Source organism: Filicampus tigris, chromosome 7 (assembly GCF_054856515.1).
Source record: "Filicampus tigris isolate MCC_2025a chromosome 7, RoL_Ftig_1.0, whole genome shotgun sequence".
Classification (NCBI taxonomy): domain Eukaryota; kingdom Metazoa; phylum Chordata; class Actinopteri; order Syngnathiformes; family Syngnathidae; genus Filicampus; species Filicampus tigris.
Window position 1 is genome coordinate 9660978 of NC_141223.1, and position 288358 is coordinate 9949335.

The 288358-nt window shown below is 40.5% G+C and overlaps 8 protein-coding genes and 2 long non-coding RNA genes across 21 annotated transcripts in view; 6 read left to right on the plus strand and 4 right to left on the minus strand.

Moving 5' to 3' along the window:
• The first annotated feature begins 464 nt into the window (after nt 1–464).
• Nucleotides 465–22515, plus strand: LOC147144721 (large neutral amino acids transporter small subunit 4-like). Of its 2 annotated transcripts, XM_086036198.1 has the most exons (15): nt 465–662; nt 2763–2988; nt 7139–7358; nt 7711–7766; nt 7868–7944; nt 15075–15167; nt 15358–15491; nt 16194–16405; nt 17506–17649; nt 17890–17907; nt 18125–18251; nt 18415–18547; nt 19162–19235; nt 19469–19592; nt 19687–22515. In XM_086036198.1, the coding sequence occupies exons 2-15, from the start codon at nt 2829–2831 to the stop codon at nt 19846–19848; spliced, it is 1734 nt and encodes a 577-aa protein (XP_085892324.1). In that variant the 5' UTR covers nt 465–662; nt 2763–2828; the 3' UTR covers nt 19849–22515. The 2 variants fall into 2 exon arrangements, with proteins under 2 accessions (XP_085892324.1, XP_085892325.1); XM_086036199.1 differs by lacking the exon at nt 17890–17907.
• LOC147144722 (uncharacterized) lies at nt 5717–9474 on the minus strand. 2 transcript variants are annotated; one of them, XR_015087514.1, is made up of 4 exons: nt 9378–9474; nt 7106–7229; nt 6893–7027; nt 5717–6789 (listed from the first exon to the last, which is right to left on the minus strand). It is a non-coding gene; the product is annotated as an uncharacterized LOC147144722 (long non-coding RNA). The 2 variants fall into 2 exon arrangements; XR_015087515.1 differs by having other exon boundaries at nt 7106–9160; nt 9378–9436.
• A 2166-nt stretch (nt 22516–24681) lies between the features above and the next one.
• On the plus strand, nt 24682–34526 carry LOC147144723 (phosphatidylinositol transfer protein alpha isoform-like). Its single transcript, XM_086035293.1, has 12 exons — nt 24682–24937; nt 26712–26742; nt 28857–29002; nt 29338–29429; nt 29585–29592; nt 29798–29872; nt 30861–30938; nt 32494–32571; nt 32664–32774; nt 32895–33017; nt 33574–33622; nt 33712–34526. The coding sequence occupies exons 1-11, from the start codon at nt 24921–24923 to the stop codon at nt 33616–33618; spliced, it is 804 nt and encodes a 267-aa protein (XP_085891419.1). The 5' UTR covers nt 24682–24920; the 3' UTR covers nt 33619–33622; nt 33712–34526.
• Nucleotides 34527–36308: 1782 nt separating this feature from the next.
• inpp5ka (inositol polyphosphate-5-phosphatase Ka) lies at nt 36309–48356 on the plus strand. Of its 2 annotated transcripts, XM_086035290.1 has the most exons (14): nt 36309–36467; nt 36784–36880; nt 38298–38402; nt 38804–38912; nt 39006–39122; nt 39551–39726; nt 41044–41155; nt 41287–41396; nt 41521–41547; nt 43856–44087; nt 45551–45688; nt 45770–45853; nt 45955–46059; nt 46971–48356. In XM_086035290.1, exons 2-14 carry the CDS (start codon nt 36819–36821, stop codon nt 47064–47066), a joined length of 1473 nt encoding a protein of 490 aa, XP_085891416.1. In that variant the 5' UTR covers nt 36309–36467; nt 36784–36818; the 3' UTR covers nt 47067–48356. The 2 variants fall into 2 exon arrangements, with proteins under 2 accessions (XP_085891416.1, XP_085891417.1); XM_086035291.1 differs by lacking the exon at nt 41521–41547 and having other exon boundaries at nt 36310–36467.
• Nucleotides 48357–48452: 96 nt separating this feature from the next.
• On the plus strand, nt 48453–56943 carry tekt1 (tektin 1). The gene is made up of 8 exons (XM_086035292.1): nt 48453–48521; nt 50285–50451; nt 50531–50696; nt 52923–53045; nt 53121–53267; nt 54416–54641; nt 55652–55848; nt 55972–56943. Exons 2-8 carry the CDS (start codon nt 50286–50288, stop codon nt 56129–56131), a joined length of 1185 nt encoding a protein of 394 aa, XP_085891418.1. The 5' UTR covers nt 48453–48521; nt 50285; the 3' UTR covers nt 56132–56943.
• On the minus strand, nt 49503–54217 carry LOC147144726 (uncharacterized). Its single transcript, XR_015087426.1, has 3 exons — nt 54023–54217; nt 52393–52510; nt 49503–50423 (listed from the first exon to the last, which is right to left on the minus strand). It is a non-coding gene; the product is annotated as an uncharacterized LOC147144726 (long non-coding RNA).
• Nucleotides 56944–67681: 10738 nt separating the features above from the next.
• ecel1 (endothelin converting enzyme-like 1) lies at nt 67682–133466 on the minus strand. 8 transcript variants are annotated; one of them, XR_015087570.1, is made up of 20 exons: nt 129869–129930; nt 128278–128449; nt 117808–119000; nt 105640–105708; nt 105138–105248; nt 104958–105050; nt 101193–101317; nt 88388–88610; nt 85592–85690; nt 85044–85118; nt 83765–83868; nt 82965–83023; nt 77283–77334; nt 74961–75028; nt 74682–74806; nt 73140–73205; nt 71815–71878; nt 69337–69432; nt 69114–69190; nt 68933–68997 (listed from the first exon to the last, which is right to left on the minus strand). XR_015087570.1 is itself a non-coding variant. In XM_086036626.1 (19 exons), the coding sequence occupies exons 3-19, from the start codon at nt 118663–118665 to the stop codon at nt 68898–68900; spliced, it is 2400 nt and encodes a 799-aa protein (XP_085892752.1). In that variant the 5' UTR covers nt 118666–118997; nt 128278–128449; nt 129869–129930; the 3' UTR covers nt 67682–68897. The 8 variants fall into 8 exon arrangements, 7 of the variants coding, with proteins under 7 accessions (XP_085892752.1, XP_085892750.1, XP_085892751.1 ...); XM_086036626.1 differs by lacking the exon at nt 71815–71878 and having other exon boundaries at nt 67682–68997; nt 117808–118997; XM_086036624.1 differs by lacking the exon at nt 71815–71878 and having other exon boundaries at nt 67682–68997.
• Nucleotides 133467–216396: 82930 nt separating this feature from the next.
• LOC147144728 (solute carrier family 12 member 9) lies at nt 216397–265354 on the minus strand. Its single transcript, XM_086035631.1, has 13 exons — nt 264841–265354; nt 259711–259845; nt 259248–259385; nt 258643–258960; nt 258131–258238; nt 257109–257220; nt 239265–239422; nt 236988–237070; nt 232329–232453; nt 224440–224632; nt 221606–221780; nt 220609–220755; nt 216397–218514 (listed from the first exon to the last, which is right to left on the minus strand). Exons 1-13 carry the CDS (start codon nt 265058–265060, stop codon nt 217583–217585), a joined length of 2844 nt encoding a protein of 947 aa, XP_085891757.1. The 5' UTR covers nt 265061–265354; the 3' UTR covers nt 216397–217582.
• A 297-nt stretch (nt 265355–265651) lies between these two features.
• LOC147144729 (ret finger protein-like 4A) lies at nt 265652–274710 on the plus strand. Of its 2 annotated transcripts, XM_086036033.1 has the most exons (7): nt 265652–265707; nt 267260–267395; nt 267589–267943; nt 268041–268083; nt 270333–270416; nt 270524–270769; nt 272595–274710. In XM_086036033.1, the coding sequence occupies exons 2-7, from the start codon at nt 267319–267321 to the stop codon at nt 273050–273052; spliced, it is 1263 nt and encodes a 420-aa protein (XP_085892159.1). In that variant the 5' UTR covers nt 265652–265707; nt 267260–267318; the 3' UTR covers nt 273053–274710. The 2 variants fall into 2 exon arrangements, with proteins under 2 accessions (XP_085892159.1, XP_085892161.1); XM_086036035.1 differs by lacking the exons at nt 265652–265707; nt 267260–267395 and having other exon boundaries at nt 267563–267943.
• Nucleotides 274711–281628: 6918 nt separating this feature from the next.
• chrd (chordin) overlaps nt 281629–288358 on the plus strand; it is a 19585-nt gene continuing 12855 nt past the window's right edge. Inside the window, exons 1-6 of the mRNA XM_086035687.1 lie at nt 281629–281909; nt 282893–282996; nt 283096–283222; nt 287351–287503; nt 287670–287787; nt 287875–287962. Coding sequence (XP_085891813.1) covers nt 281768–281909; nt 282893–282996; nt 283096–283222; nt 287351–287503; nt 287670–287787; nt 287875–287962 — 732 coding nt within the window. The 5' untranslated portion in view covers nt 281629–281767. The remainder of the gene's footprint in view (nt 281910–282892; nt 282997–283095; nt 283223–287350; nt 287504–287669; nt 287788–287874; nt 287963–288358) is intronic.

The window sequence follows — 288358 nt, forward strand, 5'->3', positions numbered from 1 at the left end:
GCACTTGAGTGCAATTTTGTGTCACTATTTCACGTTTCCATGGCCTCAACTGGCAAATTATCACTTTCCCTGATTTTTGCCATTTATAGGAAGGTTTAAAAAATATTATTTTGATTTACTTTATAAGCTATTGGCAACGTGACTCCCAAATACAAATATTGTCATTTAGAGCATTCATTTGCAGAAGATGAAAAATGATTTTAAAAAAAAACAGAAAAGTGGAATGTTTCTTGTCTCTTAGTACCCCGGCCCCAACTGTATAATAATTACGTTATGAGGTACAGTTTGTATGCACTATATGAATAGTGGTATAAAAACGATTCTCTTATCAGCGATCAAGTGGTGTTTACTCAAACGTCTTATTCTAGCAACACTACAGCTGAGAAACAAAGCACGTGGAGTCCTGGCGTTCTCTGATTGGCTGCGGTTTGCTTCACCCTCAACCAATGGGGTGGCGACGTTGTTTGTGCATCGCCGCTGCAGCCGCATATATAATGTCGCCAATGACAAGGGAATGGAGAAACTCGCTAAAAGAACTACCACGCACGTCCTATGCGACAACTTTGACCCCGACCATCTTGTCGACGGACGTCTGGACGGGAAGAAGCGGATTGGATTGAGCACTGCGGCGTGTCTTTGTCCCTGAAGCCGCGCACACTCAGGTGGGCCGCCTCAGCCGAGGATGCTCTGACTCACACTCACCGCATCTGACTAGAGAAGAGGCTGAAACAGAGTTTGGCTGTTTTCTCCACCATTCTACTCAATTATTATATACAAATATGACCGATAATCTAAATGACACCGAGCCTCGTATTGTGTTTTCTATGTGGCGACTGGCGAAGAATAAGGACACTAACATTTCCATTAATTATCGTTGAGATATGTTTAGTCTTGTTCTCTCTTTATATCGTCATTATTTTCTGACAGTCGCATATGTTTTATGCTACAGCGTCGAGTAAGTGCAATTTATTTACGTTTTTTTCCCGTTCGGCAACGTTTGCTACTTTTCCTTTACAGTTGTTGTTTCGAACAGCTGAGCGCTCTTAAGTGATGTACTCGAGATCAAGTTACCCAATATTTACATCGTACAATTCCGGATAAAACACGTGTTGAAATAAAAGCACAATTGCGTAATAGAAAAATTATAGGAACATATAGTGACATGACTGGCGCCATTTATTACTCTTTTGTGGGTGTGCTTTTTTTAAAACAAAAGAACAAAAACGGCATTGGATTGGGTGTAATTAAATGGAGAAACTGTATTTTATTTTGTAAGCGGAAGTGCGGTGTGCTTGTTCTACGAACACCCAGACGCTTTTTGAGCTGAGCGCTATAGTGATTTTGTGTGTGTGCTGTGTGGGGGTGGGGGGGACGATAGGCAGTCCAGTTCAGACCAGTTTTGCCGTTACGACTTTGTCTCTATTGTCGTTGTCGTGATGATGGTGATTTTGATGATTTTGATGATGATGTTGTTGATGTTGATGTGCTTACTTGCTCCGAAACAACACGAACACCAACACATCTTACAAATATATTGTACATGCGTGGCTCTATAGTGATGAGTGACTGACAGAAGTTACGTGTATCCAAAACAACAACAAAAGGGAATTTAGAAATGGGCAATTTATTGTGCATCTGCAAATGTGTGAGTGAAAAACTGTATTTTCTGGTAGATTTGTAAATACAAGCATACAATTTCAGCCAGGCAACGGAACCGTATGTGATTTGCTTAAAAAAATGTAGCTTTTGTTTTTGTTGTCGTGTTGATCTTGTTGAGACGCACACAATGTCCTCGTTTAAGTGTTTGTCCCGTGCATGCCATACAAATAAGGACATGATATCCATTTCAAGCCCCCGAACAACAATCTCGCGCCGTGCTGGTTCGAACCGGATGGAGCTGGTGTTGCATTTAAGTACTGTCGTTTTTTCGAAAGCCAAGTACAGGTATTGTATCTCTAAATTCGAAAGTCTCTTTGTGGAAACAGAAACACTACCGGTTTTATAAAGGTTTCGGGTTTTAGCTTTTTATTAAATATAAATCAGTTGTCGTGGCGAGGAGTCGGTCATCAAAAGACAACTGTTTGTTATCAGTATCACTTATCAGATTGTTGTAAATTTGAAAATCCCGACAGTCTTTTTAAACCCTATTAAATTGGGTGATTTCAGCAATTTCTTTACATCGACGATACTTGTTTTTTTTTGTGTGTGTGTAAGTAATACTTCAGGGAAATGTTACGCTGAGAAACATTTGTACTCAGTCCTCGTGGAATGCAGCATCCTCACGTGCAGCGATTACGTTTCATATGTCATTAGCAGCCAATAGCCGAAGAGCTATTTTGACCACGCTCCAATGAGATGTCTCAAGGGCGGGTCGTCTTTCAGTGCGTTGACGGGGTTTACACGCCCACCGCACTCAGCTGTTTTGTTGAGTCTCCCTGGTCTGTACATCAGCTTGAGGAAGGAACAAAGGCACCAGGATGAGTCACTGACTCACTGCCATTTTCACAAAGCGCATTTAGTCCCACAGCCTCTTAGAACAGACTGGATCTAAGTTTTTTTAGAGGTGACAACTTTCCAAGTACCATTACTAGCCTTGCACCATCACTATTTTAATATTCAATTAACAATTTTTACAATATTGTGTTGAGGTTAGCTGTTTCATTTCTTTGTTTGAAATAAAAAGTTCATTAAATCAACAACATTCATCTTATTTTATTTTCATTGACCCCCCACCCCCCTTTTTTCCCCTTCTAATCATGCAGGCGACTATAGCCTCCTTCTTTCTCCTCTCCTGTGAGACAAGTGAAGCATCCCCCCTATCGTTTGAGATGGCTCCTACCTTGGCCACGGCCTTCGGCCGCCGTTGGTGGATGGCGGTGACGGCGGTCATCGAGAACCTGCTTTTCTCTGCTGTGCTTCTGGGCTGGGGATCCCTGCTCATCATGCTCAAGTCAGAGGGATTCTATTCCTACCTGTGCAAAGCACCAGGTGATCTTAATTCTGTATTACTGAAAGTATCAAGTATCAACGTTGTTTAACATCATGAACAAAAAGTGGAAGTCACACATCCAAAAGTCATACAATTTGGAGTTTAACCTCTTTTTGTTACTTTTTTAGATATGCCCTAAAAGTAAAAAAAAAAGAAAAAAACCATTCCAATCATTAACATGTGTGACATAATAATAAATCAAATAAATATTTCTTCCAAGTAAATTGTAACTAGTTAAACAGGTTGTAGCACAGGTGCTAATAGCGTGAAAGTGACCAGAGGTATTTTTTAAACTTGTGTGGTGGAAAATATATAATATTGGCTGCATGGTTAGGTAATAAAGGTTTTATGACGGCAACAGTTTGAGCCTGGCACAAATGAATATGGGGGAAAACTGTAACTGAATTGAAATTTGAACAACTAAGAAGTCAAAACAGCATCATAGAATGGAGTGCGTTTGACTTGGAGTTTTACTACCAGTAGTCCAGCTGTTGTTGTTACTGTCAGATGTATTTGAGGTCCTCTGCAAAGTCATTCCTAACTTTCTAAAGCAACACTAGCACCCCGAACATGACTATTTGAATATCATTTGTGACCTTTGTCATGTGAAGGAGTGAAACAAAAGCTAATCTTAAATGCTTGTAGGCCTTTTCACCACAGTGTTTTTACTAGATGTGATCGTCTCTTTGTCTCCATTTGGTTTCCGCTCTGCTGAATAGGATGTGTGACCACACCTTGAGTGTCTTTAGAGACTCACTGAGTGGTGTTTTTGCTGAGCGGGCGTGTTGAAATCTCAGGATTAAAAGCGCGGATAACAACACGGTGGTCGTTTCCAGGAAGCGTGCTAGTTCAAATGAAAAAGTTGAGGACTCTTTGGGCAAAACAACTTTGATGACAAAGCTCCAAATTTCAAAAGCTTAGCATGCGCTCCGACAATAAAACTGCAGTCGCCTCAGATTAGCCTTTTTGGCAGATTCTTTCCTTGGCACACCACGGTCACGTGTGTGGGGGAGACCTCCTGAATATAAAAATATGTTTTTGCTGTTCATTGTACCATTCAGATATGTAGGTCAGATAAAGTCAACAACAGGCTGCAGGAGTGATTCATCGTCTGCAGACATTTGCTCGCTTTGCTTGGCAGTTAATAACTGAAGTTGCATTGAATGAGGCCATTCATTCAAGCAGCCATATTGGGGAAGTGATAAAAGCTACGGCGGAGTGCTCATTTGTGCATATGGTCTGGAACGAGAGACAGCACATTCTCATGACTGTATAAAAAAAAAAAAATCATGCCATTAGGTTTGATGTATTATATGAATGATTACCTTTGTTTCAGGTGATCAACCTCTATGGATTATTTGTTTTTATAGGACTGTTGTTACGTTGACCTTCCCCGCGGCCTTTAATCAGCTGTTTTGCATTTGACAAAATAATCAGGTCAGGAAGAAGCACCACTGTTTATCTCTATTTGCACTATGGTCACTGTTCTAGTTTAGATAAAGCTCTATCTTGTTGTCCTCCTTCGAATTTGGCTAAAAGCTAACACCTTATACAAATTCCCCCAAACCCAAGAGAGAGACACGGGGAAGTGAGAGTCATTTGTGTATCACATTGCCATCGAAACTGTTCATGGTTTGCAAGGTCTGACCACCACTTAATTCCGTCACATTTGCACAACAATGTTCGGACACTCAGATGCTAATCACATGGAGTCAAGCCACTATTTGAAAATGGTCAACTGTCTTTTTATTTACACAGCCACTACAGGAGTGTGTTTATTTCACCTCCATTTTTTTTTTTTTATTCCATGACATTCAGGTTGATGTAATCCTTAAATTGTCGTGGAGCCCTCAAAACTGAACACCCCAAAAGTTGTTCACATTTTAACTTGTATGCCGGATAAGAATGTAAAATTATTATTCAAGACAAAGCCTGTATCGCTGATAGGTCTTGGAATTAAAAGTTTCACGGAACGGATTGTGTTTGACTTTGGAGGTTACACTGTAGGATTCGCGTTTATTGGTCTGAGTGGCAAAACTGTCAACCGGAATTTCCTTTTTATGGCGTAGAAACTTCCTTCAAGGATGTCAGCTTAACACTGACCTCCCCGCACTCCAGCAAGTGTGTGCTTGTGATGGGGTGGGGTGGTCTCAGGGCTATGGACTCACTGCAGTCACTTGAGTATGCAGCTGCCACGGAGGGCGAATGGTGCTGCGTGTTGTTGATTTGACGGCTGGCACGTCACAATAACGCAGGAGAGGCCACACTGCACACATCTTTACCTTCACCATGTCCGTATCCTACATCAAAGGCGTGCTCATCAGACAGATTCTTTATCTTATAGCTTTTGGTGACTCAGCATTTATTTTCTTTACTTTTGGGCTGATGTTTTTCCTGAGCACTGAAGCGAGGTCATCAGGAAGTCTAACTTGAAGGGAACTGCTGATATTTTGAATGAATAATGATTTCATTGTTGTAGATTCCATGTCACCCTAATTCAGAAGATACAGTTAAAATTAAGAGAATAAAGGAAAATGTACTTATGTAGTGCAAAATACCTCTTCAAGACTAATCAACAATGTGGGCTAGTGTCATAAAAATGAGGGTGTAAAACCACATGAAGTACAAGCCACATTCATCAGACTATTCCAAGAGGATTCCAGTTGGATAAAAACAAAACAAAAACATAAATGCAAATTACAAGAAATTTCATCAAAGGGGGTCAGATAAAATATCATAAAATACAAATATCCCACTGGCACTACAAGTGAAATTCTCTTCTAAAACAATTATTGTTGCCACATTTTTTTGATATCGTTGCCCCAATAGCATTCTTGGCTTTGTCATATTTGAACTTTTTTGTAAAACAAGAAGATAAAAATGTAAGCAAGCAAATATCTGTTTTTTAATTGATTTGGAACAATGTTATAGTTGACAAAAACTAACAAAATAACGGAAACTGAATTTTTTTTTTTTGTTAATTACATAAAATGAAAACAAGAGTGCTTTTATACAATCGATAAGTAACTGAAACTACGTTTATAAAACTCACTGAAACAATCTATAGCAAAAATGTAGTCTTTTTCAAATAATTCCATATATGATCTTCAGGGATACGGGAGGTTAAACAGTTTGGGAATTGTAGTTATATACATAAGTAATCCTAAAACGAACAAACCTGCTCTAAAAACTAAATAAAACTACTGAATTTTAAAATCAAAAATCCAAATGATATTAAATCGAATTTTTTAAAATGAAATATCCCAAACTATTACAACCCTGATTTGGTAACAGTAAGTTAAAAATGACATTTCTATTATCCTAATGATATAGCTCTCCTAAAACATGACCATAGATAAGAATAAAGTTGTGTGCAAAATCCTTTGAATAATTTAACTGGCACAGGTTGAGAGCAGCATCTGAATTGCTTAAGCAGAGAATTTCGTCTGTCATAAAAAAAAGTGCGCACATGAGGGAAAGCACTATCTAAAATGGCTGAAAATAAGTGCAGTTCGTTTTTTTAAAGAAAATTGTACATTTTTTCAGCTTTAGTTCCTTTTTCTTCTCTGAATCGCCTCTAGAAACTGCATAGACTGCGGCTGCGGTTGCCCTCAGCGTCAAGATGAAGATGAAGAAAAAAACCCCACTGATGACTAAGTCGTTTATTCCCTGGTCCCTCACGGCGAAAAAAAGAGCAAACTGCTGAGTCCTTCTATTTTGTTTTCCTGACAGTTTGAGCCCAAGCAGATCGAGGTGAACGAGTTGTTTTCCTACGTCAGCCCTTGCCGGTTGGAGCGAGTCTGTTGATGCAGTCCAGTAGGGCAGATGAACAAAAATAGAGTGCACGTGTTGAGTGTGGATTCCGCTACTGGGAAGCGGGCGGGCGGACGGGCAGAGGTTTACCGTTCTGGGAGCTTGTTGACTCTGGACGTGTTGTTATCCCGACTGTCTGTTTACGTGACCGTTGGATCACTTGGCATTTTTGATCTGTAGCTCAGCTTTCAAGAGAGGGAGGGAGAATGCCTCCAGAGACACGTTCTAATAATAATGATAAAATAAGATCATGTATTACGTACGATACGTACGTACGATAAAAGTATTCATGGGCGTATTCACGTATTGATTTCTTGTTGTTTTCTCTCCATCTAGACAACAGCAGCTCCAACTTCAGTCTCTCCAACACATCTGACGCTGAGGCGTCCGACGCCGAGGAGTACCTGGAAATGAACGGCTGGCAAATCTGCAAGGACCAGGATGAGATGCTGAACTTGGCTTTCACTGTGGGCTCCTTCCTGCTGTCTGCCATCACCTTGCCCATGGGCATTATCATGGACAAATATGGGCCGCGGAAGCTGCGACTTCTGGGCAGGTGAGCCCAGACGTCACCTTGAACATCGAGTGTGTCTATTTGAAATGTTCAAACGCCAGGGCTGTGCAATTAATCGAAATTCGATTACAATGACGATTAATACACTCCACGGTTACAACATTTACATAATCGTAAAAAGCAATTATTAATATTCATTTATATATTCCAACACACTATGTTTGTTTACACAAGGACATCCTACTTGAATTTATACATTTGCGGCTTTTTAATTTGATACATGTTTTTTGGTCCATACGGAACTTATTTTTTTGTCTTTATGTTTGTTTACGTTGAAACATTTTCTTGTTTTGTACCATGCAATAAATGATCGTGTCATGATTGTTTTTTCCAGTGCCTGCTTTGCCTTCTCCTGCCTCCTCATCGCCTATGGAGCCAGCGATCCCAACAGTACGGACAACGGCTTTGGCCAACCCTCATACATCATATGTTCACATTTGCTACGGTGACAACGCATGTGTCCGGTGCACTAATATGCTTTTGTCCTGCAGGTCTGTCCATCTTGATCTTCTTTGCCCTGGCCATGAATGGATTCGGAGGCATGTGCATGACTTTCACCTCTCTGACGGTAAGAGCACTGCTATGATTTCTTATTTATAGACTGTCATGAAGATGCCAAGAAAATTGGCCAGGTCATGAAGTCAAAGCAAAATGCCCCCCCCAAGAAAAGACACCATGCCGAATTTTATCTCTACCAAGGACCTTGTGTTTTCATCAGCATGGCAACATTTGTGCGACAAAACAAGATTTTGTATGGTGGCCTACTATTTCCTTTCCTTCAAAGAAGCGGAATGTACTGTCATTTCTTGAGAATGACACACACCCGAATATAATACGCACCCTGAAAATATCCCTTCAATGTCTAAATTTTCACTCCCCTGATTTACTGGTTGTTGCCTAATTTGTAGGAATGGGAGGAAAAAATAATACGATTATTACTTATCTGAGTTCTACTAAATAGAACTTTTTTCAATTTATCTTTATAAAAACAAAAAACAACTGCAATTTCCAGGTTGTAGGAAAAGAAAACTTGGCAGATAAATATGAAATATCCTACTACCGGTAAATAGAACTCGGATAAGTTGGCCACCAAAACAGGTCAACACAGAATCTCTGCCTTGAAAATGCGCAGCTGTATCCTTGGCCAATTTCCACGCAGACATTTGCAGACTCCATCCAACAGTGACGGGTATTCAAATGTTTTGCTGTCCATTCTCCCCCTCTACTGGTGCAAATTTGATGCTGCAGTCAAGCTTAGTGGACAGGGAATCAGTTTCCTGCGTTTTGCTCAGCGAAACCACCGTCGTGAGCTTCGGCTCAGCCGCAAGGTTGGTCTGTCGACCATCGCACGTTAGAATGCGGTGTCGGTGGTATTGATGCTCAAAAACGGGCGTATGATCCAAATAATGATTTGTATCTGATTACCGGTAGTCATAACTCGCTGTGGGTATATTAAAAACTCACGGATGAGTGTTCCTGCTGTCTAATAATGCAAAACAGCAAATGTCTGTGTGTTGTGTGGGTTCCACGCAAAGTGATAAATGGGCAACGTCTACGGCTTGGCTCGGAGTGTTAGTGCGGATATGGAAGCAAATGGAGGGAAAGGGAGTGGATCAGAAAGGCCGGAGCGGTCAGGGCGAACCCATCAGCGCGATAAAAGTGCTGCATCACAAGAGCGGCCACGTGAGAGCCAGAGTAGAGAGAAGCACGTCATCTATTATTCACTGCTGCTCGGCGGCTCTGTCTGGTGGCCAAAAAAAGACCTCTGCTCGTGACTATTTCATCTGCAAAAAAAAAAAGAGCAGATGATGTCGTGTACATCGTAGCAGTGCGCGTTGGTTGCGCCGCAAGTCTGTGTGCGCCGCAGTTGTTATTGTGAGCATGTACGATGTGGCGTGAGAAAAGGCTCTCATCCAGTTCAGTTACACAAACCACATCTTATCCGTCATATTTGACGGAGCGCATCCAGCATGCGGGCATTCTTGCATCGGTGTTACTTACAGGCCAAACAATAATATTCCACTTTGTCGCTGAGGAGGTAAACAGGAAGCGGCAACAAGGGAAGTGAATGTGTGGTTTTGCGCTTGTACGCGTCTCCCCACCCACTCTTTGCCGTCTCGCGTTCAGGTTACTATGCAAGTTGCCCGATAAACCCCACCCCCAACGCCCTCGTTTTGTGCCGCTCTTATGTCTGAGGTTGTTTTTGTTCATCTCCAGTTACAGCTGTTCAGTTTGCGACGGTTTGGGAGGATATAAGCATGTATGTGTGTTTCAAGAGGATAACCCCAAAATGTTCTCAACAAGAATATGTTCTATGCAGGCCCACTAGTCTAAACACGGCATTCTGTTTTAGGAATATGAGTTAAGCAGAAAAATCTGCGTTTTTTTAACCATCTCGGGGCAGCCATTTTGTCACTTGCTGTCAACTAAAAAATGACGTCACAGTTGCTCAGGGCAGGTAACGACCAATCATGGCTCAGCTTCGGATAACAGGTGAGCCGTGATTGGTTGTTACCTGAGCCCTTAGCTACTGCTATTTTTTAGTTGACAGCAAGTGACAAAATGGCCGCCTCCTGAGATGGCTAAAAATAGGTGGATTTTGCTTCTTAATTAATATACCGTGTTTTGACTCGTGGAGGCTCACAGGACATGTTATTGTAAAGAAAATGTTGGGATTGACTTCTCCCAACACCAACACCCCAAGCTTTCAGCAGTGTGAGTTTCTGCTCTCTGTCGGTTGTGTTTTTGTTGCTTCCTGTGTGGCACGTCCAGGTTATTTGTTGTGTCCAGGAAAGACGAGAAGGGAAACGCAGAGGGTGTCAAACAGCTCTGATCTTGCATATCAGTTCTTCTTAGTTATTCGTTGTAAGGCCATCGAACCTTCACGGTTATGGAGTTGGCAAAAATACAGCATGTACCCTTATCTCCCCTTTCACTCCTCACTCAGTCACCTTTATGACAGACAGCATGTCTGTATTTTCGTTTGTTGTTTCTCCTCTTTATCTGAGCTTTCTCCACTTACTGTTCTCTGTGTCCTGGCTGAGGAAAACAGCGGCTTCTTGTCTGCCTCTTAACACACCCGAGAGATTCTTGAGCATGTATAGTATCTGTCCGCGCTATATGAAACTCCCCCTTGTTCTCTCTCTGGGCACGTGTTGGAACCCCTCTTGCATCCTGGGTTTGGCATCCCAGCTCTGAGGCATTTCCCTGCCTGTATGTAATTATTCAAATCCTAGTTTCCCTAACGCACGTGCCATCCCCTAGATGCGGCTGGTAGGGGGGATTGCGCACAGAGAACAGATTGTGGTTTGTTTGCAAACCGCCGCTGATGAAAGGAAACGTGGAAAGGATGAAGAGAGAGTCTGCTGCAAGGGCGAGTGGCAATTTGAGATGGGAGCTGGCAAGACAGGGCGGCGGTCGCTGAGATCAGCCTCGTGTAGATGAGACTTGGTGGATGAGTGCGACATTGGCATGCATACAACCGCGCCGCATTGGCCGCCGGTCTGTGCAACCCGGCAAAGCCGGGGGGGGGGGGGGGGCCGCAAAGTGGCCCTTCGTTGCACTCCGGGTCACCCCTTGTAAGGAAAAAGAAAGTCACATGCTTCGGGACCGGCTTCAATCATCGTTCAAATGTTAGACGCCCTCATTGGAGCGAAACGTGATGTCGGGGTGGTAGCCAGTCTGCGGCGCGTCAGCTGTTGTTTGCTGATCTTCCAGTTCAGCTGGCTGCACTTTATGATGGATGGAACGGAGACGTACGCTGCGCGCCGGGTCAGGACCGGTCCGAGCTGGTTCTCAATGGCGCATTGGCAAGCGGCAGAATTTCCACTTGCTGCAGCAAACCCTCTTCCTTCTTTCGTTTCCCTCTTCGCTCCTCTGCAAAGGCCTCGCTCCTCCGTTTCCTGTTTCAGCCCGCCCGCTGCATTTAGAGGCACTGCTTCTTTGGTCATTTCCAAGTCGACTTGATGAGGCGCACGTCAAACACGCGTCAGCACTCACTTTTGTCCAGAGTTGCAAAATCATGTGCTGATGTCTTCATACATTGAAAGCCGTGTCCAAATCTGACACAGATTGGACAGAAGTTCCAATACCAGAGTGGAGTTCAGAGTGTATCAGAGCGTAGTGATTACATTCTCCCTCCTTTTTTTTTTTTCATGCTAATGCTTATATTCATGCTTGCTCTGGACAGACTGCACATGTATGATGTTGACAGAAAAAATACCATCGGTGTTGGGATTGAGATATTTCTAAATACCTGTGTGGTGGGGTGAGCACTTTATGACGGCCAATGTCCATCTGCACCTGACGCTAACCAAACGCAGCCATCGAACCGTGGTCCTATCCGCATGTGACTTTTTGGGAACCGATATCGACCTTACATGGCTGTCCAAACACTGAGTCCATCAATGTGTACACTTCCATTCTCTGCTTGGATACACTGACCGCAGAGCTAACAAAAGAGGGAAGGTGTAACAGCAGTCGGAGGTGGCTTGGCAGGGCCTCTTATCTGCTTATCTTGTCTTCATTTGCGCACGAGATGCACATTCTGGTATGAGATTCATGAGTGTAATCAAGTGAAATGTGAACACAAGGCAGGAGGGATGGCTGAGCTGCTGACCAGGTGTTGATCTGCTTGCATTGTGTGTTGCCATTCCTCACTAAATGCCTTTTTTTTATGGGGGGTGGGGGGGTAACTGTTGCGCAATCAAGTAGAAGCAGTGGAAAAAAAAAACACTGCAGTGCCAGACAAATTGTCACAGTTTTGCTTGGTTATTTTTTTGTTTCCTGTCTTTCTTCATTTTGCTTTTCAAACTGCCCCTAATTGCGCTTTTACAAAGTCAATATTTTCAACCAGGATCTTTTTTTGACATTTTTGATCTGAAGTATGAGTTTTTATTATTGTGTGATACCCTTTCTTTTTTTTTTTTTTATGGCAACTTAGGAGAATGCTCCTTGATTTTCTTTGCACCTTTTATAATGACAATAGACATTCTTATTCTTATTTTAGCTAAACCAAAAAAAAAAAAGACTTCTTATATGTTATTACGTATTATATATCCTCCCGCTGCATGACAGCTCAACTTTTTCATTTATTTTGTGATCAGCACATGCAGTCGTTTTGCGATGTGCTTTTTGGAAACGGTGGTCTCAGCACCTGACTCTGACGCACAACCACTAACCACCCCCCCAAAAAATCCTCTTGGCGCCACTTTGTTTCTTTTATGGCCTATAAATGAGATGAGCTGGCAAACGTGCTCCGTCACACATCACAAGGGGTGGAAGCCGATCTGAACATGCTGTAACACAAACACTTGTTTCCCCCTTTTTTTTCCACTCAAGCATGGCTCCACCCATGTGATTTGGTTGTTTTCGACCACTTCGTCCCTCTAAGAAATGACTGGCAGTGGCAATAGGACTTCTTTAAATAAAATGACCTACAGTTGCTTTCTATCTGTACTGATAACTGGATTGTAGCCTAAATGTTGAATAGTTTTGTAACTTTGGTACTTTTTCTCCATCTTTAGTTTTCTTTTTGCCGTATGTATAGTTGTATATTTATGTGGCAAATGTGTGAGGGGCTTCTTCTGTTTTCTTGTTTATTCTAATGAAAATACTAAACGACATGCTGACTGCCGATATCCAAACAATTATCCTGTAGGGAATTGGAATATTTGTTCCAGTATCAAAATATGACCGTCATAAAACAATTCATACACTTGATTTAAAATTAACATTTTACCATGCTCAACTGTTATACACAATGAAAAAAGACATCTTGGTGATGTGCAGGGAGTACTTTAAAAGTCGACCACTGTAAAAAAATAAAAAATAATAAAAAAAAAAGAAACATGCATATAGTTAAAACTGAAAACTAGTCCTATGCAATGAGTATCACAAAAAAAACACTACCTAAAAAGAAAATACACACTTAGCTCAATTCGTTGGTGCCTGATGCCCACTCAAATGAGGTATTCTGAGCTCTTACACAATGTAGCTACTGTCGTCTCCTTTGTCACAATGCATGTCATTTAAAGGCAGGTTTGTCCTGAAAATTTGGCAACCTCAGGGGCCTTTAATTTCAGGGAAAACATTTTTTTTGTAGTATGGCCCCTATAACATCACAAAAACAACAACCGCAACGATGACCTAGACCAACAAACAAAATAATGTGATCATTTTCACCCACTTTTCTGACCAGTGAGGGTCCTAGTTGCGCAATCCAAATACAGACCACGCAGCAGACTAGTTAAAAAATGGCAAAAAAGTCAATGATGAGGAACCAAGAGCACCTCAGTGGTTATATCACAACTCTTTTACTTGCATGTGTTGGCATTGATTAATCCTGCTGACCACCTCAAGTATGCTGAGCTGGACATAATGCAAAGCAACTTGTTTGTGTGTCCTCGCCACCAAGTGGGCCAAAGGTTGTGTATCTTATCCCAGCGGCAGTGGGCTGTCCGCTAATCAATCATAACTGCATTCCACCACAGAGGAACAGCTTTATATGGACATGAATATTTTGGAAGAAATGTGTATTGTTTAAGTAATCTATGGGGTGATCTGATCCGACTGTGATGAAAATAAATGATAGCTGATGATGAAAGAATTTGTTCGAATATGTTTTGACACCAGTGTTGCCATATAAGATTCCTCAGGGTCCCTCAACGAAGGCCGTGCTTGTACTTGCCTGTCCCGCAGCCTTCGATGCTACGGCAGGAATGCGCTCCGACCTTTTGACGCATTTTGTTATTGTCATTGTCCATTTTAAAAGTGGAAGTCAACCCAAACATATTTTTTTCAAGAACTAGTTGAAACAAGGCATTCTGATAAATATTTCATTTCTGGAATAAAAGTTAATCCACCCGTTTTTAGCCATCTCCGGGGGCGGCCATTTTGTCACTTCTGTCGACCGAAAATGACATCACAGTTACTCAGGGCTCAGGTAACGACCAATCACAGTTCACCTGTTTTCTGAAGCTTAGCCATGATTGGTTGTGATGTCATTTTCAGTCAACAGAAGTGACAAAATGGCCGCCCCCTGAGATGGCTAAAAATGGGTGGATTTTGCTGCTTAACTCATATTCCGCAAACGCAATATTAATCAGGAGGCCGTGTTTCAACTAGTGGGCCTGCTGGGAACATATTCTTTAAAAAAAAAAAAAAAAAAATGTTTTGGTCGACTTCCGCATTATGGGGGCTGTTTACAGTAAAGCATATTTAAAAAAAAACAAAACAGTGTGTCCAAAGGGCCGTGATGCAAGGCCAAAGAGTGTCTCTGTTGTGATTCAAAACACGGCAAGATTATTCGACAATGCCGTGCATACTTAATAGGGATGTGCCCTCCACTGATCGTTGACGTTAAGCAGAAGGATGCGTTTCCCAGTGTGTTGGGTTTTCAGGGGAAATAACCCAGGTTACAATAGGTCAATTTCAAGTCAGCAAGTTCAATTTCAAAGGCCTCCTCATGCAATAACCAGAGAGTTGAAATGCTGCTCAAATGGAAGTGCTTTGTTTTGAACCACACTTTGGTCCGAGCAGATTTCATCCCATTATGCATTGTTTTCATTTGATCATTTGCCAACTATTCATTGCCTCTACTAATACGCCGAGCTCTGTAAAATTACAAACATCCTACGTACTTCTCTCCCCTGCTTTAAATGCTTATGATATTTTCTGCTGTTCTTGCTTATTTGTCAGCTTCCCAACATGTTCGGAGACCTCAGGTCGACTTTCATCGCCCTGATGATCGGATCGTACGCCTCCTCCGCTGTTACTTTCCCAGGCATTAAGGTAACCCAACTCCGAAACAATCCCTGGCACTCATGACAAGAGCTGTAGTCAAAATTCTGCCTTTTCAAGAGAAATAATCCAACTAATACGTCAGGAGATTTTTCTTATATCGAATCTCATTAGATTGTGCGCAATTTTTTCCATGTGATCATTTTCACTCATGCTCCATTGTCCGTCTCGCTGCTTTTAGGTGATCTATGACCTGGGTGCTACCTTCATCTCCATCTTGATGGTTTGGGCCGGTTGCGCCTGTTTGGTCTTCCTTAACTGCTTCGTCAATTGGCCTCTGGAACCCTTCCCTGGCCCAGAGGACATGGATTTCACGTAAGAAACATGACACACACGCAAAGGCAGCTGTCCTCTAAAACAGTGTTTTTCAAACCGAGATATTGTCGGGTGTGCCGTGGGAAATGATCTAATTTGTGTGCCTGTGCGGTCTAGCGCCTGGCAGCGCAATCATGTCTTTACTACATTGTAGTACTCTTCCATACCAGCAGGTAGCAGCGGCAGCAGCAGGTAGCTAATTGTCTTCGTTTAGAGACAAGCGAATTAGTGACGCATGTTTATTCAAACAGGCCCATGTTTCACACTAAGTATCAAGATGAAAAATATTTTTTTCTTTGTGTTTATTTAATTCCTATCCAACACGTTATAATATAAAGTCATTCTTCAATGTTAAAAAATGCTTATATGAACAATGTAAGACTTATATTGTTAAAATAAGCTTTTTTCCACAATTTCAGCTGGCGGTGTGCCGCAGGATTCTTTCAATGAAATAAATGTGCCTTGACTCAAAAAAGTTTGAAAAACACTGCTCTAAAAGACATGCCATGCTACGGGAAAGCAGCTATTATTCTCCTTTTACAGTAATGAGTAAAAATATATTCAATCTCGTTCCGACTTTGCCACTGCCAATACGACGTTTATTTTGATCTATTTTTTACTCCTTTTCCCTTTCCTGTGAGCTCGCTGATACAATTCGATTCTAGTCATTGGTCATCATCTTTGACATGCTCCCACCCACAGAGTGAAGATCAAGTTCAGCTGGCTGGGATTTGACCACAAGATCACAGGGAAGCAGTTTTACCGGCAGGTGACCACCGTGGGGCGCCGTCTGAGCGTCAGCAACTCGACGACGCAGCAACATGCGCCGTCCAAGGACCTCGCTTCGCAGGACGCCAGCAAGATGTGCCTGTCCGCTGTCGACCTGCAGTTGACCAGCAAGCCCCAAAAAGAAGGTAAGTCTAGAATTGTGTAATTGGTTACTTGTTCAAATACTGCGGGGCAGTGAAGTGGCGGTGAGCACACACTGATTTACAATTCCAATGTCAGGCTTCGAACCTTGTCTCCGTTGTGTGGGTTTCTTCCTCCCTCATTCTGGAAACATTCAAATGAATTGAAGACTTTAAATTACCCTCCGGTTTTGAGAGTGGATGTTTGTTTGTCTATCTGTGCCCTCTGATTGGCTGGTGATTAGCCCAGGTTGTAACACACACATCTCGCATTTAGCACCATTGCTATACGCAACGGCTCCAAACACACTGTATGACTTTTATTGTATTTATGAAATACAGGATGCAAATACAAGTGCTCCTTCAAAGTAGCCTGTCAGAAGAACTGTGTGATTGATGAATATAACTTCTAGATCCGCTACGCAAGTTAATTTCACAATCAAAGTGTGACGTGTTTTCCAAATGGATGTCTATGAATTTCATGGAAACTCCACAATCCGCAAATTAGGGCCACTCCTCGACTTCCCAGAATTCCGCCCGCAAGTTTCCAGTTTACACATGATGGGTGTGCCCGACGTCTGTACGAAAGTATTACCGCACCTTGACGGTGCAGCGATCCAATTAGTTGCGTTGCGTGCCCAAAATCATGAAACATAGTTTCACCTTTGATTATATACCTCCAGGCATAACTGCCGTCTGTGCAAATTAATTAGACACACGCACATCTCAGCGATTGTCGGCTAAAAGGTTACGTGTTTAGACGTAAAGACAATTGGATTATGAAAAAAAAAGGCAAATATGGACAATTATGACACCAATCAATTTATCAAAAAAATGTGTTCGGCATGTTTATGATTTTTTGGGGGTAATCTAAGATTGTATTCCCCATCGTTGTGGTTGTAGTTTGCAGTGATGTATAATCCCTTGCTCTCATATAACTACTCATGCTTACTATTTTTCTCATTTTACGCGGTGAGATGTGACTCGTTGATTTCATATGTTTATTATTTTGGAAGCGCTGCGTGAACTTGAATCCGTCTCGAACCAGATATTAAAGTCGACGGCAGAGATGTGATCTCGCTCTCCTCTTGTCATTTCCCGTGCAGCCCAGACATTTACGAGGAGTGTGTTGAGCCCCATCTTCCTCCTGAGCCTCATCACCATGTGTGTCACCCAACTGCGCCTCATCTTCTACATGGGCGCTATGAACACGATTCTGGAGTCGCTGACGGAGGGAGACCTCAACACGGGTGTGTGTGCACTCATGCTTTGGCGCCGCTTTGGTGGTGGTACTCCTTTGTATGTCTACCCGCTCATTTCTTGCACTGGATGTTTGCTTTTAACCTCTTGCCAACATCTATGCTGACACTGTAGCGCCTAACAATCTCTCTCACTCAGCTAATCTGTTGCTTGTGGTTAACACCCCGCCTTGTTTCCTCTTCTGTCCGTCTCTTGCTTTCCTCTTGTCCTGTCACGCCTTCCTGTTGCAGTGGAAAGGATGCAAGTGGGTAAGAGACTTCAGCAAATAGTAACAAAAATCTGTGCTTTTCAGTTCACTTCCTCTACTCTTGTGAAATCACCTATGACTTAAAAAAAAAAAAAAATGGGGTCATAACCTAAAAAGCCGCTGTGACGTCAACCCAATCTGCTCTTTAAAAAGCAACATTATGTTAACAACACAAAACATATTCATAATTTCATTGTCACTGTTGTCTGTCTCTTTAGTAAGCACATACACATCCATCTTCGGCGTACTCCAGCTGTTGTGTCTGGCGACCTCCCCTGTGATTGGCTACGTCATGGACTGGAGACTGAAAGACTGTGAGGATGAAAATGACAAGTATACCGTCAGGTGAGATATCATTCAGAAAACATATCCAGCTGACACCTTCTCAAGCCAGAGTAAACAAAATCATTCGTACTAAATTTGATGAATCATCTGGCTGGGAATGACACAAGAAAGTGAAGGGGGGGAAAAAAAAAAAAATCTAACTTGCTGAATTCCTGACCATCAGGGAGCCCGGCCAGCCTCGTCGGCCTGACAAAAAGATTCAGAAGATAGTCAACTCCACCCGAGCCTTCATCTTCACCAACTTACTCCTGGTGTGCTTTGGAGTCACTTGCATCATGCCCAGCCTCCCACTTCAGGTACACACACCAAAAAACGATGGTAAAAAGAATTGGTTTTCTTAATCCTAATAGATAGGGAGAGGTTCGTCGTGAGCTTGTTGCTCTGCGCACACTTTAAGGACGAAATGTTGGGACACGCTCAATCAGTCCCTTCCTTCTCCATCTAATCAAGGCAGTCGGCGAAGTTTGGAGAATGTACTTTTTTTGGGACCCGGTGCGGCTATGCCCCATTACGCCAAATTCGCTTCATAAAGGCACACTAGTAACTCAAAAGGCAGCCCTGACCTCAACCCCATCAAACACCTTTGGCGAACCGTTTTGTTTTGTGTGAGCCACTCAGTCATCCAAACTAGCTCATCTTTCAAAAGGGGGCACCAAGGACTCGAAATGGTCTTCCCTTTTTAACATTGGCCAGATGTTACAATCCTTCGGTGGCCTTCATGCAGTGTTGAAACTGGAAGATGGAGAGAATATTTCCTGGTAATTTAGCGACATCTAGTGGATCAAATACATATTGACCCACATTGTTTAGATTAGATGGCATCCGATTCTCGAAGATGGGAGCATGTTTCTACATTCAAGACATTGCAACCTGTTTGTTGATCGAAAATGTGTTTTATTTTTCTTTCCAGATTTTGTCCTTCATCCTGCATACAATTGTCAGGGGCTTCATCCACTCTGCGGTTGGAGGCCTCTACGCTGCTGTGTAAGTGTGTGATGAGTTCAGTGTTGCAACACACATCATATTCTAGAAGAACCCGCACCTCCACATTTTAAATTATGGCGCCTTAGTCCCTTTAGTTTGAGTCTGCTTTATTCACATAATAAATTCACTTTTCATCATGTTCTTCTCTTCAAACTCCTTGTTGAGGCTATTACACAGTTTTTTGTTTTTTGGTGCATCAAAGACTTCACTATTATGTTGTTCTTTCCCCGCAGGTATCCTTCCTCTCAGTTTGGCAGCCTGACAGGCATGCAGTCTCTGATCAGCGCTCTGTTCGCCCTGCTCCAGCAGCCTCTCTTCATGGCCATGGTGGGACCCCTGGAGGGAGACCCCTTATGGGTAAGCAAGCCCATGGACAAATCAGACAGTCGACGATGATCAATAGAGAGTGGCTGGTTCATTTTTCATCTCAACTTCACGCGTCCGTCTCCAGGTGAACGTGGGCCTCTTGGCGCTGAGCATGCTGGGATTTTGCCTGCCCGTCTACCTGCTGTGTCACAGCCGACACCTCCAGCGTCTCAGGGACGAGCACGACGACGACCCGAAGATCTTCGTCAAGATGGAGAACAGCAACAAGATCGAGGCCTTTGTCTAGGCCCAGGGCGAGCGCTGACTTCCACAAACTTGAGACGAAGGACGCAGAGGACAAAAAAAAAAAAGAAAAGAGACTAGTCGGGAGTCACGGAGGTCACTGGCCTCTTGTAGGAACTCCGTTCCCGTTGCTGTTGTGCCTCACTGGGTTTGAACATGCACACGTTCACAAACACAGTCGTGACTGGCGAACCGTGTTTCCTGCACAACTGCACGCAGTTTCACTATCACTGACATCGTACACTGTGAGAAAGTGGATACACACAAACACATTTTGAGGTCCCTGGTGGTACAAATGCATCGCTGAAGTGAGCAGTAAACAGACACAAGGCAAGACCGGCTGCGATGAGACTTCTTGACATTTTGATTCAAATCATACTTTGCATTGTTTTTGCTCAGCCTGTTCTTCCGTTAAATGAGATTGGAAGTCGAACAGCGCGCCTCAATGGAAAGTCCCAGTGCGCAGATTTAACGGAAGATTATTATTATTATTATACACAAGTATAGAACCATGAAGACTTCTGCTTCGGTACTGGTTTGCTCGCACATAGCATAAAAGATGGGAGTCCATTTTCACATATGATAGTCATGTCACGTGATGTCATGGCTCAAGTATTCTTTTCTTGCACTTCACCGTGAGGGCATTACAAAAAAAAATCCACAGACAGCAGAACAGGTAGCAAATCAGTCGTGCAGCGGATGAAAATGTTTTCGCTAACTGTTAGCGACTCGGACTGCTGGCTCCGATGTGTTCAAACTTCCCTGTCTGCAGACTTTGTATCACCACATTATATCCAACTTTCAACATTTGCTGTTTTTCTTTGCAGGATATTGTTAAATCATTGTTGGTTTGTATACGGCACGTTACAGAAACGTGGCGCGTTCAAGAAAATCAAATATGGGAAAAGATGCTGCAAGGTTGGCGTGGTGTGGAGGTGGGGCACCACGTCATTTGTTTGTGTGGCTTAGCTGTAGCAATAAGTGCCTCTGTGAGATGCCAGGCAAGCGCACTCTCAGCCAACATACACACGTTTACATTTTTACGGTACTCGAATGCATATTTGACTTGCTTTTCTTCCTATTTGCATTGATATCAATCCTCAATGTAAACTGGGTGTAAAAGCGGGAACAAAGGGAATCCGTTACAATCACGTCTGAATATGAGCAATAGACTCCAAATGGATGTTTTCTGATGACTTTCCAAAGATGTGTCCTGTCTGGCATGAACTCACAGAGGCACTTCATAAGAGTGCCTCTCTGTACGTGCAAATAATGGAAGAAATGGAACTACACAGGATGTGTCTCACCGCTCTGCCTTCCATCTTTTACGTCCGTCCGTCCGTCCGTCCGACCGCCCACAAATGTCTTCTAATGCCTGAGCTGAGAGACGAGCCTCTGCCCCCATTAGATGCTTCCCATGAACGACTCTTGAGAGACGAATGGCACACGATGCACTTTAGACCCCTAGAATGGACCTCGGTTATGTATTTCTGAATAGTTTTGCTCCTGTATGTGGCAAGAACAATGCTCGGCTGCTGGCTGGTGGTGCATGTCGCCAAAGAATGTAAAATGAAAATATGGGAACAGAAAAACAGATTTCTTCCTTTTTTTTTTTTTTTAAACACCTGTAGAAAAATAGAATTCATAACATGATCATTACATTGGGCACAATAGGAGTCTTGTCTCTCAGCTCAAGAATGGCCGTCCAGGCAGGATGCAGGACTTTCCAAATTCATAATTGCATGCACACGTACTTAAACTTCAGTGGCTATATTTACGTGACCATATTTATGAATTTTCTGCTGGCTTTTTACACAGCATGCACGGGTGCTATATTTATGCAAATGTGACTACTGATGTAATTTTGTAATCTCACGGGTGCAGAAACTTAGTAAGAGAAATAGGAGAATTCATTTTCACGTTAATATAGCCATTGTTTTTCAAAGGACAATTTTTCTTCAGGCTCACGTGTCTGCTCTGGATCCAAGAGAATCTTATTCTCAGCGTTGATCCACAAACACGCGTTGTCCTATGTAAACATTGTGTGCACAAAAATGTCCTACGATCAGTGTGTTGTCAAAGTTAACCGTCACATCCCTGTTCACGCACGGCACAATATTAGAATGGTTACGGTTACACGCTTATGTTTTCAAAGAGAACTGAAACAGTCAGTGTTGAGTCGGGTGCTAAAATATTACTATTGGCTCCCAATCGAGATTTGTGGAAAACGAATCGTCGTTTTCCCTCACTGGTGTAACTTAACACCCCGTCGCTTCTTGAGTCCATCACCTCTCTGGTCTGATGCGATTCATCGCCGTATACTAGACGAACGACTTTCCGAACTGACTGATGGATTGATGTATTGATGAACTTGTTTGTCTGCTGATTGTCAATCAAGGTGCCATATATAGTCGCTGTAGGTGCTTCGTGTCATGTTTGTGATGATCGATATCTGAGCTATTGATTTTTTTTTTTTTTTTACTCCCCTGACATGAATATTTTTATGAATGATTTTCATTTCATTGGAAGTTCTTTAGTTGTTTTTAGGTTTTTCATTTTTTTTTACATTGTATATTTTATGTTATTCTTGTATCACAATATACATTTTCCTTTTAAATCATGTTGTAACTTGATGAAAAAAATTATTGAAAACAATAAAGCGTGATTTGTATAGAGTGTGTCATTTAAATCCAAGTACTTCATTAAAATCCAAGTACTTTAGGAGAACAGTGGGAGGCAAAATTTCACTGAAATGTTCACCATGGTGAACCTGATTAGCAACGACTTGCACCACGGCGAAGTTATTTCAAGAACCTCGATGGTTGTGACTTATCTCCTAATCAACATGTTTGACCTGACTGTACCATTCCTGTACCAATTGCATCATAGCTATAGCCATAAAACCACAACCAATCACTGCGTAAATACAGTATCTCATGTACAGTAGCCTCACTGTTGGTAGCTTACAATCGTTTGTGAAACCGAAAGTGAAAATGACATGCACGGTTTCATGAGCAAAAATCCTCTTAACCAAGTCAAATAAGCATTTTAATTGGCTATTATTTTGCAAAACTACATTTTAGATTGTTACGCTAAATAGTCATTTTTACTTCAAGTTTACAGTTGATTGCATAGTCCACACACAGTAAAATGATGACAAGACTGAAACATGGCATTTTTCGGACCCACCCCCAAACCGATCACGGTGAACGATGTTACGTGCTGCATAACATTCTCCACGGCCTCTCCACATCCTTTCACGTCCGTCACACGTACTCAGAGGGAATCTACTCTCATCTGTGAAAAGCACAGACCGCCAGTGGCATAGTTTCCAATGCTGGTGGTCGACTGGCGACCTCGACGGTGCCGGGCAGTGAGCACAGGGCCCACAAGAGGACATCGGGCCCCCAGGCCACCCTCATGAAATCTGTTTATGATTGTTTGGTTAGAGACATTTACACCACTGGCCAGCCGGAGATCTTTTCAGATCAGATAGCAGTCCTGCTGACGGGTTAAGGACCTTCTACGGCCCTGTCCAGCTCCCCTAGAGTAACTGCCTGTCTCTTGGACTCTCCTCCATGCTCTTGAGACTGTGCTGGGAGAAACAGAAAACCTTCAGGCAATAGCACTCATTGATGTGCCATCGTGGAGGAGTTGGACTGTCTGTGCAACTTCTGTCAGGTCCACGTAGCGCCTCATGCTACCAGTGACATTGACCCTATATGCAAAACTGGTGGAAAAACTGTCAGAAAAGATGAGGAGGTAAAAATGACAGTGGCCTCCACCTGTAAAACGATTCCTGTTTTGGAGGTCATCTCGTTGTTGCCCCTCTAGCACACCTGTTGTTGATTTCATTAACACCAAAGCAGCTGCAAGTAATTAACAACCCCGCTTTTACTTAACTTACCAGATCAATATCCCAGAGGTTAAAAAACGCAATGCTCTACTCAGATTCAAAGGTATTCCTTTAAGTTTTTGAGCAGTGTATTTGGGAGTCCTATTATTTCCTAATTGAAACAATGCATAACATATGTACATATGTAGCAATTTATTGAAACAAGACTATGCTTGTTATACATGCATCAAAAATAAAGACAGAGTTGAGGTTAGTATGTTGGCTTGTGGCAAAATTAATTGCCCACCCCTAATTTGACACGATACTGAAAAAAAAGTACTTGATTTTCTGTTGCCCATGGTTAAATTATGTTCAACTAACACAAATCATTTGTTTATTCTTTTGGAAAACATGGGAAAATTACATTGGTTTACCACATTTTAATCATCAGCTAATTAAGTAAACCCAAAGGATCTTAAGGATCAGTGCGGTGGCTGTTCATTTCCATTATCAGGGATGTCAAACTATATTTTTGTTGCAGGCCACATTGTAGTTAGGGTTTCCTTCAGAGGGCCGTTATGACTGGGAAACCATACAAATGGTAATTATATATTCACAACAAATAGATGGATAACTAGTTTTGAAATCAGTTCAACTATTCTGAAAAATGGGTTTGGTAAGAAAAAAAATGCTTGCAATACCTCATCATTATTATGTTTTTATTATTTTTTACACATGACAATTTGAATTTTCGATACAGATTTGAGCATGAATCATAGAAGTTGTCGACGAAGATCATAGAAGTTGGTTTCACGGGCCACACAAAATGGTGTATTTGTGTGTGTTTGAGGGGGTGCAGATTTGGCCCCATGGCCTTGTGTTTGACACCAGTGTATTAAGGATGTATGTTTGGCTTGACTTGTCATCAAATTCTAGCGTATGATCGTTTTCAGATTTAATAATGCTTCGGTACAACAACCCTTTTAAAAAGCAAAGCGTGCGTGTGTGTCAGTGAGAGAAGGTGTGCGTCCACTTCCGGTGACACGTGAGCACAGCAAGGTGACGGAGTTACCTGAAACTAGGCGGGAGTCACTGCCTGTCCCTCCCTTCTCCCCTGTTTTTCTCAATCCTGGAAGAAAGACAGCGGCGTCAGGGGAGGTGGACGCTGTGAATTGACGACTTTGAACGTTTTTGAAGAAGCTGCTTGGGGCTTTTCATCCTCTCGCTGGGACAAAGGCAACATGTTGATCCGCGAATTGTGAGTAACTTGCTGTTGTTTCAAATTGGCGAGATTGTCATTGTGTCTGGCAGTGAACATTCACGTTGTCAAGTGAAATATGTCACGTTAGCGAACGAGATGCAGACTTTCCTGCTTCTGCTGTCGTTTCATTCAGTGTATTAAGCGAGTCCAGTTTTTTTGTATTCAGAGTATAGGCTATTTTAAAGTGACCGATTGTTTTTTAAATAAGTTTGGAAATGAGTTAGCGCTACACTTCAACGAGTTCCCCGACCTCGTGACACCGGGACGTGATTAAACAGGAAGAGTAGTTTAATGTTGAACTCGCTACATTGAATGGAATTTCGGGATGATGGAGTCGTTTTGTAGCCCACTTTACTGATGTAATGTAGAACGTACATTTTCATACAGTATGATAACAGCCAAGTCATACAATAAAAACATTATTGTTGCACTTCATATAATATCCAATAGTTAGCTATCACCTGACCGCAGTACAAAGTGCATGTGAGCAGACAATTTCAATTATACTTAGGAACGCAAGCCCTCATCTAAAATAGATTTGCTATCAAAGGTATTGTGCATTTATTTGGCGATATTTAACTTTCGGCGTGTTGAAACAACTCATCATGGATTCTTACATATACAGGTACAATAACAGGTGGCAATGAATTAAATGTGTTGTGTCTGTCAAGGAGCATTGGAATGCTCTAAATGGGACTCAAACACAGACATACAGAGTACTGCACATGCTTTACACACTAAGCCTTTGTCTTTTGTCTTGATTTGTTTGTTCATTCGCTCTTCCTCCTCTTTAGGTTTCTGTGAAACCTTCATATAGTATAACTGGTAGTGTGAGTCAGCAGAAGGCAGTATTGAATCATACAAAAGCAGACATCTGATTTAACCCACAGTTTTCTTTAGTCAAAAGAAGAATGAGCCAAGCTATTTTTAACACTGACTACATTTTCAGTTTGTTTGTATGTTTTCCCAGTGATGGGCTGTGCATTTAGTACCTTGGCCATCATTTGGGACTTAACTGTCTTTTTCCACCTCCTGATAGCACCGCTACCACGTCACAATTTAGAAACCATCAATACTATCCAAAAATAAAGTATAACAGCACGTAACTGTGCCACATATGTCATATGGAGCAGTTCAGAATCATTACCAAGGAGCATGACAAAAACGTGAAAAAAAAAAAAGCACAGTGGAACTGTTTCAGTGCCGGGGGCTCACCAGATGCTGCTGGCACCGCGACATAGTCCAGTGCTTTTTTTAACAGCAAAAATCAGCGGTTAATTGACACCCACTGAAATGCATTGGGGGGAAAACATTCCCCAAAATGACAACAAGCCTACAATAAGTGTTTTGCTTGAAAAAATGGGATTGGCTAAAAAAAAAAAAAAAAAAAAAAAAAAAAAAAGAAGAAAAAATAGGTTCAATGAAGGTCACTGCTTTTGATTGTGTTTAGGCCAGCAGAGAAGGCAACAACAGTGCATCTCTGGCCTGTACACAGCAAGTCATCAAATGTCCCAGCTCATTCTTTCTGGTCTCGGCAGTTTCTGCTATGTTATTATAGGTCAGATTCTAGCATGCTCTAAGTTCAATTGCGCCATTTGTAAGTTAGCTTTAGGGAAACAATTCTGGAAAGAGCGTTTCCACTTTCCTTCATCTGTTAAATTACTCAAAAACAGCAGGCAAAAAAAGAAAAATATCCATCGTTGATGATTGACCGAGGAAGTTGAACTAATGTCTAATGTACTAATGTCTGATGTTTCTGTCTCTCTCCTAGCCGAATCGTCCTGCCCATTTCAGTGGAAGAGGTAAAGACTTGCCTACATACTTATTTCGTCAAGGACTATCAAATTTGATGTTGTCGCAATCAATTGTGATGATTGCAAATCAGTCCATCCAATGTTGATGGATCTATTTCTTTTCTATGGACTAAAGACATTTAGGCTGAAGTGGTGAAACATTTCAGGATATAAAAATGTCCCATTGTTTTTGGTAAATGAGTCATAAGGTGTACACAGGGACATGGGGTGTTGTCACATTTGGTGTTGAGAGGAATCAAGTATCATTTGAGCACAGGTTGGGACTGCATGCCAACACCATTTTTACATGCAGCCATACCTTTAAAAATGTTTGCAAAATGTGTTGTGATGAAGCACTTGCAGGTATTTGATCTTTCTACCCTTTAATCCCAAATCCTGCCTCGAACAATAGCCTCTTTATTTTGCCCTTTCTCAACACACAGTAATAGCTGTTGCTTCGGCCTGACAGAAATAACTGATTTCTGTGTGACTTCTTTAGTTTATTATACAGTAACGGAAAACCTAATTGAGACAAAACTAATTAAAGAGGAAATATGAAAAAAATTATATATGTTTGGGTTGACTTCCGCCTTAAAGTAACCTGTTGACTTTATCTACAACTGTATTCCTGATATTCGGATTTGAGCGACTCTCACGGACATGCTTGATTGCGAATGTATATACTAAATGTAGTCATCGGGATGCAAACTAGCAATGCAAAAAAAAGAAAAAAATGCTGTTCTTCCCATTTAAACACAAACGCTTTGCCCTGAGTTTTCCAAAAGCTCAGTTTTTAAGGACGAAAACCTACTTTGCACATGTATGAACAGCCAAAAAAGCACAAAACCAGCATTAAAAAAAAAAAAGAAAAATTAAAGAGTGTGTTTTTGGATGTGGTCTTCGATAGAAAAGTAAGGTACGTTAGTTTCATAGGTGTCCATCTGCCACAGACTATTTCTGCACAGAATATGGACCACAGTCAAAATGTTTCTAACAGTACTTGAGATGTCAACATGAGCCAAATTAAGAAAAAAAATCTATTTTGATCAAGATATGACAATTATTTAATTGCCATTTGAAAGGTATTTAAGATTTAATTTGAACCAATCTCATTATTGGAGGATGGTTGTTTCATTGAACAACAACTCAAACAGTTGCCATGTGCCTGGTATGATACATTGTGATATAAAATAACAGAAATGACAATTGTACTTATCCGTCTGTAATATTTCAGTGAATGGAAACGTTTATGGATTGTTTCTTTTTTTTTTTAATGAATAACCCAAGGAGGTGATGAAATCCTTGAAATTCACCGATTCCCTGTTACACACATTTTGACAGCATTGTTTCATAGGTCCAATACAGTTTCAAATAACCACGGAGGAAAGAGTTAGCATATTGTCTCAACATTTCAGACCAACCCTAACAAGTTCAACCTGTTTGATGATTGCAGTTGAATGTAAACTGGTAGCCCTGAAATCTCACAAAGGCTTGGATCACATCCTTTAGGAAGAAAAGGAAACATTCTGGTTATACGTGGCAAGTGGCATTCCAAAGTTCCAACTCAACCTTACATGGACAACTCCTCTTCAGTCAAGAGAAATATGTTTTTCCAGAATAATAATGAAACAGCAAGTAACCTTTCCCAAATAGCTAAATGTGCCATTTTTTCGGTGTACAGTACCAGTAGAGCAGACCAGAATGTAGAGCAGCCAGATTTTTACATGAGCTTGTCTGTGCCTCATTTTTCAGCTTTGTGTAGGTCTCACCAAGCTGTCATTCCCTCATGGGAGTCTTTTTTTTTTTTTTTTTTTTTTTCCTGTGTTGCTCACAGAAAAGGAAGAGTTGAGGATGCAGGGGGAGAAAATGCATTTAAACAGAATATGTTGAGTTTTGAGAATACACACAAAATTAAAATATGCCAGGGGTTGTACAACTTGAACGAAGCGATGTCAACCCCCGCCCTTTTTTTCCTGAAAAATAGATTTTGACTATACAAGGATTCCGACAGCGACAATATACAAGTTGTACCTGCGAATAAGTGTCATGAACAGCCAAACTATCATAAAGTGTGACTTTACAATTCAGAAAATGACTGTAAATGAAATTCTTTTCTCTTGTAGTATCAAGTTGGCCAGCTGTATACGGTAGCAGAAGCCAGCAAGGATGAGACCGGTGGAGGAGAAGGTGTTGAAGTGGTGGTCAATGAGCCCTATGAGGAAAATGGGGAGAAGGGACAGTTTACCCACAAGATCTACCACCTCAAGAGGTTACTTTGCACCTGAACATTTATTGGGCCACCTGGAGCTTAGCTCCCTTGCGTTTGTGCCATTCACTACATCAACTCCCACATCCTGATATGTGGAAGCATGGAAGACTGACTGATATTGTTTTGGACTTTGGTCTACTCTAAAAAGCAGAAGCATATTACATTGGTAAACAACTGACCAAAAGGTTGCCAGTTGAGAGAACTGAATCATCAGTGGGAGCTGACTTCAGTGGCCAGTTAGAATTAATCCATCTAGACAATGAATTCAAGTTTTTGTATTTTTGCATGAAAATGTGAAAGCCTGTTTTTTTTTCTTTTTTTTTTTCTCTCTACAGTAAAGTGCCACGCATTGTACGTGTGCTTGCTCCAAAGGGATCTCTTGAGGTTCACGAAAAGGCCTGGAATGCATATCCCTATTGCAGAACCAGTAAGTGCCACTGTATACCACAAAAATAACTGCGGTATAGAGTGTCTGTTAATATCTGAATTAGACATTTATGAATGGGATTATACGCTGTATGTATTTAACTAAAACTCTCCATTCTCCACTACATCCATCACTCCCGGACAACCCTGATAAAGTTCTCACTGTAAGTAATAGTTTCCTTTGTGTTTATCATCTGGGTGAAACACTTGTTGATATAACATTGCTCACAGTTCTGACAAAATGAAATGCTGTCGTAATGCAGCCAGACAATTGATAAGCGCACATGCAGATGCTCGGGTTTAACTGTGCAAATTCCCAGAGTGCATTGGAATGTGACAGATGCTTTGGTATATGCCCAATGTTTCCAGAATCCATTCATGAAGAACAATTTCGAAATTAAGGTTGAGACTTGGCACAAGCCGGACATGGGAGAACTGGAGAATGTAAGTTGTGTAATGCGCTTGTGGTATCATCTACACACTTTTTCTAAAGTTGCCTTCACGTTCTGGTTGTAATTGCAGTGTGTTGTGTTTGTCTTGTTTATCGATCCATCTAATCTAGCTAAGATATCGCTACACAACCACTTATTCTTTCACCTGAATGTTTTATAAGGGTGTCTGCATAAATTTGAATAGCGCAGAAAACTTGAACTGACTTTAGTAGGTCAATTTAAAACTGAATTTCATACATTTTAGTCGCTACACAATTTCTTTATATTACAATATGCATCTGTAACAATAACACTTTTTCATACATTATTTCCACGTAAATGTAATGCAAAAATGTCAATCAACCAGCAGATGAGCAAAAAATATACAGTTGGATTTCACTAAACTAGGATAACGTGTAAACTTGATTCAATTTTAAAAAGTGAAGCTTTCTATATTCACTACACCTAGTGAAACATTTGAAGACTTCATTTTTGATTGACAGTTTACAGTTAAAAAAAAAACAAAACCATAGCTACATTAAACCATCTCACGAAAACAGATTTACATAAACAATCATGATGATTTTTCATAAAGAAATTTGGTAGGATTTGGCCTTCTGACAATTTTTGAATCTGCATATAATACAGAAAGTATTGGAACTGAAGATGATTTTACCATATCCTTAGCCTAATAGCAGACAGTAATTGCCCAAGTCACTTTCAAAATGTTTTTGGGAGAAATGAGGAAAGAAAAACACAACAAATGGAACAAATAAGAGTTCAGTTGCCTTGAGTCAACGTTTGCAGAGTACAAATTACTTAGAATTTACACAGATGAAGAGGGGAAAAAAGCAAGCGCATCTGCATTTTTAAATTGATATTATGACAGGGCAGTTATGCTATCAGGCTAATGATGGTATTGTAATTTATTTAAATGCACATGTATTTTTGCCAAGTAAAACAAGTACCACAATTATTTGATTTGAAATGTCCTTCTGTAGGTACATGGCATTGAGAACTGGGCTGAAGCTGACGTTGTACACATTGACATTGCTGAAAGAAATGCTGTCTGTGACAAGGTAAGAAATAGAAACAACTTGGAGCTACACACTTTTCATCTCAGTCCACTTAGAGGAGATCATTTGCTTATTTGGTCGCTTGCCATATACTGTACAGCAGTGTTTTTCAAACTTTTTTGAGTCAAGGCACATTTATTCCATTGAAAAAATCCCGCGGCACACCGCCAGCTGAAATTGTGAAAAAAACAAAAAGCTTGTTTTAACAATATGTGTTATATTATTTATATAAGCATTTTTTAACATTGGAGAATGTTATATTATAACGTCTTGAATAGGAGTTAATTAAACACAAAGAAAAAAGTATTTTATAATGTTTCATACTGATACTTGCTCAGTGTGAAACACGGGCCTGTTTGGATAAACATGCGTCACTACAGTGGTACCTCTACTTCTCTATAGTACTACCTCTACTATAAATCCTATTCTGGCGTCCCTTCACTGGCTCCCTGTACATTTTAAAATTCTTATTCTGTTGTCGGTCCCTCTGTTTGGAATGACCTCCCACTAAAAGTTAGGCAACCCCCCCCCCCCTTTCACTGCCCATCATTAGAACTCATTTTAAGCACATTGAGTTGCCTTGTGTATGAAATGTGCAATATACCGTATTTTCCGGATTATAAACCTCTACTTTTTCCTAGGTTTTGAGCCATGCGTCTTATATAAAGGTGCGGCTATTTTGTGGATTTTTCTTCCAACGCTAGGGGCGCGCTAACCGGAATTACAATACAATACAACACAATTCCCATTAACAGGATGCGACTGCAGGTGGAGGAGTTCAACAGGCGAGAGAGCTATGTACTAGGTTATGAATTAGGTTGTATGCGGAAGTATGAAGATGAGTACTGTTTGCATGAAGAGACGTTTGTAAGTAGAGTTACCACTGTAATTTGCTTGTCTCTAAACAAAGACAATTAGCTACCTAATGCTACTGCTGCCACCTGCTGGTATGGAGGAGTACTACAATGTTGTAAAGACATGATTACGCTGCCAGGCGCTGGACCGCACAAATGAGATAATTTCCCACGGCACACAGAGTTTGAAAAATACCCTAAGGTGACATGGGAGTAAAAAAAACAACTTTGCGTTCCCTAGCAAAAACTTTGCGTTCCCTCGCAAAAATTGCGAGATAACGCAAAGTTTTTTGCGAGGAAGCGCATTTTTTTCAAAATGCGTGTTTATGTACTTACGGGTCATTTTCCGGGTAAACAAAAGCAACAAAGGGAGCGTTTTCAGCCGTGAGTGGGTTTAATGGAATTGCTTTGAAATTTGCTTGTAATACAAAGACCTAAAATCAGTTTTTGATACTAAGCATGGTTTCTCCGTCTCTAACGTACTGTTGTCTCTCAAACAGCCGCGCATCAGAGGCTAGGCTAGGCTAGCTGCTAAACTGACCCGGAAGTACATAAACACGCATTTTTAAAAAATGCGTTCCCTCGCAAAATGCGTTTCCTCGCAAAAAAAATTTTTCCTTCCATGTCACCTTAGGGGCTCCGTAGAAAAACACTGCTGTATAGTATACCTTGTGATTAAAAATGCACATTAATTCTCTGTTAAGGATTACAAAGCAGATCAGGATCCGGCCAAATTTAAGTCTGAAAAAACTGGAAGAGGGCCCCTGGGACCTGAATGGAAGGTATACACGTTCAGATGAAAGAATTATAGCGTTTTAGTGTGACAGTCATACAGTTTTTTTTTTTTTGTTTTTTTTTGCCTGTGTGAATGCAGAAAGAACTTATCGACAACCCCAGCTGTCCACATATGTGTGCCTATAAACTAGTCTCAGTACATTTTAAGTGGATGGGCCTGCAGTCAAAGGTGGAGAGCATAATTCAAAAGGTTTGGAAGTCAAATTACCATCTAGTGGGCTGATACATGAACTGCAACACAGGTGCGTGTGTGCATCCGCGCACGTTTTCAATGTCCTGTTGTATACCCCTAATGTTCTCTTTTGTGCAGACGGAGAGGCGTATTTTCACCCACTTCCACAGACAGCTATTCTGCTTGATTGATAAATGGATTGATCTTTCCATGGATGACATCCGAAAAATGGAGGAAGACACCAAAAAAGAGTTGGACGAGGTGACTGAACAGGGTCACACTTGTTTGATGACAAAATTCAGTGGAGCCTCAGGTTACAAACGGACGTATTTACGAACAATTAGGCTTACGCACATAATTTTGGTAGAACTATCTGTGTTTACGCACTATTTTCGCTACATGGACTCTCTTGGCATGGCTGAGCTGTTGTGCTCCGTCTCACGCTGCATACTGATCACTGGCTCTGTGCCACAACGCATTGCTGTTAGCTGAAAACTAGTTGCATCCCTCCGTGGCAATAAGGCGGAAAGCTGTTGCACATTTAGGCTGAAGGTCTATATATATATATATATATATATATATACATATATACATATATACATATATATATATATACATACATACATACATACATACATACATACATACATACATACATACACACACACATAATATACAGTGGGCGGATAACCACAGTAGTCGAGGGTTTGACATCCTTGGTGGGGAAGGGGCCAAGTCAAGACAAATTTGTTGTTACACTGCACTGCAATGACGCATGCCTGCATTAACCCTCTTTCTAACCTGTGTCATTCCACAGATGAGGCAAAATGGTGAAGTTAAAGGCATGGGCATTGATGAATGAGGGGGTAAGCAATTTTCTTTGTCTAGTTGATAAATAACGACTACATTTTATCTTAAAAAAATAAACAACTAAATAAATCAATTTGCTTTTCAGTTGGTGCTCTTCATGCTGACTCTACCCTTGACACACTGGACCACGCCCTCCCCCTCCAGATCCAAGAATGCCGCAGTTCCTTAATTAATATAAACTTAGAATTACACATACAAAAACAATAGAGTCAGTGGACAAGTTTGCGAGGTGCTTTAACCTTGTATATTTACTGGCATGAGGCTACATTTTCCAGTTATCCTGTGTCAGTGATTTGTCATGTCTCGACTGCACTCGATTGATGCATTACCGTTTTATTGTTGGTTTGTCGACAAAAAAATCAAGTTGCCGGACTTTTGATTCACTTTATCTTTTAATACAATGAAACACATTGCTTTTGAGACTTGTTTTGGCAGTTACTATTGTTTGGGGTTTACAGGTTATCCTCTTTGTATCTCTGTAAGGATTTCACCATGAAATCATTTGATTAAGCACAAGAAAACAGTTTCTGGGTTCCAGTAAAACTCCCTGATATTAAGTACTGTATTTCCGTCTTAAAAGGCTCATTCAGAGAAGGAGAAACTCAGAAGTAATGGCTAGTTGAGCTAACTACTGTTTTGTACATAGGAACATTTGTTTTCATATTTTTTGTTGCCGGTGCTAATATTATCGTCATTTAAGGATTGACAGCTTTGCAAATATTTGGTAACCTGATCTCTGTTGGTTGAAATGAAATGGTATTGGTTTTAATGTAATCCATTGGGGTGTCTACCAGTGTACATTAAATGTACACTTTTTTCCTTTCCTTTCATCTTGTTCTTTTGATTCACATGCAGAACCAATTTCCTGAAATTACCAATACATAAACATAATATATTGTGTGTTTATAGTCATTTATGTATTAGGTTTACATGAAGGGTCCAGTCAGTTAGGAAACCTTTGAATCTATTTATGTACATTTCAAGGGACACATATCGGATATGGCTGTGTTTATGTTCATAGAACACATGAAACAGCCCACATGCGCAATTGCCCAAATTGCAAGGAAATAACTCCACCAACATCAACACCAGACAATGAAACTTGGAAGTCAACACAAATGCATACATAAATACTCATGCAAATATAAACCCTTAGGCCTTCTTAAATTTTACTACGCTTAAGCAGCTAGTTTGTGGACATTTTTGGCCACGTACAGACACTCTGTCATTTTATTTCGTTTTTAAAAAATAGTTTACAGCAGCTTTTACTACAGGAGTTTTTTTTTCTTTTTGCTAATGTCAGTTCTTGTGTAAATATCCATTTTTTTAACCCTTCAAATTCCACTTTGATTACAGAATGTGCATGGTGTAAAAACAACTTCAAAATGTTGAACTTCGCAGTAGGCCTAACACTTTTTTTACCCCCTTAAACTGTCTCACTAGTATGTATTGTAGTATAGTCCATTGTACAGCAGATGAAGCTAATGCATACATTCATCATTTTATGAACATCTTATCCTGACTATAGGTTAGCGGGCGTGCTGGAGCCTATCCCAGTTGTCTTGGGGCAGTCACACTTACGGACAATTAACGTCAAGTGTTCACCCTAACTAACTAGTACTACCATGCATGTCTCTGGAATGTGGGAGGAAACTCACACATGCACGGTTACGTGGAGAACATACAACTGCACGCAGGAAAGCAGGAGGCCGGAATGCAACCCGCGACCTCCGAATTGTGAGGTCCATGCACAGGTCCGGCACCTTACCGTCCCAGAGGAATCTTGCGCTTCTTTAATTAAAATGTAATACTCCTCCTTGTCCACCAGGGGGTGCGTCCATCCATCATGTCTAGTGTGTCTAGAATCGAAATTGCACAATTGATTTGCTCTATTGAATTGCTGTAAGCCACTAAACGCCTCTTTTGGAACATGAGAATATTCAAGAAATTTCCCAAAAAAATGGTAAATGATCGAATCTGTTAGTATGTGTTGCGTTAATATTGTTAGTATTACATTTAGAATATTATAATGCAGAAACGGGGCGGCACGGTGACCGACTGGTTAGCACGTCTGCCTCACAGTTCGGAGGTCGTGCGTTCGATCCTGGCCTTCCTGTGTGGAGTTTGCATGTTCTCCCCGTGCCTGTGTGGGTTTTCTCCGGGTTCTCAGGTTTCCTCCCACATTCCAAACACATGCATGGTAAATTGACGTTTGTCTGTGTGTGCCCTGCGATTGGCTGGCAACCAATTCGGGGTGTCCCCGCCTACTGCCCGAAAGAAAGGAGAAAATCTTAGTAGATTTATATGCAAGGGGATCTTATTTACTGACTATTAGAGTCACGAAACCAAACATTTGGTAAAGGAAGGAAATAAAAAAAGTCACCTTTGATGAAATGGGAGTGGTCTAAAGTCAAAATTCGAGAAATTGACATTAGCACAGGTAAAAGGAATGAAAGAGAAAAGAAATGAAACTAGCACAACAGCCTAAAATTACAAAATCGATTACATAATCTATTTGGAAAAAGCGAAAGTGGCTATTATACGCTTATGAGCCTTTTGGCTAGAGGAAGGTGAAACTATACCCTGTCAGTCTGGAAAAACAAAGACACATAAAGGCATTTGTTCATTAATAATATTAGCTTTGATAATCAAAACCAAGTCAATGACGAAATAAGAACCTTATTCTATTAATTTGTATAGCGCCAGATTACGCCTTTATTTTGAAGGCAAGGAAGCTTTTCACGGCTTCCGCAGGATGGGTCAAGTCGACGTCAGTAGCAAGTACTGTAGATGCGTACTCGATGGCTCACTACGAAAACAAGCGCTTCGTGACCGAAACAGGTATCAGAAAACATTCATTTGTGCACGTTTCCATGCCACTATCGAATGTTTGAATGATCTGAATTATTTTCCCAAGCTTGCTCACACTGCTTTTAATCGTGAACTGAAATACGATTTGACGGTTTGATCCATGTAGCTTGCTCTGTTTTTCTTTTCATGCTCCACTCTGCAGGTTCCTAACGTTCTGTTTACATGGCTAGCGATAGTTCATTCGTCAGTTGTCTTCGTTGTCCGTGAACGTTATATAGCCTATAATATAATTCTGCACTGTACTGTACCTATTAAAATTATGGGGTGCTGCTTGTGTGTTTTACAGTTGTACTGCTGAGCTTCAAAACGTAACTTTCAGATATGTCATCGATGGAGCGGAATGGGGATCTGCAGAGGGGGGACTACGAGGGAGACAATTTTAGGTAAAAAAAAGAAAAGAAGTAATCTTTTGCTTCATGCCAGAAATAATATTTCTCCACTGGTGGAATAATAAGTTAACTGCAAGAGAGTACTCGTTCATGGACTGGGATTTAGAATAACACATTTAAAGTGTTTCTAACGTTTCGGCCCTACTTTGGTTCATAAGAGGGGCAAACACGTTATTTATGCATCACATCTTGTTAATATGTAGTCTTTTTTTTGTGCTGGGACAGTTGATTGTTTTGTTGCTTATTTGAATACAAGTAAGTACAGCCGCACGTTTGGATTTACAGAGGTTTCTGACTCATTCCAAATTGGATGTACTGTATTATAATAATAAACATCACACAATTTCACACAAAAATCGACACATCTAATTCAAGATTATGTTGCCCAACTGTATAGTGCCTAATACGGATTTGAAGAAATTGCAGTCATGCTGTCATATCTGAGAAAAGGTCAGCTCTGTGCTCAACAGCTTACAGAGGGACTTGAACTTTAAATGTTAATTCAGTTTACAAACAGTTATAATTCTGTAAGATTCATAAATGAGATTAAACAGCATGGGCAAACAATGGAGCGCTATAGACATCGGAACCCGTTCCCTCATTACTGAGTCTCCTTTTGTTGCTTATTTGACTCAACAGTAGGCATTAAAATGTCAGAATGTTGTTGATAAATGCAAAATACAATGCTTGCTTTCATGACTTGTTCCTTTGGCACTCTTCCAAGACAGCTGACATTGCTCACATCAACACCAAAATAACCACCCAGTTACTGAGTAATCAAGTACTGTTACAATCTCATGGATGCCGCACTGTCATTTGGATGGAAAATCTGCACAGTAGCATCAAGTGTGCACGATTACTCCAAAAATTCCAGTTGTGGGAAAGTGGTCACAACCGTGCATAATGCCTTACTTACTCTTTGATGCAGCAGCAACCGATGAATGTCCTACTGAAGCTGGAGGACTTACATATCAAATCATGTTTGCATGGAGACATTATAATTGCAATTTATAAATGCATTTTTTTTTTGTACATTCTCATCTAAAAAATAATTTAATGTTCTGTTAATACAGTGCATTCAAAAAAAATTAAAACCACTTTAAAAATAGCTTTGGTGGGCTGGAACAGATGAGTGGCATTTCAATTGATTTCAATGGGGGACATGGATTATCATTGACGTATGCATACACACATTGCCTTGCAACCTTATTAAATCTATTAGTCAAAGCACCTCAGTATTTGTAAAAGTAGGACTGGTCTGCATTTACTGTTGAGGATGTGGTTGCAGCAGTGTGCAAAAGTCTTCATTTTATGTCTTTGTTCTCTGAATGCATTTCTTTCAGAATTGACATGCTTCCTTTTAAGCAAGCAGAATTTAATTTCTCCCCCCGCCCCTCAATATTGTCCCCAGGATACACATAGTGACATGGAATGTAGCCACAGCCGATCCCCCAGATGACTTGAGCTCACTTCTCCATTTAGATTCTCCAGAGGATGTAGACCTCTACGTCATTGGGTAAGAGAGTGTAGGGAATTGAAAGAGATTGTGTCAGTTCACTTTAACTTGTGTTGACAAACCTTTGTATCATCTTCACAACTGTACTTCACCGTATCATAATTACAGCACTACGGGTTACTATATTTCATGTGATGACTTTACGCATCATTTGCACTGCTGTCATCGTTTGGTACTACTACACTAATGCTATTTATCCTTACATTGCATAACAACTCCGTATTCATGATTTATGTTGTAAATGCTCTCTTTGTTATAGTTGCTTGTTGGTATACTACTAGTGTGGCTCGAACCACCGGAGACAAATTCCTTGTGTGTTCTTTGCGACTTGGCCACTCACGATGATTTTGATTCTGAGTGAGAGGATGGGCAAAATGATTCAAAATAAATATCGATGTAAGCCTGCAGGAGGTGTACTCTGGGCCGCTGAGATTCATGTCGGATGTTGTGTTCGATGACCCTTGGAGCTTTGTGCTCATGTCCGCCTTAGCACCGAGGCAATATGTGAAGGTACACAGAACACTGTATTAATTTTAGTTTCTATGCAACTCCATGCAACACCATCTGCCTTATATATGACATGTATGTTTATGTGCATTTCAGGTGTCCTCTATCAGAATGCAAGGTCTGTTGCTGCTGCTCTTCTCCAAACTGGAGCACCTGCCATTCATTCGAGACATCCAGGCCACATACACACGAACTGGCATCTTGGGCTATTGGGTAAAATGTTGTTACTAGCACTGTATGCGAAAATGCCAAAAGAAATTTGCCCTAATTGTGAAGCGATACTGTTAAATCCGATGCGTTTAAATTGACCAGTATTTAACCAATGCACTACAAAAATAACTTACATCATATCAGAGTTGGTCCGTCATACTCTGGATCATAAACCAAATTATGCTTCAGCCCCCTGCTGCATACTGTAGATGTCTAATGTTATAACCAAAATAAATATTACAGGTCGCTCAGTCATCTACTTCCCATATTTTCCACTATACATTTAGGTTGTACTATATATATTTTTTTGCTGGCCAAGCACACACACACACACACACACACACCATTTCTGACAACTATGAACTCATTGATTGCTTGCCTGCTTTAAGTTGTCAATTTGTGAGGAAATTCTCATTTTCTGTGCGTCTCAGGGTAACAAAGGCGGCGTGTCCATTCGTCTGTCTCTCTACGGTCACATGCTCTGTTTCCTCAATTGTCACCTGGCTGCGCATATGAAACATGCCACTGAGCGGGTGGTCGAATTTGAGTACATTACGGACACACAGACTTTCAACTGCGAAAAAGCTGAGAGAATTCTTGATCACAGGTGAGTGCATACAGTGGACAAAGGCCAACACCATCAGACTCAAAATGCTCTGCTAATTTCATTTTTTCCCCCCAAAATCTTCCTATAAAAATTTTACGGACAGTGTTTTCAAGAGGAAGTTAAAAAAAAAAAATTGTCCAACGCGCCCCCACTAGTCTTAACACGGTATCCTGATCGATATTGCGTTTGTGGAATATGAATTAAGCAGAAAACTTGTGTTATCCATCTCAGGGTGTGGCCATTTTTCCACTTGCTGTTGACTGAAAATGACATCACGGTTGCTCAGGGCTGAGATAACGACCGTCACTTGTTTGCTGGGTTTGGTCATGTGACGTTTACAAGCTGAGCCCTTAGGCACTTGACTGTGATATCATTTTCAGTTGACAGCAAGTGGCAAAATGGCAACCGCAGGTTTATATAATCAACAGATTTACAGTAGTTCTTCAATTCACATTGTGCATAGCAGCGGACCTTTCTCTTGTCTAGAAACTTTTTCCATGGGGCAATGTCAAACACAAATATACATTTCAGTTAAAACTTAGGATTTCATGTTGTATTGATTACAAAAGGCATACTGTTAGTCTGTGCAGCTTCATTTGAATAGCGAGCATTTTTACTAGTTACATATTACAGTAGGTTCATGGCTGTGCGTTTATGAGCTTAGACCAGCTGATAATTAATAAGACAAATATTCTTTATATTATCAGAAGCTTTGGAAGTGTTCAAACTAAAATGAAGACACATGGATAGGAAACAAATATTTCCTTCATTTGACTTCAGCAAAACCCTACAAAATATCACCACTTAGAGTACTACGCTGCCCGGTCAAAACTTATAAGAAGAAGTAATTCAGCGACAAACAATTACATTTATGAAGAAGTAATTCAGCTATAAACAATTGCTTTTCTGAGAAAGTAATTGGTAACTTTAACTAATTACTTTTTTTAAAAGTAATTTGCCCAACATGGGATATAGGGGGCGCAAACACAGAAATGAGCAGATGAGACACATCATGCTTTCAAGTTCAACATTCTTAATAAGAAGTGAACAGCTGTACACTAAAAAGTAACATATTATATACTCACCATTAACTTTGATAATGTGTGGAATATTTGACGTCCACATTCGAGTTGTTGTGTGACTTTGTAATGCATATTTTTCCAGATAACTTGAATTCCCAATCGTGTGGCTCTATATCTTTCGGAAGTCCCAGTCTATGCTATGCCATGCTAGCGTTTCTGCACGTTTGTAGTCTGTGGTGCAAGCGTTCTACTCGATTGTATTCTCTTTTCTCTCGCTGTCGTCTGTGTCTTCAAGGCTAGTCTTCTGGTTTGGAGATCTCAACTTCCGAATTCAAGACCATGGATTGCACTTTGTTCGAACATGCATCAGCAATCAAAACTACAGCTTGCTGTGGAGCAAAGACCAGGTTGGACAAGTCTGCCTATTCATATGTCACTTGCGGATTTAGGCCCAACTAACACGGATACTATTGGTCAAGCTTTATTCATGTCTTTAGTATGGAAGGTCACGGAATGTTTTGTACGATGATGCTTTCAGCTGATCACGATGAAGCAAAAAGAGAAGTTGCTGCAAGAGTTTGAGGAAGGGCCCCTCGACTTTCAGCCCACGTACAAGTTTGACGTAAACACGGATACATATGACAGCAGGTAGCAGACGCATCGGTTGTAATGAGTCATTGTCTCGCTTCGAAAACCACCGCATATTTCCTGTGTTTGTGCTCCTCCAATATTAATGTGTGTATGCGATCTGCTCCTCTTGTCACCTTCACAGGCTCTACAGGACATGGTTTGCCTTTAAGTAAGCCTTTAATTTATGTCCACACAGGAAAGCGTAGGTCACAACTGTTACTCTGGTGTGGATGTAAATGCCATTTAACAGCTTGATTGGTAAAAACAAAAAAATTAGAGTATATACAATAACACATTTATTCTCACCTCTAACTAACATACATTTGAAAAATCGAACTAATCCTCTCACTTTGCATAACTTTTCTATCTACAGAAAGCTGCATAAAGTAAAAAATCTGGTTGTTTTCATGAAATATGCCCTTTGGAGTTTGCGGTTTTATGTGCAAATCCCACATGTTGACATCTCCAATGATCATTTTTGCCTATATTCAATATGGTTATGGAGATAGCAAATGCGAAAGTAAGTACAGCACTGTATATGAATCCATTACTAAAGATCCAAGTGAGAGAAATAAGCACCCTGTATTTGCAAACCTCACATTGATGACAAAGGGTGAATGTTTAACCTAAAAACTCCATAGGGTTACTGTTAAATCGTCAAAGTGCTACTCATCAATATTGACCTCTTTTTAAAATGGACGTGGAAGCTTGGTGCTAAATCTGGGGGTACAGCCACAGCTGCGACATCACAGCTAACATGAATAGCGCATTACTTTGTTGGAACTGCAACGTGTGTTTGCTTGTACTGTACTTGGCTATGACACAAAGAGTTTTTATTGCTGAGTGTGCATGGTCCAGTGAACCTGTTTATTGTTTTCAGACCCGCAAACAATAGGTGATAGTCTGTTTTGTTCCAAGACCACATCTATCACTCCCACAAGCTTTAAACACACTTAAACTTATCAAAGAGGAAGTAAACCCAAACATTTTTTCCTAGAATATGTTCTATGCAGGCCCACTAGTTGAAACAAGGTATTCTGATTAATATTGTATTTGTGGAATATGAGTTAAGCAGCAAATTCCACCCGTTTTTAGCCATCTCAGAGGGCGGCCATTTTGTCACTTCTGTCGACTGAAAATGACATCACAGTTGCTCAGGGCAAAATGTTTGGGTTGACTTCCCTTTTAACAACAAAACAAAAACTAAACGTATGCAAACGCACTTTTACCTTTTTTCCTTACAACTTCAATAGGACACTTTTGTGTCTTTATCAAATCAGTTGTGTTCTTAGATGCTGATCTGTAAAATCCCTGAGTGTGACCCGTAAAACATCAATTGTGGAACACAGGGCTGTTGCCAGCGCGCTGCTCAAGAGCTTGTTAATGTCTGATAATGAGCTTCTCTAGCTAAGTGTGTACCATTACGGTGAGCGGTAGAGACGTTTGATGCCTGTAAATGCTGTAACTTGCCAGTGTAATATGTACCGGTAAATGACCATATCTTTAGGTGTGAACTTTTCAGCCCTGTCTGGACCGAGATCGTTTTAATAACGCTGTCATTTGTACAGATAATAACCTTGCACTTTGACTAGATTGTTCTCAAAGCACTCTCGGTGCTTTGAGGGAACAATTCAATAATGGTTTTTGCAATGAAATTCTTCTTTATCTGCTATAAATAATGTATCAACCATCTACAGTTTGCCAGGGATGTTTCTTGACAGGCAGAACAATTTAATTTTCTTCTAATGACAGAAGGCAAAATGAATCAGTTTATGCATCTGTTGCCATTCGTGCAACAGAACAATCGCTTTGTGTTCAATTAAACAGGGCCAGATTTCACACCAAGTGCATTTGTGAGTAGTAGAGACAAGATTATCATTCTTCCCGTCCATTTTATTTGGTGTTGTGCTCCGAGATATGCCTCAGCTCAATAAAGTTTGGCAACGTGTATTAAGTCTCTTAAACAATGCTGTCATTTTGTGGCCAAAAATATAATTTCTATCCAAATGGTTCTTTAACATTCCTATGAAAGTATCTGGATGGCCAATTGCACCTGTATATATTATGTGTAGGATGGCTGATGTGATCTATTGACAAAATGACTCAAATGCTTTCTGTAACTAAAGCAAGGTCCCGATTGTGACACGTTATTTAGCCATTTTTAGTTGAAAGCAATCTGGTGTTTGGCAGTGCTCAAGTTGAACCAAACTGAGACCGGTTCCCCCTCAATCCTGTAAAGAACTGTATATTTGAACAAAACCTACTAAAGCACTAACCCCGCCCCCTTTGCGTCTGATGTGTGAATGAGCTACAGAACTTTTCTTCCATGGCAGCATTAACGTTATAGTGTTATTACGTATGTAAGGCAACAATAAGAGTGCTTTGCGCGCACATTGAAAGTGGAAAGGTCCAATACAAATGCAGACTAGATTAATAAACAGGTGTCATATTCTGTGTCTCCAATAACCACCAATCAGCAGTAAGAAGCGCAAACCCGCCTGGACGGACAGAATTCTCTGGCGCCTCAGATCCAGAGCCCTGCACACCGACAAGCAAGACAACCACGGTGACGGACCAGATGCAAAAGATGTCAAACCGCTAGAAGAAGCTGAAGAGTACCCTTTGGAGATCAGACAGGACTTGTACACCTGCAACATGGAGTACAGCATCAGTGACCACAAACCTGTCACCGGTATCTTCACACTAAAGGTGACTTAAATGCTGTCAATTCGTGTAACTTTTACTGTGCGTGATGGGACATGACATTATACTGTGGTTTTATTAGATGTTAGATTGTACTCTCAAAGTCACAAAATTTGGTGGAACATCTAATGAGATTCAATGCAGGAGTTGTATCAGCCTTTACAAACATGTTTGAGTGCCATTGTACATAGCCTTCCGCTGCACACTACTGCCATGTTCCGTATGTTAAACGAAGAGGAATTATTGCTGTTGTCACTCTGATACTATAGCAGGGTATATTAACTACATAGATGTAGCCACATTTATTATTAACATATCATTATGAATCGATCATAGGTTGGGAAAGACCCTTTCTTGTCCCATTTGCTTTAAGTTACGAGTACACAGTACCAGCCAAAAGTTTGGACATGCTTTCTCATGCTGTTGAATGTGATGGAATGGCAATAGTTTTGACAGGAACTGGAAATATAACAAGGGTATGGAGTTCCTCAGGGTTCATTTCTGGGGCATCTGCTGTTTTCATTGTATCAGCTGCCTTTGGGTTCCATCTTAAGGAAACATGGTATTTCCTTCCACTGCTATGCGGATGTCCCACTGCGCAAAAAAAAACACTTTTTCATCGAGGCCACTTTTGTCCTGTCAGGAGGAAAACAAGACCTCGATGGCACTGAATTTCAATGAAAAGAAAACAATTTATGGTGTTTGGTCCCAGTGGCCCATGCGCTTCCCATCCTGCTGACCTGGGCCCCCTGGCACCTTATCTAAAGCCAAAAGTCTGGAACTTGGGTGTTAAACTGGACAGTGATTTTAAATTGGAACAGCAAATTGATGCTGTCGTTAAATCGAACTTTATTTATCTTAGGCAGCTGGCTAAGGTAAAGCCTCTCCTTTCTCAACAGCACTTTGAAATAGTAATTCATGATTTGTCACATCTCTGGCTGGATTACTGTAATACATTTTATTTTGGAGTCAGCCAATCCTCCAACAAGCGTCTCCAGTTGGTCCAAAATGCTGCTGCTCGCCTCTTGACTGGTTCTCGTCAGAGGGAGCACATAAATCCTATTCTGGCGTCCCTTCACTGGCTCCCTGTACATTTAATGTTCTTATTCTGTTGTCGTCCCTCTCTTTGGAATGACCTCCCACTAAAAGTTAGGCAAACCCCCTTTCACTGCCCATCATTAGAACTCAATTAAGCACATTGAGTTGCCTTGTGTACGAAATGTGCATTATACCGTATTTTCCAGGTTATAAACCTCTACTTTTTCCTAGGTTTTGAGCCATGCGGCTTATATAAAGGTGCGGCTATTCTGTGGATTTTTCTTCCACCGCTAATGGCGCGCTAACCGAAATTACAATACAATAATAACTAATACATATGGAAGCATCCCATAATGCTGTCATTCGTTGTTGATGTTAATATGTCTTAAAACATGCCATTTAGTTATCACCTGTTCACTATGTTCCTTTAGCTGAAGAAGATGTACACGTCCCCATTGGTGCACCTGCAGGCTGAAGGTGAATGGAGCGCGGACATCGACGCCATGCTGCTTTACAGCCCGCTGCAGCCATTCCCTTCCAGTACATGGGACTGGATTGGATTGTATAAGGTCAGCTTTACAAACAAATGTCCTCCCTTCACTTTAACTACAAATTCACAGTTAAGTCTTGACTTTGGCCATGCAATTCAGGTTGGATTTACTAGCGTGTCAGACTACATCACATACGCATGGGTCAAAGATGACGAAGTGTCCGTCGATGAAGATGCAATTAAGGTAGTAAGTAGTCAACTGAGTAAACTGGGCATTTGGAGACAAATATTGTATATACATAAGGTCATTCTTGTTTTTGTTTTTTTTCAACACCTGTTTTTTAGGTGTATGTGAGTAAAGAGGACATTCCAGTGCGAGGAGGAGACTGTATGCTGGGTTACTACTGTAATACTCTGCAGTGCATTATTGGCATCAGTGAACCATTCAAGGTGAGTGTTGTGTGACCTGTATGCTTATTATGTCACTCTTTATTGCATTTCTAGCTTTTTAGAGAACATCCTCTCCTGCCTTGGATACATAGGCCACACGATACTCTAAATCAGTGTTTTCCAATTTTTGGGGAGGCTAGGCACATATCTTGCATAAGAAAATGTCATGGCTCACCACCGCCAAAATTGTTACTAAAATACTGTATGTTCCGGTATACTGAAATAAGGATGATCTTGTCTTAAAAAATAATTCTTCGATAAGAAAAATGTCTTTTCTTTCAGTACATGCTAAATATCACAATAATATTGATGTTGTTGTAGTCAACATACATATGTCATATTGCATGTTTTTCCAATATCGTGCAGCCCTAGTACCTGTGGCTAAATAACAAAGCCTGGAGAGTCTCCCGGCTCATCTCATTTATCGAATTGCAGCTTACTAGGTCCTCGCTCCTCTATTTACATGCTAGCACCTCCTACCAAAAATTCCACAGAGGAGGGAGTAGATTGTCAAATGAGCGATACAGAAAAGAGGTACAGATGTTTTGGGGTAATGAGACGATCACTACTTGATGTCATTTCATGGAGACATCTACTAAAGACGACGTCACGCCGTTTACACGTGTCACAAACGTGTCAGAAGTTTTTACTATCACCACAAATGTCGCCGTTATGCTTTATGTTTCAGGTAGGAATAAATCATAGTTTTGGACAATTGCTCTCGGTTCAATTTCCTCAAAGCATTTTTTCTCAATAAGAACGCCAGGGGTCGCAGTTTTTCTTCTGCACGTATGCGTGGCAGGCCCATTTGCTGACTTTGATTTGTTTGCCATTATGCGGTTCAGTCACGTCTGGTTGCATCACTCGATGTGCGGCGGGCCTCACATATAACAAGTGCCTCTCTCTTGCAGGTCCACGAGTCCAAGGTGGCCATCGAGGAGGGTTTACTGCATGAGAAGATCAACAGTCTGAATCAAATTGTAGCAACCGAAAACATTCATAACTGAGAGATCTCATTTTGGTCTGGTTAACCAGAACCAAACAAAGCTTTGAATACATTTTGTGTAGAATAAGCTGTTTCAAAGCTTCTTTCTCACACTGTTACATTGCTCCACTGCTCCAGCTGTGGTGCTACTTCCAGCAGCAGCAATGATTGGGAAACTGTGACTTTGTGTATTGTGTGTATGTACTGTGTATGAGATGGCATCATTAATTATTGATGATGCCATGCCTTGATGGAACTGTGTTTGGGTCATTAAGGGTGCAAACGAATACATCAGATGATAAAGTTAAACACTGTTTTAAGATATACTGCTACGGGCTGTACATTGAGTGACTTGTGTTGAGAGTAAAAGTGAAGCACTTGTGCTTGCTTCCACAGTGGAAACAGGTTGGTACTTTAGCTAGTCCACGACTATACAGTACTAGTGTTTTCGGTGTAAAGCTGATAGAATGCTGGCGTTTGTGATAAGGCCACAGATTCATGTGTAATGACTACACATTCACCTGTATATTATGTTTTTATATCAGGCTCCTTGTATTCACATAGTGTTAACATAATAGGAATTGATTGTTTACTATATTGTATATAAAATGCTCTGACAATGCTGGAATGTGCAAAATGGATCAGTACAACTTCACTGTTTTTATCTCATTTGAATTGCTTAAAGGTGTTAATGTTGAACCACCTTGCTTTGAATGAGCTGCTGCTGGAAGAGTTAATTTAGTCGTTTAATTAACTTCACATGTTCCTGATAGACTTGAAAACAGACTTATTTTATAGCATTTGCAAAAAAGCAGATCTTAAACTGCTTTTTCAAATAGCGCAGCAAGGCAATTTCACCATTCTGTTAAAACATTTAATATCAGTTTAATTCAAATACTGATTTATAGAGAATATCAATATAATTGCACAGCGTTTTTTTGTTTTGTTTTGTTTTGTTTTTTTGCTTAAGAATCACAGTTTGTTCAAAAAGGCAAAATTTGTTTCAGAAAGTGCCTTTTAAAGTGTGATCTTGTGTCACTCAAATAAATCGCACTATTTTATCAAAATAGTGTTTTTTCCCCCCATGGTCTTCTACAGTAAATGAGACATTTTACATCGTTTTATAAATTTCACCCAAAACATTGTTTTTTTTTCTGCACAATACAGTTATTCATAGCTTGCTGTAACCCAGACAGCCAAACTTGTGATTTATAGTATTTCTAACAATGAAGTAATGTAATGTGCTGTAACAGAAAGACCAAACATTTCTAGCTTTGAAAATGCAATATTAAAAATAATTCTAATACGTCAACTTGTTTTGTGTTACGTCTTGTTGGCTGACAAGTGTTTTTGTTATTAATGGACAAGTGAGTCGAATTACAAATGTTAGGAATCCGCCTTAGACGTTTGTTAGCTGTTGCCATAGTAACCTCGTGTTCATTTCGGTGGCTTCTGCAAGAGGCATAGCGGTGACAAGGTATGGCAAATGACAAAACCATGTTCCGTTTTATTCAATATCACTTTTTAAACTTGCACCTCGTCTTAAAAATCGACCAAACAAATTGCAAAGCTTGTTTTTCAACCGATAACAAATAATGTAGTTCAAGTAACCACGAATATCAGATGAAATTAGCCCAGTCTGAGAAGGTTTCAAATAAGTCATTATTCATAGTCCAATAATGTTAAAAGAAACACTCTGGTGTATTTACAAACACGGTATTTAAAAAGTACGTCTTTCCCGTCTCAGCTCTTTCCAAGATGTCAAGACAAACACGCCCACTTCTCGTCTGCACACAGCTAAAACGAACCTTTTTTTTTTCCACACCAGTGTAATTATTTTGTGCATGACGTGTCACTCTGAAATTCAGTACAGTGCTTCTAAAATGGACAGCATGAGCTACTGTGCAAAATACAGAGCATGTCTCGATTAAGACCGTTCATGGGACTGTACAAGTGCACGTTGTGTACTGTATTGTACTTTTAAAAAGTTTGGAGTAGACAATGTATCCTTTTCCGTTGAGGGCTGTGTCTTAATTGTTGAACAGGATGATCATGTATAACGTCATGTACATATGTCACTTGCAGTGAGTTATTTTCAAATGTAGAACATTCCTATGGGTTAACCTTTTTTTTTTCCTTGTAGGGGTGGGGGTGGGGGTCAGGATTTTTCCTATTTTCCACAGTAACAGCCTTCTTATGAAACTGCATACTGAAAGGTGTACATTTTTTTCATATGGAATTTAATGCCATCTAATTTTTGCAAAACGACTGTGTGAAATGTGCAGAGTTACAGGAAATAAACCATTTGCTCACTTCACACAGGCGAGTTTCCTAATCCCATGAAAGTAGCGGCTGCCAAGCCACTTCTAAAAAAAGAGAACGTTGGATGCTTCCTTCTGAGCAAATTATGGATGCAACCATCTCAAACCAGTCCCTTCTTAATCTTGATTGTTGAACAGGGCCCATTAGGCCATATACCTGTAGGCAGATACTTAGGGTGCCAGGTGAGCACCAAAACGGCTATAAGGGGGGAACAAAAAGCACCTGAATATTAATTAGGGCTCCCCAGTGTACCGAAAAAAATATATATATATACATATATATATCGTTATCGCGATATTGTCCCATGCAATACGCATATCACAAAGCGTGCAATATGTTTTCATAGAATTATGTGCTTTTATCTGAATTTGACCAGTCAGATTCAACCTTAAATGGATATTGATCTTTTAAAGCATTTTTAAAATATTTTTTTCCAAAATCTTGTTCTTTCATTGTATGTTATTTTTTGTACTCTATATTTTATTTCATTAGATTTGCTTTTAAATGTCTTTAACTCTTGTTTGTAAATGCTATAAAATACTTTGAAATATGTGACGCACATTGTGTAAATTTGCTATATAAAAAAAGCTGCCTTCGCTTGCTGAGTTGATCATTATCCTGTGCGCTGATTTGTCATACACTATTATGTTATTTTTCCTCTTTCTATCATTTCCACTTGTAAAATAGTGTGTTGCTTATGAAACCCATGCAGTGCATCCATGTTTCAGAAAATTACACGTTATTCATTAAATGAACACATTTTGAACTCTGACAAAGAAAACAGCAGAGTTGAAGGTCTCTTTTAAACGAATTAAAAAGCTGAACTTAAATGATCCATCGAGCATATAAAATGGCAGAATTTAAAAATACTGTTCAAATGATAAATATTTGAAAAATAACTTCCTTCCTTTGTTGAAGGATGTCTACGCGGGGAAAGAATACCCATCTGATCGGTGGATCAACTCTGGAGAGCATTGATGTCATACGGAACCACTCCAAGCTCTTCCGAGGAGAATGCACGAGACTGATCGAGGATTGCGGCAAATCTTGCAAGCGCCTGGAGGATGATGACAGCGAGAGACTGGGTAAGCAGTGCGGCACAACGTTATGAACATGACAAGGCTGCGGAGATTCGTTTACGAGGCGCTGCTTGGTGCTGCGCAGAACATCGCGTCCGAGACATTCAGTTTGTGAAGAAGGAGTTGGATCTGAAGTTGGAGGAGAGTATTTTGGAGTCAGATCAACTTGTCGCGCTGCAAAACAGAGTGATGAAAGCCATCGAGGCCTGCAAGGAGCCTCTCAGGGTCACTCTTCTCTGTATCGATGAGAGGTGAGTCAACTGAAACCAGCCCCATTTGAAGAGGTCCAGTTCAGAAAAATGAACTGTAGACTATTATTATTTATTATACAAAGCCCAATTGCGAAGAAGTTGGGATGTTGTGTCAAATGCTAGTATGAGCAGAATACAATGATTTGTACACAATGATGCCACTTTTCAAAGTACTGCTTGAGGGATCAAAGGTCAAGGGCAGTCAGTGTTAGTTTTCGGCCTTTTCTCCAGATTCTCTGAATCTTTGGGTGATATTATGGCAGGTGATAAAATGTCAAAATTCCTTGCAATTGTCCTTTTAAAAACATTCTTAAACTGTTGGACTAATTGCGCACACAGCTGCTCAGAAAGTAGTGAATCTCGCCCCACGCTTGCTTGTAACCGAGCCTTTTGGGGATTCTTCTTTTATACCCAATCATGACACTCCTCTGTTTCCAATTAACCTGTTCACCTGTGAAATGTTCCTCAACCTTCCCAGTCTTTTCACGCCACTGTTCCAGCTTTTGTGAAACGTGTTGCAGGCACCAAATTCAAAATGAATTAGAATTTACAAATAACAATCAGTTTGAGCAGTAAATATCTCGTCTTTGTTATGGGTTCAAATGAATACAGGTTGAAAGTGATTTGAAAATTATTGTGTACTTTTTAAAAACATTTTTGTTTCATTTTACACAATGTTGCAACTTCATTGGAATTGGTGTTTGTATATCCATGCACTAAAATGTTCAACCAAACCATGTAATGTTGTCTCTTGAAAGTCTGCTATGTTAATGCTAACATGTAATGCAAAATAGAAGCGCTAATGGAATCCAGCATAGATATTGCAGTTATTACAAACGTTTTAAACAACTGCTACTTTAACACACATAGAGCTGCAGCAACACATACAAAGCCAGCGTACCACAATACTCAAAAACATTTATTCCCTCAACTCTCTGTGAACAACTACTATTCCTGGAGCCTAAGGGGAATCTTCTCTGCCATTGTTTTGCTCATAATTACACTTCCACATCTTCCAGTAGACCACAGTGCTGCCCAGCAAGGTTATTATAGTAAACGCAAACCAAAGAAGCAACTAAAACTAAAATTGAAAATTAATTTTCGGTAAGGAATTAAAGGAGAGGGCTTTTCAAAAAAACAAAAGCTGACTGAAACTATATTTTACGTTTATAAAACGAACTCAATTATAGCAAAAATGTCATTCCTTTTCATCTCTGTCAATTTATTTCATACATGGGTTTATTTCAAATGTATATCAGTATTACTGTTCAGCAGCACAGAAGAATGAAGGTCGAACAGTCGTTTACGAATTGTAGTATACGTTGCTTAATACTTAAACACCATTTGAAGAACGCCGGCATTTTGCCTTGGGACAAACTTTGCGCAGGTTTTCTGCGTGTTCAATTCATCATGAATCATTGTGTGCACTGTTCCCACACTGACTTCAAACTGTACTCTAATTGTCTCTATTGACACTCCACTCAACAGTCCTTATCCATAAAAGTCAGAATTTTACCAACTAGCTCCGGTGTTCTGACTTCCCTCCCCCTCCCACACCTCTCATCGTGTCTCAAAGCTCTCTGCCACCCCAAAAGGTTTCATTCCAATTGGAACATGGATGGTCTGCACATCCAAATTAATCCATAAGCAGTCTGACGCAGTTCATAAATCGGCATAACGTTCTTTCCGAGCTTACGGCAAATCTTTATAGCGTATCACGCTTCCAAAGTGTCCTCCCATCTCGACTGCATTCCGCGAGAAATCAGCTGTAGGGTTCTCGTAATGTCCACGTACAGCAGCCTGTCTCTTTCAACCTGGAATAACAAAAATTGGTACGTTAGACATATAGTAATCACATATCAACATTTCAAACGTGTGGGATGATTATTACTGGCCCTACGAAAAAAAAGTCTCAAAACTTCTTATTGAAGGAGAGCGATTAAAAAAACAACAACACAGCTTTGACTCATGATTTTGATTGAAAAACAAAATCAAAAATTAACCGTTCAGCCCTATGTGAGATTACCCGTTTTATTACATTTTCATAGTAGCCTCAATTTAAGGGATGAATGCACAGTACTTTTACTTAGCCACATTTCTAGACGTAATAATACTGATATTGTCATAACCGCTGTTGCAGAATGATACATGTACATGTCAAGAGTGAAGGATATAAAGTATAGCATTAGTAAGTAGTAACACCTCTTTTTGAACTGCGGAGTGCAGAAATAAACCCCCTGAGAAGGTGCATGATGAAGTGTGCACGGAGCTGCTCAAGGAGGCTGACCTCACCAAGGGAGTTACGGCCCTCATGCAGCGTGTCGTCAAACAGATTGCTGAGCAAATACGGTAAGGGAGCACTTTGACCATAATATGTTCAGTCAGTTCATTTTCATCTATGAAATGATCCCATCCTTTTTCCAGATTGAACCAAGCGGACAAATTCCAACTTGAACAGGATCTCAAGGAGAAATATGTGGCGCAGAATTTAGATACCTCCTGTGCCTCGATGACCCCACATTCCCTCATCAACACACAGCAAACTTTAAATGGCAAGACAGTTTCCTCCAGGTGACCAGCCATGTTCTTCTTGATTAAATATTCAAAAAGGATCTGTCAGCATTACTTTATTAACTGTATTGGGGGGGCGGTAGTGTTCTTTTTATTGTTTATTAATACTTCAATTGAAATCTAATGTAAAACTAAACACACAACAAAACAATTTACACACATTGTATTGTGCATAACAGGGTGGAAAGGTGAGTGATTGGTTAGCACGTCTGCCTCACAGAGCAGAGGTTGTGGGTTCGATTCCGGCCCCGGCCTTCCTGTGTGGGGTTTGCATCTTCTCGCAGCGCCTGTGTGGGTTTTGTCCGGGTACTCCGGTGTCCTCCCACATTCCAAAAACATACACTCTAAATTGTCCCTAGGTGTGATTGTGAGCGCAAATGTTTGTTTGTCTCTGTGTGTCCTGCGATTGGCTGGCAACCAGTCCAGGCTGTGCCCCGCCCACTGCCCAATGACAGCTGTGATGGGCTCCAGCACACCTGCGACCCTCGTGAGGATAAGCGGTTTGGATAATGGGTGGATGGTATTGTACGTAACACTGTCGTTTTATGGATAATGGGTGGATGGTATTGTACGTAACACTGTCGTTTTATCTTCTTTCACAAAAAAGTGCTAGCTTATGGCTAACACGGAATATCGTATTGATGGACTAATAGAAAATTAGCATGAGTGAAATAACTATCAAGTAACGAATATCAAAACACAAACGCTGTCGGAAGATATGCAGAAAGGTAATATAACAATACTAACAGGCATACCGTATATTCGTCCGACACTCCGACTCAGTGAAAAACGAGTTAAATTAATGAAGTTAATTTTCAGCTTTCTTCTTCTACTGTTTTTATCTTAATGTATGTGTGTAACTCCATGCATGCACCACCACACTGCCCCTAGGAGGCCAGTGTGCACATAGCGCTTTGGACTTAGCCTAAGTTAACAGCAACAAGCAGTGTTTCACTTCTCAGACGGCCGGCCACTCAATACGCTACACTGGCGGTGTTTGATAGCGTCATGTTTCACAGCATGATTGCGAGAATTTTGAAACCGAAATACTGTGCTATTTATAATACCATTACATCCTGAATGCATATGTATACATACCCGTACCGTAGCCTTGACAACATTGAACACCAAACGTCATTTTCTTTCAGTGCATCTGTGACACCTGTACAGTGGGGGAACCACTCTGATTTCAACATCGCTAAAGCAGAGCAGCAGAAGAGAAACTCTGTGTCCCTGAGGGCTCTGGTGGAGTCTCTACTTGCACAGACTGCCGTTGATATGCAAAAGCAGTTCCAGGCGACATCAGCGGCCTTTCAGTTCAACATCAAGCAGCTCAAGACTGTCAAAATCCAGATGGAGGACCAACTCACCAAGGCAGGGCTGCATTTTGTTTATTTTCACAGAAGTGATGACCATTGCATTTTATATTCCGAACCATCTACCAATGGAGCTATTTAGTTGATAGAAGACGTGTCACAATAGTGTAGTGATTTCCATATCTGCCTTTCTCTATAACCGTTTTATACAACCGCCCCATGATTGACTGATGATGGTGCACCCCACGCGTCACCCCGAACGGCTTACTTGCGACCCTGAACACTCTCATTTCACAAAATTACGGATGGATTTGAAAGAGGAATATAGATTAGTTGATTACATATGGACATGGATCATAGGATTTGGATCTAGTAGTAAGGTGGCTGTTTAACGTTCACTCTTTGGTGTAGGGCAAAAAGGCAGAACAATCACAGCATTCGTATAAAGACAGACAACTAAACATGGCTCAGCTTCAGAAAACAGGCGATGTGTGATTGGTCGTTACCTGAGCGCCCTGAGCAACTGTGATGCCATTTTCAGTGGACAGGAGTGACAAAATGGACGCCCCGTGGGATAGCTGGGTGGATTTCTCATATTCCACAAACACAATATCAATCCGAATGCCTTGTTTCCACTAGTGGGCCTGCATAGAACATATTCTGGAAAAAAAAAAAAAAAACATGTTTGCGTTGACATCCGTTTTAACAAGAGGCAAGAAGCCCAGTTCTGCATACATATCGAGAATATAATAGAAACTGACCACTATACACAATACATACAGTAGTCAGCAAACATGGTGTGTTTAGACACTCCCCCAGCCATCACCGTTGAAACAAAACAAAACAAAACAAAACAAAACAAAACAAAACAAAATAAACAAAACAAAAATGTCAATGGCAATGAATGGAGCCTAAAGGAACAAGAAGAAGATTTATATGGAATAGGAGGAAAGCAAAATGTTTCGACAAATGTTTTGTATTACATGATAAAGAACACCAAATTCCAAAGTACTGAGTTGGTTTGGTGTTTGTGCACATTGTTTTGACGGGCATGCTGTTCCGTGCTAGGTTTTGTCAGAGTATGCCAGCCAGCAGAGAAACCGAGACGATCTCCTGGTGGCAGTCACAGAGAATGAGCATTTCCTGACTTTGGCTCAGGCGAGGCTGGATTTGCGTCAGCAGAGGCCCCCAAAAGAGAAATGCCATGATCCAGCACAATCACAGCTCCTCGCAGAGGTCGGCAAGGTGACCTGTCAAATCAACAAGTAGGTCCAGGCAGGACGCACTCATCGTATGCAGCCACTTGAACAGTCTTTGTGTGGCTGTAGATGCTCCGGTCTTCCCGATCTCCTGATTTCTTGTTCGTTCCTAATTTCCTCCACTGTCAGGTTGCATGAAACAGTGGAGCAGTCAGAAGAGCAGCAGAGGGCGTTGGTCCGCTGCCAGCTGGAGCTCCAACACAACATTGAGGTCAAGGCCAGACTCCTCTACGTTGACGAGGTCATCTGCGGCCAACTCAGGAAGCCGATTGTCATACACAACTTCTGACACGCTTTGTGAATGACTGTGGTTTTAAAATGTAGTTCTTCAAAACAGTTTCACAAAGAGTCAATGTATCTATATACAATCCTCTCCAAAAGTATTGCAACGGCAAGGTCAATTTCTTTGCTTTTTTTTGTGCAGCGAAGACATTTGGGATTCAGATGAAAAGATGAATGAGTCAAAGTTTTAGAATTCTAGCTTTTATTTCATGGCGTTTGCAGCTAGATGTGTTAAACAACTCAGGACAGAGCATCTTTGAAGCCATCTACTTTTCAAGTGGGCCGAAATTATTCAATTAACTCAAAGTGAATAATAGGGATGTAATGATTACTTGAAAAATCGTTTAATTGATCGATTAATCAATTTGATTAATTGCAAATCGAGGTGATTAAATTCATCTACAAAATGGTGTCTTGAAACGTTTTCTCGTTTCAGACGCATAGCACATTTTGAGTGTGTAGATCAAATTATGCTTTTGCGCCAAACAATTGCGTATTGCGTTTGTGGATGGCTGCAGAACCACACTAGTGCACAGAGACAAGCACGGTAGCGATTTTTTTAAAGAATCGAATCGAAAATCTGGAACTGAAAATCGGATCGGGGGTTGAGTGGATCCTTACATCCCTAGTGAATACCATGTATTATTTGGTGTTATAACCAGGGGTACACGTAAAAAATTGGTGTGGTTCTTAGATGAGCACCAGAGGTTGTTGTTTGGTGCTCATTTTTTTTCCTGACCCTCTGACCTCATGGATGAACGTAAAGATTTACAGCACAGCTGAGCAAAGTAGGGCCCGCGGAAGACATCCGTGTGTGTGTGTGTGTGTGTGTGTGTATGTGTATATATATATATATATATATATATATATATATATATATATATATATATATATATATATATATATATATATATATATATATATATATATATATATATATATATATATATATATATATATATATATATATATATATATATATATATATATATATATATATATATATATATATATATATATATATATATATATATATATATATATATATATATATATCCGCTATATAGGTCCGCTGATAGTGTAGTGGTACACACGCCTGAGTTGTGTGCGGGCAGCGTGGGATCAATTCCCGCTCAGTGACAGTGTCTATGTGTGCCCTGCGACTGGCTGGCGACCAGTTCGGGGTGTAGTGCCTTCGCCCGTTGACGGCTGGGATAGGCTCCAGCAACTCACCGCGACCCTATATAGGATAAGCGGTTTGGAAGATGAATATATATATATATATATATATATATATATATATGAATAGCACCAACACCAACTGTGGTCCTCATGTTAGCAACAATCTCATGTTAGCAGCAATCTTATGTCCTGCACAGTGGAGGGAAGAGAAGAATTTGCCTTTGTAACGATTTGGTAGTCATAAGTACAGCTAACACAGTTTTAAAAATAGAGAAAAAATATGGACGATGATGTACACGTTTTTGTGTGAATGTTTATCAAATAGTGATTTCATGTTAATATGTGGAGATAAGTCTATCAGTTGACATTGGCACTTGCGCACCGTTTATGGGCACCCCTGATAGTAACCCTTACTTTGCAATAACTGCGTCAAGCCTGCGACCCATTGACTTCACCAGTTGCATTCTTCATTTGAAATGAATCGGATCATAAACAGTGCCTTCTTTTCTCCATACTTTGGCCTTTCCGTCACTTTGGTAGTGGTTCACCTTGGTCTCATCAGCCCATAAAACTTTGTTCCAAAACTTTTGTGGCTCATCTCTGTACTTCTACGGAGAGCCCAATCTGGTCTTCGGATTGTTTTTGATAATGAGTGATTTGCATCTTGTGATATGTATGGCCTGTATATTTCTCATCTCAAAGTCTTCTTCACACAGTCGATTACGATACCTTCACCCCTGCCCCGTGGAGGTTGGCAGTGATGTCACTGACTGTTGTCTTTGGGTGTTTCTTCACAGCTCTAACAATAGCCTTCATTTAATAATGAATGCATGTGTGTCTGTATGCATCCACAACCAATCCGTCTGTCCGCCTATGACGTACGCCCATTTTGTAGACGATAAACTATAGATGGGAACCTTCAAAAAATAAACAGATTGAGTATAGTCAGTAGTTATAGTTTGAATAGGCACCAATCAGGGTCGAACCCAGGTGACACCCCATTTTAACAACCTATTAGTGTGACATCTTAGACTACACAGGCGATTTTAGTACTCGTGGTGTTCATGCAACACTGACATTCTCTTTTTAACACTGTCCCTGAACTTTTCACATTGTCTGATTTGCAGTCTAGGAAGTGTTTGTAGTCTGTACACAAGTTGAGCATATACGCAAAATCACCATTGGATTCACAACACGTAAGTATTGGCCCATTTTGTTCGCACAAGTGAGCGTATATTGATGAATCAGAATTCATTGTAAATTGCAGTCCCTGTGGCGCCCTAATTTGCATAACCCACAGCCATTTGCGGCCAAAAAAGGGCATCCGTTTTGACAAAGCTCAGCCAATGCACAGTGATGCAAACATAGTCAGAGCCCCCCTGGCCTGCTGTATTTTTCTCATTTTTGACAAAATGGCCCCTTTTTCCAGCTTTATATGTCTTTCGGACAGCTTAAATTAGCCTACCGATATTTAGCACCAACGACTTTGAATTTGAATGTTTATTATGTAAAGAGTGTGAATTTGAGGAAAATGATCATATTTACTGGCCTAAGTAAAATATTTATAATTCTTCTTGAGAAATATTATCTAACAACATTTAAGAGTTTACCTTCTCAGTTATTTTTATACTCATATTTTTGATGAAAAGTCTCAGTTGTGTCACACTTCACTTTATATTTTATACGTTGTATGATAGAAATAGAAAATAGAAAATATATAAACCATAATTTATCAAAACGTTATGATTATTTCAAAATTCCCACTTTGGACAAGTAAATCTGGGCCAAGTCACGGCATAAAAAGTGACATAAAATGTTTAATCCTTAAAAGATTCTTACAAACTTGGAGTCAATTTACTCGTGGTACAAATTTCCAGAGCTGGGCATTTTACTAAAAATTCCTGGTCCGTTTATCGCTTTTCGCCTGCAGCCGTCCGCCTATCCGCCTCTTTGTCCGGCCGGACCAAATAGTAATCGCCTATTGGCCGGTCTGACTATCATTTTAAATGAGCTTCTGTTATTTAACAACTTTGGTTTTCCACCCACCCCCCACTTTAAAATAGAGTCTAAATAGGGTACATTAGAGACAGGAAAATTATTACAAAAGGCAGTCAGTGTAATAATGAAGTCTGTTCAGACAAACAAAATATAGTAACCCCTATTTTTCGTGGAAAGCATTTATTGGCACTTTAAGGCAGTTTTTGTTTGTTTGATAATTTGGGGGTTAAAAATGTATGCAGATTTTCACTTTTCATGGACCAACTCACTCCCTAGCACGGCTCCCCCTGCTTTTCGCCTGCGCTCCACCACAAAAACCTCTACCCGTGAAATTATTGGAAATAATCAGACAAATAAGATTTACTGGATGATGTAAATCCACACTTAATGTGAGGGCAGTGACTCCACAAGCAGCTAAAAAAAAGCCAATTTTGCATAGTATGTCCACTTTGAATCTGCATCATTGTGTCATTATTCAAGCATTATTGGCACGGCGCTAAGCTAATGGTTGTTTTCCCCACAGATTTTGAATGGAATTCAATACCAATTACCTGGAAAATTATGCAATAGTTTGAGGATTATGCATCAATCAAGAAATGTAGATTTCAACACATTTTGTCGAAAGGGCCATTACTTTAAGCCTGTCATGGTTTAATGTTATGAATGGCTCTGTTGTGGTGAAGAGGCCTCTTCCTCGACTTCTTTGTTCTCTGGGCATCTTACCTTTACTTTTCTGTCTTGTTGCATCTTTCAGCATTATGTTAGAAAGGCGGTAGTAGTAAATTGGCAGGTCACTCAAACCTATAAAAAAAATGCTGGAAATATTTGTTGAGGTGATTTTAAAATGAATTTTGCAGTGCAATTTCAAACACCAATGAAAAACATAATGAAAAACGTCCACTTGTCAAGAAGGTGTGAATATGTTACAGGTTTCCAAAGGCTTTGTTGAAAAAGTAAAAGTAGTACACATCAGAAATTGTGAACAATGCATTCAAACTGGACAGACAGATAATTGTTTAAAGGAAGAAATTGCAGTGAAAGATGATTGTCAAAGTTCTCTCAGCGCCACATTGAAAAACAACATACATAACAGAGCTCCAAGTGTTTAATGCAGCACAAAGAAACACTCCAAAAACCCTGACCAAAGTATTTGATATTTTTATACTAACATGCTATCCTCACTGTTTCATGACTAGAAATGCGACGTGGTTGAAGATCGCATAGCATCTTACCAGAAATGTGTTAAATATTTAATCTGGAAAATAAATGGTACTTTTTCTAAATGTATCAATTACTTCAACCCAAGCAAATATCTTCAGACTATACATGTATCAAAGTGGGACACCACACATACCACACAATTGTTATATTTCTATTGCAAATATATGTTTGAGAAAATAATGCTGCCTGGACCATACAAATACAATAAAATTTGTCCAAACTAGTAATGTACAATATTATAAATGTGTATTGCTGTACAGTACGTCTATTTGTTTGTCCCGGGAGTGGTAGTTTATGCAAACAAAATGAGGTCTGAGAAGAATGATGAAATAACAAATGAAATAAAATAAAATCGAAAGGAAATAACAATATTGTGGAGCCACACAAAATCGCTATAATCTTTGTCTCTTATCAACAGTATAGGCTGTACTGAGCTCGCGAAGCGTTTTATGTTGCTTCATCTCAGGTGATGTAGCTGTTATACAACTCTTTCTGTAGCAAAATGATTTAAATGTTGAACGTGATGAAAGTATCAAGAGTTTGAAAAATAAAAGTGAGTGATCAGAAAAATGAATCTCGAGTCCCACAGACATACACTCAGGTTGTTGTTCGCACCAACAGAGGCCGCTGTTGTCCAACAAAAGCGATATACTGTGATTCCAGCAACGAAACCATAAATAGCTTCTTTTTTTTCCCGTAAACCTGTGAGGTATAAACGGATGCCAATGTGAGCGGAATTCGGAATATATATTAATCATTTTGTTCCTGTGACATTGCCACGTTATAAAGTAGGAGTTTGTGTTTGTGAGGTTCATACCTTGTTGCCCTTTCCTTTTGTTGACGAAAGTCACTTGCAGAGGGATCAGATGATCGAGTAGTACATTTCAACAACTCTAACTACTTCAACAACAACAGAGCTGTGAGGTAGTTCCACACTCAATTGCAAGGTTATTGGCAATATTGTCGGAAATTTCAGTATGAGCCTAAAAATGCTCTATAACCTTTATAGGTGTTCAATGTTTCAGTGCGTTTTGTTCGGCAAAAAAAGACAACAGGTTGAATCAAGTCAACCAAGACATTTCCTGCTTCAATTAGAATTGTTTTAAGGGGTCCTCTTCATAATACTGTTCACATTTTGACATGACCAGACCAGAACAACAACACACACACACACGAAAATGGATCAACAATAACTCAACATTGCAAGGCTTCAAACATGATGTCAGAGGGAAGTGGCTGCTAAACTGAAGAGTGGTTGCAGCAGAAATACAGAGAGACTGGAAGAGTCACGGAAAGTCATAGAAAAAGACATCTATGAAAATGTACTGATCGATTCATGGATCAACCACCAACTGTGCATTTTGTCCTTCAGCTCCTTGTTAGAAATTTGTGCAAAAGTACTGAAACGCTGACCAGTTACACTTCCATCCATCCGTTCAAAAGTTTAGAGAAGGTCAAAATAACCTGTAAACTAAGGTTATATTGCATTTTAGATTCATCTCAAACTTTCTCCAGAAAGGTGAATGTCCCTAACTTTTGTGAGCAGTGTATGTCAAAGAGGAAAACAAAGTGCACCAGACAGTTCGTGGCTTGGCAGCCCATTACTCTGTGTTGAGTGCGTGTGTGTGTGTGTGCGCGTGTGCGTGTGTGTTACGAATGGGTGACTATTTATTTGTCGTCTTCACAACACACGCGGATGATGCCTTGAGCAACGATTGTCGGCAGGGAGTTGGAAATCATGCTGGTCGATGTCCATATACATCCACCGTCTATTATGCTGGATGATCGTCTCGAAGACATGCCCCTGCAATTTTTTGTCAATGGCGAGTGTGGGGGTGCCAACGCTAAATTTGTCTGGTCTATACACATGGGTCTAGTTTATTCTTGCCCAGCCAAAGACGTTTTGATTCCCCTTAAAAGTTATTTGTTGAGAGAAGGATTGCTTTGGTTGTTCCCCCCCTAAGGTGAATGCCTGTGGCCAAGCCCCCTCGACCCCCTCCTTTGCATGCCACTGCTTCACATGCTGCTATTATATTATATAGTTCAAAGTTTTGATGGAAGAGCTGTCCAGCAGGATCCAATATACCGAGGACCTGTCTACACGTAGCCGGGCGTTTTGAAAACGGTTGTTAAAAAACTCCGGCTACGTGGACAAGGCCTGAGGCCACGTAAAAAAGATGAAAACATTTGAAAGTGAACAGTGATCTGAACAAAATGCATCTTTTATTGAATTGTCTACACAGGTACAGTACAGAACGGTTCACTTCAAATGAACTGTTGGTTCTTGTGAGAAACAACATTTTATTTTTGTATTTTGAGATTGTGTTGTAGTGTCATGGTTGATTGTGTTGTAGTGTCATGGTTGATAGTGTCTGAGCAACCTAGGCAGATAGGTTTGTGTTTACATTCGGTGAACACACAGTATAATCTGCTTCCTATTTCACCTGAACGACCCCATTTTCTTGACCTCATTTAATCCTGGCAACACGGCAGTACCTTCTCTCACTTCTTCTCTGGCGGGGAAATAGAGGTCTTTTGATTGGAGTTTCTCTGAAGTGATGTCTGCCATCTAGTGGTGAACACTGTTTATTAAATGTAAAACTGCCCAGTTACAGTAAATATTTTTAATTGTGTTGGAACAAGCCACAGGTGCCCGCCAGTTGCCCTTCTCTACTCTAAATTGTCCGTAGGTATGAATGTGAGTGGAAGGGTTTGTTCCCTATATGTGCCCTGTGATTGGCTGGCAATCATTTCAGGGTGTACCCCACCTCTCGCCCAAAGTCAGATGGGATTGGACTCCTGCGACCCTAGTGAGGATAAGTGGCACAGAGAACGCATGGTTGGATGAATGACTGCACCCACAGTAAAGTTAAGAAATCAATCAATAACCAATCAAGTAGAAGTTTACTCTTCTGCCTCAGATTAGTGTGAGTTTTGACTTTGTGATTAAATGTTCAAGACATTTCAGATTTATTAAACAGAAGATCTCTTCAAACAATTTAAAGAGAGATTTTGCAAGATTTGAGAAGTTGGACAAGCCGAGCTGCAGCAGCGGCCAAGTGGTAATTAAATATTGACACAAAATAATAGCTTTTGATCACATCTGTTAAAACACTGAAGGGATGTTCCCATATCAACCTACCTTCCATATTCTGATGTAGAAAAAGGACAAAAAGCTCCACGTTTAAACAAGAGAGTCACAATGCTGCCACTTTAGCTAGCATTATTTTTGGTCTCTTTATTTCAGGGAAAAAAAGGTTAACAGCTGCAGTTGGATTACATAGACCAGGGGTGCCCATTACGTCGATCGCGATCGACTGGTCGATCGCAAAGGCATTGTGGGTAGGTAGGTCGCCATCCATCCTCACTACTGTATTGATACGTTCATGCTACGTTCACACCAACTGCATTGGGAGTGTTTCTGGCGGCGCGTTTGAATTGGAGTCAATGTAGTTCGCGAGGGCGGGCGCGGTTGCGTGCTGGGCGGCGCAAATGATGCGTTTGGGGCGGTGGGACGCGGATTGAAGCACCGGAAATCCGCCCATCCGCTCCATTTCGGCTCGTATAAAACAAGTCAACTTTTTTGCCATTTCGCAGAATCAGTATCGGGCATACTAAGTCACACACAGCCAGCAATATTGTTAGCATTAGCACAGTGTGCAAAAAAAGTTGACTTGTTTTATATGCGCCGAATGGAGCGAATGGGCGGATTGTTGTTGCTGCAAATCTGCTTGAGGCTGGCTATCAGCAGCTACTGTCCGGACTATGCGTCACTGGCTGATTCCATTCAGTGCAAGTCATCAGAGTAAGGTAATTACAAAACATTTTTGTTGTTTTGTGTTATATAGCTCGATGCAGTCATGCAAGGCACACCAGCATACACGGTACATATAAAAATAATTCTCAATATATTTGTAAATAATGTGCTTTGCATTTTTAGTAGGTGGTAGATCATTTTGACTCGGGCATGTCATAAGTAGCTCTCAGGCTGAAAAAGTGTGGCTACCCCTGACACAGACTATATCAACAAGTGACATGCAGCTGCTGTCGATTGCAAGGTTCTCTGCTAATTCTCAACAGAATTGGTGATAGAAACATTTATTGCTGTGTTGCTATGAATAAAAGTGCTGCAATAGTCCAACGTTTCACAAAGTCCTCTTTTCCCGATAACACCAAGGTCAACCTTGGTCTGCTAGCAGCTAGGCCGTGTCGCAAGCAGCAGACAGGTCAGAGGTCAAAACGGAACTTTGTCAAATATGGTTGATGTGACGTTGCCGATAAAACATTATAAATTAATCAGAGGTATCCCGCCACCAAAAATAAGATACATTTCTAAATTTAAGATACATTTCTAAATTTACAGGAAATACTTTGGGAGCAGGACTTTGGGTGCATATACCTTCAGGACTGTCAACACAATGCCTTTTGGGGCAAAGCTGTTTGCACAATTGAAATGCTTCAAGTTAAAATCACCTCCTCCTGGAGAAGCATTTACAGTCACTGGGCTAACATGACAGTGCATGTGCATTACCTGAGGGAAGATATTTGTATAAACATTCACAATATGACAATTTACCAGGATGTCACACATTTTTCCGGATGTCAAAAGCTGAAGCGTTCGCCAAAGGTATCACCATTTATCCACGGCAAACCGATTGAGAAACCGGATAAATGGTTTGAGTGAAAACGGGTGGATTCTCGTGTTGCGGCGTGGCCGGTTACAAAGACAACTCCTGGTTTCACTCTCCGAAGAAGCAGTTTGAACACCTTCATCAAAAGCATTTATATCAGGAAAATGTGGAAAAATATTTAGGCAGAGCCATCACCAGCATATGTCTGTTTGTTCGTATGAGATGACGAAATAAAGTATCTGATTCTCCCGTCTTTAATTTTTTGATCTTAATACAAAGAATGAAAACAAAAAAGAGTGCATTCAGCCAGGAATCTCTCCCTTGTCAAATGACTAAAACATCACATGGTTCTCTTTTTTCCCCATTACGTTTTTCTTATGTTACGATTAAGAAAATAAAATGTCAGAAAACAATCCATCAAATGTATCACCCTTCACAGTTCAAGCTACGTCCTAAGTTTCTGAGAAAAGCTGCAGTCTAATATTAAAACTCCAACTCTGTTAACACAGCAAAGTTTTAGCAATGAATTTAGATTATTTTTCACATTTGTATTTGACAGCTCAGGGGTTTATTGTGCCCTGTAAGAACGCGTTGACCTTGTCTTTGTTCACTCTTCAGTCACCCGCCAACAACCAGCGTGAAATTCTATGAAACAGATGAGGCGTTTGGTGGTTGATCAGCATGATGTCATCTGGTGGGACTTTTGCCCTGAGGGGCTTCTTTACTCAAAATGAGTTGGTGTCTTGGCACAACACATGTGCGAAGAAGAGCGCTTATTTCATCCCATCCGCAGCCGTTGTATTTTGCTTGGTCCTCTCAGCTGGACTTGGCACTTTCCTGCAGTGAATGGCATGAATCCAAGTGGGTCTTTCTGCAACTTTAACTGTGATGTGGGTGGTCAGCAACATCTGGAACAGGCCTTGCTACCTGGGATAGCGCTAATTCTTCCTTATGAGGTCCTTGATGACCACAGTCAGCTGATTGGAACCAGTGATGGAAGCCCTCTGCTGACTTCAGGAGGGTGTCTTTGTGATTCTGGTAAGATTACAAGACCGGTTAGCTCATTTAATTTTTTACATTAGTGCCCAGGGCAGAGCCTTTGTTCATGGTAATTTTGTTTCCTCAGAGCATTTCGCTAATTTTTGTTCAAGTGTGCCATTTTCTCTTTCCACTGCATCCTCCACTAGCTGGGAGATAGGGCACAGTGAGTTCTCAAATTAATGTCCAAATAATTGCTAAGCTGACATTAACAAAATGTGACCCATTGTCACTGAACAACCTAGCTTTAATACCCCAATGTGGGATAATTTCAGAAAGCAGAGCTTTGGTGATAACGCTAGCAGTTTGTTTAGGTATTTAAAATGGCTCAATCTACTGTGTTTGGACCATGTGTCTCCCAAGACTAGACAGTGTTTCTTTCTTTCTAATGGGTCAAGTTCAATAAGATCTATCATCACATTCACACATTAGCAGCATATGTCGAAAACCCAGCATACTGTGTCAACTTTGCACAGCGGGGAAACGTTTAGACACACCGATTATTATATGAACGGGAATGCGAGTGGAAGTTGGTCGAGGTTTGTAGATGGAAACGCAAACGGAAGCCCGTTGAAAATGCTAGTCAGACCGGCGTATAGCCGATTACTATTTGTTCCGGCCGGACAAAAAGGTGGATAAGCAGTTGCAGGCGGAAGGTGATAAACAGACCGAGAAATTTTTGTAAAATGCCAAGCTCTGTTAAAACTGTACCATGTGAGCAACAATCCAAGTAATGATTTTTTTTTTCAGACATTGCTGCTTATTATGTACATGTTAAAACAGCGTGGCTTTGTCGGAAAAGAGTGTGAGCAGTTAGACCTGTCTCCCACCGAAAATGTGGTGCATTATGAAGCGCAACATATGACAAGTGACACACCGGGCTGTTGAGCAACGTTAAATTGAGAAGAATTGGAAAGATTTCCATCTATAAAACTTCAAAAATATTACAGATAGTGTCCTCAGTTCCAAAAGGAAAGGTGATGTAATAAAGTGGTAAATCTGCCCCATTTACATCTTTTTTACAACGTGCTGCATGCATCAAAATGAGTGAATATATGCCCCCCCCCGCGAAAAAAATTCAGTCTGAACATTAATTACATTAATTAATGAAATTCATTCTTTTCAGTTTTGATTTAGATTTGACACAACATCCCACCTTCATTGGAATTGAGGTTTGTACAAATTCTAATTGAAGCGGCACATTTGTTGGTCGGTCAGTCAGTTTAATATCTGTCTAATAAAAATCTAACACTTATTTTTTCCTCTTTACCTTTTTGAAAACTACTCAAACATTGAAGAGTTGCACATGTGTATTCAAAGGTTTAGAGAATGTCAAATTAAGTGAACCTGCACCTGATAGCGAAGTCCACCATCAGCTCTCCAGTTGTTGAGATTGAACTGGGCCATTGCTAGAGAAGCAAGCCTGGGAGCACACATACCCTGATAACACACTGATAATAACCCAAAGCCACACACACACACACGGCACAAGGATTTGTCTGAATTTATTCAAACATCGAACAGCAACCATAGAGAAGAAGCAATAGCAATCACGTGAACTAGCGGCTGTACAGTCAGTTACCAATGATCCGTGTACAGCATTGAGCTTTGTGATGTTTGGTGTCAAAGGGAAGGGAACACGCTCTTTTCGTCAAAACCAAGTTCACAACAATAACACTGGCTCACGTTTGGTATACAAAAGCATTTTTCTTTAAAACAACAGTACAAATGCATGAGTCATCTCCACCAGAAAGTTGTTTTAGTGTACTGAGTGCATATGCACTAGTGTTCTATTTTGTTGTGATTTGACCGTGAATATACAGTATAAAGTGATCGAACACACTGCTCCTCTCACGTTTACTAGGTCTCATATGATTACATGAGCTTGCCTGGTAAGTCCGAGTTAAAAGTCCAGCGGGGAACTTCTTTGTTTTTGTTTACAAATACCAGCTCCTTAATTTGGTGAAAAGGTGAGTGTTGTACCAGTACTGAGTTTTGGCGCTACATTTCCTGAGAAAAAACGTCAATAATGAATTCACATTTTACAAAAAAAAACACTTGACGCCGCTTGAAAAGGTACAAATACTCAAACAAGAGAACAATGCGGGCAAACCATACAACGGTCATGACATTGAGCTTTGCGCTGTAAACCACAAGAGCAAGAGTCAACATGAATACAGTACGGAACTGAGAGAGGGGCGACATTTTGCGATGCAAAACAATGCTGTCATTGCAGATGAGAAAAAAAACAACTACTCCAGTCTGCACTGAAATCATCTTTCCACATCATGAGATATGCTGAGAATACTCTAGTTGATGCATCAGGGGATAAATTACTGGGAAGTGTGTTGCTCAGGTAAATACCAAATCAGCTGAAATACATTTTGGCCCTCGTATATTTGCTGTAATACAAAAATAGATGATTTTGAAAAACAAAAAAAAAATCTAAAATATAAAAATATATATATAGTCAATGATATGTGCATGTAGCTTGGTTAGTAGACAATGCTTTCTTCAGCTGATGACTGTAATGAGCATCACTAATTCAATATGTTTGCACTGATGAATGTGAAAAGATGAACTTTTATCCTCAAGTACGATGTATGCGGTCTGACTGCTTGTGATGAATTAGTGGTGAAAAGGCGTGTGTGTGTGAGAACATATGTTTTGGCCGCTTTCAAATTCAGTCCATTTCCAGTGAGGTCACCATACAGAACATTTGTCGACAGGGTTCATGGGAGTACCCTTCGGACAATGGAAAATGCGGGAAAACTCATTGAACTGGGAAACGCTGCCAATCACTCTGAAAGGTGAGAAATATAGACTATTTTAATACATTGGTATAAGATATGCGCACATATGCGACATATTCAGGATTCTCCAAGGATCTGATGAACCCAAGTGGCGCGTTCAATTTACCTGTAGTGTTCTGGTGCATGTTTATCCGTTAACAACTGCAAGTAGATCGACTGAGATCTTCTTTTCATACACCAGTTCTGAAATAAAGAAGAAGAATTAAATACGATATGTATTTTTTTTTTTTTATTGCAACTGCAAGTGCACAAATTGATCCCTAAATTTCCGACAAATGAAGCATCTATGGCAACAAAATTATACAGATATGAACAGGAGGCCTTAGTACCTGTGCGAAGGCAATGAAGAACAGTTGCTCATGTGTATATTTGAGCCCTGGTAGGGGCCTCTCTGGGCCATGTTCTCTCACCCATTTTTGATATGCCTGGACAGAGTGAATGTGATAGAGGTTATGTATAAAAAGAAGACCGATGTTTGAATTCACAGGCAGTACAGTGTACCAGTGGTTAGAACTCGGTTCCAAATTTCGGCTCTGGTGCTCCCGTGCGGCGTTCCTCCCACGTTACAAAAACATACATGAGTCAAATGAAGACTCGTCCATAGGTGTTAAATGTTGAGTGTCAGTCGTCGTTTGTCTATGCTGCCCTGCGATTGGCTGGCACCCAGTCCAGGGAATACCCACCCCACTTAGGCTTCAGCTCACCTATGACACTAATGAGGACAAGCGGGATAAAAAAATGGATCAATGGATTCAATTACCATAGCGTTATGCATTTTCAGTCGATCATGACAGTAACTTGTTTTTGGGATATCCATTGAACGCGTCTGTTTCTCCAAATGGGCATTCCGAATTCATCCTTGAGGTGAACCACACAAGCAAATCGAGCTTTTTGTGTTTCCAAATGGCACCTCTTCAACAGATAGATGGCTATTCTGTGACAGGTAAAAAAAAAGAAAAAAGAAAAGCCTACTTAAATCTGATCACTATATACAGTATATTATGAAATAAAGAGATGAAAAAAAAACACTTATAGTAATTTTCTCTGTATACACCGAATCAGCAATAAAAAAAAATCATTTGAAAAACATTGGGCCAATCACAGCTCACCTGTTTTCTGAAGCTGAGCCATGATTGGTTATTACCTGAGCCCTGCGCAACTGTGATGTCATTTTCAGTTGACAGCAACGGAAAAAATGGCCGCCCCCTGACATGGACAACAACGGACGGATTTGACTACTTAAGTCATATTCCACTCACGCAATATTACGGTAATCAGAAGGCCTTGTTTCGACTCCATTGAACATATTCTTGTAAAGAAAATTTTGCGTTGACTTCATCTTGAAAAAGGGGCGACCACCACCATGGTCTGCCAACCCAGAGGATCTCATCCACCCTTGGGGCTCTGCCGCAGAGGAGCGTTTTATTCGCCTCGGTGAACTCAACCCCAGAGAGAGGAGAGCCAACCTCAGTTCCCAGACTCTGCTTCCTCATAGGAAGGTGCATCAGTGGAATTGCGGGGGTCTTTGAAGTATTCTTCTCGCCGACTCATAACCTCCCAAGTCGAAGTCAGAAGCTCCATGGACACTTTATACAGTTGTTGATGGTGAACTCCTTCCCCATCTTGAGACACCTGATTCTTTCCTCAAGGTCATCTGGAAGTCGTCTTCCATGGTCTCAATGAACTCGCACACCCCAGTTTTTCCCTCAAAGACCACCAAAGCAGCATTTTGCTTGGCCTGCCGGGACCCGTCAGCTGCCTCTGGACCGCCATAGGCCAAAAAGGCCTGACGATACCCTATCTTCAGCTGCATCACTTTCCAGGAGACCCAAAAAACGGCGTGTTTATTGAGCCATTAAAATTGTATCATGCAAGACAGCAAGCCATTTTCAACACCATATTGGTCAATAATTTGTAAAAATAACACACCCTAGTGGAGAATGACAAATAGAATCTATTTGTGATGAAACATGAAACTTAAACGTGGGGAGTTTCAGCCCAATGCCAGCGATGTGTAACTTGCACGAGACATTTTTGAAATACTTTGCTCTAAAGGAGACACCCTGTATTATCATTTCTCGACTTAGGGAACTTTACTCATTTTCGGGGCAGATCCGTCTCATGCAGCAAAGTAAGCCCTCACCGCGCCCAACATACTGCTGACGCAATGGCGAGTCCGGCTTTTGTTAGTATATTGTACTGTATATAAATAATTGGCTGGTGGCGTACGGCCATTTCGTTTGCCGTTTGGCTGCTTGTTTCTACTAGCGACAGCAAAGCCCAGAAATCTTAAGAGAGAGAATGAAAATATTTTCACTAATCCAACAGTTCACCCTGTACATATGATGCATGCACACATAGCGAAACATAAACAGCCACCTGCACTTTGTCACAGAGCAATCAAGTAAGTGCTGCTTAATATAAGCTAATGGTTTTATTAAACTAATTTGTGCATCAAACAACACTCAATGACCTTGCACAAAGGCACCACTGTCTCATTACAGTGTAACTGTGGTGGTCGGAAGGAAAAATAGGGTTTATCAAGAAAAATTGCAAATAAAACATGTTTTGGTTCCACTGGTTGTATTAAAGCATGCTTACAATAGCTCGCGGGACCTTTCTGTCTTAGATGACATATCAGCTAATGCGCGCGGACATATTTACTTCTTCTTGGCTCCTGGGAGCGGAGCCGTGGCAGAGTCGTTGAAAGGCGAGTCTGAATCCCTACTGGCTGCCGCGGGAAGTACCTGCTTGCCCAGGATTCTGGTCTATCAAAAAGACAATTGACAAGTGTAGCGGCAACTTACTGTCTCTTTTGTCGCTACGTCGGCAGGGCACGAACATTCTGACTCGTGTCTTCCATTTATGAGCCTTTCGGTCCAGCCACGACAACACCAAAAGAACAACGCCGTTGTAGTTGAACAAAAAAAAGTTTTCGTTTTAATTCCACTTGAGTCGTCCGAATACACGTGCACGAATACACGTACACGAATTCACGTACACGAATTCACGGTCAAAAAAGTTGTCGCTCCATGCCCTACTTGCATTCCAAATTATCCTTACGTCAACACCACACTTTACGGCAGCTATCTTTTCTCAACGACGGACAAAAAGTAGGACAACCAATGGAGCCCAAGTACTTAAATATTCGTATTAATTTTACTTTAAGTAAAATAACGATAAAATAAAACATCAAATATCAGCCAAACGATTTGTAACTGGTCAATTCAAATTATTCAAATGGAAAACAAATAGTTGAATATTTAACCAACCAAAATTTTCTTATGGCTCTAACAAGTAATCAGTTAGAAAGCTGATGGTAGTGCTCCAACCACCACTTCAATGTCGGTCTTTAGCTCTTGAACTTCATCCAGCATTGCAGTCATTGGCTAAGGAACTTGGTGTGGAGTGACTTTTAGCCACTTTTGGCAGAAGGGGCGGGGGGGGGACAAATTGTTCAGGAGTAAACCAACTTTTATTGTACTCAACTGCTGCTTCTCTACAGTGGCCAAAGAACTAAATAAACAAACTGTCAAACTGTAGTTGAGATATAAAACACAGTGACAGTAAAGCATACATAGCCAGGTAATTAAAAGTTCAAAGGCTAGAATGATCACGACATATGAGTAAAACACGGTTCTTGTGAGCTTATTCGACACACAAAATGGAAAGAAAAATAGACGCTTTTGGACCATTTGTTAAATGTTATTTTGAAAAAATCCAAATCCTCCAATTTCAGCCTCTCAAATGGGAATACTTTCTATATTTTTTTTAGCTAGACCTGAATAAACTGTCTTTGTGTTTGAAATGAAACAAAACGTTCATGGACATCCACTTAGACTGATTAACATTTGACACGCTTTGAATCATGCACGATGTCAGTCGATTACTTGAAGAGCGCCAGGGCCTAATTTCAAACCTTACAATTCTTTGAAGCCCACCAAAAACTCAAGGTTTTGGCTCGGATCAGGACCAGGTTTACAAACCACAAATTTCTTCATTTATTTAGCATTTTATATTACTTTGATATAAATGTAGCATAAAATGCATATCCTCGATTATATTCAGCATTTTATATTACTTTGATATCAGATTCAGCAGTACGAGATTTATCTTGAGTAACAGCACTCACATAGTATGACAGCTTGAGTCCTCCCATGTCTGCTATGTTCTCTCCCAGTGTCAAGCGACCGTTAACCTAGATACAGAAAACATGTTGCATTCTAAAATCTCAACACAAAATGCTAAATGGGCTGCCATAAAATGTTTTGCTCTCAATGATGCCTGGTGCCCACAATGGTAATGGAAGGGAAATAAACTGCTCATTCACATGCTGAATACTTCACAAATGCACAAAATTCAACTCTAAATCGATATGAAGTAGAATGCACTTGTATAAAAATGGAATGGAAGAATTTCCGTCGATTGCCTGGAGCACCTTTTTTCACTGCGCCGTGCCTATCAGGTTTGCCACGGTTGGCCCCACCTGCCATCGTTTATAGTGGTCAACTTTCCGACAAAAGGCCGACTGCTTTAGTTACAGGGGGAAACTCTTCCTATGTCACTAGTTTGAAGCCACATTAAATCTCATAATCAAATCTTCATGCTAAATTCATGACAACTCAGTAAGTGAGCAGCAATGATGACTCTGCTCAACCAATGAGTGGCCAGTGGTAATTTGGAAACCATAATGAGGTGAGTAACTGGGAAAAGCATCTTGCGTCTTTGACGCAAACGAGGCAGGATGGAGGGCACTGCATGGCCGCAACAAGCAGAGGCACTGATCGATTGATTCTGTCCACTTCTTGGTGGTCTAAAAGAACACACCAAACTTTGGAGGCTCTACCGTATTTGCATTTTGATCCACTTACATTGACATCACAAGAGAAGAAATTCAGCGGCATCACGCTTAGGCATATAAGTAACCAATTGTTTGTTATCATCTTTGATGTTAATTGACGCCGTTACTTTTCTCTTATAGACCAATTATCGGTATTCGTTTTTTTCCCCCTTGGAAAATAAAGTAGAGACAGAAACAACAAAAAGCACTTAGCTTGAAGACAGATGAAATTGAAAAAAAAAAACAAAAAAAAACAAAACCAAAAATAAACACACAGTCATAGGACATAGAGAGAGCGGGGTTCTGGCTAAGATGCAACCTCACGGAACCAGGATGGTCTTTATCTGCTAATCAGCATTTTATAGACATTTATAGACAAAAATACAAAACACTCAATTTTTCAAGCTTCCAGGCGTTTTATAAAAAACTAAAACATCCATCCATGGGCGTATACTTGGTCGTTTTCCTCAACCATGCGTGCACTTTTAAGGTGACGTTTGCAATTGCCCTCTCCACTAAAGCAAACAAACAATTTTAGTTGCATTGTTAAAACTGTTTTAACCTGACAGTAGTGGTATGACAATTAAGATCCGTCATCGCTTCTTGATGATGTATCACTGCAATCGCGCTCAGACCCACCTCTAACCACCTGTGTTTTGGACATCAAAATGTTCAATTTAGATCAGATTTTTCCCTAACGTTGAGCGTTTAGTTATCAATAGACTTCAATTATATGTCAAGGACAAACTGTGGCAGAATTGTGTGTAGAATTGTCTTGAGCAAGTGAATATCCATTTGAAGACCACAGACAAGGATAGGTCAAGCTTAACTCACCCTCTGATTGTAAACTGTGAAATTATCGTAGAGTTTAACAATACATTCAGCCTTCTTCTGGAACTTTCTGTAGCTGTCCTCAGTCCACCACTGTTGGAGGTTGCCGTGGCGATCATACTGCCCCCCTACGTATGGGGGATCATTGTTGAAAAGCCATGAAAGAATGTAGCACACGATTGAAACAGTAAATAGATATTTCTGTATACTTAAAAGCTCAAGTTATTTTCCCCCATCACAACTAGCTTGTTGAATATCGCATGTGAAGAAAAGTATTCTTACCCCAGTCATCATAACCGTGAGTCAGTTCATGGCCAATGATTGCTCCTATTCCCCCAAAGTTCAAAGACCTAGCAGGAGTAATGGAAATTTGTTACACAACTCATATACTCACATACAACTTAGACAATAGTATTAATTTTCCTATTTTTACGCTAGCAGAGGTACTGGAACTGATAGAATTAAAAGAGATTAAAGTGAATAAGACACAGTAGGCCTCATGTTTTTAGTTGCAATTCATTTCGGTTACTAGTTAAAATTCTATGATATATTTCAAGTTATTATTCCACATGTTCTGTTATAACTTAGTAGGTTCCACCCAGTAGAAAATCATTGATTTAATCGTATTTTTGGGGGGCGGGGGCTGCTGCAGTAATGACAAACCTTCATGTGCCTGCCTGCCATTTAATGGGACTGCGCAGTGAGCCCACTCATGCAGGTACGCACACCAATGGACTGGACAAACACATATTTTTCCGTGCAATATATTGCTCAAGACTTTGTTATCTGTTTAACAAATTACATCCGAGAATGTCAGCTGAGAACCTGGAATGTCATTCTACTGGGGGGAAAAAAAAAAATCAACACACCACACCTCACCGTTAATATACACATGCACCTCTGCCCAAGCGCTGACCCTCACTGGTAGCGGGCTGTCTTTGCAGCTCATGCAAAGACGGGAGTCCAATTCGAGGGCAGACTCGGGGCTATTCACATGGCTACGTCTGAAAATGACTTTCTGACAGCTAGTCGATACGCTGCCTCGCAATGAGCCGGACTCCCTCACTAAAACTAACTGGCTGATTGAAGCTTCAATTACTGGATGCGATAGTGAAGTGTGTGCGTGGGTGTGCGTGTGCGCGTTTGGGAATTTTGAACTCCTGAAAGGGGGACGGGTCCATTCGCAGCCATTAATTAATATTTATCAGCATGCGTGGCAGCAGGTAGTGGAATTAACGGCGATCTCTACTAATGAAGACATAAAAGTGTATGTTAATGTTTAGCACACAAACTGTTTGCTCTAATGATCTCATTTTGTGAGTGTGTGATTTCTAGAAATAAAGAGGGTGCAGTAATTTGGACTCTGCAAAATAGTTGCACTTGCATCAAAATCATTTTGAGCAGCATTTGGCTTACAAAGCGGTCAAATACGGAATTATAAATGCTCTATCGTTTTCAACATATTTATTTGCATCACTTTTGAAAACCGTGCACCAAAACCAGCTCCCTGACTTGAATCCATGCCAGAATGGTTTGCAAATTAAAATGTAGCCTAATGAGGACGAGTATCCGGCACTGTATGACAGGCAATTAATTGTTCTAATTTTAGAATTTAATGTCATTTTAGCTGCAGTTTCTGCTCTCTTGCTTTACTTTGTAATGCCTTATTGCTCATTCAAGTTCCAAATGGGTTTTTGTTCTGTACTAGAATTATTAGAATGAAACACAACGGAAGCTTAGAGACAAGCAACGGTAGATAACAGATACATAAGATATAATTAGAAAAAGAGGTCAAGTTTCAGTATTTTAAAGTGACACCAAGTTTATTACTATGCTGTACTATACGTTTGAACAGATAGATTGCATTATTTATTCCTCTCACATGCCAATTGATCTTGTTGCATCAAGTACACCTGCACCAATCCCCCAAATAGCAAAGATATTGCCCTTTAAATGATATTAAAGGTCAATTTTGATTGACACCACCAAAACAAAAATGAGAGATTATTGTGTTATCATCGTGTTGTTGGAGGTTCTGTAGGCGATAACCGATTGACAGGAAGCGTGAATTTTTTTTCGGACTAAGCATAGTCAGAAGCCCGTTTTTTCCCGTCTATGTAATCATCTATTTTCCCAACATTTTGATATTAATGCCATTTAATATCTCTCATATCTCTACGGGGGTCAATTGGATAGTAAATAATGCGTGTTCTGATTTAAATGTAAAGGTGGAAATAAAGTTCCTTTGGTCTGATTCATACTGCACTTCTCAATTATGGCGATTCATCTGAAAGTCCAAGATGAGCAACAATAGAGATAAATAGATGAGACACTGACAAAGTGGGGTTCTGTCAAGTTCTGTCCAATTACTTGAATTACTGAAATTCAGGGAGGCAACCTAGTAATGAAACCTGTTCCATTTGTGAGACCTTGTTCGCTAATTGAACCCTGTGGCTCGTTAAATTGATTAAATCTGGGGATCTGGGCCTTTTGTGAAGGAGAGGTTCGGCAGAATAATGGAGACTTTATGACCTTTGTTTTTGAGGCACTGCCGATGGTATCGTACCTGTGGGATGTAAGCCACACAGGAGGACAAAGACTTACTGTGGGAATTCAGGGTTGTACAAAGTGGGTTGGAGGATGCCAGCTGGGAAAACTGAAAAACAATAAAGACACAACATGATTAAAGTACTCTCTAAACAAGCTCTCCAGTATATGAGATGTAGAAAGTGAGGACGCCACTATTAAATCACTATTAAAATCCTTTGCAAAAACGAGGTGGCTGTAAAAATTTGGGGGTGAAGTACACAAGATCAAAGAAAAAGATTGGGATGTTGGCACTGCCACTTTGTGGTAAAAGCAAATTACTTAGTGCAAACTAGGGCAGTGCATAAATCGGTGGCGACTCGAATTGCGATGCGAATTGGCTGTTCAAAACAAATGCCGAATCATAATTTTCAGATTGGAGTGCGACTGAATCATAGCATGTTGGTGTCACAGGAATGTTTGGATGGCAACGGTGTGACATGGACTCTTCGGGACCCCACACCTGGAAGTGTTTGCACATATGGAAATGTTTAGCCGGCTAATGAGCATTATATCAAACTGCTAAGCAATCAGTCAATAAAGCCCATTTAGGCAGCGTACCAACACTTTTGTCATTATTTCGCTGTTGGCCTCTCACGCCTTGCTAGCATGAAGGGAGTTTGCAAACTTGGATGCTGGACCGGAGAGACGGTTACCGTAGCTTAGCGCTAGCTAGCTGGTACAACACAACAAGATGGATTTAAACTTTACCAAAAGCGTAAAAATATCCTGGTTTCTTCTGTTGTCCAGTGTACTGCAAGGAATCCTGGAGGTTAAAGTATGTTAGTTTAAGTTATTTAAAAGGAAAATCTTTCCGTAGGTTGACGTGTATGTAAGAGGTTTGATAAAGTGTTTTGGACAACAGATTGTATGGTGGAGATAAAGCGCGATATACTCTAGAGCAGGGGTGTCAAACTCAATTTTTGTCGCGGGGCACATCATAGTGATGGAGTCCCTCGGAGGGCCGTTATGACTGAATCCATATAAACGTATGAATATCACACATACACAACAAATTGATGGATAACTAGTTTTGAAATCAGAAGCCAGTAAATAGTTTGTTCCACTATTTTCCAATTTATTTTAAAGGAAGGCTTGCTTACAAACGCTTGAAATATCTCATATGTTATGTTAACAGTGAACATAATTTCAAAGAAACATGTCAATTCAACACACATGATTGGCCTTCGTGGGCCACATAAAATGATGCCGCGGGCCGGATCTGCCCCCCCGGGCCTTGAGTTTGACGCCTGTGCCCTAGAGGCACTCCATTTTCTATTATGATCAAATTGGACTTTGGACTACTATGATGCCTTTTTCCTGCAAAAGTACGATTAATAAGCCATTCGAAAGGATTCAGGATTCAGGATTTTGGCCTATGAGTCCAGGCTCTAGTGCAAACCAAACATGGCCGGGGTACTTCTGAATGTACTGTACTTCCAAACATTGCACTAAGCAGAATCTTACTGGAAATGTAACTGGATTGCTGGTTGAACAAAATAAGGTCAGTCAAGATGGTCACTATTCTCTCATTCCGACAAGGAAGAGTGAGTCATCCAGAATTGAGTAATGTGATAGGTGTGCACTAATTTCCATAAAATAAACACAGCATGAATTACGTGGGTTGTGAGGTTTCTATCTATTGTACAATATGAGGGGGCCGTTAGGGACATAATTCAAGATTAGCTCTCACAAACACACTATTGAAATGCTCTTATAGCTATTGAAATATTTTTTTTGCATGTAAACACTTGTAAAATGCGCACATACACAACAATAAAATGCTTTCATATGAACAATTGAATTTCTTGCTCTTATACACACAACTGATATGCTCTCACGCTAGTACTGAAACACTCTCACCAATGCTCTGGCACGCACTACTGAAACGCTTGATGATTTTAATTGTTTGAATCGCTGTGAAAGTGTGTGTTTGTGTATGTATGGGAGGTAAGTTAGAAGGGGGATTTGCCTGATTTGCTCGGCCCCTTTTATGGTGCTTCCGACCCGTTGCGCAGGTCACGCTGCCCCCTCTTTCATTCACACACTCACCAAGTCAAACACTTAGAACTTTATTGATTCCTAAATAAATGTTATCTTAACACATTTTAGGCTGAGTTACATAACATTTTGTCCCCTGAAGACGCAGGGACCATTGATACCCTTCTGTATTTTACATATTAACCCTTGTATGGTGTTTGTTTTGTTTTTTTGTTACCCAGGCCGTGTTGATGGGTCTGGTGGACCTGCCAGAGTTTTGGGTTTCCAAAACAACACAATCAAATCATTTTCTGTTAAAGTACTCAACAGATGTTTTCTACATTCCAATTGTAAGTCAAAATGAACAGCAAACATAGGTCATATTTGCCCTTTACCTTTGTTAAATCGCATTTACGAATTAATGTGCTACTCCTTCTATAAAACTAAAATGTAAAAAAAAAAATGAAAATCCCATAGCACTGTGTTATCACCATGAGGAGAAAGTTTCCGATATGCCTTGGGTCATTTTTCTTTTGATAAAAACTGGATGCGGGTCCCACAGACTCGGAAACCGTAGAAGGGTTAGTCATGGATGGGGGGGGCGAGGTCTGGCTAGCTCTGCGCATTGTGGTCGGGGTGGTCTCTTGAATCTGGGATTCTCAGTTTTGCTATTCATTGTGTTTTGACTGGCAAACTGCGATATGAAACCACTTATTTTGAGCCTTGCTTTGCTTGTACACTCAGCTGTTTACTGATAACACAAATTATTGGTGGCAGCGCCACACTCAAGAATGCTTGAATTGAATTGGAATAGATGCTGGGGCATGTAGCGTTGAGTACTGTACTTCTTTAATTATTGCTCAACATGGCTGATACAGTGGCAAATGAAAACACCAAATTTTCCATTCATCTATTTTCTGTGCTGATTGTCAACACTGGGGTAGAGGTTGAGCTAGACCAGCGGTGGCCAAGTCCGATCCTCAAGAGCCGCAATCCAGCCTGTTTTAGGTTCATCCCTACGGCAACACGCTTGATTGAAATCATCTGGCTCATTATAAGGCTTTTGCAAATCTTGCTGATGAGCTGATTATTTGAAACAGGTGTGTTGCCGTAGGGATAAACCTAAAACAGGCTGGATTGTGGCTTTTGAGGACCGGACTTGGCCACCACTCAGCTAGACTCTATCCCAGCTGACTTTTGGGTAAGAGGCCACCCACGACTAGTCCCCAGCCTAGCGCACCCTAGCATGACAGAAACTAGAGTTGGGCCGATGCACCGATCCGCGACGGACCGATGCACCTATCCGCTTATGACGGACGCCCATTTTGTAGGTGATAAATGATAGACGGGAAACCTTAAAAAATGGTTATAAGGCCATTTTTTCCCCGTCCATGTAATGGTCTATTTTCGCACAGTAGGACCACATTTCGAAGGTCAAACCCTAGGACTGGGAGGCACATGTGCTAATAACCACATGCTCTCATCACCAGGTTATGGAACTTGCAAATATGTCTATTGTGAATAATAGTAGACAAGCAACAGAAGTGTCGGTAATTGCTACTAATTAAGAGAGAAGGAAATGAAATTGGCTGAAGTGGCTGCTTCCAAACTGAGAGAAATGTGTGTAGGACAAGGTTCTTCTGCCCCCGACAACCACATCAGCTTACGAGAAAACCATTGATTTCTTTTCAGTGAAGGACTTTAAACCAGTAGGAAGGCAGGCAGGCAATAAAGAAGGTTCAGCCTCCTAGTGAGCGACAAGACTAAGGAAGGGGTGACGGAGCGAGGCTATTTGTTAATTGAAAAGGTTTTACTGCTTGTTGGTCTTTAAAGTGAGGTACACACAAGCCAGCAATTTGAGCATTTCCCCCTCTTTTGATCAAAGTCAGCAAAGGCCCATTTCTTGGATATGTGTAAAAGACTATCCTGACCTCCTGTCCTATGGTATGGGGTGTGTTAAAGTGGAAGTCAAGACAAAAATGTTCTTAACAATATGTTCTATACAGAACCACTAGTCCAAACACGGTATTCTGATTAATATTGCCTTTCTGGAAAATGAATTAAACTGCAAAAGCCACACATTTTTACACACCTCAGGGGGTGGCCATTTTGCCTCTTTCTGTCAACTTAAAATGACATCACAGTACCAACGGGCTCAGGTAACGACCAATCACGGCTCAGCTTGCGAATCTCACATGACCTACCTAGGAAGAAAAAGACCAGCAGCAGACTTATCTAATGCACTGAGATGATCAGATAAACTAAGTCAACTTCTTCTGTTTCTACTTCTTTGAATTTTCTGGAAGTCTGGTTGCCCAGTGGCACCTTGCTGCTCCTCACTGGTCAGTTTTGACAAACAACATTTTGTGTGTGTGCTGTGCTGTGCTTGTCATCTCGGGTATACCACACTAGCAGTAAGTACACACGCCGGCTTTGTCCTCATCATGAATGGGGTCGCTCTCATTTTAAAAATGGTTGGTAAAGATGGTAAAAATTGGAGTGTACCCTGCTTTAGGAGGTGAAAGCCAAGCTTTAACATTGTGAGACAAGTAGGAATATGATACAACGGCACTTCATACGGTGAAAAAAAATCCTTTGCATTGTTTACTCAACTATATTTCTTAGGGTGGGAGTTTCTACCACACACATGGCAGATGTGGTTGGTTGCAGTGGGGTCTCTTTGTTTGTTTTCTTTTCACTTGGATCTCATTTCGTTTTTGTGTATGATCTTGTCCCTGCCCTCTTTCAGCTGTCTGTGGGACAGGCAGCGCTAGCTGCTGTGGTTGGCCGCGATGTCCTCACAATTTTCTGTTTCTATGTCCACGGTCTTTTCATGTAGTGCTTGCAGACGTCATTGTACCGTAGCTAAAGGCGGGCTCAAGGTCTTTTGCCAGAGGCGAGTTCGTCATAGAGGATGTCCTTGGGGACATGGCATACGGCATGTAAGGAGGAGTTTGTTTTTTTTTAAAGAGTTTTCATTGTCTGCGTGTAGGGTAAGGTTACATGGTACCTGTGGCAAGCGAAGCCTGACCTGACCTCAATATACAGCATACACATGGCAAAAATACGGTAACCACTGTTAATATTACGATCTGCCTATAATTTTAAACAGGCTTCTGTCAGCGAGATGGCAAACTTCAATAGCAATTCACATTTCCGGCATCAAGCCGGAAAATCCTATGTCACAATTTGGTCAATTTTAATTTTTTTCCACAAATCTATATTATTGGTCAGTGCACACATGTGGGTGTTATTTTTGCCAATTATTGACCAATCCAAAAGTGTTGAAAATGGCTTGCTCTCTCTGCCATTTTTGGGATCTCCTGAAAAGCGAGGAGGATTTTGGAGGTACGAGGATTCTGCACAATCTCAGCGTCACACACTCACATTTGCACCTAAGAACAATTTAGAATCTTCAACGAACCTCATATGAATGTTTTCTGAATTTTTGAGAATTAGGGCAGACGCCGAAAAAAAAAAAAAAAAAGGAAACCCATGCAAGCATCTACATGCAAGCTTTGGACGGAGCCCGGCTTTGAACGGCTTTGTCACGCGCATGTGCTAACCACACCCAGCCGCCATCCATGGGTAAAAAAATCCTACAGACATAATCCAAAATCTTGTAGAAAGTCTTGCCTGAAGAGTGGAAACAGTCCACAAATTTCAGGCCCTACAAATGTAATGACTATTTCTGTCCATAGTTTTTGCACAATCACTCACCCATTTGGTTCTTGTTAGGAAGGTAGTAAGCATTTAGGGCCTGTGGGGGGAGAATCCACCTGTGGAGATATCAAACAAACAACCCCCAAACACACAGGCAAGCAGAGAGAGACACACATACACAAAAGTACTGAATAGAATCCAGAACGAATGTTCTCTCTCTCATCTCTGTAAAACCCCCTTGTGAGAGGCATTCAGTGCCTGTGATCCCACAGTCACAGCTCTCTGCACTTGAAAACAAGGACAGTTCCTCTATGCTAATCCACTTGAAGCCAGACCAATCGATTGCCACCAAATTCCCCAAATGACTAACTCTGGAAGTGAGCGATGCCCTTGTTCCAGGAGGGAAAGACTGATGGCTCTGCGTGGGCCGTGTAACGTTGAAGAGGACCGAAAGACAAGAAGCAGGAGCATTTATTTATTCCTCACTGACAAGACGGAGAGAGCGAGCGATGAAAGATGCACTTTTTGGTGATAAAGGGGGAGTGCGCGATTCAACTCTTTAGGGTATTGAGCGTGGGCTAATGGAGCAGTTGTTCCGGGCATCTTGGAATAATAATGTGTGTCAGTGCAGAGAATCACTCAATCCAGGAGTATCAGGCGGCTGTATTTTACAAAAATGAGCTCCATGTTTCACACAACGTCCCTACTGTCTGGCTGCTGTAGATAAGTAACTAAATGGATATTCTCCAGCTGTGTGTGTCGACTTTAAATCTGTTTGTTTGTCACAATGGCACAACCGCAAATGTGTCAAACTAAAAAGGACATCATAGAGACAATTGCTAAGAGGGGAAACTCACACTGTCTTGTCTACTTCTTCGTGAATCTTCTTGACCGACAGCTTTATGTTGAATTTGATGGTATTGAGAATGTTCTTGAAGTAGGTTCTCTCGTCCACATCAAACTGCCAAACCATAAGATATGATGACAGCAATTGGTTAGTATACAGTACCTAGCAGTTAGTTCTGATAGTAAAACAACAATCCTTAATATACAGTATGTAACATTTGAAACACAAAATATATTTTCAAGGGAGCACGGTGTTAAGTGGTTAGCACGTATGCTGCCAGTTCTAAGGTTCAGGTTTTGAATCATGGCTGGCCTGTGGAGTTTGCATGGTTTCCCCATGCCTGCGCGCCTCACCCGCTCTGAATTTAAAGCTGGATGAGATGAGACGCTTTGATTTGCAGCAAATCAAGTCAGCTGTGTTCACTTCCACAACAGCGCAAGCACCCATTTCTAACAGCGCCCGTGTACGAAAATACCAAAAGAAAGAAAACTCCACCCATGTGAACAGTTGGACTGTACTTTGCGCTAGACTTGCGCTGGGCACTTAAATGGAGCCCCATAACTCAGAAAGTAATGGTGTGGAGCATGGGACAATGAATTACCAAACATATTTTATGGATCTGGCAACAGTCAAGATTTGTGTTATCTATTTACTTATTTAAAAATTACAAGATAATTTTGAACAATCGATCAACCTGCAATCTAATTAGCCAATCTCTTTTTGGTAAAAATCTCATCAACAACAGTTAGATACTGTGCATATTTTTGCACACAAACACATCCGATGTTAACTTCTCAATATAATTTCTTTTTCTAAAGCTTCCGTGCCTCAGTCTGACCTTGCCTCTATTTGCTTTTTTTTTCTTGTTGGCTCTCACTGGGCCACATGTGCTCCTGTTATCTGGACTGCTTCAAATTTGTGTTAGCAGATTACCTCAATCTCACATTTTCGGGTATTTTCTTTTAGTATCTCCGATTATGCAACCTCTATTAAAGGAAATGTTTTCTGTAGAATTTATGGCGCGATGAGCTGTTCTCCTTTTGCCTTGGGTAGCTAACCAATAACCTATTCTGATAATCACCCAGTGTTGTGTGATCTTCATATGTCACATACTGAATGTTCTCCCTGCTTGAATCATCATACCTAATTTGAAGAGTTAAATCCCCCCCACCCTCCCGCACGATGTATGCTCTTTCTATTTAAATGATCCCCCAGGATGGTAATGCCTGCTGGGAAAATCATTTTGGAAGTAGAAAGCAATGCTGAGAAAGTGAGAGCTCATGACTCACCCCATATTCACGATCTATGAGCTCAGGTTTGACCAGGAAGTCTGGGTATCCCGTCATGACCATCATGTACTTCAGCTGAGCAAGTTTGCAGTTGGAGAGGATTGTGAGGGACAAAGCAAAAGTGGAAAGTGAGAAGGAAAAACAAGACATTTTCACACATTTGCTTCCAACTTTTATTCGATTGATAGTTGCGTCTGGTGTCGCGCACACACATCTGTTCGAGCGCACACAACTAATCAAGCAAACCAAGTGAAATGGGATTACAGGGAAGCTCTTTATATTCGGCAAGGCCCTATAAAAGGATTATAACTTCACATTGTAAATGTATTAGAAGGGATATCTTGCCGTGCAGACCCTAAATCAGCACCACAGAGAGATCCGTATTCTCAAAGTCAAGTCCTTGATGCATTCTATCGCTTTGTTTCATCTACCCTAGCAATCAGCCAAACCCGCAGAAGGAAGAGAAGTAGAAAACAAAACACATCCAAATTCAACGCCGGCCCTCACAGGCACTTGCGTGCGTGAGACGGAGAAGTAAAGTTTGAAACCTTTGCTCGGGCTGCCTCCTTGGTGGTTTCATCCATCCAGTCGAGCTCCTGCAGCCGCAAGTCAAGGGAATGCTTTATATCCTCCACCAACTCCTGCACCTGGAGGGGGAATCACATTACATTTCAGGTTCCCTTAAAACGATTTCCTCACTCAGCTTCGTTCCTGTAAAGCAATAGGCTTAGCACAGGAACATAATGCCTTCAGCAGATGTTGGAACAGTTGTGTTTCTTTGACATGAAACTACCGTTGACCGACTTTATTCATTTTTGGATGTACTGTATAAAAGCATGCAGTCGGCATGATCAACCAGAACTAGGATGTCACTTAGAACACAGACCTCCAGTGAAACAAAAGGGGGACCAAAATTGTGGCTTTCTATTTGTGATTATATCTGATGGCATTGTGGTGAGGTTCTGTAATCAGCAGCTTGCGCTTTCACAAGAATAAGTGGTAATTATTGTGATCCCACACACAAATGCAAAAGGCAAGGATCTGTCCTTGACACACCCAGTGCAACACAAACGTCAACAACACAAATCATAACATAACGGGAAACAAAATATTCCCATCTACATTTTCATTCAGATTTCTGCCAACATTTTATGGGCTTTTGCCCCCCTTCCACAAAAAACAAACAAACAAACAAAAAAAAACACTCAATCAAAACAATGTCTTGTCTTTCCACTTGCCTGCTTGTCAGAGGTAATTGTATTGCTAATAATTATTACTCTTGGCGTGAGAAATGTTTGCTGTTTCATCACCTCATGTATCCCTCCATGTTGGGTAATCGGGAAAACACTCGTCTTGAAAGCTGACTCTTGTTTATCAACGGGAGCTCCCGAGCCGTTGTAATTTCTCTTTCGGCTGTGATGAGTGTCATCTGTTAAGGCTCCGCATCACAACTGGCAGCTTAACTGAACTATGTGGGTATTAGACCTTAAAATAAGACAGCTCTCAGTCTCTCATGTGAAGTGCTGCATTTTAGACACTTTATTAGCCTGTTGTAATCTTTAAATCGGAAGTCAACCCAAGCATATTTTTTTTAAGAATATGTGCTATGCAGGCCCGCTAGTTGAAACACAGCATTCTGATTAAAATTGTGTTTGTGGAATATGAGTTAAGCAACAAAATACACCCGTTTTTAGTCATCTCTGGGGGCGGCCATTTTATCACACATCACACACCTTCAGGGCTCAGGTAACGACCAATCATAGCTCAGCTTCAGAAAACAGGTGATCCGTGTTTGGTCGTTATCTGAGCTCTGAGCAACTGTGATGTCATTTCCAGTCGACAGAAGTGACAAAATGGCCGCCCCCTCAGATGGCTAAAAAAAGGGTTATTTTTTGCTGCTTAACTCATATTTCATATTAATCATATTGCTTTGCTTTGATTAATGGGCCTGCAAAGAACATGTTCTTGAAAAAATATGTTTGGGTTGACTTCCGCTTTAATAAAGCATAAGGGGTTACATTTGAATTAATCTGCAATATTGAAATATGGTAGTAGAAGTATGAAAAGCACTAATTAATATCTTGTTACAAGGAAGCATAATTCAAAAGTCCCTAAAAATATTACAAATGCGGCCACGTTTGTGTTTATCCATGTCAAAAACAAGATAGAAATGTAAAAGTGTATTCGATAAAATATTTACACATGAAAAGAAAATACAGAAAAGGGTGATAAATAAACACAATGTACACAATAAAGGGCACAGAACCATATCTGTTGACTAACTTTAAATAGACTTTACTTTAAGGCAGTCGAACCCTGATTTTCAGAGGAAATCAACAAAGTATTGACAATTAAATGGGGAAAGTGCAATTGACTGGCAAACAGTTCAGGGTGTAGCCCGCCGACTGCCCATAGATAGCTGGGATAGGCTCCAGCACACCCACGACCCTTATGACGAGAAGCGGTTTGGATAATGAATGGATGTGGCTAAAGTAGGTCTAAAGTAGATCAAATAGGTCACCATTTCAGCATTTTAAATTGCTCTGAGAGTAAAAAATGAGTACTACCTGTAGACTGAATTCCCAACTCTTTTAATTAGTATCTACCGTGTGAGATAAAACAATGTTGGGTGCGGTTAAGAGATTCGATTTTCAAAACATGTGCACCATTTTTCCCCCAAGTTTTCAAACATAACATTTCAACATAAATGTCGAGTTGACGTGTGAAATACGAGACTGTTGTCGCAGAGGTTAAAACGAAAACAATGGGAATTATACCCCCACGTCCTAGGGCGGCCAAAAGGCTGAGATAAGAATAGCAATGTGGAAGGAACAAGGTGGGAGAAAGACGGACCATAGGTGATAGAAGGCCAGAGGTGTGGGATTAGTGAGAACTGGCTGAGAGAGCATTATGATGGCCATGGATAGAATTATCAGATTGGAGAGCTCAGCAAAGCATCAGAATCTTCTGCTTGTTTCACAATCCCAAGATGAAATGTAAGAAAGAAATGCATCAAATATAAAATTGGATTAAAAAAAGTTCCACCCACCCGGCCCCCCGCCCCCAAACAACCTTAGATTGATGATGTTAACAAATGTGTTTTCAGTAATAAACTTCAATAACACATTTGAGGCCAAGGTCAGTTTTCAGATTTCCTCTTATTGCCTCGGAAGGCTGGACACTTTCACGCTGTCTAAATTCCTCTCGAAGCCAAAAGCACTCATTACGAGCAATCATTAGAAACTAGCTCACATTTTGTGCATTGTTAATGTAACAAGCGACACACAGCGAAAGGTCTATGCCTTCACTGTTTTGTTCATTCACTCCCCATCTTGCATTCTTACCTTCGCCTTGCTCTGTGAGGAGAAGTGCTGCTGGACAAAGAGTGCTCCCAGGGCCATGCCAAAGTGTTTGTTGGCCTGCGTGAGGCACAGTCTGCCCAGCTCCAGCTGCTGCTCGGTGCCATCAATCTCGCGGGAAAACTCATGGATGGTGCTTCGGAAGGCGGTCGACAGATGTTCACTTAGCGCTGCCACAATGCGCCACAACATGTAGTTATGGAGAACCCTAAGGTGGAAGGTACAGGAAGGCCACAAAGGAGACTGTTATTGGATAAAGCATACAAATCATTGAAAAAGTATCTCTGTGGCAACGGTTGCGAGAGCTGTTAAAATTCCATCAATGCCTCTGGAAGGCGCTTGCTCTTATTTATCTTCTTTAAAGCAATACTAAATTCCAGTGCGTGCGAGAGTAATATTTCTCTTTTTACATACATTTATATCAGTGTTTTTTGAGTATGTGTCCCACCTCGCCCGGAGATAGCCACAGTAATTCAGGGGAGACATGGTAGATTGAGAAATATGAAGAGGAAAAAAAAATGGAATTTAATTTGCTAAGATAACTTCAGCAGTGTAAAAGGCAAAATGAATTATAACAGTATGTATGTATGTATGTAGTTCCTAGGGCAGGAGAGAAGACAGTCTGGGAAAGAAGAAATTCACAGAATAAGCTCCATAAAATTGGTTTGTCAAAAAAGGATTTAATATTACACAATGCGAAATTGAAAAACAGCTCTATATGCTCGGCAATGACTAATTATTTTGATGTCAGACTCTAAAAGAGGGGTGGATGGTCCTATTGATACCATACTGACTTAAAATGAAGCTTAATTCGTGTGTCTGAACTTTGATCCAGATTTCTTCTAACTTTGCTGGGCCCTCCTTTGGCCAATGTGCCACTCCGCTAGAAAGTTTTCGAAATCGGATTTGTACATTTTCATAATCCTGCTACATGTATCTGTCATACCTTTTCCTGTTTTACTTCAAAATTGCAGGTGTGTCCAACTCCGGTCCTTGGGGGCCGCCCTCCTGCATGTCTTAGGAGGTTTCCTCCTGCAACAACACCTGATTCAAACGATCGGGATCAGGGCCCTGCAAAACTGGCTGATGAGCTGATCATTTGAAACAGGTGTGTTGCAGCAGGGAGAGAAGGAAAACAGGCAGGACAGCGGCCCTCGAGGACTGAAGTTCGACACCTGTGGCTTAACCTGTGGCTTAGAGAAAGATGATAAATAAACAAAGCTAATTGTACCCCGTGCACAGTACTTTATAGTGTCGTAACACTTCAGACCGGTCTTGGTCTCAAGACCACATTTTCTTGTCTCTGACTCAACTCAAATTTGTAGTTTTGTCTCAGTCTCTGACCGGCCGGACTCGAGATTTTCCAACGAAACTGGTCCAGACTAGAACTGATCTGCTATTCTTCAACTTCATTAATGCAAAAATAAGGAGAAGCACTCGGTAAGACAACAACAAATAACTTGTGATTCCTGTACACAAGCAGAAATGAAAGATACCAGACGCAAGTTACAAAACTGAGCAAGGAGAGCCAAACATGTCCGCTTACTCAACAGTAGCCTAATTATATATGGCTTCCTCAACCACAAAAACTTCATACGTATGTGAAACATCATGCAAACGAAAACACTCTGCGGTGTGCAAATTCTGCGGTCTTCAATTCACTGACAGAGTGAGGACAACATCCAACTTAAGCCAGCATCTCGCAGGTAAGCAAACATAACTCGATCTTCATTTTGATTTGGTCTTGACCCCCAAAAGTCTTTGTCTTGCCTTGGTCTCAGTATTAGGAACAACTTGGATGCAATGCCCTCCCCCACAAATTACAAACTACAACCCCGATAAGAAACAGAATTTTAAACAAATACCTCTCTGACAGTGTCGATGATACTTGAGGATCTCTTTTCTTTATTTTAACGTTATTCATCCAGGTAATTCAATTGAGAACAGATTTTCACTTCCAATGCCGAGGGAAACAATTCATGCTCATGCATTGTCTTTTATATATCTAATGTTGTGATTACTGAGTCTACCTAGGCCATGTCAAGGAAAACTGATTGATTACCTACACCCTGACAACAATGCCATGGAGGCCGTCAACTCCGGACCAAACTTTTTGCTCTCAAAATATCCCAAGAGTGTAAGTAGTGAGAAATGAGAGATCAAGACAATGAATGAAGACAAATGAAGAGTGATCTGGTTCAGTCTAGTCCAGTGCGGCAAGAAAAGGCAGGGAAAGAGAAATGGAATCATTCATTTATGCATTCAGGTTGCGTCTTCACCCTCAGATGACAGAATGCTGGTGTGCTCTTGTGCCCTACTCTGCTGGGTGCACTCTTTCAATGTGCTGTGGGGGACAGACACCCCACTCCCATTGTGAGGATCCATCTGAGGCTCAAGGCATGATGTTATTGTTTCCTCAACGATTTTATTTTCCCTGTGTACGGCAGATATGGAATCAGAAGAGGTTGGCAACAGTACCCTGAAGGTCTTGCCAATAAAGCACTTATGTTGTGAATTTAATTGATGGCAAAAAGTAAAGAAAGACGGCCTTTATAGATTATCTGTTGCAAAGCAAATTCAACATACTCGGAATTTATAAGACATCTACATTGCTCAGATGCAATTTATATCTAATTTTGTACATTCACACATTATTTACATTGTTGAAATAAAGTACGGTACTTAGACCCACTGGAATATGGGCATCATTCACCAATGTTTTAATTGTTTGGAGAGGTAGCGTGTGCTCCATTCCCATTCATTTCCAAATCCAGCCAGGCACTCCGTTTTGGTGCACTCTGAATACCCAAATAACAAACTTAAGCCACGCCCTGAGTTCCCAAACGGTCGGAGTGACCCGGTGCGCGCTTTGAGTTATTGATATAGTCATTGGTTGAAAACAGTTGAACCCATAAAAGGGCCACAAGAGAACTCGGAGCGGCGATCAAGCGAGCGACGATGACACAGGACGACACGTTTATCTTGGACTGCTGGTCAAATGACCAAATAAGGTATGAATTAACTTATTATTTCAAGATGACGTTATTTCAGTGGGAGTTGGGGGGGGTTGCGGACGGCGGCCGACATGCGCCTAAACGTAATAGACGACGGCGGGAGGAGGGTTTGTACGGCGGATATCACACTACAAAAGTTCATCAGCGACGGGGGTTTGACCGGCCCGGAAATAGACTGGCTGTTTGGAAAAATCGACACATTTTCACCAAATCCCCGATGGCCAGCGCAACATCACGTTGTTGTTTACACCACAAACTAGTTGAGACTGAATTAACTCCAATTGCCGCAAGAAATGAATGAACAATAATTACTCTTCCACATGATGAATTCTTAGCAAACATTTAATCTATTTTAATGCTCATACCTATGAGATGCACAGTGGTAAACGTTGTGCAGAACACCCCCTAACACACTGTTTATTCAAACAGTATTAACGCCTCTGTAGCCTACTATACTCTGCCTTTGCATGTACAAAGTACTTGCATGAAACATCTTTTCACACTGCTTTGCCTTTTTTTTACAGTCACCTCAAAGGTCAAGGCCTCCTGCCTGATGACATGTATAATGTGTCAGCAAGTACATTTGTAGTAATGGAGTAACAGCAGAATGTACAGATCAACCAGTGGGTCTTAATTAGTGAAGGAGTGAGAGCTCATTAGCTGAATGGATTTTAATGAGGCCAGTTAGGGAGATGAAAAGACACTGTCCTCCCATTAACAAAGGTAATGACCCTGAAGGGTAATGGGTAGGATTGAGAGCTTCCTATATTCCAGGCCTACAATAGCACTGCATTTCAGGCTATAAGTACAAATACATTTGCATATTGGGATAAGATCAACAGTGAAAGTGGAAAACCAGTCAACTTCGCCCTGCAACTGCAAAGGAAAAAAAAATGCAAGAATCAAAGTACCTATATGTTTTGGGACAGGCTTTTTTTTACCCATAGTAACCTTTATGTATCACAATTGCATCTTTTCAGTTCAGATGAGCTTTAAACATTCATTTGTGAGCGCCAGTGCTAAAATGAGGGCTGAAACGCCATGAAATCCGGTAGTTGGTGAACCGTAAATTACATTCTAACTCGACTGTGTGTATGAATGAATGAATGATTTATTGAGAAAAAAAAACAATAATTACAATAACAATGAAAATAAAATACGAAAAAAATAAAAAACAACAACAACAATCAAAAATGAGTCTTGACTTATTAAATCCCACCCTTTCTCCATTTTTTTCCTTAATTTCTATCTCTGTTCTTCATCTATGATAAAAATGATACTAAAGATAATAATAATAGTTATAATAATAATGAATCAGTACATAGAGCTGATATAAATTGATAAATACTTATCAGGTACTGTATATACATCATTATAAATCCACATAGGCAAGGTCCAAAACCCATCAGTCAACAATAACAAAACACACAAACCAAACTATAGTAAACATAGTTCTCTATGTACAAATCAGGAATACTCTTAAACACCTAGTGACTCTCTCCCACTCCCGTTACCTCTGTATTCCATGAATATATAACATTTCTATTTCATTTTAAATTGATTTATGTTTGTACATAGTTTTAATCCCTCACCTGTACATTTTGGAAGCAGGACAACACATAGAAAGCAGGAGAACACAGAATCCAGCTGCGAGGGCCGATGTGCCAACGTACACATTAGTGGACGAATACAGAATGAACATAATTTAGACGATACAGTGTAGTCTCCCGCCACAAGCTTGGACCGCCGTTAAATAGCAAACCATTAAAAATGACACACACCGGCGTGCCAGCCGCACACTCTCACACCCTTGAGAGTGACGATGAACAGAAGGAGCAGACGGAGCAGGAGCAGTGGCGAGGGGAGGAATGGGTGTGAGAGATTCTGGTGTTGTCATTATGCTTTCTCCTCCATTGGAGGTTTGCTCATCTGGCTAATGGGATCGGCTGCAGTCATTGCAGTGGCTGGAAAAGGCATAGAGTGGGCTGTAGAGAGGGAAAGGAGGACAAAAAAAATTGGCGGAGGAGGACAAGATGGATGTGTAATTGCTTTTGGGTAGACTACGGTAGACTACTAGGCTTGCATATGACCGAATGCCATGAATGTGAGAAAAGAAACACCGGGTGAGTCATGTGGCCTGCTCAGTCACACCTATGGTGTTAGGGCCTATTCCTGGCCAGGGAATTTTACCTGTAGCCTTTTGGTCACAGGGTGACTTCTTAAGCAATTGGCTTTAGCTTCAGGAATAAAGGAAAAGGCTAGATGGGTCTTTAAGAACTCTTCATGAATTTTTACTGACCTTTCTGGAAAAAAAAATAGTGAACAAGGCCCCACTCTTTTTCCTTTCTTCTTCTTTTTTTTTTTTTTAAATCATGTGAGTGTTGGATAAGATCCAAGTCCAGATTTGAAAGGCAATACCATGTGTCACAGGTTCCAATTGTAAGCTGTGTTCTATGCAAATGTTCTTCTTGGGAGCATGTGAAGTCAGTTTTGGTAGTCCCTCAAAAGTTCCATCGAGACATGGTTGGACGTGTTTAGTATTGAAGAACTAGAGAGCCCAAATTTCCACCACATTAAACACCAATATAGCAAAATTCTATCCAACATCTGTGATCTCTGACATACAAGTGCTTGTATGCGGAAGTGCGTTGTTTGGCGCGAAACCCACCACAAATACACAAGCAGAGGTAAACAAGCTCAGAGACGCAGCACAAAAGCACACTTTTGGAGTGAGGAGGAATCCGGCTACTTCATTCATGTGGTGAGTGACATTTGTGAGTGACAGTTGAAAGCAACAAGCGGAAATGACGTCCATTTGAGTCATTACTATCGTAATGTGTGTCCGTCATTGGCGGATAAGCGAACCGGTTCGTCACATAGGCAGAATGACCAACTCTGGTAGTACGTATAAACAAAATTATGTTCAAGACAAGCAGGACACTTCTTTGGAGTTCATTTCGAATACATTTCGAAAACTGTTGACACAGCAGAAAATGGAATGCAAAACAAACATGCATGTGTCAACACAGTAGTTCAAGCCTGAGAGAGTAATTGGTTGAGTTTCGGGGTCTAAATTCAGCTGAAACTAAAAATCCATTATTGCAGTGATGCTATGCTGGACATTAGGCTAGTGGACCAGAGTGTTATGGTTCTGGCAGTTCATCCAGAACATGTTTGGAATTACTTTTTCCAATAATTGCCACATAAAACAGGCAAACTCATTTGCTGCCAAATCAAATGAGCGGTTTAATTTCCTACCTTTCTATGCAAAGGCCCTACATGTTTAGTGCATTTGGTGAAGGGCTACTCCTGCTGGCTGGTAGTAACAGCTTGACAGAGTTGTCAGAGACGATACGACACATTAGGGGGCACCATGACCAACCTTTCTAGATGAATCCCCTCTAACAGCTGACACATTTTATTTTTCTGCTTGTGCAAGTGAAGCGACATTGTAGCATTAACCCCTCCAACCTTTGATGGACACCCCTTCCCAAACCATTCCCTTCACCCAGTTTAAAAATAAGAAAGAAAAAAAAAGGTGTGTAGGGGATCTAATTTACTTGGGTCACTAAATGAGTAAGTATCCTGCACTTGTGGATTATTGGTACATGGTGGCTTGCATCAAGACGGGTATCTGGCAAAAAATGGTGCCAAAAAAATAATGCAAGTGCCTCACTGTGGCGACTCCCGATGGAATAAGCCAGAAGTCGCAGCAGCAACGACAATTCCGTTTTGTGTCGTCTTACTCATGTGAAGGCTAGAAATAAGCGGGTTCAGCAACGCAGTCTGGAAGTTCAAATTCACATGTTGCACCTCATATAAACACAATGAAGAGCAATATCGCAAACACCCGTCTCTGTGACAAGCACCATGCCGTGTGCAGTAAACATGGACCTTGGTCTCTGGCAAAGACGCCCCCTTACGTTTATCTTAACCCCTGCGCACACGAGCCACTATCGGCACTCGACACCATCCGCACTCAGTATTTCGGCATCCACGAGGGCTGGGCGATGTATATCATCATCAATATTGTCGCCAAACGTTGCTTTCACGATGTGCAATTTTACTTTGTCGAGTCGTCATATTGCCTCAAAAAGAAAAGATGAACAAGTCCATTGATGGCTGCAATAATGGAGGAAGTGATGAAATCCTCATTCGGCGAATCAGCGGGCAGAAGTCAGTCACGTGACTTTGCGACAGCAGCCGAAGAAAAGCAACCCTCTAAGGCTGAACTATCGTGTTGACACACGCCTGTTTGTTTTGTGGTTTTACCTTGTAGCATTTTATTTTCTGCTATGTCAAGAGTTTTCGAAATGTATTCCAAATGAACTCCAAAGAGGTCTCCTGCTTGTCTTGAAGATAATTTTGTTCATGCATACTATCGGAGCTGGGCATTCTACCTACGTGACGGACCGATCTGCCTATGATGGACGCCCACTTTGTAGGCAATAAAATATAGATGGGAAACTTAAAAAAATAGTCAAACTAAGCATATTTGGAAGCCCATTTTTTCCCGTCTATGTAATTGTAGAGGTGGGCGATATATATCGTTATCGATACCATCGTCAATCTTGCTTTCACGATGTGTGATTTTACATTATCGAGTATTAATACTGCGTGGAAAAGCGAGTCAGCCGACGGCAGCAAAGTATGCGGAAATGCTGAAAAATCAGTGCGCATTGACGGCAGAGGAGGAGGAAGTGCTAATCATTCGCCAAATCAGCGGGCAGGACCCGGTCACGTGACTCTGTCCGCACCGCAGCCGAGCTGTTTCCTCCATATTTCCTGGAGGAGTGTCGAGCGGATATTCATAGCGAGACGCGAGTCCATGTCGTCCATAGTCTGTAAGTGGTTTGGAGTCGACAAGCCCGACGTCGGTGGGAATAACATTGTTAGATGTGCCAAAACGGTCACCGTGAAGAGCAATTCTGTTGCACCACGAGCCATACGGATTACGAGGAAAACTTGGCGACCGCGCAAGCACGCTAGACAAAAGCTTAAACACGCACACACACTTCAGTCGCCGAGTTGAACCAACAAATATAAACGCATGCACGCACACACACACACACTCAGTACTTTAGCGAGCAAGTCAAACGTGACATCCTGGATGATCGGTTAACTTTCAGTTTACACGTTTGTAGTCCGCATCATTCATAACTAGCCTGTATTCCCGAGGCATTTGCACAAACTACGACGGTTTATTAGTGTGACGCCAAGCATCCCACCAAACATGAATAAAGTCACAAGTTTCCATATCACAGCGATGAATGAGTGGGAAAATGCACTTTTCAGTAAATTGCAGTTTTGTTATTCAACTTTTTTCGGAATACGTTGGCCAATGTATGAGAATGGGTGTTGTCATGACGACGTTCTTTTTTTCTCGCTGGGTGACACTTCGTCACAGGTCACATTTCAAATACATTTTTTCTCATTCTGATTGCTGTAGTTAACACCTTTTTCCCATTCTGATTGCTCTAGTAGTTGGCAGTGGTACACCAAAACTTACTACAGCTCAAAATGTCATATCATTATGGAATAACAGCAGAGACATTTAAATGACATATATATTCCCCAAAATCAATGTAAGTCGATACATAATTTTTAGTTTTTTATTGTTAAATATTGTCGTAGAATATCATTATGTTTTGCAGAAGCTGTATTTAGCAATTGAAAAGAGATGTTGTCTATCCACAATTGGTCTGTGAATCAAGTGCAGATTTAAAATATTTTTTGTAGAATATCATCAAATTATCGTTCGAGTTTTTTGAAAAAATATCGAGATATTTTTTCTTTTTGCCCATAGCGCCCACCCCTATGTCTATTTTTGCGGTGACTGTTCTTTGGATATCATGGAGAGGAGTTGCAGCTGTGTCATAGAGAGTCTGCTACAGCATCTATAAATTTAAGATTCTGCCAGCCACATTACAAAGTCCATGGATTCGTGATTAAGAATCAACCAGATCTGAAACCCTTTACTGTCGTGCTGGGCGATATGGAAAAAATCTTCTATCGCGCTATAGGCCATTTTATATCATGATAACATATCAATAAATCAATCAATCAATCAATCAATCAATCACATTTATTCATATCGCACTTTTCATACATAAAAAAGCAACTCAAAGTGCTTTTCAATAAAAATGTCCAAAACACAACATAAAAGGAAGACCCACTTGCGCCCTTCCTCCCAACAAACCCAAAGACATATACCTGCCAGTACATCAGCACTCGCACATACACAAACACACACACAACCTGATAAAGTGTGTTAGAAAAGACATGACAAGGCACAGAGAAACCATATGAGGAAAGGGTACCCAAGGGGGGCTCATTCACGCTGAGGGGAATGACGGCCCACGGCCACAGGGAGTGCCACCATCACAGAGACCCCTGGCCCAGATTAGCCGGGGAGACCCCACACCTAGTGTGGAGGGCCCCGGTCACCTGGACCTATGGAGCCCCTGCGCTGACGCCCCCCCGCGGGAAGGGCAGCCACTCCCACCCAACGCGGAGGCCCCCCATGAGGAAACAGGTCCAGTTAGTGTATAAAAACACACTATGACGTCTTACCTTTTCTCACTTTATTTTGAAGTGACATTAAAATCAAATGTGGAGGAGTGTCCCATCTCAGCGACACAATTCAATAGCAAGTCCACGTCCCTAGCCTGGAAATGATTCGGGGTTGACCAGACTGATGTCGGTCAGAATACCGTTCGATGTGCCAAAACGGTCGCCGTGAAGAGCAACACACCGACAGATAAATCTGTTCCACCACGCACCGTATGGATTACGAAGAAAACTGCGACTCCGCAAGCATGCTGAGGAAAAGCGAAGTAAACACATAACCTCAGAAAACCCCCGCCGAGTTGAGCAAACAAATACACTGTACCACTGTCAAAGCAAGTACCCGGTAAACGTTGACGAAACATAACTACCGACGCCTGTTACCGTCTGTGGACCCTCCACAAATGTATTCTAGAGTGTGTGGCACAAATCAATATATATCCAATAAAACCTTTTATTTTCGTTCTGACTGCTGTAGCAAACACATTTTCTCATTCTGAGTTGGCAGTGGTAGACCAGTACTTACTGCAGCTCAAAATGGGACGATATCTGTCATTAGGAAATAATAGTTAAATTAAAGTCACATAAGTCTTCACAAAAATCAATAAAAACACCATATATAGTTGAGACATAATTTAAAGTTCGTCATTGTTAAATTTTACAATACAATATTGTTGTACAATGTTTTGTCGATGTGCGACACAATTTGAAATATGAACAAGAGCTGTTGTTCACAAATGCTGTCTATTCATAATTGTTCTGTGAAGCAAATGGAGATTGACAATACTTTTTTGTACAATATCGTCAAATTATCGTTAGAGTTTTTTGATAAAATATCGAGATTTTTTTTTTTTTTTTTTTTTTAGGTCATATCGCCCACCCCTAGCATGGTGTGGGGAATTTTTTGAGCGCGGATGGACCTGTGCCATCAGTGCTGAGTATCAAACATGTTTGATGATTTCGGCACTCAGGAGCCATCGACGTTAGGTGTGCAGGGGCACAGGAGCCAACCACACATGGCTGTTATCCACGGAGCGTGTGCTCTTCATACACCAAATAGGGCAGCAACATGTTAGTACATTTCGGAGGCTCTCTTGGAGGATAAATTAGTTGATCTTTGGCAAGATTACTCCTGTCTGTAAACTGTCAGGTCCCTGGAATATAAAGACAAGCACTAACAGGACAGGGTGATGCAATATCTCTTCGCCTTCGTGAATGGTCACCTGATCCCAAACACGTAATCAAAGCAACTTTAAGCAGCTAGCCCAACGGTGCCTAGTGTGTGGAGAACAGCGCCATCGGCTCTCGGGAGCAAAAAGAGCCCTGATGCTGACTGGGAATGTCGCCGCACAATTGGAGTATATTACTGGAACGTACAAATGATCAATGTGTGGTGCAATTCACGAGTTCCTGCAGCTCTTGCCGCCTTTGTCTTTCATGCCCGAGCCGCTAATGATCACACTTAGAATGGCTCAGTCCAGGGCCATAAGATTTGAAGATCATTTGGATGCCCAAGGCAAAGGGAGCCAGAGTCAAATTGCTTTGAAAATCAGTTTCTGTTGGTTGGCAGCTCTGCAATTGGTTGTTTGTTACTAAGTGAAATGCCTTATTTTTTATTTGTATTCCTGATAGCCTCTTTACCATGAAAAAAAAAATACTTACCGGTAATCCGAATACTCGATTATTCAACAGAATATTCAGTAGGATACTCGATTACTAAAATATTTCTTAGCTGCAGCCCTACATTCAACTCGCCGGTTACATTGTTTACAAAAATTCTTGCTTCAGGTCCCTGGGATGAAATGGAAAAAAAATGTTCCTCAAAATTCAAAAATTTAATAAAAAAAAAAAAATCATCATATGATATCATTGATTAGCAAAATTGTTCCTCAAAGAAAAACGGTTATTTCAAGCCTTTCATGTGGATACTTTGAAACTGGACTATCCTAGTTTTATACCTATAATCCGTGATCAAACATCTAGAATAGTCTTAGTTTACTTTTATCCTGACTGATTTTCTTCAGTTCAAATCTTGGCTTCGGTGGCGTGAGCTTGTTGTCCCTGTGCTTGCATGCGGGTTTTCCGGATAGTCCCGATTCTTCCCACATCCCAAAAACATGCATCATAGGTGAAGTGACGACTCTGAAATGCTGATTCCTATGATGCCGTTTGTCTTTACGTGCCCTTGATTGTCTAGCAACCGGGCCAGGGCGTACTTTGCCTCTCGCACCGTCACCTGCCGCAGGCTCAAGCTCACCAGAGACAACGAGGACATGCGGCAAAAGAGGTTCACGTTGCAGCAAGCTTTCTTGTTAAAAAGTGTCAAACTTCTTGCTATGATCATAATAGAACAAGACTGAAAGCCGACCTACCTATTATGTGAATGCAAAACACTTTAAAATCCGATATTTAATACCCGCCATTGGTGACAGACGAAAAGTATGTGGGACTGAATAGGAACAAAATAATGTGTCCGGATGCCATAGAATGGATCGGTGTTAGCAGTTAGAAAAGTGTTCCATTAGAGGTAAACTTATTCAGGTACACTGTTATTTTTTCCCCTGAAGTCTTAATAGAGCTGGAGTCTACTGTGGATGGCTGACGTATGTATTTATGTATGTGGGAGTATGACACTTATGACATCCACCCATTTTCCCACATTAATGACAAAGTACCATAATACAGCCGCCAGTCATCCAGTCAGTCGGCCATGCGTGCAGCTTGTGTGTTGTTGCGTCGAGCACACAGACTATTGGCGAGCTGTCAGTGACTCCAACACACATCTTGATGTGGTACAGCCCTGCAGCCTGTCACGAGCAAGAAGGGGAAAGAACAATGCCTGTGTGTGTGTGTGTGTGTGTGCGCCCAAGTAGGAGAACAGTGTGGGTAGATCAATAATAATCAGCTGCTGTAGAACTGGAAGGTAATTCAACAGGAACTGATGAGCACCAACATACTCAAATGTGCATGCAGAGAAAAAACAGAAAAAAAAAAAAAAAAACCAAGTTGTATGACAGCTCCAACTAAAAGACCATGCAATGCGATACACTCCTACTGCCGAAAACAATTTTTAAAGAAAGCGCTCATGAAGGACCAACCTAAAAATGCATATATCAAATGCGATCGATTTTGGAAAATATTAGTGGCCTTCTCTCCCTTGCCCCTAAATCCAAGCGTCCGCAACCTCCCCAACTCTCTTTCCTACTCACCTTTTCGACGTGGTCTTGATGATGTCGGACACTTTTTGTATGTAATCTGTGGCAAGCACCACAATCTCCTTGTCTTCAGAGAAGTTGTCATGGAAGATTTTATCCAGCAGGCGTTTCCAGTGAAGCTGTGGTCAGACAATCGGTCATCAATTGGCATTGCAAGTATACAATGTTATTTCCACTTAAATCCATGACGCTGATAAAATTATTCGGCTGATTTTGATGATCCCAAACTATGAGCCATTTTTTACCTGGTGCTTCAAGGTTAATATCTGAAATGAGTAAATTGTGAACGTTACCAGAGGTGGGCATTCCGTCACTATGACGAATGACAGAAAACTTTGAAAAACGGACGGACTAAGTGCCGACGGACCTTCTCAGTCCAACTCCTGTTTCACTGATGACCGACGGCAGCATGAGCCGCGTGTCTCGTGTCTGTTTGTTTGCGGGAGTGAATATACAACGGGGTTGCCACGAGCCGAGTGCAATGACTATACAGGACGTCCTCAATTTACGAACGAGTTCCATTCCTACACTGGCGGCGTAACCCGAATTTCCGTCTAGCTTAAGATGCTGTACTTAGCAGGCGGCACGTTGATTGACTGGTTAGCACGTCCGCCTCACAGTTCAGAGGTCGTGGGTTCCGATCCCGGCTCCGGTCTCCCTGTGTGGAGTTTGCATGTTCTTCCCGTGCCTGCGTGGGTTTTCTCCGGGTACTCCGGTGTCCTCCCACATTCCAAAAACATGCATGGTAAGTTGATTGGACACTCTAAATTGCCCCTAGGTGTGATTGTGGGTGCGGATGTTTGTCTCTGTGTGCCCTGCGATTGGCTGGCAACCAATTCAGGGTGTCCTCCGCCTACTGCCCGAAGACAGCTGGGATCGGCTCCAGCACGCCCCGCGACCCTTGTGGGGATACGCGGTATCGATAATGGATGGATGGATGGATGGAGTTTAAAAAAAATCACCATTATGCAAACCTGAAACATTTTTCAACAAACATGCTTAAAGACGTTACAACAAAGTTAAAGTACATTTTTCCTTCGATTTTGATGCCAATATTTTCCTTCTCACTGAAAACGAATATCGGCTCCAAATATCGGTTATCTGCCTTTTTGACAACTAATAATCGGTATCAGTATCGGCCCTGGAAAAAGCATATCGGTCTATCTCTAATAGATAATTGTTGGATTTCGCAAAGACAGGAGTGTGGTTAAAATAACAATGACGGAGTGACGGACCGACGAAGACGGTTTTGGTTCGGAGTGAAATAATGATGGACTGATGATGATGGACAGGTGGCCCGGTCCGGCAACATTTACTGATGCACCCATTTCTGTTATTTGCAACAGTACAATACTTTGTTAAAATTAGGTTATACATCTCCATGAGCGAATTTCCTTTCTCAAATTTAGTTTTTCTTTCTGCTTATCACACCATTGATGCTTTCACCGTGTTGTGTGTCTTGTTTTCCTCTTAATCAAAAACAGCGGCAATTCTGGGGAGTGAATATGAATATCAATGGGGCTCAGTCCGCAATCAGAAGATTGAACACACCAAACGATGCAATTAGTGCATTAGAAAAGAAAGAAACAATGTTTTAAAAATGAAATACCTTGGGCAAAATGATTTCAAAAGCACACATTTCTGAGAAATGCAGAGTGGATTATGTTTGAAAATGTATTCAAACCATTTCATCTCTCCAAATCTCTTTTTTTTTTTTTTTTCAACCAACAATGTCGTATTCTAAACCAGGGGTTGGCAACCTTTTACACTCAAATGAGCCGCGGGTTTATGACCCCTGTTCTAAACCAACCCAATAAGTCAATGTTGTATTATATTGTCGAAGAATACAGCACTTAAGAATGCATAACGCCAGGCTTCGTTATAATACATCTTTTCTAGGGCTGAACCATTAACTTAATGAAAAGCGAGGCCAAGAGTCATAAGTCAATATTTAGTCAATATTTCATATTGTTGTACAATGCTGATTCTGCTGACTCTCTTTTTGAGATTTCTTCCCATGGCTGCATTTAGAAATTTGGGGGTGATAAAATGAAATGTAGCAGTGTTTGTGCATCCTTAAAAAGGTTTTACTATAGCAGTAAGTAATAAGTAAGTGAGCGAATCACTGATTGGCCATCAATTTACAGTAATATTAATTAGTTAGAAATAAAACATATTACGGTTACAGTAAGTAGTAAAATACAGTAAGTGCACTGTAGTTGTAACTTATCCATCCATCCGTTCATCCAGCCATCCATATATCCATCCTCTACACTGCTTACCCTATTGAGGGTCTCTGGGGCCTATCACAGCTGACTTCGGACAAAGGCGGACTACGCCATGAACTGGTCCCCAGTCAGTCTCAGGGCACAAATAAAGATTGACAACCATTTAGACTCACATTGACACCATCACTGAATTGGAACCGAACCCACGCTGCCTGCGCCGAAGTCAGTTCAACGTACCACTCCATCAGTGGCACTAGCATAATTTAGTATATTAAATAATGAATTCTAAAAAAAGTTCCTTAAGAAGTTAGCAAAATGTGACCGTTTTCCCATTAATAATAGTAGATAGGGTTGTAAATCTATAGATACCTCACGATTCGATCCGATTCCAATTCAGGGGCCCACGATTCGATTTAATTCCGATTCAAAGGCCTATAATTCGATTTGATTGCGATTCCGATGCATCACTACATTGGCTTACATTTTATCGTCCATGTAAAACACTGGTACCTTTTTTTCAAAACAAAAAAAACTCAAGGAAGAGCAAAGATTTCTATTTCACACTTTGACTTCGCTCCCCACGTATGAGGTTTTGCTTGTTCCGCCATCTTGTCACGCATTAGCTTAGCCTAGCACAGATGTCTGACATACAAAAACACGTAATCGCTTGTGCATGCTCTGTTTTTTTAGTTAAACTTTAAATATCGGTTATTAATACCGATAAATCGATTCAGAATCTTTTTAATACGCCGAACGATGCATCGAAAACACGATTATCGTTCCCACCCCTAATAGATAGATATTTTTGTACAAGATCCAATTAAATTAATGAGAATGTGTTCCCTTGTTTGACAAATGTCTGAGTCTGGTCTAAGAGTGGCCTCAGGGTGCAAGGAGTTGAAAGCAAAGACCAACCCAAAAAAAAGGAAGAGAGGTTCAGCGCAGCTGCCTTCCACAAATTCATTTTGAGGAATCAGTGAGTAAAGCCTCTTAATTACGCATCATGTAAACAAAATTTGCATCCTAAATTCATCAGCATCCTCCAGATCCAATTGACAGTAAATTGGTTTGCGGCAGCACAGAGTGCTTCTTATGCTTCTGTTTCAGTTTAATTTTCAATCTGCATCTTTGGAACCATTTTAAGGTTTGCATATTCGCTCTCAGAGTATATTATTTTTTTTATATACTGTATATATTTAATCTCTTTTTTGGCCGAGGATTTGAAATCAGGCATTTTATCTTTCGTTTCCCCCCCCCCCCATGTGTCTCTCTCTTCTAACCACAGAACATCTTGAGGATCGCTGTCAGTATGCGCACTGCTTCAGGGTAGTGCCTCTTCCTTCTCCTCGCTCGAAATCCAATTTACCTTTCCTCCTCCTCCTGCCATCATGTCTAACATCCTCCAATGTCCGCTTATATTCCTTCCTTCTTCTTGCATTCAAGCCTCAATCTTAAGTCCTGCAGGGCGGACACTTTTTGTGATTCACTTGGGCTCTGTGTGTGTGTGTGCATCTGTGTGTACAGTACTCACACCAGGAGCAGTTCGCTGTAGCTGCCTGAGTGTAATGCGGTTATACATCGTGCTGACGTCCTTTCTATGGTCATCATATTCCGACATGGTGATCTGGAGAGAGAACGATTTTTACTGAACACCGCACGCACACACGCATATGCTTACACATAAATTGGCGCACACACACAATCAGCTCACATTGGCAAGACGGGTCTCCAACTGTATAATCTCCTTGGACTTTTGTGTAGCGTTGTGAGCTCCCAGCATGCTTAGTAAGCGCTCCATCAGGGCCTTGTATGCCGCCAAGATCTGAAAGGCACAATGACTTCAGGACCAATCGAGGGGAGGAGCATCATCAATAACAGCTGGTGGACGGCCTGACGTGTGGCGCGGCGCAAAGGATAACAACAGCACAGTGGGACACAGAAGAAAACAGGTGGATTAATGCAGATGCGCGAGGCAAGCAAACGGAACAGATGGGCAAGACACGGAAAAGTGAGGGAAGAAAGCAAGAAAAGACAAACAGGTGAACTCATTGACAGTGAAGGGTGCAGGAAGGCTTCATATCGGAAAGGGGGTTCAGAGTAGGATGTAGTCCACGAGGAAGTGAGAGCAGAAGGGGGAGGGAAAGTGCAGGGAGAAACAGGCAGTGTAGAGTTAATGACGGATGGTCCCAATAAACAAAAGCAGGGATTTCTACCTTGACACTGTCCTCATCCTGACCCAAGTAAAGGCTTCTCTCGGGCAGCGTGAGTCCCTCCTGATCAATCTACACAGACACAAAATTCAATGTCATGTCACAAAAGTGCCAATATTTACAAGGTAATTAACTATCTCTTAAATTATCATCGCAATTAGTGAATAGTCCGGGCCTCAGGATGCAGTATATATTAGGGGTGTAACGGTACACGTGGGTGAATTAATACGTTTCGGTATGGCATTCGGTTCGGTCCACTCGCGTTCGGTTCGGTCCACTTATTAGCGCGAGCTTACGCACTGTTGCATGGGAGAGACGAGAGTGGCGGCACAAAAGAGAGAGCCAGAAAAGAGCCAGAGCTCGAAGGTCCCCGTGTACACTGCGGTCTCCTGTTTGGGAACATTCTGGCTTTCCTGTTAAAATCGCAGGTGGGGGAAGGTACGTGGAGGAGTCCCAAAGTTGTGTGCCGACATTGCTACATGAGATTGGCGGCTATGTTGCAGGTAGCACGTCTTGCACGGCATCATCCGACTGTGAATGTTTCTTAGACGAGGGAGCAAAAACGTCAAACTTAAATAGAGAGATTTATCATATTGGAGCGTCTTACATGAACACGCCGTCAGACGTAATTTAATTAGCAGGCTTTTATTCATCCAAGTACAACTGCTCGCGCTCTTCTTTCTCCGCTGCTCCACTCGCTTGCCGTACGATGCATTCATGAACCTCGGAAACATCACTACTCAGCAACACACAAATCGGACCACGCCACAGATAACTCAATTCGTTACAATACGCTGTTCAACATTCAAAGATTTCAATGCCTAAAAACTGTATACAAGTTCAACTTTTTAAAGTTACTGTACATTTTTTATTATAAAAATAGTTTTAATATAGTTAGCAATAATTGTAACTGTTATCGTATATATTTTTTTGGTCAGCACAAAAAGTGTATATAGGCCGATGTACTGTAATGACAACTTGTCTTTAACATGAATACTTTGATGTGTCATAATCATAGGCTGTTGCTGCTGAGTATTTAAAGTGTCTTAATCATTTACAAAATTGAGAGATCTTTTTTGTTAGTGTTTTTTGAATTCTGTTGTAGTTCCTGAGAATATCAGCAGAATGGTTCGCTTTTATTTATTTTTTAAAAAAAAGTGTACCATTTACTTGTCATCTTTTCAAAACAAACATTTAAAAAAAAAAAGTCTGTTCCGAAGTTTCCCAAAAAACTGAACCCAACCGAAATATGATTTAGCGTACCGTTACACCCCTGGTATATATATATATATGTATATAAGGCGGCACGGTGGTCGACTGGTTAGCACATCCGCCTCACAGTTCAGAGGTCGTGGGTTCGATCCCAGCTCCGGTCTCCCTGCGTGGAGTTTGCATGTTCTCCCCGTGGGTCTGCGTGGGTTTCCTCCGGGTACTCCGGTTTCCTCCCACATTCCAAAAACATGCATGGTAAGTTGATTGGACACTCGAAATTGCCCCTAAGTGTGATTGTGAGTGCGGATGTTTGTCTCTGTGTGCCCTGCGATTGGCTGGCCACCAATTCAAAACCGGAGTACCCGGAGAAAACCCACGCAGGCACGGGGAGAACATGCAAACTCCACACAGGGAGACCGGAGCCGGGATCATCCATCCATCCATCCATCCATCCATTATCCAAACTGCTTACTGCACGCGTGTGTGTGCATGCGTGCGTGAGTGTGGTGTGAGTCTGCTCTGCTAATTCAGGAACAGGACAACATATGATTTATGGAATCATGAATAAAACACGGGGAATATCCTCTGGACTTTGACCATCAATTGCTGACCTCAAACTTGAGCGCATTTGGGTCCTGCAGCAGGGCAACCATCCAAAACATACCAGTAAGTCAATACATGAATGGCTTAAAAAAATACAAGATTTTTGAGTGACCTAGTCAAAGTCCAGACTTGAACGCGATTGAAATGCTGTGGCATTACTTTAAAAAGGCCTTTCATGCTCAAAATCCCTCCAGTGTTGATGAATTAAATCGATTTTGCAAGGAAGAGTGAGCCAAAATATCTCCATAGATACAGAAAGACTCATTGCGAGTAATGGAAAATGTGTGATTTTGGTTGGTGCTGCTGAGGGTGGCCCAACCAATTATTAGGTTTATGGGGCAATATGTTTTTCCACTAGGGGCCATGTAGGATAGATTGTTTCCCCTCTCTTAACCATAAAAACCTTCATTTAAGAACTGCACGTATGTATAACAGGGTTACCTTTGTCTGACATTTACATTCGTTTTATACTGCATTATGTTAAAGTTGAACAAAAGGGATAGTCGAGCTGATCATGTCATGGGTGCTGAAGCCAAGTTATCAGCAAAGTGAGATTGAATTGTAAAAAATAATTTCAATGAAATACAGTGGAAAAAGTGCATGACCTTTGCTTTCTCTCTGGCATTTTTCTTGTGTAACATTTATTTCAAAAGGGACAGACCAGCCTCAACAAGGAGAGAAAAAGGAATGAGAGAAAAGAATACACACAGGACATAGAGGACATACATAACTAGGGTTTGAGTTTCATTTTAGGGTTTCAAACTAGGGTTAGGGTTTCAAAATAGGGTTTCAAACTAAGGTTAGGGTTTCAAACTAGGGTTTTAAACTAGGGTTAGGGTTTCAAACTAGGGTTTCAAACTAGGGTTAGGGTTTCAAAGTAGGGTTAGGGTTTCAAATTAGGGTTTCAAACTAGGGTTAGGGTTTCCTACTAGGGTTTAAAACTAGGGTTAGGGTTTCAAATTAGGGTTTCAAAATAGGGTTTTAAACAAGGGTTAGGGTTTCAAACTAGGGTTAGAGTTTCAAACTAGGGTTTCAAACTAGGGTTAGGGTTTCAAATTAGGGTTTCAAACTAGGGTTTCAAACTAGGGTTAGGGTTTCAAACTAGGGTTAGGGTTTCAAACTAGGGTTAGGGTTTCAAATTAGGGTTTCAAACTAGGGTTAGGGTTCCCAGCTAGGGTTTCAAACTAGGGTAAGGGTTTCCAGCTAGGGTTTCAAACTAGGGTTAGGGTTTCAAATTAGGGTTTCAAATTAGGGTTAGGGTTTCCAGCTAGGGTTAGGGTTTCAAATTAGGGTTTCAAACTAGGGTTAGGGTTTCCGGCTAGGGTTTCAAACTAGGGTTAAGGTTTCAAATTAGGGTTTCAAACTAGGGTTAGGGTTTCCAGCTAGGGTTTCAAACTAGGGTTAGGGTTTCAAATTAGGGTTTCAAACTAGGGTTAGGGTTTCCAGCTAGGGTTTCAAACTAGGGTTAGGGTTTCCAGCTAGGGTTTCAAACTAGGGTTTCAAACTAGGGTTAGGGTTTCCAGCTAGGGTTTCAAACAAGGATTAGGGTTTCCATCTAGGGTTTTAAACTAGGGTTAGGATTTCCAGCTAGGGTTTCAAACTAGGGTTAGGGTTTCCAGCTAGGGTTTCAAACAAGGATTAGGGTTTCCATCTAGGGTTTTAAACTAGGGTTAGGGTTTCCAGCTAGGGTTTCAAACTAGGGTTAGGGTTTCCAGCTAGGGTTTTAAACTAGGGTTAGGGTTTCCAGCTAGGGTTTCAAACAAGGATTAGGGTTTCCATCTAGGGTTTTAAACTAGGGTTAGGGTTTCCAGCTAGGGTTTCAAACTAGGGTTAGGGTTTCCAGCTAGGGTTTTAAACTAGGGTTAGGGTTTCCAGCTAGGGTTTTAAACTAGGGTTAGGGTTTCAAATTAGGGTTTCAAACTAGGGTTAGGGTTTCCAGCTAGGGTTTTAAACTAGGGTTAGGGTTTTAAACAAGGGTTAGGGTTTCAAACTAGAGTTTCAAACTAGGGTAAGGGTTTCAAACTAGGGTTTCAAACTAGGGTTAGGGTTTCAAATTAGGGTTTCAAACTAGGGTTACAAACTAGGGTTAGGGTTTCAAACTAGGGTTAGGGTTTCAAATTAGGGTTTCAAACTAGGGTTAGGGTTTCCAGCCAGGGTTTCAAACTAGGGTTAGGGTTTCCAGCTAGGGTTTCAAACTAGGGTTAGGGTTTCCAGCTAGGGTTTTAAACTAGGGTTAGGGTTTCCAGCTAGGGTTTAAAACTAGGGTTAGGGTTTGAAATTAGGGTTTCAAACTAGGGTTAGGGTTTCCAGCTAGGGTTTCAAACTAGGGTTAGGGTTTCATATTAGGGTTTCAAACTAGGGTTAGGGTTTCCAGCTAGGGTTTTAAACTAGGGTTAGGGTTTCCAGCTAGGGTTTCAAACTAGGGTTAGGGTTTCCGGCTAGGGTTTCAAACTAGGGTTAGGGTTTCCAGCTAGGGTTTCAAACTAGGGTTAGGGTTTCAAATTAGGGTTTCAAACTAGGGTTAGGGTTTCCGGCTAGGATTTCAAACTAGGGTTAGGGTTTCAAATTAGGGTTTCAAACAAGGGTTAGGGTTTCCAGCTAGGGTTTTAAACTAGGGTTAGGGTTTCCAGCTAGGGTTTCAAACTAGGGTTAGGGTTTCCAGCTAGGGTTTTAAACTAGGGTTAGGGTTTCCAGCTAGGGTTTCAAACTAGGGTTAGGGTTTCAAATTAAGGTTTCAAACTAGGGTTAGGGTTTCAAACTAGAGTTAGGGTTTCAAATTAGGGTTTCAAACTAGGGTTAGGGTTTCCAGCCAGGGTTTCAAACTAGGGTTAGGGTTTCCAGCTAGGGTTTCAAACTAGGGTTAGGGTTTCCAGCTAGGGTTTTAAACTAGGGTTAGGGTTTCCAGCTAGGGTTTCAAACTAGGGTTAGGGTTTCAAATTAAGGTTTCAAACTAGGGTTAGGGTTTCCAGCTAGGGTTTCAAACTAGAGTTAGGGTTTCAAATTAGGGTTTCAAACTAGGGTTAGGGTTTCAAATTAGGGTTTCAAACTAGGGTTAGGATTTCCGGCTAGGGTTTCAAACTAGGGTTAGGGTTTCCAGCTAGGGTTTTAAACTAGGGTTAGGGTTTCCAGCTAGGGTTTCAAACTAGGGTTAGGGTTTCCAGGTAGGGTTTTAAACTAGGGTTAGGGTTTCAAATTAGGGTTTCAAACTAGGGTTAGGGTTTCCAGGTAGGGTTTCAAACTAGGGTTAAGAGTTTCAAATTAGGGTTTCAAACTAGGGTTAGGGTTTCCAGGTAGGGTTTCAAACTAGGGTTAAGAGTTTCAAATTAGGGTTTCAAACTAGGGTTAGGGTTTCCAGCTAGGGTTTTAAACTAGGGTTAGGGTTTCCAGCTAGGGTTTTAAACTAGGGTTAGGGTTTCCAGCTAGGGTTTCAAACTAGGGTTAGGGTTTCCAGCTAGGGTTTTAAACTAGGGTTAGGGTTTCCAGCTAGGGTTTCAAACTAGGGTTAGGGTTTCCAGCTGGGGTTTTAAACTAGGGTTAGGGTTTCCAGCTAGGGTTTCAAACTAGGGTTAGAGTTTCAAATTAGGGTTTCAAACTAGGGTTAGGGTTTCCAGCTAGGGTTTTAAACTAGGGTTAGGGTTTCCAGCTAGGGTTTCAAACTAGGATTAGGGTTTCCAGCTAGGGTTTTAAACTAGGGTTAGGGTTTCCAGCTAGGGTTTCAAACTGTGGTTAGGGTTTCAAATTAGGGTTTCAAAGTAGGGTTAGGGTTTCCGGCTAGGGTTTCAAACTAGAGTTAGGGTTTAAAATTAGGGTTTCAAACTAGGGTTAGGGTTTCCAGCTAGGGTTTTAAACTAGGGTTAGGGTTTCAAATTAGGGTTTCAAATTAGGGTTAGGGTTTCCAGCTAGGGTTAGGGTTTCATATTAGGGTTTCAACCTAGGGTTAGGGTTTCCAGCTAGGGTTTCAAACTAGGGTTAAGGTTTCAAATTAGGGTTTCAAACTAGGGTTAGGGTTTCCAGCTAGGGTTTTAAACTAGGGTTAGGGTTTCCAGCTAGGGTTTCAAACTAGGATTAGGGTTTCCATCTAGGGTTTTAAACTAGGGTTAGGGTTTCCAGCTAGGGTTTTAAACTAGGGTTAAGGTTTCAAATTAGGGTTTCAAACTAGGGTTAGGGTTCCAAATGAGGGTTTCAAACTAGGGTTATGGTTTCATATTAGAGTTTCAAACTAGGGTTAGGATTTCCAGCTAGGGGTTTTAAACTAGGGTTAGGGTTTCCAGCTAGGGTTTCAAACTAGAGTTAGAGTTTCAAATTAGGGTTTCAAACTAGGGTTAGGGTTTCCAGCTAGGGTTTTAAACTGAGGTTAGGGTTTCCAGCTACGGTTTCAAACTAGGGTTAGGGTTTCCAGCTAGGGTTTTAAACTAGGGTTAGGGTTTCCAGCTAGGGTTTCAAACTAGGGTTAGGGTTTCAAATTAGGGTTTCAAACTAGGGTTAGGGTTTCAAACTAGGGTTATGATTTCAAATTAGAGTTTCAAACTAGGGTTAGGGTTTCCAGCTAGGGTTTCGAACTAGGGTTAGGGTTTCAAGCTAGGCTTTAAAACTAGGGTTAGGGTTTCAAATTAGGGTTTCAAACTAGGGCTAGGGTTTCCGGCTAGGGTTTCAAACTAGGGTTAGGGTTTCCATCTAGGGTTTTAAACTAGGGTTAGGGTTTCCAGCTAGGGTTTCAAACTAGGATTAGGGTTTCCAGCTAGGGTTTTAAACTAGGGTTAGGGTTTCCAGCTAGGGTTTTAAACTAGGGTTAGGGTTATAAACTAGGGTTAGGGTTCCAAATTAGGGTTTCAAACTAGGGTTAGGGTTTCAAATTAGAGTTTCAAACTAGGGTTAGGGTTTCCAGCTAGGGTTTTAAACTAGGGTTAGGGTTTCCAGCTAGGGTTTCAAACTAAAGTTAGGGTTTCAAATTAGGGTTTCAAACTAGGGTTAGGGTTTCCAGCTAGGGTTTTAAACTGAGGTTAGGGTTTCCAGCTACGGTTTCAAACTAGGGTTAGGGTTTCCAGCTACGGTTTCAAACTAGGGTTAGGGTTTCCAGCTAGGGTTTTAAACTAGGGTTAGGGTTTCCAGCTAGGGTTTCAAACTAGGGTTAGGGTTTCACATTAAGGTTTCAAACTAGGGTTAGGGTTTCCGGCTAGGGTTTCAAACTAGGGTTAGGGTTTCCAGCTAGGGTTTTAAACTAGGGTTAGGGTTTCCAGCTAGGGTTTCAAACTAGGGTTAGGGTTTCAAACTAGGGTTATGATTTCAAATTAGAGTTTCAAACTAGGGTTAGGGTTTCCAGCTAGGGTTTCAAACTAGGGTTAGGGTTTCAAATTAGGGTTTCAAACTAGGGTTAGGGTTTCCAGCTAGGGTTTCAAACTAGGGTTAGGGTTTCCAGCTAGGGTTTCAAACTAGGGTTAGGGTTTCCAGCTAGGGTTTCAAACTAGGGTTAGGGTTTCACATTAAGGTTTCAACCTAGGGTTAGGGTTTCAAATTAGGGTTTCAAACTAGGGTTAGGGTTTCACATTAAGGTTTCAAACTAGGGTTAGGGTTTCCGGCTAGGGTTTCAAACTAGGGTTAGGGTTTCCAGCTAGGGTTTCAAACTAGGGTTAGGGTTTCCAGGTAGGGTTTTAAATTAGGGTTAGGGTTTCAAATTAGAGTTTCAAACTAGGGTTAGGGTTTCCAGCTAGGGTTTCGAACTAGGGTTAGGGTTTCCAGCTAGGGTTTCAAACTAGGGTTAGGGTTTCAAATTAGGGTTTCAAACTAGGGTTAGGGTTTCCGGCTAGGGTTTCAAACTAGGGTTAGGGTTTCAAATTAGGGTTTCAAACTAGGGTTAGGGTTTCCAGCTAGGGTTTTAAACTAGGGTTAGGGTTTCCAGCTAGGGTTTCAAACTAGGGTTAGGGTTTCCAGCTAGGGTTTTAAACTAGGGTTAGGGTTTCCAGCTAGGGTTTCAAACTAGGGTTAGGGTTTCAAATTAGGGTTTCAAACTAGGGTTAGGGTTTCAAACTAGGGTTATGATTTCAAATTAGAGTTTCAAACTAGGGTTAGGGTTTCCAGCTAGGGTTTTAAACTAGGGTTAGGGTTTCCAGCTAGGTTTTCAAACTAGGGTTAGGGTTTCCAGCTAGGGTTTTAAACTAGGGTTAGGGTTTCCAGCTAGGGTTTCAAACTAGGGTTAGGGTTTCAAATTAGGGTTTCAAACTAGGGTTAGGGTTTCCGGCTAGGGTTTCAAACTAGGGTTAGGGTTTCAAATTAGGGTTTCAAACTAGGGTTAGGGTTTCCAGCTAGGGTTTTAAACTAGGGTTAGGGTTTCCAGCTAGGGTTTCAAACTAGGATTAGGGTTTCCAGCTAGGGTTTTAAACTAGGGTTAGGGTTTCCAGCTAGGGTTTCAAACTAGGGTTAGGGTTTCCAGGTAGGGTTTTAAACTAGGGTTAGGGTTTCATATTAGGGTTTCAAACTAGGGTTAGGGTTTCCAGCTAGGGTTTCAAACTAGGGTTAGGGTTACCGGCTAGGGTTTCAAACTAGGGTTAGGGTTTCCAGCTAGGGATTTAAACTAGGGTTAGGGTTTCCAGCTAGGGTTTCAAACTAGGGTTAGGGTTTCAAATTAGGGTTTCAAACTAGGGTTAGGGTTTCCAGCTAGGGTTTTAAACTAGGGTTAGGGTTTCCAGCTAGGGTTTCAAACTAGGGTTAGGGTTTCAAATTAGGGTTTCAAACTAGGGTTAGGGTTTCCAGCTAGGGTTTTAAACTAGGGTTAGGGTTTCCAGCTAGGGTTTCAAACTAGGGTTAGGGTTTCCAGCTAGGGTTTTAAACTAGGGTTAGGGTTTCCAGCTAGGGTTTCAAACTAGGGTTAGGGTTTTAAATTAGGGTTTCAAACTAGGGTTAGGGTTTCCGGCTAGGGTTTCAAACTAGGGTTAGGGTTTCAAATTAGGGTTTCAAACTAGGGTTAGGGTTTCAAACTAGGGTTAGGGTTTCCAGCTAGGGTTTCAAACTAGGGTTAGGGTTTCAAATTAGGGTTTCAAACTAGGGTTAGGGTTTCATATTAGGGTTTCAAACTAGGGTTAGGGTTTCAAATTAAGGTTTCAAACTAGGGTTTGGGTTTCCAGCTAGGGTTTCAAACTAGGGTTAGGGTTTCCAGCTAGGGTTTCAAACTAGGTTTAGGGTTTCCAGCTAGGGTTTCAAACTAGGGTTAGGGTTTCAAATTAAGGTTTCAAACTAGGGTTAAGGTTTCAAATTAGTGTTTCAAACTAGGGTTAGGGTTTCCAGCTAGGGTTTCAAACTAGGGTTAGGGTTTCAAATTAGGGTTTCAAACTAGGGTTAGGGTTTCAAATTAGGGTTTCAAACTAGGTTTAGGGTTTCCAGCTAGGGTTTCAAACTAGAGTTAGGTTTTCAAATTAGGGTTTCAAACTAGGGTTAGGGTTTCCAGATAGGGTTTCAAACTAGGGTTAGGGTTTCCAGTTAGGATTTCAAACTAGGGTTAGGGTTTCCAGCTAGGGTTTCAAACTAGGGTTAGGGTTTCAAATTACGGTTTCAAACTAGGGTTTGGGTTTCCAGCTAGGGTTTCAAACTAGGGTTAGGGTTTCCAGCTAGGGTTTCAAACTAGGGTTAGGGTTTCAAATTAGGGTTTCAAACTAGGGTTAGTGTTTCAAATTGAGGTTTCAAACTAGGGATAGGGTTTCCAGCTAGGGTTTCAAACTAGGGTTAGGGTTTCAAATGAGGGTTTCACACTAGGGTTAGGGTTTCCAGCTAGGGTTTCAAACTAGGTTTAGGGTTTCCAGCTAGGGTTTCAAACCAGGGTTAGGGTTTCAAATTTGGGTTTTTAAGCTAGGGTTAGGGTTTCAAACTAGGGTTAGGGTTTCAAACTAGGGTTAGGGTTTCAAACTAGGGTTAGGGTTTCCAGCTAGGGTTTCAAACTAGGGTTAGGGTTTCAAATTAAGGTTTCAAACTAGGGTTAGGGTTTCAAATTTGGGTTTTAAGATAGAGTAAGGGTTTCAAACTAGGGTTAGGGTTTCAAACTAGGGTTAGGGTTTCAAACTAGGGTTAGGGTTTCCAGCTAGGGTTTTAAAACTAGGGTTAGGGTTTCCAGCTAGGGTTTCAAACTAGGTTTAGGGTTTCCAGCTAGGGTTTCAAACTAGGGTTAGGGTTTCAAATTAGGGTTTCAAACTAGGGTTAGGGTTTCCAGCTAGGGTTTCAAACTAGGGTTAGGGTTTCCAGCTAGGGTTTCAAACTAGGGTTAGGGTTTCAAATTAAGGTTTCAAACTAGGGTTAGGGTTTCTAGCTAGGGTTTCAAACTAGGGTTAGGGTTTCAAATTAGGGTTTCAAACTAGGGTTAGGGTTTCCAGCTCGGGTTTCAAACTAGGGTTAGGGTTTCCAGCTAGGGTTTCAAACTAGGGTTAGGGTTTTAAATTAAGGTTTCAAACTAGGGTTAGGGTTTCAAATTTGGGTTTTAAGCTAGGGTTAGGATTTCCAACTAGGGTTTTAAACTAGGGTTAGGGTTTCAAATAAGGGTTTCAAACTAGGGTTAGGGTTTCCAGCTAGGGTTTCAAACTAGGGTTAGGGTTTCCAGCTAGGGTTTCAAACTAAGTTTAGGGTTTCCAGCTAGGGTTTCAAACTAGTGTTAGGGTTTCCAGCTAGGGTTTCAAACTAGGGTTAGGGTTTCAAATTAGGGTTTCAAACTAGGGTTAGGGTTTCCAGCTAGAGTTTCAAACTAGGGTTAGGGTTTCAAATTAGGGTTTCAAACTAGGGTTAGGGTTTCAAATTAGGGTTTCAAACTAGGGTTAGGGTTTCCAGCTAGGGTTTCAAACTAGGGTTAGGGTTTCAAATTAGGGTTTCAAACTAGGGTTAGGGTTTCCAGCTAGGGTTTCAAACTAGGGTTAGGGTTTCAAATTAGGGTTTCAAACTAGGGTCAGGGTTTCAAACTAGGGTTAGGGTTTCAAACTAGGGTTAGGGTTTCCAGCTAGGGTTTCAAACTAGGGTTAGGGTTTCAAATTAGGGTTTCAAACTAGGGTTAGGGGTTCAAATTAGGGTTTCAAACTAGGGTTAGGGTTTCCAGCTAGGGTTTCAAACTAGGGTTAGGGTTTCAAATTAGGGTTTCAAACTAGGGTTAGGGTTTCCAGCTAGGGTTTCAAACTAGGGTTAGGGTTTCCAGCTAGGGTTTCAAACTAGGGTTAGGGTTTCACATTAAGGTTTCAAACTAGGGTTAGGGTTTCCAGCTAGGGTTTCAAACTAGGGTTAGGGTTTCAAATTAGGGTTTCAAACTAGGTTTAGGGTTTCCAGCTAGGGTTTCAAACTAGGGTTAGGGTTTCAAATTAAGGTTTCAAACTAGGGTTAGGGTTTCAAATTAGGGTTTCAAACTAGGGTTAGGGTTTCCAGCTAGGGTTTCAAACTAGGGTTAGGGTTTCAAATTAGGGTTTCAAACTAGGGTTAGGGTTTCCAGCTAGGGTTTCAAACTAGGGTTAGGGCTTCCAGCTAGGGTTTCAAACTAGGGTTAGGGTTTCAAACTAGGGTTTCAAACTAGGGTTAGGGTTTCAAATTAGGGTTTCAAACTAGGGTTTCAAACTAGGGTTAGGGTTTCAAAGTCGGGTTTCAAACTAGGGTTTCAAACTAGGGTTAGGGTTTCAAACAAGGGTTTCAAACTAGGGTTAGGGTTTCCAGCTAGGGTTTTAAACTAGGGTTAGGGTGTCATTATTTCTTATCGAAATAATAGTGGAATGGAATGATGTTGCATTTTACTTTGTGAGGTGCATCTGCACAACTCCTCACTTTGGCTGTCTCACTCTTAACAGTGGTTAACTTATTTGTACACTAAAAAGTTAAGCAGAGTTTGCCCGGCATTCTGCAACGGATTGTGCTCAACCTTAGAGCTTCCACTCCATAGCTAAAATGAATAACACAATTTCAAGGTGTCACTATATTTCAAATTTATATACAGTAAATATTTCAAAAATTATGAAAATCTAATTGTCTCTGTCAGAAGTTTCTGTTTGAAACTTGCAGTACAGTATCATAATGAGGGCCTTCTAAAGACTAAGATTGATCAGTTCCTGAAATTTGACATTCAAATGAAATGTGTTCTCCTCCTTTTCCCTCTCTTCTTTAACGAGGAAAAAAGTATTTGAACCAGTCACAGTATTTGATCCTGGATATGTGCTATGTGTTAAGACTTGGAATATTGCTTTGTGATCAAGTTCAACTCCATTGTTTAAACATACGCTAATTAATAGTCAGTTCTGTGACAGCAAGCTGTGTTGTCACAGAGGATTAACCTTCTAGCATAATGACACACACACACACACACATGCACACAGATACACGCGCGGCTTAGAAAGGGACACCGTTTCTCACCCTGATTGCATTTCGAGAAGAGTTTTTGTCGTCCACGTTGACGGTGAGAGAGAAGAACACAGCGGTGCTGTACACACCCTGCGTCCTATAAAGCAGTTCATTGAAATCTGGTCTTTGTGGGGCACCTTCTTTCTCCCAGCCAGCAGCACCGGGAGGAGCCCCAACCTGATCCCACCCTCCGCAGCTGTCGATCACCTCCATCATGGGGTCAGAGCCCAGCTTGTCGATTTCCTGGATGTTGACACAAGATCTGTAAAACTCCTTGACCTTGCGCTCTGCAGAGTCGGGCTCACGCCTCTGAATTGGCTCCAGAAGGATGCGCTGCAGTTTTTCCTCATTGTGCTCCCCGATGGCCGTAATGATTCCGTAGCTGAGCTTGTCCTCTGGTATGGCGTGACGCCTCAACCAGCCTCCACACGCGAAGGAGTAAAAGTCCTGGCAGGGCTGGATGGTGGGGTCAATATTGGCCTGCACAAAACGCGCTGCTCGCAACAGTACGCGTCTCCGCTGGCAGTCTTGCCTGCACTGCGGATCTTGCTGGGCTTCCAGCGAAATGTATTTTAGCGCTAGCATGCTTCCCAAAATGACACACATCCCCGCTGCGAAGACCAAAGCCGAAAGGAGGCAAATCTCCCTCCGGCTCCATCGGGGGAGCCCGCCACTGCTGCTCGTGCTGCTCGCATCTTTGTTGCGGCCAGTTGACCAGGTGCCTCCCCGCCCACGCGCCATGTGACGGTCCAGACTGCCACCCAAGTGAAGGGTCATACCATTACTGAGGATGTCACTGCTGTAGCGGCCGCCATATTTCACTTCTTGGAATTCATCATAGTGCGCGGTTAGCGAGTACGTCTTCTCCATGACGATGGGGCGTTATGAATTAGATGTCAATAGCAGACGTCTGTGGGGGTGGGGTGGTGGGGGGTGGATTTAAAGGGGATTTATTTTTGTGTTCAGATTAAGACCATGACTCCGACTGAGATAAATAGAGGGAGGCCACACAGGGCAAAACACGGATGATGCGGCCTTCTTAGGCTACGTTGCCTTTGTTCCTTTCAAATCACAAGCCGGCAGAATGAGGACTTCCATTCTGCATGAGGAATCTCTCGGGTCTCGCTCTCTATCTCTCTCATCCTCTTTCTCGTGGCACCCTTTCCATTTGTTCTCCTCCTCACCAACCAGTTCCAGGGCACCTGCTGATGAAAATAAGAATGATTTAGGAGGGGGCTTGAAGGCATGAGAGAAATATTGAACAACCGGGAATTAAAACTTTTGGCACAATTTTCTCACATATTCTGCCCAATCCTATTGTGTGGCAGCAAAACCTGTTGGGTTAATAGTGGCCTCTGAGGGAATTCATGACGCCTCACAACTTTGGATGGAAAAATGGGAGCTACGAGCTGAGAAGTTGGGTATCAACCTGTAGGTTGGGTTTGGCACAGTCATTGTGTGCTTGAAAGTAAAATCATTTCAGAGAGAGTAAACAAAAGCATAAACCTTTCTCACCAGAGAAAATCAGTTGCTGACTGACTATTATCCCTGTGCGCTAAATGAAGGAAAGGTTGCATTCAGATTCAAGTTGAATCCAAAGGAACAGTAATAGTACGCTATCAGGAGAAACATTTAAATCTTGGTCGGATTCAATGTTGAATCAGGTTTTCATAGCCACAGTTGCCGTCATAAAAACATGATGTAGTCTATTTCAAAAAGAAAAAGCTCCAAATTAATGCTCAGCAAAGTAGAATGGATGCATTTGCGAAAGATAACAGACCCACATGGAAAAGGTACATGCAAATAGTCCAGGGCTGTCGGCTCCAACTAATCCACTGTCCGTGCTGCCTGTAAGCGATATCACACACCACAATGAGAGTGCCTGACAGATAAGTTGCGCTGTACCGGTGTGAAAGTGTACATTTGTATGTGTTGGACGGGGTTATTGGTCAGCCAGAGTTATCCTGCTCAGCGCTATGAAGACCATCATTTACACCAGTGAAAAGCTTGATGCGGTTGCAAGCGCACACAAATACAAGACAAAAATCATCATGTTTTCAATTTTTTGTAGCATCTACTAAAGGACCTTACTGTCATTAGTGCCCTCAAGTTTCTGTTGCTAAGGGATTCGCGTCCTCAAATCGCGTTATTTGATGATACAAAGTGCCGTGCAATTCAACGCTTATCGGGCAGCCAAATGGGCAGAACATTGGGGTAAGAACTGGGGAAATTCAACAATAACATGTCTCAGTGAGATGTCACTGCCCATCCAAATTTTCATCTATCAAACCTCCGCTTTTGTACACATGCTCAGTAAGAAATTTGCTATATCTGTAAGGCTACGGACGGCACAGACCATGACATCAGTTTCATGTACTTAATGGGTGGGCACACATTCCCTCTACCAATACTTATTATAATGCACAGGTTATTGGATTACATGATTCAGATACAGGCCTCCTCTCTTTGCAACTACTCTCCTCTGATTTTGAAATGCATGGACACTCCCTTGTGCCACAGCTCCTTAAAAACACCACAATAAATTATGGCAAGACACACGCACCTACATACACCCAAGTACACACGCGCGCACGTGCACAAACACGCACACATCAGAATACCAGTGTATGGATAATGGATTGGATCTTGTGGGTTCCATCACAGAATGCTATGTGTGATGAATGGCTATTTACTGAACATGACAGCCTCTGATATCTGACGGTAACTTACGCCGAAGCAGACGCGCACACATGCGGCCATTGCACGGGCACTGGACACATACGTGGAAAGCACACATCTCATGACACTTTGCCAGCTTTTCCGAGATACCTTTTATTGTTTAAGCAAGCCGTCAACCCCATCATCTTTGTATTGTACACCTTTGAAAGTATTCTCTCAACAAAAGTGGGAAATCGTCACTTGGAGAGGGAATTTTTTTTTTCATTGGCCCTCATTCACCAATACTTGTTGCAAAGTCTTAAAAAGGGCATACAGTATAGAGGAAAATTGACCTTGTAATTGTTTGTATTCAAATAGTTGGGTCTCTGGAGTGCGTACCCACCGATCACTTGTGAAATTAAATAAGACAGTGTTTGTCTGCCTGTTTTTGAAGATGTGTCTTTGAGCGAGATTTTTTGAATATTGACAAATTGTGGCCTCTGGAATTTACATAATGACTGCCAGCAACTCTGAGTTTCTACACCCATGAAGTTGCAAGCAAGGCTGCCCGAGTTCGGGGCCGGACTGTAAAGAAAGAACTATCGTGTCGAAAACAAAAGATAAGCAGAGCTGCATCATTAGCACGGATTAGCATCAGATGTCGGCGTTACCAGCATTGACTTCTAATAACTGTTCTGCTAAATTGTCTTTATGGGGACGGGGAGTATTCCTGTTTGGCGATGTCATGTGTGACACAGCTATTCTAATCGACAAGTTTAATTGGATGGCTTGGTGATAAGGAACCTTCTCGAGTGAAAATACAATGACATCTGAATGGGCCCCCACTTTAAAAGGGGCGGGGTAGTGTGACTGGTATTAAGAACATTTCTGCCGAAAATTTACATTCATGAACAACTGTTCAGCAGCAGGATTATTTGCACCTGTGTTACTAAACCCATTTTTTTCTGAATGCTTCAACTTGAACAGTGATTCTTGTAGCACAATTTCTAAAGGTATTAATGCCTATCGCAAAACTACTCGCTGAGTTTGCAAAACTAAAAGAACAAACACTGCTTTTTACTGAGTTTGCAATTCTGTAACACACAACTCAATGTTTTGCACCCAATTCCCAAATGATCAACACACTCCTTGCAAAATGATACACATTTATGGCTATTATTTACACTATTCTGCCTGCATGATCAACTGTTTTAGCTAATCAGTTCACTTTGCAATCTTGCTGAGCGATATAAACGAGCCACAGTTAAGCTGTCTTCTGGACGACAATGGAGGGAGCAGGAAGAGCGGGAAGAATGAGAATGAGAGGAGGCTAAGGAAGAAGCCGGGGAGGTGAAGAGGCAAGAGGGCGAGGAGGAGGATGAGGAGGACATGAAGGTGAAAGAGGAAGGCGAGTAATAAATAGAATTACTGATGACATCAGAGCCACAATGGTGGACCACGTAATCAACCGAACGACCCAGAGGGACAACACGAAGTAGGCTGAGATTTATATTCGCTCCCTCCAAGTGAAATTACTGGGGTTTTTGGTGTATGTTGTCTTGACATGAAAAAACACAGATTTGCGTTTGTTCCGATGTGTACGGTAAATACAGTAAACACCTTGAATAAAAATACTTGAAATTTGGATCCATGTGTGTTTACAGGACAATGCAAAAGTATGAACTCACCCTGACATCCCCTACCTTGTGCAGAAAAGGCAAAAGCCAGATGTGTTTTTCATTCTTTCCATCAGTGCGTAGTTGGCGCATTGTGTGATGCAAAAACACAATTTTTAGGAAGCGTCTTGAAGAGTTAAGCAAGACTTATTTGCTTTTGCAAGAGAACTATTGTGTTTTGACATTTTGATGAAAGGTTTTCTTATGTTTCAGTTTTGCAAAAAAAAAAAAAAAAAATTCTTAAGCCATCAGAAAAAGCTGTAATTCCAAGCACCTGCCAGATGGTCCCAATTAGATGCCCCCGCACGCCCCTGCCCCCATTCTTCATAGAAGGACATTAGACTAGAGAAGATGTTAAGAGATGAGAGCTCACGCAAAGACAGCCTTGTCTTCTGCCCTTCGTGAACGAATGTGGCACACTTACATGCTGTATGTTCATCTTCCACGTACGTGTAAAGTTGGTCCTTCAAATATTTGTGTTTTACTGTCCAAAATTTCAACAGGCAGACAAAGTAAAACATGTTTTTACCAGGGGATTGTTACTGTATGGTCAGTAACATCAGTTAGCAGGCACTTACACTGTCACATGCAATCACACCTGGCCAAATTAATCGAAACACGCCGAACGTCACTCTGATAACCCATTGCCCTGTTGCAACATTTCCTTATGAAACACTTTATGATTGCAATTTTCCTGACAATGAATTATTTGGAGTGTTTCTGTATATTTTGTTTGTGTGATACAGGCTTTCAATATACAACAGATCCATGTAGAGGTGGACGATATATATCGTTATCGATATCATCGTCAATCTTGCCTACATGATGTGTAATTTTACATTATCGAATATTAATACTGCCTCGAAGCGAGTCACCCGACGGCCGCAAAGTTGGAGGAAATGCTGAAAAATCAGTGCGCATTGACGGCAGAGGAGGAGGAAGTGATAATCACTCGCCGAATCAGCGGGCAGGACCCGGTCACGTGACTCCGTCCGCACTAACAGCGGAGCTGTTTCCTCCTCATTTCATGGAGGAGTGTCTAGCGGGGATTTATATCGAGGCGCGAGTCCACGTTGTCCGTAGTCTGGAAATGGTTTGGGATTTACACGACTGACGTCGGTGGAAATAACATTGTTAGATGTGCCAAAACGGTCACCGTGAAGAGAAATTCTGTTGCACCACGAGCCATACGGATTCCGAGGAAAACCTGGCGACCGCGCGAGCATGCTAACCAACAGTTTAAACACACACACCCAGTTACAGTCGCTGAGTTGAACCAACAAATATATCAAACGCACGCATGCACTCACGCACACACACACTCAGTACTTAAGCGAACAAGTCAAACGTGACATCCTGGATGATCGGTTAACATTCAGTTTACACGCTTTTAGTCAGCATCATTCATAACTAGCCTGTATTCCCGAGACATGTTGCACAAACTACGACGGTTTATTAGTGTGACGCCAGCATACATCCAAACATGAATAAAGTCTACATACCACAGCGATGAATGAGTGGGAAATCGTACTTTTCTGTAAATTGCACATTTGTTATTCAACTTTATTCTGAATACGTTGGCCAATGTATGAGAAATGGGTGTTGTCATGACGACATCTTTTTTCTCTCTCGCTGGGTGACACTTCGTTACACGTCACATATCAAATACATTTTTTTCTCATTCTGATTGCTGTAGTTAACACCTCTTTCTCATTCTGATTCCTCTAGTAGTTGGCAGTGGTACACCAGAACTTACCGCAGCTCAAAATGTCATATCATTATGGAATAACAGCAGAGATATTTAAATGACATAAATATTGCCAAAAATCAATGTAAGTCTATACATATATATTTTTTTATTGTTAAATATTGTCGTAGAATATCATGTTTTGCAGTAGCTGTATTTCGCAATTTAAAAGAGATATTGTTCACAAACGCTGTCTATCCACAATTGGTCTGTGAAGCAAGTGCGTATTTAAAATATTTTTTGTAGAATATCGTCAAATTATCGTTATCGAGGTTTTTGAAAAAATCTCGAGATATTTTATTTTTGCCCATATCGCCCACCCCTACATCCGTGCCAAGGCCATGAAAGTGTACCTGAAGCTGGCACAGAGCGCTTCTACAATTCAAACCAACCAGACATCAGGGGCTCTATTTTGTAGTGTTTTGTAGCACAGTTGTATTTTTGGTCATGTGGAAATACGAGTGTATCTTGACTTTTGTGCAGGTGCAAGGCTTGCTGTGCTTGGCTGCCAATTTGACTGATCTGTCTGTGCCGAGTGGGGCATTCCGGTGTAGCAAGGGTGTGTACTTTCACATGGACTCGGCGCAGCTGAAAATCTGGTGGCAGGACGTCTCTCTAAACTCACACGTGCCGGTACCATGTCTAAGTCTGGCGCAGTAGTTAGACCACTGGTCTAATGCAATTTTGATGAATTTGATCGTCGCACTTGTAGACAGGTTGTGAGCTGCGAAAACATGTGCATGGATGTCATTGTATTTCATTCATGTTTGTGAACTGCAGGCATCAAACCCTCCGAATTACTGTAAGAAATTAAGCCATTAAATATGTTATTATTATTATTTTGATTATAATTCTTGTTATTATCCATCCATTATCTATACCACTTATCCTCACAAGGGTCAGGGGAGTGCTGAAGACTATCCCAGCTGTCTTCGGGCAGTAGGCGGGGGACACCCTGAATTGGTTGCCAGCCAATCGCAGGGCACACAGAGACAAACAAACATCCGCACTCACAATCACACCTAGGGGTAATTTAGAGTGTCCAATCAACTTACCACGCATGTTTTTGGAATGTGGGAGGAAACTGGAGTACCCAGAGAAAACCCCCACAGGCACGGGGGACATTATTATTATTTTTATCATTATGAATTTTATTATTATTATTATTACTATTCTTATTCTTATTGTTGTTGAATTACACACAGTGATGGGGGCACACAAACAATCAGGGGTAAAACATGAGCTCCTCGGACATAATTAAGTCTCCAGCAGTGACAACAGGCTCATTCTGCATTTAATGAGGGTACCTGCGCTCGATGTTTATTGCCACACTAGCCAAAAGTAATGACTATGCTCCAGTAATGCACATATCGCTGCCTTCTTTTTCACACGGAGGCGTCACTGTGTGAGACTGGCTCATTCAAAGGGAATAAGAGAAGCCAATTCGACAGGCGGCAAATTGTGGCAGTTATGTTCATTCCCACAGTGGCGCAACCACCCTATTTCAAATACCCTGGCGTGTATCTGTCTGTGAAATTACCAATCGGTAATCCAGTTATCATCCATACCCACGTTCTGGTAACATCAAATTTACACTAATCACAAAAATAGAGCCCTATATTTCAATGAGCGCAAGCACAGTACCAATTGTATTGTGCAAGAGCACTTTAAATGAAGTCAACCCAAACATTTTTTTCAAGGGTATGTTCCATGCAAGCCCACTAGTTGCAACATGTTGGACAGTTGGACATTTTGATTAATATTGCGTATACGGAATATAGCAAAATCCAACCTTTTTTTTTAACCATTTCAGGGGGCACCCATTTTGTCACTTCTGTCGACTAAAAATGACATCACAGTTGCTCAGGGCTCAGGTAATTACCAATCACAGCTCACCTATTTTCTGAAGCTGAGCCATAATTGGTCGTTGAGCCTGCATAGAACATATTCTTGAAAAAAAAATGTTTGAGTTGACATACGAGACATTACCCACTCTCACTTCATTCAGTAAACACCTCAAAATCTGGCTTCTTGAGAATCAAGCCTGTAACCACATTGCTTCCTAGTGTACTTGATTACTATAGAGAGGGAAATCATCTTTTGATCTGTTTGTAATTTATGTGTCAGAAAATGTCTTTGGAAATGTTTGTTGTGCTGTAATTTGGTGTTTAGTATTTTTTTGACATTATATACAAACAAACAAATATGTAGGTGAATACAGTATCTTACTACTTGAGACATCAGATGGCTCTAGCACCTAGCACTTTAATTAACATTCAAGCACTTTGCACTAAAGCCCTTTTACACAGGGGTCACCAACTCCGGTCCTCGAGGGCACCTGTCTTTTCCACCTTTTCCATCTCTCCCTGCTGTAACACACCTGATTCAAATGATCAGTTCATCATCTAAGCTCTTGAGAAGCCTGATAACGATCCTGATCATTTTAACAGGTGTGTTACAGCAAGGAGAGATGGAAAACCTGCAGAACTGGTGCCCTCGAGGAGCGGAATTGGTGACCCCTGCTTTAACATGTATGAAACCTAGCACTGAAGCACTTTACAAATCATGCTCATACTCGGTCTTATTCAATGTATTTATGGCTGTGCATTATTGTATTCTTTTTCTTCTCTGAAATTGTACTGTATTTTAAACTTGTATGAGGTAACATCAACCTGCCGCAGGGACAACAGATGCAAATTAGCCATTGGCTATAATCTGGCATATTTACGGAAAACTGTTTAATTAATATGCAAAAATACAATTATACAAATAATTCCACTTGAAGAACTCTCTCTTAAAGGGACCATACAGGAAAACTTGTAAAAAGTGTGGCCATATCTAAAGCTGATATTTTAATTGCTTGTGTACAAATGTTTGCTTTTGAAGTGGCTGCCCACCCATCAAATATGAAATTGTGCAACCGAGTACATTTTTTGTAAGGTGCCTGTTTCCGAAAATGGTTCTGCGAGCAAGGCCTTCAGATTTTTCTCCGACTGTGACATCACCAGGTATTTATGTTCGCCGATAAATCCATTGCGTGCGTCATACACACAGATCCAGATTTTGTATAAATGTTAAGTGTACTTCTTTGACTGAGATATGTTTCAATATGTCCGTAAAGTATGAGGCATCGCCTAATATGCATGATAATACATAACACATAGCCGTCTAGCCTCAATTTCAGCCTCTCTCCAATACCACTGCCATCACCAATGAGTCACACAGTATGTCTACTTGATGTTTGGCATTGAGTTTTTTATATTGATTTTCAAAACATTTTCTGTAAAAGTAACTGCTGGCGCCCTGCGCCTGGCTGGCGACCAGTTCGGGGTGTAGTCCGAAGTCAGCTGGGATAGGTTCCAGCACCTCCCCGCAATCACGGACAAAATATAACATTTGGTTTCTCTTTGAATGCAGTTCAGGTCTTGACTAGACTCAATTTTATATTTATCTTTTTTTTTCTTTTTTAGTTTGTAAATTGCCTATAGATTAAATTATTATGCCGAGATCAAAATTGTTTCAATACTTGCTGTAGGACCGCTGGGACTCAACTCTTATCAGCAGCTGCCAGACTAGAGAAGAATAGTTAGTCTTATGGCTACAGGTTTGAAAATCAGCCTTGGATTTAGGATTTTTAGTATCAGGAGATTCATTCAGGCACAATAACAACAACAACTACAACAACAACCTTATAAAGTGATCTTTACAATTGGCTCACATGTGGACGTAGCCTACAGTCAATTTACAATTTATGGTATATTGATACCTCACATATGTTTTTATTTACTTTTTATGTGAAATGTATTCCTTGCTTCAGCTACCTATCACCCAGGAGCCTAACGCGCTGAAACACTCACAGGGAGCTTCTATTATTCATTTAGATTATTAATATAGTAATACACAATAACTGTGAGAATGCTTAAATTGTTATCACCATATAATATGATACTTTGAATTGGGGAATACATATTCATCTTAGCTCTAAATAGAACGTGAACTTTCTTATACTTTCAGAACTTTTGTTTGTGACGCAAGCGCAGCGGCAAATGCATTTGGCTCTGCGTAAACACTGCTGTGGGCGATGCTCACTTTGATTAGACGACAAAGACGCTACGGACTAACAATAGCATTACAGATAAATACGTGACTAAAAACAACATTCGAGTGTCTACTTGTCCACTCAAACATACAATAACGCGCGTCCTACAGACCTGTCAAACGGCTTAAAGGACCGTTTGTGCGGAAAGTGACGAACATTCTAGGTTCGCTCTTTCTCCAAGTTACAATTTCTAATTGCACTACATTATCGAAAGTGAAATTACAAAGACCATCTGTAAGCAGTATTGTACCCGAAGCTATTATGCGTGAGGTCTACCACGAGCAAGAGTGGCGGGAGCTCACCTGTGGAGAGTAAATCAAAACAGCTGGCGGGAAGGAAGGTAAAAGTCTGAGTGACTGAGACTGTCACTGAGATCCGCACTAGAAGAAGTCAAGTCCGATTTCTTCCGGAGATTGGCACACACACCGGGATGTGCAGCTCTAACTGCAGCCGCTGCAGACCACAACCTCCCAACTAGTATGTGGGTGAGGGAGGAAGGGAAAGGGGGGGGGGACAAGAGAGAGAGAGAGAGAGACAGACAGAGAGAGGGACAGAGATAGATAGAGAGAGAGAGAGAGAGAGAGAGAGAGAGAGAGAGAGAGAGAGAGTGAGAGAGAGAGTCCGTAATGCAAACGTTGATTATTCAAGTTTCCATATGTTGAGGTTTTAATAACTGGTCGGTTCTTTTTTTTGTGCATTTCACATGAATTTTTACAGTTTTAAGTCAACACGACTAGTGCGTATTGTTTTCATTGACATGGTCCAGTGCAGTTGTGCTAGTGTATTTTTATTTCGTTATTTTTTTGCGCTAGTGGAAGTTGGTCGAAGTTGGTAGACGAAAACGCTAACGGAAGCCCGTAATGATAGGCGGCCGCCCATAGGCGATTACTATTTGGTCCAGTCGGACAAAAACGTGGATAGACGGATGGCCCCGAGTACACCGGCTGCAGACGGAAGGTGATAAACGGCCTGTGAAATTTTTGTCAAATGCCAAGCTCTGGTTGTTAGCCCTAAAAGGAAGGAAGGAAGCTACCAGAGAAAACTCCACACAGGAAGGCCAGAACTGAGAGTTGAACCCTGAATCTCAGAACTGCAAAGCAGATGTGCTAACCACTGTATCACTGTGCTGAAAAAAAACACTTTTTGTTTTGTTTTGCTGGAGCCTAAACTGGACCTAACCACCACACACAACAAGCCATACAAGTCGTAAACCAGTCAAACCAAAATGTTTTACTGCAAATCAGCTTATTGACTAACTGACTATTTCATTACTACTATTGAGAGGGAAAGGCAAATCCATCATTTTTACTTCCTAATATGTTAGTCTTTAAGGTAGGTGTAGGTGGTAATGTCATGACAACCTTGAGGATATGACTTTTGACGTTTCGAGGTTACGAATGGCGTACAATGAACTAGTTTTTGCAGCAGCGTAAGAATACATGGTCACGAGGCAAAAGAAGACACTCCTAGTTGCTTCTGTATTTACTGGTTTTCATTCATTCATTTCATGATCATTTTATAACAAGTGTGTTTATCACAAATATTTACGGTAATTATGATGTTACTATTGCATTAGCGTAGGTTAGTGATAGACGTTCTGACTGATATACAATTTCATTTTAATGCACTTATGCTCATTTAGGAGGGCGGAATCTACCATTACAATAGTGCCGTAATTCAACTTCTGGCACCTGTATGCTCGGCGTTAAAACGGGCATAACTTCATTTTCATGCCAGCGCAAGTCTAGCGTGTATATGGGGCTGTCTAAGCGTGCCGGCGCGCGAAGCAGCCTTGCCCTAGACGCACCTACAAATTTGGTGATAGAAAGTAGTCTGTGCTCGGCAACCAGGCGGACCCTAACCCTTTACATTGAGGTAAGGTACGATACATACCCATCGTGCCTCCCACCACAGTCGTCAGGTAACCGTTTTGGTGATGCATGCAGCCGGGTGACACTCGGCGGCATGGGTTGCCAAATAAAGTGTTTATCCCCCTACATATTTACCATGTGCTTAGCCTGGTTCTCGCTTGGAAATCGAACAAAATCTGGCACTCCTTAACAAAAATGAACTGTCGTTCAAAAAACGTTCAGATGCCAGAATGAACGCGTTTCCTTGCCGTTCACCTGGCAGAAATGCACTACCTTCAGTTCATGTGCGCCCAAAATATGAACGAGTTCACGTTCTTTTGTTCATTGAACACATTCAGGAACAACACCGTACCTCATACGAACCCTATGGAAGAAAATCATCATTACGTCACCAAGCTTGGCATCATACAGGTATCGGGGAAAGACCAAACATTTTACCAGTTCATTAAGCAAAATGGTCACTCCCCACTCACCCTTTGACACACAAATTGCTTTCTAATCAATTTCTACAGATTATCATTCATGAGACGGATGACCACATTTTTACAGAGACAACACATCTTAAAGAGCAAATTTTTTCCCGGAACAGCAATGTGGTGCCAATTATTTATGTTGGATAATTTTTCATGTTCTCCTGCGTTTTGCTGGGTTTCTCCCACATAACAAAAACAAGCGTCTTGGGTTAATTAAAGACACTCAATTGTGCATAAGTATGAACGTGAGTGTGAATGGTTGTTTCTAAATGTGCCCTGTGATTGGCTGACTCCCAGTCTAGGATGTACCCAGCCTCTTGCCCAATAACAGCTGGGATCCGCTCCAGCTAACATGTGACCCTAATGATGATAAGTGGTATAGAAAATGGTTAGAATGTTGGACATTACATTGGACAAGGTATCCAGCTGTTTGACTTCATCCATCAATAGTGAGCGACGTGTCAAGCTGAGCATGCAGTAGAAAAGGGACATGCAGTACAGTATTTTGCATTCTTGTTACGCCTTGGCAGACGTTTATTGACTTGGAAATTTTCGTTTTATTTTAAAAGAAAACCAACAGATATCTTTTGGATGATGCCTGTTTTTAATTGATAATGCATTCACAAATCTTGCACTTTATTAATGTCTGTAAAATCACCAGTGCAATGTACTGTTTGCATTAGTGATATATGCAAATGGATTTTCAATTGCATAGCACTTTTCCACCTGCATTGCACTCAAAGTGCTTCTCGCTGACTCATCATTCACCTACTGATGGCGCAGTATCAGGAGCAACTGGGGGTTCAGTATCTTTCTCAAGGATTCAGGACACTTCGACATGGTCACAAAGGCGAGGGATCGAACTCACAACCTCTGGGTTGGGAGACCATCACTCTATCACTGAGACATTCCACCCATGTATGTTGGTTTGGAACATGGATGCTGCTGACCGCTTGCCAAGTCATCATTATGAATGAGACCTCGATCAAAACTACGTAGTCTTTTAACTGGTTGAATTAGGGCTGTTCGATTTTGCCTAACAGGATTATTTTCTCTCAAACCCGATTTTACGATTATGATTTCTTTGTAAACTAAAAAATAATGAAAAATGAAGTATTTTGAATGCCTTTTACTTTATGCCGTGTTTCAACTACTGGGCCTGCTGGGAACATATTCTTGAAAAAAATAGGTTTGGGTTGACTCCCGCTTTAAACTTAATTTTTCTTTCTTTGAACTCAAAATGCCATTCAATTTAACTCAATACACACAGAACAATCCATTGGGATTAACAGCATTTTACTTACACAATAGATTTCAGATCTGTTCTTAAATTAAACCAATAATGAAAGAAGAAAGTGCATATACCGTTGGAAACGAAATCATCAACATGAGAGAAGGTAGAGAGTCAAGTCTGTTAACCAAACAGTCTGTCAGCAAGTCATTTTGCCAATCAGCTAGCCTTTCACATTTCTCCCTGGTCTTACTTAAACATAAATCAATGATTAGTGCAAAACCGTCACTCAATAATACAATGCACTGTCACGCTTAAGTACTGATGCATAGTCTGGTTGGACCAGAGGTCCGTTGTAGAGGAGAAAAAAAGGGACACCTTTCAGACGTTGAGTAAACCCTCACTTGCCTGAGCAAATAACAAAATCGGCGGTAGCCATGGATGTTGTTGTTGTTGTTGTTATCGGACTGCACGCTCGTGGGAGGAAGCGGAAATGCAGAGGAAACTGCGGTGGCTTATATACACCAAAAATTAAAAAAATCAAACGTGCCAATTTGAACGTTTTTAACATCGTTTTGTCCAGAAAATTCGGTTTCTGTTCAAAATCGCTTAATCGAGCAGCCCTATGTTGAATAAAGGTTGCATGAAAATTACAATTTTTAAACTATGCCGTGCTTCCAGCAATATTTGCTATACACCCACATAATGTTTTAACTCTTCTTCAAATAGCCGACAAACATACCAACCACCTGGACTATACATAACAGAACCTCTTGCAATTCATGGGGTAAATATTTGAGTTGGTTTACCCCAAAACCAAATAGTCATTGGATGCCAAAAAAGCAAGCCATCCCAAAAACCAGTGTTGCCTCGCAACGCACATGATGGCATCCTGTTCCCAAGTGGTCACTACTTATAAAGGTAGTTGTTCAAGGCATACTCGGCATTGGCTCCATAGTATGGCGGCAGGACATATCCAAAATATGCTATTACCTGTACGACACCAAGCAACTGTTTTAAATTGTGAAAAACGCATGTCTCATTTAAAGGGGAAGACAAGGCAAACATTTTCTTTACAATATGTTCTATGCACCCCACTAGAGTCTAAACTTGTATTCTTGCGAACGTACATGACCAAACACGGAGAACAGGGGAGCCATCACGTTCGCAACCTTAGCCACTGTGACGTCATTTTCAGTCGACAGCAAGTAGCAGTTCAAGGCAAAATGGCAGCCCCCTGAGAGGAGTAGAAATTGGTGGATTTTTGCTTAATTCATATTTGAGAAGCGCACAATTAATCAGAACACAGTGTTTAGACTAGTGGGGGTGTATATTACCCTGTCTTATTGTAAAGAAAATGTTTGATTTCCCTTGCCAGGTCATCATTACGAATGAGACCTCGATCGAAACTACGTAGTCTTTTAACTGGTGGAATTAGGGCCGTTCGATTTTGCCTAACAAGAAAATCCAGATTATTTTCTCTCAAACCCGATTTTACGATTACGATTTCTTTGTAAATGAAAAAATAATGAAAAATGAAGTATTTTGAATGTCTTTTATTTAAACTTAATTTTTCTTTCTTTGAACTCAAAATGCCAGCCAATTTAACTTAATAAACACAGAACAATCCATTGGGATTAACAGCATTTTACTTACACAATAGATTTCAGATCTGTTCTTAATTAAACCAATAATGAAAGAAGAAAGTGCATATACCATCCGAAACGAAATCATCAACATGAGAGAACCTTTTAAAGGTTGACCTCAAATGTGTAACTGAATGAGATTTGTCAATGTTGGTAGTTTTTACGCAGCTTGGCTCAATTTTTGGTCACTGCCCCATCCCATTCACTCAGGCTGCATTCACTCACCAACAGGACCGTCTCTTGACCTTGGTCCGCTGAGAAATACTTGAGCCCACCCGTCACTCAAAACCAGCCTTATAGAACATGGAGGGATTGAGAAGAACATAAAAATGATCAAGGTGGCGCCAAGTGATCACACGCATGCAGTAGACGTATACGCGCATGCACACGCGCCATTCTATTTACTACCTGGATGTAGACAAAAATGTATTTGCAGGGGTTGGTTCATTGCGTCCTCTGACAATTCCCCTTTAGCTCTGGGGCATTTTGTCCCACTTTCCCCAGAAGTCATCTTACTAACAGGTAACAGTGAGAGCAACGAGGCACACTGGCCTATAATCTGGCTCAGTGAAGCATTTCATTTGGGTTCAGCTGTCAGCCGGCACAGAAGCAGAACACTTGGCACAATTATATCCCAAAACACTTGCGGCCTACAGGCTCAGAATTATAACGAGGGCCCCAGGAGACCAGAGGGGAGGGAAAGAACCCGTCGAGCCAGGGACACTGATGATGAGCAGATGAGTTGGGATCAATGTTGGAGTCCAACTTAGCGGACGCGAGGGAGTGTGACGAGGAGTGCTTGGGGCCCGCAGCACTTTCATTCAAACAGATTTGCATTAGGGTGTTATTTGCACACCTGCTGCCAAGAGGACGGACAAGAAAACCCTGTCACCATCTCTGGCTGCTATGCACGCACATTACACAAACAAGAGTACGAGTGGGGAAACAAACACATCTGAGCAATCCTCTCCAAACACACGGACTAATTTTATTGCTCCCTAAACATGTCCTTTTGTAATCAAGGTTAATCAAGAATTGATCAAGGCCTTTACAGCTGGAGCAACAAGGCGTTTGTTTTGCTCCAGAGGTCCCCCTCCAGCTTGCAAAAGGAACTGACATAAGAAGAAGCCAAGCCAATAGAGTGGGACCAGGTGGAACTCACCTGAGATCATGCAATTGGCAGTTTGAATTAGGCCTAAAACTTGGCATGGATACCTTTGATGTTTGAACCGGTTCTGTTACGATTCTCGGTGCCTGAGAATCGCTACTGTTACTCAACGTGAGCAATTTTCTGTGCTTTTTTTTCTGGGTTTTGTTGTAATAAATGTGATTTTTTTAAATAATAAAATTCCCTCTAACCCCCCCCCCCAAAAAAAAATCACTTCAATTATTTTTCACTATATAAAACTTGACCAACAACAAAACAACATCAATAATTTAAAGCAAATGAGCCAAAGGAGGGAATAAAAATAAAGATACGGTATAACATATTACAATGAAATAAAGAGGAAATAATGCAAGGTCAGTGATGATGTAGTGGTACACACACCTGAGTTGTGTACGGGCAGCACGGGATCGGTTCCCGCTCAGTGACGGTGTCTGTGTGTGTGGGCCCTGCGACTGGCTGGCGACCAGTTCGGGGTGTAGTCCGCCCATTTGTCAGCTGGGATAGGCTCCAGCGCGACCCTGTACGGGATAAGCGGTTTGGAAGATGACATGACATGAAATAATGCAAACAATAAATTTACATTACAAACTACAAAGTGTGAAGCATAGTTCTTGTGCATGCACATGGCATTATTGGGAAAAATGCCGAACGGAAATCATGCAATGCAGAAATAATAAAAATCATAAACATTATGAATAAACAATGTTTACTTAAATTTTGACCCTAATGTTATAATGAAGGACAAATGCTTAATTAAAAAAAAAAAAGTTTTGTACTTGCCCATGAGCAAGTCAATACCCCGTGGCTTTATGTTTTTAGCATTTAGCCTACAAGTACGTTCTAATGTATTTGCTCATCAAAAATCTTTACTCCACATTGGTAGCCGCACGCTTCTGTAAAAAATTCCGAATATAAGTAGCAAGACGTCTCAATATAATACATTTGCACATTGTAGGACATTGCCAGTCAACAATATATTTGTACTTTTTGTTTCACTAGATCTCATCGCATTGTGCAGGTGTAGCGAATGCTGTAGCCGCTGAGTGTGTGTCAGCATGACCACTGATATAGACCAGCTTCTACATGGGTGGGTGAGAATGGGACGAACTTGCCTGCAGCTGGCGTACGGCAGTAGGCGGACACATGATGGATGGAGAGAGCTTGTCTAGGGGAGGTGGACAACATGAATTTTTTTCTTTTGTTTTGCTCACCACATGAGCCTGACCCCAGCCCATGCATCCACCTCTTCCCTCTCCCACTCAGAAAGACTAATGGGTAGATCCGTCCGTATTCTTCCACCATTACCTCACGTCAAGGCAACGTTAATGATCCATGCACATTTTTCTTCTGTTCTTTTAAGAAGTCAACTTTGTATTATTGGAAAACAAGTATTCACAATAACTATTTTGTCAATGGATGAGTAGGTGGTTAGGATTACTGTGAATGTATTTGAGTCATCTGAGTGTTCTCTTTGTTATTGGAAGAAATATGTACTCATCTTAAATTATATGAATTAACACTGGGATTACACGTTTCCGGTTTGAATATCTGAACTTGTATTTTTCCTTCCCTGCATTTTTTCCTTGATTCCAAAATTGTGCAATCAAACCCAAGCCGAATTTCCATTTACTTGCTCTCTCCGGTTTAGTGCACATCCTTGTTCGTCTGCATGCTCGCTTAACCAATAGCATTTACAATGTGTCAAAATATCAGAACATAATAGTAATACACCATATTGTCTCATTTATTTAAATAAGTACTATGACAGTTGGGGGAAAAAAAGATGCTGTAAAATGTAATTTCATTCAGGTGCTTGAGTTTCAGCACCCTGGTATAGAGAATGCTGGATCAATTTCATAGTGTCATTGTTTAGTTTACTAGCCATTTGTTATTCAAAGTCATTCCCAATATGTGCACAGTGCAAGCACAATTCTCAGTGGTTGGAGCGGTTGAAAAGTACTGAGGTCAGGTTCTTAGTGTCTCCACGTTTATCGCAAAAGATGTCCTGCAGCTTTTCTAATTCTCATTCATCCCTAAGGTGTTTGATGGGGTTGATAGTATGCAATTGTGGAAAGTCGACATCTTCCAGTCAACCATGCATGGGCATTACATTGAGAACTGAGGCATTGTCATGATGCAACAAAAAACTGCCTTCCGTGAACTGTTAGCACAAAGTGGGAACAGAACTATAAATTCTTCAAAAGTTTAATTCTTCTAAAGTTCTAAAATTCTTCTTCTAAAGTTTGCACATCTTACTGGACATTGTTTACATACAGATCATCTTAAGACTAGAGAACGCAACCTAAAGCCCGGTTCACAGGGCAGGATTACCGGCCCGATTTCAGGTCCAAATCTCCCGACAATCGTAGGTCGGGGCCGACACTTGTAATGGCTCCAAAGATAATCTTAGCGGATAATCCTGCCGTGGCTGAATGTTTGATATGACCCTCTATGAGCCCTGTATCATATGTTAAGAAACCTAACAACTAACCAAGGAGCAGTGTCATTTGGGTACATCCACACTTTCATTCCATTTTCTCTAGTACAGATAAATTACATTGGCCAGCCCCTGTGTACATAAACATGAAATGCTAATGCAACAGTCTTATACCGAGGTAATGTAATTAGATACTGACCATGAGCTCTGAGAGGACTCTGCTTTGAGGGGAATTTTTAAGAGCCGTAAGCAGACATTTGAACAAAGGTGCCTTGGTCTGGCCACATTTTCGATAATTGAAACGTTGCGACTATCAGTATTTGTGTGATGAGTAGTGGGGGCTTCATTGGGTTAGATGTATTATTTTGTCCTGAAATTAGTCGTATTATGAACTCATGTCAAATGTACTTTGTGGTTTTAGCTGAATTGAAAATGAATGGAGTGCCATCTAAATATACTGTACGTACTTCCATGTTTTATATTAAACCAGATGTCAGATGTTTCTGTGATTGATAGCAATTGTAAATGAATCATAGTCAAGACGGACAAGAACTTTGCTCACAATAATTTACGAGCCATCTTCAGACTTCTCCCTAGATGAATTGTTGTTACAATTATTATTTTTTTTACTTTAATGGACTACTAGGGCTGTTGGTTTCCAACATGTTGTAATTCCGGAGTTATCCAGAATCAGGAATGACTCAAAAACACGAAACCCAGATAGATTTTGCAAAAATAGTTTATGACTACATAAACTCATGAAACTGACAAAGATCAAACAGGAGCGCTGGTAAAGGAAAACCAGGAAAACGAGACAAAAGACGCTTGCAAAAGGCAAGGATCAAAATAAGGAAAATTGCGTGTCATTGAAACGAAGGTTGCTTGTTGTAAAAATACAAGAAAATTCCAAATCCGTAAAAGTTTAACCGAGAATAGAATCAACAAAAAATAAATACTATTATTATATTAATACTAAAAATGTGGCAAAACAAGGAGAGCAAAGTACACACCGTGAACAAGAGGAACGTCTAGAAAATTCAAGACTTGGCGACTCTAGTCAGGGCAAGAATAGGAATAATCCGATGAGGCACAAACGGCTTGACAGTCCCTTTAAACTAGGCTGATTACAACGAGAGGCAGGTGCGCAGCTGGAGGGAACCACCCACCAGTCCAGCTGAAAAAACAACAACACAGAACAGGGCCATGACACATTTGATCAACAAAGGGGTCTCACAATTAAGTATGTGGACTTGGACTAAATCATTACAGCAATTATGACAAGTGGATCAGTGTGTCTGCTCTTCAAAAAAATAATTTCATCTATTTGGGAACCTAACCCAGATGACTCGCTTTGGTTCGAGGTGGACGACAGCATGAATTGGTCACCAGCCAATCACAGAGTTCTTATGAATAGCAAATTGTTTCAGAGTTTATTTGGCGCTTACTGCGTGAAAGTCAGCAATATGCTGGTAAAAATTGAGTTGGGGCAGTGAAACATGACATGAATAACTGTAAACATATTTTCTGTCCTTGGAATTCTTGAACTGATAAGGAATTGTCAACCACTGCAAAAATTTCCTCCAACACACTAGCATGTCCGCCATGAGCCACAGCTGCAATGTTCAATAATTGCTTAATTAACTGTTGCTGTCTAAAAGTCTCCTCTGAAGACGTTTGTATGTTGTTTATGTGAGCGCAAGTAAACACATTTTAAAAGATACACATTGCTGTGCATTCTTGCGTTGCACACTTGCACGCATGCAATTAAACTTTCACAATAACAAATGAGTGAGTTTAAGTACAACAAAATGCTGCAAAAGAACATCTCAGTGGAATTTCACTTTCTGTTATGCTCACAGACCAAGGAGTTTTTCCATAAAACTAATTATAACGTCCCTTCATTTACACCCTCCACGGTCCCACTTCGCCATCTTTTTTTTTTTTTTTTACTTCTTTAGTCTCAAGTGTCAGAAACCCCATTACAGTATTTACATCTGTGGACCCTCAAAGCACTCTTGTTCAAAGAGCCGTGGAGGGGAGGACGCATGGAGGCGAAGAGATATGGTCGGAAGAAAAGAGATGGATGGAGGGAGCTGAGCAGCCACACAGAGAGACGTTGACGAGATGAAGGGGTGAGGGAGAGGATGGAGAAGCGAGAACAAACATAGCACACAACTGAGGAAATATGCAATGAACAATAACAGACTGCACAGCTCTAAGGTGCACTTGTACTGTTTTGGCGTCATTAAATCAGCAGCCCTCTAATTTGAATTGCTACTATAATTATCATAATCAATTTTCTGAGTGATTGGCACCCTCCACTCTTTCACAATGGATACATTTGATTTATGGCTTTATTCATCACAATAAACCATAAACATTTTTTTTCTTGTTGTGTTGGCTCTCATAGACTTTGCATGCTGGGGCCAAATTATTTGGGGGGTATTTTAGTTAATTATGTAAGACCTTTGTGTTTTGCTGTTCATACAGTAAAAACGCCAAAAGCCAGTGGCTTTGGCTTTACGGAAGAAAAGCTTTGGAGGGTTAGAAAGAAGGACTAAACCTTTTAAGAGTGCCATTTTATTGTGTTGCCAAACTGCTATATTTATGAGCAAGAATACTCAGAAGCAGCATGTTGAGTTGCACGCTTGCTTCTCTGTTCAACAGATCATAGTCGACTCATTTTACAACCATTTAAAAAGGCTGGAAATTCATTTATAATAAATTCAGAACGACAATGATTCAGACTTGTTTTCAGTCCTTTTGCATAGCAACTAATAATGAGTTCCAGAGCTTCAATAATTAACCATTTAAATTACAGCTGTACACCCTGGAACCACACTGGGCACATTTCTTTTGTTGTCAGAGGAAATTATAATTACATATTTACGTATCATTTTTTTTTTTTAGACAAAAATAATAGATGATACTGGACATCCATTTTTGTTCAGTTGTTGCTTTTGTCCCCGGATTCCCAAGACGAATACAGCGATTCATTCTTTGGCGATGTGGTGTTGGTGCTGCTAACAATTCAGACACTTTTGAGCAAATACAGCATCTGTGCCTGAATAGATCGTTTGTTTGCAATTGGATGTAAAAAAATAAAAACAAGAAAGCACGCTATTTAATAAAATATCTTGGGAATTGAAAATATGCACACCAGGTTAGCAGCTGAGTTCCAAGAGCATTCGAAAGCAGGGAAGGAAAAGGACAGGCGTCAAGACCCGGTGATCAAAGCCTCGGAATTACAAGAGTTATGGACGCTGAAAGGTGGCCAAGGGGAAGACGAGGGAGAGATGGAGATTCAGCACCAGGAGTGCTTAGTGTTGTCCTCCTACATTGAAATTCTGAGCTCATAGTTTGCTAAAACCACTCTCCTCTTTTTATTTCCAAAGGTGATGTCATCTATATGGATCCTTTGGTTAGATGCCACCATCGCTTACGCCTCTGCCACTGTCACCATTTTCGTGCACACACACACACACACACACACGCTCAAGCACTTAGCCTCACAGCGACCTACATCTTAATGCACATTTGCTGCAAAGGACACAAATATATCTGTATCATTAGATGGGTGGAGCCAGCAGGGACCAGGCGAGAGTGGAGTGCATGATGGAGTATCACAGAGACATGGCGTGCAGACAGTAAGTGAGTTGGAAAGCCAGCCATACTATGAGAGCTTTATGGCCGGTTTAGACTGGCTAACCGGGCCACATAAGGCCACTGTGGAGGGGCGTGGCCCGTTTTAATATGTGAGAGTGGTTCTAGTGGTGGCTGTCGGCATGAAGGAGGGTGGAGCTGACCGTAAATCATTTCAAATCATTAGGAATTCATGGATGGGAGGAGAGGAGTTGAGGTGGGTGTATGTGTGTTTTAATAAAAGAAAGGTGGCCAAAGGCAAGTGCATGAATATTTCATTTTGATTACATTAAACATCACCACATAAGCTGCCAGAGAGCAAACACTGAAAATGTTTTCCTTTTTAATTTTTTTTTTTTTTTTTAAACATCAAAATTGAGCATTAGGCGCTATCAGATCTGCGTATTGAAAGGGGATGATCTGTCGCTGTACAGTTGTTGGGAAGGAATTGCTCTTTTAGACCACCAGACTTGAAGCAATGGATTCATGGTTTACTTCATAAATCACTTCAGGCAACTGCTAATCATGATCCCTTAACGTTCCTTTTTTTTCCAACAATTAGGCACAACAATACTTTATTTAGCATTCTAACAAATCAGTTTAATACATTAATTTTGTTCTCAAGGTAGAAAGGTTTTGACAGCTTTCAGGGACAATGATGGAAAGGGGACGTAGAAAATGTATATTTTCCCCTGTTTGTGCTGAGGCCGACATCAAGTTGACAATTGGAAATAATTTTGCGATGGAAAGAAATAGTTTTCCTCAAAGGAAAATTAACAATGAATCTAGACTTAAATAATCAACGCAAAAATGACTGAAAATAGTTAGCTGTGTGTGATGAAAATCAGCACCTGCAAATCTGAGACCGCAGTCCTCGGAGAGGCAGGCAGATCAGTGCCGCATCTGCAGTGATGCAGAATCTGTGTTGGTCCATCGTGGTGACGAAGGACCGGAGCTGAAAGGCGAAGCTCTCGATTTATGTTCCTACCCTTTACCTATGCTCGGAAGTTGTGGGTCATCACCGAAAGAGCAAAACCCTAGACGCGACCGAAATAAGTTTCCTCCGCAGAGTGTCCGGGCTCGAAGGTCGAAATAGGATGACAAGCTCGGTCATCTTGGAGGGACTCAGAGTAAAGTGAGAAGAGCCAGATGAGGTGGCTAGGGCATCTGGTTAGATTGTCCCCTGGACACCTCTCCGGTGAGGTGTTCCGGCCACATCCCACAGGGAGGAGGCCCCGGGGACACACTGAAGAAATGTCTCCCGGATGGCTGAGGAACGCCGTGGGATCACCCCGGAAGAGCCGGATGAAGTGACTGCGGAGAGAGAAGTCTGGGCTTCCCTTCTAAAGCTACGCCCACTGCGACCTGACCCCAGATAAGTGTTAGAAGATTGATGGAGGGATGAAATTGTATATTTAACTTTCTTCTTGATAATTCCCTTGACATTTCAATTAGTTGCAATGTTCAAATAATAGATTAAAAGGGAGTAGCGGAGCAGAAAGGCAGCTGAAGGATTTTTCCTCATCCTTAGAGCAGGTTCAACGCCCATGGCGCTTCTGGCCAAGCAACTGCTAATGAAGTAGCTCGAAAGGATTCCACGCTTACTCTTTCCTAATTCTGTGCAATTTTGCTCTGCTCAGTGTCAACCGATTTTTTTTCTTGTGATGTCGTTGAGCTAAGCTATTTTCTTTGCCTCTGCTGCCACCCACTACTGTCTAGCCAGCCTCTGAAGCTCTGATAAACTGTTACAATTCACCTAATAATACACTGTAATATTACAGTTTTCGTACATTTCTCAGATCAGAATTGAAAGTAGCAAAACAGTATGTACATTCTCCCAAAAATTCATACCAACAGCAAAACATCATGGTTGCCCTGCAAAAGCCATTTTCGTTCTCTAAATGCTTAGTGCATCCCTCAAAAGTAAATATACGTATCATTAAACATGTGTACTGATAATACAGTCAAGTTTCTCAGTCATGTTGTCAATATAACATTGCACTATGGGGGCATGTTCTGGTGTAAACTGCCAGTAACGTTTTGATGACAATTATCCCAAATTGAAAGTTACACCTTTGTGTTCGTGGAAGATTGATTGCAAGAGACTGGGTAAGATTCACGTTTCACTTTTACTGTCGCTGTAATTTGTTGACAGCCATCTCATTGTGATACAGAAATGAAAAGACAGCACTGCATAGAACAAAACAAAAAATTGAAATGTGAACATGTGACAACTTCCTTATAGGGGAAAGAGCCCCTATTATGACAACTTGTTCAACCATTTTGCACGCAAAGACCTATACCATGAACTAATGCCAAAATGTTGACCGGTTTGAGACTATTTAACTCATTAAACTCATTATAAATACAATTTGATCAACAAGCAGCTGATGTTGTAGGAAACAACAGAAAATTGCACATAATTTGCATGGATGTTGCAAAGCATCTGAAACTTGTTGATAGGAATGAGAAACTCCTTTTTTTGATGTGCACAAGTGACACAATGATGTGGACGCTGAAAAAGTAGGTTTGAGAAATTCAATTCTGATCTGAGAAAGGTATCAGAGCAACAGAGAAAAACTGTCAATTAATGTAATTGACAAAAAGGAGTGGCAGTGGGAAGTGAACTGAAATGGTTCTGTTCTTTTTTAATGAGCAAAGTTGCTGCCACATTAAAAGGCACTGTTGGGAAAGAATCTGTTCAGTTACATGTACATTTACAGTTGAAAATCATTCTGTAATTGCAGTAAATATCTAATTTTTCAACATAGATAGGTGCGGCCTATATAAAGGGGCGACTTATATTCCGTAAAATACAGACCCAGAGCATAACAGACAGGACTCGGGTTAAGAGCCTTCATGGATGAAGAGGAAGGTTGGCAGGTGGATGGCTGTTTGGTGAGTCTAGGGATGAGTGGGGTCGGCTGATTGGTGGGTTGTTGTTTGATGAGTCTTGGGATGGGCATGGTTGAACGACGAGGACGGTTAATGGGTGAGTGTTTTGTCCTTGATGTCCATGTGTTGATGTCCTGCTCCTTGCCGAAGCCAAAGTCCACGGCTGGTACCTTGGTGTTGAGGAGACCTTCCACATGAACCAAAGAGATTCCTCATTAACTTGTTGACGCTGTTTGTTGGCCATGGTCTCCTCTCATTTGGCTTCGTTCCTAGCAAATTCCAGTATGAAATGCTGGAAGATTTACTGCAGTTTCTTTCCTTTTTAGTTGTTCGTTAGCATCCGCGGATCCACTGTTTTGAGACATACGTAATGTGGTTTCATTGCCCAATTGTCCATTTTCCTCCAGAAAGAGTTGGAGGTGGTGCATTTTTGCCCCCAGCACTCCCATCTTCTGAAGGAGTTTGTGGTATTCATCAGTGGAGACATGAGGCAACTTGCTACTAGCCGTGTTACAAATAGCTAGCTGTCTTGTGCTAATTAGCAGGCTGTGCTCATGTTATCATGAGGTAGTAACTCATTTTTTAACAAAAAATGTTTAAAAAAATAGCCCCTTCCGACTGTCTAGAATATGAAAAAAAAAATCTTACCCTCTACACACTACGTGAGCAGTGAGGCAACCTGTCTACTTAGTCACATCCATTCATTTTCTATACCATATTGACTATCCAGTTCAAATTCAGGGTGAGAGGCAGACTACACCTTAGGACTGATCCCCATAGTCACGAGGCTGTTAGGGAGAGGGCATTGAGTGAGTGGGAATAAATCCCATACCATTTATGAAACTCATCTGTGTGAACCCCTACTCGACAAACGACTGCTTGAAGGAAGCAAATTGATTGATGCTGCTTTCAGTAAGTGGCAGTCATATTGAAAGTTCTGATGTCACCAAAAGCTCAACTGGATTATGTGTCCAGCCCTACATTTTGTGTGTGTGCGCGTGGGGGTGTGTGGGGGTATGTGCGTGTGTGCGTGTGTGTGTGTGTGTGTGTGTGTGTGTGTGTGTGTGACAGAGCAAGTATGGGAGACCAAGTGAGAAAGCAGAAAAAGCAACATGGTCTAGTTGACGATTGGCTATCAATTGATGAAGGAGTCATCTGAAAGTCATCGTCTTTCTCTCGCTGTCCATATCTCTCTCTCCCGCTTTCTTTTTTTCTCTCTTGTTCTCCCGCGTTCTAACACACTCGCACACGACTGACAACATAAGGCAATAAGCAGCATTGCCAATGACGGTGCATTTCAGGCTCGTAATTTTTAACTCTTCCTAATTGAAAGTGTTAGCAGCGCTAGCAAGAGGAGGATGAAAAGGACACGGATGATTTGCTGGATGAGTTGTGAAGTGATTGACAGACGGATGGTCAGTAATTCCTGAACTGTGTTTGGTTAGATGGAGTTTTGTGGCAAATGTCACAACCTCGGGCCTTATTGAAAAGAGCAGCAGTGTGTTGTGTTTGAGCACCAGGATGCCTAACATGTCCAGAGTGTTCCCAGTGAGCATCTAATGGCCAGCATATGTAACAAAAGAACCCACACTCCGTACTTAAGTAGAAGAGCAGATACTTTGTTCAAAGGGGAGATCAACACCACTTCCCCACCCCATTATTTGCAACATGTTCTATGCACCTTCACTAGTCTAAACATGGCATTCTCATGTTTTAATTACTATTTAGTATTTACTTTTAGATGTGTAAAACAACAGAACACCTTTTGTTTGGAGTCACCCACTTTACAAGTGAACAAAAGTAATGATCATCCGACTTGCTTAAACATTAGATAGTGTTTGTTTTTGGCTTGGCTTTGGGGGGTTTAGTTTTAAATTGTAATATCACCATTCACCATTAGATGGCAGATATAGCTTAGTTGCGCTTGCACAGGGTCTTACACTGGCCTATACTATGTGAGTAGGCCTAATGCAGTAGTTTTTTTCGCTGATGTTGAATGACATGCAGGACAAACAGTGCCTATGTATTACAATTTTGAGTTGATTTTTGTGAAAAATGCACAGAATGAGTTCATGCACTTAATGTTGGTTTCTTGTTCAGCAATTTTTGGCATTCTTAAATGGTAATTTGGATTCACGAGAGCCCTTTGCACAGCAGAAAAATCATGGTATGTAGTTATGTTTTGATTGTTAAAACGCTTTGTTGTTGAAAGCTATATCTTTTATACATGTACTGAGCATGAAATATAATAAGATACTGTGATCTACATGGATTCAATAAAGAAAGTATAGATATGATTTTGAATGTAGAGAAGGTAAAAAGTCATCAGAAAATGTAATTCTACCATAAATTACAAATGACTGAAAATCAACAATTCATTTGTAATTATTTCCCATCACTAATGACCAAGGTTAGCTATATTGCATCTGTTTTACTCTCTTATTGGCTCAAATAATGCATGAATGAAATGTTTTTTTTCTTTCGCACTGCAAACATTATGTAGCATTGAAAATATGACACACTGATGCAGTGCATGTATTTACTTTTGTCACTTTCAATACGCAGATTTCTGAGTAATAATTTGAAAGGCAACACTCCAGAACAAATATACACTATTTTCCTCACAGCTGTGGAACACTATATGGCCTTTATATAACACTTTAATGTACTTAGTGTTGCATTTTTTTGTTTTTTCAAATAAGCGAACAAAACGAACAGTGACGCTGAAACAGAGAATGTAATATCGAACACAACCATGGGGGAGGAGTTAACAGTTACAGCCCTCTCTCTGTGTCATCCTCCCTTCGGCCTCATCCTCCCACTTCACATCCTCCAAACTGAGATGCTCACCAGCTTTTTTTTTAGCCGGTAAGAGAGCGTGAAATGAAAATATAATTGGGTTTTAATTTGTCTGTCAAAGACTCAACTATATCACTGTTGATCATGGCATTAAGGCATAACAACAAGGAGGTAAATGCCTGACAAATTCCTCCTCTTAAGGAGAACACATGTAGCACACAAATTGTGTATATAAAAATCAGCAAGGCATGTGTATCTCTTTACACCGCTCTGTTTACTCCAATGTTGGCTTTGTTTGCTTAGAATACACAGTGGGCCTGGCAGTGCTGGTGTGTGTGCTCGGAGCCTATAAAAAATTGCTCAAGTGGGAAAACCCAAGACCCCTTAAGTAGCTCCTTATCACTACCCTGAGTTTATTTGTGAGTGTGCGCGTGTGTGTGTTGATACCATGTGTTGTTAAAATTCTGACCTGTGACTGTGCAAGCTTCAAAACTCTTAAGGAGTCCTATGAGACAAGTAAGGGAGGTAATAGCTTTACCCGCTATGCATACTAGCCCAGCTACTTTCTCATCTGCAGCTAACTTGCAATACAATTATATTTTTACATTAATACACAACCCGATTAGCTTATCTCAATGTTGGGATTGATCTCTTGAAAATTATTATATATATCAATATTAATATTATAATTGTTATTATAATTAAAATCTTTTCACATATGAGGTGGCACATCTTTGGTTCCAGGACTCTGAATTCCCTAAATTGAGCAGTACCAATGGTGCTGTGTTCGTGGTTATAACATTTCAACTTTCTTCCTTTCTTCTTTAAGCTTGGGAGTAATTCAGTGCTCATCTTGTAACCTGTCCAGAGTAAGTATGGCACATTTTTGTTTATTTTGCATGGTTGCCAGTCAATCAAAGTGCATGTTTTAATAATTCATTAAGTGAGTAAAAGCTGTTGGCACAGCCAATTAAAATGTAGGGTGGAGGGGGGTGGTTTTTTTTTTAATTCCTTTTCGACCCAATTTGAACTCAAGACAATTATGTATGCCTTTAAATAGAACAGAAGTCACTGATAGATTGTTTTTATATCTTAGATTACGTTGGCATTTTTGTGGATGGCAAAATAAGAATTTCATTGCACAGTGGAGGCTTTTTTGTGCAAATTTATTGAACATGTACTATTGATTGATTGATTTTGTGGACGCACTGACGTGGGACGAGAAGTCTTCTGAAAAGGATGGACATGGGTTTTCGTCCATCCCTCTATTTGTCTCTAACGGCGTCAAGTACCGACTGACTTGATGTGTTGGGTTCCTTAAAAAAAAAAAATTTTTTTTAAAAGACCACTGTTCTCTTCTGCAATACCGCAGAGCGGCCATGACTAAGCCTGCACAACAGCTATTTTTCATGTGTGTTCCTTCCTTGCAGTATTGTTCCCATAGGCATAGTCTGCCCTCTAGCGGACAACCATTTCACTGACTAGGAAGAAGATGGATAGCAATTTTGTTTTGTTAACTAACTGTTAACATTGATAAGAGCTGAATAAGAGCTAATCCTCTCATTTTTAGCCATCTCTGGGGGCGGCTATTTTGTCACTTCTGTCGACTGAAAACGACATCTCAGGGCTCAGGTAACGACCAATCACGGCTGACCTGTTTTCTAAAGCTGAGTTGTGATTGGTTGTTACCAGAGCCCTGAGCATTTGTCATGTCATTTTCAGTCGACAGAAGTGACAAAATGTTCGCCCTCTGAGATGGCTAAAACGGGTGGATTTTCCTGCCTAACTCATATTCCATAAAAGCAATATTAATCAGAATGCCGCAACTAGTGGATCTGCACAGAACATATCTTTGAACAAAAAAAAAGAAACCACGAAGGCCCAGGTACTAAATGCATGGTCTGCCTCTGTATCTGAACACACTAATATGATCAGCAGAAGTAATGCTGATAAAGACAATTAAATTGCCCAAACCAAATGTATCTAGCCTTTAATGGCCAAGTCAGTCACCTGATCTCAGCACAAAGGAGTTTGATTTTGTCTACTGGGACCAAAATTGAAAGCAGTGATACCCACAAATAACCGGCAATGGAAGGTTGTTGCCCATGGGCTCCAGGCTTAAAGAAATCATTGACTACAAAGATTTTCATCCGAGTAAAAAGTCTGGATACCTCTGTTAACGTATACCTGAAGCAACACGATTCCTTTTCAATCTCTGATGATAAATGGGTTTCACTTGCCTTTTCACATGCCGTTTCTACCATTAAGGTACTTGATGCAGCATGTCACATAATTAATAGAATGATTAATGAAGGCTACAAACGTTGCCACTCAAGCAATAAAACAGCTTATTCACGTTTTGATGACATCGCATCCTGAGCAATTGTGGGTTCATTATCCTCCTTGAGAGCCCTTCAACAGTTGATCATAGTGGGCATCAAATACACAACCTTAAAGTAATTGATGTCAAACCCTTCACATAAGCCAAAAGAAAGGGTGGCCACATTTTGTTCCCATGATGTAAAAATGTGTTTTCACAGTTTTTACTTTTATGTCAGTCAGTCAACACAACATAAATAGAAGAGACCGCTGCTTTTTTTTTTTTAAATATAGTTTGTCACAAGTCTGACACACTAATATTATACAATTAAAATGAATGCTGTCTAGTGTCTACAATGGTTTTTGTGCATGATGCTGTATGTTAGAACAGCTATATTGTTAACCACTGGGTGGCTGTGGCTCAATTGGAAGAGTGGATCCAAGTCGGTTCATGGCTGTGCATTTGTGAGCTTAAAGAATTATTCTACAAATGCGATATTAATCAGAATGCCGTGTTTCTATTACTGGGCCCGCATAGAACATATTCTTGAAAAAAATTGATTTAGGTTGACTTAAACTTTAAGTCCACTAGTTGTAAAAAATGTGTAATAATATGTCAGTGTCAGGATGAAGACACAAACACAGGGAAGCCAGGCAGGAATGCAGTTCAGTAGTAATTTAATGAAAACAAAAATGCAAACAAGGTACTGGGATATCCAAAAATGCTAAGGCTCAAAACAACAAGGATCAAATTACCTAAATAACCATGAGGAAAAGGACTTGGACCAAAAATAAACAAACAGCAACTTGACATGACAAAGGACAATAAACCAACGAGGACTGAACGAAAGCAGGGAACTAAATACAAACAAATTGTCGAAACAACAAGGAACACCTGGACAACACACAAATGGTTGGAGGGAGCTGATTGGCGAACACAAGGGACTGGGATGACAAGCACAGGTGGACACAATTTTACAAAAATGGCTGGACTAAGCATGGTCGGAAGTGGATTTTAGTCCGGCCCACTAATCGGCACTCATACAGTTTCCCACACGGAGAGAAGGGAAGCATGCAGCACGCAGCTCGTTGCTGCTGCAAAGCAAACTAGTTTGGCAATAAAATCAAATGCATAGTCTAGTCATCTCGGCCCCTTTGTGGTTGTAGCAGGCACGATATCCATTGTTGTCGCTGTCATTTTGAAGCGACGCCCTCCGACTTGGAACTTAACTGTTCCAAAACCACTTGTGTCCGGGAGTATATTAAGCTGCGCGCAGCACTCAAGTATGACGCTGCCACATCAAGGTGGAGTTCATGCACATGCCACTTGGCATCTTCTACTTCCGTAAATACGCTGTAGCAAACCTGCTGTGTATAGTGGTTTGCTGGTATGCTTTTATTTTGAAGGCTGTGAACGGAGGGAAGTGTGGAAAATAAATAACTTGTTGACTGCGACTTCTGGCCGTCTGTTGGACCCAAATAATTATACAATACGACAAAACCAACCCCTTGGCTTGCAATGGAAGTAAGCACAAGCAGTTGGGTAAGTAGTAAAGTACTATGCCGCATTTTGAAGCGTGTCCACTGTGGGTTTGAAAAGTAAATTGTCAGCTAATGATCCTTAAAAAGCCTCTGCCGTTAGCATCTCTCCCGCGGCAACGTCAATCACGGACAGTATCGCAGTATCTTGAGGCCAAATCCTCTTACCCCTCTTTGCTCCAGCATGCAGAAAATAAGAAATGATGCTAACATTAGGACCACTGCTGTCTATTTTTTGGTGAAATAGTTGCTAGAGGTGTTGGAAAAGTCACAAAATTTAGCATAATCTAATTTGGCAACATCGCAGACAAGTCGTAGCTCTCGCTTGGCTTGTTAGTTTGCTTATACCAATACTGTATCTTTCAAAGTAGCAAAAGCACCACATTTTGACATTTTATTTTGACTTCATTGCCCTCTGTGAGGACCAGTCAGAGATTGTGGGCAGGCCTCATGTGGTCGCTAGGCCATTTGTTGCCCAGATCTGGTCTAAAGTCTAGTCTGTTTTCTGTATAGCAAACACCATTGGCCCAGCTCTGTCTGCCAAGTTCCTGAACTCGGTTAACTAGTCTTACCTGGCACAAAAAATGAAGATGCACCAATTTTTATGCTGAGCGTCTGTGCAGTGCACCAGTCTGTGAAAATAGGGCCCTGAGGATTGTCATGGGTTTGTGCAGTCAATTCATTCTTCATTCGTGCTATTACAAAGTACATTTGTGCAACACCAACAGTCTCATTCAGAGCACTTGAGCACAACTAATGTTATGATAATCTAATACATCCCTACTTGGTTGCTCTATATCACATGCAACATACACACATTTTCATTTGCCAGAACAACAGGAAGTGGAAAGAGAAAACAAAGCAGTCCTACTCCCTCTCTGTTTAATTGAGACAACGTCCAAATTTCCCCATTCACTTTGCCCCTTCAATTGCTGATTGTTTCCCCCCTTTTTATTTATTGCTCCTCATTCTTTCCATTTCTTTTTTCATCACTTGTTTAACACCTCGTTCTTGCCATCCTCCTGCGCTTTTTATATTAGATTTTTTTTTTTTCAAATTATCCAATTCCAAATTATGTCGGCCTCAGTGTATGAGGCCGGAAGAGGGTGTGAAGGATCGAAATCTATATTAATGGCTTTATATTAGCCAACAAGTTAACAAAACACAAACATGGGAATTACACATCGCATGATCAGTTCAAAGTCTCAGAGTCAGCGTGCCCTGATCGGAGCATGGGACCAGCTAGTGAAGATCACCCCCATAGGCAGGCCCAGCCAGGGAGGAGACCAGCCCACATTATGTTTAGATTCTGAAGACAGTATAAATGTGAGGGCTGCATGTTAGACCATGCCCCTTTTCTGCCCTCGCCCGTCTCGGGTGAGAGCATTCGTGAGGATGGAAAAGCTGCCCAGATCTGCTTATTGTATGATTCCTGAACTTCAGAGATGGTCAAGAAAACTGACGAGAAAATTCAATCGACTTGTGTGAGGCTTTATTTACATTGGATACCTTCTTGAAAGATAAAACAAACACGCATTGAGTGAGTAGTTGTTTTGTAAATTGCTAATTGGGCTTATGGACTCCAGACCTACAAAACATTTCAACACTCCCTTCTCAACCTCTCCGTTCTCACAGCTGCTAAACTGAGCAGTCAGTTCAGGGTTGTAAGCTCTTCTACCAGTCCCCCACACTCCATCCATCTTTTATGATCGCCCCCACCCCGATAAAGAACAGTTTCCCATTACATCAGTCTGAAGCCAGCAGAGTGAAGCAACATTACGTTAGTGATCTTGTGAGCATGTGATTACACTTCCAAACATGTTTTTTTCTTCTTTTTTTTTCTAGGTAGTCCAACTTACACATTCCAAAATCATACATATTTATGAAAGACTCTAGATTGGGGTTACTTACATGAATGTTAAAGTTCAACAAATTTTTTTTTTTCGGCGAGTTAAAGGTACACTTATTCAGATCTGTCAGGGCACGTGACACTATACTCAAAGCAAAATGGCCTTTTTGATTGAAAAAAAAATCAAACTAAAATAATTTAAGACTGGGAAGGGATATGCATGGTTTTAGGTCTTTTCTCTTTTTAATTTTCATTCAAACACTGTGTCCATCACTTCAATCATGCATTCTTTGATTATTTCTTGTAGCAAGTATGGGACGCCAACCGGTGGTGAACACAGACAACCACAGACTCCCCCTTCTTTGCAGCGGAATACACATGCGACCCTCTGAACTGCCGACATCTCAGACTCTTGGGTGATCAACGGCATGTTCTGGATAATACAACCACAGATAAAAAGGAGTTGTTATCTTGCCAGAAGATCGCAAGAATGCAAGAACCAGCATAAATACGCAGAACCGCCTGTGTCTTTATTCAATCAGCACGTCTCTGAGGGAAGTGCCAGGGAGATCAAACGCAAAGATGACTCAGCCAAGACGCGCCGCCAACTGGAATATACATCCAACAACCGAACCACACATTACTAGGGCAAGTGCGACCCCTGGCCTCGAGTGTGAAGATGGACTTGCCAGCGCCCGCAGTCGGAAACTAATTAACACTGTTTTAATGTGTTCACTTTTGATTTGCCTCCAAAGGTTGCATGTGAAATGAAAACATCCAACACATGCTGAATCACTCATATTGCATTTTTCTTGTGTTCAATGTGACCACTTGTGCTGATGCAAACCAGCAAGCCATACGTATGCACGCAAAACAGGTGCACCACCCCAAATGGTGTCAATCGGCAAAACCGACCCGCTATCACGACCGGTGTCCGCGTGCCCGCAACGGGTAGCCCAAATTGGTCTGAACCATGCCGTGTGCTGAGCAGCAGAACCTCTAGGGCCTTTCCAATAAATTTTCTTTGGTTGAACTTTGAATTTTTGGACTTGACTTTTACTTCCTCCTCCTGGCTTCCTGTGACGTCACTCTCTCGCTACAAGCCATTTTTCCCTCCGCGCTTAGCGACGGTAATCAACACCCGCAAATGCAGCTTGCAATTTCCTAAAGTGCATACAGTTGGTGCATGATTTAAGTGGGAATCAAACAGAGCTTTGCACAAGTCAGTTAATCTTAACTTGATATGCCAGCTCACCTTTCGTCACATGCACATGCACGCACACCACACACATACCTCATCAGTTCCCCATTTCCCCTTACCTCCCAATCTTTTGATATCCATTTTTCATCTTCATTTATTTAGGTGGAAGTGCAGGCAGACAGATTCTGAGCTCCTCAGAAGTGTGTGGTTAATGACATTGTATTTCATTCATAAATGCTTGGCGCCTGTACATTGGGTTTCACACCAGTGGACGAGAGGATAGCCTCCTTCCACCCTCAAGCAGCTGAAATGATATAGAATGAAATGAGGGTGTCCGGTCTCTCCCTTATAGAAAAGGTGAGAAGCTTGGTCATCTTGGAGGAGCTCAGAGTGGAGCCACTGGTCCTTCTCATTGAGCTAAATGAGGTGTTGCAGGTCTCTTATCGGGATGCCTTCTGGCTGGTGAAGTGTTCCCACTGGGAAAAGGCTGTGAGGATGTCCCAGGACACACTGTACGAAGTGGCTAGGGAGAGGGAACTCTGGGCTTCTCTGCTTAAGCTGCTGCACCCTGTGTCCGGCAGTAGATAATTGGAAGATAATGATGATTTCTTCCAACCCAAAAAGATTGGCACCTTTTCATCATAAAATAGCGATGACCTCTCTTTGAGCAAAAGATAAAGCCTAGCAAAGCTATAGAAACAGTCTTGAAATGTATTGACCGCATGGGGCACAGACATTGATGATTAAATTTTTTATTTTGAGATGGTTTCTGGTATTTTTCATTTGAAGTATCAACGTAACCCATCCACATCCTGCCACCCTTCCTAATGCTATAAGAGTGTCAGATGACTTGAGGATAAGAATTCGAAACAGATGGGGCTCTTCCCAAAGCCCCTTTGTAATTTCTTCGTTAAAGAGGAAGGGATTGGCTTCTTGATGACAGTTGGCGCCTGAAGTTGGCATTTGTGAGAGTGACACTGTGATGTGGATTTTATTATTCCCTGTAATGAGCTGACAGTTATTGCTTTGTCATATCTTAATTATTTTGGATTGAAATTGCCTTGCGATAATGAGAAGCCAGCATGAAGAATTCTATTCAATTTTCCAGTTTCTCTGGTTTCACCAGAAAGAGTGAGGGACAGAATCACACCAAACAATGTTTACCATGATGTGCAAGCGTTTTCTGCGGGACTTTAATGTATACTTCACATTTTCACTGCACATATGAGTGAGGGGGATGAAAAGGTAAAGTAGGCAAAAAAAAAATCTTCTATATTATAGTATTTTCATCTTATTGTCATGCCATGTCATTTTTGACACCGCTTATCCTGTACTGGGTCAAGGGGTGTTTGCAGGATCCTACCCCAGCTGACTTTGGGCGAAAGGCGGACTACAACCTGAACTGGTTGCCAGCCAGTTGCAGGGCACTATTTTCATCTTATTCCCTTTTCCAATTAGGCAGTTCTAAACAGCTTGGGTTATATTTAATTCGTCTGTATGTTTTTTTTTTACTATTTGTTAAGCTTTCACAAAGGGTAACCTTTCAAAACATATTAATTACCCAAGTGAAGAAAAATTGAAGAATTTTGCTTGCAGGGTCAGAAACTGTTAAGTTTCCCCAAGCTGACCTTAATGTCGATAGCATGAGGGAAATTTCCATTTATTTTCCCTGTGATTGAATGGCAATCAGTCGAGGGTGGAGTATCTGCCAAGACCCTGAAAAGCATACAGTTAGTGTTACAGAAAATGGATGGATGTTTTAATGCTTATGTCTTAATGCTTTATGAGTTATCCATTTTTAAGTGAAACATAGTGAAATCTATTTAAACACTTTTTTTTTTTTACATGAAACAATATGTATACACACATCCCGAAAACAAAGGGAAACAAAATACTGTACAAGAGTACAGTAATACAGTCTTTGACTCTAACTTAGACCTCTCCTTGAGAACGTTGGCATCACTTAACTCGCTGTTGTCGACCATGTTTTGCCGATTTAATGGTCGATTAACATCAAAGTTTTGTTTTGACTACAGGTGCAATCTGTGGGGGTAGACGCGTACTGTATGCATCATTCATCCATCCATTTCCATGCCATCCGTCTCACAATGACTAAATATATCTGATGTCACATTGGCAATTCGTCGATAAATATCAGATTCTTCTCAAGGAATGATTAATTGCTTAGATTGTAAGATTTATTCTATGCCACTGAGGGAAATCCAAAGGGAATATTATGGATTCATAGTGATCTGTCCACTGCCAGATTCAGATATTTTTGGGTAGAAAAAAAACGTGGGTCACAGTTTTATTTCCGGGTATTTATTTCCAGAGCTGGGCACTTTACTAAAATTTCCCGGTCTGTTTATCGCCTTCCGTCTGCAGCCGGGGTACCCTTCTGCCGTCCGTTTATCCGCCTTTTTGTCAAGCCGGACCAAATAGTAATCACCTGCGGGTCATCCGTTTATCATTTTAAACATGCTTTCATTAGCGCTTCCGTCGACCAACTCCCCCCACACCACCCCAAAAAAAAAAAAAGAAGCATTTTGATAGCCACAGATCGTGCACTGTTGCGGAGAGCTAGGATTCTATGGGGATTTTGGGGAGTTCGCAGGAGCACCTCATCCACACAGGCACACAAGTCAAAGAGCGTGACCAGACAGCCAAAGAAAACAGTCCTGCTTTACATTTTTCCTCATCATTCATTGTCGTCAGGCAGGAGGAGTACTGCCAAACGCCAAGCAAAAAAAAAAAAAAAAAAAAGAAAATGATCGAAATGGCTTACCTCTTCGATGCAAGGGATCGGATCATTTGTGGCACCATATGGCCCCCAATAAAATGTTTATTACATATGAAGGTGAAAGGCTTCATCTGGCTGGTGTTAAACTGGTCTTTTGGACGTCCGCACAAGTTGACACATCGTTCATATTTATCCCTCTGAGTTTTTGGCTTCAGGAAACGGATAAAGAATACAGTACAGCTTTCATATGTGGACGGTCATAGTGTCTGGAGTCGTTTCTGCAAGTTCCATAGCAGCAGTGTTTACTTTTATTTCTGAGATAAACTGGCAGAAAACAAGCGGTAATAACAGGAATCGTCTGCGAGCGTGCATCTCTAGTTGTCTATGTTATCTCTTTTTGGCACGATGTGACGTAACGAGGTCTAAAAATAGCACTCACGCGGCAAGCTATTAGGACCCATTAGCTGAGCAAAAACATGCCTGATGTAAAATCCATGAATCAAGCAGCAAACGAAACAACTATCATCAATGTCAGGTTATATATGATTACATAGACGGGCGAAAAGCCACTTACACTTATGCTTAGTCATTTTTCAAAAAGTTTCCCATTTATTGTTTATCGCCTGTAAAATGGGCGTCCGTCATATGCGTATAGACGGGCCCGTCCGTTGGTTAGGCGGAATGTTTACATAAATGTTTGCCCAAAATATAAACAAGTTCATGAAATTTTGTTGATTGAACTTGTTCAGGTTCAACACTGGCTGGAGGCATGCCCAGTGGAATACAATAATAATGTCTATGACCACAATCCATGATCATACGCCACCCTTGCGGAAGTGAATATAGAAATGCATCATCAATGTATCCATTATGTTTCCCCCAGTACTTTTCTCTGGCATCCAACAACAGTGTAATCTTCATTTTCTACAAAATCGCTATACATTGTTCCTTTTTAACAGACTATATAGTTATTTCCTTTTTCGTTATTAGGGCTATTTCTCTGATTACCTCTCTGCGGTTAATTGACGCTCATGTATTTTCTTAAGTTTGTACATACACAGTAAATTTCGTAGAGTACATTTTACTCTAAAAAGACTATATTTCGTCCCGGTAAACAAATTAAAATTTGAGAGTAAAATATTCAGCGCAAAATTGAGCGTAAAAATTACTCTGAGATTTTACGCTGAATATTATACTCTCAAATTTTACTCTGTTTACTGGGATCAAATAAAGTCTTTTTAGAGTAAAATGTACTCCACGAAATTTACTGTGTAAGAAATATGAAGTAGAAAGAACATGTTTGTCAACTCAACCCCAATCTGGGAGGGCTCTATGTGCGTACAGTTTCTCTCTCCCCAGACAACATGTACTGCATTCTAGGAAAAAAAAATTATCCCTTGTCGGGTAGTTTTGATATAAGATAATTTTGCAAAAAACAAGTTGTGCATAATAAGCACAATGAATTTAATTTATGTTATGATACATTGGTGGAACAATAAACGCTAAATGTGTGACACCCATATTGACAGCAGTGAAATGAATGACTTGCAAAACATATCTTTTGTTCCGGTGTGGCAGTCTATGCTTTTATGTCAAATACTATTGTGTTCTCTCCGTCTCTGATGGGGAGGTGGTGGAGTGCTGAAAGTGTGGGTTAATCAGTTCCCACTCAGTGAAGGTGTGGATTTGAGTATGAATATTTGTCTCTGTCTCTATATGTGGCCTCAGCCTGTGATTGACTGGTGACCAATCTCGGGTGGAGTCCACCTTTTGCCCGAGCTCCCTGCGCCGCTGATCAGGATAAGCGATATAGAAAATGGATGCATGAATACAAAGATCAGGGCCAACATCCTCAATGCCTCTTCACACTACTCTTCTTAAGTTTAAAACTCATCAAGTCATTCATTGGTTTTGGCACGTACCCCAATGTTTTCATGTCCGGGATCACATGCTCGAGGCACGGGGGTACAAAATTGTGTTTTGAAAATGATGCATATTCCCTTCCCTTCGCTTTAGCACAAACATTTGGAATAACTGAGCAAGCAAGCAAGTCATAATTGAACTCACTCTTGATGGCTTTGATTACTCTCTGATTCTAACAATTTGCTGCTTTCTCCCTGTGGATTCTCTTCTATTTGTGAGTCATTCATGTGCTGCTTTTGGTGACTCACTATATATCGCATCAACACAGAAAGTAAAAGTTGAAATCAAGAGTCTAAAAAAAATGTGGTCGTGCTACAGCCATCACACTTGCAAAACCATCGCAAACACCCATACTCGCATGTACGCGCACGCACGCACGGACAAGAATCGTTGTTAAAATGACAATTTAGATTAAAACTTGCTAGGGTCCATACTGAATCCCCTTGGGCTTTGGTATCTCACATTAGTCAAATTTCAGGTAACGAAAATGCCACTGGCCAAAAATAAAAACGTACATACATAAAATACAAACAAGATTAAGCCCCCGCTTGACACGTCAATGTTTTGCCTGCAGCATACATGTTACTTGGTAATTCATTACTCACTCCCACACATTTACACGTTCATAAGCATTTACACAAAGACACAATTTTTCACTAGTTGTTTTTCCTGGTTTACTGTTCGATAAAGAAGGACTTTACTAACAGTAGAAAATGAATGAACATTTTTCTTTCCATCCCTTTCTCATCTCATCCTCACAAACGCCTCTCTGTCTCTGGCACATGCTGAAGAGATTGTTTTATTATTTCAGAATTAAAGCAATAGGAATGGGAGGGCAGTTATAGCTTACTGGGGCGGTTATTATATATGCGGTGGTCGACTGGTTAGAACGTCCGCCTCACAGTTCAGAGGTCGTGGGTTCGATCCGTGGGTTCGCTCCGGCCTCCCTGTGTGGAGTTTGCATGTTCTCCCCGTGCCTGCGTGGGTTTTCTCCGGGTACTCCGGTTTCCTCCCAAATTCCAAATACATGCGTGGTAAGTTGATTGGACACTCTAAATTGCCCCTAGGTGTGATTGTGAGTGCGGATGTTTGTTTGTCTCTGTGTGCCGTGCGATTGGCTGGCAACCAATTCAGGGTGTCCCCCGCCCACTGCCTGAAGACAGCTGGGGTAGGCTCCAGCACGCCCCGCGACCCTTGTGAGGAGAAGCGGTATCGATAATGGACTATAGCTCCATGCTTTCTCCCACACTCACCATTTTTCTTCTACATTTGTTTTGATCTATTTCTTCTTAAAACAACAAATGTGGCAGTCGCTTGAACTCAGGCGTTCCCTGTTTTCTCTCTCTCTTATAGGGACGATGGTTACACTTCCGATTTTTAAAGGCTGGTTCAAAGTTGTCTCTGTTTGTTTTACAAGTAACCTAAAAATGGCATGCACCACCCAGCAGGTGTTCAGTTCATTGGCCAAAAATTCACAATATGCCTTCGCATTATGCCAAGTAATGCAAATGTTTAGTTTTTCTTCACCTCTGTGGATTTGTTGTAACTCTAGTCCCTCTCGTTGCTCTGTTGCCGTCCACTTAGGAATTAGCCGGTAAGATAAAAACACACCAGTTTTGTTCTTACTTTATTGCTGTAACAAAAGGTAATTTTATTTTGGCATTGTTTATTTGCCATTGCTTCAACTATGATTTTTCAATTGTCATTAAAAATGTCAAATGTAACTGTATGTAAAACCATATTTTTTCCATTTATTTTAATTAATAAATGTTTGTTAAATTGTATTCAATTTAATTTTAACATCAAATGGCTAAAGAAAGCAGGCAAAAGAAACTGTTCAGATGTTAAAGTTAGCATGACTCATTTAAAGTGAGATAATGTTGCAAAAAAAAAAATTTGAGTGACATGTTATAAAATACCCAAACATCAACATATTTGATTGCTTTGTACTAGACACAATGACAAAGCAAATTAACATTGAGTTTAACTTCAAATGGTGTGATTGTGTACTTATTTATTTAGAGCTCTGATAATTTATTCCAGGGAATTGAAAACTACAATTCAAGAGTTCATTAAACTGAAAATTATTGATTTACTGCAACAGAAATCTTGTAAGTACATTCATATTAGAAAATACAAGTTGGCTAGCATCCAAACTTTTAATTTCTGGAAAACTTTGAATTTTAAGTTAATCAACTAAAAAAAAAAAATGAGGCAACAGATTACCACACTTAAATTGAGCTGTGCTAATTTACAGAGCTGGGCATTTTTACTAAAAATTGAGCGTCCGTTATTCGACATCCGTCTGCAGAGTGGGTACCCTTCCGTTGTCCATCATTCGGGTTTTTTCTGGAGGGGGGAAAAAAATAGCATGTGTCTATTGGTAATGGTATTTTTAAACAGGCGTCCATCAGCGAGTCCAACTAAACTTTCACTAGCCCCCCACCCGGACGATGTTTGAAGCGAAACAGTGACTCACTGCGCTCTGGAAGCCTCTTCATCAAAGCCTTGCCACGAAGATAGAATAAAGGACTAAATAAAGGATTTTCCGTCTTTGCTTGATTTTAAATTTTTTTCCGTCATTCGTGCACCGCCAGCAAAACGGCGTCTGTCAATGACGGATAAACAAACTGGTCCGTCAGATAGTTGGAACGCCCAGCCCTGCTAATTTATTCGGGTTTACAGTATGCAGTGGTATAGTTTACTCCAACATGAAGCATGACACAGAATGCCTGCTTTACAGCTGGGGTGCCCACGTCGGGTCCTCGAGAGCCGCTATCCAGCCTGTATAACATGTTTCCCTCCTCCAACACACTTGATGAACAGCTCATCAGTAAGCTTTGCAGAAACCTGATGATGATTCTGAAGCATCCCTGATTTATAGGGTAAATAATTTTCCCTTACATAAAAAAAAAAACCATCTTGCCACTACTATATTTCAGCTTTAAATTAAACAGAGAGAGAGAGAGAGAGAGAGAGAGAGAGAGAGAGAGAGAGAGAGAGAGAGAGAGAGAGAACCTTTGAATGTCTTTTTGGCAGACGAAGCACAGATGTGTCCTTCGCAGATATCTTTTTTTTTTTTTTTTTTAAAGTTTTGGCAGCTTTATCTACCAGGGAATGGAGCCAGAATGTGACATCAATGTAATAAATCTGAAGAAGATATACAAGTTCCTCCAAAATGTTAGTTTATGGAATAAAGTATCGTGTCCTTGGTGGATATATGCTTGCTGTGTGTACACTTTTCTTACCCAGCTCAGACATAGAGCTACAAAACATATGATATCACAGGGTAATGGAGGGATAATGACGTTTTGAGTATATTAGCATCCAGTCTGTTCACCAAGCTGTTTGTTCTCATTCTGCAAATTTTGAACACAGTTGTTTGGTAAGTACATTATAGGTTTGTGGCTGTACTTTAAAAGGATTAGGGAAAATACATTGTGACAGAGACAGTCAATAAAGGGAATTGTACAAAATCAGTGTAATTATTTAAATTTTAAGGCAAACATGTTAAAGTGCATGTGTTTTAACAAAAAAGAAAAAGTTGCGTGGGGTGCAAGTGTGTGATTATGTGTGTGTCAGAGAGTCATGGAGGGAAAATGAATGAGTCCCCTCCAGCTAGTACTGAGGTTTCGTCTTGACATACTGGTTGTGGGGTTGATTATGGACCTGTGTGTATGTGGTAAATGGGAGAGAGAATGCATGTGGTCGCCATTTATGTGTTGAAATGACTGATTTGGCAAAATGGCACATGTTTTTATCCAGGTGTTTTATACTTAAAAAGCCTACAGCAATAAATTGGCATTTTTCTTAAATAGTTTTAGTTAAGCTTCAAATATCAGCAGCAAATGTGTAAACTGTTTTTTAAAGACAACAGTTGATGTTACATTTCACTGTGCTGCTAATGCAAAACAAAGTTAAATTCAGACTTATCATTATATAATTTAAAGTGGTGTAAAACATATCCAAAGAATAACAAATTGTAGTAAACTTCACACAGTATTTTCTTTTGGTGTTGTGTTTTTTATGTTGAAATTGGGCTGATTTTGATGCGGTGGTTCTGTCTCACGTAAGTGAGCCATTGCTCATCATGCCCTATATTGTATAACCTACTCGCCAACAGCGAGTACTGATTTCATTACCATGACAACAGGGGGCGGAGCTGGGCTGGCAGCATGAGCCCCAAGTCTAACAAAGCAAGGGCAAACTGCACACAGTCGAACCCACATAATCAGCATTGATTGTATTTTCCCTCATGGAATCCGCAATTCAGCACCAAGCCACTAAATAAGACTTTTTTCAATTGCTGATCCATCCTGTTGGCACATGCAGCAGACAAAACGCCACACACAATACTTTCTGTAACCAAATTATCAGATGAGTCGGGGGCGTGGCAACGCCGTGCGCTGGAACGCCCACTGATTCACATCGCGGTCCCAAACAAATTGGGCCCTTAAGTCCGTGTCTCAATGAGTGGCGAAGGTTTGCAAGTGTGTGTGCACATAGCGAATGTTTGATTTTTTTTTTTTTTTTGCCAGGGTTAGTTCAATGTTGCAAACAGTTGCAAACACTTGTAAAGAAATTCGCCAGATAGTCCCAAACAGTTTTAATGGTTGCAAACAGTTTTTCACTTCGCCATGTTCAAAATTAGTTTGTGACAAGAAAAATCCTTGGGGGACCATTAAAATTGTTAGCAAACGTCTTTGCGACCGTTTGGGAACTTGTTCAAACCCTGACGAAAAAACCATTTGCTACGTGCGCACACACTTGCAAACATTCGCTGCTCAGTGACATGGGTTTAAAGCTTTAGCTTTAGCTCCTATGGTAGAAAGCTAGTTCAGTTCCTGCACCCCTTGTGTTCAGCCTTTATATGCTACCCTTGTGTCAAATGCTTCAGGACTCTTATGTTGACTATCATGGCTATTCAGATGACACACAGTTTTATATATCGTAGCTGTCCTGTCAAAGACACTGACGATTACATGCAGCCATTAAACCTTTTAAAACCTAAATATTTACAGTATTTGGGTTTTTTAAAGCCATGTAAACACGTGCAATAACCCGAATATGCTTGATTATTCTGTTTTTTAAAATTCGGAATACTATGCCTGGGTTACTCCCTTTCCAACCCGCACATGCATGCATGTATACGGCAATTGGAATATACAGAATGCACGGGACACTCGCGCATGCTCAACTGCAAGGAATCTTGGTCTTAGTAGTACAGGAAGTGCCTGTATGTGCGCTGTTTGGTGCGCAACCTACCGGAAATACATATTTAGTGATGAACAAAACATGGCGAAAGCTAGAATAAGTAAGACACAACACTTCTAAAGCGAGGAGGAAACGAGAAAAGTTTGGCAAACATTTACGACTTTCAACAAACCCTGACGTGAACATGCATTTTTCTAACTTCGCCAATAGTCTGAAATGTTCGCCACTAATTTGGGATTGGGGCTTTAGAGTCGGGGAGGGGGGCCTATATTTGATGGCTAGCCCCGTGGCCTATGAGTAGGTAAAGGTGACCCTGGTCACTAGTAGATGATTACTAACCAGACTTCCCTGCAGTCAGCATGGGCTCAGTTCCCACTCAATGATGGTGCGCGAGACCCAAACGGGACAATGTCGGTTTCTCATTCATTTATATGACTTAATTTACATTAAAATATACTCACAACAGAATTTTAATAAACAAAATACCTGAATTAAACACTCGAGCAGCAAGTAATAATCATTTTGATCAATGACGTCATTGCCAGAGCGCAACAAAGCACAATCCGTCAAATTGACTGCTCTCATAGTTCTAATGGTTTCAAAATCCTGGTAGTCCTAGTGTTAGTCAATTCATGGGAAACTAATTACCGGTAAGTCAAGAATGACTAAGAAACCAAAAATACTTATAAAAACAAGAATCAAGCGAAACAAAAGAAAAAAAACATTTTAGGGTGTGCTCAAGAAGAAAATAATAAAATCACTTTTACTACAGATACATTTGATTTCTAAACATCACAAAGTTTCATTTTTGCGACAGTAAATGCACTTCAATTCTGAATGACTCTAAGTGTGTGCATGTGTGTATTTTTGCTGACCACTCCACTTGACTGTGTTATGTCAGACCTAACGTTTATTCAGAGCCCATTTTCAGTCCATTACACTGGTCCACTGGGAAGGCCAAAGCAAATTACAACTATCTCTACTCCACTGATTTCATCATTAAAATGTAAATTGGCATCCCTGCACCCTGCCTGTCATACATATGGTCTTAGATTATTGACCACAAACAAAAATTGTGGACCTAATTGTTGTTTGTACATACATCTGAAAGTACTGCACTTGAATGTGCAATAGCCCTCGAATAAATGAGCAGACAGTCACAAAATGTGTGAACATTGGCAAAAAGAATGAGCATGAAAATGAACAAGAAAATGTTGCTGCCTCGGTCTACCCTCTCACTTTCAGCATGGCTAATCTATTGCGGAATGGCACCCTGGTTGCCACTGTTTTTAGTCTACTCTGCTGGATTGCCTTTGATAATGTAAGAGAGAACGGCTGGTCATTTAGTTAATATAGCTTCACACTAAGTTTCATCCCGCGCTTTTTCCCATACAAAGTCAATAGTGGGATGTGAAAATACACAGAGTGTGAGGAAAATGTACAGGCAAGGAATAGATACACTAATGTTAGAGCCCTAAATCTTTGCTTGTGGAAATCACAGCCGGAAAAAAATGGATAATTGCACTGCTTTTTTTGTAAACATGACCAACTGTGAGAGGAGAGCTGATATTTGTGGTAGCTTGCTGCAGTCGCGTTTGACAATTGCTATCCATTTTCACATGCATTCTCCTCAACATGCAAGAATTCTTTTGAAGGGGCAAATTGTGCACTTATTCAAATGAGAAGGCACGACTGCTGAATTCACATCTGCGTCTGTGGGCTTGTGTGCGCAATGTATTTTGACATTTAGATAAAGTGTTTGGCAAAGTACTATGAAAAGCTAAGATGCTAGCAGAAGCAGTTTTGGAGGAAAACAACAAGTGTGTTTTCTTCATGGTTCACATAGAAGTCAAGCTAAGGAGATACAAAGATATGAGATCAATCTCAACAGGAGGATTTGAGATGGGCGGCGGAGGAAAAATGCAGTGCGCGTGTGTGTCCACCTGATGCCCATGGAAATGTGAGTACTGTCGTTCTCTTCTATCATAGTGAACAAAATGAGAGGTTGTGTGTGTGATGTCAAAAACAGAAATATACTAGGTGAGAATACGAGGTTCACACCGCAGGTCATAATTCTCAATTCAGATTTTTTTTTTAAAAAGTCCGATTTTTTTTTTTTTGCAAGCGTTCATATTACATTATAAATCCGACCTCGGTCTTTCTCGCGTGTGAACATATGCGTCCCTAAAATGACCCGCGTGCACAGAAGAAGAGACAATGTCACTCGCGACGTAGTGTTTACGGATATAAATGTGGTCCAGCGTGTCGGGGCATTTCTAGAGCGAGGCGATTGGGTTGGAGGTAGAAATAAAGTATTTGGTGGGGAAATGATGAGGAGAGGCTTTTTCGATCTCATTTCATGGAGACGTCACTAAAGATGACGTCACGTCGGCTGAGCCGTGATTGGTCGTTACCACAAATTGACCATCAGTTGCACTCCATGCAATCTTGCCTCGTGGAGTGAAGGTGATCACGATCAAGGTAAGTGAGCAGCCTCAAAGTACACAGCAGCAACTTGTTAATGATCTCAAGACAATTGAGAGCTCACCCACCAAGATAACAGATAGTAGCACACTGAGCTGCAACGGTCTGGAATCTTGCAGTGGTGTGCAAGGTCCCCCTTCTTACGAAAGCACACGTAAAGGCCCAACCTAAGTTTGCCAATGAACATCTAAATGACCCAGAGTAGGCTTGGAAGAAAGTGTTCTCCTCTGAATATGAACCAGTAAACAGCATAGCCACAGTCAAGGAGGTTGAAACATTAGGTTACTCCACCAAGAACTAACTCTTGATTTGCTTGGAGATCAAATACATATTTCACCCAACAAAATATGAGATGATTTCCAATAATCATATCAAGGATGATAGCTCGCTGCGATGAAGAACAAAGACAAATAGAGATCAATTTGTAAGGAATTATAATAGCACAAAAATAGTAGCGTGCGTGTGTGTGGAGGGTGCATAACGTGGGAAAAAAATAGCTGGTGGAACAGTGGGGAGACAAAGTTTATGACATTCGCTCTTGTGGCATGAATAGACTCAGGGTTACGTGCTGTGCCATGAATTCTACTCGCAAAAGTCAAAGCTGGTGTCCCACTGAGCAACAAGGAGGTGGGGAACACAAAATAGTTCCTTCTCTCATGAATACTAATATTTTCTAATAACGCTTTCTTTGCCATAAATTTAAAAAAAGACTCTGCCATACATTGGGCCAGCCACTCGGAGTCACAAGCAAGTGTATTTATAATGCTGGTTTCAAGCCGATAGGTACATGGTGAGGATTGCATCAGGAAGGGCATCAGCACAAAACATGTTCAGAATAAGAAATGTAATTTACAAACTTGACTTCCATGCAGGGTTGGTTGGGTCCCGGGTTAACAATGACCGCCAACAGTGCTGTTGTCCTACAGCTGGGTTCGCCAAACTTTTTCCTGTGAGGGCCACATAACTTTTTCCCTTGTCTGATGAGGGGCCGGGTCAGTTTGTAACAGAAAAAATGTGACGATCTCAGGGGTGGCGAAACTTAAACATGTATTGTTTTCCAGAAAGCCACACATAACCTATTATTAATAACCTTGTTCCGAAATAGTTAGCAAATAAATAATATTAAATAATAATAATAAATAATAAATTATTAATTGAATAAATAACACTATTTATGAAATAAATAATAACCAAATAACCCTCTCTAGGATTGTCACTGAAAAAAGTCAGGAAATAACACTATTTATGAAATAAGATTACACTACTGTATTTATGAAATTAATAAAAATCTAATAATCCTTTCTGGGTTCTTCACAGGCACGTCCGCCTCATAGTTCAGAGGTCGTGGGTTCAATCCCGGCTCCGGCCTCCCTGTGTGGAGTTTGCATGTTCTCCCCGTGCCTGCGTGGGTTTTCTCTGGGTACTTCGGTTTCCAACGAACTAACCTTGTCTGGGTTCTTCACAGACAAAAATAAAGTTAGGAAATATATAATAACGCTATTTATTAAATAAATAATGACTAGTGTTGGGCATTGTTTGAATTTGGATAATTCTGATTCTCGTTCTTTGACTCAATCCCGGTTCCTAAGGATTCTCGATTCCGATTCTTAACAAAAAAAAGGAGGATATATTTTTGGACAAATCGTATGAACTTCTCTGTTCTTTTTACTGTTTGTGAACTTTGCTTTGAGTTACTCCAAGGTTCTATTTTTAACCAGTATATTGTCGCTATCCTGTGAAAAACATTTAGAGTAATGTTCATCGTTTTGAACATTAAATAAATATCTTATCAATTTCATTGGAATTGGGATTTGTATACTGTTCTTTCTCATGCTAATTTTTTGGGGCGGGTGCAAGGAAACAGCAAGTTGGTTTATTCCTTCCTTGAATTTTTTCCCCTCAAAATATCACACATTTATTGTATCATGACATTAGCATTATTACAAATATAGGCAAATATCATGACAATATCAAACCCCACATTGCTCTGTTAGGTTGATCCCTGATGCCGGCATTCACTTTTGATGACCTAAATAGACATAATTACCTTCTTCATTAAAAAAATAAATAAATAAAAAAAACGGTAGAAACATTTGAGGGTGTCTAAGGGTATTTTGAGAATGTGATGCTGAGGTGCTGGGGGTGTAAATGGCTTATACTTGCATGCAGCCTACAGTAACTGACTTCATTCTGAGTGGGAAGAGCACAGGCCCTGGCCTCCAAAACCCATTTGACTATGGGACATGAGGGGTGATTTTCTGATAGGAGGAAACGTGAGGAGGGGAGTGGGTGGATGAGAGCATAAGGGTTATGGTGGAGCTCAGGAGAAAAGAGGAAGCAATGGAAGGAAATTCTAGGGGGGAAACGAATGAGAGTAAGTGGGGTGGTATAAAAGAAAGTGGTAGAAGAATCAGTGAAGAAGCAAAGGAGTGATAACACGAGGCATCATCTTGGATGGATTGAAAGAGTAAATAAAGGTGAAGGATGGATAAGAAGGGAAATCGTGGCTTGTTTCTCAGGACAGACAGCGAGATGTGGCGCTTTGTGTGCAAAAAGGTGAACGAAAGAGTTTCTTGTCACAGAGAAAAGTAGAGGAAGGAATTATGTGGAAAGAATTGGAGAGAATATAGTGTGAAGAAAAAGATAGGAAGTGGCGAATGGGAGAAAAAAGTGTATTAGGGACGAGAAGACTGAGGAGAAACTGCGTCTATGTGTGTGTGGGTGCGTGCACGCAAGAGTGACTGATTTGGCCAAAGCAGCCGTAAAAGGTTCGTCTAATACAGCGGGTGGCAAGGAGATCGGAGGGAAGAAGCCTGAAGGAAACACACTTTCAGAAAAAGGAAGAGATGATGAGTGGAACGGAGGAGGGTGACAAAGATCCAGAGTTTCTAGTAGTGGAAGGGAGACAAACCTTCCACAATTCAACTTTTTTTTTTTTCACCTTTAATCCCACTTCTTTTTTATAATTCCTTCTTTTACCTTGCATTTTCTTCTTCTATACAATCGAAACATGCAACTGTATTTTTTTGTTTTCATATTAGGCTATTCATCACTGATTTATATCCACCAATTATTAGTAGTAATAATAATAACAAGCAATTTAGTTTCCAAAAAGTTCAAAGGAATTTGTCGCATTTTTATCATCAACAGTTCACCTGTTTTCTGAAACTGAGCCATGATTAGTCGTTATCTGAACCTTGAGCACCTGTGATGTCATTTTCATTTGACAGAAGTGACAAAATGGCTACCCCCTGAGGTGGCATGTCTCCTCTCCAACTGTAAGTCACTCCTTGACCCGCAAATGTTCACTGGACATGCACACCGTGCCTGTCTATTCTTGTGCACATGGGGGCTTGTACAAAACCTGCTTAAAGATTAAGTCAACCCAAACATAACAAGGCATTTTGATAAATATTGCGTTTGTGGAATAAGAGCTAATCCACTAATTTTAGCCATCTCTGGCTAAAATGACATAAACTGACATCACAGCTGCTCAGGGCTCAGGTAACGACCAATCACAACTCACCTGTTTTCTAAAGCTGAGCCGTGATTGGTCGTTATCTGAACATTTGTGATGCCATTTTTAGTCGACAGAAGTGACAAAATGGCCGCCTCCTGAGATGGCTAAAAATGAGTGGATTTTGCACCTTAACTCATATTCCACAAACACAATATTAATCTGAATGTTGTGTTTCAACTAGTGGGCCTGCATAGAACATATTCTTGAAAAAAATATGTTTGGATTGACTTCCGTTTTAAAGAATCTTGAAATTTACATACAAAAAAGTAAAAAACGAAAGGCAGACTGGTTTGCTAAAATGAGCCTGGATTTATTGATGTTCCATGTAAAAAAGAATGTCAGGCTAAATGGTTGGCCTCCCACATTTTCACCTCACCAAATCTGACATTCTTTGCAACAAGTTTGGGCACCCCTGCCATAGAGTGTCACACCTAACCTGGAAATTCTGACCCTACCCCTCCGACCCTCCTATCTATCCCGGGAATTCCCTACTGTTGTGGTCAGCTGTGCCTGTCTAGCCCCAATTGCTAACATCAACATTGCAGCGGAGCTGATAGCCGAGGATGTTAATGCTATATTGGCTAGGTATCCCGGTGCTCCTCTGTTTTGTGGGGGACCTTGTGTGTTGCCATCATTTCAACAGTATGTGGATATTCCAACAAGAAGAGGAAACATCTTTGATTTATGCTGTGGGAACATCACTGATGCTTTCCAAGCTAGTCCATATCCACAGCTAGGTCTTGCAGATCACAACGTCATCTGTTTACTTCCGCGATACAAACAGGAACTCAAATGCAACAAACCACAGTGTCACAGCCATGGCTTTCACCGACGGGGATATTTTTGATGGGGACCTGGACGACAGAGTTTCTGTCATCACATCAGATATACATCAAATTCTGTACAGCCTCCACAATTCCAAATAAGACAATAAAGACATATCCTTACTCCAAACCTTGTATTACGTCAACCATAAAATAGAGCCTGAAGAAAAAACATAAATCCTTCATGCACAAGGACTGGGCCACGCAGCCTTAAGGAAATAAACAGGAAGATAAAAAAAAAATCATGTCTTCAAAGCAAAACTGGACTATAAAAATAAACTTGAAACGGAATTCAATAGCATGAACACCAAGCAAGCCTTTCAGAGGGTGAAAACAATGACGGGATGTGAATCCAAGTCCACTTGCACAGTTAGTGATCCGAAAACCTTCGCCAAAGATCCAAACAGATGTTTTGATAACCAGGACTTCTCATCCGAGTGTCAACCACTGCTAAGAGCCCTCCAACCACCACCCCCGGATGAGCTGGCCCCTTTCACAGAGGAGGAGGCACGTCACCAACTGAGCAGCGGCAAGCCCGGCAAGGCCCAAGTAGGGTGCTTCGGACCTGTGCTATGGAGCTCTCTCCAATACGCCATTCCCTCTTTTGCCATTCTTAGACTGTCACAATACCTTCACTATGGAAAACCGCTATCAAAATGAGTGTATCTCATTGTAGCATTGGGCAGAGTCAAACTGGTTGTGCTTTCCAATTGCTGAAAGCCGGACATGCCATGTATCATATTTGCTTGTTGTGTTGATTTAATGCCTTCATTGCATTGTCTTCAGTTTACAGTGGTTAAAAGGCCCCAGAGATTAACATGGTGCAGGCTTGTCAAAAGGTCTGAACAAGTGACTTTCCAGATGTCAATGAGATGGAATGGCCCACAGCCAGGAAAAGAAAATAGAGGGAAAATGTGTGCCGCTGGTGTGATGTTAAAGAAAAAAAAAAGGAATATACAGTAGTCTAATCTGGTACAGTAAGGCAGTGTATGTTAGGGACACCAGCGGATGAGACAAGATAGTTTTATTTGACTGGTTGCATTGTTAAATATTAACACTGGGTTATTATCTTGGAGTTTTGAAAGACAGCGCACATTGGGATGAGGCGAAAGACAGGCGATGTAAGAACAAATTGAAAGCGCAGGGATGAATGACAGATAGAGGGATGGTGTAAAACGACACCATCAGTCAGAGAATTAACAGGCCACGATGAGGCAGAATGGAAAGCAGTCTGCTAAACACAGGCTTTGTCAGCCGCCACTGCCAGCAAGCCACTCTTCTGTTTGGTTTGTGTCAAGGCCGATATGCTCCTGACAGAGGGAGGGAAGAGAGGCACAACAAGATGATAGATATTTGGCTCAATAATCAACCTGGCTAAAATGGTTTGAGATTATCATCAAAATTTACACATGCGGAACTTTTCTTCTTCCTTTTACTATTTTCTTTTTTTCCAAATCATTCTTCTTCTTTACTTCTCCATCATGGTTAGGTGGTACTGCATATGTTGTGTGTGCATAGTAACCGTCTTGCTTCTTAACGACAAAAGTCATTTCTTATTTATTCCTAAGCAAACATTTTGAAATCAAGTCATTCTAGTCCCAGCTGTGAAGATACTCAATTTTTCCTCTTCAACTATAGATTTTGTCCTAATCTGAAGCTAAAATTTAAACGTCATGGTTCAAGTGACTGTTTTTTTTGTGATGCAATTCAGATATGCATCTTGGCAATGTAAAGAAAACCCATTCAATTGCCTATCCTCATAGTAATATTGGATTTAGCTGACTTCAAATTTTGATTTCTCAAGGGGGGGGAAAAAAACCCCTCATAGTTACTAAATCGATATTGACACCTTCACAATACTGTACATCCACCCAAAGGAAGAACCAATAAACAATTTGGAGCAACGTTCAACAGTAGGAGGTATGGTATTTGACACCAGTTTAGGGTCATTCTAATGGATATCCAGCTAATATGAAATGTAGGAAAAGGGTGAATACAGTATTTTTTTCTTCTTTTTCACAGGTTGCAAATTTGATCACATTTTATGCACTGCTTATAGGAAGACAGTAGCCCTCACTCATAGTCAGGAAGTACTTTGAGACGCTGATGATGATGCAGATCAAAAAAATCCATCGACATCACTGTGAACTTTCCCCATTATGCCTATAGGAAGCACTGCTCAACTGATGATGCCATCTCAGCAGTGGTCCAGACAGCCTTCACCCACCTGGAAAGCAGTAACTCTTATGTCCCCCTGCGCCCCTCCTGCATTTCTTCCCCGCGCCTTCAACACCATCATCCGGCAAAACCTGATGCAAAGGCTGAACATTCTTGGGCTGAGTCCATTACCAGGGAACTGGGTCCTGGACTTCCAACAGACCACAGACAGGATCCACAACACCATCTCCTCATTCACCACCCACAGCAGGGCTGTGTACTGAGCCCCCTCCTGTTTGCACTTCTTCCCTATGACTGCTCTGCATGTGAAATTCACAAGCTATCATATAGTGAAGTTTGCAGACAGCGGGATGCATCACGAACATTGACAAGTCCAAGTACAGAGAGGAGGTAGAACATCTGCTGGACTGGTGCAAAGATAAGATTTTTTTCCACATCTTTAAAGCAGCACTGGGAAGTTTTTTCACAACTCTTTTGATGAAACATTGACTTACAAGTAGTTGAATGGGACTTTTGTCATGCCCGGGGGGGGGGGGGGGGGGGGGGGGCGGGGGCTGTATCATTTTTACTCTTACTAAGCAACTTTGAGGAGGATGGAAGCAACCCTGGCACACAAAAAAAATACAAATGTCCTGAATTGCTTACTCACTACTAAGCAATTACTAAGCAATTACTCACTTCCTCCTTTTGGCTAGAAGGAACTCGAATGTCTACATGCTATTACTGGTGTCATAGCAGAAGCCCCAAAACAAATAAAAAAAACAAAAGTATTGTTTAAACAAAATTCGATTCATTACCTCATTGCTGTTCATCTTTCACACAGCCACTGGAAATAGAAATGCAATTCAGTCCAACTTGCAGGCCATCGAGAGCTCAGGATTTCACGACACTACGCGCTGGCGGGCATGGGAAATGTGGTTGACTTTCGTCAAAACACTACCGCTTTTGTCCACATGGCGCCGCCATAATCAACACAAACGGACATATGACAGTGTTTCTTTAATAATAGAAATAATAATGCATCATATTAATATAGCGCTTTCCTGGACACTCAAAGACAGTTCACAGTGGATACATTATTCATGGACATATGCCCCCCCCCATCACACCCAGCTGCACACTAGTTTGAGTGATACTGGAGGCAAGGTGGGTGAAGTGTCTTGCCAAAAGGACACAACGACACATGACTCAGACATTGCGGGAATCGAACGGTGGACGACTCACTTTACCTCTGAGCCACGGATGCCCCCTTCTTTGTGCGAAGACCAAAGAGATTGTGGCAGGCTTCAGGAAGAACAGATGGCCTTGCACATTGGAGGAGCAGCAGAGGAAGTGGTCTCCATATGTGTTTAGTGGTGTGCCAATTGCACCACATACAGGGGTCTAAAGAGGAATTGTCAAGTGAAATTTGGTGGCTTGATGATGAAGCGTTGCATTCATCAGGTAAAAATGAATTCACGCTGTTTTGTGGGTGTTTGTGTGTGCTTCACCTCACTTTTTTAGATTCTGGGCTCTAAGTACATCCGCCTTAAGATTAACTGTCATTGTCATGGCAACAAAATCTGTTGTCACCATTGACCCAGTATTTTTGGGGAAATAATTAGCTCTGGTTCACAAACAAAAGACATGGCCGCTCTCCCAAAATGTCCCAAATACCATAAAAATAGTGTGGATGTCACATCGTGTTATTAAAGTGGGAGTCAACCCAAACATATTCTTTTCAAGAATACGTTCTATGCTGGCCCATTAGTTGAAGCAAGGCATTCTGATTAATATTGCCTTAGTGGTCCCACTAATAAGTTAAGCAGGAAAATCTTGCCATCTCAGGGGGTGGCCATTTTGTCACTTCTGTCGACTGAAAATGACACCACAGTTGCTCAGGGCTCAGATAACGACCAATAATTGCTTAGCTTCAGAAAATAGGTGAGCTGTGATTGGTCATTACTTGCGCCCTGAGCAACGTCAATGTCACTTTCATTCAACAAAAGGGACAAAATGGCCTGAGATGGCTAAAAATGGGTGTATTTTGCTGCTTAACTCATATTCCACAAAGTTAATAATAATCAGAATTCAATGTTTCTGGTGGCGTATAGAACGTATTCTTACAAATATATGTTTGGGTTGACTTCCACTTTAGAACACCTGTGAACTGGTATACATTCCTTCTATCCAATTTCTGTACTACTTCTCACTGGGGTCAGAGGTGAGTTGGAGTCTTTCCCATCCGACAGGGCTCATATGAACAAACAACCGTTCACACATTCACGCCGATGGATCATTTCAGATCTTCAATCACCTTAACGTGTATGATTTGGGAATGTGGGAGCAAACAAAAGTACCCAGAGAAGTCCCACAGATGCACTATTTTAAATTGTGGGTAAAAATCTCAATGTCTCTTAAGGACACCATTCAACATAATTGAATCCATCGGGCATATCTATACCAACCATCATCACTACAGGCAATGGAAGATTCCATTTTTCTGCATATGTGTTACATTGCATGTCTGAAGCAGAATATGGCATTTAGCAGGTGACTGTTGCCTGTCTACATTATGAAGTGAGTACTGCTTTGAGTACATCTTAATACTCAAAAATGATTTTAATCATTAGTCTTCAGTTTATAATTTGACATCGGGAGTGATGGAGCTGCACAGACAGTAAATTACTTTCAAAGTGTTCTACTTGTGTCTTTCTGCTCTTCTTCTGATTGAGCCATTTTGCCAGCCACACCATCGGATTAATAAACTGCGTGTGTCAGGCTAAATTGATTCACTGAAGTAAATGATTTGATGAGGGGTCAGTCCACAAATCTTCCTAGATTAATGTGAAGCTAATGGTAAATGACAACTGGATCAAGAGAAACACCCGACAACCAGGATCCTTCTACAAGGTCTACAAGTTGGCTGAGTGAAAAGAAAACTTTTACATTAATTCAGACATAAGTCAATGTGACATTTAACAACATAATTGTAAATATTTTGAAGGAAATCAAGATTTACCATTGTTTAATTACAAGCCATGCACTTTTATTAATACAGCACATTTTATACACAATGTAACTAAATGTGCTTCACACAAGCAAAAACACAATACCTACACGCATTTACAAATGCAACAGTGAACGACATTCAAACGTAAACCAGAGAAAGCAAAATGAGCTAGCAAAAGTTACTAGACTGTCCTTTGCCAATATTTAAACACAATAGAACACTTTAAAAACATTCAAAAGTAAAGACATAAAAGTGGGTTTCTAAAATACCTAAAAGACAAAAATGATTGAAATTTGTTCAGACGACCTTAATCAAAGGTATGGTTTAAAAAGCCAAGATTTTAACATGTTTTTAAAAGCATTTACACTCGGGAGTGACTTCACTTCTGTTGGCAGTTTATTCCATTTGTGTGCAGCTAAAAGCTAAATGCAGCTTCACCATGTTAACTTTGAGCTCTGGGCTCCACTAATTGATACAAGTTGGCAGGTTTTGTATTCAGGACCCAAACCATTTAGTGATTTATAGACCAGTAGTAAAATTAAAATCTATTCTACAGTTAATTGGGAGACAGTGGAAAGCCTTTAGGATTGGAGTAATGTGTTCCGATCTCTTTGGTCTGGTAAGAACCCGAGCTGCAGCGTTCTGAATGAGCTGCAGCTGTTTGATGCTCTTTAGACGGAGTCCAGTAAGAAGACCGTTGCAAAATAATCAAGTCTACTGGAGATAAAAGCATGGATACATTTCAAAGTCAGATGGTATTGAGTCAAGACAGCTAGTTGCTTTCAACTGCTGAACCAAATCTGTTATAGTTTTAGTTATGGGAATTGAATTTTTTTGTTTTTGAAGTTTGATTTGATTTTAAGTGCTGCATCATTTAGCAATTTTGTTTTGTAATTTTGCTGGTTTTTACAATGTTGCTTCATTTCCCCATCAATACCTCGGCTGTTGGAGCTACCCTTTCAGACAGCATTTATTGTCAAACTGTATAAGATTCAATTTTTACAATACGACAATAACAACAATACATTTGATGACTTACAGTGCGAAAAACGAGTTGTGTCAATTGAAAGTTCTCCCATTCCAATCACATTTTGGTTCTGCAAATATGGATGGGGCTCGATGAGAGTATTCCATTTTAGGGGACTCGTGTGGTCAGTGATGCACAAAGACAGTTGGATTTCAAAGGGAGGTTAACAGGTGAACGAGAAGGTAAGAGAGATGGGAAATGGATGAGAAGATCGTATTTCTTTTCTGCACTGGCACTTGGACTGTGTGACCTCAGTCAAGCCTCATGAACACAACCATTCATCTACTTGATACGAGGAATAGCAGCCACTGAAGCATAAAATCCCTCTGCTGCAAGCATGGCTATGCATGACAATCAAAGTGGCTGCAGTTAAAGGTTGGCTAATTGAAATTGTTTTGTTTGGACTTTTATTCACTGACTTTAATGCGGTTAATTTAGCAACAGAGTAATAAATATCTGACTGTGACAGAAAGCACTCTATGATGGTATCTTGTGATCACCTTTGTGGGTGAAAATATGGTGATCATCAGCGGTGTATTGGCGAAGCGTGCAATTATCAAAGTTGAATGTGATCATTGTTGTTCCATACATGACTGGGATTCCCAACAACTCTTGAGGATGTTGAGCATCCTTGTATTATGCCACATTATTGGCCCGATTTACTAAGACCCCAAATCGTGAGCGCTAAATTGCGTGTTCCCTCCAACAGATTGTGCGTGCAGTTGTTGGGCCTATTGCACCTATTTCTACTTCTACTTCTGAACTGCTGAATGGAAAATGTCAGCATTTGCTAAAACTTTTATATTCCTCAGCAATTTGACACGTCGGTTATTAAGCCCCCAAATAAAAACGTTTGACGGGCAATGTTCACATTGTTCACAGTCAATTCCCATTTTTTTGCACAATGGGACACGTATCTGAATTTTTCATGTTGATCTGAACATTACTTTACAATTCTTTTCATATTCAACCCAGGCTTGTTTCGTATGCGGATATAAATCCAATATGTATCCGATATGCATTATGGATACGCATATCGCATTCATCTGATCTCTAAAAAGGCGACAAACGTGAAAAGCAACGGCATACAAAAGGAAAAGAAAACAGTCAGTGGAAAAAAGAAGATGCTTTATAACTGTGAACTATAAGGAACTGTTAGCTCTGGTTGCACAAAATCCTTGAAATTGCTACAAATGATATTGACAAGATGGGCCTTAATTACTTCCGCAAACACACCGTGTCTCATGTTTTGTGCACATGCGTGTCAATTTACAGAATTTCCGTTCACATTAGAAGTGACAATTGTTTTCATAATGTTAACGACTACATGAAATCGGATTCAACAAAAAAAAAAAAAAAAATCCCAATTGGGCGTCATAGCCTGCAATGTGAATGTAGGCAGACATTTTCTTCCTTTTTACTTTTCACTCAAATAACACCAATGTTGGTACACAGGCTTGGAACAGTAACATCAATCCATTATCTGAACCACTTTATCTTCACGGGGGTCACGGGCGTGTAGGAGCCTGTCTGGTTCACACCAAATGAGACATTAATAAACAACACACAGAATGAGGAGAGAAGACACTCAACACAATATTGTCTTTTTGCTCGCGAGGAGAGCGAAAGGAGCTGTCTATGGAGTAAGATCGCTGTCAAAAATGCATATTAGGCATAGATTAACGATTCGTATCCGTAATAGTAATAATTTGTGAGTACAAATTAAAATTGTGAGGAATTGACTTCTTTTGTTGAGAGTACGAATCAAAATTGTGAGGGTTTGAATTTCTTTGTGAGTACGAATCAAAATTGTGAGGGTTTGACTTCTTTTCTTGTGAGTACGAATAAAAACTGTGAGTGTTTTGTGAATACAACTCTCGCTTCTACGACTACGAATCTTCACTACGCACGAATTGCCAGCTGAGGATACGAATCACTTTGTGAGAGGACGAATCTGCACAACATGCAAATTAGGATGACGTCACGCAGGACACAGGCAGGTGCCAAGGAGAGCAAATCGATCCGCGATTCCTCACCCCGCGCATGCGTAGATTAGAAAACAAAGATGGCGAACGCGAGCGGATCGGACGGCGCTTCCAGAGACGCATCTTCACAGCAGGTAAAGTCAGCAACGTATATATCCAATTTATCAATATGTATTTCATAAAGTCGTTCTGTCTCAAATAATAGCTTTGGACTCAGACTTACGACGATTTACAGCCTCTTTGACACTTGGCCATTGAAGCCAACATTTTAATGGCTTATTTGCAGATCCTTGTCTGGTGAAAAATGGACTGATGCGAGATGAAGGTGTTGAAGTTGAATTTTCCGGGTTGTACTGTACTGTCAGAAACATAACAGAGGTGAAACAAGACATGTCAGAACCAGAGTGTGAAGTTGAACACCTTTGACTCAGTCTCGGTTGTGGGTAAGCACATATTCTGGGCGATAATTTTCTTGGGTGGATTCCGTCTGAAAGGCACAGGCAGATAAACCTCCGCTCAAGTGATATGACTCTGACGTGTACTTATAGGGATCTCAGAGTGAAAGTGTTTGTCTAATCATCATAGACCTTGATGGAAACCGTTCCTAAGAGGACGTCTAAAGTATTTGAACCCAACCCATAGGAGGTGCTCCGAATGCCAAAACGTCAATATGTCAAAATGCAGTGTTAGAAGCACACCTCAACACTATACAAACTCAAAATATATAAGCCTTATACAAGCCTTACCTAGACAGAGTGCTAAAAATAATAGACAATACAGTAAAAAAACTCTCGTTTGATACAAAACAAAGCAAAAAGGTGGGTCAAATTGCCCCAATTCGTGGATCGATCCACTTTTGACCCAAAATTGTGTTAATTTTAACCCAGCTGGTTTTAGAGTGAATGTTGCTTAGTCCATGCCATGTCCCCTTATAAACATGTCCCCTTTAAAGCTCAAGCAAATCACATAGAAACGTTGCTATCCCCCCTATCACCAACTATTTTACAAGATTCAAAATAGTCAGCAAACATATGTTATACGTTGTTTCCTTGTTCTTGAGATAGCTAAATTGTGTGTGAGCCTAAATTGGAGTTGCATACAACAGGTGGCTAGTCAGCAGGGGGAGCTCTGCTGCTCAAAGACACTGATTTATTGGACAATTTCACAGCAGTGTCTGCAGTAATGGGACAGGATAAATGGCTGACCCCTCAGTGACTGAGCTACCTCCAGGGGAAGTGCCACACGCTGTGAATGCGTGTGTTTGTGTATGTCAATTCTTTTTGGGAATGTGTCTCTGTGCTATATCTTTTTCTGCTTATAGAGTGTGTCTTCAGGGTGTTCTGCCTCAGGTTGTTGTGCTGTTTTTTGTTCCTCCATTTCTCCATCTGTACACTTCATATAGCCTCCCCCAATGCACATGAAATATATCTCTTCCCTTCACCGTTCTTCCTCCATTCTATTATAACTAATTTACTCTCTGGCCATGCCATCCTTTAGTGCTGTCTCGATCCCCTTGCCCTCAGATGAAAATTCCATTTTGTGGCTGCACATCCTTTTCCCAACACAGTGAGACTCTTTCTCATATCTATTGTTATATTTGCATTCATAACCTCTTCCCTGGTCACTTCTGCCTGAGTTTGGCTTGTGGACAGAACATTGCCCAGTTTTGGTATTGTTGCCCATTGCTTTTTGGTGGACAGAAATAAATGTTGTTATTATTATATACCCCAAAACACTGAATGTTATATGTAAAAAAAAAAAAAGAAAAACCTCTCATGCAATCTCTCTCTCTCCCTCTCTCTCTCTCTCTCTCTCTCTCTCTCTATATATATATATATATATATATATATATATATATATATATATAGATAGATAGATAGATAGATACACGGGCGGCACGGTGATCGACTGATTAGCACGTCCGCCTCACAGTTCAGAGGTTGTGGGTTCGATCCCGGCTCCGGCCTCCCTGTGTCAAGTTTGCATGTTCTCCCCGAGCCTCCGTGGGTTTTCTCCGGGTACTCCGGTTTCCTCCCACATTCCCAAAACCTGCATGGTAAGTTGGTTGGACTCTCTAAATTGCCCCTAAGTGTGATTGTGAGTGCGGATGTTAGTCTCTGTGTGCCCTGCGATTGGCTGGCAACCAATTCAGGGTGTCCCCCGCCTACTGCCCGATATATATATATACCACACAGATTCACAGCTTTGGAACATCTTATCAGTTTTTGTTGGGGGTTTAGGCCATCAAAGCCTAGGAATCTGCTTGAGAATAATGTTTCTCACAGTTTTATGTACGATGCCTTTTAATAGTTTTTACATATGTGCTGTATTGTTTAGTCTGGGATATTTGAATGGTATTTCCAGATGGTTTACAGTTTCTTACAGCCTTGAATTATACAGCAGATTTGAGCATCTCAACATCTAATTCCCACAATATGAACATGTCTGATATTCACATTACATATGGAATTTTACCAGCACCGACTGAGCATTATAATGTGCTTTATTGCCGAATGCAGCAGTTCTATAATTCTATGGACAGAGCACAACAAACTTGATCTGACTTGACCTGGGGCCCACTTTAACCACACTGCAGTCTGGGATCACCCTCTTTCACATACTACACAAGCAAACACATGCACACATATACACAAACCCCCCACACATGATGGATATGAAGAGACTTAACATTCACCGCGTCCCCTGGATAAACTGAGAACCCCAAAAAGTAATCAACTGACAGGACATACCTCTTTCTCTCTCGAGACTGACATTAGAAATGTGTCTAGAGACTTTCAATTTAATTCATAACATTGGTATCAGTGGTTCAGGTTTCAACCCACCACACGGCTGCTGTTGTAGGAATGGAGGCCAGTGAAAGGAAGAAGCCAATGAGTGCATAATGGATATTGCACCAAAATGAGAGCAACAGCAGTGGAAGCCAATCTCAAGGATTCCCTCTAGATGTAAACAAACATGGCACATGGCACAACGGATGCAAACAAACATTTGACATGTGAGTGACTGATGGACACTGTGCTCGTGATTACCCCCCAGGCAGGAGTGCTTGGTGTATCTAGGCTATGTCCTCATCTTCCTTCAAGGCTGCACCGGATTCCCTGGGGAGTACTGCAGTGGCTGGAGTAAATGGGCATCCAGAGAAGTGCCACTTAATGCGGTAAGAGGTGGAGTTCTTGGGCCACAGAGAGGACTGTGGGTTTATCAGTACGTTGAAAGAGAAGAGCAGCACCTTAACCCCTGTGTTGTGTTCCGGTCAAATTCAACCGTTTTAAAAGTTGGAGTTCATTTGCTCAGACTGACCTAAGATTCCATGACTTGGTTCACCAAGAAGCATTTTTTTATTTTTTTGCTTGCCTCAAACTACATATATTCATTGCAGCAGTATCTTTTTATAGCTTTTTTTGCATTGCCTGTTTTTTGTTTTTCTTTACTATGTCACCCCAAGGCACCCACTTTAATTAAGCACCCATGCCTTCTCCCATTGAACTACAGTTAAGTGTTCATGAATCCCACTTTATAATCCACAAGAAGTTTGATCATGTGACAACCAGCATTGCATCAGAGCCAAATAGGAATAGGTCATCAAAGTGACTGGGGCCTGTTTGTTTCCTTTGTCACAATCTTAAATGGCCAAAGCATCGATGTTATAGCAGTGTCACTTGAAAATATTTATAAATGATGTAAACTCAGCGAACTGTTCTGTGGGTGTGATCCATTGTGCCGTTTAAATGGAGCTGAGTCATTCTATGCTTTCTTAATTAATGAGGCCACTTTGGAGATTTAGTCAACTAATCTTTTTGACATATATGACTCTGTGGCCAAATGCATCAGTGCTGCTAATATGACATCACACATTTTGAACCTCATCTCACAAACTGCATTGTAGCACTGATTAGCAGAAATGATTTTGACAGAAACAAGGGTATGTGAGGCCATGACTCGCATGGGTGACTAGTCACATTAGTTTCAATAACATCATAGGATTATCATGTTATAATTACCATTGTCAAATGTTATCCATTTAAAACCTACAGAGCATGAAAAGGGGTAAACTAAAGGCGACCCTGCTCTTTGCCAGAGGCATTTGAATGTATGCAACATGTTATGTGGGCCGTCAAATACAAGTACAAAGGATTCCCAGGACTCTGCCAGCCTACAGCCATTAACCGGCACCTCACTTGTTAACTGAAAGGGCCTTCTTTGCTTTAAGGGAGCACATTTCACTTGGTGTTATACAGTATTTTACTTCACCGCTGCTGACTATCTTTTCATGAATGATCAAGGTTCAGAACTATCATCAGATTTTTCTTTTATCAGTTTACATTTTTCTTTACAACCAGCCCACTTTTGCATGTAACAATTTGTCATGTGTTTACTAGGGGTGTAACGTTACACGTGAGTGTATTGATACGTTTCGGTATGGCATGTTCGGTCCGGTCCACTTACTAGCATGTGTTTACGCACGGGCGCTACTGACTATTGCACGTGGGAGAGGAGGGTAGCGGCACAAAAGAGAGAGCCAGAAAAGAGCCAGAGCTCGAAGGTCCCCGTGTACACTGCGGTCTCCTGTTTGGGAACATTCTGGCTTTCCTGTTAAAATCGCAGATGGGGAAATGTGCGTGGATAAGTCCGAAAGTTGTGTGCCGACATTGCTACATGAAATCGGCGGCTATGTTGCGGCTAGCATGTCTAACATGCACGGCATCATCCGACTGTGAATGTTTCTTAGACGAGGGAGCAAAATGTCAAACTTAAATAGCGAGATTTATCATATTGTAGCGTCTTACATGAACACGCCGTCAGACGTAGTTTAATTATCACGTTTTTATTCATCCAAGTACTACTGCTCGCGCTCTTCTTCCTCCGCTGCTCCACTCGCTTGCCGTACGATTTTTTATTCTGGTGTAATTCCTTAGAGTATCACCCGAATGGTTCGCTTGTATTTATTTTTACAAAAAATGTATCATTTCCTTGTCATCTTTTCAAAATAAACATATATTTAAAAAAAAATCATTTTTTTTGTACTGAAAATATACAGAACCGAAGTTTCCAAAAAACTGAACCGAAATGTGATTTAGCGTACCGTTACACCCCTAGTGTTTATGTTGTCCTAAAAACAGTTAGAGCAGGGGTGCCCACACGTTTTTACCAAGGATCTACTTTTCAAGCAGCCAACCTCCCTCAATCAACCAGTTCAGTGTCAACATTGCAAATCCACACACTTACAACAGCTGCAGTAACTAACACTTTTTCTTGTCATATAAATTAAACCACTCCCCCCCAACAACAACCCCAAAAATTGGGCTGTTTTGTACAAAACAATGCAAGAAGGTAGGTCAAATTGACCCAATTAGTGTATCGGTCCATTTTTTACCAAAAAGTGTGTTATTTTTAACCCAGCTGTTTGTAGTTGTTGCATTGCATCTTTTTAAATACTTTTTCGATGTGCTGTGAGACTGATAGGCTGCACAGACAGTACTGTAGGCCTACACTAACACAACAAATGTAATAATAATAACAACAACAACACACACACACACAATTTGTTTTCTATATTTTTTTACCACAAAAATAAATGATTGCACAGACAGGAAAAAAGGTGCTTCCGACTATGTTTAGTCTGTCTATTTTTCCAAGTTTCCCCGTCTTTTGTTTATTGCCTACAAAATGGGCATCGGTCATAAGCGGATAGACGGACTGGCCCATCACACAGGCGGTATGCCCAGCTCTGCTAATAAGCATGCACTATTACCAGTAATATCTACCAGAGAATCAATAAGACTGTTTTTGAAAGCTAAGAAAATAGCGTTCAACTGTGTTTTTTAATACTTCCCCTGTGCATGTTCCTCTCATCTTCTATTCCCTCTTCTCCCTCCCTCTTTCTCTTAAAACACTGGCACATAGCTCAGCCAAAACGAATGGCATTTATTCATGCTGGCTGGCAGCACGTATTGAATTCTTTTAGGATGGAGCAGGAGTCACAGTCTAAAACAGCATTATCCTTCCAACAACCTTCAATCTATTAGACTAGGTATACGTAAAAGTGAAAACAAAACTGCTAATGTGATCTATTGAGCATGTAAACATGCACGCAACAATGAAAACAGCTTCTCACTCCTTTTCACTAAATGTTCTCTGCCGTGTCCACACACACCAACACATACTGTTGTGTTTACATTCCAAAATGCAAAAATAAATGTCTCAGAATAGCATACCTGTCAACCCGGGGTGTATTCAAAAAATTGAAACATAATTAGTTTTTGTGACAGTTACAGAATGTGATTTCAAGCATATGGAAGCCATGAAAACTGCACTAAACAATTTATGAAGTTTATGCACAAATATCATTGCTCAAAGTAGCCCTACAAGTCTCTAACAACTACACACAGATTCTTTAGCCGACTTAAACTGTGTAAAAACAGTCTGGACCTTATTTTTAAACATTTCAGACCGATCCAATTGTGCTGACTGTGGACTCTGAAACGCAGCAAAATTCACTTCTTCCTCCGCTTCTCAAGAACCCATTGTCATTTTTTTCCTGCCACACACTTCCTCCCTCCATTTTTATGACAGATTGGACCGCTCTCTACTTTTCCTTGATAAATTGGATGAATTGCAGCAGTTCCTGAGCAATAAATCTATTATTATTCACTGAAGTCAATAAATTGCAGCCATGAAAGTGTCATACCAGGACTGAGAACATACACACTATCACAATATACACACGCGCACACAAATCAGACTAGGCTATTAATTGTCCATGTGTTTAGGTGTGACTACCAACGTGCGTTGCATTCTCATGAGTAGACAGTGGCTATTTGTGTCATTGGATGACTGAAAAGACCTGATGTACAGGACCAAGAGCCATTCCTTTAGTGATTTGCAATCAACTTCTACATCAATGAATTGACAGGGCCAACCTATATTTGGTGGCAAAGGCACAATGCCTGGAGTGGAATCGTGCGTGCTAATGGATGTGAATTTGTCTACGTGAACAGCATGAGTAATGCACACAGCAGGCAATGTAGAAATGTGCAGCATAGCTTTTTGTTAAACAGACGTTGCCGAGCCAGTGTTACTGCAAGTCGTGTGTGCTGAAAATCTCGTATTGTCTTTTGGAGCCCTTGCTTTCGTTCCATAGTCTGGCTTGCACAGATAGCAAGCTAGCTATTTAGCCCCGCACCAGTTGGCATGGTAACGGAAACAGCTGGGCATGTCATTGGCCCAGCAGTGTATGGGGCGGGGTATATAGTCGCTCACTTGCATGAGATAGCGCTGCCACCTCAAGAAACATTTCATTTCAGCAACACCACATATAGCATGTGTACACCTGGGGTCACCAACATGGGGGTGCCCACGGGCACCAGGTAGAACCCAAGGACCACATGAGCAGCCCACGGGCCTGTTCTTAAATTACAGTAGCTCACCAGTGATGGTACATTGTAATTTCATTGGAATGTTGTACAAGTGATCATTCAAAAATAGTTCCAGAGATTTACAGGAAGAAAGTGTTGCAGAATGAAATTTCTTTCCTACCATTTTAATATTTGATAACTATTTTTTCAATAATTATTGTAATTAGTCACATACATTAACAGAATTACTTAGTAAAAATGTACAATTAAAGAAAATGTGAGCATATTTGCTATGCCAGAAGAATGGATAAATTGATAGTTCTTCGCGTTAATCAGACCCCAGGCCACACGGGCAAGCCATAGGGGGCTGTGCCCGCCCACCTAGTTGCTTGTGCCACCCCACTTGAGTCATGAACCTCTAAAAACTGACAAACATTTATTTGGAATTTAAAAAAAATAAATAATTTATCATCTTAGCTATTTTGTGTTATTTATCCAATAACATGCCAAAAGCTTAAAAATTTTAAATACAATATATCTTATTCAACAGAGATGCTTATTAATTATAGACAAACTATCCTCTTTTGATAGCAGTATTGGTACTGTAAGGGCAGAGCTAGCAACGAAATTGTTGCTGCAATTAAATCCTTCACCTGATTGAAACAAGCCAGCCAGTTCCAAACATTGTCCGACTTATCCTCACAATGTTCAGGTTTTTTTTAAGTCTGAATTTTCAAAGGTAGAACGGTAGAGTAGCCTGATTGAAGCCACTCCTTTAATAAAGGCACATAGCAACATGCCACGAGTTTGCCCAAAGGCACCTGTTGGGCTCTCAGGCCATGAAAGACAACGTTCTGTGGTCTGATAAGACTAAGATTGAACTCTATGGCATGAATGCAAGATGGCATGTTTGGAGGAAACCTGGCACCGCTCGTCACTTGGCCAAAACCATCCGTGCAGTGGGGCATGGTGGTAGTGTGAGACAAGTCAGGATTGAGGGAAAGATGAATGCAGCAGGGTACAGAGCTATCCGGGACAAAAACCTGCTCCAGAGGGCTCTTGACCTCAGATTGGGGCAACTGTTCATCTTTCAGCAGGACAAATTAAGCACACAGCCAAGATATCAAAGGAGTGGCTTCAGGATAACTCTGTGCATGTCCTTGAGTGACCCAGCCGGTGCCCACATTTGAATCCAATTGAACCTCTGCAGAGATCCGAAAATGGCTGTACTCCGACGCTCTTGATGGAACTTCAGAGGTGTCGCGAAGAGGAATGGGCAAAACTGCTCAACGATTCGCGTGCCAAGCTTGTGGCTGTAATTTATGACAGTCTGTGAATATTTGTGTATGTGTGATTTCTTAGTTGTTGTTGTTTTTTGTTGTAACTTTGCAAAAAGTTAATTAAAAAGAACTTGCCATAAGTTTTGTAATACAAACCAGATTCACCAAAGATAGTTTATTCATCCTGTAAGGGAAATGTAATTGTAACAGTAACAATATTCACACGTGTACACTCCTACTAATAATTTATGTTGAGAGCAGTGTTGAGGAGGGATTTAAATCAATTAAATATAATCTTATAAAGGAAACAAACTGAAACTTAATATGTTGCTCAATGATAGGTAAATCATCAATATAGTCTACAGTAATTTTGCTACAGTAATATTTGGTAAATGTTTGCAAAGTGAGAAGTATATTATAGAAAGAAAAACATAACAATAGAATGAATTATGTTATACCCAATAGGCACAGTGTATGAAACATCTATTGATATAATATTTGTATTAGCATTATTACACATTGAAACTTGAGAGGCATTAAATCCCTTAAACTGTTTCCAAAACCTTTATTGAGCCACATTACTATAGCAAAATTATATTATTAGCAAAATCTCACTGCACAAAAAAAACCAAGAGAGGATCTACGGATGAATACTGAAAGATGTTCTTGTCTCAATTTAATCACAGATGTACTTAGAGTGAAATTTGGCCTGTTAAATTGAAAACAAAGCTGATATACACACACAGGAAGCCATGTCCTATTCTGTTGTATTAATACCAAACAGGTGGATTGTAGCTTCTGTCATTTCATGGCATTAACTGTTCTGCTTGACATTATTCATTGCTGGCATAGTTAGATGAACAATGATATATTTATGATTAATGAATAATATTTTGGGGGTACAAAGAAAGTGAAATTGTATCATTTCCTCGTCATCCTTGATGATCTCTCACAGCACACTCACTAGTGTGTCACAGCACCCTGGGTGCATTCAAATAATAAACTCAGAAAAGATAAGATAGTTCATATATCCTTGATTGGTCCACGGAGGGGAAAATCAGGTTACAGCAGTGTAAATCTAAACGTGTTTATAACATGATGTCTTTTTCTAATATGTTCAAATATGATGGCAATCAATGTTACGCCTTCTGCGAAGGAGGTTTTAATATACTAATAGTCGTTATGTTATATTACTCTATTGCTGTTGGATACTAGAATATTGTGTTCCTTGCAGACCGCACGGGTAATTCCTCAGCCCTAGTGGCAGCACACTCGCACCAGACTCCGAATGACCCATCAGAGCTGATTGCCATATGGTTGAAAGTGTGACACACCTCCTGACAGCTTCAAACTGTTCAACATCCTCATCTATTTTTTACCTAATTTTAAAAAGTAGTTTTCCCCACTTTTTTTTTTTTTTGTATTACTCTTTAATCAACTATTGTATTTCTCCCCATGTTCACATGATCGACTGTAGCAAACACAAGCTGCTGGCTCAACAGTCGATACATTTTTTATACAGCTCTCTTGTGGAGGTGCGCAGTTTATCTCTGCCATGACTGTTGTTGGAGCACATTTGTTTGGCGACTTTGAGTGCAGAGCTGTTTAGTACGCACGTTGCCCCCTTTAACCCACAAGCATGTGTGTGTGTGTGTCTGTGTGGGCAAGAGAGAGACTTTGTGTGAAAGACACATGAGTGATTTGGGATGTGTTATTCCTGAGAGAAGAACTTGCGCTTATCTGGAAAAGCAGCTCATGGCCTTTTTGTGTCCTCACTCACAGCCAAGGCAGACATAACCAGAAAAAGGGATTGATAAATTGTAACCACAAGGATGAAATATATTTTTATTTGTTTCTGGTGATCATTTTGGTGAACTTTTAACGCCTTCCATGTCGTGGAACGGTTTCGTTACTGTAATGGTGTCGTTAAAGGTCTTAATAAAAAAAAAAATCAATCAGGCAGCTGCAGTTGATCCAAAATGCTGCCGCCAGTGTCCTTACAAACACCAGGAAAAGGGACCACAACAGCCCTCAGGTCGCCTGGGACCAGTCTCTTGTGTGTTCCCAGAACCAGAACCAAACAAAGTGAAGCAGCATTTAGTTACTATGCTCCTCAGCTGTGGAACAAACGCCCCAAAATCCTGAGATCTGCTCAAATTGTCAGTTCCTTTAAATCAGGGCTGAAAACATTATTATTTATTGCAGCATTCTCATGAATCGATCCTTCGAACCCAATCTTGTTTTAATCCCCATTTGCACGCTATTTTAGAATTTATCCAGCCTGATGCTTGGGTCTTATCATTTTAATCTACCGTTTTTTCCGGACTATAAATCGCGTTCCTTTTCATAGTTTGGCCGGGGTTGCAATTTATACTCTGGAGCGATTTATGTGTGAAATTATTAACACATGTATATCCTGTATATCATTTCACATGTTATTTTAACCCACATAAAGATAAATCCTAAAAGCTATTAAAATGCATGAAGAATTTAAACAGTTAAAATCTAATATTTTGTTAAATAAGTAATTAAAATAGTATGATAAAAAGACAATTTGACTGTCTGTCAATCCATCTATACAAAATAGTGTACTGTTCCTTTAAATGCGCCATGCTTGGCTGTGGTATTGCATCATCAGCCAGCCACACACACACACACACACACGGAGACGAACAAAGAGCTAATTACGACCGAACACAAAAACTTTTGGAGCCTTGGAAACATTCTACATGGTCGGCGATAAATAAAAGACTTATTTAATCAATCTACGATTTTACCGTAACCTTCGTGTAATCCTACATGTGTGGATGTTAGCTAAATGTTACCATCGTAGCTCGGTGGAAATGATGTGTACTAAGCGCACAATTTTATTCATTTAATTTATATGGACACATTTATTATCGTTACGCGACAGAGAGAACTTGGCTTCCGGGAGGGGGTGGTGGGGGCGTTGTATAATGTAACGTAAGCATACCGTTCAGCCCGTTGTTGTCTTTATTCCATTTTTATTTTAAATTGTTCGTCATTTAAATTTTAAATGACATGTCTGTTCTTGGTGTTGGAGTTTATCAAATACATTTCCTCCCAAAATCCGACTTATCCTCCAGTGCGACTTATATATGTTTTCCCCACTTTATTGTGCATTTTATGGCTGGTGCGACATATATTCCGGAGCAACGATTTGTCCGAAAAATACGGTAATGATTTTATTGTGATTTTTGCAATGCCTTAATATTTTGTTTCTCTTTCTGTGATGCTTTTAATGTTTTATGTAAAGTACTTTGAATTGTCTTGGACATGACATGCGCTATACAAATAAACTTGCCTTGCGCGATGTCAACACAGAATGGCTTCAGTCAGGGCAAATGGGAGTACGATGATCAAGACGCCCATCTATCGAATTCCAATAATGCTTGTCCACATTGAGTGGTGAGCGAGCTGGAGTCTACCGCAGCAGCTGATTTAGGAAGAGTGGCAGGGCACACACTCGACTGGTCGCCGGTAAATCACAAGGCTCAAAAAGACAAACCACCATTACACCGTATATTCACATTTATGGGCAATTTAGAGTCTTCAGTGATCCTAACATTCAATTGTAGAAACCGTTCTCAACCACAGGGAGATCATGAATCCATACAGGAACACCAGAGCTGAGATTCAAACCTAAAACCTGAGAAATGTTGGCCTGATGAATGAAATGCATCTTTATTGATGTGGTAAACACTAGGGAACCACGCTGACACGATAAAGACCCGCTAACCCAAAATGGAGAAGATTGAGTGTCATGAGAACATCAGGTATGGTTTTACATGTGAGGGAGACACCACAACTTTAGTATTTGTCAACCTGTGATATTATTCGAAGGATCGCCGCAACATTGGATTTCATGGATAATAAGCACTTATTGTCAGTAAGCTGAAGTGAGGGCTTATGGCGAGGAAGACGTTATGCTCCTGAAATTCAAAATATTGGGTCCAAGTCCAGTCGCAAACGTTAACGGAATATTGGCAGATTACAGCTCTGTGTGAATACCGCCACCTACTGTACAAGAAGCGCAAAGCGTTTCAACATATAATCAATGGAAGCAACCCTGTATGGATTCAGCCCCGCGTACAAACACACATGACAGGCGTGTTTCTGTCAGTCGTCAGCAAAATGGGCACCCATCAGTGACGGACTGAGAGGTCCGTCAGCACTTGACCTGATTTGTGATGATTTCACTGATGGACGAAAACCCTCCTCCATCAGTGCTTAAACTGTAATTTTGTTTTAAGTTTTTCCCGCCATTTTTCAATCATCCGCAAAGTGGGCATCCGTCCGGCTGGCTTATCCTGGTGGATGGCTCCCATGAGTCTCCCCCCCATTCAAGGTTAGACGACATAACATTTACTGCAATTTTGTTACGCACTATACAAATTTGATGACGCTTCGTCAGTATGTCCCAAAATACCTCAAATGGATGTTATATAGGTCGATATAAATGTGCCAGCTAGCTTTCAATACCTTTTGGGGGGTAAAAGGCGAGTTATCCCAAAGTGTGTGCAATTCACAGAAACTAGGTATGAAAATCGTCAAAATAAAAACGAGTTGACATACGAGATTATACTGTAGCTGCATCATATCTAAAATTAGACATAGAAACACATTTTTTACAAGTCAGAGCAAAACAGAGGTGCATTACATGATACCATGAAAAATGGTGGAAACGAGTCAGATGTCACATACCTACTAAAGATTCCGTCAAAACCAAAATCAAAGACAACATCGAGCTAGCAAGAAAGAGGCAATCCTAAAAGATGTGCGCTTGACACTTTTTCAAAAGGTGATCCTTCGTTATCTGTCCCTAAGCATGGTCTTATGAGGTTCTCAATTTGTTCACAGAGTACGCACATATGCAGGGAGCAACATATTGACGAATCGCAGAATTGTGCATCACAAATGCATACGCATAAATTTGTGCATCTGCTCTGTTAATGATTTGACCTTCCATTTCCCCTTATTGCTGTTCAATTCACATTTCTACTGTAGGTCTGCACACTTGAGCTCCATCAGCCCTGCTTCATGTGCATTTCTGCCCACCCATCCTTATTCAACCAGTGAGGAAGATGTGTTTTCCTTTGTTTAACGATGATTGTTCACCTCCAGCCACCAGTATCATTTCCTCTTTGTTTCCCTGCTGTTATCTTTCCGTTTGCCTGCTTACCGACAGCACACCATCTAACCTCTCCACTGATCCCTACCAGAACCTGTTGACACAATTCGTCCCTGAAACTAATCATGATTTTATCCCTCTGTCCCTCCTCTTCATCTTTTTGTCTCATAAATAGATACTATGAAGAGTTACCGCTTTTCAGTGGGAGTGATTCAGTTTATACGAAAACCATAGTCAAAATTGGAGAAATCACAATAGTCCTTTGATGCTTATTTCATCAAGCAACTTTTACATTTTTTTTCCTCCTGTTTGTCTCTGTCTCAATTTTATTGTAGAAAAACATTTCCCCACCTATTGCTTCATCCTTGCTTTTCTGCTTCTTTCTTCTTCTACTCTTTTTTTTTTTTTTTTTTTCTGCCTCATCAATCAGGTCCAATTCATTCAATGTCCTCTGTTCGCTCCCTGCTGGCTTTTCTGTGTTCTCTGGGACTTTTTTTTCATTAGAGGAGAGGATATGAGTTGGGATGATTCCTTGATTGCTCCAGTGTATGTGAGAGGCCGATAAATCTATCATCACGTCTCGTTAAACACACATACACGTACGCACACACGAGGTAAGCGTTTAAGATGGCCTCCAGCGGTAACCACTCACGCCTACAAGCAGAGAAAAGGCTTGAGAGCTGATATGAGGGAAACGTTCAAGTGTCTTTGAATGATCTAAAGTGTTAGTTCAACCTGTCAAAACAGGCAAACTGTATCAGCTGTCACAGCAGAGGTGAGACAGCATGACCTCTCACTCTGATGGGCCATTTACAAGAGATAGAGATTCGTCGAAGTGATTGGAAAATGCACGATTGTTTTAAAAAAAGTATAGTGTGTGAACCGTTTGATTTGCTGGCTATTCTATTTCACGTGAGGAGCGGGATTTTGGACCCAGATGCAGACATGACACGAAAGCCGGAGAGTAAAAAGTCTTTATCAACGAAAATACAAAGTAACAACAGAGAGTTGAAACTTTAAGAGAGTTTGCATCCTCACTCGAAAAAGGTTTGATGCACTGACAATGTGTCACTATGTAACTCAAACTTTTAAACTGTAAGGCCTATGTGACATCATGAAGGACAAAGCATAAAGGGACCATAGCAACTGCAGAGCAACTGTGCACGTAAACAACCAATCATAACATTCTATTTGTTCAAATGTATAAAATACATACATATGCGTGCTTATCTTTTTGTCAATGTTAAACAATGAGTTGAGTATCTCAGAAAAGCCCAGCGAACAATTACAGCGTTTTCGAAGGCAGCAAATGTTGCATTCATGTCAAAGTTCACCAGGGTTCATTTAGTGTTGCAAAACGTTTCCCAGACGTTCGCCAACAGTTGTACGGATTTTTCTTGTCACGAATCAAATTTTAAACATGCTCAAAATTCCATTGCAACAAGAAAAGTACAGTGAACGTCTCCCGATTGTCTGATGACAGTTTGGCGAACGTTTACGACCTTGAATGAACCCTGACGTGAACATGCATTTTTCTACCTTTGCCAACAGTGGCAAATGTTCGCCCCTAATTTGGGACAGGGTCTTTTGAGTCGGGAAGGGGGGGCCAATATTTGATGGTTAGCCCCGTGGCCTATGAGTAGGTAAAGGCCGCCCTGATTGTGATGTGGTACTAATGATATTACATTCCCAGATTAGTCAGATGAGCAACACTGGCTCAAGACCAGAAATCCAGATCCAACTTGATTGATTGTAGTGTATAAAGGCAAGTTAAATTAATTTATTCATCCCACTTTCAAAGAGTCGATCAGAGTGACAGTAATGTTTACTGTATGTGAATTTTAAGTTGAATTAATTGATCAATGTTTTTTTTTTTTTTCTTTCCAATGTATGCAAACGTATTGATTGTTCCACCTGTAAATCAATTGTGATTAAAACGTGTGTTCTGGACCTGTTTTTCATTTTGATGTCAAAAGCTTTCCTCAGTTAAAGCTGGTGGACCTCAATGAGTAAGGAGTCAACAGTCACAGGAGTTCATGTTGCACTAGTGAGGAACAGTGAGAAGGCATTTCCATTAGCCTTAAATGATTTATTTTACTAATCCAACTTGATAAAAGCAACATGATATGAATCATCAAACCACGGGCTCTAACATCAGTAATCCTCCATGACCCAATTTTAATTTAGTTGTCTGCATAGATCTCAATTAAACGATGGTGATGTTGCGCCCTACATTTTCTTCATAAATTGGTTGATGAGAATGCAGAATTATGACTCTTTCAACCTCCTCTATTTCAACTACAGGGCGCAACGAACTGTGAGATCCTCCTCATGACCTTTTGTTAAAAATGAAGGAAAAAATGAGCAGGCAAGTGAAACCTCTAGCACAGGCCTTTATTTTAAATGTACTGTATATGACCCTTCTTAACAAAAAGAGAAACCCATCAATTTGCTACTTCATTTCATTTTTCATTTTGTACATTTATTTCATTCATTTATAAAAGAAGAAATAACAATATAATATGAACACAAATGTTCTCCAATCTCGAATGAAATGGAGCAGAAATTTAGAGAGACATTTTGTCTTATTTTATCCGCCCGCCCCTTTCTCTCCGGGATTATGTTACGGAAAAAAGAAAACGTGATTTAATAACAACAACACAAAATAAAACATATTATGCACGTACATACAGATACTGATCCCACAGTGGGGAAATTTTCAGCGTTACAGCAGCAGGTCACACAGAGACGGCGGCATAATCTAGCCATTAATGTATAACATTAACGGCAAACGTTCAGAATCAAACCTATGTAAATATAAGCAGTAACTATGTGTATATACACATGTATATACACACCACACCATACACACCACATACAGTATATACATATACATACATACACAGTTACACGGTATACATAAATATCCAATATGTACGCACACATACATTTAACAGCTAGTCACACTGAGAGTCACATGAACTTTTTGGTTCCCAAGTTCCAATTCAGGTAATGCCGTTCACAAAAATGACAATGGAATAATGATCAAACAATTTCTTTAACATCTTGGCTGTAGTTAAACTTTTAAAAAACAATGTTTGACTTAGATTCTTTGATTTCTTGGTTCAGGTTGTTCCACATAATGATTCCTTTTACAGAAACACAACGTTCCATCAATTTTGTCCCGAATGTTTTTTTTTTTTTTTTTAAAGCTCTCTGTTCCTCTTGAATTATGCTTGCTTTGCTTTACCACAGCGCCAGAAGTGAAGTGAAAAACATTCCTGTGACGTCCCTCCAGAAAGCCAGGGGCAGTGCTGAAAGCACGGAATAAACCTTGGCGCAAGCATCAGATCAGAATGAATATCAACAAACGTTATTCAATTAGTAACCCTGGGCATGTGGCACCAGGAAGACAGTCTCTTAGAACCTTCTCACGCATTGGCTTGCGTTTCACTGGGTATCGCTTTTCCCTGCAGATCAAAGTTGATTGTTGTCTTTTGCTGTTTTTCCATTGCTCGGTGCCGGGTGACCATGTCGGTCGGGGCTGTGGATTTGTTTTCGGCCCTCCTGAGGCTGCGACGGCTTTGCTAGTGTTCGCCCAAGTCAACTTTTGTGTATTGGCGGTGTGGTTTATGTGCTTGGTTACGCCGTCCACTACTGCGCTCTGCCGCCATTGACCTTTCTCCGGCATAGTTACTTTGTGGTTACCTGAGTACCTTGCTGAGTGTTAAGCTGTGTTATAAAGGCTAGCGCTGCTGTGTTTTCACCTGTGTGTTGCCTTGATGTACCGTGATGACTACTGTTGCCGTTTTTCACCAGCAGTCTCTCATGATGCGCCCATCAAGGCTAGTGATGGCTTGCTTATAGCGTTGTGTTCCCCTGTCTCATTTATTGACATTTCTACTGCAAGAAGATTTGCCTTTGCCTTGCTGGTGATGACTGCATGATTACGTCCTTTCTCCTGCCTGCGGCATTTCAGCTTCCCGGAGGTGCCGCAGCTCAGCCCGCGTTGCGGATTGCCTGTCTGTTGTGGTCCGGGTGTTGTTCATGATGTTCCTCACTATCTGGACGTTGCAGGTCAAGGGCTGTCGTCGCCTGCTGGGGTGTTGGACCCCTGGCCAGCACGTTCGAAACGCCATCGTGATCTTGCTACTACCCCCGGTTCCTCCAAGAGGAAGTTCTCTGCATGACATCAGCTTGCTTCAGAGGTGGATCTTTTGAATCCTGAGTTGGAGGAGATGAGATCCTACTTGCGGGACCGTCTTCTTCTTGCCTCTGCTATAGTATTGGACGCGTCCACCCTTCCCTGGGATGTTGACGTTGTTTCTCTGGCTGCCTCTGAGTCTTGTTTCCAGGATTCAGGGGTTGACTCCCCTCCGTTTCAGGTCTGATCTCCCCACCTCCTACGAGGAGCTTGTCATGTGATGCACAAGATGGCTCGATGCAGGCTGTTTTGCGACGTGCCTTATGACACTCAGCTGTTTCCAATTAACGTGCTCACCTATGTATTGTTCCAAACAGTTTTTTATTGCCAAAGTTTTTTTGTACACAATGTGCCAGTTCACAGGATTTGTGGTCCGTAGTTAAACTCTGTGGGTCAAAAATAAGCAATTGTGAGGTAGAGAGATGATGGAAAATCAATCAGTCATTCCCAAAGTCATACAGATGCCCCCCCCAAAAAAATCTATGTTAAAACTGTTACTGACATCAGCAACCACCTCCAGACAGCAGGAGTGAAGGTATCATAATGTATTGTAAATGAGCAAAAATACCGGCGCCACTCTGGAAAGTCAAGTTGGAGTTTGCCAAGAAGTCGAGACCAGCTTAAAAAAATTCTGTGACAGGACTGATGAGACAAAGATGAACCATAACTAAAGTGTTGGAAAGAGGGAGAGAGAGAGCTATACAGACCAACTGAATGGCCTGAAAGGCTGAAAAAGCATCACAAAAGAATGCTGAAGTTTAGTGGCAATGCTGGTGAGAGACATGAGGAAGCTATTACATGCAAAGAATTAGCGAAGAAATATCAAGTCTTATTCACTTTAGTGTATTTTATGGCTGGTCTTTTGCTTACCTAAAATTTGGTGTTTTATTACATATCTTCTACAATATAGTGTATATTATATTCTAAAGTGTGTAAAAAGATCCAGATGTAAATACAGTATATGTTGAAACTGAAATGTTGATCTCTTTTCTCCTCTTTTGACCAACAAAAATAAAGTTGACATCATTGTTCCACTACTTTTGGAGAGAAGCATGTTTGTCTTTGATTAAAATGTGATTAATTGTGATTAATTACAGTGCAATCAAATGAGGCTTTTTATTGTCTTGCCCATGGAATAAAAATACATTCTAATCATTACTATTACTACTGTCATTAAAAGACAGTAAAGAGTGCAAAATCACTACATTAACACTACAGAGGTGAAGGCCGATCTTTTATGAAGTTAGGCTAGTATGTTACAATTTGTTTTATTTCCTCACCAGACATGTTAGTTGAACATCCTATTCTTAAAAGGGATGCCATTTTTAAAAGCAGATATGAAATTGAGTACTGTGCTGTGCCCCCCCCCCTTTTTTTTTTTTTTTTACCCATGTGTGAGTATTGTTATTGCAGTCAGTGACGCAGTGTAGCGTAAAACCATTGCTTCAAACCACACTTAATCACACACTGCAGCACAGAGTAAATATCTAATCACACTCACAGGACTGCATGAATGCTGATGCACACACAAATGTGCTTATCGCACGCACACACACACTGACACCAGTCTCTCACATCTGGAAGGGAAATTCAATTTTTTTTCCACTTTGGGCAATGGTCGGAAACACTCACACACACTACACACACACAAATCAGTGTTTGTGATCTATCTCAATGCCACGCCTCAACAAATTCAATCAGGAGGGAGCTTCAGCTTTTTGTGTAGCTCTTGTTTTATTCTTTCTTTACTCACGCGTTGTAGTTCTTTGTCTGTGGCTGCCTCTGTCAGGTATTTACACAAACACAAACACCCACGCACACACTCGTATTTCTCTTCTTCACTGACCACAAACAAAACGTACACATTCGCGTACGGACATTGTTTAGTGCAAAAATCAAGGTTTGCTTTTCCAATGCCAGAAAGATGCGCTCACAAATAATATTGAGTTTTTCCACACCAAAGCAAATAAATACTGATCAAAGGGGTCATTAGTTTAACAGATATTTGACCATGTGTTTATAGTTTTTAAGAAATACATACTCCCCGAAATTCAGTGTACATGTGGGGCATTATTCTCACTTACACATCTCCACCACAAGCATCTTATTAAAATGTTATTTGTTAGTGAAAATAAAAAATAAAAATAAAAACAGAAGCAAAAGTCAGATACCACATCTGGTATCCACAATGTGGGCCACATGAGGCCCGTATCGCAGCCAAATGGTATAACCATAAGCTGCTGGCCTTACAATGGACCAGAACTGGTTCCTGATATCTTTCTTAATATAACCTCTATCTAAGCCACTTCGTTCATGAGCCATATTTGTCCCAGATTTTTTTTTTTTAAAAAGCCTCAACAACTACAGTGTTATAAACAGATCTTTATTTTCAGAACCACCGCATATAAACTCGAAAACTGCACTTTTTTTCTGTTAACATATACATATATATATATATATATATATATATATATATATATATATATACATATATATGTATAATTTATCATTATGCTCTTTTTTTATTATTGTGGCATCATATTCAAAAAGACTTGCTTTCAAAAGGTGCATCATGAAAGTATTGCGCAAAGGCTGTGAATACTTAGATTGTATGGTTATGATTTCTTTTTTGGTTGTTATTTAAAAAAAAAAAAAGATCCTGTCAAGGAAAATAATGTTGGTGAAAAGAATAAAATGTATACATTCCAATGTATTCATGTATTCCGTTTTGAAACTTTTCAACTTACGGTGGATGAATGCCACATTGATCTCTTGGACCTTCAAAGCCCAGCTCTGTACCTTGCCACAATCTCTCAATTTCTTTGTCTTTTTGCTTGGTTTGTGATCTGACATGCAATTCCCATCTGTGGGACTTTACAAGTGTGTTCCTTTCTAAATCATGTCCAATCAACTGAATTTACCACAGGTGGGCTCTCATTAAGCTGAGGAAACATCTCAAGGATAATCAGTGAAAATTGGACATACCTGAGCTCAATGCTGAGCTTCATGGCAAACATGGCAATTTTTAGTTCTTTAGTTTTACTAAATTTCTCCACATTTTAACTATGGGGTGTTGTATTTGGAATTTTGAGGAACACACTTTTTAAAATTAATTTCAAAATACCACTGTAACATAACAGAATGTGGAAACAGTGAAGCGTTGTAAATGCAAAGGCCGCATGCACTCCTTACATAGCACATACTTGGAATTTTAAATCTTGTGGGCGTGGGATACATAAAGCGCAAGTGCACATTAATGAACTACACCCACTCCTCCTAATCATTCCTGGTTTGGTTCATACTGTAGCTCAAGCACGAAAAGCTAGTGCGCTCAGAATGCATAAGATTCAGGTGCTACTAAAGACTGACTTGACTTACTAAATTGAGCAAGGAAGTTTAAGAGAATTCATGAGACTCGACTTGACTTTAACTCCGTGACTTCACCAATTCATTGGTTTTTTATGTTTTCATTCTGCCTTTTTATTTTTTTTTTAAAGACAATTGCCATCAATTTGGCAACGACGGCCCGCACTCTGCTGCGGCCACAGACAAGGGCTGAGGCTGACTTGTTGAGCAAGTGTCACCAAAGTATTGGGATTCAAGAATCATATCATTTTGATGAAACCAGGAAAAACGACAATGGCAACATGCGAGATTTGAAACTCGAGGAGAATGAAGTGTGCTGGAGGAAGGAAACATCTAAAGCATGCAGGATAGTGGCCCTCAAGGACCAGAGTTTGACACCTGTGATCTACGATGTTTACTTTTATCTGTCAGAGGAAGGTAAGATAGCTGTGTGACCTGTGAAGCTAAACTAGCCAGGTTAGCTCCACAGTTTAGGTCACCAATAACTGGTCAAATATTAACTAACCCTCATGTTGGTTATGCAATTAATTGAGAAGCCAATAAAGCGATAGATTAAGCCAACAGTCTGCATGGTGTCTAATCTCGAAACTATGCCATTACAAAAAGGGATAATTATTTAAGTATAGACATATATACATAGACACCATTTGGAGTACTTGTCTGGTTGTGAGTGTCCGCCATATTTGATGCGGCAGGGCCCCCGTAAACTAATGACCAGATTCAAAAAGTGACAACCTACTTGTTCATGACTCTCATTCACGCATTTATACAAACTAATAGATTGGGGAAACAGATTGGCCCCAAAAATGTGCGTAGTTTTGATCTTTTTTTAACTCTACATTTACTCTCATATTCAGCATATTTCAATATGTATTATCACATTAACAATATGACACTCATAATGTTACATAACTAACATGTTAGTTAAAAAAAAAAAAAAGACATTCGTTGACATTTGACTTCCACCTAGGTAATTTACTCCCACTTCTGCTCAATTCTAACTGTCCTTTAATCAAGTACAGCCACTAGGTCGCAGGAACTGCAAGTCAGAGAAGAGAGCCCTATTACAACGCAATTATTTTTATGAGAACATTTTATTCATATACAATTTCACTATTGAAGCTATACTGTGTATTTTGTATAAATTAATATTGCACCATTCTGCCGGTGGGAATTCTTAGCAACACCGATCACGAACCACAGACTAGACCTGATATTTGATTTGAGCAGCATCATATCAAAATCATACATGCTCTTTTCTGAATAGAAATTAAACTTCATAAACTGTATTCCTCCTTCCACTATTTGCGTCCCATTTTTCTTCCCTATATAGTTCCAGCCTGATTCTACAACAAATACAAGAACCTCCAGGCAAAAAGCATACAGGTGGGGCCCTGGATTGTGCCAGTGGATTGCCTAATTAAAAAAAGAAAATCCCATTTCCGCTTAAACTTTTCTCATCCCAAGTGTGGTTTGTTATGCCCGATTCAATAACAACCTTTAAAACCTCACCTGAGGCAGCCAATATTGCCAAGTGTCTGAGTGGAAGTCTAAATCCATCTGTTTACACTGAACGCTCAACCCGCTGCTGTCATCTTGCGCAGAGCAGGATTGCACAGGCAAGTTAGGCAGATGTTTGGTTGGAATGAGGATGCCGTCTCTGATTTCATCCTCTCCCTCACATCCTCATCCCAGACACACACATTCATTGTTTTTTTTGTTTTTTTGTTTTTGTCCTTTCTCTGTGTCTTGTCCTTGTCTTTCTTCCACTCGGCAGCATAAACTTTGGTGTGCTTGACTTTTTTTAAGAGAGTACAATAAGCAGTTCAGAAAATGAATGAATGCACATACGCCATAGGACACACAAACCACTGAGTGTATGAAGGGATCGGTTTTGTTAGGGGGCGAGTTGTGCGAGGGGACCCAGATGCAGAGAGGAAACAGAAGGCATGACGATTAGTTATCTTTTTGCAACAACATAACAGGCTTCTTTGCTGAAGGGAATGCATCCAGGTCAAGGCTGAGGAGGTGGTCAGGTGCGAGGCAAATGAAGAAAAAAAAAAAAAAAGCAAACAAAGGCAGGCCAGGCATCATACAAGAGTCAACCCTGCATATTTAAGTTCTGGCAGCATAATGGCATCCGAGGCCATCTTAAAAGGGGCAGCTGTTGATTAACGGATGGGCTGCAGCTGCTGAGCACCTCCACCAATCTGCAAGGGGACACACACCCACATTCACACATTCACTCACACGGAAGAAGGCGGGACTCAGGGTGCAGAGGCAGTTACCTCAACAATAAATAAACAATGTTTTTTTGTTTTTTTTCGCGCAGCAGTTTTGCTAATAAGTGACTTAATTTTGGGAGCAAATTTTTTATTTTGATTAGGATTTCTTTTGCAGGTTAATCCCAGGGATTTGACGCAAGGGTTTTATTAATAAAAAGAATTGAGGATATAATGAATTTATATGTATATAATAGGATGAACAATTGATTTTTTTTAACTGTTTTTATTTGTTCAATTCACAGTGTGTAAAACAGCAAACTGTATTTTGTTGTCGAGAAACATTTTCAGTGGGGTAATTTCAAACACATATATTTCAGTTTAAACATATTTACACGTATTTCTAAATGGGTTGTATGGTCCTTCAGAAAAGATAACTTCATTTTAAAAAAGAGCAATAGATCTACCGTCAGTGTTGGCAAAGTTCTTTTTTTAAGTGCAAGTTCAATGTCCAGCTCACAAATTTTTAAAATGAACTAGTTCAGTTCACCGTTCAACAGTTTTAAACAGTTTTCAGAACAGTTTTAAACTAAGTTCATCGTTCCAAAAATGACAAGTATATAGTTTGTTCGTTTGTTTATTTATTTATTTTCCTCCCATTTGTGAGCTGTTTTCCGTCCATTGTTTCCACCCATTCCATCCACACTACACTGAAAAAAAAGTACTTTAGGTTACACATGATTAGAATGTCGTCAACTGACATAATCTTTTCCTCAAAAATATCCTAATGATTTGTGTTAGTTTAACCATTATGTTTAATCATGTGCAACCGATGTACATGTCCAAATTAAGCAAATCCAATGGAACCAAAGGATGTTTTTTTTTTTTTCAATTTAGTACCCGGTGGAGCGATCACCCTACAATCTGATAAACCTGTTGCTCGAATTCTTTTTTTTTTCTTCTTTTAATGAATTACAACAAAAATAGGACGCCGGTACTGAATGTGCAAACACAAACAGAATCTGCGATAGTAAACAAGTTGAGGAAGGAAACTAAGGATGTACCTCCAAGTGCATTATTTTGCGTCAAAACATTTAAAGTAACATTATATTCATTTTTGTTACCTTTGAATTTTATGTGATTGTATTTCCTGACTTGTTTGCCCGAACAACCTGGCTGTAACCCCTTAATTAATTTCATGAAAGCCAAGAATTCCCCTTTACTCAAAGGCTGCTGGTCTTGGTCACTGTACTGCAAAACCAGTTCTTTCAGCTGCGGCTGGGAGATGACAACAGAGCTGCTATGTACACCATTAAATACTTTTGGGGTGGGAAATGATCAGTTTGACTCACCTTTGCCATTTCTTTTCAATTTTTTTGGTCACCTGCACACACCTGGAAAGCCTAGCAGGGTGATTTAAATCGACGTGTCTTTCAGATTTGCTGTTGATGTAACTGAAATCCGGATTTGCTTTTTCAAACGGGGCAGGCAAAGCTTACACAAAAATGTCAGATTTTTTTCCCCCCCTGAATCCTCACTGACTTTCTCATAAAATTGTTGAATATTATCGTAAAAGGATACATTATTGTTTTCTCAATTAAGGGTAGTGGGGCTGATCACCAGGTCCCAGAAAGACGTATGTGAAAAGTGCACTCGATCACCCAAGTACTTAATTTTTGTGTCTCATGATTATGACCATCTTAGGTTAGCTTGACAATTGGCATGGATTCTCCGTCTTTCCTCACATTCCCTTCGTCAAAACGGTACTCATCAGAAATGTAGCTTATATGAGGTGATGACTCCTGATTTGGGAGCACCTCCACAACGTGTTTAACTGCAGCAGTAGCCAGACGAAGCACGTTAAAAGCTCGCTAGTGCGGCTAAGTAGGTGAGTAAGTAAGCGGCTTGCCTCAAGCACAGACTACCAACGGCAGGTGACGTGACCATGCTGCACCACGTTATGTGCATGTGTCCAGCCCAGCGAAGCTTTTTGAGCCATCTTGGCAGTTGATTCTCAGTTTTGCCATTGAGACGCAAAAAATGCTAATTTTGGCTCGTAAACTGCAATACAAAACCACTTATTTCGAGCCTTGACAAATGTCACTTTCCTTGGGAACTTAACTGTTCCATTCATACATACTGCTCTGAATGTGCCCAACAAATCCATTTCTGGACTGAATCAAGCAAGCCAGCAATGGTGTTGGTTGACAAAGCTTCATGAAGTCCAGTGTTTCTTGAAAAGTGCACTTTGATTACACATTTTTAATTATATCTGACATCATCCTCCCCTATAAATCAGTCTTTGGTGCAGATTTTAAGATCAACCAATGAGAGGGATAAACATAGCCGAACCAATCAGAGGATGGAAAAAAATGCATCACTACAGATATTTCATGAGGGCGTAGAATCTAAAATCTGATTTTTTGAAAAAGAAACAGCGATTTAAACTGTGTGTGTGTGAGATCGACACTAGCACTCGGGATTCTGAAGGCATTGGGCAACTAACATTTGCATGTCAACTCACTGAAGCTGAAATCTGACTGGACCAAAAAAAAAAAAAAAAAAAAAGGCAAAGGAATGAAAGCTGTACAGCCAAGACACAATATGTAATGAAGACAAAAGACTGTTGGAAATAAATTACTACCACTTCAGGTATTTTGTAAATGTAGGTCTTTACTTCTGATAGTGCTTGTGCCAGCAAAGAAGGCCCTGACTGCACGCCACTGGTTATAGAATATATGCCATATGTATCAATAATATTGTAAAAGAGACAAAGATATCAAATGCATGTGAGAAAATCAACAAAAGCTATTTTGCTGAGTTGAACAAAGGTGTGCTGTGAGTAGGCGATAAAAGCGTTTTAGCAGTGATATTCATAGTCGGGAATTTAGGCGCTTAGGTGCCTTTTATTCTCGGTGTTTTAACGATGCTCATCTGAAATCGCGAGAGCAATTCCGCTTCAAACATTGTGCTGGTCGGCACTGAAAAACAAGCATTTGGAGAAAAAAAAACAGATTACCCCAAGATGGGGCAGGCTCGTTGAAGAGAAATAAAAGTAGGGCTACCACTAATGAAAACAATAAAATTAATTACAGTAATTCTGTTATGGTGAGTTTACATTTAATTAGCCGTTTTTGTTGCGTTTTTCCTGTAACTCCGGCCAAAGCACAGTATTCTGATGAATTTGTTTTATTTTTATTTATTTCATTTTAACTAAAAAAAGGTATGCTCTCCTTCAAAGTGTATAAGACATTTCACACCGCACTTTGCAGCGTGCAGTGACTGACCCATTCATTGTGTATGTGGTGAGGGGGCGGGATCTTGAAAAGCAGCGTTTGTGGGCGGTGCGGCGAGGCAGGAGGACGTTTGCTGCGACGGCGAGTCACCTCAAATTACAAAAATGTTCTATTCGAGAGCTGCATCGCCGTGACGTCTCCAAGTGCCTCCTGTAGGAGAGGGGGGCTGGTGCAGCCATTTAGGCAGATTTATTTACAGGTGATGACGGGAGGACAATGGGGAAGCCTAAGTCTCAGTGTCTTGGGTTTTGGGACACACGAGAGATAACATACAGTGACGTGCTTAAAAAGACACTTGCTCCCTGCTCAGCCTGTAATATACCTCATAGCGGTCTCGGTGGAACTGTAGCTCATAAACGAGATTAAACTTTCTAAGTACCCGCCACGTCGTTAGTAAATGATGCACTCATTCCCTTATTATTATTCTGATGCTCATTTCCACTTCCTCCTTATTAAAATAAGCAAACTCAGAGCTTTCTTTTGCAACAATGACAAGATACATCTTGTCCAAGAGCCGTCGACTTCGCGTCTAAATCAGTGGCAAAATAATCTGAGTTTACTTCCTGGCAGGCTACGGTCAGCGCTTCCAAATATGAGTACACTGACATAGATGCGCCTTGGTCTTCGCGGGCGGCTGTGAAACCCTCTCAACACCGAGAGAGTGCAGTTTGAAAAGGGCTTAAGTCTAGCCGGAGCGGTCCGCAGATCCCGACCGGCAGTGGCATAGCTTGGCTCTATTCCGCATGGGGCCCGACATTGCACACGGGATTAGAGGACAGAAAAAAGCCCATAAAGTAAGGAATAGGAAAAACAGGAATAGACCATGACAGTGATTAGAATTGCAATAGCTCAAAGCATGCGCTTCTAAAATCATTAGGCTACTTTATTAAACAATACTAATAATAATAGGCCTAATAATAACAACTAGGCTAAGCTGCACTTAAAAAAACTTAACATGATTCAAAAGTCACCAAACATCAGGAATGGGCGAAATTGCAATACCATTAAAAAACCCATACCCAAAACCCCAAATTGTGCTCTAGCAACCCCGAAGAAAAAAAAAAGACAAGTGCCTGTAACTCCCAGTAGGAATGTCAAAAGACACATGTAACAAATACCTACATGTATTACATGAAATGTGGGTCTTATCAAATACCTACATGTAGGTATTTGATAAGACCCACATTTCATACATTGACAATTCCAAGCTAAATTCAACAGGAACTTTGCAATTGCCCCTTCAAAATAAAAGTTGGGTCAAAAAAGTCACCTGTTCTCAAACATTATCTCCTCCGAGGGCGTTTGTCGTATCGGCTTCAAATAAGCACACAAGAGAGCGTGAACCCTTCTGATTAAAAGTTGGTGAAAGAAAAATCTTAACTGTCCCGCTTTGGATTTTATGAGGCAAACAGTGCTTGTTTACCTGCTGTGGCTGTGCTGCTGCTCGGAGCCGTGCCGTCCCTGACCTGGCTGCTCCCACCACGACAGAAGAGATCTGTCAGTTTTGTGCATTTGGCCGCATCCTCAATTAACTTTTTTTTTTTTTTTTTTGCCCTCCGTATATCTTCACCACACATCTCCTTTTCTGGCGGTTTCTGTTTTTCAGCATATTTGCAAATGCAAAAAAACTTGCTTTTTCTTCCATAAAAATACCGGTCGCCGGCTGAGCGGCTGAGCCAATCACATTCAATAGACGCATGGATCAGGTCAAATTCCCAATATCCCCCCAGCACAATGCAGTGACCGAGTCTGACGTTAGATTCCGTGATACCTGCCGCTGCGAGGATCAACCGCGGCAACATTACATTTAAAAAAAAACAAAAAAAAAAGTCTGACCTCAAGAAGGCCCATGGTTTTCCAAGACTACTCACCGAACTACACTCTGCGTCCGCCACAGAGGCTATTTATAAATTTAAAATGTTCTTAATATTTTTTTCCCTGATTTCAATTACCTCTTCCTCTTGTCGTTCATTCCTATCTTAAACTCGGTAGGTGTGTCACAAGTCTGGATTGAAGAATATGCGTACATGAAATCATCATGACAATAAGGCCTTTGGTGAGTAATTACCACATTTTGGATTAATTTTGTAAGGAAGGGTGATGACTTGTCAATTTGAGTATTGATGAGAATCAAACCACAGGAAGAGGGAGTATCGTGCGGGACTCGGCTTTTATGAGGATACTTAAACTTTGAATGTTGTTTATGGCGCTTTAAAGCTACTGAATTTCTCACTCACTATCAACCAGTGTACATTTAAAATTGACATACTGCTCAGATTGAACAATTTTAGTGCAAGTTTATGTTGGGTGAGGGAATTGTAATGGTTTGTGCTTCGAGGACACATCTGGAAACGTGGCTTTTTTGCTGCTCTACCTTTACTTGCTCAAGCGGGAACCCGCTTTAATTTTTTGACTGCTATCCTTATCGGTCTCACCATATAGTTTTGGACTCAAAGTACATGAAACACAATTTGATACACTGCACTGCAAGTCAACATGATCTAAAACACTATGGATTCAGTAAAAAATATATAGTAATTGAACAATAGTGTCAACTCTCTAAAGTTGAAAGTCATACAATTTGGAGTTAAATGAACATTTTCTCTCATGTCAAATTAAACTTGAAGTTCAAACGTCAGCAAGAATTCATCGTGTCATGTAAATTAGTCTGGCAAAATTCAGAACGACGGCAAACACTTTTGAGAATAGGCATGTAACAAAAGAGTTACTTGGTTGTTTGATTCTACTCTTGATAGGTGGCAGGCACTCCAAAAATCCAACTACTGTATTGTATATCAGCAATGACCTGCAACATAGTATGTATTTGTGAAAAAAATGTGAATTGCCAAAGTGAAGTGGACATTCATAATATGCAATATACCGCCTGCATTCACAACTACAATTATAGTACAACTCTGTAAATGTCAGTAAACACAAATCCAGTTTTTTTTTCCCTCAACAATACTGAATGACTTTTTAGCCTTATTAGTGTGTTTAGCCACTAAGTATGATGCTCTCAAGGCACTTAGATTTGTGGATGAATACGTTTTGAAGGCTACATTGACTCATTGGAGAGCCGCTCGCTGCATTTTGTGCAGCGCGGGCTTGGTGTGTGGGAATCACCTGTCGCGATAAATCCATATTTCAAGTAGGTCCTCTGAAATGCGCTTTTCTTTTTCTTCTCGAGCATAGGCTCTTTTGTTGATTTCTCACTGGGCCTTCAATCATTGCAAAGAATCTTTTCAGAGACGGCTGCTTTTTTGTACTCATTTTGCTAGTTTCTGGGTTGAATATTACCGTTTCGTGACCAAGATAATTAGCAAAATGACATGCGGCAGGTGTCAGTCATATACGGATGTAACGGAGAGAATCCGGTCACTTTTCAAAATAAAATATTTTTCAGCCTCGGATGATAAATAAACAGGAAGTAGTGCAAGGTTATTTATTTATTTTTTTTTTCATCTGGGCAGCCCGCCGCTGCCCGGTCCAAAGTGGCCAGTCAGCCACCGGTGGTTGGGGACCACTAATCCATACAATTTATTTTGTTTTAAATCTTGGATTATACCCCACAGACCAAAAACAAAAACTAAGCCCCATGCACTTTAATGTACTGCTCTGTGTGTGTGTGCTGGTTATAAAATAAACATCGTGGTTGAACGTTGCCCATTTCCCCTGCATGGCTAACCTGAGCATTTTACTCACAGCAAAGTGAACTAATTACAGCTCTAAACACACACAAAAACAAACCGGCGTAACAATTTGCCTAATTTCACACAGAAACAGTCGTCCATTTTCATGCCTTCTGCTCAGCGATTCCGTTGGAGTGATCACGCTGATCTCGGCTGTGTGAGGACAAGCAATCTGTTTGTTCTCTGAGCCATAAAGAGATGACCGGACTTCTCTTTGCAAAGGAAGTGGGAGCAGGATGAGGTAGAGTGCGTGCAATTTAATCGTCATGACTGAATATATGTCATTACATCTGTGGCAGGATGGGGGCAGCAGGAGGTGACAGCCGGTGAAATAAGAGGTGGGATGATAATGACTTGCAGCAGGAGTGAAGCAGAGCAGAGATGAGATCCGCTTTTGTTCTTCATTTGGGTCACCACTCTGATTGCTGCACACCAAATGAGTCCCAGCGTTTCTTTCTCAATATGGTTGAAGCAGACTGATAAGGAACATTAAACACAACGTTATTGGTGGGGTTCTGTGGAGCCCTCGCATGGTAATAATTAAATAATTCAAAGCGAGGGTAGTTCTAATGATCCAGCAACGGCAAACAAATGTTGCCCAGTGACAAAAGTGATATCAACCAAAATGCCAATGTCTGAAATATGTAGCCTTGCACGGTAAATACACCAGTGCTCAAAGTTTGGGAACGGTGTTAAAAACAGAATATCGGTGTTGCCTTAACACCACTCAGTAAAAAAAACGGAGTAGTCCAAGATGTCACATTGATACATTGTTAAAATGTGGTGTGACCTGGATTCGCGCCTGATTGGTGTTTATTTGAAATAGCAACTGCGCCCTTTCGTAATAATTTGAAGTTCACTGGTTGGAGCCAAGACAATTTTCTTGTGAATCATTTTCCTCATCCCTTGCAATACGGAATCAAACTTCCCTAAGGTATGCCGAATTCTCACATGATGGCATTTGATCCCAAAAATGTATCATCATTGGTTTCATCTTCAGTTTTCTGCTTCACATTGTTTAAAACCGATAACATTAATTAGCCAATAATTAAGATTCCATATCATGTTTACATCTTTACAGTACTTTACAGTATGTAAATGACAAATGCCGATATGATGATTGTTAGATACATTGCAATGCTACACTTGACGATTTGCGCATGATTCGTCAAAGTTCAAAAACCATTAAATGTTTGTAACCCGGGTGACAGATCCTGTGCAGCCTGTGTTTTCCACAAATTGCTGCTGTTTCTCAGATCCATGGTGTATCGTTCACATAGGCCTCTTGGTCAGTCATAGTTGTATTTCCTGTGATGCCACGTGGACGCGTGGGCTACGTCGTCAATCTAGTTCATTAATATTGTATTTAACATGTTTTGGTTCAAGCAAGTTAAGCAGCTCAAGTGATGAGCCGCACGTTTACTCAAACATATTTCCGTGACTTTTCTTTTCACTCTGCTTGAAATACGGTTCATATCAAATCCAGTGTATGTGTGAACTTGTAGGAGTCCTCTACCGCAGTGGTTCCCAACTACCGGGCCGCAGGCCTCTTGGGACCGGGCCGCAAAGATGAAAGAAAAAAAAATAAATAACGTTCAGTACTTGCGGTTTATTTATCATCCGTGGCTGAAAATTATTTTATTTTGAAAAGTGACCAGATTCTCTCCGTTACATCGATCTATGACTGACTCTTACCGCATGTCAAGTTGTCTCTGTGGCGTAACGCTAATATTAAATGCGGGGGCTAGCAAATGAGTAAAATAAACAGACATATTTTGGAAAGTTCCTTCACATCCTTTTGTCCAGTTTTACCCAGTATTTCAGCACCGTGACGCCATTAATGTAATGCTTTGCTAGGACAGTATTTCCCACGTGGTACGTGTGGGTACGTGAGCACATTGCAGGGGGTGCGGAAAACCTTGAATAATTTATTTCAAAGATCAGTAACGTGTGGCACAAGCACGCCAAAATCACAACAGCCGCGTGCCAGTCAAATCTTATTAAAGTTCAGATGGCTGAAGAAAAGTATGTAAAACTGCTATGGTGGGTCTGAACATTATTCTTGAGTGTTTTGTTCCTGATATTTTAAGTTTAAAAGTCTATTTAAAGGGGCCCTATTCAAAGGAGTGCCAGTTTTTTTTTTATTGTGGTAAATGTTATGTTAAAGTGGTTCAGAAAATGGATTGATGGATGTTATGATTACATAGAGCCAAGGCAGTTGTTTTACTTTCCTATTTTTCCCCCTTTTTTTTGCTATTTAAATGTCATTGCAACATTTATTTTTGCTTCATTTGAGGTTTTAAAAAAAAGACTGCCAAAGAATTACATGTTCAAATTAAGGATGTGAAATAAAATGATTTGATTTAATAATCAGTTGTCCTACTTTTGGACACTCATCAACATGTGCCAGTCAGGGGGTACTCGCCATGTGACAAAACGGTTCAGGGGTACACAAGCCAAAAAAGGTTGTGAACCACTGCGATAAAAGTTGACCATGGTAATGTCGTGGAAAAGTGAACATTATATATTCAGCATATTAATTAGGGTTGGGCATCGAGAACCGGGAATCGAGTGAACCGGGACTAACATTACGGTTCTCCTGGAATCGTTCGTATTTCAAAATGAACTGTGTGCTATGCGTGTATGTATACTTGCCTTTAAGACAGAGTTGGTGAGCTACGTGTTTTTTTTTTCTTAAATGCCGGCGTTAAAAAAAATGGTATCGAGCCGTTTTTGAAGCCGAAAAATCGGGGTACGATACTTGTGCCTTGCTTTCCATTTTCCTTGCTTGCCCCTCAAATGTGTTTTTCTTTCTAAAGAAAAACCTGAGCTTAGCACTTCAATCAGTGTTCAGTAGCATGCTTGAAGTAACTGCTGCATTCCTTATTTTCTTGAGGATCTCACAAATAAAGCTCTCGTGAGAAAATAATACACTGGTTAAAAACAGCTCCTTGAGAAACTCAGTAATGTCACAAACAGTAAGAAGTTCATGAAATTAAAGAACAGAGGTCATATGATTTTATCAAAAAATAGCGCCCTCCTCTAATATTATTATTATTATTTTTTAAAGAATCGTAATCGTTAGGAACAGGAAACGAATATAAGAACCGTAATTGGAACCGGAATAATCCAAATGAAAACGATGCCCAACCCTAATATTCATTCATATGGCTGTGACTGGCTGGCGATCAGTCCAGGGTGTGCTGAGCTGGGATAGGCCTAATAAGGACAAAATCACTAGACACGGAAAATGAAATGACGACAAATTGGAAGTTGAGACGTATTAGTGGTGTTTGGCTTTGGAGGCTCCGCTGTATTCAATTGAGGACTGTGGCGGGCTAAGAAGCCGAGGGATTACAGAGAGTAGTAAATAAATGTTGGATCGTTTAGAGCTGGCAAGGCCTGCTACACTTTATGGAGACTCATTTGTTGAGGTGTTTGCACAAAGTCCCCCAAATCAATGCAGCAATGATTCATCGGTGATTAAAATGTATATCTAGCGTCGTGTATAAAATGCAACTGAGAGGAAAAGAGTTGCCCAAATGGTTGCCCAAAATCTAGAAGACCTGCTAATGAATGGGGTTGTATTACAATGAGAGAAAGGAGAATTGTTTCAGGATGAAAGAGTGAATAAAGACTACAGAGAATTCAAACAGGGTTTTAAAGACCTATTGTGTGTTGCAACATGTCAGTGTTTTCTTAATCTTAATTAAAACACACACGCACGCACACACAAACACAACTAGCAGTGAATTCCAAGCCGGTTATTGTGCCACTATAGCACAAGTGGCAGACACACTGTCCTGTGACTGACTGTGATGGATTTGGAGGCGTCGAGCTGTCAGTTCCATATGATGTCATTTCTTTTTCACATCTCCATCTCGCTCTAGAAGACATAAACAGAGCAAATGCGCTTCTGCCGCATGGTGAAACAGAGGGACCAAACTGCACTGTTCTCCATGCAGTGTGTCGCCGCATTTATGAAGCTTCCGCTGCCCTACCTGAGCACGGAAATGATTGATTTTCGTAGTACAGTGCACTCCACAAATGAGACAGAATAAGAAATAAGGAATAGTCGTCCGCAAGCACAATCAGCATAAATATTCAAACACAGCATGGGAGACTCGGCGTGGTGCCCGACGGGACGACTCACACACATTGCTGATCCTTTCTAAATGTATTACATTACATGCAGCTTGTCAATCCATATAAGGATATTTTTTTCAGAATGCATTTTCATTCATACCAATGCAAATTAGTGTCCAAAAATAGGTTGACAGGCGGGGCTGGACTGGGCCAAAAAAAAAAAAAAAAAAAGGACACTGGCATTTTGACCTAGACCGTCTTGCGCACACATGGGTACACTCTTTAAAAAAAATAAATAAATAAATAAGGATACATCATATTGCGCACATAGCAAAGGCATTTGGGCCAGATCCAACATGAAGTTGGCACAGGTGACATTCGGCACTGGCGTACGGCATGTGAACCGCACATGGCCCAGGACTGGCAAAGGAGGCACTGTCTTGAATCTGGCAAACAAGATGTGGGCCAGTTTTTGAGTTGAACTATCTGGCCCAGAAATTACTTTAGAACTCTGGGCCAAATATGTATATCCAGTCTTCTCCCACCCTTTGTTTCAAAAAGAAATTTCTTCACAGTCTTATTTTACACCGCAGACGTAAGAATTGTATTACATTATCACACATGCGTGCGCACGAACGCCGTTGCGACGTGCCGCGTTTGGTTATGTTAAATGTCGACTGACGTCAGCAGAAGAAGTCCACATGGCTAAATAAATAGCAAAACCCCAAACAAATAGCTTTTTTCATAGATTTTTTTTCTACTCTACACAATTCACCCAGCTCAAAATCAATTCGAGGCAGAGACTTCAACAAAACACTGAATATGACATTAGATCAATCAAACACCTCTGGAAATATCAGATCACCTCAGTCTATTGCTGTCCTAGTCTTGATGATGGCGATGATTGGAGGCTAAACCACCCGACCGACAAAGAATACACTCACTTTTCAAGAATTCACCGTACATATTCCAGAATTGATTATTTCCTCACGAGCAATTCTCTACTCCCCAATTTATATGATACACAAATCCACCCAATAACAATGAGTGACCACTCACCAGTTTCATTAACACGACATACAAAAAGAAATCCCCACACCTCTACTAGATGGAGATTCAGTACATCACTGCTTGAAGATCAGCTATTCGACAGCTACTTTAAGAGAGAGTGGACATCTTTCATGGAAATGAATGACTCGCCGAACAGTAAAGCTGTTTTAAGGGCTAAAATAAATAGCAAAACCCACATTTACAATAGCAAAGCCCGCATACCTCAATGAATTTCGATCCTTTAGTGATCCAACTATATCGATCGCGCTGGACTAGATTACATCGATGCTGGCCACACATTTTTATTATGTTAAGTTATCGAGTCATTGATTTGACATATGAGTAAATAAAAAAGTAATTATATACTCAAAATTCCCACTAGCCTTTTATTTTTGTGTTTAAATTTGAATGTTATTCTAATAAATTTGTATTTGTTTTTTGCTCGTGTGCAGCATGTCCGGAGGGCTCTGGAGATTTACATTGCCTACGTCAAGTGCCCAGCATGGTTCATGGTTGCAAGGAAGAGATTTTTAAGATGAAGCAATGCATTCATTTCATTGAAATAAAATGCACACATATCCAGAACCTTGCTCAACAAGCAGGCTCTAGTCCAAGGGTGGGCAATTCCGGCCCCCGAGGGTCGGTATCCTGCATGTTTTCTATGTCACCCTGCTGCAACCCACCTGATTCAAATAAACAGGATTGCGATCCTGCTTCTGCAGACTTGGCAGATTTTATGATCATTTGAATCAGGTGTTGCAGCAGGAAGACAAAGAAAACATGCAGGATAGGTAAAAAGCAACATTTTTCTGAGCTTAATTTACGAAAAAAATGCCATTTTATTTGCAGTTGCTTTGCTTATTGTGTACTTTTATCTCATCAGCCAACCAGAGCTGACACCATTTTGCATACTGCGATTAATCAACCATTCATTAAGATTATATCTAATTTACATACTGTAGAATATGTTTACTACATAGGTTCTTCCTCCCTATTTCTATGCTTTAGAGCAGTTACTTTTTATACTGACATGGCATTACCATGACAATAGGTGCGATAAAATTATAGTTGTCCTCCTACTGATTCTTTTTTTCTTTTTAATTACAGTGCAGGATATGCTCCGAAAAATGCTTCTAATTGTTCCTGAGTTCCCCTATATGAAAAGACATACTCCACATATATCTTTGTCACAATCAACACACTGTAACGCCGTTGATGCATTCATTATCACAGCTATGATTATGGAAGACTCGCCAAGCTGAACTTTAAATGTATCCGCACTGTGTTGCGAGCTGACACGTTTTCTGCATATTTTAATGCATACATGGCTCAAAGCAATCGCCAGGAGTCTGTTTGGCTTCCAAAATTCTTAACTGGTAATCAAATCTGCGTGTCAGCGTGACCAGATTGCACTTGACATCCCACCCTCCATATATCTTTGAATTCTTTTTCCTCTCTCATTTTCCCCGATCCGTGTGATGACTCAGGAAAACTGCGCGTCTCGTAAAATGAAGTGGATGTTAAGATGCGGGGAGGGTAGAAATTAAAAGTGAAGTGATAAGTGAGCATGTGAGTCCTTGTGCCAGGGTGCTAAGGCTATGATACATGGAGGGTGTGACACGTTTCCTCTGATCAGGGCTGTGGACGTGACAGGGCAAAAAAAATGGTTTGCCTGAAGGCAAACACACTAAGCCTCAATGTTGTCTACCTTTGCTACTGTCACACATACACACACACGCACTTTGGAAAACACCTCTGGTGTTTCATATTCACTATATCCTTCCCTTACTTCAAGGACTCAAGGAATTCTGTTGTCAAACACTCATTTCCACATGGTATGGCACGAAATGTCCCAGATTTGCCGAGCACGTCTCTAAAATTCGTGAAAACAAAAATAAAACAACATAAAAACACTAAATATGAGAAAAAGATAGAGAGATGCTTATTCACGGTTATGAGCAATCTTAGCGTTCCACAATTTATGTACTTCATCTCAGTGCGGTTGCCGCGAAATACAGGCCAACAGCTTTCCGGTTGGATTTTTCTAACAATGAGAAATAGTGACTACCGCCGCCGATGGTATGGAAGGGTATTACATCTTATGCATGCGCAGAAGATACTTTAATAGTCAGCGTGGCTGTCTGTCGTTGCTGTGTGTTTTTCCAGCTGACAGCCGGCCGGACGCCACAGAGGGTAAGCGTTTTTTTTTTCCACCTAGGTAAGTGCATAATGTGTAAGCGCAACGGCACGGCACACTGCTCAGAGTCACTCAGCCGCTGAGGTCGGGGGTTCAAATCTGGGTTGTGGCTCTTCTGTGTGGAGTTTGTATGTTCTCCCTGTGCTTACACGGCTTTTTTTCTGGGTAGTTTGTCAAACTATCACGTTCCATAAACATTCATGTTCGGTTTATTGAATACTTTCAGTTGTCCATACGCGTGAAGGGGAGTATGAATGGTATTTTGTCATAATACATTGGTGTGAAAAAGTTTTTGCCCAATCAAGATTTTTTTTTTTGCATGTTTACCGAATTTAAATGTTTTCCCATCAGCAAACATTAAGTATTAGTCAGAGACAACCGAAGCAATATACGGTATTAGTTATGGGCTGATTAACCATTGTTGGTCATTACTCCACCAATTGCCACTGATCAAGGCAAATGGTGTGTTGGAAAGTCAATTTGGAGGGATCGTGGTGCCATTGTTAATTTTTTTAAAATGCCATCAGGAAAAAAAAATTCATGCGATGTAATAAAAAGTCTTTATTATTCATCTTAATATACATGTATTTGAGCACCTTTTTTAGCTAGAATTTCACAGTGATCAAAACTTTTTGAAAAAAATACTTTCATAAATAAGTATGACACATCATCGTACAACTATATCAAGAAATGTATAATAACATTTGTGTACTGAGGAGTGTTGAGACATGTACCGATGAAAATCAAACCGAAAGTACCACAAATATATCAGTTCAAACAATGTTAAAACCCAATTACCAGTAAGCAAATCAAGTCAATGTGATGAAGACTTTTAGAATCAACTGATGCATAAATTACCTATAATTTGCAGAGGTTTTTTTTTTTTCTTGGGGCGGGAGGACTAACTAAAAAGGAGACTGAATATTATCTTACAGACGGTGCTTCTGTAATAGTCGCTTGGTGATGACACTATAGAGTTAAAATTGTGGCAAAAGGCTAATAATTACAATTGCATTGCAATTTATTTTGGCACTTAATTATTCAAACTGATCAAGCGGTACTAATGAGGGAAAACAATTCTAAAATTTGAAAAGTACCTCAAATACATTCAAGCACTTAATTAAATATAACACAGAATCACAGCATTTGCGAACACTGAGAGCTGGGTTGTTTCATGCGGGAAAGAAAAAAAAATTCCTATCCCTATAAAATAGAAGCAGCTCTCTTGAGTGTACCAGCCATGAAAAATAACAGTCAGACTTCCTGTCCAGGCTGAACTAGTTCCACACATTAGATCACTAACACGCGCTGCACTTTTTGATCTGAAGGCGTGTGCCGTATGGAATGATCATTTTACGAAAATTTAGGGCCAACCCACCTCTACCCCACTCTGAAAATGGGAAGAAAAAAAAAAAGAGGCCACAGGGGAAGCCAGAGGACACTTCTAATTCAGCTCAGACTGTATCGGCCAGTGGAAACGTCTCACTAGTGACTGGAATGATATGAGGGAAAGGGGTGGGCCGGCCATCTTGACAGGATATATTCCCATATATGGTTGCCTATGTTGTATATTCAGGAGAGGCACACCATTGTTTACTTTAGATGTGCTTATCATGGTGTCTTTGTGCCATCATTCACATGCCTATTAAAAATCATCATTACCGTTTACCTTCATTAAAATACACAAAGCATGGAAGTCCTGCCTTACTGCATGTGACAGGAAGTGGAGCGTTCAGATATCAGTGGTGATGACAGGCGTCACCCCGTGAATGAGCAAGGTGGGGCCCAAGTCATGAGTCAGCAACTCCAGCTGGTGCAAGTAGGAATTGTAGAGATGGGTGTCAGCTGGTGGGCAGGGCAAGTACAGGAAGCGCACAGCAGGTGGTGGCTGGGCCTGGTCTAGGATCAGCTGATTGACAGCTGACAGGTAGTCATCAGACAACCGGGTGGTGTTGCTCGGGAAACTGTTGACGTACTCCTCTTCACCCTCCTCTTTGTCTTTTCCCAGCTTCTGGATATCGGGGGACTGTGACGATTGCCCCTTGTGCCATTCACCTTGGCGCTGCCAGTGTAGCGCCACCTGCTGGTCCCAGGGCACGGGATGGATTTGAGCTTTAATTCTTAATTCTTTCAGCAGCTGTCCCAGTTTCTCCTCCAAGCCTCTCACGCTCCGCCCTTCCTCCACGCAAAGGAAGAGACGTAGGGTGGCTTTGCGCCATGCTCGGACCATATTGAGAATGCAAGCTAGCTGCAGCAAGAACAGAGAGCAGGTATCCACGTAGCTTGTGCTGTCTGGACGTAGAAGGTTGACTGGCCAAACATCGACATACACAAAACTCTTCCCTGGAGAGGAGGAGGCCGCTGCCAGAGCCTGTGCTCGGTCAAAACTGTTAAAATGACGGGCCAAAACCACATTCTTCAACATCTTCACGGCATCCGCAATGATCGCTACATACTCGCGGGGTCCCAAAACCTTCCCGCCATGCACGCCGTCGTTTGCAGCCCTACTACTGGACCGAAGGGGCGCAAAATGGAACGGAGTTTGACGCTGCTCAAGATCATGAGCGAGGCACGCAAGATCTGTGGCGTGATTTGTGGAGAGCTTGTCCTTTGGGAGGCTGTCATCATAAAAACCCAGGACAAGAGTGTTGGGACGCATCCCACCTGGAATGTATCGACGGAATAAATGAGTCAGTGGGACAAAATGAGTTGTTTCCAAACAAAACAAAACTCCATCCTACTATGCGACAGATGTTTTTCAACGGTGAAGCGCCAACATTTGGCTTATCACTTAGAAGGGTGACAGGAAACTGATCCGTCACTCAAATCCGTTACGATGCACAACAACCTCATGGAAGGCAACTTAACACATTCATTGGTCACAGCATTGGGTGCAAACTGTTGTTTAGGCCTATAAATGGGGAAGAATATTTCTGAAGGATTTCCAGAACATTTCGATAGGAAGTTAATCCGGTGGATTTCGACAATTGTCACGTTTCGTGAAATAGGAATCATGTTATACAACAATTGATTGTAAATCCTTTTCAACCAACACTCTATTTAATACACGACAAAAAACAATACAATGTTCAAACTTGACTAGCTTTATTACTATTTTGTTGTTGCAAATAATCACTCACTTAGATTTTTTTGCCTGCAACACGTTCCCCCCCAAAACTGGTACAGGGACGTGTTTACTGCTCCCTTTCCTTTTACTAAATGTGTTTGGGAACTGAGGACAGTAATTGTTAAAGCTTTGTACTCTAGGTGGAATTATTTCCCATTCTTGCTTGATGCACAACTTCAGTTACTCAACAGTCTGAGGCCTCCGTTATCCTATTTGACACTTCATAATGTGCCACACATTTTCAGTGGGAGACAGGCTGTATAGTCAGACTGACTGCGTACAGGTTGTTAAGGATTTGCAAATCATTTTATTCTGTTTTATATACATTTTACACAACACCCCAACTTTACTGGAATTGGCCTTTGTACATAGATTACTTGTGTTCTTTATCCATCCTTTTTTAATGATGCTGCTCCTCATGCCTTTTAAACTGCCTCTCAGGGAAAGATAAAGCCTTTCAATTGATTGATTGATTGATCGACATGGATCTGACTGACATATAACACCCATGCCGCTGCCAAGCTCGTTTGCTTCGCAGCAGCAACAAGGTGAGTGGTGCAGATCCCCTCTTCTGTGGTGACAAATAAATTACCATCAAAGAACCGAACCGGGGAAAGCTGAGTACGTCATCGCAGCATGTGACATAATGGACCAATCGCGAGCGGGAATGCGAGCTGCATTCTACGCGTGGCAGCAGCTTCTGACGTGTGCGCCGCACGTGTTGCACATCATGCCGCGCAGCACAACACGCGTGGTGCAACTTGGCCGAGGTCGCCCGTGCGCACGTGGGAGTATAAAGAGGCGTTAAGTGCCAAGATATTTCAAGTTGGCTGATGCCGAGTGACTACTGCTGACCTGAACTAAACCATTGACAAATTGTGTTTGGGGTTGGACATCCAGATCTACCCCAAAAAAAGGTTTCTTCCTTTTTTTCAGAGTTCCTGAAAAAAAGAGGAAGATAAGGCGAGAGGAAGATAAGGTGAGTGGACGTCGTAAATAGTTCTACAAAGAAGATAGCAAGACTGCCTGGTGGCTGAGTAGCAAAAGGAGCTACTTGTTTTTTAGAGTCCTGGTTTCATCATCACGGCGAGCTCAGTTTGAGTGAATGTCTACCTGAGTAGACTACAGCTCGGTATCCATTTAACCGTCAAAAGATCACGTCTGTGCTATTAATCAGAGCACACAAAAGTCAAGATGAAGCAATAGTAGCCTTCTTAGTTATATAACAGGAAAATAGCATCTACCATAGACTCACATATTTTAAATCAAACTGCATCAGCCACCAAAAAAACGACTCAATGGTGGGCAAGGTTGAATTACAAGTTATGAGACTCTACTAGCCCTCAGGTGTATCTCTGATGACCAAGGTTAAGGTACTGTATTGCATTTATTGCTCTCTCCTGAATTAACTGGTCAGTCCCTCAATCATCATGTTAGCGATTACATTTACTTGCTCAAATGACATGGTCAGGTTTGATCATTAGTGGTGCCATTGGCGAACGCTTCGGCTTTTGCCACATGACATCATGCTATGGAATCCACCTTAAAATGTTCAGGTGTATCTGGAAAGTGCAGAATCAGATTGCATAGCTGAAAGAAAATGTAGGATTTGTACTGATGGTGACACTGACCTAGTCCAGAGATGAAGAGAAGATGCTGGATTCCATGACGTACTGAATCAGCCAGCGTCAGGTTGACGAAGGCCTTGATGTTGAGATGGTCCACCAGAGACAGCCAGGAAGCATACTGGGATTGTAGAGGGTCAGAGGGTAATGTGTCTGTGAAGTGAGGGTGGGGGAAGACACACATGAGTAAGTCAAAAGCATAACGTGCAGTTCAGCAGAGCTTAGCCCGAATGGGCTCCGGGGCACCAATGGCCTGAAAATAATGCGGGTATATATACTTTACAACATAGTCCTCTTAAATTCCATCTATGTGTGTGACTAACTGCTTCATATTTCTCAACACCAAGTGCCTGCTCAAATTAGAGAAGGGCTCTTCATTTGCTAATGAAAATCTCATTCCTCCCTATTGCACTCAGGCGACACTCAGGTGACTTTGATTATGAACTACTCATTCAGGGCCAGCCCCACGTTCCACATGAAAAGAAAATCTATCTGCATGAGGAAGAAGTCTTCGACATACATACATCCTCAAGATTACACATATTAATTCAAAGTTAACATATCAACATGGAATGCATGAATGCTCACACACATGTAAAACTAAAACTGCAGTACGCACTGTACGTACACTATATTACACGGAAGATCAGTTTACAATTCATGAAGAACAAGAGACAATGAACAAATATGAATTAATGCAGAATAAATTGGGTCCGCGACGGCATATAGAAAATATGCATATTTATCGTTGAAGGGGAAGTAACAGTGGGAAGTGTGTTCACAGCAAAATGGAGCATTTTTACTGCAACATCTCTGCCATGTTTGTGGAGTGTGTTTTGGAATTCCGTTTTTGGAAGGTTCGGATATATCACTACCAAAAAAAAAGGTTTAAATTTAACATATCACTTGTGCTTTGTTATTTTCCACTAAATTTGGAGAACTTCACAGAGGGTCTGAAACAATTACATTTTAGCAGAATAGTGTCCCATATCGGTGTTCTTACTGAGATCGCCAAGTTGGACATGTCCCAGCACGTACAGTCCACTCTTTTTAATATCGTTGATGAAGGTGATCAGGCCGACACTGCTTCTAGGGTTGGAGACCATCAGCAGAACCTGGGGCCTCCAGAACTTGACGTGATCCTTCCTCACATCCAGCATGAGCAAATACTTGCGTACCTAGAAGTAACAAGAAAAACCCATAGGTTGAGAGGGGAGGTACATTTAAAACCTGTGACGACCCTCAAAGGCCACTTCACACTACATTCTGGGTCATTGTTGGGAACGGTCTGACAGCAGCTCATCCGATTGACATTTATTACATTCTGTCTATCTGATGAGTACAAAAGTGGTCAAGATTGTTGCATTTTTGTGTACTACATTGAGTATACTCCTTTAGAATAAAAAGAACATATACATATATAAATACAAGGTCCCTAAATATTTGAAAACATTTGCAGCATTGCAGCCCTGTACAACACTACAATGGATTTGAAAGCAGACACTCAATATGTGCAGACTTTAATTTGAGATTTAAATCCTTTAGGTGAATGGTGTAGGAATTACAACACATTTTACATGTGCCTCTACTTTTTTAAGGAAACAACAAAAATACATAATCATAACTCAAATGGTCATTTTCAATACTTTGTTGCAAATCCTTTGCAATCAAGCCTGAAGTCTTGAACCTGTAGACACACATATACATATACATATATAAATATTTATACATATATATATATATATATATATATATATATATATATATACACATAGATATACATATACATATATATATACATATATATATATATATATATATAGGCCATATATATACATATACATATATATACATATATATATATAAATATATGTACATATATACATATATATAAATATATATATATATACATATATATATATATATATATATATATATATATATATATATATATATATATATTGATCTAAAAGTTTCAGGACAAGAATGTCGCCGAATGCTTGCTTGTCTAACTAATTTAAGCTTCACTCATTCCCCAACCTGCTACCATTACATTACTTGCAATTACACATTTTTATTCTAAGTAACCAGCTTCAGAGGTGCAGACCAACTGCCTCCACTCATCTAATCATTTGTCTTCTTTATCGTCCCATTTTCTTCTGTCTTCTCATCCATCAGGCTATCATCATTTCTGTCTCTTCAGTCTCATCCATCACTTCATTTTCTCAATCATTCATCCACTCTCCATGCTTATATTCTGTCTCCATTTCTTTACTTGATACCATCTGCGTCAGTTTGCCTTTTTTGTTCCCAAGTCTTTCCTTAACACTGTTGTCAGCAGCTTCTTATCTTCTTGTGTGTTTTTGTTGTGTGTGCCTCTGCCTCTATTTCTTGATGCAATGCTATCTTGCTGGCATTCTGCCAAACTGTTGGGACTTTGACATATTTACAGTGTTTAGAACATACTGCTACAAACCTGTGAAACTTGTTGTTTTTGTCATTAAAATTCGGTACCAAGATTTAAAAAAAAATGATATACAGGTACAATTTCAATTCATTCAATTTCATTTGAGAAATACATTTATATTATTTCTGGGTAAGAAAAGGATGTTACGTATGTTTTCACTTGGGGCGTAATAATCAGTCTATTAAACATTGTTTGGACTCGCGTTGTTTCCCGTAGTTGGATATGTTGCCAAATGCCATTCCCTACGGTCTTTATCACATCTAATATTTGGAAGGCGTTTGATGAGTAATAATATAATGTAATACAATAATAACGTCATTAATTCGTTTTTAATTTCTCTCAGTAAGGAAAAGATCCCTTTCCATTTCATTTTCAGGTGAAGAGCACATAGATTTGTTCACATTAAAAGTGTAAAAGAAATTGTTTTTGGGCTGGTAATGGTAAATGGGCTGTCACTTGTATAGCGCTTTTCTACCTTTGGTACTCAAAAGCACTTCACACTGTACCTCATCTACCTACTGATGACGCAGCATCAGGAGCAACTGGGGGTTCAGTATCTTGCTCAAGGATACTTCAACATGGTCACAATGGCCGGGGATGGAACCCACAACCTTCGGGTTGGGAAACTACCACTCTACCACTGAGCCATGCTGCCCCCGGAAATTTACAATTTATTTTACATCACACAAAACTGTGATGTAAAACTCTGAAAGTGAAACTCCAGCTGTGCCTGACTGTAATCATTTACATTGTTGAATTGCCCTATGGGATGGAAAAAGCAGAGAAGGGAAGAGGAAGTATATGATAGGAAGGGCGGCACCTGTGTGAAGGGAAGAAAAGGAAAGCGAGGAGTGGGAAGAAGGAAAAATGCAATAAGTTGAGTGGTTGGAGTAATGTTCTACCTCTTGACAAACTGCTTGCCAACCCAACCACCCTGAATCGCCTTGGCAACAAGCCTTGCTGGCAACAGAGCTGCCTCACCTTGAGAGCAACAGGCCCGCCTATAGAGGACGTAGCGAACTGTATGATCTAAAGTTATGTAGGAGTGTGCTTGTACAAGTGCGGCACTTCATTGAAGGAAAAATATGCAGTGTGTGTCAGTTAGGGCTGATATAAAAATGATAGATGGCTGCACAACAATGAATGGGTATGAATTTGGAGGGACAGCATTTGATGTGTGTTGTCTGTTGCATACACTTGGCTTGGGGAGGCAATAGCCTGTGTTTGTGTGTCTCAATAAACACTTTAAAGAGATTGCTTGGCAAGAACACTTTTTTTTAAGTTGATGGGGGGAGATTTTAGTTGCTGTAATAATAACGAGGCAGTGCTGTGTGTATTTTTTTGTACCGGTATGTGTGAGTGTTTCAAACCTGGTGGAAAATGAGAGCCTGGCTGATGTAGCCCCAGCTGGAGGTTGGACTGAGATAGTGAATCAGCAGAAGCAGCAGCAGCATGAAGGCGATGCTGGCCGAGGCGTAGATCGAGTTGATGAGAAACATCATGACAGCACAGCCCACGATGCCCAACACGCATGTATGCCAGGTGAAGTAACGAAAAGTGGGCCTGGGAAGGAAAAAAAGTATCCCCCTTTATTGAATCAGAATTACGGTACCATTTTCTAAATCAGCGATCCTTTCGATAAATATTCATGTATATTTTTAAGTTCTATAAATTATTATTATTGTATATTCTTCAGTCAATATACTGTACTTGTTTGTAATGAATCAAGAATGAAGTAGGCCACAACAAGTGCAAATATATAACTTACCCCCAAAAACGTTTAAGAGGTACAAATACTTTTTCAAGGTGCACTGAAAAAAAATGTGCATCATTTATTCAATTTTATTTTGTCAAGTGGTTACACGAAATAAAATCATCTGAATCCAGATAGATTTTTTTAAGAAGATTATTATTATCTGGATACGGATGATTTTATTTTGTGCAACCACTTGGCAAAATACAATTGAGTAAATCCAACGATCATTATTTTTTCAGTGTACTGTACATGTTACAATGTCAATGCAAAACCATTTGTCGTAGTTTCTTTTTTGCGGCGGAGGTGTTGCTGCACCCAAGAAATGCTGCCCTGCGCTCATAATGTACACACCAGAAAACTTGCATTCCAATACAAAAGTGGGTGAAAGCACACTCAAAGTGTTGTCGCACTTTCGTTTGGTAAGTGGTGAAAATGTTATATTTTTGGCCCCACACTGCATTCCAAGGTGCTGTTGTGAACAGACAAAAGGTTTGCACTTGTCTGAGTTCCGCTAACATGCTTGTCAAAAACTACTCATCCCATGTCTACCAATGAAACACATTCAATTAATCAAAGGGCTGAACTTGTTGCTTCTGCTTACTGAGACCATTTTGAATAAATCTATGCTTCCAACTATGCACAGAGCAAGCCCATTAAAATATGGCTCCATGAGTTCAATGTGGAAGAATTTGACGGCACACACCATCAGAATGAAGCAGAACTGATTGTGAGCCTCTGACCTCGCAAATGCTATTTCGTATAAATCAGCCATGATTAACTCAGACATGACGAAAAAGTATAGAAAGTTGAGTTAAATTAAATTAAATTCCGTGATCTTTGGCCATTCTCAGTTCTGATAGAAGTGGGAATAAAGCCACGTGCATCTATTCTTTTACCGACACAGTGTACCTCTAGAACAGGAGCGCTCAGAGTCAATCGCGGTTGGCTGGTAGACCACGGACTGCTCCCAAGTAGACTGCATAGGGTGTAGTGGCAGAAAAAAACCTTGTGCAACCTATCAGTCTCACATCCACAAAGGTTTTTGCTATTGTAAGTACTTTGTACGTAAAACCTCACCTCCTGTACTTTCAAATGCTGTGCTGAGCTGAGCTGGGCTGGCAGCATGGAATTTTAGCTCACTTGACAAAATAAAGTTGAGTAAATGCAACCATTTTTTCTTCTGTGATCTGGATCCAGATGATTATATTTCGTGCAACCACTTAAAGACATAAAATTGAGTAAATTCAACAGAAACCTTTTTCAATGTACCGTTTTCTCGAGACAGTCCATCATCTACATACACTGAAGAAAGTGTCCACGTGAAGATACTCTGAATTCGGTAAACTGATTCAAATCAGGGCGGCACGGTGGTCGACTGGTTAGCACGTCCGCCTCACAGTTCAGAGGTCGTGGGTTCGATCCCGGCTCCGGCCTCCCTGTGTGAAGTTTGCATGTTCTCCCCGTGCCTGCGTGGGTTTCCTCCGGGTGCTCCGGTTTCCTCCCACATTCCAAAAACATGCATGGTAAGTTGATTGGATACTCTAAATTGCCCCTAGGTGTGATTGTGAGTGCGGATGTTTGTCTCTGTGTGCCCTGCGATTGGCTGGCAACCAGTTCAGGGTGTCCCCCGCCTACTGCCCAAAGACAGCTGGGATAGGCCTGCACGCCCTGCGACCCTTGTGAGGATAAGCAGTACAGATAATGGATGGATGGATGATTCAAATCAGCTGTTCTGGAACCGGAAACTCCGAGTTTCCTATCTCAGAGTAGAGCAACTCAGACTTCAGGATTAGACTCAGAGTTTGTTGAACCTGCTTTGTGAAACGGACCCCAGTTATAATACAACTCTTACAGTATATAGATGACAATTTTGGCAGTTTCAATTTGGTAACTGAAAAATCTGGAGGGATTTGGAAATTGACAGCCAGTAATCCTCGACACCCAGTCGGAATTTTGTGTTTAAGACACTGAAAAAAATGGTTGCATTTACACCATTTTATTTTGTCAAGTGGTTGCACAAAATAAAATCATCTGTATCCAGATACATTTTTAAAGTAGATGTATAATCTTCTTAAAAAATCTGGATACAGATGATATTATTTTGTGCAACCACTTGATGGAATAAAATTGAATAAATGATGCACAGCATTTTTTTTCAGTGTAGGTTTTCTTTTTTTATTAATTTATTTTTTTTAGTTCGTATAAACATGCATACGGGCACTAGTGTAATAAAAAAAGGCAAATGCTAAAATACAAGAGGTGCATTAGAATGGTAACCACCAAATTGAAATTTGTATGTAAATCGGAACGTACCGTATAACTATCATAAACTCAGCAGTAAAGTAATAATTGCAATAAATATCTGTATGAAAACCCTAGAAATATAAAACAATCAAATGAAAAATGTTAAGTACAGCAGTAACTGAAGAGAGGCATCTACAGTAAATCATATCAAAGATATCGTAACTGATATCATTAATGACACTTAACTTTTAAGATTAAGTCCTGACCTGTACCCACTGATGCGCCACACTACTTCACTTGACTACTTCAAACTTTGCTTTTACGTCTTGACCACACATCTTAGCCCCTTATTCAACCTCTTGTGGAGTGGGGGGAGGGATGGTGGTGGGTGGGGGGATGATGTAATAACGATAAAAGCTCACCTTAACCGCCCCACCAATCCATCTCGTCTTTCCGTTTCAACATGAGCGACAATGGTACCTCTATACAATCACCTCTCTCTAAACCCATCACCTCTCTGTGGATCTCCAGCAGCTGATGTCACTTTGCTGACATGACAAAAGTACCCTAAGAGAATCACTGCCAATCAGGGAATTAAAACAGGCGGCTAGACTTGGACATTTGCCCAGAATCACCACATAATTGTGGTAAAGCTAGGACAGAAACTTCATCCTTATGAGCACACACACACACACAAACACACACTCACACAGAAAGTTCGTGTACGAGACATTACGTCAGCCAACAGAAGGTACTAAATGACCTTAAGCAACATAAGAAGTGACAGACAAAGCAAAGATATATCTTCCCTTTAAAATATCAGGGCTGGCAGTCAAGCAATATAAAACAGAATGTTTGTTGTACACAGAACTTACATAACCTGTTACTGATAAATCATTTAGGCAAATATGTTCTTCTAAATGAAGTCCGCAGGTTCTAGAGCATTCTCGATTCAGGCTCTTGTACTCTAGAATGCCCTACCCACATAAATTAGAGTGGCTACCTCAGTCGAAATTTTTAAATTATGATTTACACTACAAAACTAAAAGCGTTTACTGTAAAATCTGTCACAGTAGTATACTGTATTTTGTTATTCAGTACTTTACTGTAAAACGCAATAACTCATGGGAGCAAAATACAAATTACAGCACTTGAGCATTTTACTGTAAAGAGCGTTGCATCCTGGGAAGTGGGGGCGGGTATTCTATTGTCCACCATTTTCTTTCAACCGCAAATGAAAATTTAACCCAGTCCAACCAACAAGTTCTACCACTGGATCTTCAATTCGACATCTACCACTTGCAAAAAACCTGCCTGCCAAGTCGTTAAGTCATATTTGTGTATCTAACAACCCGTGGAAATCAAATTTAGTGTTTGTGATTGGGTGGAAAGGTACTTGGAATTTCCAATTCATGATCATGTTACGAGAACTAGCAAGAATTTGGAAATGTTATAAGCTCTTTTCATGTGGATAATTTGTATATTCTTTGCTGATTTAGAATGCTGACACAATATGAGTGTGGCTGGTTTTATTTTGTGTTATTCAATTTGTATATTTTTAGGTTTATTAAATCCCAGTGGGAAATTGCTCCTCGCTGAAAGAATCACACTTGTTACCTGCTGTGGGTCACATCGTTTGCCTGCACCCGCGTGTTACTTCGATTGATGTAGCTAATGGTAAATTACCCGCACAAGTGGAATGGGCATATAACCACTGTCGGTGTATGTCAGTGCCCAACCTGATATGATAAGGCAGGGGTGCCCATGGCACCTCTCATGGCATTAACTCAATCACTGCCAACCCTCCCAGTTTTAGTCTATTAATATAGCTGCCTGTCAACGACAGTGAATGAGTAAAAAATAAATAAAAATAAGTAGACTCTCGCCTATAATCCGTTGGGAAATGTGTCTTATCTATCTTTTGTCGGCAGCCTTTAACACTCAAAGAGCCATTTCAGCCCGGTTTCCACGGAAAAGAAAACACTGGGAGCCGCAAACACTTTTCGACATCTGAAATGAAGATGTTAGGCTATATATATATATATATATATATATATATATATATATATATATATATATATATATATGTATATATGTATATGTATATATATATATGTATATGTATATATATATATATATATATATATATATATATATATATATATATATATATATATATATATATATATATATATATATGTGTGTGTGTTTGTATATATATATAAATATATAAGTCCTGCAGAGTGACCACAGCTGGCCTTAAGGAATAGTCTGCATTGCTGGAAAGGCTACTGATAAAGCTGTAGCCTCACACAGGCCTCATCACACAAAGATAACACCACAAACACACACACACACACGCACACGCACTGCAACGCAATCCCTAACACACACATGACAACACAATCACAGACACACGTGTACGCACACACAATACTAGTGTTAGGCAGGTTTACTCATACATCCATGATCAGGAAAAGAAAAAATCTAGCAGGACTTCACACAAAGCCATTCCCTAAATTTCATGCCTTTACGCTCCAGTTGTATACTGCCTCTGCAGACACACGCTTGCACACACACACACTTAACAAGTAGATATTGTTTACGCTACATCATAATTTCAAACCTACTCCGGCCCAATGCCAAATTTAAGGGAAAGGGAAATATTTCTGCTAAATTAGTTATGCTAATTACAGAGCAGTTCTACAGAGAGAAAGATGGTGCTAAATGGCTTTTAATTCATTTCGCCTGGAAAGAGACGTGGGAGAGAGACTGGGCACAATGAACGAAGCTAGGAAAGAAGCAGACAGTATAAAAGGGGGAAAGAACAAGAGATGAAAAAAAACAGCACGGCTAGCAGACAAACCGCATTATCAGCTGTGGCGACTCCAGGTCCCTGAGACGATTGGAAGAGGAGCAGTAGGAAAAGTTTTGCCTCTGTCTTTACAGTAAATCTTGCAGCCTGTACTAAAAATCAACACGGCACAATTTCTAGAAATAAAGTAAAGAATACTTTATAGGGGAAGTCAACCCAAAAATTGTCCTTACAATATGTTGTAGTTGTAGTCAAAACACAGCATTTTGATTACAATTGCGTCAATGTTTTCTGAAGCTGAGTCATGATTGGTCGTTACCTGAGAGACTGTGATGTCATTTTCAGTTGACAGTAAGTGACAAACTAGCCGACACCTGAGATGGATAAAAACAGGTGGATTTTGTTGCTTAACCCACTAAGGACGGGAGCGCATAACCGCGTTTCTTCCACCAGAGCCCGGGAGCGCTGTTGCGTCTTTCTACCCTTAAAGCCCGGAGAGCGTATAAGTCATTTTCTCCAAAGATACCTCTAAGGAATTCCACTAAAGACATCTCCAAACAAATCTCCGGCAACGATCTCTCCAATGAAAACTCAAATACAATAGCGCTTAGTTATAGTTACGGGAGAAAAAAATGAAAATCAAAACTATCTGGCCCCTATATCAAAAAGGTAATAGGGGGTTATGCACAACCAAAAGTGGGACGGTCTGGGTCTATCCCATTACTTCAGGACCTGGACAACCTTCCTATGATTGGAACATTGAATTCTGGTGTCCGCCAGCAAATCCTGCAGGCAAACATCCAGCCTCTAATCCTAATTCATGCCACAGTGTCTCTAAATCTTGACAAAATTATGTCTCATCCATGTCATGATGCTGTATTCTGCTGCTGACTTCTGTATTTTTTCAAGTTACTGAGCCTGGTAGACAGGCGGAGCCACCATCACACACCTGCTTGGCATCTTAATCAGATGGGTCCTTATGTGCTGAAGGAAGCTAGTTGCTAGAATATTGTCTCTGTTCATTTATTTCCTGTACGGATTTTTTTTTTTTTTGCCTACTATGTTTCACCCCGTATATATCATAAGTATTTCCGGTGTACCTATTCCAGCTTGTATCTCTTTCCTTTTGGAGATTGTCTACATGTTTTTTGTGTAGTTTTCTCTGTCAGTTTCTAAGCTTGTATACTTGAGAAATTCTTCTTTTGTTTGTTATCCTTTTCCTCGACGTGTATATTCAGAATATTTGTTTTGTGCTCATCCCTTGCGTATCATTTTTAACATATGCATAAATTGTTCTGGTTGAGTAACTAAGAATTAGCAATTTCGAAAATTAATTCATAGCGTTTTGGGGAAAAAAAAAACTCTGCCAAAATGCAAACTGTAATGAATGCAATTTTCTCTTCTGAATCTTTAATTTAAACTAGTGCTCAACCTTTTTGTTGTTTTTAGAGGTTTTACATTTTGTGTTTAGACTGTCTGTTTTGGTATCTTCACTATAACTGCACTCAAGCTATACGTGCTTCGGGGGCTCCAAGTATTCTCATAAATTTCAGGACTAATATCCAGCTTTTACTGCAGGGGAATCCATAATACAAAATGCAATACTGGAGGTGATATGTCATAACAAGGGAGTGATGCACTGTGCCTAAACAGCTTCTCTCCAGTGTGACAAATTAAAAGCAGTTGCACTTATCATGTTTAGAATGTATCTCTCAGCCCAAGGAAGGGTTTAATCCTGGAAGGTATGACTTTAGGAAAGCAGTCCCGGATACTGCGTTTGGAGATGCACATCTGTAATGACAGATAGCAGCAGCAGCAGCAGCAGAAACCAGAAATATGACATGACTCATAAAAAGTGATTCAAATACCAAATGCCAGCCGTGTCACAATGTAATCATTGAGCTAAAGACACACTGACTCGGTCCTCATGTGTGAACACAGCTTTAGGGCGCTTTTATAAATCAGAATCATTGCTAGTGTCCAAGGAATACAAGCCGCACGCCAAAACACAAACATTGTAAATTTAAATCTCTTAGCATCTCCAATCCCAGGTACTTGAACAACCAATTCACACTGCACACCCTCAAACACAAACAGTTTTATTGCTGGTCCCTCTCCAATATGGGGCCATAAGCAGGGACCAGGTTTATGTCTTTTAATTAGTACACAGTTGCCATAGTAGCATCCAGCTGGAATACAAGCGCCCCTTTCACACATAAACAATGGTACCCGTAGAGAAGACAGAACAGGAGGAGAGTATGATTAGAGAGGAAAAGGGAAAATGTGCAACAAAATAATATATCTTATTGAGTTTTATGTATTGCCTTTATTATCAAAATGTGACCTGTGTGAAAATGTAATTGGCAAGACGTACAACAGCATATTTGAAAGTGGTGGAATATATAGCAGTCTAGCTGAATTTATATTCGGTTTAGTTGTATTACCTGAAATTGGGTGCAGAGGCCCATTCCAGAGCGAGGCATGCCAAATCCACAGCAGCATAAACCAGCAGAAAGAAAATGGTCACAATACTGGCAATGGTGTTGAGCTTCCCAGAAAACAGCACCAACTACAGCAAACAAACAAAAGAAGAGGGAGAGAAAGGAAAAAGAAAGGAAAAAAAATAAGTATGGTATGAAATTCCCCAAAAGAAGTCAGGAGAACAATTGCATTTGCAAACCATTTTATAACCTGCACCTCACCATACTCTCAACTCTTAAAAGAACATTGCAACTTAAAGGGCAGTCATGAAAAAAAAGTCACATTTTGTAATATTGAATGCACCATAATTTAAAATCCTATAGACTTACAAACAAATTGAAAATATTAGGATACAAAGTAAGCCTCTCCTGGGTGCAAGCCCTTAAAGAGTTTGCCAAAAACATCCCAAGAATCCCCAGGCAAGCAGAAAAGAAGATGCTCTGATCTTGTGAAACCAAACTTCATGGCCTCTATTCTAAATGGAAAGTGGACTGGAAACCAAGCGCAACACCTAACAGTCTTTGAATCGTGGAATTTCTACCTAGTGTAGGTTTTCTGCAGTTTAAACAGTGCTCTTTATCCATCACCGATTAATTCCACATAGTCATTCACCGATTAATTCCACATTTGGGTGACCAGCTCTAGGTTAAGTGCTATTGGATACATTCATCCTTAATTAAATCTTTGTGGTGAAATTACCAATTATCTTTTTCGGTAAAGCAGATGACCCGGAGTGCTTGGCAACAAGACTACAGATGGAACGCATTGAGTCTCAAGCTCAGTCCGTGCTTGCTTAATATGCGGAACCTGAATCAGAGTGATGTAACTGTGACAAATTTTCAAACAACTTTGAAATAATATTCACTTTCCTCTTTTTAAAACAAAATTCCACTATCACATACATCTTCACCTGCGGCAGTTAGGGAAAATGAGAGGATACAAGCTCTGGAATCATCACCTTTATAGAACCTAAGCATGTGATGGAGTATTACATCTATTTTGCATTGTGCATATGGCCTAGTTCTTGTCTGACTCACAATGGGTAGTTGAAAGAAACTATCAAAATTTATATTGCATGAAGAGATTTTTGTTATTAAAATGAACCCCGACCATAACGACAAACGGGTCTCAAAATCCAACCACTAACCTCTTCTATTAAAACACATTGTTAGGATATATAATAACTTGCTGTCAGTTAAAAAAAAATGTTTGCTAACAGCATAATTTGATACACAGCGGCCATGTTTTCACATGCACAATGCATTCTGGGATGATGTGGTGATATGGTTGCTGTACACAGTGCTGCTCTCTGCCGAGCAAAAAAAAACAAAAAAACAATTGCGAACTACTATTTGTATCAGCGAAAAGGAGTCAAAATACCACGCTGTGTGGATTTTGGATAAAATTTTCAATCAAAGGGGAATAAAAAAAGAGAGGTAAGCCTCCATAGCTTTCCTAAAGAAAGGTAAGAAAAGAGTGGGAGGATGCGGTTGGAAGAGTCCACTTGCCCAAAGAACAGCGGATGTGCTCTCGTCATTTGAGCTCAGACGCATTCGAGGACTTTCATCGCCCTCAGCTCATGAGAGAGCTCACTGGTGTGTGTCTGGCTATAAACGATGGTTAAAACCAAATGTAGTGTTTACCACATTTCCTCACAAGGAGTCTAATCGAATAAGCTGCCAACAGGAGTGAAGTCAGCCCCAAGTGTAAATGCTTTTAAATCCAGGTTAAAAACTTTGCTTTTTCCTCATACCTTAGATAAAGGTTCTCTAGACAATTTTAAATCATTTATTTTATTTTATTTTTCCACTTTTAAACCCACTTTTATTTATTTACTTTTAATGTGCATATATATGTACAACGATATATATATATATATATATATATACACACACAAACACACACCCCGTCATTTCCGAACTACAAAATGTACCTGATTAAAAGCCGCAAAACCTAAATTTAGCCATAAAAAGGTCAGTGTTTTTGAGGCATTTGAGTGACAATATCTATGCTAAACGCAAGGTAAAAAAGGAATGGATTTCAATTGAAAATATAATGAAAAACCTTCTTTTTACATTTTATTTATCCCATGTAATTGGTGTATTTTGCCATTTTTTTTAATTAAAGGTATTTTGCTCAATATTTTATGATGCTTTGAAAAATGAGTCTGCAAATTGTGCTTGGACAAAACAGACTATTTTACATACCCTGCATTGTCCTGTGTATTGCGTTATGACTTTGGCTGTCTCTCTTTTACTCACCATATACCATTACATAAATGAACATTTCAGAAAATAAATATATGCTGAGCTCTTCACGATCCAATAATGTGTATGTGTGCGTGTGTGTGCGTGCGTGCGCATGCGCGTGTGTGTGTGTGTGTGTCAGAGGCAAGATTACAATCAGACTTATGTCATCAGTGAATTATTGGAATGGTGTTGCAATAGAGCAGGAAGATGAGAGTCAATGATCTCCAAGGAGAACGATTTCAGTCTAATTGCTCCCCTTCCACTCACTGGCAGTTGAGATGGGTGAAAAGGGCAGAAGCGGGACAAAGAGAGAAAAAGAAACAAAGAACACAAGAAATGATAAACCATTCTGCCTCTTCCTCTTTCTTTGAATAATGATGGTTTACTCAGGCCTCTAAATGCTAAAAGCTTTCCCCTGTACTTCTCTGTCCTCAGCCCATCCTCTCTGCCAATAGTCTCCCCTTCAAGCAAAACTGACTTATTTAAACCACTTATAAGGCAGTAGACAAGAGCAAATATCGACATCTGTGTGTTACAGTTATGAACATCAACGTTATTTATTAGCAAGTGAAGGGTTTTTTTGCAAAATAATTCTGATGTTTTTGCCTGGGTGTGGACTTGTGAGTATATTTTGCTGTTGCTATCATATTGTTGAGCAGTGAAGATTCGTGACTCCGTCCCTTATGCCCCTGCATTTTCGAGTCTCGTCTCTGTACGTCCGGTGAAGCATTTGTACTTTTGTTCAAGAACTTCACTCCTTGCTCCATGCCTTTGCTGATGTCACTGATGAAGTTTTTTAGGTTTTTGCTTTTACGATTCTCCAAATATTCCTGTCATTGTCTGTTGTTGTCTGTGATCTACCCATTTGGCATGCATTATTTAGTAACACCATTGTTTAGTCTTTCTTCTTCAGAACATTATACATTTTTTTAAAAGAGAAGTCAACGCAAACATTTTTTTTCCCAAGAATATGTTCTATATAAGCCCACTAGTTGAAAGAAGGCATTCTGATAAATATCGCGTTTGTGGAATAAGTGTTAATCCACCCGTTTAAAGCCATCTCTGGGGGCGGCCATTTTGTCTTCTGTCGACTGAAAATGACATCACAACTGCTCATAACGACCAATCACGGCTCAGATTCAGAAAACAGGTCAGCCGTGATTGGTTGTTGTGAGCAGTTGTGATGTCATTTTCAGTCGACAGAAGACAAAATGGCCGCCTCCAGTCATGGCTAAAAACAAGTGCATTTTGCTGCTTAACTCATATTCCACAAACGTAAAATTAATCAGAATGCTGGGTTTCAACTAGTGGGCCTGCTGGGAACATATTCTTTAAAAAAATATGTTTGGGTTGACTTCCGCTTTAATGGTCTTCATTTTGGATACACGACTAAATAGTACACATGTGGTCCCCATGGACAAAATTGTAGACCTTAAACACTATTTATTTTTTTGTTATGAATGTACCGGGACACACCCAGGCAACAGAACAAACATTAGCCACGTGTTCCTAAATCTTTGCTCACATGACAAAATTGGTGTGTTCAAACAGCAAGCACTGTCTTCTAAGTTGTGTATCTGGAAATGAAAGCTGTACAGTTGATCTCTCGTCTCATATTTTCACATCAAACCCAAAAGTGTACAGCAAAAATAAAAGAATTGGCCCTCACCGTTCCTATGTTAGAAAAATAAAAACTGTTTATGTATTATGATTACACAATACGACTTTATTTATATAGCGCATTTCACAACAGCTGCAGCTGTAACAAAGCACTTCAAATATAACATAAAATAGCAAAGACAGTGAAATCAGTAAATTAAAACAAAAACTAATGATCCTAACACATACACAATACAAACCAGAAAACAGCAGAACAGTGTGAGTCTCATGTTGGTTCAAAAGCCAAAGAATAAAAATGCGTCTTCAATCGAGATTTAAAAATGGACAGAGAGAGTGCTTGCCTAATATTTAATGGAAGGTCATTCCAGAGGGAAGGACCGGCAACTGACAAGGCTCAATCCCTTCTGAGGCTCCGCTTAGACCAGTAGCATCTGGTCCACAGACCTAAGGCACGAGCAGGAGTGTAGGGGTGGAGGAGCTCAGAAAAGTACGCTGCGGCGAGGCCATTTAAAGATTTGAAGACAAATCTTCAAACTAACTCTAAAATGCACTGGCAGCCAGTGAAGGGAGGCCAGAATTGCTCCCTCTTCCGAGCTCCAGTTAGGAGGCGAGCAGCAGCATTTTGGACCAACTGGAGACGCTTGAGGGAGGACTGGCTGACTCCACAATAAAGTGCATTACAGTAATCTAGCCTCGATGTAACAAAGTCATGGATTACTGTTTCTAAGTGCTTCAATAGCGTTCGTCACTTACTTGTACAAGGAACCAAGAAATAAGCACAGAGACCCAGGGGTTGCCATTGTTGGATGTTTTCTTAGCAGGAGACAACACTTTACCTGAAGGAAGAAAAGCAAAAGAATGTAAGTTGATCATGTACATCTTTTTTTTTTTTTTACGGACTTGTTAAGAAACTTAGTGTCGCCAGGTGTCATCCGCAGACTGTAACAAAGATACAAAGAGACTTCAAGAGTCACAGAAATGCATACAAATGGATATCCTTGGAAATGTATTGGATTATTGGTGGTGATGAATGGATTAAACTAGTGTGACTTTTGCAGTTCAGCTCCTTGCTGGAAACACTGAATAGTTGGAATGCATTCAAAAGATTAGAAATGGTCAAATTAATTACAACCATAAATGTTATGGCACATTTTAGGTTCATACTGAGATTTCGCCCAAATATCGCAAACTTTTGTGACAGTGTCTTGATCAAGTGTCTGGACAGCAGTGGTGGGGTTAATGTGTTACAAACAAATGTTTGTACATACATACATACATGCATGCATACATACATACATACAACTGTACATATAAAAGTAACTCGTTACAGTAATGTTATTACATTACATTTAGGCAGTAATGGAGTACTATTACTCATTATCGTTTTGTAATTTTATTACAGTTACTGAGTCCCTAAACGTGTTACAATTTTGGGTCAACAGGACAAGTTTAAACACCAAATATAAAGGAGAAAGCAGTCTATTAGAGCATTTACAATATAAGTGGTTAACTGAAACAATCGCCATGTGTAGAATGTCTTACTTGTCTATAGAAGACATGCATCAAATATGAGTACATAGTCCAAAGAATTATGAAGGCTTCAATTATTTTCACAGGACAGTTAGCATCGTATATTGCTGAGAAGTATGTGAGATCAATCACTGTCATGGTTTCATGAAATAAAAGGCAAAATCATATTCAAAATAAAAACACGAACAAACCTAAGTAAAAAGCAGAGTTTAGAATTGTGAAGAAGTATGAGTCATTGTGCTTTTTAGGTATGATTTGAATGAATGTGCCATCAATTACAAATTACAATTGCAGTACACAAAATGGCACCCTGCTACGACAACTCCAGTTGGACAAATACGAGCATGATGTGCTCGTTTATCATATCCATTTGTTCATTCAATTCAACTCAAAGCTTTGTCTCCATGTAGTAAAGAGATTTACAACTAACTGAACTCTGAATTGTATCAAATAAAAAGAAATAATAATAAATGAAAAAGAAAACAATAAGATGCACTCAGGTCTGATCTCCCTTTATCGATAGATATTTTTGCTTTTGTTCCACATTAGATATTCAAATATGAACAACTATGTTTGTACATACAATAAAGTATCAAAAACACTTTTTGACCAGCACCTTTGCCTTACAGTTAGAGGTTTTGGTTTTGAATCTCAGGTCTGGCAATTGTGTTTGACGTTTGTGTGCTTGCGTGGGTTTACTCCAGGTACTAAGGCATTCTTAATTCCAAAAACAGGCAGGTTAAATTAATGAAAGACTCTGAATTGCCCATATGTGTGAATGTGAAGGCTTGTCTGCCAAAATGTGCCCCATGAGTGGAGATCGAGCCAGGCTGGGAACACTGCCTCGCCCCTAAAGTCATCTGAGACTCACCAGTGAATCTGAGCAGGATAAATGGGTAGGGAAATAGTTGGATGCAGTCCTAAAATGTAATCCCGAAATGGTAAATGGCATATTTTTGTGAACTTCTTAAAATAAAGTGAAAAGTATACATTTCAAGCGCTCTTTTTTTAATGCCATACACCGGTACACTGTGGTGGTGTATAGAGGCAAAATCCCCAAAACAGCGTCATATTCCAAACACATTAAATCTAGACCTGCATGTAAAATCAAAAAGAAATAGGTTAACATGTTCCTGTCTTAGACTGAAAAATGTTTGTCTGACATATCCATATTTTACAGGTTAGTTTCAAGAATTAAACTAATATAGAACAAAACATGTTACCAAAAAAGTACAAATTTGCACACTGTATATTAACCACTGTTTTGTGTCATTACATTGAATGGTATGCTGATGTTATTAAGTAATTAATCTATTTTCTTAATTCATGGGTGCCTCAATGATTTACTTTGCATAGAACAGAAAAATGAAATGAAAAATCACAGAACTCTGATCCATTATGAACTGACAATGCAGTTCTTATGATATCACATGTGAAAGTACATACAGTGTACTCTTGCAATGTATTTTCGACCAACTAGAAAGGAAATGTGATACGTACCAAACAAGTCATCTCTGGCCAATGCATAGAGAATGCGTGAGGCTCCGATGAGGTTGCTCATGGCTGCTGAAAGTGTGGAGGAGTAAACTCCAATGGTGACAAAGGGGTTCCAGACATTGATGTCTCTCAGAAAACTGTAATCTTGTTGAAGCAGCACCCTGGAAGGTAACCACGTAGCAATCAATGACCTGTAAATCACCTTACAACCCTTGATTTCCCATTTTTATTTTGCACATTTACCACACGTGTTTCTTTTTTTTTCTACCTGTTCTGCTCAGCTGCGTGGTCACGCAGAATGGTGGCCCTGTATGCCTTTTTATGCTACATCGGTAATTCGGTACATCATGGGAGTGTGAAATACTCTCTCTGGAACAGTCAGACTGTGGTCGGTACTACCGAGCACCGATTCACGTGAAATCAAAAACAGTACATTGTTTTGGTTCCGAAGCCCATCTTCCTAACTTGTGACTGCCTGGGAGTGAAAGGGTTTGTGATTTTCCATGCCATACTTGAACGCTTGCAGGTCTTATATTGATAAATTATTGATCAATTTAAAGTGTTGAAAATGTCTTAATCTCGTTTCTTTTGGTGAACAAATGTGATGGTTTTGTGGTCTCCTCAAAAGTGGTGATTTTGGCGGTACAAGGATTCCGCCTGAGACCAGGGATATGCACATTGCGTCTGAGAAAAATCCTGAACCATATTTATAATTTGTATGGGTTAAATAGTGAACACTTGTGGCTAAAATGTAGTTAGTATTACGTAAAGTGTTTAGTACATTCAAATGATTAATTTGATCCTAATTATTTTCTTTATCACATCCTCTTCCAACTGTAATTTTTTTCGATGTTTCTTTCCAAGCGGGTTCCGAACTAATCAAGCAGTGTGCAGCAGTTCTTGAAAAACAACTTCACAACGAACTAAGATAAATAAAAAACAAAAAATAATACAATTGCAGTAGAACCTCGAGTTACGAATGTCCCTTTTTATGTACAATTCGAGTTACACACAAAGGTTTCGTAGAAATATTACCTCTATTTATGTTCTTTTTCCACATACAAACGGTCTTGGTATGGCAGTAAACTGAAAACTAGTTGTAACCCTCTGGCTTAAGGCAGAAACAGATAGTCGTTATGCCCGTTACATATGGCGGCGAAATTAAGTTTGTAACTGAAGGTTCCACTGTATTATTTATCCTCATTCTTTGTATTACTGTTTAACCTCGTTCCATAACTCTTGTTCATTGCAAAGAACTTTACTTCACACTGCATTTTTTAATATAAATGTATCGTTTGCATTATTTATACGTTACAAAATGTTACACCTTTATAATCCATCTTCTTCTCATTTGTTCATTTCAATTCTTAGATGTTGAAAAATAGATGTTAAATTGATTTATTGTATCGATATCTATTGAATAGATTAACATTTATTACCACAAACACACACACCAAAGTACTGAAAATTGGTACCGTTGAGTACCACTGAACGGGTTCAAACGTGAACGATACCCATCCATTGAATATGCCCAATAGAATCTGACAACAGGAAGTGGGCAAATACTTTTTCACAGCACTTTATATGTAATTTATAAGCAAACCATTTCAAGGTCTTCAATCTCTGAAAACAATTCCCTCTCAATGCAGAAACAGAGAGGGCAATCCAGCAGTCATTGAAATTCCAAGTGAAATTCATCTCGGGTTTTGCTTAGCAAACAAACACACACACATACAAACACACACACACGCACGCTTGCTCATCTGTGACACGTTTAAGAATGAAAAATTTCCCACATTTTACTATTTGTTCTGCCATTTCAAATGGCCAATGACTCTGTTTATGTTGAGTGATATATGGTTTGAGTTTATGAGTGTTTTTTTTTGTATCAGTGGATTGGCAGGAACAACAGTCGCAGTAGGACTGGAGGTGAGAAAATGAGAAGTACACTTTAATCCTTAATACAATACCGCATTGAGCTATCTCACATAGAATGGTACGAAGCATATCCATTTTTTTCCAGCCATTTATTACCTTCATATCGGGGATCAAAATCAAGTGGCCTAAAAGATTGTGTCATTTTAAACTCATTTATTGTAGGGGCAAAGTGGTTTTTCAAATGAAAATGTACAGAGCAAAGTGATGATTGCTCTGCCAAGGTATCGAACAGTGAGCTCCTGGAAAGGACTCACTTCATAGAGAGCTACTGTGAGTAAGTGTGCATTAGTGTGACTGTGCTTGCGTGTATTAGTGCACAAGATGCTGCACTCAACGTGGAGGCAGTGAGATCAGAGATGAAAAAAACACAGCAGGGTGTGCATGATTACTGCTGACTCCCCACCTCCTTCCAATACAACACAGCCAGAGAGCGGAATTACTGTGTGAAGCATTTCTCACTCTCTCCAGATCCCTCTCAATCTCGTGCGGTCTTTCAAAACATACATGCACAAGTGCACACACACACATGCTTGCACATGAGCAAACGCGCACACACACGCACACAAATTTACCTGCAATCTGACATTTGGGGAAAAAAAAAAAGTATTTTCAGCACGGTTAATTTGTTCCACCCATAAATTGCATAACCAAATGTATGGCAAGGCAAGTTTATTTGTATAGCGAATTTCATGTGCGAGACAATTCTTAGTGCTTTACATATAACATTAAAAACCGGACAGAAAGACAAACAAAAAAAGTATGCATGTTTGTGTAACACTCGGCACACACTCACAAGCCCAATCCAGCCATTTTCTTCCAACATCATCTCCTCCTGCCTCATAAACCTGGTTTCAAAATGTGTTCACATATGTCGAGTTTACGGTGATAGCACTGGCCATTCTATCTCATTGTTCTTTCTTGCCTGCTTGCTATGGAAATTACGAGGCTGATCACGTCAACTTTAAGGTCCACTGATTTTAACACTTACCATCATAGCCCTATTAGGTATTGTTCACTCTACTCGAAGACCTGAGCACTATTATGATACATGGAGTCCAAGTAGCACTGACGTATTTAACGCGCACTCACACGACCATAAACTGCAGCACTTGCTGTGGTTGAAATAAAACATGTACGGTATGTAGAAACAAACAGTGATTAACTGTCCCAAAATAGAACCTCTCTTACTGGATGCATTTGGATTTTTGTTCTAATTTAAAAACACATTTTCCCATAGGTATTCATGGAAATAGAAATGATTCAGGGTGTAGAACTGTGCAGACATTTTACATTTAACAGGTGTTCTGGTCTATGGTTTGTTTGGTGTGTACGTATGTATTACCAACATTACAATGTGTGTGCGTGTGTTTGCAATTGCAATAGCCCAAGTCTGTCATTTTACTCTTCGCATCCTCAAAGCATTAAAAGTAGTGCTCTGACAGTTGAGCATGTGTGAAGGCTTGTTTGTTGGAAAGTCGCCATACAAGGAAACACATACTTAAGGCTATATTCAAACTTGTCAAGTTGGGTTTAAATAGGGTGACCATATTCATTTCCCCAAAAAAGAGGACTCTCGGCTCGGCCTCGGAATAATTAAATGATACGCAGATGCCATCCAACATCCAAACCGCTAATCCTCACGTAGGTGACGGGCGTGCTGAAGCCTATCCCAGCTGTCTTTGGGCAACAAGTGGGGTACACCCTGAACTGGTTGGCAGCCAATCGCAGGGCACACATAGACGAAGAACCATTTGCGCTCATAATCACACCTAGGGGACAATTTAGATTGTTCAATCAACCTACCATGTATGTTTTTGGGATGTGGGAGGAAACCGGAGTACCCGGAGAAAACCCACGCAGGCACCAGGAGAACACGTAAACTCCAAACAGGAAGGCCGGGGCCGGATTCGAACCCACAACCTCTGCACTATGAGGCAGATGTGCAAACCAGCCACCCAAAGATGCCATTTATGACAAATCCAATATAGTCAAAGTAAGGCTAAACGATATTGGAAAAACATGCAATATGCGATATGGGTGTTGCATATTGCATATCAATATCAATGTGGTATTTAACATGTACCTAAAGAAATGACATATGTATTATCTAATGAAGGAAACACATTTTTTTCATGGGGATGAATAAAAAGGCTCAATGTCATGTCATGTCATCTTCGAAACCGCTTATCCTATATAGGGTCGCGGGGAGTTGCTGGAGCCTATCCCAGCCGTCAATGGGCGAAGGCAGACTACACCCCGAACTGGTCGCCAGCCAGTCGCAGGGCACTAAAAAGGCTCAATGTATTACCTAATTGAGTTCTTTAGTGTTAGTAATGCCGCTACATACTGTTCTTCTCTTGGATAGCGATGCGCATTTAAGGTTGCATACGATATATTGCAAATATATAAAACCCCTCAAAAGGAAAATATTGCCTCTTGTTATGAAAGAAATTTCAAGATATGAAAGGTAAAAAATACAATATGGGCTGCCACTCGCAGCTACGGAGTTTCCTGAACACAACATACTCATAGCTGCTCTGCCATTGGCTAGCCTAGCATCTTCCTGGCATCCCATTGGCTAAGAGGGACCGCTGCCGTATGTGTCTATGTGTGCAGATAAATAGATATGTGATAGATATGTCGATGCAGCGTCCTCGTCCTTCGCCCCTCCGGCCATGAGGTGTTCTGATAGTTTTACGTAAATTAGAAACGCCACATTATTAAATCAGTTTTTTACAAAACGCCAGGCAAAAAAACACTTCTGAGAGAGAACATGAACCAAAGAGGGAAAAAAGTGAAGAGGACAGCAATTAAAAGGTAAACGACCATCATTTTTATCTTTACTCTGTTCTTTGTTTTTTTACATCATGCACAACTCTCATTTATTGTGCAATAATCTAATTGTAACATGTATTTGTTACATGTTTTGATGCATTTTTATGCCTTATAAAACATTTATGTCTGAATATTGGGGGGCTTGGAACAGATTAGGGCATTTACATGGAAAACTAGACTCTACTTACAAAATGTTCTACTTAAGAAATTTCTTCCAGAACCAATTAATTTCGTAAATTGAGGTACCACTGTAATCCAAATCCTGGTGATAATAACATGATTAAGTATGAGATCAGTCTGAAAATCTTGATGTGGCATGCGCTATCTCCATCTCTAAGGAATTCCATAATCGTTTTAGATTACATTTTAGAAGCTCTTCATGACTCATCTCAGCAGGAAAAAATACCACAAGTGTGTGCAAACTGGTAGATCGCAGAAAGTTTGAGTTTTGTCACACACTACGTCATGAACACTGTCCAATCATGTTGTAGTAACTTAATGCAAATACTTCTTAATATACACCCTCTGAGTCAATGATAAAAATGGTCGTGGGAAGATCAAAGGAATGGTAAACGGGCTTTCACTTATATAGCGCTTTTCTACCTTGGGTACTCAAAGCGCTTTAGACTGTACCTCACCTACCTACTGATGACGCAGCATCAGGAGCAACTGGGTGTTCAGTGTCTGGCTCAAGGATACTCCGACATGGTCACCAAGGCCGGGGATTGAACCCACAACCTCCGGGTTGTGAAACAACCACTCTAACACTGAGCCATGCCACTCCAATAATTCAAAGTGTTTGGTCCGGACTACAGTTCCAACAAAATGCTTCCTGCTTCAGTATCACTCATGATAACGAATTAAAGGTCTGTGTTAATGACACACAGGGGTGTGATGTTTGGGTTAAAACTGATAGCCTCATTATTGGTTTATCTGATGTGCAGTTGGGTCCAAATAAATCTTGACAAGGTTGAGATTTGCAAACTGGCTTTCAAATAAAAGCTTGTAGATCTTGTAGATCCTTGTGGCCTGCTACTATACATCCTTCAATTCTTTTGTGTACCATTTATTTTCATACCCTCTCTCAGTCATGCCTTTATATATTTTTTTCCATCCATCATTTAATATGTTTGTGCTTTTGATAAGGTACTCACAACTAAGGGCTGGAGGTAATTCACAAGTGTGTTTTTAGTGAAATACAACATAAGCCATATTGATTCATCTGCAATGTTGGTGGTCTCGGCTCATTCGGGCACGGCCAGTCATCAGAAAAACTAACATACCAATTCAGAATCATCTAGTTTAATGAACATGGAGAAAAAGGCTTCAGAATATCCAAATAAATGCTGAAATGGGATGGGAGATTGTTACTGAGATGGCTCCATCTTATGCCTAATATGACTGAAATGCTCATTATGTGACCAATCGAGTCGCTACAAAATGAAAATGATGGCCCTGTAAATCAATAAACACATTTCTGTAAGATGCAAGGGCAAATATCTCATAACAATGTCTTAGTGTGACTTCACACCCAAAGATAGCTTTCCTGCGACATCACACATTTCTGGACAAGCTTGCGACCACCAGGTTGGAATGCTTTATGAGTGTGTGAATAGAGTGCGGCTGTCACTATCAAATTGTTTTAGAATAGATTACCTTATTGATTATTCTATCGAATAATCGGATGGATCCCCGCCCAATCTGCACCCACCCGTTGACGGGACAAACGGTTCCCATGAAGTCGGACAGTCTGGACGGCAACACATCTTTGCATGGCACTGCAAATAACACTTACGTTTGCTAAAGTTGATATAAAGGGACACTATACTAACTTAAAGTAAATATTTTCACAAATATTCATTTGTGCAAAATTTTGGGGAGGAAAAAAACCAACAAGAAAAACTATCCAGGAAGTAATCAGTACATCGCTTGCCTGCCCGCAAAGAGAACACCTTGGCTGGACCATTGCATCGCTTGCCCATTAAGATTGCCTCTTAGGCCGCTGCAAGTGAGCCGACGGCCCACTGGAAAGAGGGAGGGGCATTGGTTTCCAATGCTTTTTAAAAAGGTTTTCCCATAATAACCACGTCTCTTACATGACATTCGACCTCTGCTTAATGATGCGTTGATAACAGACATCTCTTACTTCGCAAGGTCGCAAGCCATTTCTGTAGCACCGCGCATCTTCCTTGACTGCCACTATCTTTCCGTGGATTAAAAAAAGTCCCCGTACAATGCAATATTTTATGGGGAGCCTCAAACACGCAATCCAGGCTGGCACATTCACACCGCTGAGAGTCCACATCCAACATCGGCTGCGTGGCCTTCTGTTTGTTTGTTTTTTCCTCCCAGTCTAAGTCGACTTGGGAAGCGTGGTGCGCTGTGCGGCAGACCTGAGCGCTGAAGCTACGTAATGCATCAAGCCAAATGCAGCGACAAATTGGTACAGAACTACACACGCAATGTAGCATAAAATTGTTTTTTATCATTAAAGCACAGTTGCAGTACAATGTGAATTCATTTACTTTTTATGTACAGTATTGTCAACTTGGTTAATGTTGATGGCTACCAGTAAGTTGTAAAAAAAAACTGTACTTGCCACTTCCTTTCTTAAAAAAAATTGTAGTTCTCACTGAACCCATAGTAATATCGTTATCGTATCATGATCAAGATAGGTGTCAAAACTATTGAGATATGAAATTTGGTCCATATCGCACAGCCCTAGTCGTATATTATCTCAGGCCTTCAAGACACCACTCAGTCAATCGCAGGGGAAAAAAAGGCACTAGCACCAAATTTAAATCCCTTACTGTTGGGATTTAGTGTTCGTCTTTAACCCCACTTTACCATGACCTTGTAGGTACTTAAAGTGTATAGCTGGGGTACACTGGGAGCAAGAAAGAGATACAGACAGATAAACTAGTGGCAGAGTGTAAAAGAGAGGCAAGGGGAGAATTGTAGGAGGCAGAGAGACAGAGCGAAAGTGAAAGATAAGTGCTCTCAAGAGAGTTGGCTGTGGTTAAGGATTATTAAATGGAATCAGTAACTAACAAGACCTTTGTTTGTACACACACACACACACACACACACACACACACTCCCATGTGCACGCGCATACATTTTCATATGCAACCCACGTCTCTATTTAGGAGTCTTGAGTGTAGGAGCCAATTTCTATGTATTCTTTTTATTTTACATTAAGTTCTCATTTGTACTATGTAATAATAATTTATGTTTAGTGTGCTCCCTCTGTAGGTGAGAAGGTCCTTTACCTTCAAAGGATGTACCCGCCCTATCAGCGGGGGTTTTTGGCTGGGAAGTACACAATCTTTAGACCTTGGCTTGGAACACTGACATTGGAATTGTTTGACACGTGGCTGTTTGTTTGCTTTCAACTAGAAGGTTTTGACTAATATTTTTTTTGCTTTATTATTTTTGATGGCATACAACAATACTTTTGGGCAGTAGGCGGGGGACACCCTGAATTGGTTGACAGCCGATTGCAGAGCACACAGAGAAAAACATCCGCACTCACAATCACACCTAGGGGCAATTTAGAGAGTCCAATCAACTTACTATACATGTTTTGGGAATGTGGGAGGAAACCGGAGTACCCGCAGACAATGTTTATGAATATGGCCGGGGGGTCGCGGCCGGAAGGGTACCCAGGTCAAGGGTGGAGTTGCGGCCGGACGGGCAAAAAAGGTCAAGTGCCCAGCTCTGTGTGTGTATGTGTATGTGTGTGTGTGTGTGGGTGTGTGTGTGTGTGGGTGTGTATATATATATATATATATATATATATATATATATATATATATATATATATATATATATATATATATATGTGTATATATATATATATATATATATATATATGTGTATATATATATATATATATATATATATATGTGTATATATATATATATATATATATATATATATATATATATATATATATATATATATATATATATATATACATACACACACACATTTTTTTTTTTTTTTCTACATACAAAGCTGGGCATAGTGCCTATGGTCCGCCCATTTTGTAGGAGGTAAATGATTGTTGATAAACTTAAAACAGTAGTCGGAATCGGCATAGTCGGAAGACCATTTTTGCCCATCTATGTAATCTTCTATTCTATAGCTCACGCCTAATGAAAACAAAATTTGAAAATTGAATACCAGTACATAACAAATAAGAAAAAAATATATTTAGTACCGGTAATTAGGTAGTAAAATCAGCCTTCTGAAAAGTATTTTCCTATATGCTGTATATGAGTTTTACTTTTAGAATGTAACTGCTGAAATAAACTCACCAAATTTATTAAGGTGTATAAGTAAATGCATATCAAAGAATTCTGTCATAAAAGGCACATATAGTGAAGTAGATTCTTTTTTTAAATGTTTATTATGCTAGCAAAAAATTGTAAACACAATGTTACCTCACAGATACAATTAAGATTTTTTTGAAATATAGATTAACCTTATCTTGAGAAAAAAATGCCATCATACTGTATGCCTCTAATTGAAAAGACTGGATTTTTTTTCCAACTGTATGATAGATTGTAGATTACAATTCACATTTGGCACTTGCCATGGACAGAATATGAGGTGCTCATCAATCACCATGAACATAAATCCTAAACTTCATTGTGCCTATCATGGAAAACACATGACCAATGGGCTGGCAAACCATTTTTAAAGGCCAACATCTCACCTTTTGTTCTCCTTTCTGTCCATTGCACTTAATCACACCATCTCACTCTCTGACTCCATAAGCTTTTCATTCAGACCGGATGTTGTGACTGGTTGTGACTGTATATTGTCATTTGCTATGCAGTTGATTTGGTCCTGATGTGTTATCTTTATTGTGTCATATCGAATTGGTCATGGCCTGATGTCTCTCAGTATTTAAACTAGACTTGCTCAGTGACATATTGTCAAAACGTAAAGTTTTTTTTTCCATGCCTTTGGCATCCAGCCCTGCTCTTGGCTGTTACTTTGTAGTTTTCTATATGCAGTGGTACCTCTACTTACGAAATTAATTGGTTCTTGAAGAAATTTCTTAATTAGAAAACTATGTAAGTAGAGACACGTTTTCCATGTAAATGCCCTAATCCGTTCCAAGCTCCCCAATATTCAGACAAATGTTTTATAAAGCATAAAAATGCATCAAAACATGTAACAAATACATGTTACAATTAGGTTATTGCACAATAAATGAGAGTTGTGCATAATATAAAAAACTAAGAATAGAGTAAAGAATAAAAATGATGGTCATTTACTTTTTAATTGCTTTCATCATCGCTTTTTGCCCTCTTCGGCTCATTTTCTCTCTCAGAAGTGGCTTTTGCCTGGCATTTTGTAAAGAACTGATTTAAAAACATGGGAACTGTCGATACATTACGGTCATATTCTTTGGCGAGATCAACCAAACGCATCCCTTTTTCATACTTTTCTATTATCTCGTGCTTTGTTTATATGGACAAAAAAACAATTTTCTCCTTTTTTTCTTTTCCTCGTTTCTAATTCATGTAAAACTAACACCTCATGGGCCCAGGGGCGAATGACGAGGACGCTGCATAGACATATCTATCACATATATATCTATTACCTGTCTATTTACACACATAGACACATACGGTAAAGGTCCCTCTTAGCCAATGGGATGCCAGGAAGATGCAAGGTAATCGCCAATGGCAGAGCAGCTATGAGTATTTTGCGTTCAGGAAACTCCGGAGCTGCGAGTAGAAGCCCATACTGTATTTTTACCTTTCGTATCTTGAAATTTCTTTCGCAACAAGAGGCAATATTTTCCTGTTGAGGCGTTTCGTAACTTGAAAATTTCGTATGAAGAGACGTTCGTAAGTCGAGGTACCACGGTAAAGACTTAATTTTCCATTGCTGTGCCTTGTCTACTTCTGGGTCTAAACTCTGTTCGTTACCTGACAGTACATTCTGACCAGTCATGGACCCAGCAGACTCAGACACAATCCATCAAGCAGTAAGCACTCAGAGAGCACTGCTTGGCTGTTGTGATTGTAGGTTGTCAGTTGCTATGCATTTGCTATGGTCCTCATGTTATCGCCTTTATTGTGTCATATTGGATTGGGCACGGCCTGATGTCTCTCAGTATTTAAGCTGAAGTTGCTCAGTGAGACATTGTCAGAACGTCAAACTTTCCTCCATGCCTTCTGCATCCAGTATTAATATAGACCATATAAACATATAGTTAAAGAAATTGCATCTTAATGGCCATAGAAGAGGATGTGCATTCAAAAGAAAAAAAATGCTCTGGCCGCCATGTAGAAATTGAGTTGCCAAATAAACGTATACATTTTGGTAGTAACACATTTTAATGCACTGTAATCATTAATATAAACCTTATAAACATACATATACTTGCAGAAATTCGATTGTAATGGGAAAATGAGAGGATGGACATGGATACTGTGACTTAAGTTACATTTTTTGTGTAGTCTATAATATGAAGTCAATTTTTTTGAGTTTTGTGTTTTTGCGCCCACTAGTTGAAACACGGCATTCTGATTAATTTTGCGTTCGTGGAATATAAGTTAAGCAGCAAAATGCACTCGTTTTTAGCCATCTCTGGGGGCGGCCATTTTGTCTTCTGTCGACTGAAAATGACATCACAACTGCTCACAACGACCAATCACGGCTGACCTGTTTTCTAAATCTGAGCCGTGATTGGTCGTTGTGAGCAGTTGTGATGTCATTTTCAGTCGACAGAAGACAAAATGGCCACCCCCAGAGATGGCTAAAAACGAGTGGGTTAACACTTATTCCACAAACACAATATTTATCAGAAGTTCCTGTTTCAACTAGTGGGCTTGCATAGAACATATTCTTGAAAAAAAAATGTTTGCGTTGACGTCCCTTTAAGGGGAGAGCCAATAGAATACAGATACAGAAGGTTGAGCGAAATGTAATGCATAGAAAAAAATGTGAAAATTGGATAAAGTGTGTCTATGTATGGGTCTGTCTTTATTTTTAGCGGATGAGAGACAATTCAATGGATATGTGGACTGAAGAAACATCCACAAGGCTGCATGTTAGCACAAGAAAATAAAGTCCAGCAGATTCAAACTAATATAATTACCAAATAATTCATTAACAGAAAAGCTTCTGTAGCACAGGGCGGATTAGCCCACAGGTCACTGATGCACAACATCGTGCAGCAGGAAACACAAATGCATATTGTTTACACTCACCAAATACACAATTTGAATTACATGAGGTGGGAGAGCAGAGGAAAAAAATAAAAATACAAAAATTGTTTTTAAATGCGTCAGCCAAAGAGTTCCACAACGTAATTGCTACTAATGATGGAAGTTAATTATAAATATGTACAATAATGCAATGAAAATTTATTTAAAATGTAACTGTTGCTTTGACTTGTCAAACGCGCACACGCGCAAGTTTCATAAAATGGGACATGGCAATCTGTCATGCCTGGCTAGCTGGTCACAGGAGGTTAATAGACTTTCCATATCTCATATTGGCGAAGTCCTCATCGCCATCATCACTGTCCCTTTCACCATTCTAGCATATCACTTATGGTTATCTAAAAAAGGACTATATATGAAGACGTTCTATTAGGTGACCTGGAAAGCAATTGCACAGTGTTATCAATGAGCTTCATTTAGTTCCCAATGAACTACATTTTCTTATTGTGTTAATGAGAGTGAAGTATCGATTGCGATGGGGATGATAAAACTATGAGATAACTGAAAAGAAATAGTTGACTGTATGTAATTTCATGGCTCAAATATCTCCATCATAAAGGTGATATTAACCAAAGCAAAACTCAGTCCTGCTGCCTAACCGGACTCCAAAAGAAAAGTTGGTAAAAGTTGCTACTACATGTTCTGTAGTGATACAAATTGTACAATGGCATTCCTATGAGTACAGGAAGTAAGACAGTTTGTTGCAGTAGAGGACAAAGAAAATAACAGCTATTTCTCTACAGTATATAAGTAAACTGATGGAAAGTGATTGATATGACATATCTTTGGCTGGCATAGCTCGTGCATCAATACATCATGTGAGTATGTGTGCTTCGAGCACTTGGAATGAATGTAACTAGGTTGTGTTCATGTGTTGACATCATCATATTTCACAAGAATCAGCATACTGACGTCCTTTTATTTTGTTGCTGTTGGCTTGTGCCTTTCAGTGGAAAAAGATGATTCCATTAGGAGATTCGGTTTTGTTCAAATAAAACCTTTAATAATGTTGACATAATACCGTGCACCCATGACCTACTACAGTAACAAGTACTCATTAATTGTTCTGATCTATTAAACAATAAATTAGTTCAAATATTTTAGACTTACAAATTGAGATTTTACAAGACATGTATCGTTCATGGGAACACTTCTATAGAATAGGTGCTGACAACAACTTGCACAAGTTTTCCCAACAACCAGAAGCCAAAAAACACAACTTATGTTCAAGGAGTTTAAAGATTAGTGGGAAGTTCAGATAATAGTACGGTGCAAGAGATTGAGAGTCTTTATCGGCTGTTGCTGCAAAACCTGGTTCTTGCAGTGAGCGCTGACATTATTCATCTCTGCTGCTACCGTGGAGGCTCTGATATTGTCACTACCAACAAACATGGGGGAGCAATTATTATTTTTAAAGAGTGGACTATTGTTCTGCACAACAATCATCTTCAGTAGTTATTATCAAAACTCCCTGACATTCTCTTTATGTACTATTGACTTATTTAAAAGATTTGATGCAGAACAACAATTTAGAAATGAGACTTGTGCAAAGGTTAGTTTGTCTCTAAATGTTCTCCTTGAGTGAAGCAGTGCAGGTACTCTATATTAGAAAGCAACACTGCCACCATTTGGACGACATGTACAATTGCAGTGAAGGTGGCCAACTGTCACTCTGCAGACCTTTAGTTATTGTACTTTATTAATGTATTCATTGTTTGAAGCAAAAACAACAGGACATACGGCATATTTTCCATTTATAGACCACGTTGCCATTAGAAATTATTTTGGTAAGTAAGTTCTTTGAAAATACAAAAAAAAAAACCAACATGATTTATTGTTCTATTTTGTTTCTGAAAGGTTGGTCATATGCGTTCCTCTCTTTGGAAATAGGCAGCACTGTTGATGACAGAGGCAAAGATACCTGCTAGAATTATCAGGAAAATTTGTAGAATAAATAGTTAGCACTTAATCACACATTCTAAAATAAGTTTTGAACAAAATGCTACACTCCAACGCCCCCCCTCCTCCGGAAGCACACACACACGCACGCACACGCCCACAAACTGTATGTTTAAAACTACATTTATGTGGTTTTAAACACAAAATAATTGATCATTTTCAAATCAATACCAAATGACCAGTGTTTCTTACACTTCTGCATCTTTATTTTGTGATTCCATAAAGTATAGCGTGAAGTGTGGAAAGCATGAATTTGTGTCCTAATATGTAAACTGGTGGAATCATGACATGAGAGAGGATTTTATAGAAGCAGATATTTTAGTCCATGAAAATGTGTTTGGATTCTGTTTAATGTAATGGCATATTCCTTCCTGATATATAATATTCTTGTGTCAGAGGACACGTGCAATACAGTTGGCACTTGCAACCGGTTGCATGAGATAAATGGAAAATGATTTAAGATTTGCCTGAGGATTCTCTCTAACACTATTGGGCACTTGCTTTACTAATCCAATATGCAAATGTTTCTGAATAATCTCACAAAAATGCGGAATAGCTTGTGTTTTTTAAACTTTGCCTAAATCAGTGCATCTCAATTATTTTGTCACCCCCACACCCCACCCCCAGGAAGAAGAAAATATGTTGCACCCTCCCAACTCTCCACCAGGGCTAAATAGTATGACTTGTCTATAAAATTGCACCTACCCAGCCCACCCCCGGCTGCTCCCAACTGTTTGAGAAGGACTGGCCTAAGGTAATTGCGTTTCACATTTTTAAATTCATTTACTAGGAATAAATCTGTGAATCTGAGGTTTTTAGGACATAGTATATCCGTTAGTTATTTTTTGTTTGTTTTTTTAGAAGGGGAAATACATGCAACAAATGTCAGAGTGCAGTGATTCTCCAAGTTTGGTGTGCAGGCTACCTCTAGTGGTGCGCAAACGAATGACCGAATTAGATGATCAAACTGTACTTGATGTTCTAGTGGTGTCATTTTTTTGAAAAAAATTATATATATATATATATATATATATATATATATATATATATATATATATATATATATATATATTATTTTTATCAGTACAGTACTGTACATTTGTTAATATTTAAGTACAATACATTTGCAGGAGTTCTTCCTAATATCTGCCACCTGGTGGTTGCTCATGTGGGGTTCAGTTGATCTCTTAAATAAAGAGTGTGAGTCCAAATCTGCTCCATGTACAAAATGCCTCAAGACAACTTCATTTCTGATTTGGTGCTATATACTATAAATAAAATAAAATGAAATTGACCTGAATTCGCATTTGATCATTGAGAAAAGATTGTTTTCAGATTTTTTAAATTCATTGTATTTTTTATTAATTATATAACTTTCATTTGTAATACATTTTAATTGAATCATTATTTAAAAACAGTATTCTTACATTTCTATATTTCAGCGGTGTTTCAATATTTAAAAAAATTATATATATTAAATATTTTTATGCATTTTTAGAGGTGGTATGTGGTATAGAAAGTTTAAGAACCACAACTTTAATAGTGGACATATTTGAATGCACAAGTTGAAATATGAGCGCAGTACTTTGAATTCTTATAATTCTTGAGGTAATTTTGGGTCCACCTTTGCCCTGATCATGTCAACTATCAGTGCTCAGTCAATGAGTGTATTCTTCTAAGATATGTGTCAAATATTATCTCATGACTTTTTTTTAATCATTGCGCACAACCGACCATTGTGTGCTGAAGTGCCATTCAATGCACACGTGAAACTATATCACATGGAAACTCATTTCATGAAACAGATAGATAGATAGTGGCGGCGAGCGCGGGGAGGAAAATCGTGAGTTGCTGTTGCTTGGGGGACAGATTTGAGTGAGGCACCAGGCTGTGAACAGGCCTCCAAAGTGCTGTGAATCACTATTTCTGTTCAAATATCATCTAGGTTGGGGGTAGTCGGAATCGCTGACGGACGGACGCCCGTTTAAAATTAGGCCTATAGTAAATACTATACTATATATAAATTTTTTTACCCCGAAAAAAAAGGTGGATGATGGACAACGGAATGGTACTCACACCGCAGACAGATGACAAATAATAGACGGTCAAATTTGAGTAAAATGCCCAGCTCTGTAAATTACATTTGCACAGTGTAAGTGTTGAGACAGACACATCCAAATACCAACAAGCCGTTGCACATACACTCACCTCATGTGACGGACGTAGTGTCTGTGTTGTGCCATGTGAATATAGCCAAGAGCTACAGTGGACCCTGTTCAAAACACTTTTACTTCATCCATACGTACACTTAATATAATTAAGTGTTTTTTCCAATATAAAAGATGGCTTTCCCAAGATTTTTTTATTATGTCTTTTTGTCATTTAAAAGTTCAAGTAAGACAGGTTGAGAGGGTCTGAAACTTTGTCTCGAGTCAGTGAGTGTATGTAGCATGCAGGCGAATTCTAGTAGGCTTGTGTGGCAGAGTAAATGATGGCCTCATTGATCTCCATTGCTGTTTAATAGCCTTGTCATGTCAATTTAGCACCTCAGGAACACTTGCTGTAGAGCTAATCAATAGTGAACTCTGGCACTCAGCAACAGACATGTAGAAATAGAAAACTAGGAGGGAGGTAAGGGTGTATTAAAGAGAGAGCAAGATAAAATCTCTCAACAAAAAGATTATAGGGGGAATTTACACAACTCAGTTTTCAATTGAAATAAATCAATTTCATAGTTTTCATTCATTCCCACAGTTGACTTCCACAACATGACTTTTCACAAATATGCTAAATTCTTTATATCATCACTGTCAGGTGGAAACCTCCTATGTCGAAATTTGGTCATTTTCATATTTTTTCACAAATCAATTGTCAGTCCCTACGTGTTTGTAATTTTTTCAAATGATTTACAAATGAAAAGTATTGAAAATGGCTTGCTCTCTTTCACAATGCAATGTTAATAGCTCAAAAAATAGATATATTTTTTTTCAGTTTCCTGATAATTGATGGTTTTGGAAGTGCAAGAATCCCGCCCAAAGCCAGCAACACTAAGTGCCAGACCCAAAGAATAATAATAAACAAAAACAACAGTAACCAGCATTTACTTATGTGCTTTGTGCTACAGTAACTACAACAAGCGGGATTTAAACAAAAGCACAAGCCACAGTGGAGTGAAAGAGTACCGGTACATGCCAACTTGACCAAAGGTGAACAAGGAAATGACAACATCCGGTCAGTTAAATGACATTGTAATACACATAACTGAGAATGTAACATGCAAATACTGTGTAACTGATACTGTATGCACTGCATTACGGTGTTATGGGAAAAAACTATCACAATGTGTGTACATTTCATAATGCTTTATTGCCAACACTGTTGGCTTGTTGTCCTCTGCAACACATTATTTTGTACTTTTGCAGTGTTAAAACTGCAAGCAGAATTTGAATGAATTGTCACTTCACTAATCACGGCCCTCCCGAGTCTCTGACCAAAGTCGTGCCTCACAATAACATTCATAAGATGTGCGCTGTAAACTAGCCAACATTAACCTCAGCTGCTTTCGTAGTAGCATGACTTATTCTTAATCGAGTGTTGCTATAAAACATAATGTGACTAGTTTTATTTTTTGGGATGTACAATAAATTAAAAATGAAAAAGAGATGAAAATGTTGACAACTAAGCAAGTTTTTTTTTTCTTTAAGTTTCTCGTCTATTGTTTATCGCCTACAAGATGGGCGTCCAGCATTGGCGGATAGACGGACCGGTCCGTCACATAGGCGGTATGCCCAGCTCTGCTTGTTTTTTTTTTACAAACTTGATAAGAATAATGTTTGAGAGGATTTGTTTGAGTGTGACTGACCGGTCACAGGAGCAGGCCACAAGAACGCTGAGCAGGTTGTAGATTATGAAGGTGAAGATGACAGCCGTGATAGTACCACGTGGAATGGAGTAGCTTGGATTCTTGAGGTCACCTTAGGTCAAGTGGGTCAAGTACAGTATGTTCATTAGATCAGTCTGTATGCATATTTTCCATTAAATAGTCATGGCCAAAAACACTGGCACAGTGGCACCCGTGTGGTTCACTCAGATAATGCACGACGACAATATTCAGTATTCCCTTTTTTTTTTTTTTTGCTTTGGAACAACACAAAAAAAGCTAAAAAAAAAAAGCCAAACCTGGTTATTCCACACAGAACTCCAAAAATGGACTGGACAAAATGATTGGCACCTAATCAAAATTCGAACCAATTTGATAAAGAGCATGTCATGCAAACGGTTGACCTGTTTTCTGAATCTGAGACGTGATTGGTCGTTGTGAGCGGTTGTGATGTCATTTGCAGTCGACAGAAGACAAAATGGTCGCCCCCAGAGATGGCTAAAAACGAGTGCATTTTGCTGCTTAGCTTAGATTCCACAAACTCAAATTTAATCAGAATGCCGTGTTTCAACTAATGGGCCTGCTGGGAACATTTTCTTGAAAAAAATATGCCTGGGTTGACTTCGCTTTAAGGAGAGATCTCAAAACAGCAGTTGGGAAGAGGCACCCTTCAAATCTGAGAGACATAGAGCAGTTGGCAAGATTAACAAGACAAGAATAGGCCAACATTGCAGCAGTGATTGATTTCAGTTGATTTTTTTCCCCTAAGCATATGCTAGGATATTAATTTGAGGGTACAGATAATTTTGGAGTTGTGTGGAAGTATCATATTTGGCGTTTCTTTGTGCTGTTTCAATGCGAACTAAAGAAATAAATTCAAATACCAAAGGATGTTTAATTGCAAAATTTTCTTGGGTGAAGTGGTGCATTATCTGACAGAAGCACATCGTGTCACAATGGTGTCACCATTTTTGGCCACGGCTGTGCACATGCAGCTCATATACCTGACATATTGGACCCCGCCATGATGCCGGTGCAACCATTAAACATCACAGCAAAAACAGTGGCAAAGGTCATCAGATTTCCTGTTGTGTAATCCACAGTGTAGTCGGCTGTGTGTAGAGAGAACAGCGGATAAATTATTGAAGTAGTTCCTGAAGCGTCCATCTTTAATCAGCAAGGTCAATCAGTATCTGTTAACAAATTCTCACAAGGCAGGATGCACTTTTAAAATGCACAAGACGGCCCCCTTTGAATTCATAACGACACAACAATATTCAGCAGAGTAACATTTTGCTAACTTGATATCTAAGACTGACAATAATGTTTTAGCATTATGCGCACACATTCTTAATGAGGAGTTGGGGATGCTTCAACAGAAGTAAAACACTCAATAATGAGCAGACGTAGTTTCTGAACAGGCATACACAAAAAAATATTAGTTCAAATCAGATGTCTGACATGCAACTACTGATTAATTTGACAACATCAATCATCATATTTCAGTCTGCCTTACCCCACAGGTTCCCTAGAAGGGTGTCCAATTTGAAGCCGGTAAAGTTTGCTGTAGTGGAGACCGTTCCATTTACCATAGGGTTGGAGTCTGCAGAACTAGGCAGAACGATGGTGCGAGGACGCACGGCAAAAAAGCTGATGAAGATCGTGCCCAGGACAAACATGACCACCAGGAAGATTAGGAAGGTGGCTTTGGCATAGATGTGAGCACCGACCATGCACACAAGCAAACAGAGCAGGGCGATGGCTGTGGCGTAAAGCAGAGACCACCAGTAGCCTGATGGCAGAACCTGGTAGGAAGATGCGGCTAGTGCTCCATCTAAAGGAGGATCAGATGTGAGAGGCCATGTTAAAAAAACAATAAATGAATGGAAAGAAGTGACTCAGTCGTTATTAATTTACATACAGTACTTTTTAAAATAATACAATCATAATAATACAAATGTTTAATTTCACACAAATGTCTTAAATAGCTAACGTCACGTGCTATGTTATTTGTAATCAGCCATCTCTTTATTATACATACAAAGAAAATTCAGAAGTCAATAAATGGAAAGCTAACATTTTTTAGATTGACTGAATTTGACTAGCACTGTTGAAACTTACCCTCTGGCACGCCAAAGGTGGAAACAATGGCTTCAACTAAACCGAGCACATAAAGAGCACAGGCACACACATTAGCCAAGAAGAACATAATTCCAATACTGCCACCAAATTCTGGGCCCAGCGCTCGGCTGATCATGTCTGAAGAACTTTAAGGAAAGGTAGTTTGGGAAATGGTCAAATGTATTTTAAATGCATTGCCTATTTACAGTGATAAAGACAAAAGTGTATTTTCAACAAATCAAACATAAATTTAGGTTTTCCCCATGCTCCTGTAGCTACAGTGTTTGGTGATGCAGGGGAACTGTTGAGTGCGCTTAAACCTGCTGCATTTGAAGTTTCTTGAGATTGATTAGCTGTGTGACATAAATAAAAATGGACATGCAATTAAGTCACTTGTGTATTGTATAATTCATAGGACAGAAAGTGCAGATTTCACATAAGTTAAACATGTGCAAGAGGATACAATAGGCCCCCCCAGCATCTAATGCTCCATTGGTGGAGATGGCACATACTGATAGCACAGTCATGCAGATTATGAAGTAGGCCACAATAAACATGGAAATTCCTTGGTACAGTCCAGACTGGCCAATCAAGAAACCTGCAAGCAAAAAAAAAAAAAAAAAAAAAGATCTATTATTGTAAAGGCAATGTGGGCACATCACTGATTCAATTGAAAGGCAGTTTGGCTGGTAAGAATAAAATAGAAGAAATTGAATATTGCTCTTAAACATCCTTTCAGACACAACTGCAAACCTGATACATTGCACATTTTAAATGATATTAAATGATTGTGATTTAATGAAATACAAAGTATCTATCTATTAGTGTACAGAATGATTATTCATAACACTCAACCTTCTCTAATCCCAAAACAGGAATCACCAAGCGGGAATAATTCTTGGCAAGTACAGTTTAAACAATTTTTCAACATGTCATTCGGTTGGAACAAAGTATCGACCAAAACTGAGGCAACCGTACTGTCTTGCTTCATCCATGCAGAAAAGTGATCGTGTATTCATGATCCGTTCCTGAGCACGTTTGCCTGTGGCAACAATTTATAATAAAAGACAGTATTAATGCAACTTTCCAGATGTGTGCCTTACTTTGAGTCTTCCTGTTCATTTAAGTTCTACAAGTTGACCTTTATCAATCAACTGGCAAGAGGAAGGATTGCATCATTTAGTCCAGTGTTTTTCAAACTTTTTTGAGTCAAGGCACATTTATTCCATTGAAAAAATCCCGCGGCACACCACCAGCTGAAATTGTGGGTAAAAAAAAGCTTATTTTAACAATATAAGTGTTATATTGTTGATATAAGCATTTTTTAACATTGAAGAATGATGTTATATTATAACGTCTTGAATAGGAATGAAAAAAACACAAAGAAAAAAGTATTTTATAATGTTTCATATTGATACTTACTCTGTGTGAAACATGGGTCTGTTTGGATAAACGTGCGTCACTAATTCGCTTGTCTCTAAACAAAGACAATTAGCCACCTGCTGCTGCTGCCACCTGCTGGTATGGAAGAGTACTACAATGTAGTAACTACATGATTATGCTGCAAGGCGCTAGACCGCACAGGCACACAAATTAGATAATTTCCCACCGCACACCTGACAATATCTCGCAATACCTCACACCAGTGTGCCGTGCCGCGCCACAGAGTTTGAAAAACACTGATTTAGACAACACGACACACAAGTTTTCCAGATGTTATTATTCCTATGTGCAACAAAATTTGGACTGCACTTAACACATACCCATAAACTCTCACAGGAATCAGAAGTGTAGTATTTGTGGAACAATACCATTTGTCCTTATGTTTTTTCTTTTAGTAGTGGACGTAACAATTGTGGCTGTAGAGTAGAGATGGACTGATATGTTTTTTTTCAGGGCCGATACCGATTATTAGTAGTCAAGTTGGCCGATAACCGATATTTGGAGCCAGTATTCATTTTCAGTAAAAAGGAAAACATTGGCATCAAAAAGTAAAACAAATTATAACTCTTAACTTTGTTGAAATGCCTGTTTGTTGAACATTTTTTTCAGATTTGCATAATGTTGATGTTTTTTATTATTATACATTTTTGACAATATGCATCTTTGTTGTAAAATTCTAGCAAAGGTCAGGGAGGTCCCAGGGTAATCAGCATGTCTTCAAAAGTTACATAAAAACTTAATCAATTGCTCCCTATAGCAAAATGAATCCCAAACTTCAAATTGACAGAAATGATTTCAAACAAAACAAAAAGGTACAGTGTTCCCAGCCTAAGTAGAATCTCTAATAAAGTTAACTGAAAATTTAAACAAATAGTTCCTTGAAGTTAACACAGTTTTAAGTTGATTTATTATCGGCCATCAGATTTAAAAAAAAAAAAAAAAAAAAACGCCGATACAGTACCGATATTCATCAAAATGACGAATATCGGCGCCGATAATCGGCCCGGCCGATAATCGGTCTATCCCTACTGTAGAGAATAATAATAATAAAAATAATAAACAGATATATATTGTAGATACACAGTAGATAGAGCCACAAGAGCCCGACGTTCAAAATCGAAACACTGCATGTTAGAGCTTTCAGTTAAACAATAAAACCTTTGTTAATTCCTGTTGAGACCATGAGCATGTTAGTGTGAGTGAAGTCTTAAATCGTACACAGACGCTACTGTGTACGTGAGTGTGTGCGTGAGTGTGTGCGTGCGTATGTGTGAGCGCAGGCATGTGCATTCACTGAACAGCAGCTGACATCTCACGAGACTTGGGGTGGGGATAGAAAATAACACAGTGGTAGAACTAAGTGACTTGACACAGATTATCAGCACTCGCATAGTCTGTCTCAAGACTCTGTGAAAGTCAAGAAGCAACATGAATGCGAAACTCTGGTCGAGTGCTTCATGGTTGTTTAGCTTTTTTTATGCTTTTACACTTACAGCAATGATGTGAAACTTTCAACTGCATGTCATTTTACGATTTCCTGCTTCACACTAACATTAGTGTTTGTGTTAGGCATTACATGAACATAACAAAGTGAGAAATTTCAACCAGAAAGGTCCACTTTCTTTTCCTTTCCACTTCCATATACTTTTATCGGCTTTACAAGATAATTTGAGTTGGAAATGGGCAGGATGCCCTTTTTCAAACTATTTTTGTTGGTCAGAAACAACTGATTTTGAACATTCCGTTTTCTCATTAATATTAAAAAATATTGAAATTGTAAATAAGCTTATCTCCAAGTGGGTCTCTGTTCTTAACTCATTCAATACCAGACATTTTCAGACCCTCTTTTACCCTAACATTTGAAAAAAATATCAATAAATTCCTGGGATTGAATGGCTGGACTGTGAAAAGACAAATATGTCTTTAGGATTGAATGAGTTAATTTGATATAGGGAAACAGCTTTCCTCTGAATGGTTAGTTTGCGATATGTGGGAATCTTGTGGCCAACGTCGCTTCACTGTGTTGGCTCTTTAGTGGTGTATACACCCCAGCGGTGATGCCCACCGCCCTGGCGACTGCTTAATGAGCACTCTGAGGTGAACTGAGCAACATGAATAATGTCACGTTCCCCAGCTGGTTCCCAACGTACACTATTCTGTGATTTTTAGCGGGAGTTCAAATACAAGCTACGTCAAAAATGTTATTGAAAATCATATTTTCTATGTGCCCCCACTAGTCTAACTATGGTATTCTTATTGCTATTTGGTTGTTGGTATAAACAAAGATAAGATAAATCCACCCATTTTCAGCCATCCAAGGAGGCGGACATTATATGCAGCAACGCCCCCTGCTATCAACTGAAATTGATGTCAAAGTCCCCTCAAGCCCGCATTGCGAACGTCATGGCTCACCTGCTTTGGGGCTTTTTGTCACGTGACGTTCGCAAAAGTGAAGCAACCACTCAATGGGCATATACTTGAATAACGAGTCACGATCCTACATCTGGGCTTTTTATCTTTTATTGGCCAATCCACAAACCACAGAGATGGAACACTTAACCAGGTCACAGACCTATTTTGATATACGTTACACATTAAGTAGTAGAAAAACTTGCATAATGATGATGAAATGGGCACCATCAGTCCTAACCAAATAATAATTCCTTTGGAGGCCAGATCCCCTGACAGGAAGGATTTGACCCTTAATGTTTTTATCCAATTTGGTCGAGACCAAAAAATGTGTGGGTATTGTTTTACTAATCAAAATGTGTATTCGGTGGTTAAATTGCGAAAGGGTAATATCATATTTGATATCCATTTTCTTTGGTGATTGTGCTCATCAGGGTTATGAGTGAGCTGGAGCCAATTCGCTGACTATAGGCCAGAGGCTGGGTACAACCTGGACTGGTCACCAGCCAATTGCAAAGTACACATGGACAAACAAACATCCACGACTCACCTGACAATTTAGATTATGCATTTAATTAGCCTATCATCCATTGAAAGCCGGCCTAGCGGGAGAAAGGCCAGAGCTGAAATTTGAACCTCGAAACGCAGGACTGTGAGACAGACGTGCAATCTACTACACAGATTTCCACTTATATGAAGTATTAAAGACAGCGTGGTGACAAAGTGATTAGCAAGTCTGCCTCGCAGTTCTCAGGTTGGGGGTTTGAATCTGGGCTCTGTTCTTCCGTTATGAACTTTTGATGTTCTCCCCATGCTTGTGTGAGTTTTCCCTTGGTACTGAGGATAAGCGGTAGAGAAAATTGATCTTTGGATGGATAGATGAAAACAATAAGTTCATGTTTCTTTTGATATTCCTAAAGACAAAATCACACATCTCTATGCAACAATGTGAAAAAATTATCCATTTTATACGGTGCAACAAAAACTGATTTGAATCGGAAAATCGGTTTCGATTTGATGAAACACGTCGTTACATTTTTAAATCGTTGGATCTTTGAATCCTGCCACACCCCATTTATCGAGATACCTATTGAAACATCTTTTATGAGAATGTACATCAGATATAAATTGGTTTGACATTGCTGATCATTTGTTATTTCTTTGAATTAAAATAACTTGGATAGTTTGGGCTTTGGAGAGCTTTTACATGTTGCATATAGTAAACATGACAAAAGCTGTCGAATCGTTACATCATTACATTTTCAAATTGTTTCACCCTAGAGCTATAACCCATCTATCAATAATTCCATCGAATCGTATTTTATGGAGAGATGCACAACCCTACTATTTTACCATATTGAAATAGATACCACAGTCACACGCACGCACACACAAATAGGAACCAACCCATGACAGGAAGTACAGGTGTAAGTAGTTCCCATCCATACCGTCTTTATGCTTTGTTAACATCCATACTTTATGTTAAAAAAAAACATTACACATAACTGCATGATCTCATTAATGAAAATTACATTGAGCACTAAACCTACGAGCTTACAAATATTGGCATCTTATAACGTTTAGGTGGACACCCGTCTAATGAAAACTATTAATGGGGGGAAACAATAATAATTATAATAAAGTAAAGAGATTAAGAATAGTGTTCATAAATTTAATGCTGAAGCGTGCGCACTAGAACTAACGGTTTAAAACTTTACTGGCGACTTCCATCAAGACTCACCGATTCTCAGAAATACCACCACGCTGAACATTGACAGCAGGGTTGGAATGACCACACCGAAGAAGGTGGACAGTTTCTTTGGTTGACTCGAGTGGGAGAAACGGTGCCGGGGGATGACCGGGTGCTCCACCGGCACCTGGCCGGTTTGAGGTGCCCGCAGCTCGGATTCATTGACGCTGGTGGAGAGGCGGTAGTGGAGGAGAGGGGTCCGCTCTGTCATCTTGAAACTCGATTAAGCGTCACAATCTCACGCTTTTGTTTTGTTTCCTATGTATATTCTGAAGAATAGCACGTCTATAAACTTTACATCGGGAAAGTTAATCAGTGGCATGACCTGGCCAACTCGGAAAAATGTGTGCTGGCTAACAACAAACCAACGCCGGATATAGGTGTTTGATATGGGTGAAAAAATTCATATGGTTTGCCAAGTTGAGCGAACGTTCCAAAAAGTTTTAAAAGTCAGCAACAGGTCCATAAAAGATGCCCATGTTGGTTCATTTCTCTGCAAATCCACTTGTGAATGTGAACTATCATGTGATGCACAAACATCAAGATACACCATTTTCATGCATTTCCGGTTTTGGTATTCAAATTAAAAGAACTCAAGTCCTCCTGGGATAATCATTTCACTTGATCGTGACTATGGCAGGGAACAGTAAATCTTTTTCATTTGATATTTTCTCAACTACTGTACATAGATTAACAGCGTGATTAATGAACCGAATTACACTAAAAATAAAAAAGTACAGTTTCCGGTATTGTTACTATGTACACATTACACTTGACGAGAGGGTTTCGTTCAAATCTGTCTGCCCCCAACCACAACAATTTTGTGTATAGTATTTTTGCCAAGACGCCAGCTTCCTGGTAAGGTAAACTTTCCTAGCGAAACACTAACATTTATCGTTTTGGTGACAACAGTGGTGATTTTACATTCAGGCCAAGTGGGGTAAATTAGAGCTGGACTGGCCACTGGCATAGAGGGCCGATGCCCAGTGGGCGGTCGTGATGGGTCAAAATGTGCTGCAGCTCAGAAGCGCGTGTCAAGCGATCCTGGTTGGAATTACTGAAGCGTGATTCATTTTGGGGACATGACGTCATCGGTGAAGTATGAAGTCTCGCTGTCTCAAGAAGTGGTTCACGTGTCGGGCTCAATTAATGGGCATCCGTAGAAATGTTGTGTTTGTTATCCTGTTGGAACGTGGCCAACTTACTGTGACAAATGTGTTTATTCGTGGAGTCCAAAAAAAAAAAAAAAAAAAAAAAAAGAAGCAAACCCCAAAAGAAACATGATCCCATATAAGACAACGTAGAGTAAACCTGTCCAAGATATCACACATCATCTATAGGCCTGTGTGCCATGAAATATGTTACATATATGTTGTATTATTTCAGTTCAGTTCACACCAGGGGCAGAGCTATGGGTGGGCCTCACAGGCCCACCCAGATTGACAGACTACTCACCCAATGAAATTCATGAAAAAAAAAAAAAACTTTTAAATTTTAGTTAAATTATTAAATTATTTTGAATTTGTGCTGTTCATTTTATTGAATATTAGAAATGGCATACTTGTCTCAAGATCTCAACTTCATATTCAGTTGATCATTTAAACTGAATAATATCAAGTTCAGATCTTCCTTGGTCAACCACAATTATGCCATTATAAATATTCAATAAAATAAAATAAAAAACACAACGAAGCACAAATTTAAAAATAATTTAATTGTAATTTACACAAACTTTAAAAGTATATTTTTTTTTCATGAATCTCACTAGGTGGGCATCTGTCAATCTGGGTGGGCACACCCAGGCCCACCCACGGCTCCGCCCCTGTTGCCTGTTTGTGCGTCCGGCTGTTTGATTGACAGCATACCCCTGCCTCTCACAATCCCACACACAGACAGTCACACCCGCCCGAACCGCCCCCCCTCGCCCCCTACACACACACACATACACACAGCCCGAGACCCGCCCCCATAATAGCCTCCACTGTGTGTTGTCTACTCTCAGCACACAGGCGTTTAATAAAAAACAAGATTTTAGATGCACGTTTGAAAATTGGTGCCTGCCGGTCAGACATGCGGGACAGCGAGTTAATTTGCTGGACGCATCAAAAATCATTAAAATGCGTGACAATCCCGCGCAAATCGGGACATATGGTCACCCTAGCTGTTACCGTAGCAACACCAAGCAGTAAGTGCCTTTTCAAAGGCTGGACTACTCTGTCATGACCACCCCCTTTTACTCTTTTATCAGCTCTCAACCCATTCTACATAATGCAGCCACAACAGTCATTTGAGACACAACAGAGTTTGCGCAACATGGGGATTTGTCTTTATAACCTCCAGGCTGTCGGTGTGCTTTTGGTTTTTTAGAGAAGAGTGAATTTTGTCTTTTTTTTTTTTTTTTTTACTGCAGCAGGATATCTCTAAACACCACACCATCTGCATCTAGGGGGATGTCTTCTTAACAAAAGGATGGGAAGCTGTTCACTGAAGCCTGAGGCCTTGACTTCTGACATGCATAATTGGAAACACAGTCACGCTTTCACGCAGTAAATGGATTTTTTTCTTCTTTTAATGTTATTGCTTTTTTACTCATGAATTCAAAGTAAACTCAGATGACAAATGATGTGAGCAAATAAAATTCTGTTCTGGCATTGTTGACAGAAGAAATTAGGCCATTTGAGGGGATGGTAAAAGCATTTGTTGCATCATCAAAATGTCACTACTGACCTTTTGTCGCAGAGAAAAGAAACCTATTGACAGAGATGAAAACAAGTATGCTGAGGGATTTCAGGAGTTCTCCAAATGTCCATCTTGTAACAGAGATAACGACGAGATCCTAATCCTGCCATGTTCTCATATTATGTGTATTGACTGTATAACAACGGAAGGGGAGAAGAGGTCAGGTCAGTCTCCCCGCCATGATCTGAGCCCCTGTGTCTGTTCAGTGTTGTGCCCATTATGTCTGTATGATGTGGAGCTGCCATGTAGGACATGGTCTACTGCTCTATCCTGTCTCCCAAAATATCCCACTCTTAAGTCTGAATGTGTCAAAAGCGAGGGAGCATCGGAACCACACCAACTACCACCACCATCAGTAAGTAAGAGCTGACCTGTCACTTTTGTGAATGAACTGAAGCACTTGTAATGTTTGTATTATTTACAGTCAAAATGTCTTTCACTGTGAAATTCAGGAGGACTCCTATACTGTGGCTGCGTATAAAGAGACAGCACAATGTGAGTTGATTCATGTATGCATCTTATTGTATGAGATACAGTGAAAAGAGTTACCTTAGAAAGTATCCTTTGCCTTTTTAAACAGTTCAATTGACTGCATGGTGATTACTTAAAGCGGAAGTCAACTCAAACATATTTTTTTCCAGAATATGTTCTATGTAGGCCCACTAGTCTAAACACGGCATTCTGATTAATATTTAGTTTGTGGAATATGAGAAATCCACCCGTTTTTAGTGATAGGGCACTTTTCTGTTGCTGGTCCTTCCCTTTGGAATGACCTTCCATTAGAACCTTGATCACTTGAACAAAAAAAATGTCAGTGACAAACATCGCAGAACAGAAACAGTCAGTATCGTTTTGTTATAGCTGTTGTGAAATGTGCTATATAAATACAGGTAAAGTTGTATTGTATTGTGTTGTAGCTCAGGAGGCAGCCATTTTGTCACTTCTGTTGACTGATGATGACATCAGAGCTCAGATAACGACCAATCATGGCTCAGCTTCAGAAAACAGGTGAGCCGTGATTGGTCATTATCCGAGCCCTGAGCAACTTCGATGTCATCTTCAGTCGACAGAAGTGACAAAATGGAAGCCTCCTGAGATGGCTAAAAGAAGATGCATTTTACTGCTTATCTTATATTCCACAAACGCAATATTAATCAGAATGCCATGTTTGGGTTGACTTTCCTTTTAACAATATTTTAATTGATATTATGTGTATGTTATTATGCACATGAAAATGGGAACACAAGGCACTTTTTTATAGAATAGGTTTGAAGACCTTTTTTATATTCAGTTGAACCTCTGAAGTTGAATTCCCCAGAAGTGGTGTAAATAAAAACAACATTTTTCGAGAAATGCCTCCAAAATTTTACAAAAGATTAAAAACTTAAAGTCAGTGGACTTGGTTTTACAATTGTGTGACAGTTATAAAAAAAAAAGCTTCTCTTTTGACTAATTCATTACACCACTAGGTAAGAGAAGAGTATAACGATGGTTAACTTGTTGTCGTTAAAAAAAAATGTCATCTGGATCAAAATTAACCGGATTTGGAGATCCCATTTTGCTATGCAGTATCAGGTAATCCATTTTACATTTATGACATTTTTTCAAAGCAACATTGAATTGTATCACCCTGATCCAGAAACACTGTTTTTAAAATGTCTAAATCTGGATTACAAGGGACAATATATCACAATGTGGGTTACCATCATTGACAAGATGGGCCAATAGGATCTCATTTGTTCAAGTTTTTTTTTTGTACAGAGGTGGCAAATCCAGGTCCAGAAAGTAAAAACACTGCCACAGTTGGGCTTTAACCACAGAAATTTGCTCATTTACCTGCCGGTTGAGTAGAAATATCTGTAGCTAAAACCAAACTGTGGCAGAGGATATCCATCCATCCATTATCTGTACCGCTTCTCCTCACAAGGGTCGCGGGGCGTGCTGGAGCCTATCCCAGCTGTCTTTGGGCAGTAGGCGGGGGACACCCTGAACTGGTTGCCAGCCAATCGCAGGGCACACAGAGACAAACATCCGCACTCACAATCACACCTAGGGGCAATTTAGAGTATCCAATCAACTTACCATGCATGTTTTTGGAATGCGGGAGGAAACCGGAGTGCCTGGAGAAAACCCACGCAGGCACGGGGAGAACATGCAAACTCCACACAGGGAGGCCGGAGCCGGGATCGAACCCACCTCTGAACTGTGAGGCGGACGTGCTAACCAGTCGACCACCGTGCCGCCGGCAGAGGATATATGACACCGAAAAAAAAGTTGATGTTTATAAAGGCAGACTATTTTATACTTAGTGTTATTATTGATTTTATGCCTGTGCCAGCATGTTGAACTAGCACATCTACCTCGAAGTTCAAGTGTCCAGGGTTTGAATCTTGACTCCTAGACCATATCCCACTGAGCAGCGAAGGTTTGCGAGTGTTTGGGAATGTTGTGAATGTTGATTTTTGTGGGGTTTTGTTCTCTCCGTGTATGTAAGGGTTTTCTCCAGGCCCTCCAATATTTCAAAAATACACATCTTGTGTCCGTTGAAGATTACATCAACGTGTGTCTGTATGTGATTGACTGGCGACCAAACCAGAGTGTACCTCTAGCCCAAAGTCAGCTGGGTTAGTGTGCAGTTCACCTGGCGGTGACCCTAATGAGGAGAATTGGTGTAGAAAGTGGATGAATGGACAGATGTCTTTGCTGTTATGGAAACAGTTCACACTGTTGATTTTAAAATCAAGGTTTCAGTGCTTGCAGTTTCACCGTATCACCAGCAGGGGGCAATGTAGAACTACAGGAGGAAGCAATGGAGAAGTCTGTTTTTGGTAAGAAATCATGCTGCAGATTTCCAAACGTAGACTAGATTTGCGTCTATGGATGGTCATCATGTTCTGTTGTCACACACTGGTATTTATTCCACAATTTTTTGCAGGTTTACATTTTGCTCTGGACCCAGTAAGAGCCCCGCTTTCGCTCCACCTGTCCAATTCGTCCCTCACTGTGACTTACCAAGAAGAATTCTCCCTTGATCCACTTCCCAACAACGTCAAGAAGCTAATGATGACCTCTGACCCTGGGGTAATGGCGTACCTCCCTCAAGTTTGCGGTGATGTTGTCATTGCACAAGGGCAGTTTTACTGGGAAGTAGAGGTCTGCAACAGTTCTGTCTACAACATTGGTAAGAAGGTTTTGTCATTGATATTGATTTTGTTGTACTCCACATTCATAGAGTCAAACCTTTGTGACATCATTGATTATAAATACTTGGGTTTGATTGCTTAAACTCAGATGACCTCAAACTCAGCAAACACACAAATGTATCTGTTTGATATTTTAAGCAATAGACCACCCACTTTTAATCTGGACTTCAAATCAGCAGTGGCTATGTACAGTGTAGGGTCTTGCCTAGAGACTCAACTATAAGTTACAGTTTGCCCTGACTGGGAATTGAACCAAATGGGGAACATTCATGCAATAAAAATCATATTGTTTCCTTCATTTCATAAAGGAAAAACCAACAATATAGCTGCATCATACTGTGACAGGAGATTAACATGGAGAGGTACAAACTGTGCCTTGAAAAAATATTTGACCACTTTTTTGCACCGTTTCCCTACTTTAATGTTAAAGATCATCGAACACATAATGTCAATGTAGCCCAAGTAAATATAAAACGCCGTTTCCAAATGGTGATTACTAAGGGGAAAAAAAAAACATTCAAAGCTACCTCGCCCTGTGTGAAGAAGTATTTTCCCCCTAAACCTAATGAATGTTTGGGCCACCCTCAGCAGCAACAATTGAAATCAAGCGTTTTCTATAACTGGCAATACATCTTTCACATCTCTATATTTTGGCTATTATAACTATTCCTTGCAGAATTGCTTTATTTCAACAACACTGGAGGCTTTTCGAGCATGAACGGCCTTTTGAAGTTCATGCCACAGCATTTGAGTCGGATGGAAGTTCATACTTTGACTAGGCCACTCCCAAACATTCATTTAGATTTTTAAGACATTCAAAAGACTCGCTGTGGTGTGTCTGTGTTGGATCGTGGTGTTACTGCAGAACCCAAGTTCGCTTCATCTTGAGGAGACAAACTGATGGCTGAACATTCTCCCTCAGGATTTTCTGATAAAGAGGAGACGGGGCAGGGGGGGGGGAAACTTTCCAAATACGTCTGTTTATTTTTACTCATTTGCTACATTGTATATTTAATATTAGCGTTACGCAACGGAGACAACTTGACATGCGTTAATAGTCAGTCATAGATGAATGTAATGGAGAGAATCCGATCACTTTTCAAAATAAAGTGTTTTCAGCCTCGGCTAATAAAAGAATCCGGAAGTACTGTACATTTTTTTTCCCTTTCTTTCATCTGTGCGGCCTGCCGCAGCGCAGTCCAAAGTGACCTGCGGCCCGGATTGTGTGCTATCACTTCATAATTCAACACTGCATTGCTGCAAAGTTCATGACTTTGTGGCTTATTTGGACTCAGTCTGGTTCTATCTACTGTACACCGTGGTGGTTATTAATTACGTTATTGATTAATTGACTGGCAGAAGAACAATCACCTTTTATGTTATCATACATGTATAATATCAGCTTGGGTGCTTGCGGGTGTGCTCGAGCATGAGCAATTGTGCTCTTCCAACCATCATGGGTTCAGGGAAGTATACTATGTTTGTGCGCTGAACAACACTAGTCAAACACACCAAACTTTAGTTGTCAAGTTGGTTCAGCGACTCCAGTTTGAGTGTGAGTGAAGAACTCACACTAGGCACAAAAGGCAAACTACAAACTGGATTGGACCAGTTCATCATAGGGTGATCGCCACCAGGGAGGTGCATGGTTGTCATAAACCAAATGGCTACTGTATGTGTTCAGGGCCAAACAACCAGTTGGATAGACAGTACTATAAAGTGACAGGACCTCTTAAGAATTGCAAAATGTATGTTCACTTTGTTTAGGCTTCAATCACTTACTGCACAATTTTGTTGTTTCAGGTGTGAGCTCCTTGGACGGTCACGAAGGTTGGTTGCTGGAAAGACAGGGTTTGTCATTTTATACAGTTTATGATGGGAGAAAGGAGTTGCTCAACACTGTCCCACCCCAGATCAAAACCATTGGACTGTTTCTTAATTTTGGAGGAGGTGCCCTTAGCTTCCATAACCCTGTGACCCAGGAGCACCTCGTCACTCTGCCTAGCCGCTTTAATCCGTCAGGAGTGTTGCCAACTTTGGGCCTTGGTCAGGGTTGGCTGCGATTACGTTGTGGCCTACCCCCTCCTCTCTCTGTTTTCCTCAGTAAAAATTCAGCATATAGAGGACCCTTTGGATCCAGTAGAGGCCGAGGGCACAGGCATATTCCCTTCCAGTCAGTACGTAAAGTTATACAGATGTTTGAGGAGTTGTCAGCATCAAGCGTTGCTTTGAAACCTAGATTTGGATCATCCTGCTCCTAAGACGACAATCTTACTCTACAATGGAGACATCCACCGACAGACCCACAAATCCTCAGAAAGGTTTGATCTATGGGCGCCATTTGAAAGGCAAATGTTCCATCTTGAAGGACTTTCAGATGCCTCCTTCCATTCTCTGTGTGACCCCAGACCTATAATTGACTCTCTCCCCAGGACACAATTCTTTCCCTCAATCAAACACCCCCACTGCTCAGGGCTTGGTCCAAAATAAGTCCTCAATATTGTGAAGTGTAATCAAAGGGTGGACTTTACCAGAATGACTGCAGTAGGGGGTCCTTGCACTCGGAACACATCCCTGTGCACTTGGGCACGAGCTCGACTACAGAAGTGCATGCTTTTCGCCGTGTTGCTCCTACATTTCTGATATGTAAACAAGCAGAAATGATGTGTCGGCAATACGAGGTGAGAAAGAGACGTGTAAGTACAGTGACACCAGTGGTGTCAACTCAGAGCAGCGAGGACAGGTGGTACCACACGTTTATCCCACGCTCTGCCTTCGATCAGACAGTAGGCTGCCCTTTCTTGACCCTTTGAAAGCCACAGGACTCCCGAAAACTTCAAAAGGACAGCAGCGCTCAAGAGAACAGAGAGGAGGGGGGAGAGAAAACAGCATGCACGAAGTAAAGACAGCAGGTGACGGTAAAAAGAAATGAGCTGAGGGAGGATTTCCCAACAGCTTTCAGGCCAAGAATCCCTGAAAAGATCAAATGTCTTGGCCTGAAAATTAATTGAGAACTGGCACTGTGTTGCATTGGCCACTAAATTACATTAGAAGTGCGGTCAGAGCTGTCAATATTTGCACTTAAATGTTTCAACTACTCTTTTGTCTGTTATAGTTGTGTTAACAAATATATTTACAACTAGGGAAAATAGTTTTATGATACAGTACTTTTGAAAGTTTGATCATATGCTAAGAAATTCGCCTTCTTTTACAGGTTATTAATGTTTGTAATAGACAGAATATCAGTCAAAACAGCATAAAAACAAACAAACGTTTTAAAGTGGTGTGCATTTTATAACCTGTTCATAGTATTACATTACAAAAATGAAATGTAAGATAATGAGCTGGGTTAGAACCAGTTACTTTGGAGTAGCTGTTTTAACAGGTGACCTAGCTTGTTGATGCTAGGAATACATATTCAAAATTGTTAACGACACTGCAGTTATGTGTGATGTGAAATAGTGTTAAGAGTTCTATGAGTTTAAAGACAATAATGTGTGTAGGTTAAGTGCTTCGATTGGATGGGAAAGTCAGGGTCCCGGCGTGAGAGGAAGGACAGCAGCTAGCCATGGGACATGGCGGACAGTTTGAGCAGACAGAGAGTTTCTGTGTCGCTTTTGGCATGGACAAATACAAATTCTTTCAAAAGAGAAAACAAATGGCACACTATGTTGAAACTGCTGATATTAAACTGCAAACATATTTACAGCCTAAGTCAGATTGATTCTCATGAATACCAAGCCAAAGTCAAGTCGAATCTTTACTGAATTTTAGCCAAGCAAGTGGCAAGTCCTTAAATTGGCAACCTAAGTCTAACTCAAGTCAAGTTGTGATTCAAGTCCCCCACCTCTAGCAATTTGGATAACAGTCACCAACAAAACATGTAAGGGTAACACTTTGCCATAATAATTTGACAGAAATTTCCCTCTAGGGTCCCCTCTTCAAGAAAGCACTAGACACGCCTTAAATTTGACTGTGAAAATCTGAATTAGAGAATCGGGCGGTCAGATGAAACCAAAGTTGAATTATTTACAGAGCTGGACCTATGTGACGGACCGGTCAGTCTATCCGTCACTGACACGCCTTAAAATCTGATTTAGAGAATGGGACGGTCAAATAAAACTAAAGTCGAATTATATATGGTCAACTCTACCTACCATGTAAAGTCGATGAAAAAAATCTGAGTATGCCCTAAACTACACCATCCCCACAAGCAGACATAAAGCCGGAATCAAGCGTAAAGGCTGACTTCACCAAAATTAATAACAAAGACTTGTACTGTAAAATCTTGGATCAAACCCACCTTACCTCTGCAAGAAAACTAAGGATGCATAGGTTGGATAGTTCTTTAGCATGATGATAACCCAAAACATATGCCAGGGCAGCACAAGAGTGGCTCAAAAGGAAGTGTTTTATATATTTTTTTTAACTCATTCACTGCCAGACATTTTCAAACCCTCTTTAACCCTAACGTTTAAAAAAAAAAAAATACAATTAAGTTCCTGGTAATGAATGGCTGGACTGTGAAAAGACAAATATGTCCTTAGCAGTGAATGAGTTGAATCTTAAAGTATGGCCTGGTCACTCTCACAACCTCAACCCAATGGAAAACTTGGGGGAAGTTGAAGCTTGGGCCAACAAAAGTGAGTAGCCTGCACCCCTAAGTGAAAATGTTCACATTAGTCATTTCCTCTAACCGTAGTCATGTGACTCAATAGTGTTACTAGCTCTCAGGTGTGAATGGTGAGCAGGTGTGTTAAATTTGGTGTTATTGCTCTTACACCTTCTCATACTGGTCACTGAAAGTTCAATATGGCACCTCATGGCAAAATACTCTCTGAGGATCTTAATAAAAAGGTTTTGCTCTACATAAAGAATGTCTAGGCTTTGCTAAAACCCCGGAACAGAGCTGCAGCACAATGGCCAAGAACAGCACTTTAACGGGACAGGTTCCACTCAGAAAAAGCCATACCATGGTTGACATTGTAATGTGCAAACATTGAGTGCACTTGCTCAATGTCATATCCAGAGATTGTCGTTGGAAAATGGATGCATGAGTGCTGCCAGCATTACGGTAGATGTGGAAGGTGTGGATGACCAGCTTGTCGGTGACCAGACCACACGTCACTCACTGCCATCAAATGGGTCTGCGTGGCTACCATCCATAAAAGAAGCCTCTTCTAAAGATGATACCCAAGTAAGCCCGCAAAAGGTTTGCTGAAGACAAGCAGACAAGGATATGAATTACAGGAGCCATGTTCTGTGGTCTGATGAGACCAAGATAAACTTACATTTATTTGGTTCTGATTGTGTCAAGCGTTAGTGCCTGTTCCTAGGTGAGCAGTACAAAGACAAGTGCATCTTGCCTACAGTCAAGCATGGTGGTGGGAGTGTCGTGGTCTCGGGTTGCACAACTATTGTCTTCACATGGAGCAACAAACAAGTCAACGTTAGGACATACTGAAGCTGAGCATGATCCCCTCCGTTCGGAAAGTGGGCCTTGCAGTGTTATCTCAAGATAATGGTGCCAAATACACCTTGAAGATGACCACTGCCTTGCAAAATGACTGAGGGTGAAGGTGATAGACTGGCCAAGCATGTCTCCAGACCTAAACCCTACTGCGCAGGTGTGGTGCAGAGAAGGTTGAGAAGCACAAGGTCTCTTAACATCCACCAGCTCTGTGATGTCGTCTGTGAGGAGTGGAAGAGGTTTCCAGTGGCAAATTGTACCTGCGTTCATGAACTCCATGTCCAAGAGGACTGGAGAAAATAATAATGGCCATGCCACATATTGAAACTTTGTGCCCATTTTGGACAGTTTTACTTTGAAGTGTACTAACTTTGGGAAGAAGCCAGTGGTTTAAACATTAATGGCTAAATGTTGAGTTAATTTGAGGGGACTTTGTTATACAAGCTGTACATTGACTACTTTAGAGCAAAGTCTAATTTCTTCAGCGTTATCCCATAAAATTGTACAACAAACTATTACAAAAATGTTAGGGGTGTCCTCTATTTGTGAGATTCTGATATTCATGATTTTATTGTAAAATGTGTCTTATTTGTGATTCTTGGTTAAACAATTCTATACTCAGCTCGTAGGATTTTAGTGATTATAATAAACTAAACTGGAATGACTTTTCCAGCTAAGCTCAGAGGCCCTAGTTTATTGTATTTACACTTGGACACTTCTCATATTCAATCTCCATGCAGCCACTTCTAGATTCATGATGTCAACTCTCTAGACTAGAGCCTCATCTTATCTTATTGTTTTTAGTGGTTGTGCTTTTTTTCTGATTAAATTGAATTACAGCATTATAATGTGATGAACAAATGTTTGCTTTAAATCAAAAGTTAGTTCTGAAAAACAAGAGGTTGATTTTGGCCAGTTATCAACTACACATCATTCAGTGTGCGCACACACCAGCAGACTGGATAATAGCCGATGAGTCAAATGGGCTCTTATTAGACTGTCGCCTCTACCACCATTCATCAGCATGACTGTGTGTTGATGTTTCATGCTCAGCCTATTAAAATGTGCATGTGCCGTGACCGCTTTTGCTAAAGTGAACTTTTATCGGCTTTAGGAAATGTGCTGGAAATTGTGTGGAAGCAATTTTACTTGCGTAAACAGAAATGAGACCAACCTGACCCACTGTGTTTTCAGGGCCGGGGCGTGGGCGGGGGGGGTGGGGGGTGGGGGTATGGGTTAAAGAGGTCAGGGGTTGGCGGCATATACTCATCACAATTTAAATTCATTAATCCATTACTTTGAGGACTTGAATTTAACGTCATGTACTGCACTGTTTCTATATATCTTTGGAACTTAAATATGGGCTCAGTTAGAGGTCATAATTATATTTCAATTTATCAGTACTGTCCTTATCATCAATCAGGTCAATAAATAAATCAATTCAAACGGACTAAATACATGTGTACGACAATGGAAGCAGATCATTTACATATTAAGATATGATAAAAGACACATGAAAGTGTTTTTTTTGTTCACACATAAAATACATTTTGATTTGAGTAAACAAACATGGTGGATGTAGAGGCAGCAGGCGTCTCAGATCGTGTCTTGATGGTGGCACCAGTCAGAGGTCGGACGTCCTGCCGAGCGGCCAAGATCAGTCTGAGCAAACCACACATGGCAGGATTATTTGATAAGATTATCTTTGGAGCCATTACGAGAGTGGTCCACAACCTACGATTATCGGGGGGTCGAGCCTAATATCGGGCTGATAAATCTGCCGTGTGAATCGGGCTTTATGTCATACATGGACACAATTATGAATTGAGGGGGAGAGGGGGGCAGATTTGGCATTGCATTCATATTCTTCCATGAGTGCCACCACCATGAAGTGGGTTGTAGCCAATCATTGACTGCAGGTGAGCAGCTAGGGTATTTATTTAATCATTAATGTGGTACAGTGTTGTAGAGTCTGTTTTCCTGTCACAGGACACAACCTGGGAACAAATATTCAGGCTTTGAAAAGAAAAATATCAAACAAGACGGGGAAAATGTTTTAAAATGTGAATAAAGTTGGATTTTTCTTTTTTTGAGGAAAAAATAGTCTAAATCTTACTGGAATACGTTTTTGGGTGCTTTTTTTTCTCTTTCTTTTGTAAACTAGTTCCATGGACCTATACTTTTATTTATTTTTTTTCAATGCCCGTTGAGAGTTATTTGCAAAAATTACAAATGTACCCCTGATAGTAATGAACCAAAGAAATAACAGTTAGCACGATTATACAGGGGGGTTATACAAATCGTGCGAAACAAAAGTCCTCTTTTTGTCTGTAAACCGATGCCATTTGTATGAATAAACATCGCCACTGCAAGACTTCTCCAATTTGCATATTGAGAGAGGAAAGGCCCTTCCGCTTCTTTCCGCTGCAGAAGCAGGGCAAAAATTAGCTTTACAAGTGAGCGGTACGCCTCTTATTACCATCATTATTGACATCAGCATAACAGTGGCTGGAAAGCAACATGAGCCTCTTGTTTGGTTGCTGCGTCATTTTCCTCCCTGCCACATCTTGCTTTTACTATATGCAACGATGCGGTTATAAATGCGGCTCCTGTTGTGGGGAAACAATTTATCTTAATGGCCTTAATCTAGTATTAAAAACGAGAGACGCGACATTACGCCGTGATTTTATCCAAACCCGAGTCAGAAATTAAGCAGTTTAAAGCGAGTATGTGCGCCAGTCTCTTTAGTCCCTCAATAGGCATTCGTGGATTAACTTTTTTTTGAACTTCTAAATATCACAAATACACCTCTGCATTATTTTAAAGACAACCATTACACCAAGCCATTCTGTAACCATGGGATAGGGAACAGGTGGTGAGACGGACGGCAAAATCTAGAGGATGGGGGGAGGTGGTCACGCATCTGCCAGGCTATTATAACTCATGGGTTTAATATACACGCCTCCAAGACCGACCAACAGGATGCGGTCCTAAGCGCGCACTGCGTTGTCAAGCAAAGCAGCTTGGGGGAGGAGAAGTTAATTGTGAGGAGGCTGATATCGTTAAACAATCCGTATTAATGGCCCAGCAAGCGTCTGTCAGACACCGGCAAATACACAGCGCCATGATTGAGAGTGTGTATCCATCCAATGGAACCATTACGCACCATTATGGATGTGTAACCGCGCTCACGCCCTCACGCACACGCGCAAGATAATGTACTTTTAATGGCCACGCATTTCCGTCTGGAAATCTGTTGTTGCTGCGCTATGTTTCTTGATTGGAATGCTTATTTTAAGATTAGATTAGATAGATAGATAGATAGATAGATAGATAGATAGATAGATAGATAGATAGATAGATAGATAGATAGATAGATAGATAGATAGGTAGATAGATAGATAGATAGATAGATAGATAGATAGATAGATAGATAGATAGATAGATAGATAGATAGATAGATAGATAGATAGATAGATAGATAGATAGATAGATAGATAGATAGATAACGCATCAACTAAGATAAGATAAGATAAGATAAGAAGGCTTTTATTGATCCCACAGTGGGGATATTTTCAAGAACTAATGAGTTCAAGTGAACTAATCGTCAATACATTACACTGGTCAACAGCAAATTCTAATCAGAGATTGCTTTATGTGAGCCTCAACGTAAAAATAACGCTGATTTCCAAAATGTTATCAAAAAAAACATAACATCTTTTTTTTGTGTTAAGTGTGGCCTAAAACGTTTGGACAGTACACATTTTAACACATGATTTTTATTGTAATTTATAGCCACAGTGTTTCAGAAAAATACACCTATTGATGAACTAACCCTTAATTCATGAACATTGCTAAATAAATTGATATATGACAATAATATTGTTGTTCTTATAATATTATTATGATAACCAGATCTGCAAGAAAAAAACGAGAGAAAATTCAGAATCAACGCAAAAAATATAATCAAGAAATTTACTTGCATCGCTGATTTTATTTTATTTTTTTAGAAAACATTGTTGACCATGTTGGTTTTTTTAAGTAAAAATCAAATTTTACAGTAAATCTACTCTTTACTGTTACAATACTGGGTATTCAATCAAAAGGTAAAGTTAACCTTCCTCCATTATGTTAAACGTAGTTTAAAAACATGAACTGGATCCGCTCCAATATACAAAATTGTCCCAGTGCTTCCAATTGCCTACGTTTTTGTGGACTCTCCAATGGACAATTTCGAATGCCGTCTGCCTAATGAATGACTGTGTGCAGTGCGGGAGAAAAGCGTCGCTTAACACCCTATGATGAAGTGCAAACAGGCCATCATCGACTCTCATTGCTGGGGGGGTTTGCAGCGTGAATCCCCACACCCTGTGGGAAGTGGCTCCCACAGGAGACATTATGTGACATATGCATTCAAATAACACCTTGCGCTCACACCTCGCTCGGCGCTTTTGGCACACAAAATCGATTGGATGTGACACGTTTACGCGGCATAAAGACACTCGAGGCGATCGAGTTGCTTGTAGAAATATTTCCCACAGTCCCTGACGACAAAGATGGGAGTATGGCGGGGTTTGACTATAGCAGTAAATGAACTCATTCCTGGCTGAATATAATAATCGTTTATTGATTTTGGTTAAATATGTAATCGCTCACTTTTTTTCCCCACAAATGGGTTATATAATTGATCTAAAATGAGCATTTGATGTCAATTTATTTTCACGGCCCGCAGATAAATTGTACTTTAAATAGCTTTTGGCTTATGCGCCCAATCAAATTAATGACATCACAGCACATGGGATTTTAAGTGGAAGTGTCCAGGTTTGAGCTCTCAAACCTAGCTCTCAAGCCAAAAGAAACAGAAGGAAAAAGTTGTGCAGAGAGCCAGTACAAATTGAAAAGCGTTCTTTTGCTATTCCAAATATTTTCATTCGTTTCTGTTAAGTCACTTAGGTCTGAGCAGTTGGGGGAGAGGTGGGGGGGGGGTCGGCCAACTAAAAACACACATGCATTTTTCACAATACAGTAAACAGTAATTAGGAAAAGCTCTTTCATCTCATTCTTCTTCCGTCGGATTGTTTGCATTGAAGAGTCATTTAACGTAATGGCTGTGTATATAAGCCATATTTTGCACTTTTTTTCTGACACTGGGACATAACTGAAAAGAAAAAAAAAAAACGACAAGGCTCCAATTGGTAATCCAGCCTTGACCCACCCCCATCACCCATCCCACCTATTATCTGCCCCCCTTCTCTTCCCAGCCGGTGGCTGCTTCAAGCTGTCAGGGAAGCAAGCTATAAAAAGTGAGAGGGACGGCATTTGGGAGGATTCTAGTCCACACTGCACTTAACTTGTCACATCGTTGTTTTGTTGCTAGAAGAAGAGCACCACTTGGACATAAAGGTGACTTGAGATCTGTGATTGCAAAACAAGGGGAGAAATTTTGCTTATTCATTTTGCTGTGTGAAGAATCTCGCGGCCAGAATCCAGCAAACGGACCACGGCGATGCTGGTTCCACGCGTGCTCCGCGCGGTGCTGTGCGTGCTCAGCTGCGTTAGTGCGTGCGTGGAGGCCGCCTCGCGCCTCAAGACTCACTCGCTGCCCATCCAGTCAGAGAGAGAACCTCTGCCTTCGAAAGGCCTGTCAGGTAAAGAGCTCTATTACAAATTGAATACAGTTTATGCTCATTGGAGTGATATACGAATTATCATGACGACAAGCTTCTTTTGGACAAAGCATTTGCCTTCGTTGCTTGTCGATGTCCAAGTTTCCTTCTGGTTTAACCCTCTTCTGCGTTCCTTCATGTGTAAATCTAAAGGCAAACATGCACGTGAGTCATAACCACAATTGATGCATGTGTAAAATCCCCGCGCGTTCAGAGCCTCTTTTGGCATTTTACGAGGCAGCTAACAACCCGGGAGAGCGCCCCGACGTGCAATTCTGCAATGGAAACTCTAATCAATCGACTTTCCATTACAAGTATGTGCTCCTTGCAGATGATTCATTTCAAGCTGAAGTGGCTCACAGTTTGGACTAGTTGAAGAGTGCAATCATTTTAATAGGGAACAATGGAAACCTGTTTATTCTCAGCATGCACAAAACTAAATCAAGATGTTAACAATAATAGAAGATACGAGCAGCGAGTCCAAACCATATGTGCTCTAATTCGAGTAGTTTTTAACAACAATACTCCTTAAACGTAATCGACATAATCGACAAATGACTTTTAAGTCTAATCGCCATGCAATTTTTATGCTCCATCTGTATATAAATAATTCTCTTTCAAAGGGAATTTCTGGAACATACAGTATAGTACGCCAGGGAACCTCTAATAATCGCACAGTGGAAAGTTGAATGGCTCCCATGCATTGATCACTGGGATGAGGCAGGATGCAGGACTGTGAGACCCAAAACCTGAGAGGCATTCTGGGCGTTTCATTCCTCTCCAACATGCCAGGGCATTGAGCTGTGCAGGATGTTGCTGGGTCACTGCAAAATTGGATGCTTTCTATGTGTCACACATTTCTTGCTCTTAAACACCAGTTGGCGAAGTCATGCCAAATAGTTAACGTTATACTGTAATCCTATCCAGTCAAGAATGTACTATATTAAACATTATTTCTTCTACAGGATGCTCATTTGGGGGTCGGTTTTATTCGCTGGAGGACGCTTGGCACCCCGATTTAGGGGAGCCCTTTGGTGTAATGCATTGTGTCCAGTGCCACTGCGACCCTGTAAGTTTTCATTACATGCGTTCTTTCCTGTATCAAGCCAATTTGTAATCAAATGCTGGGCTGTGGCTAAACGTATCCATTCGCACTGATGTCGCGCAGCAAAAGAGTCGTCGTGGGAAGGTATTTGGGAAAGTCAACTGCAAGAACATCAAGCAGGACTGTTCGGATCCAGACTGTGATGATCCCATCTTGCTGCCAGGACACTGCTGCAAAACATGTCCAAAAGGTAATCTACATGCATGCTTTGTCTGTTAAAAACTGTCCTTTCCTCTTCTCGGGTCAAGCCTACAGAATCCATCCATCCATTACCTATACCGCTTCTCCTCACAAGGGTCGCGGGGCGTGCTGGAGCCTATCCCAGCTGTCTTCGGGCAGTAGGCGGGGGACACCCTGAATTGGTTTCCAGCCAATTGCAGGGCACACAGAGACAAACAAACTTCCGCATCACATTCACACCTAGGTGTAATGTAGAGTGTCCAATCAATTTACCATGCATGTTTTTTGAATGTGGGAGGAGACCGGAGTACCCGGAGAAAATCCACGCAGGCACGGGGAGAACATGCAAACGCCACACAGAGAGGCCGGAGCCGGGATCGAACCCACGACCTCTACACTGTGAGGCGGACGTGCTAACCAGTCGACCACCGTATATAATAATAATACTAATAATAATAATAATAATAATAATAATTGTTGTACTAATAATAATAATTATTAAATTATTAATATTCCCTCGTGATTATTATTAATAATAATAATACTAATAATAATACTAATAATTATTATTAAAAATACAACAAAAATTGCATTTTCATACAATTTGATCAATATTGGTAAAGACATACCCCACTGATTTCATTTTAAAATGTACTCATTTCACTGATGAGTATTTGAATTGTTGGCAGTTATCATCCATCCATTCATCCATCCAATTTCTATACCACTTCTCCTCACAAGGGTCGTGGGGGTGCTGGAGCCTATACCAGCTGTCTTCGGGCAGTAGGCGGGGTACACCCTGAACTGGTTGCCAGCCAATTGCAGGGCACAGTTGTTATCATTGAAAAGGTCATTCTTTTTCTGACGAAAGGTGTTCTAAATTAATATTTTTCACACTTTTAATGCCAAAATGTCTTCACGGTTATGTTTAAAATGTTTTCTGTAGACGCCAATTCCATTATTGGAGATATAGGATTTTTCTCCTATTTCTTAATAGATCTTTTTCATGAAAACTAACAAATTAATCTTAGTGTCTTAACAGTTCCTTTTTAATCGTTCGTGAACAAATACAATGTCCGACAATGGTGGCCTGATGGCCCTGTGTCAGGCCACCACTTACCTTACAGATATTGGCTCGACAGAGCCATTCCAATTCATTTAATAAATAAATTAAATTAAATTAACACATTCTTGCTTTTTACACCAAAGGTTTTATTTTCTTTTTTTCTAATATGGTAATTTATAATTATTTTGTTTTTTGTGTATAATATAGTATTTTACCCTTTTTTTTTTAAAGGCTTAAATAATACATTATAGAGCCTTTTTATTTTATTGCAATGCACCAGAGGGATCTGTGATCTGAAGTCCCAGGACATGGCAGCCATTTTTCATTGACACAATATCAGACAGTAAACTACAGCAGATGGTGTCATTTCTGAGGTATTAAGTAATTTGTGAAAGTGTCAGAATGATTGGATGTCTTTATCATTATCATGAATACATAAAGAGAAGAGTTTAAAATAATGAATCTGATGAGTAGTTGGGATTATTTATGCACTGGTATCTGCAGAGTTTGAAGGACAGCACATTTTCATTGTGTAACTGACATGGTTGCTACAAAGCTGCTTATGGCTTTAATGATGCACACAAACGCACACTGTGTGGGGGTACATGCTGCTCTTATTCAGTAGCTTGGGTGTTTTTTTTTGGTGTCTGGTAATGGAATGGAAAGCTAAAGGTAAAGCACTGCAGCCGACATCAGTTTGACAACACTGAGTTCTGTGTGCGTGTGTGCGTGTGTGTGAGGGTGTGTGCATGCGTGCGTGTCTCATGTCAAAATTCGGATAGGGACAAGACTGCGTATGTGTGTTGTGGTTGTGTTTTTAGGAAAAAGTTGAGTGTGTTCGTCTTAGTTTTGGCACAAAGGCAGCTTGTATATTTGTGTAAGTGATGGAAAAAGTGTGTGTGTGTGTGTGTGTGTGGGGGGGGGTGTGTGTGTGTGTGCGCGTGCGTGCGTGTGCGCGTGTTTACGTGCGTGTGTGTAGCTGGTGCACTTGAGTATTCTGTATTACTACGTAGGGGGACTTGAGTGTTACACTACCCAGAAGCCAACAAGTGTGCGCGCCCTGTGGAGCATTGACAGGTGATGATGTGTGTATGCAAACAAGACTCCAAGAAAGAAAGCAGCAGGTCCTTTTGGTTTCTTAAAACAAGAATTCAGGTGTTAATTGTGGAAAAATAACAGCATCTTAACAAAGTCTCTGTGCTTTTGCATGTCTTCATGTTTCTGCATGGAGTATGAATTTATATTAGTGTAGAATTCCCCTAATAAAAATGACCATCTATTGATTTCTTATTAGGGTCACAGGTCAGTCACTTGGAACCTTTCTCGGCTAAATTTGGGGAAGAGTACAACTTCCTGGATGTGTTCTCTAGACAATCACAGGGCACATACACAGTGGCATAAAAAAGTACATGCCCCCCCTTTTTTTTTTTTAAAGATTATCAAACAAATCTCCGAATCAGACGAAGATAACCTAAGTAAACGTAAAACAGTTTTAAAATGATTTGATCTATCAAGGTGGGAAATATTCGAAGCTACCCAACCCTGGGTGAAACAATTTACTGTGGCTCATCACATTTTTCAGTTCACTTTCGATGACTAAACCCAAGCCTGATTACCCCCAGACCCATTCAATCAAGAAATCACCTAGTTAGAACCTGTTGACAAAGTGAAGTCAGCCAAAAGATCTATAAAATAAAAATTCAGTGATCCAAAGAAATTCAAGAACAAATGAGAAATGAAGTAACTGACATCTATCAGTCTGGAAATTGTTCCAAAGTCATTCTTAAAGCTTTAGGGCTCCTAGTGAATCATGGTAAGAGCCATTATCCACAAATTGAGAAAGCATGGAACAGTGGTGAAAATTTGGCCAGCCTACAGAAATTACCCCAATGGCACAGCGACGATTCAGGACAACAATGTCGAAAAAATTGCTGGCCTCTCTTGCCTCATTTAAGGTCAGTGTTCATGATGCCACAATAATAGCCCCTTTCAGACCAAGGCGGGACTTCCTGGTAGTAAGAACTTGTGTGTGGCCCACTAGTTTGCGTTCACATGGACCGACAGTGGGCAAGATAATTTATTCAAATTGGACTGATGATGAAATTCAGTAGGGGAGGGGAGTAATGTACTACCCCTCCATGCCCGTGCAGCTGTTATGAAGTTCTTAATTACACCATTGTAAGGGATGTGAAATATTTTTGTTTGCGTGACCCGTTTTTCTTAAAAAAAAAAAAAAAAAAAATAGATTGTGCTTTGCAAGTTTTTATTTCTTTAAAAAGAATAAATGAGTGATTTTAAAAATGAAATAAATGATTGGTTCTGGCCAATTTTGTCCGCCAATTGTCTAATCACTGCCAGAAAGCCCAATTGGAAGTCTCTTTCTGGCACTCTTGCCTGCGCATTTCCATTTCCTCCATGAACATGGCCTGGCTTCTTTCCGCCATTCATTCTAAGGCATCCATGAAGAGGTTCTCTCTGTCCCTCTTCCGCTTACCTAGTAGGCATATGAATGCTCGATGAGTAACAGTGAATAATTCGCAACAATGGCTATAAAATACACAATTTTGTACCTGGTGTATCTTTAATGGGGTGGGAGTATCTTTCGAAATGTTGTGCATTAGCATCAAGATTGATGGTGCCTTGTATCAATTCTCTTTGCTAAAGAGAATGAACTCAGCACTGATTTTTATGAAGTGGTGTCTGCCGTCTTGACTCTCGTGAAGGGCCTTGTTTTAAAACATCTTGCTTTTCTTCTTTCTCACTTGCCACATTTCCTCTTTGGCTGTCCATGTACACATATTTCATCCTCAAATGCAAATGTAGGAACAAAAGCAAACAGCTGACAGTATTGTCACATCTGTCCACCAGACTTTGGGGAACATGTAGCAGGATGTGCTTTGAGCCGTTTGTTTTGGACTTTCCAGATAAAAGAGAATACCCGATCCAATACCCAGAAGACAAATAACTATAATTGTTTAAAATGTTATACTTCAATTTAATTATTTGTCTGTAATTGTAGTTGTGGGAAATTTGGGTAAATTCCCACAGTGTTTGGTTCTTCTCCGTGTGCAGGTGAGGAAGACAAGAAACAAACTGACCCAATGCTGGACAGCTTTGAGTATTTCCATGAGAAGGGCAAAGGCACGGAGGACGACCTGCACAAATCTTACAACGACAGATCCTACCTGAGCTCGGACGACATGGGCCCAGAGGAGAGCCGCACTGGTGAGCAGGAACACCCACAGATGGACCACCAGTTAACATTATAAAAACCTCTTTCAAAACTGACATCACTCATGGCATTTTAATTTCGAAAAAAAAAAAAAAAAAAAACAGCCTGATGATTTAAGCAAGCATGTGTTGCTGACCAAATTACTCACTCTCTCTGCAGACTTTGTAGCACTGTTGACAGGAGTGACAGAATCATGGCTGCCGAGCTCCAGTGCAGTTGCCAGAGCTCGCTTCTCTTTGACCAGGACCAGCCTGGCTTTCTCCATCACATACCAAAAGTAAACAGTTGCTAAGAATGAGAAAAACAGGAGCGTGATTGATTGCAACAATTTCACTTATATAACGAATAACTATTGTTATTCCAGAATGGCCCGTCCCAGTAAAATCCTCTTCTTGGGTACAGATGGTGCCACTGCTTTTGAGTACAAAGTCCCCAAGGGACAGTCAGATATGGTAAGACTTCATCTGGAAAAAGGAAATCATCTTGCTTCTGTTAGCAGTGCTTTTATGACGTGACGCATGGATGTCTATGTGTTTCCCGAGAAACAGAAGACGTTCCCTTGTGATACATGCATTGACTCCATAACTTTTTTTTTGGGCCATAACTCATGCTGCAGTAATAAACAGGCGCAGTCTTTGGCTTCTTGAGACCCCTCAAACATGAACCACTTCAGTTGCAATCAACAATTACTCACTCGAACGTAGGAAATGGAACATCTCGGCGAAACTGCCTCGAATGTCTGATGTTGCGTAACATTCACAATACTGAGACTATCCTCATAAATTAGTCAGCATATGCATGTAACAGTACTTCTCTTACATGTATGTCTGTACACTCCCCGATGTCTG

Excerpts from the sequence above, each read along its gene's own strand:
- ecel1 (XM_086036628.1), bottom strand. The coding sequence starts at position 118,665 with ATGGAGAAGACGTACTCGCTAACCGCGCACTATGATGAATTCCAAGAA. Across the intron at positions 105,051-105,137 it reads TGGAGACCCGTCTTGCCAAT|ATCACCATGTCGGAATATGA; the intron begins GTGAGCTGATTG and ends TTCTCTCTCCAG. Across the intron at positions 83,024-83,764 it reads GAAGAAGTAGACAAGACAGT|GTGGATTCTCCCCCCACAGG; the intron begins GTGAGTTTCCCC and ends ATATCTCCACAG.
- LOC147144721 (XM_086036198.1), top strand. The coding sequence starts at position 2,829 with ATGGCTCCTACCTTGGCCACGGCCTTCGGCCGCCGTTGGTGGATGGCG. Across the intron at positions 7,767-7,867 it reads TGGAGCCAGCGATCCCAACA|GTCTGTCCATCTTGATCTTC; the intron begins GTACGGACAACG and ends TTTGTCCTGCAG. Across the intron at positions 7,945-15,074 it reads TGACTTTCACCTCTCTGACG|CTTCCCAACATGTTCGGAGA; the intron begins GTAAGAGCACTG and ends CTTATTTGTCAG.
- LOC147144728 (XM_086035631.1), bottom strand. The coding sequence starts at position 265,060 with ATGACAGAGCGGACCCCTCTCCTCCACTACCGCCTCTCCACCAGCGTC. Across the intron at positions 258,961-259,247 it reads CACCTTTGGCGTGCCAGAGG|ATGGAGCACTAGCCGCATCT; the intron begins GTAAGTTTCAAC and ends ATCCTCCTTTAG. Across the intron at positions 232,454-236,987 it reads TTTCTTGGTTCCTTGTACAA|TTGGTGCTGTTTTCTGGGAA; the intron begins GTAAGTGACGAA and ends TGTTTGCTGTAG.
- LOC147144723 (XM_086035293.1), top strand. Across the intron at positions 26,743-28,856 it reads TGCCCATTTCAGTGGAAGAG|TATCAAGTTGGCCAGCTGTA; the intron begins GTAAAGACTTGC and ends TTTCTCTTGTAG. Across the intron at positions 30,939-32,493 it reads GAAATGCTGTCTGTGACAAG|GATTACAAAGCAGATCAGGA; the intron begins GTAAGAAATAGA and ends TTCTCTGTTAAG.
- LOC147144729 (XM_086036033.1), top strand. The coding sequence starts at position 267,319 with ATGGGAAGCTGTTCACTGAAGCCTGAGGCCTTGACTTCTGACATGCAT. Across the intron at positions 267,396-267,588 it reads CACAGTCACGCTTTCACGCA|AGAAAAGAAACCTATTGACA; the intron begins GTAAATGGATTT and ends CTTTTGTCGCAG. Across the intron at positions 267,944-268,040 it reads ACCAACTACCACCACCATCA|GAGGACTCCTATACTGTGGC; the intron begins GTAAGTAAGAGC and ends TGTGAAATTCAG.
- inpp5ka (XM_086035290.1), top strand. The coding sequence starts at position 36,819 with ATGTCATCGATGGAGCGGAATGGGGATCTGCAGAGGGGGGACTACGAG. Across the intron at positions 36,881-38,297 it reads TACGAGGGAGACAATTTTAG|GATACACATAGTGACATGGA; the intron begins GTAAAAAAAAGA and ends TATTGTCCCCAG. Across the intron at positions 38,913-39,005 it reads CACCGAGGCAATATGTGAAG|GTGTCCTCTATCAGAATGCA; the intron begins GTACACAGAACA and ends TGTGCATTTCAG.
- tekt1 (XM_086035292.1), top strand. The coding sequence starts at position 50,286 with ATGTCTACGCGGGGAAAGAATACCCATCTGATCGGTGGATCAACTCTG. Across the intron at positions 53,268-54,415 it reads GGCAAGACAGTTTCCTCCAG|TGCATCTGTGACACCTGTAC; the intron begins GTGACCAGCCAT and ends ATTTTCTTTCAG. Across the intron at positions 54,642-55,651 it reads TGGAGGACCAACTCACCAAG|GTTTTGTCAGAGTATGCCAG; the intron begins GCAGGGCTGCAT and ends GTTCCGTGCTAG.